The 219066-nt window shown below is 43.4% G+C and overlaps 5 protein-coding genes and 4 long non-coding RNA genes across 17 annotated transcripts; 6 read left to right on the top strand and 3 right to left on the bottom strand.

Annotated features, from left to right (window-relative positions):
* The first annotated feature begins 12110 nt into the window (after positions 1–12110).
* Positions 12111–12987, top strand: LOC123257357. The gene is made up of 2 exons (XR_006507420.1): positions 12111–12349; positions 12444–12987. It is a non-coding gene; the product is annotated as an uncharacterized LOC123257357 (long non-coding RNA).
* An 858-nt stretch (positions 12988–13845) lies between these two features.
* Positions 13846–15028, bottom strand: LOC6497625 (proteasome subunit beta type-5). The gene has a single exon (XM_001961644.4). It carries the CDS (start codon positions 14861–14863, stop codon positions 13937–13939), a length of 927 nt encoding a protein of 308 aa, XP_001961680.1. The 5' UTR covers positions 14864–15028; the 3' UTR covers positions 13846–13936.
* Positions 15029–22535: 7507 nt separating this feature from the next.
* On the top strand, positions 22536–41160 carry LOC6497899 (cytoplasmic dynein 2 heavy chain 1). The gene is made up of 25 exons (XM_001961646.4): positions 22536–22667; positions 22726–23048; positions 23288–23372; positions 23439–23568; positions 23624–24084; positions 24140–24668; positions 24727–25150; positions 25327–27236; positions 27296–27512; positions 27567–27824; positions 27880–28572; positions 28773–28955; positions 29128–30020; positions 32620–32745; positions 32801–32938; positions 32995–33931; positions 34008–34124; positions 34221–34334; positions 34392–34494; positions 35047–35502; positions 35561–36890; positions 36943–38243; positions 38309–39684; positions 39743–40039; positions 40810–41160. Exons 1-25 carry the CDS (start codon positions 22631–22633, stop codon positions 41080–41082), a joined length of 12711 nt encoding a protein of 4236 aa, XP_001961682.2. The 5' UTR covers positions 22536–22630; the 3' UTR covers positions 41083–41160.
* Positions 30041–40590, bottom strand: LOC6497623 (mediator of RNA polymerase II transcription subunit 15). 6 transcript variants are annotated; one of them, XM_032451515.2, is made up of 4 exons: positions 40353–40590; positions 34696–34953; positions 32283–32429; positions 30041–32029 (listed from the first exon to the last, which is right to left on the bottom strand). In XM_032451515.2, exons 1-4 carry the CDS (start codon positions 40473–40475, stop codon positions 30845–30847), a joined length of 1713 nt encoding a protein of 570 aa, XP_032307406.1. In that variant the 5' UTR covers positions 40476–40590; the 3' UTR covers positions 30041–30844. The 6 variants fall into 6 exon arrangements, with proteins under 6 accessions (XP_032307406.1, XP_032307407.1, XP_032307408.1 ...); XM_032451516.2 differs by having other exon boundaries at positions 32298–32429; XM_032451517.2 differs by having other exon boundaries at positions 34807–34953.
* Positions 41161–49472: 8312 nt separating the features above from the next.
* On the top strand, positions 49473–50101 carry LOC116654960. The gene is made up of 2 exons (XR_004310120.2): positions 49473–49839; positions 49899–50101. It is a non-coding gene; the product is annotated as an uncharacterized LOC116654960 (long non-coding RNA).
* A 44725-nt stretch (positions 50102–94826) lies between these two features.
* LOC6497901 (putative neural-cadherin 2) lies at positions 94827–209056 on the top strand. Of its 4 annotated transcripts, XM_044716399.1 has the most exons (16): positions 94827–96015; positions 110048–110082; positions 123164–123236; positions 133385–134123; positions 175840–175983; positions 188683–188798; positions 190093–190257; positions 192848–192985; positions 195309–195729; positions 196002–196910; positions 198556–200881; positions 201075–201245; positions 202844–203085; positions 206867–207088; positions 207151–207324; positions 207460–209056. In XM_044716399.1, the coding sequence occupies exons 4-16, from the start codon at positions 134069–134071 to the stop codon at positions 207777–207779; spliced, it is 5403 nt and encodes a 1800-aa protein (XP_044572334.1). In that variant the 5' UTR covers positions 94827–96015; positions 110048–110082; positions 123164–123236; positions 133385–134068; the 3' UTR covers positions 207780–209056. The 4 variants fall into 4 exon arrangements, with proteins under 4 accessions (XP_044572334.1, XP_001961685.2, XP_014761874.1 ...); XM_001961649.4 differs by lacking the exons at positions 94827–96015; positions 110048–110082; positions 123164–123236; positions 133385–134123 and adding exons at positions 153516–153684; positions 168946–169456; XM_014906388.3 differs by lacking the exons at positions 94827–96015; positions 110048–110082; positions 123164–123236; positions 133385–134123 and adding exons at positions 153516–153690; positions 168946–169456.
* LOC116654935 lies at positions 175992–176824 on the top strand. The gene is made up of 2 exons (XR_004310095.2): positions 175992–176496; positions 176560–176824. It is a non-coding gene; the product is annotated as an uncharacterized LOC116654935 (long non-coding RNA).
* LOC116654934 (akirin) lies at positions 187222–187823 on the top strand. The gene has a single exon (XM_032451709.2). It carries the CDS (start codon positions 187297–187299, stop codon positions 187765–187767), a length of 471 nt encoding a protein of 156 aa, XP_032307600.1. The 5' UTR covers positions 187222–187296; the 3' UTR covers positions 187768–187823.
* Positions 207625–215098, bottom strand: LOC26515543. The gene is made up of 4 exons (XR_001408576.3): positions 214861–215098; positions 214155–214802; positions 213632–214097; positions 207625–207753 (listed from the first exon to the last, which is right to left on the bottom strand). It is a non-coding gene; the product is annotated as an uncharacterized LOC26515543 (long non-coding RNA).
* Between the last annotated feature and the right edge of the window lie 3968 nt (positions 215099–219066).

The following is a 219066-nucleotide window of genomic DNA, read 5'->3' as shown; positions in this document are numbered from 1 at the left end:
TTTCCCGAACCACGGTTTCTTTTAGTGGCATTCAATGTCGCCTGCTGCAGCCGTCAAAGTCGTGTGCACTATTTGTGTAATTTATATTCAAAGCGCATCGTGATGCGGCGAGTGCGTCGTGTAGGTGGGGGCGCTGCATGGATGGTGCGGGGCGGTTTGGGGGGGTGGATATGAGGTGGAAGCATTGGGTTTCGAACCTCTGGTGCTGGTCACTCTGGACGAAAAGAACTCTCCTCTGGGCGGCGGCGGCACTTCCATGGCCATTTCCACTTCCACCAACTGCCTGTGCAGTCGCGCGAACTGCTTTTAAGTGGCGTTGGCCATGTTGGTCGGCAGTGGGCGGCAGTTGGTAAGAGGCTGGTGGTCAAAGTCGCTACAGAACACCAGCAACAGTCGCCTTTAAGCCCTGCTGCTTGGCTTAAGCTCTACAAATGTGTAACTATGTAAGCACTAGATTAACCAGGAATTTATTTAAAAAAACATATTCAACATCATATAAAATCCCCAAACTTTCTAGTCATTAATAACTCTATAACGGGCCTCTATTAACGCACTAACTTTGACTGGCCCAGAGAAGTCAAATAAAGACAAGAACATGACAGAAAAAAGGAGTCAAAGCGTACCCCCTTTCCTGGCAGTGTAAGCCACATAAATGGTAAGCCCACTCGCCTCGACTTTGTCTATGGAACTTCCGCTTATCGGGCGTACGTATGTACTTCTATTGGCCTGTCTTGTTTTCAATAATTTAAGTTCGAACCCCACTCGTGGAGCACGCGCCGGGGCCACTTGTCTCGTCGTAACTGTTTTGAGAAATGTAGTGGAGAACTGACAAAGTGACCGGAAGATGATACTGTAATAAAAAACAGAAACAGCAGAACCAGCTAGGCCACTGGCCAGCCAGAAGCGGCAGAACAGCGACACGAGCACCATCCAATGTTTGCCTAGGAAATAGAAAACCAAGTACTGGAAATGAACATGAACAATGTTTTATATGCCCTGCGAGTTGTTGGGCTTTCCACAATATCTGCTTTTTATTTTCCAGTCTTTTTATACTTTTTCGCTGGCCATTTATTTACAAATGAACAATATTTATGGCCTCTTTTTGAAAGAGTTGGTCGCCGGAGCTCGGTGTTCATTTCTGTTCCAATGTGGGGGCCAGACTTCCGTCGCAGCGATCTTTTCGTACATTTGTTTGTGGTTTTATTTTGGTTTTATGCGTTTGGAATACCAACAATCGATTATGATTTACAAACTCCGCACGGATGACAATCAAAAATGGGTTTGTTGAATAAATGATTCTAATTTTCCAGCAATCACTGGCTGCCAAAAGCGCTCATGTTGAATTTGCTGTCAGTGGTCGCGGAAAGTGTTAAGTTAGGGGTAATAATAATTTGCCAATTAGCTTCGATTTTGGCGCTGTTCAATCATGATTTGTTTATAAACGGTTATCAAATTACATTTAATAAAATGAAAAGGCAATTTAAATTAAAATTGATGACTTTACTAGTCGGCTATGCTCGTTTGGAATTAAAATTAATGTGTTTGAAGTATGTTCTGATAGATTAAGAGCTAAAACTCTTAGCCAAAGAGGTGGTTAAAAATTTATTTTATCGTATGATTTATGCACAGAAGTTTTGCCTAGCCACTTGATTATCTTGAGATAAGGCTGAATAACTGGCAGTCTTTAAGCCAATTGGCATTATCTACTCGTAAGAAGCAAAAATCAGAGCAAAGCCATTATTATTTCGAGCCAGTTGCAATTAGCCGTGTCATGGGAAGAATTTATGATGAGCAATTGAAGATGCTAAAACAGGAACACTAAACGGCGGCACTTAAGCGATCATAACTTTGCCCGTGATAAATCGAACTGGTAACGCCCGCGGAGCTTCTCCCAAGTCCACAGCAGCATGCAAAACTTATCCGGCCAAGAGAAGGATAAAGAAGTCCCCGAGAAGGCCAAAAGGGGTGGCGGAAAAAGAGGAATGACAGCCAAGAACCTCAAGCAGCAGCTGCCGCTGAAAGGCGAGACCGCTGAATGAATTGGGCCGTCGTTGTCTTGGCAATCAGCGCTACCGGGCATAGAAAGTTAACACACCCGAAACCGGCTTCGGTTTCAGTCGATGCAGTTAGCTGGCAGTTGCCAGTTGGTGCACTCAAAAAAAAACATTTAATCTATTTTGAGATGGAATTTTTCTCTTAAAGTGAAATTTACACAAGAAGCTTGTGAGAAACCACTTGAAGCCTAGTAATTTTTAATGGTAGAATAAATAGTTTCCTATTAAATATTTAGCAACGTTTCCCGTGCAATTGCCTGTTACTGGTTGCAAGTTGTCGCTGCCGCAAGAAACTTGCCAGGATGGACTGCGGCGGATGTGTCTTTCGAGGGTTTTCGAGGAGATGGTTTGAACAGGGGGATGGAGAAGGGCATCTAAGCGTTTAGCTTGGCTTTTGCTTCGCTTCGTTGGCCCCGCAGAGCGGAGTGAGCGCATCCAACTTCAAATTGCCGCAATTGCGTGTCGACCACAATCTTAACCAGCTGAAGACTTGGCAGAATGGGACGAAAAACTTAAAAACAACAGGGAGTGCACAGGAAGAAATTAATAATCTATATATAATATATTAAATTACTATACTTAAGCTGGTAGGCATTCGGAACAGTCAAATGAAAAGAATTTCTATTTTCCCAATTTACATCTTAAGGCTTAAGGAAAATCTTTCCAGTGTACTACAGAAATAAAACTGGCAATGGGCGCTGTGGCCCAGGTTCTGCCCTCGTCTCCACTCCTAACCACTCAACTCCTGCCTGTTCCTGTCTGTTTCCTTTTGTTTTTAATGAATAAGTTGGAACACCTGCTCGTCGTTCGTCTCCTGTTGGGATCTTTGTCTGTCCCGTCCCATTGTCTTGGAAGCCGTGGCTGAGATGCTCAAGTGTGACGGCGCTTATGTGTTCTATCTCTGCATCGGGTTTGGTCATTGTTGGTACCCTTTTGATGGAAGGTATGTGAGGATTGCAACTGAAAGCAGTACATCTGTGACTTCTCGAAACTTTCAGTTTTTCAATCAGAACTATAATTTGATAGATTCTTAACTGAACTCGTACCTGATCATCAGGCAGGAGCTCAAATTATAATATAGTCCTACCCATCTCCCATCAATCGACAATTGTAGAGTAGATCTTAATCCGCCATATCCGCATGTCCCACGATAAAGTGGCCTGTCTGCATTTGATGCGTTAATTATCGAGTTGTTTGCCGAGGAGAGCAAATAGAGTCAGCTAAAGCGGAGCAGAGCCACAGGCTTAAGTCAATAAATAACCTGTTTGAATATCATTACGCATGAATCAGAGCCAACGCACAGGGCCTGCAATCTTCATTCATTAAATCGAGCACACCTGGAAACGAGAACGAGAACGAGAACAAGAACGGGAACGGGAGACTTGACATTGGAGCTGGAAACCAGAAGAGCAGAGGAGTCATTGCCACGACAAGTGTCCGGCGACGTCGAGTTACGAAATTTAAACCAATTTCCCAGGGACTGCCGTATCACCCGTGTCACATACTCATCAAAAATAAGAAGAAACCGAAAGAGCCCTCCTCACATGAGGGCCACGATGATGCCTCTGATGGCGGGGAAAGAAAACAATGAGAATTGAGGCCCAAGGGCCCAACGAGATAATTGCAATAAAGAAATACGTAGCATAATTGATGGCGGGCTGGGGCGAGGAGCTGGCCCGTTAAAGTGCAGATACTTGAGCAGTGATGATGCATCGACACTCCACGCTGCAAGTTGCAACCACCACCCACCACCACCCATTCACTACCTACCTCCATTTTCAGCCGCCCTGAATGCAAATTGAATTTCTCAACGGAGAGCTAAAAGTAATTTCGATTGCAATTCTTTCTTTGACACTGGCTGCCGTTGTAAGTGAATTTCATATGAAGGTGGCTCGATTTATATGGCATTATATAAGATTCAATTTGCCCAAGCTGTTACATTTAAAAAAATATAACAATTTATATTGCAAATATTTAAACTCATGAACAAACAGTCTTCTGACACATATAATTACTCTGACGGTACTTGTTGCAAAAAATATGAATAAATTTTAATTGCATTTCTTTTTTCCCTGCACATGAGTTGCCAAGTGAGTTGCATTAAATACAAAATTCCCACTGATTTCAAATGCACTTTGGCATGACTCCGTAAGTGGAGGATGTGCGAGGAACAATTAAAGGGGCGTGCAGTTAATTTAATGTCGGAAATCAAAGCACTTTTACTTGAGCTCTCTCTTCAGACAATTACATGGCACGACATTGCACTTTGCAATCTCCCGGCTCTGCAAGCTTTGCGGCAAATAATTTTCTTCTGCCTGATGTTTTTTTTGTGCCCAAGCCAGCCATCTGATTTTTTATTTGAGTTCCTTTTTGCTGCTACTGCAGACATTTTTAATAAGTTGCCTGGCAGCCGTTGCACGTCTCGCTTCGGCAACAACAAACACTGCAGCTGCCAAGTTGAAAATGAAATTCGTGGCACGAATAGATTTCCAAAACATACATGGCAAGAGGCTAAAAGGAAGCGACCGAGAGGGAGACGCCAGAGGAGTGGTACAAAGCACGTTGGCTATGACAGAAATTCGAAAATGAAGCAATTTACTTGTATATTTGATACAATCCTCCGGGACAGTTGTCAACGAATCGGGACAGGGAACAGGGAACAGGGACGTGGATCGGCATTCAGGGGCTTCAAAAAGGGGGCCAGTGCCCGGATGGTGGGCTTATTAAGTGGCTGCCCGCGCCAGCAACCACCCTTCGTGGTCGGATAATTGGCAAAGCATAGCTGAGGAATTCCCGGCATTCCTGGCTTAAATCCCGCTTTAATGGCCGACAAAGAGAGTTCAATTATTAACTGGTTAGGGGGGATTTGCAGCTGAATTTAAGCGCCGACTTAATTTATAAATAATTTAGTCGATGGTACATAGCCCTCGCTTTAAGTCTCTATAAGAAATATTAAACTTTCATAATAATAGCGAGGAAACCCCAATTACTTCCACTTATGAACATCTTTTAGTTAATTAAAACAAAGCAAAAATACTTCCGCATATCCCAAAACCACCAGACCCCAGCATGTTTGTCTTTTATTATTTAGAGACTATTAAGGTTGATGACTTTCGGGCAACAATTTTGTCGCTGGCATGTCGCCTCCTTTCTCAACCGAACTTGTTGAAAGTTTCGGCTGCGTTGCGGCATAAGAAACCAATAAAGAAAATGGCAAAACTAGGGAAAAGTGCCATACGAGCTGCCATAGACCTACTGCAAAATATGTGTATGTACGAGTACCTGGGGCAATATTCCTGCCGGTTGCCTTAATGGCTCGATGCTCCAAGAATCCAAGAATCCGGACTTAAAGGATGACACAAATAATAAAGGCAGCTCGCTAATACTACGTGCAAAATGGTTTTGGGCAGCAGCGCAGTGGCTGCCCGTGCCGGTGACGGTGCGGGTGCACACTGCGTATACGTAACGGCGCGAAGCGACTGAATAGCGAAGCTTATGCAATGCAATTTTCATTTACATAAATTTTGATGTTGTCTCAGTAAATGGCTGGGTATGTGTGTATGGCCGTGTGCTAGTGTGCAAGATTGTGTCGCCCCCGAAAAATTAAACAACACAGTTTACCAGGCAAAGTTTTAGCCCGTGTAGTCTTTTATGTCAATTTGCTGGAAAATTACCTTTTTGTTAATAGTGGTAGACGCGCGCGGCTCCCCAGCGTGGGAGGCAAACATTAAAAGTAATTCAAATGTTGTATCCCAACAAATGCCGCAACCAGCTTAGCGTAGAACAACAATAAATGCTTATTTAACTAATTTTGCAACACATATGCAAATATTTACAATGCAACAGCTGCATAATGAGCGAGGGTTGCGGCAGGGACTTCTAAAAGATACTCAGTCCTTAAGCTGATTTTTTGTTTCCCAATAGTGCATAATGCTGCGATTAACAATTTCTTCATAAAAGAGTAATCTGTTTAAAGCAAGGGAAAGTTCTCAAACCACCCACGCTGCTCCTGAGGCACAACAGGAAATAGGGATGTCTAGCAAGCGACTGCCATTAAAGTTTTTTGTTTAGTTTTTAGCCACTTTACGTGTGAGTTTCCGCTGCTCCCCCAGGACTTACCTGGGGGAGCCGCAAAACCGCGTGTCGGCTACGGCTGCGGCAACTGAGAGGGTTAAAAAAAAGGAAGCGTGAAAACTGTGCGTCTGACACTTTGGGGCAACACTTAAACGCCTCCCTTTTATGGGCACTTTTCAACTGATTAATTACCAGCTTCGACTTAATGCCTAATTAGCGTTTTTTTGTGCAAAGATCACATTCGCACTTTATGATTGGCGGGAATGTTCACACTTCCGTAATTACCGGGCGAGAGAGCTACTTAATTAATCCTTGCCGTCCGCTAAAGAAGAAAACCATCAGAGCGCAGAAGCAGGCAAATAATATTTTATCATTGCACCAGTAAACATCGTTTTTCCCATTCGGCGGATGGGCGGATTAAGGCCGTGGCAGGACTTCTTTAAGCCTCCTTGATCGCATATACGCCATGTTGCTGCGGCTTATTAAATGACTTCGCTGGACACATTTAATTAACAGACACGAACAACTTATAATTGCCACTCACACGAGGTAATTGTTTCTGTCCGAGACTGAGTGAACGGCATCGCGTTCTGTGTTGTGTTTTCAGTGGCGTGCGAGTATAAATATTTTGCAGGCTCGCATATTAATTACCACAACATGCGAATTTCCCCATTGAAAGGACAGTGGCATTAAGAGTTTCTTTCTGCCGGCAGGTGCGCAAAATCCAGCGACTGCCTTTTGAGTGGAAAATGCACTTCCAAAGACATGTCGAGGAATAATTAAGTAGCCCGTGCAACAGTCTTGACCTTTGCAAATCGGCTGTCGTTTCATGTATTTTTAAAAGCAATTTAAGCAATGAAAGCCCTTCTGCCCCACTAATCAACAAAAGCTATTTATGTGTGCAGATTTTCCAGGTCAAGGACGAGCTAACTTGTTTCACGCAGGCTGCCAAAAACCAAAAAATTGCAACTATGCCTCGAGTGCTGGCAAAGTTTTGCCAGACAATGCCACCCATACTAGTTTTAGCAAAATTGCCGAATAAATGTCAGAAGTTTCAGCAAAAGAGTAAACAAAAATAACATATTTATTAAAAAATGTTTGACTTGCGCTTCAGTACCCAGCCATTATTATTTATGGCCCAATCCCTCATACGATGGCCTTTATGGACGACAATTTTTCGGAGCATACTTTTGAGAGTCTTTGGTCGTGGTACCCGTCGTATTTGCGGTTGAAATTTAATTATATGCGACCTTTCACCGCAGTGCACTCTTCGTATTTGTTTTAATATTTTAATTAAAAAGAGAACCCGTCTGCAAATAAGTGGCCAGAGCAAAAGGACCACAATCAAATGGCCAAGAGGCCGATTCGCGGCTCATTGCCATGCAAAGCAGCCTGTCCACTGGCTGATTGGAGGCATGCGGAATCAAAATCGAAACTAATTACGCCCACAACCTCAAACCCCACCAAATATACATACATGTATGAAGGTGTGCTAGGAATTTACCGGAAAGCTAATGAAGCGATCAGGTTGATTATAAAAAGAGAACCTTGTTTGCCATGCACCAATGTTTAGGTGAAAAGCAAGTATTTAATTAAAGGCTTTGGCTAATTTGCATGCGGTTAAATAACTAATTGAGTGACAAATGCATGCAATGTATTAAGCAACTGAAATTAATTTTACTTTAAAATTCAGTTCAAAAATCGTTCTGGGAGCCATATAGGACGTTCCCATGGCTCCCTCGGTTTCCAGGGGGGCTCCATAAAAAAATTTACAAAAAATTTTAAAAAAATTACGATGGAAAGTTTTAACGCAGTTTTATGAAGAATCGTTCTACAAATCGTTTGAGGTATTCCGCTCAAGGAGCGGATATAAATTGACCCATAGCCAGACTTCGCTTGGACTATATAAGACACTCTCATGTTTTCCCCCAATGTTTAAAGGACTTTTATAGTAAAATGTACTGAAATCAAAGTATCTTTATTTATTTAATTAATTCTAATAAGATCAAGAGTCTTTATTGATTTCCTTTTTCCATGTTTAATAATTTCATTTGTGTCTGCGTGGACAGTTCAATAAACATATTGTGAGCTAAAACTGACCTACGATTCCTCCATATTCGGGGGCCCATGTCAATGCCAATTTCCCTTTCATGCACAACTTGGCAGAGCTTATTGCTTTTCACTCTTCATTGCGCATAAATTCAGCATACACCATACCCAGGGGTCCCAGCGATAAGTCGCTCCCCTCCCAGATCCCGATCCCGATCCCTAGTCAGATTTCTGTATTTTTTTCCGAGTCTTCATGCAATTTTTTGCTCTCATTAGAGACCTCAAACTCCGGCACTAGAGCAGGTAATCTGCATACAAAGCGCCAGCTCAGCTGCATTGCATACTTTCTGGCGTAGAACACGTTTCGTCCTGGAAGATATGGCCATAATAGAGACAGAGAGGAAAAATAAGGCGGAAATGAATGGGGTTCGGGGAGGGGGAAGTGTTGGAGGAAACTGTAACAGCGTTTAAGGCAAACTAAATGAGCGCCACGTAGCAGCAGTGAGCATGAAATTATGCATATGTGCGGGGCTTTCGTCCTTTCCCTACTCCGCTTCCCCGGGAGCACTCCTTTCCCAATTTTCCGGCGCTTTTCAACTCTGCCTCTGTGGGAAGGTGGAACATTGCAAACGGAAATAATTCAAGTGCAATGCAAATCATGGCCCAGCCACGCTCAGGTAATTGTGTGTTTACCAAATGAGGAACAGGAAGAAGTCAGTGGCAATGCCAATGCCAGGAGAACAGCAATCCACTCGGGAAACGCCATCAGGACGTTGGACTCCTGCAGGAGAAAGTGTTTAACCGAAAAGAAAAAAACACATTTCCCGCCACTGGTAAGTGGTTGAAAAAGTGTTTCACTGCTCACTGGCAACTCATTTATTGAGTCGCAATTTTCATTAATTACATGACTTTAATATTCTTTATATGCAGGCCTATTGATTCTCAACGAAAGAGCACATCCTTCTGTGAAACATAAAACATTAAACTGCCTGTATACACTCCATTGGCTTCTTATAAAATATGGTGGAAAAAACTGAATGCGTCGCTCAAATATTGGGGCATTTATATGCAATCCCCTTTCGCCCACAGTCTGCCTCCACCGACCGCCCAGCCTTATCTCAGCACTGCAGTCGAGGGCAAGCAAACTTTGTTCAATTTAATTCAATTCAATCCTTGAAGAGTTCGACGAGAGCGACGGGTCGGGGACTGGAAAACGATGAAGGAGCCGTCCGTAGCCTGAGCATTTATTTGAAAATAAATAAATAGACACGGAGCGGAGATAGTGATGTATAAACAAACCGACAGTCGGACAAACTTTTCCAAGCGCATGAAAATGCTCCCAAGAAAATTCGAATTGCGTCACATTTGCCCAGCCGGAACATCTATCAAATTTGGCGTTTATTTTCACCCAAAATGGGATGTGAGGAGAGGGGATTCAATGAGATAAAACTATTGCGAGCATGAAAAATGTTTAGGGAATATTTAAAGTGTAGGAGAAATCTTATTACCATGTCCGGGTATCTTTCAGCTCAGGGAGAGCTCCTTTTGTTAAGTGGATTTCAATGGCCACGGGTGGCTGTCAAAGGGAACCTGGCCAACCCCAAGCTGACCTTTGCCTGATAGAATTTGATTTCCCAGAAAATGTCATAGGTGGACAGTACTAAAAGCTCAGCAGTCCGATATAAGTTGACTTTTCTGCATATCTTTTAAACAATTTCATTCGCCGGGTCCTTATTTCATTTCAAATAATTCCCTGCCCGGGCCCATCATTTACAATAATGTCTACGTAAAATTAACATAAATTTGCGATTTTCCACACAGCTTAGACGAGAAGTTCGCAACAAAAACAAGAGTCAAAGAAAAACAAATAAAACGAGGAAAAGCTGCCAGGAAAGCTAAACAGAAAAAAACCGAAAAAAGCGTGAATCGCGCCTTGAAATATGCTAAAGTTGACAGCTTAAGGCCTTTTGCGAAAAAATAAGCGGCTACAAACTCAAGCTGTCAGGATTTATGTGCTTAAGGTGAAGTGACCTTAGAGGACTAGATATTGAAATTGAAATCTTAAAACCATGACTGGAGGGTGCTAATGACAAAAGCAGTTTAAAGCCTTTCGGTAAAAATGGAAGCCAATTTCTCAGCCCTTAAATCCCGTCCCAAAGCGGATTTTCACCAAAACACACTTTGAATCGAATTTGAATTGAGTATTTGACACAATCGACGATTTAGCTTGGAAAATGAAAAATTTGTTTACGCCTAAGTTGCTCGAAATGGCTCGAAATTACAAGCCCCATGCTCATATCAAATTGTTTGCCGAAGCCTAACTTTAAGTGCTTTGCAGCAAGCTCAATAAATTTCGCAACTTACACCACAAAGAAGTTTCCCCAAGAACTCGAAACTTGTTTTTCCTGTGGCCGGAGCCAGCGCCAGAGCGAAGGGAAAATAATTTCAAGTGCGCCTGAGAACGGAATTACCAAATTTGCTTTTCCGACAAACAAACGAAAAACGTGAGGATCCGAGGCAATCTCTCTATAGATACGAATACCAGAACCCATGTATCCATATGTGTAACTACAATGTAACTACTTCTGCTACTGGAAATCCCCCTACGTACCATAATCTTCATGTCTGTTTGCAACTGTTTGCACTGACAGCTCGGGTTGGTTGTATTTTTTATGCTTTTTGTCTGGTTTCGGGACTGTGTCAGTGTTAGGTTTACTTCCCAACCCAGTCCCCAGTCCCCCACTTCACTTGCAGTGTGAAAATTACAGAAGATTGCATGTGCTGCCGCTCGGAAAATATTTATATATTTTATAATATTTTTTTGTAGCTGTCATTGGGTCGTGTTTTTGGTTTCATTTTTTGGGGTAACACAAATTACGGTTTGCGAATGGCTGTTGAGTGGCGGCATCGCCTGCGGTTGGCACTGGCTAATAAATCAAAATAATATAAAATTCCCTATGAAGCCTATCAAGAGGAAACTAGGCCAGTGGGTGGATAGTTCTAATTGGAACTTGCCAAATATCGCACAATCCTATTTTTAATATTGCCTTTAAGAGCTTATTTCTACCAAATACCTTTAACTTAAAGTCCTTTTCAAGCTTCTATTAACAGAGGATTCCATACCAATAACCGTTCAATCATCGCGGCTAATCAAGTGTTTCAAACGAGGAGCGAATGTGTCGGCCAATGGCAAATGGAAATTGTAGAGCTCCTGGCCCCGTAAGTCAGCCTTTGACCCAACTCCTGCCTTTATGCATAAGGTCCCATAAATCACTTGCAAATTACCAGCAGCAGCGGGAGCTTGGCGGGGGCCATTCCACGGACCTATAATAAGCAAGCCGAATGCGAATGTGGCTATGGCTATGACTGCGAATGCACAATTATGGCCGGTTCGTTGCTCGTAAAACAGGGAAGGACCCGTTGTCCTTTGCCGCCTGGTTTTCCCGCCACTTGCCACCACTGATGACTTTGTCATGGTTTCCTCGAGCTCCAAAGGCAAGGCAGCGGTAGCGACATCAATAAAATAAACACTGACAGCGGTTCGCGGAAAGTGGGGGAGTTGGTAATTCATGGGCGGCGAAAGGGGGTGCCGAGAGTCAGGAAAGAGGAGGCTGGGCCTGCACAATTGAACACGCGACATTTGGCCAATGTTTGCTGTTTGTTATCCTCGGAGTTGTCTTGGCTGTCTGTCGTCTCCACTTTGACTTTTATCTATTGACATAATATTTTTTTATGCCCTTCTAGCCAGAGGCGCTTCCTTTCAGTGGGCGTGTCTGTACTACACTGTAGAAAAATCTGGGTTTTCTTCTTTATAATTGTTAAGAAGAGCCGCAGGAGAGACTATTATAAAACAGTGTTTTTCTCATATTCATACAATTTTTACATTGACTATTTCAAATGTTTTTATCCAAAATTGTAACTCTACTCTAGAAAGTGAGTGACACTTTGAAACATTCTTTTTATCTATTTTTCCCTGTGTCTAGCTTTGGCTTTCACACTCCAGCCAAAGAGTCTCTCAACGACTCTTTCTATCCAATGGCTTAGTGTTGACGGCTTTCTCAGATTTAAGGGATCCATTTGCAGCTCTGCAGACGAGAAGATTCAATGTCATTAGGACTAGGAACAAAATAAATTGAAACGGGACAGAATAAGAGAATCGAAATTGAAAATCAGTTGAGTACAATTTTAGCATGAAGAACTTTGGAAAACGCTTCGAAAAACACACTGGCTCTGCTGTCATGTTTAACTAAATTCTTTTTGTTTCAGTTATCTCCAACGGCTATTCGTTTTTAGCGTCCCACAAATTTCTATTGTTCCAGCGTTTTTTAAGACTTGAGTGCCAGTGCCTGGACTCGTTTTGATTGCCTTCCATAGAAATAACGAGGTGTGCACGTGTTCCCATTCGCCCGTGCCCTCGCCATTCATTCATCTGCGAGGATGCAGCACTTTTTATGTCCTCACCACACAAACACACGGAGCGAAAGGATATATCCGGGCATGTCAGTTTATGCAAGTGTTAAATAAAGTATCCGCTGGCCATTGTAGTTTATGCCCGGTTCAGCCGAGTCGCTGACATTTATTGCCTGCTTCAAAACGGCTTAGAAAAGGAGGAAAACAACCAAATGGCCCAGCAATGGCTACATTTATTACGGCCAGGGCACACAAACAAGAGCGGCGCACTAATAGTTGTTGGCCATACAAATGGAAGGTGAAAGTATGTCCGATTGACAGCCCAGTCCTTTAACTGCCTTGAGTAATATTTCCCATAGAAACATAACTTTAATTCCAATTAAAAATGCCTAATCTAGAAGTTGCTATTCCCACCTATAAGTTATTTAAATTTTGTTTAATTTTTGTAGTCCTTTCATGCACAGAACTTTCGCAAATAAAGCAGTTTATTGTGCCCATGGGAATGGTAATCCACACAAGCGTTATAAGTTCTCCCACACCTTTTGCGATCCCAGGCCCAATCCCTGGGAAATCACTTAAAAAAGGAGCTTCCAAAGAGAGGGTGAGGTAGGGTGGGGAAGGAGGATCTGAAAGGAATAAAGAGTTTCAGGGACTTTTGGTCCAGTCCTCGCAGCATTTCAAATTAAAAGCATTCGCCGCGTTTTATTGCTGTGCCTGCATTTTTCCCTTATACTTTCCCGCAGCCGACTACTTCCTCTTGTAGGACATACAAATTTTTATGTCCATTTGGCTTTATTTCACACTTTCTTGTTTATTATTGCCGTTGTGCTCCTGGGCCAGGACGAGCCAGAAAAAACTCATGCGTTTGACCTTTTTCGCTCCTGCCCTTCTATGCCCAAAATAATGCTGTTGCCATTGATTTATGCAGAACGAGACTTTCGTGCTAACCCTTTTGCCACTCTGTCTTCTGCGTTGTCTGGCGTTGTCCTTTATTCGACTTAAATGCTAACTTAATTGTTGTGCCAGTGTCCAGAAAAGAGGCAATTTACTTATTTTATGTTTCCTCCTGAGCCAGCGAATCCCAACCCTCCCAGGCAGCATTAAAGAAGTGGGGAAATCAGGACCTTCCATTAAAACACTTAATTTAGCGCAAAATGATTAGCGACTAGCCATTTTCGGGAAACGCCGCGAAGCGTAAAGTGATTGAGTGAAAACGTAAGTAAACAGAGTCCGCACTAATTAAAAACATGTAAGCAAATTAGAAAATAAACAGAACCATTTACTCAGCATTATTTTGCGGCGCTTTCTAAGTTTTCACACAAAATTATAAAATATACAAACAAGTTACTTCAATCAGTACGCCTCCTCTTCTGCATAGGAGATCCTAGCTCATCATCAGCGGTTTCCGCGTGTAGTTCACCAAAATTATAAACAGGATTAGTGTTATGAGGAGTCATCCGACTGGCTAAATCTTCGCGGAGCTCCTCGCTATCTTTGGCGGCCACCAGCCTCCATCCCTTCTTGTCCAAATGGTAGCAGCTTACCACGCCGCCAGTATACACGTCCCGCGACGAGGCATGATATATCGAGCGAAACGCAAGATCGAAGGCTTTCTCATCGCTCATCTTATATCGATACTCAGTGTCCAGGAGCCCCAAAGCACACTCGCCTCCACTGCCAGCGGAGAAAAGCTTACCTGGGACGCTTAGCCCGTCGGCGTCCACGTAAACTAGGCTGGGGCCTTCATCCGACCAGCCAGCCAGAATAATGCTCATTGAAAGGCCCATTCCTCGATACTGGTAGGCGATGTTGGCCAAAAATCTAGCAGCCGATTTGACTGGCATCCGCTCCTTGTGGCGCAGCTCGTAGAGGCGGACTTCGCGGGTCAAGACCCGATCCCAGTAGGAGCAGTCCGCTGCTCCCCCGGCTATGGTGCTCAGCATGTAGTCACTTATCGGCACCACTTTCTTCATGCCATGCGATCCAATGTAGGCCCCAGCTGTGGCGCGGGAGTCCACGCACAAGACAATACCGCCTTGGTAAATAAATCCCAGAGTGGTGGTGCCATGATGGAAGTCCATCTTCACGTTTCCCTTGTCGGCCAGATACTTAAGTGTCTCCTTGGGCTTATCGAAAGGTGGAGCCATCAGCATGAGGGGGTTTGCCATGTTGCAAGAAGCTTTCTTGATCTCCTTGCGAGCTTTTTCCAAGACCAGAGCACCGCGGCTCTTCATAAACGACCATTTATTCATTCCACTTATTTCCTCCAAAGCCATCGTTTAAAATGTTGGGAATAAATTTTTGTTCAGATTTGTAAGATTGATTGTCTGAGGTGTGTTTTTATACTAAGTCTAGAGTTTGAAAATCAAATACTTTTCTAATCCTCTGAGATAAAAAACATGGCTACATGAATGCACGTATTTGTCCTTCCCTTATTCATATAACTTTCTGTGACTTATTTCTAATGAATAAACACAGAAATAGTTGTAGTAATATATATGCTGGCATTTTAAAAATGTGACAAAATTTGCATCCACAGATCCGCCTAAGCGAAACTCAATAAAATCTACGCAATTTTGTATTTACAAAATTCTCGTAATATATCCATGAAGCCAGCTCTCAGGCATTCGTGTTGTGCCATTTTTATTCAATTTTGGCAGCACTTACCCATGTGCAGATTAAAATATGTTTGCATTGGGTTTTATGAGTTTTTCCGTATTTTATGAGGTGCCCAGGACTTGGGCCAGGCCGGAACGAGAACCGAAAATTGAATATTAAATAACCTCAAGCAGTAAACAGAATTACAATGTCGCAGTGTGTGGGAGTGCTGGGTAGTTGATTGTGTAAATTGTTTATGATATTAGTATCCGTTTGTTTGTGCAATCATTTAAAAAGGATTACACGATTAGCATCGTACGACGACAATTGAGAAAAGCCTAAGGCGAGGCGGAAATTGTCATTTGTATTAATTTTCCTCACAACTGTCACTTCTTGTTTGTTTCTAAATTCGCTTCAATGAAAAGCTTTCGAATTGACGAGCTGTCGCATTTTGTGGAGAATCAAATATTCTAGCTGTTTAGTTTGAACTTGAAGCTCCTTCTTTCGCAAATTAATCCCAACATCTTTGTGCCATTAACTATCTATTTGCCAAATTGTTGGGGTAATCAGTTTTAATGTTCGAACCGGAGGTTGGCTCCGAAACTAGGAACATTCGGAATGCTTTCTGCCTGTCAAAGGTTAGAGCGTTGTTATATTGCCAAATTTGCTCTTGACCAACGACGAAGGCGACAAAAGTGGGCGGTTCCGAGCAGGACCACATTGTCAATCAGGAAATTCCTTGAACACAGCTATGGTTTGCCCTTTGCCCTGTTTCCCTTATCCAGGTTCCTGGGCTATTTGCCAAAGTCGAAAACGGCAAACACTTGGCCGGGCCGGGCCTACGATTTGGGTTTTGAATTTGTGTTTGGGTTTGCCACCTGACCCAAGCCTGCTGCTGCTGTTTCCAAATTTATGCATTGCAGTTGACTTATTAGGGTCCTGCCTACCACTTGTATCCTTTCGACCCCTGCCTCCTCCTTCTTGGCCGTTGTGCTGTTGATTCGCTTTGATTTGCCCGGGCTGCCCCCGAGCTTGCCAACTGTGTACATCCGACTGGCGCTTTGCAATCGGTTCTGGCCCTGAAGGGTAGGGCTCTGGTTAATAGTTGCTAATTGTGTTTAATTATTCAATCGAGTGGGTGGCATTAGTGACTTTGGTGGCTAAGCGGGAGGTAATTACCATTTACTATGAAACCCGAACGAAACTAATTTTATTTAACATTAACAATTTTTTCAACAATTTCTCCCAATATAAGATTCTGGACGAATCCATTTGATAGCGGATTTTAACAGTTTGAACAATCCTTGACCAGAGTAATGGATTTATAAATAATGCATTTATTCAAATCGGTCTCCTGAATCGTCGTCTTGGCATTCTTTGGCATCATAGTACAGTGTCTCATTTCCTGTCCTATTAAAAGTTGCATTAGCTAATGTCTCATTAACTGTCTCATTGACATCATTGAGTTCCGAATTTTCATAAAAATCCTTGTTATCCGAAGATACATTCTCTTCATTGGCATCAGCATGGACATTTCTATCAGCAAAACTCTCCATCAATTTATTATCAATGATATTACTATCCTGCAATATCGATCTATCTTCAAATGCATTCTCCACCCCTTGATCGTCATTTGGTACACTAGTGTCAGTCTCATTAGGTTTAGGGAACTGAACTAAGAGCTCCTTTATTTCCAGTCGAAGATCATTGATCTCGCTGTCGTTGCTATAGGTCTTCAGGCTGGAAAGTCTCTTAATCTGATACGTAATCGTATTCTTAATTTGTGCTATTTTTTTAGCTTCGCCATGTACATTCTCCATTATCTTCTTGATCTTCTGTTCAATGGATTCAGGCATTTGGCTTTCACTCAGACTTTGCATTACTTGAATTTCCCTCCCGTCGAGGCATTTCGCCATTATAGCCATATTTTCTATTGGTTTTTGAGTTATTCCTCGGTTTTGGCAGAGTTTCTTTACCCTTTCATCGATGCATTTCTCCAAGGCGTAGATCTTGGCTTTTTGCTCTTCAACGTACGCCCTATCTTGCTCCATCAATACAAGAGAATTCTTCAGAGAATCGATTTTCGATTGTATCCAGACCTTGGCTTTGGGAAGGGAGAGGGTCTCAAGTTCTTCTTTGTGATCCACTTTGATAAATACAGTGTCCTTCAGCTCTCGGGCCAACTTCATGTAGGTTCCGCAGCCGCCGTCAGTAACTTCTACCTTCAGATCATCGCCCACCAACATGTCGCTAACAAGGGCCAGTGCCCTTTCCCAGATCTCGATTTCAGGCCTCAGCTTATCGTTTATTCCCTTAAATATAGCCAACCAATGATCGTAATCGCTCCGAATATTATCTATTCCTTGGCGAAGTCGGCTGCAGTCGCTCAATTTAAAAACTTTTGTTTTTATGTGCAGTTTAAAAGCCTTCAAATCCCTTAGAATAGCCTCAGTTAGGGTGGTTTTTTTTTCGAGCTCCATTTTGGATTATTTTTGATATACTTCCTTGCTCTGCCAAACTGAGAATGTCTCTTAGTAGAATACAAGTAGAATACTAATGCTTTCACATAACACATGAGCTACTGGGATCTCTTATTTTCAAGGCACATTCGACTTCAACAAAAATATTTCCTTTTAAAGCCAGTTCTACAACAAATTTCCTTAGTCAGTAGAGCTCTTTAAATCTAAGGGAACCCTTTCGTGTAAGAAGGGTCTTTCCAGGCAGACTAAGCTTAAAATACGGCCCACCTTAAAGGACGAGAGCTGCTCCCAAGGAGCACCAAAGTATGCTGCAACAATTCATCGCTGGGACAAGGCTTTTAATCAAGCCAAGGACTCCTTCACCCACACACGTGCAAATATAATAACCCAGCAGTACTGAAATTCCTGGCCCCGACTTTTCCGGCCCGAATGTCAAATTTCGATCGAAAAACAAAAACAATTCAATAAGGTTTGCTCTTCGAACGTCAAAACAAAGTAGGCGAACTAATTCTGCCGGCCCTCTGCTGCTGCTAGAGTTCGAAATTATGCATATTCGATATTAGTTATTAATCACTAATATTTTCTAGTCATTCTAAATATTTTGCCCGAAAAACTCTCACCCCATGGTTCAATGATTAAGGTATCTGCCTGTTAATCGTAAGGTCGTGGGTTCGATTCCAAGCGGAAAAGTCTTTATTATGAGTTGATTTTTGTTTACTTTCATTTTATTTTAATATCGCAGTCTCAAAATAAACTGTTATATTCAATACTTTTTTTTAAACGGGGACTCTTAATAATTGAGATTGTTTTAAACATGCAAATTTGTAGAGGTATATTATAGTCAGTCACAAAGTACGCGCGATTCCTTGATAGCTTAGAGGCGTGCATGTCGGTCCAGTATACAAAAGCACTAAGGTTCGAATCCCAGGGTGAGTAATTATTAAATATAGTTTTCAATATTAATAATGTTATGTTATTTAACATATTAATTTAGTTTAAAACATAAATTAACAGCAATTTTTAAGGAATACATAAAAAATATTGATTATCAGATTAGAAGAATGTAAGAGGAAATTTTTTTCTTTAATTTTGGGTTATGAATGCGACCTGATTTAGCCACCTTTTTCACCGCGGAATCATGCTTTCTTTTCCGGCCTGATTCCGCTCTGAAATTCAGGTCTGAATCAGGGGCGATTTCGAGACAATTTTCACGCCGGAATCCGGATTCGAAATCCGGGCGGATTCAGGGCTGATTCATGCCTGAAATCGAATTCCGGGCCGAGAGGACATTTTCAAAAATTTCAGTACAAAATTCCGGGCCGCTTGTTCTAGCTTTCCGGTTGGATTCCGGGGTGATCCGGGCGGATCCAGGGTGAATCCAGGGTGATTCCGGGGCGATTGGTACTGCTGGGAAGTGTGCCTGTGCACTTGTATGTGTTTATATACGTGGGTGCATAATAATGTAAGTTATGCACATGTGTGAACGCCCAGGCATTCCCCGGTGGCACAGACAACATAATCACATGCGTTGCTGCAATTTCCGTTGCCTATTTACTGGCGCTCTCTCCTTGGACCGCCCGATGATATATCGCTGCGATTCGCAGGCTGTAAATTCAGACGTTCAATGCGAGTAGAAGCCGGGAATTTGACATTTACTAATTGCCAGATTATGCAACACACACAGAGTAGTTGTTGATTCGGAGACCAGATACAGTATCTGCTGCCATTCGATGAGCTGAGGCAAAAAATGCAATTCTTATGCATGTAGACTGAACATTTGAAATTGGAACGGGTTAACCTGCTCCTATTTTTCAAGGAGTTCGACTCTCAGGGGGACCTGCAGTTGTCATCTGCCTATCGACGGCATTAATTAATCAAAGTTGAGCTCTTCAATCGAGGAGAATTCCATTAGAAGGGCTTCCTCTCCAGAATATCACTTTGGCAAATTGAAGTTTCATTGCTGTCTGCAGGACTGTTGTCTGGTTGTTGCATATACGATATGCTCTTGGCAAGTCATGCATATTCATTGTTTACAATCATAGAAACACCCACCCACAGTCCCCAGGAACAACTTTACCCACTTTTTTGAGATTCGTTTCTCCCCCACCTATTCCCAAAATCAATGATGTTCTATGGTTAGTTTCCATAGCATTGTGTGTTTTCTTTTCCTAATTTCCCGCTGAGGCCGCCCAAAGAATATTGTTTTTGGCAAATTACTCGTTTAAGTTGTTACGCAATTAATTTGTATGTTCAGACATATACTCTGTATGCCATCAATGGCTTGAATTTTTAGGTACCTGTTTACTAAAATAACACGATCTGAACTTGGTAGAATGAAGAATAGAATGTACAACTGGTTTAAGCCTTCAGGCTATTCCTAGAACATTAAAGTCTCACCACCGAACATCTGTCTATTCATGGCCCTTGAGTATCTCAAGACATTTATTGGCAATTACCAGATACAAGGATATTTGCATATCCGGCTAAAACACAACCTGTGACTGCTGCTCTGTTTTCAATTTATATTTATCTATTGGCCTGGACATCAATAAATTCCATGTCGTAGAACCCATAACAATCATAATCTTCTATATAATTTCCACTTTATGGTCTCTCTGCTCGAGGGCGATAAAAATTTACACATTGATGTGTTTTTATGTATAAGGGAAAACAGAAAGGGAGAGTAAACAAATAAACAATGAGCAGGACATCAAAGAGCAATTTCAATGCAAAATGCCCAGACTCACATGCTAACCATTTTTAGCATTTTCTCGTTTGTAATGCAAACGCCTTGAATGTGTTGACAATTCATTGTCCCCCTTGGGCCGCAGAGACAAAAGATTGTCCCCAAAAACACTACAAGCTACAGAAAAGATACAAGAATAACATGTAATTTGACAAAATCCATAAACCATAAATTGTTGGCCTAGCCAGCACTAAAATGCCCAACCATTGTCTTGCTTCTGGATCTGTTTCCCCCGAGAAAACTGTCTCGTAATCGAAGGCAATAAAAAGAAAACCAGAAGCGCATAAAATATTATCGATGCCAGTGCGAGTAGTTGACAACTCCGGCAGCCGCATAAAAATCGCATGAGCCCATAAATTGCCAGCAGCCGCCGGCAATCAGGACTATTATGTTAAATCAACCCAAAAGGACACAAGCCAAATCAGTATTTAATATATTAGTAGCTACTCTTAGGCATTTGTCATGAAATATTCGGGGATCTGTCCTACTAAATGGCCAATTAGAGTGCGTAAGCTCCGATTCCCAGATGCAAACTAAAAGCTCAAATGAGCTACGAAGCATAAATTCCAGCGGAATATATCACAATTACTATTAACCAAAGGGGGATTTTACTCAACATACTAGAAACCCCTTAACCCATAAAGGACACCCTTTCTCTGTATGTGGAACTAGCTGTGGAGATGAAAAGAAAGCCAGCCGGAGACAGGAAGAAAGCACTGCTGCAGAATTTAATTACACAGTTAATTTGCTTAAATGGTTGACGGCTGGCACAGCAATTCGAGTGTTGACAGAACCCGGAGTTGAAGCTCCTACTCTGGCACTCTCCCCCAAAAAAGGGAGAAAAGGAAAACACCGCACTTTTTTAGGGAACTAAGGGAATCCCTAGTTTTTGCCATGAAACTTTGTTTGATTCCAAACACTGGGCAAGGGGAAAGGCAAACATTTCGGTTTTGGCTGCATCAAACACATGCAGACAGCTTAGGCGGTGGGCTCCGGCTTTGGCTTTTCCTCGGAGCCACCCACTGAAACCACTCAAGCACCCGGCCTGCACCGGTTATTAAATTCTGTGAGCAGCTCCCTCGTGTCCTTTATGGGGATATGCGGTAGCCTAGCTCATAGTTTACCAACCTACTTCGCCTAACTAAATTTCGGGGAAACTTAGGGCGCAACTTGAATCCCAGGGCTCAACGAAAATGCGATTAGAAGTCAGCGAAGTTCTGACAAAGTCAGAAAGGGATATGGAATATGAATGGTTAACAATTGAATAGGCAATGCAAATATCAAGGTAGGTAGATTAACTTTTTTTACCAAGAAAAGAAGGCTAAGTTTTAACTCAAACGCTTTAAAAACTATTTTGGCTTTAATTGTAAGATATGGAATCTCATCAGATCCATTTAAACTCCAAGTAGGGTCTTAAAAATGAATCTAATCCCAAGGAACACGCAGAGCAGCAGCTGCCCCTCCAATATTGAGTTGTTACAGCTTTGGCAAAGTCATAAACCTGAGTCCTGTCACAGCGTGTCGTGTCCTGTCTTCCGTGTCCGGAGTTTCGTGTCCTTCGTGTCATCCCTCGTGTTCGTCGCACCTGTCCGGCCAAAGACACTATTTGTGCACGCCCGCACAATTCAATTAATGGGCATTCAAATGATATAAACCTGCTGAGGCATTTTTAGTGCAGTCTCCCAGTCGAGTGCTCTGTTTCATTAGCACGAGCTGAGAGTGAACTGATGTAGTGCCAGGGGATGCATGAAAACTGGACCCCCTACAATCCCACCTACTCCATTGCCACCCCTTGTCGCCGAACAAGCCATGGCAACTGGAACACGTGTCAGTGGCCCAAAGGCAAACAACAGGTGCAAGAAAAAAAATAGCACCAAACACAACAACCGACTTAGTAACAGAAACTAACTCACACCTAGAGAATAAAAGGGGTTTCTTTATTTTTAGATTTTCGCTATAGAATTAAAGTACTTTATTTTTAGAATTATAAAACTAAGTTCCAAACTATATAAAAGTGCTTATACTCCTGAAACATATTCTTAACTAAACGATCAACCTTTTCCTGTGTGGAAATCAACCCCTGTGGGGCAACCTTGTACTTTCGTTGTCCCTGGCAACCTAAAAGGACAACAAATAGTTTGCTTCTCGAAAAAGTGAAAGAGTTTGCTTAAAACTGAAAGTTAACCAGAAGTGAAGTGGCTTGAAAAACCAGAAAAAAGATGACCCAGCGAACAAAATTCATCATAAATACATCGGGTAAGAATTTAGATTCCTACTAAATCCTTACATATCAATAACTTCATTATTCTATTAGTGGAATACTTCTCCGCCCGCTTGCCGGGCGCCGAACTGGACGAACAGACAGCCATGATTTTGGAGTTCCTGGAACAGGAGGAGCAAACTGTTATATCGGCAGTGCACAGCAAATCGGACGGCAAAATCCGATTCCACCACCGCATACCCACTGAGGAGCTCTGCCTGCTCTTCTACAAAGTGCCCCAGGTGGGGCATCACAATCGGGAGGACGGAACGGCCTCCGAGCCACTACTTGGCATTTTAACCCTGGAAGGTGGAATGGTCAAGTCGATTTACAATTCCGTTTCTCGGGTATTCTCGCCCTCCGCCAATTCTGCCCGTGTAAGTTAGGAGCTGCATGTGTGGAGTCCAGTACCTGCGTAATTCCCTTACACGGCTTAAAGTCCTTACGGGCTTCTCACCGTAACACTGAGTGCAGTTTTAATCGCATTTGCGCATAATTCAATCCAGTCTGCAATTTCATTTTGTCAATTACACTTTGCCTGGCAAATTGGATGGTTTTTCAATATATTCATGTTGCTACCTAAGCAACTATTTTTCTAACTCTCGTCCACTTCCAGAGAAACGAATATGGACCAGAATTGAGTATGATTCTGGATAACCTGCATCAAAACTTGGGTTCCAGCTTAGGCTTGCCTCAGAGCGGTGGGTTTCGAGTTCATATTTTCATCATAAAATATAACATTTCTCGAATCGTTTTCTGATTTTAAGGAATCACAAGTTTGCGGGATGAAATCAAGTACTGGAAACAGAAACTTGGCCAAAAATCGAGCTCCCGTTTGGACCGCGAGGCAGCACAGGTATTCATTGGAGTCCTGGAGAATATCGAAAATCAAATAAGGTAAGGCAACTAATAGTGTAGGGAATAAATACAATATACTTGCTACTTTCGGCAGCACCATTGACGGAGCTAGTCCGAGTGGCACCATTGAGGAGTTCCTCGACCACGCCCACAGCAACCTGGACGAGCTTTGGCGGCTGCCCTACAATTATCCACAGCAAAGGATGACCGACCTTCTAGATATCATTGGGAAGACGCTTCTCGAGGTGTGTCTCACGCAGTTGCTGGCCGAGGACATTTGGAGCCTGAACTCTAGTCACGTGAACAACCTGATGAGCCAGAGCATAGACACGGTGGATGCCTGGGTCCAGCTTTGCGACTCTCTGACCCGGCTGTTCTGGCCGAACTACCTCAAGCATCCCTGGCTGGGAGATCCGCACATCCCGAAGCGGGGCCAGCTGTTTAAGGAGCGTCTCAGTGAGATTCGGGGTATTAAGCAGTTGTATAAGCAGATAGCCACTCTGCTAGACGACGACGAGCTTCAAGAGATGTTCCAGGAGCAGGCTCCATTTACGGGTAAGTGGCTGTTGTTCCGTAAAGAAAACAACCTTATACCTTTACCTCCCCTTAGATTTCAACATATTTGACACATCTTCCCTGGGTCAGTCCAAATGGCACAAGGCTCTGCAGCACTTTGAGCAGGTCCTGCAGCCAATTGATGAAAGAATCGCCGCCGCTCTTAAGGGCCAGTTGCACCATCACCTGAGCAATCCCCGACAGGTGATCTACATCTTCTCCAAATACGAAACCCTCATCCAACGACCGGCTGTTCTGGAACTGCTCACTATCGAGCGGGAGCAGTTTCTTCAGTCGCTGCACATTCTGCTGCAGGACCTGCGCCAGGCCATGGTGGACTCTAATATGGAGCCGGATACAGGACATCTGTCGGTCATTTGCAACGAGTGCCGCTGGCTGAAGGTGGTGCAGCACCAGATCCAAGAGATAGAGAAGGTCAGTCACCTGATCAGTGGCCGGGAGGGCTTTGACAAGATCAACAAAGCGGTGCAGGAGATCAAGGAGGAGACGGAGTCCTTACTTCGGACTAATTTTGAGATCTGGTCGGGGCAGTGTCTGACGGCGGTGAAAAGCGGAGAGCTAAGGTAAGAAGGCGGCTCATAAATTAGTTATACTGATCCCCATAATATATTCAACTTACAGACTCCGCGACGACCAGGCGGTGGTGAAGTTCGAAAAAGAAGGCCGCCAGCTAATGCGCGTCACCTTCAACCCAAAGCTTGTGACCTTTTGCCAAGATGTTCGCGAGTTTGAGAATCTGGGTTACAACGTCCCTCTGGAACTGCGATCCGCGGCCACCCATGCGGCCAAGTACATGTGCTACGCACGACGACTGCAGCAAATCGCCACATTTCATAATACCATTGGGGACAGGATGATTCCCTGCCAGCGGCCGATCATGCTCAAGAACGCCCTGGAGCTGCAGCGCCTGGTGCAGAGCGAGACTGTGGCCTGGCAGGACGAGGCTTCCGTCCAGCGATACGTGGACATCCTGCAGGCGGCAGTCTCCAAACTTTCCACGGACAACACTCTTTTGGGCGGATATCACGAACAGGCCAAGAGAACGGTAAGAAATTTTAACGGTTTACAACACTACGCACTCAAACTCACCACGTCCGCCATTGGAACACAGGAAAATGGAGGATCGCCTTGAGTGTGGGGAGTACCATCTTTAAAATAAATCACAAGGAATCGATTTTCCTTTCCTTTAATGTCCTTTCGATGTCACTTCTTAACTTCCAGGTGGTCAAGCTTATGTCTACTGATCTGTTAACACAAAATCAGATCTGGAAGGACGAACTGCGTCATCTCCGCGAACTGGTGGCAACCCTGGAGCGGCAGGGATACACTCACCTGGATGCCTTTAAGCTGCACTGGGATCACCAACTCTACAAGGTCCTGGAGTATCAGTACATCTTGGGCCTCCTCGATATGAACAATAAGCTGCCGGACATACACGTAAAGCTAATACTGCGACAACGCGAACTCGTCTACAGTCCTCCCGTGGAGGAGATCCGGGATCTGTACTTTAGCCAGCTGAGGAAGTTCATAGAGAGGCCCTGCAACTTCCACGGACTTTCAGAGCACAGCCAGGACCTCTTCAAGTCGATGGTCACCCTGAATAGCCACCACTTTGGTCCGCTTTACAGAAGAGCCACGGAGTTGTTCGACAAACTGGAGGACTTCAAAAGCATTTGGCTGCCCTGGATCGCTCTGGGCTGCGTGGACGTGGAGCAGCTGTGTGGCATCCACCTAAACGAAGCCGGGGACTGGGATCGGAACTTCAAGGGCTGCAAGCACTTTAGCCAGCAGCTGGCCAAGATCCAGCAGGCCGAGGAGTCCATCGACTGCATCGTGATCAATGTCCTGCCGCTCCGTTCGGAGATAGAGCTGATCAGCCGTCGCTACTGGGAGGCGTTGGCCAGCAGTCTCCGGTCCTCGATCCTGGCGGACGTCAGTCTGATCCAGGAGTTCCTGCAGAGCGCACTGCAGTTCCTACAAAACGTTCCTATGGACGAGGGCAGCATCAGCCAGTCGGGAATGAAGTACGAAAAGATAATGACCGAGCTGCCGCAGATCGCCAAGACCCTGGACGCTGTGCGAGAGAAGGACGCTTGCCTGGCAGGATGGTGCAAGGAAAGGGTGACCGCCCTTTCGGCGATCCTGCAGCAGTGGGAGCAGCTTCAGCCCCTGCTCGAAAACCACGCCGTGATCCTCCAGCGGCAGGTGGACATGATCAAGAACCAGGCTGAGACCCAGCTTCAGAACCTTAAGAACGAGGCGGAAAAATTCCTACTCCGCTGGGAATCGACCATAGCCGAGCTGGAGGCCAATGAGAATGCCGGCCTCGAGGTATTCAAGGAGCGGCGTCTCCACTGGCAGCAGCTGCAGGAGAAGAAACAAAAGCTCCTGGAGGAGTGCTCCAAGTTCAACATGGAGTTTCCGTCGGAGATGCTGCTGCCATTCACAGAAATCGAAGATCAAATGGAGCGGCAATCGAAACAATGGCAGGTCTACGACAGTTTCCTCACCGAGCTGCAGCCCATCCTCCAGGAGGAGTGGGCCATCTACCGGAGGCGTCCCTACGTCCTGAACGAGTTCATAGCCAAGTGGGAGGGCTCCGTCCACGCCTCAATAGACCTACCATCCAAGAGGATCCGCCAGCAGGTGGAGCGGCTGCAATCCTCCCTTCCGCTCCTCCAGCAGCTCCAATCGGATGCCTTAAGTGAGCGCCATTGGGCCCGGATTTTCCAACTGTTGAATCACCAGCAGTCCAAGCCCCTGCACTCCATTCTCCTGCAGGATATTTTGAGGGACATGGAAGCCCTGCAGTCGTCCGCCTCGGAGATCGGGAACATCGTGCGGCAGGCTGCCAGCGAGCAGATTGTGAGGCAAGCTCTGATCGAACTGGATCAGTGGTCGGTGACTGCTCAGCTAAAGCTGATCACTCGGACGGATGCCTCCGGGCAGAGTGTGTCCCTCATCAAGGACTACCAGGAGGTGCTCAACAAGATCGGGGACAACCAGTCGCTGCTGCAATCCGCCAAGAACTCGGCTGCCTTCGACAGTTTCTCGGATCAGGCGGAACTCTGGGAAAGCCGTCTCAATACTCTGGATGCTCTTCTTAGCAGCTTGAACCACTCCCAAAGGCGGTAAGATTACAAAGACTCGCATTACTTATCTCATAGCTAACTTTTTGACTTCTTCCCAGTTGGGTTTACCTGGAGCCTGTGTTCGGTTCTGGAACGCTGCAGCAGGAGCAGGCCCTGTTCAAGCGAATCGACAAGGACTTTCGGTTCGTGATGCGCGAAATAGAGCAGGATCCGCGCGTCACCTCGCTGACCAAGATAAACAACATTGCCACCATCGTGAACTCCCTGGAGACGCAGCTGGCCAGGTGTCAGCAGAACCTAATGAGCTACATAACAGTGAGTGGCTTTTGAGATTCGAAATCCATCACTCCTAATAAACCATTTCCACAGGACAAGCGCAACTCCTTCCCGCGTTTCTACTTCCTGGGCGACGACGATCTGCTGGAGCTGCTGGGCCAGGCGAGCAAGGACGCCGATGTCATCCAGCGGCACATCCGCAAGCTATTCCCCGGCTGCCACAGTCTGGGCATCCGGCAGGCGGCGGATAATCACTCGGAAGGCCAGTCCTACAGCATCACGGCGGTTCACAGTGCCGAGGGCGATGAGCTGAAACTGGGACAGCCTGTGGAGATGAAAGGCGACATAGAGGTGAGTTGTTAACCCGACTAGTTGCTCGTCTCTAATAATGCCTCCTTGAAATTAGCACTGGCTCAATCAACTGGTGACCGTCGTGCAGGACACTCTCCGGGACCAGATCCATGAGTGTTATACCAACACTACCGGAGGAAGCGACAACCTCAGCGAGAAAATCCTTGAAAACTATGCCAGCCAGGTCCTGGCCACGGCCAGAGCTCTTCACTTCACCCGCCAGACAGAGCAGGCAATCGGGGGCATGTCCCTGGCCAAGCTGCGACAACAATTAAAGGACGAAATCAACCACCTGGCCGCCATGAAGCAGAGATCCCAGAGCGGCAGCCTAGTCAGCATCAAGTTGAGGGCCCTCCTGCTCGACTTGGTGCACTACTCCGGCGTAGTGGAGCAGCTGCAGCAACACAATGTGGTGCACACAACCGACTGGCACTGGCTGTGTCAACTCAGATATTACTTCGGCAAGGGGGCAGGGGACAGGACATCCGGGGCAGCGGTTAATGCCAATCGACAAGTTTGCGTTCGCATGGTGTACGCCGAATTTGAATACGCCTACGAGTTCCTGGGCCAGGCCAGCAAGCTGGTCCACACTAGGTTGACCCACAGGTGCTATCTCATCCTCACACAGGCCATGCACATGGGCCTTGGGGGTAATCCCTTCGGCCCAGCCGGCACCGGCAAGACGGAGTGCGTCAAAGCCCTGGGTGCCATGCTGGGTCGCCTGGTGTTGGTTTTCAATTGTGACGAGGTAAAAAGTACTCCGAAAAATAGGCTATACATTTTCTATTTATTATTTTTATTCTTTGTCTATTTATAATTATTTATCCTTTCTTAAAATGTAATTGGATTATTTTTAAGGACATTTTAGTCCTTTAAAGTCCCCCATTTATTCTCCGAGTGTATAGTAATCCCCCTGCAATTTGTCATTATGCAATGAATTGTTTGCAGAATGTAGACACCGAATCGATGAGCCTCATCCTCACCGGGCTGGCCCGCTGCGGGGCCTGGGGCTGCTTCGACGAGTTCAACCGGCTGCAGGAGGCCACCCTCTCATCCATCTCCATGCTAATCCAGCCCATTCAGAGCGCCCTCAAGGAGCGGTCCGGCAGTGTCCAGATTGGCGAGCGACAGGTGAGCAGGATGAGTTATGTTATGGGATGCAGGTGGAAATTGGGCGATCCCGGAATCAAAACATGCCTTCATTGGTTTATGGTTCCTATGATGAGGTCTGAAGTGGTGATGATAGACACTTCTACTTGTTAAGAGGAACTCTACACTTCACAAATTCTTTCCCCCTTTCCAGGTGCAACTCAACCATCACTGTGGCATATTCGTAACCCTGAATCCGGCGGGAGCCGAGTATGGTGGCCGCCAAAAGCTACCTGGAAATATTCAGGCCCTTTTCCGGCCCATCGTGATGCAGCAACCGGAGCCGGGGGAAATCGCCCGGGTTATGCTGTTCGTGGAGGGATTCGCCGAGGCGTCTGCCATCGCTTCCCGCATCGTGGAACTCTTCGATTTGTGCGGAAAGATGCTTTCCGCCCAGCGTCATTACGACTGGGGGCTGCGGGAGCTAAAGACAGTACTCTTAGTGTGCGGAGAGGGGCTGAGAGGACGGCTAGCGGGAGAGGAGGCATCCGATTCCGATGCCAGTGCGGAGATGTCGGTGGTGGTTCGATGTCTACGTGCCTCCACCATGTCCAAGCTGGCTCCCCAGGACGTCTTGCGATTCGAGATGCTGCTAAGGAATGTCTTCCCCGAGATTGGCAGTGCGTCCGCTCCAGAAACGGCTCTCCATCAATCTCTGTCCGCCGCCTTTGGGCAGCTGGGACTCTGTCGGAGCGAGAGTCAAATGGAAAAGGCGCTGCAACTGCACGAACAGCTCCAGAAGCGGATGGGCGTGGTTGTGGTGGGGCCGCCAGGGTGCGGCAAGTCCACCGTCATGGCCCTTCTCAGGCAGGCGCTCAGTGGCCACCAGCAGCTCAGGGTGCACACGATTAGTCCGAAGTCCATGAGCCGCGTGCAGCTGCTGGGTCGCCTGGACGCGGACACGCGGCAGTGGCAGGACGGAGTGCTCACCCACACGGCGGTGGTCGTCAACCAGGAGCCCCCGCACATGCACTCCTGGATCGTCTGCGACGGCAGCATCGACCCGGAGTGGATAGAGGCCCTCAACTCCGTGCTGGACGACAATAAGTGAGTAAAAATACCTCTCATTTCTCAAATTTTAGCAATTTCGCTTGCTACTTATATTTCGCTCTCGTTTTTCGCATAAATTCGTATTAATTATTTGCGGCTGCCTTACGTTATCATATCATATAGGTATACAGTTATCGTTATTTCGTAGTGTATATCGTGCCCTAAAACTGCCAATATTTTATCTCTATCACTTAGCGACTAAACAAAATACGTACAGACCTAAAAAACAGAGAAATGCTGAAAACAACGGCGACGCTTAAAAAAAATATAAACACATGACCGGGAAGCCCACTAAACTAACGTAATACGTGTGCACGGCATTTTACAAATGGCGCCTACTTAACAAATACATTTAAATACAGACACATACACCCCGTATGTGCCAATGGATGAGTGTGTTTGAGTGCGAAGGTGCGAGTGTGTGCGTATGAGAGGCTGGCCCACATCCTTGAGAGCTGTGACTACCACGGGCTACAAAGAACTAAACTATAATCTTTAAAATCCTGCCATTGCAACTGTTTCCTTTCTATCACAATAATATTCAATTTCAAAAATCGTCCAATTGCAAAGCTCCTTTCTCTACGAATTAATGGAAACTTCTTGGTAATCTCAGTGAGTTCTAAACTCAATCGCATCAAATATAAAAAATACTTGATGTCTAAAAGGTTAAAATTTAAAAGGATTCCCTGACGATTAAACACATAGACTTTACACATATGTAGCTTTGGCGATCACAACTCCCGGAATGTGTGCCCTCAAACAATAGATGCAATTAGCTGGCTACAGAGTTGAGCTTAGGACTAAAGGCGAGAGGTGCGTCCTCACTGCGGCGCATGTTGCAGCTGTGGCGGCGGCGCTGGCTGAGGCTGCTGCTGCTGGTGCGAGGCAGGTGGCGGGGGCGGCAGAGGTGGCAGCCCCACCGAGGGCGGCGGCGGCAGGACTGTGGATCGCATGTGCTGCATGTGCGCCTGCGGCGCCATGTGCTGGAACATGTTGCAGTGCTGCTGCTGCTGCAGGTGGTGCTGCTGCTGCTGTTGCTGCTGATGTTGGTGGGCACTGAAGTGATGCTGGGGCTGCTGCTGGGCGGGACTGACATCGGGCGCAGTTTGGAGGATGATTTCGGGCTCAAGGTTCAGAGCCAGATCCGCGTCCTCCTGCTGCGACGCTTGCTGCTGCTGCGGATTTCTCAGAGAGGCCAGGGCTGCCGCTTGCGCCGCCGCCATGGCCGAGGCGGACACTTCCTGGCCGTATTCCTGCTTGATCCCGTTGGGAGGAGGTCCTCCGTAGAGGGTGGCACTGAGGTTCTGGTGGAGGATCGGGTGGCACAGCTGCGGCATGAGCGTCACCCCGGTAATGGGAAGCGCGGGATGACCGAAGCTCCTGGGCGGATACAGCTGCTGCAGCTTGTTCAGCTGCTGCAGATGAGAAGCGTGGGCGGGGGGCGAGGTCAGCTGAGAGAGCGTGCTGGAGGTCATCACCCGGTTCCGCTGGTGGGCCAGTTGATGACTCAGCTGCTGCTCGTGCAGATGCGTAGGCGGTGGTCGTTGTTGCTGCTGCTGCGGCTGATGCTGCTGCTGCTGCTGTTGTTGCTGCTGCTGCTGTTGTTGCTGCAACAACTGTTGCTGCTGCTGTTGCAACTGTTGCACCTGCTGCTGCAACTGCTGCACCTGCTGCTGCTGCTGTTGCGTGGGCTGTGGCAGTGGTTGCGTGGGCGGCACTCCCACCTCGGGCTTCACCATAGGCACTGGCGGTATCATGGCCGCGAACTCCGGCGGCAGCTGTCCCGGATCCGTGACGAGGAGTCCCTTCTTGCGGTCCTTCCTGATCTTATCCCGCAGCTTCTCCAGCTGCCTGAAGGCTTCGTTGGCCCTCCGGGCTTTCTTCCTGTCTCTGTCTCGCTCCTGCTCCAGTCTCCGGTACTCGGGATTCAGGCGCTTCACCCGCTTCCTCTCACGGTCCCGCTCCCGCTGGAGCATCTTCAGTCTCAGCTCCTCCTCGGGGGTCAGCTGCAATCGAAGAGGGGAAAACATATTAAAGCACATCGTTCCCAGCCACATCAACTGTGGGAGTTTGTCTAGTTTGGAGGGTTCGGAAAGTGTCAACAGTCCGGGGATAAGCTCAGCCCCAGCCCCCTAGAATCTCAAGGACCAGACCGGAAGGTGGGTGTGCGGGGGTGTGGGCGTGTCGGTGTGTCGTGGGTTTCGTGTTCGGGTGTGTGCATGTTCATAGTAATAATATAAAATATTGGAAAAATGCTACGTTAGCACGTCGTGCCTTCTTGCGGAATCGATCGCGCTCTCGCTCCATGCGCCGGTACTCGGGATTGAGGCGCTTTATCCGCTTCCGCTCGCGATCTCGCTCCCGCATGATGAACTTGTGGCGCGCCTCCTCCTCGGGGGTCATCAGCTGAAATTACAGAGAGAGCGGTTGGTTGGCAAACGCAAATCGCAAACGGCAGTCGGCGGGATGGGTCGTGTCTGGATCGGGAAATGGGTGTCTGGATCTGGCATGGTCTTATGTAGCATAGTGTGTTTTTCCCTCGCATCTTGTCTTGAAACTGGGACATTTTTTCATCAATTTCCACCTTAACTTTCAGGCTCTTAACTCTGCCGTCTGGCTGGAGGATCCAATTCGGGAATAATGTAAACTTCATCTTTGAAACGGACGATGTGAGGCACGCCTCTCCTGCCACAATTTCCCGAATGGGAATCGTCAACATGAGGTTTGCAAATATTCATTCATTTCTTAAACAATATTTTACTTGACACTTTCTTAAGCTACGACTGTTATCCTGACAAGGAGATACTTAAACACGAGCTCTCGAAGGAGCCCTATTACGGGGACTTGCTTCAAAACTACGTAGACGGAAACTTTCAATATGCAGTTAATTGGTTGGAGAGTCAAGGACTATTGAGGTAATCCTCTCAGAAACACAAAATATTAAAATATTAACTATTCCACTGATTCACAGTCACCTTCCCGGGATCAACCGCATTCACTTCCTTCACTCCCTGCTCCTTCAAGTGCACGGCTCGAAATCCTTGGAGGAATACGGAGCAGCCACCCTGAGAGCCCTCTTCGGCTACATGCCCAACGATCGCCAGAGGGAGTTTGCCCAACTATTCCTGAAGCACGCCAATCTCTACATCCCGAATCCCAACCACGCGGAACTGACCCACTACGACAGTCGGAGAAACGCCCTGGAGCAGTATCCCCTGGACGTACTGGAGACTCCCGAGAAGGGCTCTCAATTGGTAGTGACAGCCTACGTGAAATCGTACTTGGAGATTTTGGAAACCCTGCTGAGTGCCCAGGGGAATCGCCTGCCACCCTTCATGCTCATCGGGCCGAGTGGCGCCGGGAAAACTTTGCTCCTGCAGAGAGCGGTTATGGAGAACTCTGGCTATCAGCTGGTCACCATCAATTGTTCCACCCAACTGACGCCCAACTATATTTTGCACACCCTGAGGACGCACTGCGTCATCGTAACCGGAATCAAGGGCCGGGAGTACCGGCCAAAGCAGGCCAGATTGGTCCTTTTCATGAAGAACTTGGACCTCTGTCAGCTGGACTCCTGGGGAGCGTGCGAGGTGGTGGAACTCCTACTCCAACTGGTCCAGAGGGCGGGATTTTATGCCGAGAATCTGGAGTGGATTGGCGTGAATGGACTGCAAATCTGTGCCTCCATTAGCGGGAATCCGATGAAAATAGCACCACGGTACTTTGCCATCAATCAGTTCGTGCGTGTGTCGCGGCCCACCAGCCAGGACATGCTAGAAATTGTCCAGCGCCGACTGGAACCGCTCCTGGGCGAGCACTTCAGGGCGGTGGGTAGCAGAGGATCTGCGGGAGGCGGCGGAGTCAATTTGCAGCATGCCAGCGAGAGCCTGATGGAGTGCTTCGAGAAGGTTCGTACCAATTATGGCCCATTTTGGGGAATTTTCAACGTCCGAGGAGCTGCTAATTGACTTGCCTCTATTACAGCTGCAGGCCACTTTCACGGCCACGGGAGAGAGGCAGGCCCACTACCAGTTCAGTCCAAAGTGCATCATGAAGCTGCTGCACGACCTCGTTTTCTATCCCCCCTCCGATTTCAACGAGGTATGTATTTTTTTTTAACAAGTTAACTTGTTGAAACCGAAAGGGCTTCCTGATATTATCTTGCACCTTTTTTTCTGAAAACTATTTTCCGGGCAGGCTCTTCACTGCGAATTGTTGGGGATGTTCAAGGATAGACTGATAAGCGAGGAGCACGTCCAGCAATTCGAGGCGATTCTCAAGCAGACAATGCGAAAATATTACGGAAAAGAGGTGATTTTCGATTAAAAACATAGAATTAAGAAAAAGTTAATAAGGTCAATTTTGTAGAAAGTATTTTTCGTGCCCAAGTCGCCCAAATCCCGGGGTCAACTGCGGTGTCTGAGCCACGATGAATGGCTGGAGGAAGTTCAACGACAGGTCACAATATGCAGTGAGTACTTACACCCAACTAATCAATGAAAAAAGGATAATTCTTACAGCAGAAAGGCTACAGAAATCTTGGTAAAACGATCTGGGCTAAAAAAACGAAACTACTTACGGGAAACTGACTTAGATCTTATTTTTCGTGACTGGAAAGCAATATTTGTAACAATTCTACTAAGAGACTTCCCGCTCCCTTTGAATGCCTCACCCCGAATGCTCCAGAGCTTAGGTTTAACTTGCCCTCCGCGATTTCCGTAGGTTCAAGACAAGAGGAAGGTTGGAGATGACAGTCGGGGGCAATCGGATTTTGGATAACTACACTGGGCCGGGGCGTCTGCTTGCGGAACCGATCCCGTTCCCGCTCCATCTGCCGGAACTCTGGATTCAGGCGTTTGATTCGTTTTCTTTCTCGGTCGCGCTCCCGCATGATGAACTTTTGTCGGGCCTCCTCCTCCGGGGTCATCCACTGAAAGTAGTTAGAAATGAAGAGAATACAGTTAGGAAATGGACAGATTATCCTTATGCTTATGTCTTATGCTCCTCTTTTGTCATTGAACAGACACCGAAAGCTACAGCATTACAGCGCCTATCACTGAAGAGCTGCTGAACCACATTGCCAAGATAACTCGAGTCCTTTCCCGCAATGATGCCCACATGCTCATCCTGGACGAGTCTGGAGGACGTCACTTGGAAGCCATCTACGCAGCGGCCACCATGCAAGAGGCCAAGGTGATAACCCTTCAGGGAGGACCTTCGTACGACCTGTCCGAGTTCTACAACGACCTGAAGATGGCCATGCAGACAGCTGCTCTGGAGCAGCAGATGAGCTACTTGCTCATCGAACACAGCTGGATAGGCTATGTTCCGGACATCCTGAAGCCGATCGAAGCCCTTCTGGAGGGAAGCGAGATTTTGGAACTTTTTGGCGACGATCTGGAGGCTGTTGCTAGTACTCTGAAGCAGGCAGCTCAGCTGGAGGGCTACCAGGAGTCCTTGGGCGCCTATTTCATGAAGCGTAAGTCGCAAACCCCATCTTAATCTTTATTTGCTCTTTACTGTTTACTGTTTATTAGGAGCCCGTGAGAACCTACATATCGTCTTGGTGCTGGACCCGAGTAGCCCCAAAGTCCAGGACTACTTCGAAACCTATCCTGCCCTGCACCGCCAGATGGATCTCTTGTACGTGAGAAGGGAGTCTCGGGAGACCCTCGCCATGCTGCCCAAGCAATTCATCGAGCTGCTCAATGAGACACTGTCCGGTAGTGGAAGTGGCCGCGGCAAGGTGCCCGTTTGCAGGCACTTTGCCGACATGTCGGAGGAACTGCCCCCGGAACAGCCCTCGCACAGGTACTACCAGCTGATTCAAACCTATTTCCACATGTACAGCAATGCGGCCAACGAGATCGACCAACGTCTGGGCAAACTCCAGATGGGCGTGGACAAGTTGGCCGCGGCTCATGATCTGGTGGACACCTTGAAGTCCAATGCCGCCGCCCAGGAACAGGCTCTGGGCGAGAAGAGGCAGCTGGCCAACGACGCCCTCGAAATGATCTCGGCCACCATGCGAAACGCCAACGAGCAGAAGTCCAGCATGCTGGAGCTAAAGCAGCAGACCCAGAGCAGCAGCGAACAGCTGAAGCAGCGCCAGAAGGAAATCCAGCAGGAACTGGCAGAGGTGGAACCGATTCTGGCGGAAGCCAGCAACGCTGTGGGCCAGATCAAATCGGAGGCCCTGTCCGAAATCCGATCCCTCAGAGCTCCACCCGAGGCGGTGCGGGACATCTTGGAGGGTGTCCTGCGCCTTATGGGCATTCGGGACACGTCCTGGAACAGCATGAAGACTTTCCTGGCCAAGAGGGGAGTCAAGGAGGACATACGGTCCCTGGACCCAGCCCGCATCAGTCCAGAAAACTGCGAGGCAGTGGAGAGGTTGCTTCTGGCCAAAGGAGACTCCTACGAGTCGAAGAACGCTAAGAGGGCTTCGGCAGCCGCTGCTCCCCTGGCGGCTTGGGTGCAGGCCAGTGTCCGGTTCTCCCGGGTGATCCAGAGCATAAAGCCCCTAGAGCGGGAGCAGAATGAGCTGCAAAGGAATCTCAATGCTGCCGAGGACGAGATGGAGCAGCTGGCCAGTGGCCTGGACGACGTGGACAAGCGAGTAAAGCAGCTGTCCGCCAAACTGCAGACCTACACTCAGGAGGCGGCAGTCCTGGAGCTGAAGCTCCAAGAGGCCAGCGGCAATCTGCAGGCAGCAGAGCTGTTGGTGGGAAAGCTGAGCGCGGAATACGCCACTTGGAGCGATCAGCTGGCGGAGCTGAAGAAGGCCCACAAAACCCTGGATGCAAAGACACTGCTGATCGCCCTCGCTGTCAATTACTTCGCCGGATTGGGGCTGGAACAAAGAAGGTAAGTTAAGGAAGCTTTCATGGGATTTCTTACAAACATTCTTTTCCGACAGCTCCTCCCTCAAGCGCCTGGCTGCGGACTTTCACCTTCCATCCGACTTCGACCTGCGGGGCTCCTTGCTCACGGAGCAGCAGCAGATCATCTGGGAAAGCCAGGGATTGGCTCGCGATGCCCAGATCATCGAGAGCGCGGCTCTCCTCAGGGAGATGCTCACTCTGCCGTACGGATCCTGCCCAATCCCCTTGCTCCTGGATCCCACACAGACAGCAGGCGAATGGCTGATGGCATACTTGAAAGGAATCGGCAGACCCTGCGAGCTTACGACCCACGGAAACGAGAGGCTGTCCTATCAACTGGAGCTGGCAGTACGTTTCGGCAAGACCCTTCTGGTCGCTGATTGTGAGCAGTTGCGTCCGCCGATCCTGCAACTCTTGCAGGGCCACATTTTCGTGAGGTTCAACAAGAAGCAGTTGGCGATCGGCTCCAAGCTGGTGGATCTACACGAGAGTTTCCAGCTGGTCTTGATAAGCAAGTCCCACCGCCTGGATTTGCCGGAAGAGCAACTGAGCCAGTTGAGTCTGCTAAGATTTACGGTGACCGCCGCCGGGCTGGCCGACCAGCTGATGTCCAAGGCAATAGTCTTGAAAAATGCAGAGCTGGAGCAGCAAAGAATTCAACTGCTCCAGAAGGAGGGGGATCTGCTGAAGCAGCGGACGGAGATGCAAGACAAGCTCCTGGAGCAACTGTCGAAGTCAGAGGGAGACATCCTGCGCAATGACCAACTCCTGGCCAGTCTGAATGAGGTCAAGCAAAGTAGCGCCCTGATAGAGGAGGCCCTCAAACAGAGCAGCAAAATAAAGGACACTCTGCTTTCCCAATTCGGCTCCTTGAAGGAGCTGTGCACCAAAGCATCCGCATTTTATGCTGGGCTCATCAAAGGATACGATTTGTCGGCTCTAGTTTTCATAGAACTATTCCTGGGAGCTCTTTCGAAAAGCCAGCGCGAGGAATCTAAGGTGTATGAACTCTTGGTGAGGAGTGTCTACCTTAACCTGGCCAGAGCCACGTCCAGGGAGAGCCAACTTTCCCTTTCCCTTTGGGTCTGCCACCAGGCGTATCCGGAGAAATTGAGCGCCAGGGAGTGGGACTTGTTCGTGAACAATTTCATGGGCAGCTCGGATGGTAGCATGCTTTTGAACCAAATGGGAAAGCTGCCTGACTGCATGACCAAAGACGCCCAATTGAAACTGGCCATGTTGCTGCAGTTCTTCCCGGATCTACGAGGCAAACTCCAGCTGGACAAGGATTACATCTGGCGAGGATTCATCGAGGCCCAAGCGGATGATGTGCTGCGTGAGTTGGACAGAAAATAGAATCATAAATAGGCCTCTTTATTAATTAGTCTTTCGAACTTACAGCTCCTTTGGGTCCAAGTTTCCAGCGAGTGCTGATTGCCCAGATTTTCAGGCCCGACTTGATGCTGCAGCAACTGCGGAAGGTGAGTAGCGATCTTCTCGGCGTTTCCCCCGAGGCCTCTACCCAACCATCGGTGGAGCAGTTGCTGCAGCAGAGCAGCTGCGACCGCCCCATCCTCATGATAAGTCAGGCCGAGACCGATCCCACCACGGAACTCAGGAAGTGGGCCAATCAGAAGTACAGGGAAATGGCCATCGGCAAGGGCTCAGAGAAAAGAGTGCTCTCCGAGATGCGACAGGCTGCCGTGGAAGGGCACTGGTTGTGCGTGAAGAACGTCCACCTGGTGCCAGAGTTCCTAACTCAGATGATGAGGGAGCTGTCCGAGATGAAAAAGTCAAAGGAGTTCCGGTTGTGGTTGCTGTGCGAGACCACGCAAGGGTTTTCCGAGTCGGCCGTCTTCAAATGCCTCAAGGTGCGCTACGAGCAACCGAAGGGCCTCAAGCAGATTGTCCTGCGGCTCTTGCAGAACTATGCCGCCGAACAGGATCCGAACATGAAGAACCAACCGAAGAACCTCAAGATGCGACTGGTGTTCTTCATCCTTACGGCGGTTCTCCAGCAAAGGCGGCAGTTTATACCACAGGGCTGGTCCAAGTACTACGAGTTCGGGGAGGCGGACCTCAAGGCTGCCCTGGGCATCCTCAAATGGATGGATCAGCAGCTCAACTCCAGCAAGTGCGACTGGCTGCTTATGCAGCGTCTGAGCGAAGCTCTGGCCTACGGAGGAAGGATCAACAACCACAGGGACTTGGAGATTCTCGGCAGCTACCTGAATCAGTTCTGCTCCGCTGACGTCCTGAGCAGCCGGTGGTCCCCGCTGGGATTACCCCTCTCCATACCCACCAGCCACCAAATACAGGACTACTACGCGGCCCTGGAGAAGCTTCCCGCTCTGGACGAGCCCAGCATGTACGGCCTGGCCAGCCAAGCGCAGCAGCAGCGGGAGATCGAGCAGGCCAAGCGGGTGATCAAGGAGCTGAGGAGCCTGCACTACGGCAGGGGTTCGGAACTGGGTCCTGGAGAGGCCAAAGAAGGTGTCATGGACAACCTCAAGGATCGTCAGAAACTGGAACACCAAATCAAGCCTTTGCTGAACCTTTGGCGGAAGCTGGCGGGATCGTGCACGATCTTGCAGACCCTCAAGGAGGCCACGTCTGATCCTGGCGAATCTCCCTGGGCCCTGTTTGTCCTGGCGGAACTGAAATTGGGGGGCGACTTGTACCGCACTGTCCACCAGACCCTGTCCCAGATGCACGCCTGGTTGAAGGACGCCCAGGAAGTGGACGCCACTACTCTCAGAGCCTTGGCGGAGCAGCAGGTAGGAATAGCTTGGCTATTCGGGGGCGAAACAAGAAACTAATCCCTAAACATTTCAGATTCCTGCCAGCTGGCTGAAGCTTTGGTGCGGTCCTGGCAGCTCCGGTGCCGTGGACTTTTTGAAAGCCCTCATAGTCCGTGCCCAGGCTGCCGAGCAGAGATTTCGGGAGCAACTGCATCTTGAATTCGGCGAGGAGGCTAACCTGTCCCAGGTCTTCAACTGCGAGAATCTGTTTGCCTGCCTGAAGCTGCTCCAGTCTCGAAAGCTAAAGGTTTCCTCCGAACGTCTGGAACTGAGAACTTTGCTGAACAGAGAGGACAATGGATCTGTGATCCTGAAACTGGCACCACTCAAGGTAAGCTGAGATTCTAAGAGGATATGGGAGGGTAAATACATATTTATTCCTTACAAAATAGTAGTCACAATTCCAGACAATCTGAGCTATTGGATCTCACAGGATTACAAAAATAGTCACTAATCCTTAAACTTAGCGCAGCTAAGAGAACGAGGAGTCTTTAATCAATTTCCAATTGGACATATGCAGTCTGATCCTGGGGGTTAACGATATCCTGCTGTTTTTGTGGGGTTCCCAGTGAGTCCTCCTGCCACCACCCCCTCCTCCACAACCTTCACGGTGGCTTCTGGGCGTCTGTCTTTGTGTCTCTTACCTTCCCCATTTTTGCCATAAAGTGCGTCTCCATGCCCGGCCTCCTCTCGCTAACGGCTATCGGCTGTCCTATGCTGTCGGCCTCCATTTTTAGGCTCCCGTTCACCGCATCGATATTCAACATTTATTCGGCAGGCCGTTCTTCTTGATTTTTTTCACGCTTGTCTTTTTTGTTTTCATTTGATTGACATTCCGGCACAGCAGGGTTGCCAGACAGGTGTTTGGAATGTATCGATATCGAATGATAACAGTCTGTTAATGTTACAGTGCTGTTAGGCGCACAGGTGTTTGGTATTTTTATACCGAACACTTAACAGCCACACTAAATTTCAAAACAATTCTAAACTCCGTTAGGTGGCGCTGCTCTGAACCCTCGATTGAAAATATCTGAAATTGTTTCAAAACCTTAATATATTGCTCATGCGCATCGTTTTTTGACATGAAACCTTTCATTCCAGATTGATGGCGCTAAGAGTGGACAGGAAAAATCGAACCCTTTCTACATTACATACAAAACAAAAGAGGAAAAAAGGCAGGCTGCTTCTACGGCCTCGAAGTTTGGAAAAAATAACTTGTATCCTTCAGAGAAAAACGAATCGAATCCGAAACTGCCATTGTATTCCCGAAGCAGCAGGGATAAGCTAATATGCTATCTCAATGTGGATAATGTTTCGGGGACATCGGAACAAATCCTGCTGGCAGGAACAGCTTTGATCGTCGAGGATTACTAATCTTAAATCTAATAACTATTATATTGCATAAATATTATAAATATTCTAAACAAATAAACATTTTTGGGATAGCTTTGGAAACTTGCCATTTTCCAGCCACAATTCAAAAGCCAAAGGATCATTAAACATTCAGGTCCAGGACTCGTAAGTGCTAATTGTTTCTGGTTTCTGTCCTGGGCCCTGAGCTTGTTTATTTGGGGATGCCCCTCAAATTAATTTCCCACAGCCGAAAGGATTTTGTGCTTCGTCCCGCAGCAGCGTCCCTCATAATCTGCTCATATTAAACTAATTGCCGTAAATTTCAACAACAAACTGCCATAAATGTTGGCCATACTTTTAGTTGCCAAGACGCCACGCCCCCTTCCCCCCACCCCTCCCCGGCACATCCTGCTGCTTTGCCTTCTGGGCCTAAACCATTTTACCGTCAAAAACTTGTCTTAACTTTAATTAAGTGGCATTATGTTCAATTAGGCAAAAGTTTCCAATATGCAAATTAACACAATTTGAGTGTAAAGTGCCCCCGAAGCAGGCGGCAGGGGCGTGGCACTCAGCTCCTGTGGCAGATAAATTACCACGAACACACAAATCAAGGAGTCTGGAAGAAGAGGGCGTGGCGCTCGGCTAGCACATTCTGTCCATATCCTGATTGGTTCTTTGCGTGTGTCTCTAAAATACTAATTCGATAATGTTCGTTCAAAGTTTAAAGATTTAAACTCAAAGTGAAGTTTATAGGTGAAGTTATGGAACAAATAATAGATCCCAATACTAAAACTAAAGCTATTATTAAAACCTCAAAGTGGGATTAGCTACTGGGAGCCAACATGGTTCATTACATTGAAGCTCAAAGCCTGTAACCACAGGATATTCGGGATGCGGATGCGGAGGCGGATAATCCCCAGCCGGTTGTAGCTTAATTATCGTCTCCCTTCCGATGGCCTGGAACCCGAATTGACGATTAAATTTCCAAATGTCTAATTTCTAGTTGATGGCCGGCCAATTCCGCAATTCACACTCACATCCACAAATGCACATCCTTGACTGCGTCGGAGTCAGTTTGGGTGGGGGGGCAAAAGATATGTTTGACAAATGTTAGGGGCCAAATGGCCATATCCTTGTAATCCTTGCCAGCCAACAAGCCCATGCCATCGTCATCGGGCATCTAATTGCAGTCGCCTTCAATGAGCTCGGATTAGAAATTAATTAAAGTATAAGGATAATGTGGCATTTGCAGGTCCTGCCGTTTCCCCAGGCTGTCATAATTGTAAGCCCTTCGAATGTGATTAATCAGATTTCTCTAATGCCGGACTTTTGAGTCCTTTGGCTTTGACTTCCGCTCAGATGTGGAAACTCAATGACCCGACATACCATTTGAATGAAAGCCAAAAGGTTGTGCCTCTCAACCGACTACATTTTAATTGCTTTTCCTTTTAGTTTAGAAGGAATTATGGACGAATAAAGAAAATATAAATTAAAACTGCCAGATGGGGTTAGTTGTGGTTCAAAAGGACACCATCTGTCTCCATATTAGACATTCCACGCCTCAATATTCTTCGATCTGTTATGCAAAGTTCGTCCTGGCGCATCTGAAGACGTTCCGGCTTTAGGCAACAATCTCGTTCATTCTTTGCGTAATCCCGACTTATCACTCCTGGCTCCCTCAGGTTCAAAGGGCAGCAAAAAACAGCGCAACATAGAGAATATTTCATGCATAATGCCGAGGAAGGAGAATCAACAAAATGCAGATAACACGACGGCAGCTGTGCCCCTTTTTGTGTTTTTTTTTAGTCCTTCATGGGGCTGTCAGCGGCGTTTCCGGTTTCCGTTTTGCCGCTCAGTGACTAGCGCCACCTGGCGGACGCCGATGTCGCCAGCCCTGCACTCCCAGGTACGTGATAAAGTCTTTTTTTTGCAGGCATTTTCTATTTTTATGTTGCGCTGGAGTGGCGAATAAATAGCATTTTTGTTTCGGCAGCCGCATTTCATATTTGTGTTACCAGCGCTCAGGCGCTCCTTCTGCCGCTTCTTTGGCCTTTTTGCTGCAAACTTTCCTGTTCCTGCTCAGATCCTTAACCCATGGAGCCGGGAATTGTTGCAGCGGCTGCTCTTTCCGAGTTTTGTATTTATTTGCGTGTAAACCCAGTCACGTTCCGCTGATCGGGAGGTGGTGGGTGAGGTGGGTGGGTGGTGCAATCAGCGTTTTATGCATTCCACGGAAGGGGAAACAGAGGGCGCTGTGGGAATGGCAAACTCCCATTCAAAGGCCGCTCATTTCGGTGGGTTTTTCTTTTCTCCGCACAAAGGTGCATAATTTTAGTTAAATTTTTGGCATTTCATGCACGAAAACGTTTCTGGGTTAATTTACGCGCGGAATTCAATATTCGCGCCACTGCCCCTGGGGTGTCACTGCCCCACCCCCTGCGATGCATTCAAATAAAATTGAATTAAGCGCTAAATGAAACGGAATTTATGCCCCGCGTGTGCAGAAATATTTTCGTTTCTGGCCAACATCATTTGAAGCGGCGTTGTCCTGGCAACAGGTGCACTCGCACTCACTCATTTGCCGAAATTGTCGCTCTTAAAATGTAACACCAAGCCCATAAACCAAGCTTTTAACCCAAAACATGATCGTATTATTAACAATTAATTAGGCAGAGTTGTATTTGATTGGGAAACCATATATCCATTTATGGGGATGCAAAATACAATAATTGAAGTGTGTTTTATACAGCTTCAAGCTTCACTTTTACGCTGCATCCTTTATGGGGATTTAAACTTTCCTGAAACGGTGTCAGCTTCCAATTACAACTTTACAAACCATCGGAATTAGTGCAGAAAGTATGGAATAAAATAGCATTTGAATCGAAAACGAATTAAATGGTTAAGTAACTTTAGCGGTGGAGAGGTCCTGGAGTTATCTCTGCTCTCGGTTTCGAATAAATGTCACAACAATTAGGCAACAGTTATCTGTCCATTACACCAAGAAGTCGCCGGATAGGGGCACTTGGGTGGCGGCCACCCATCCTGTTCCCCCCGGGCTGTCGTCATAAATTTTAGGACCCAAGGCTTTAAACAAACTAGCACAAAACTCATTTGGTAAACAGACAGGATATGCAGGATGTGCACAATGGCTGTGGTGTGAGTCGGTGTGTGCGAGCGGGATTATGTCAGTGTGCGTGTTGAAAGTAGAACTGCAGAAGTGTTGCAGTTGCGAATCTTGAAAGTTTTCAACTGGGTTTGGCCCAAAACTTTTCGTTACCGCCGCCTGCTGGTCATGTTACCATGGATTTTGTTGTGGAATTCGCCTTTCCAAGCCTTCTCAAAAGGACTTTGCATACACGAAAGCATAGAAGGCAAAGCAGGGAGGGGGCCTGGAGTGCTTAGCCTTGGCAGCGACTTTGGCCTGTAAAAGTTATGGCCGGAACACATCGAAAGCCATGTTGCCTCCAGGTAGCATGCTGTTTGCCACTTTCTGCGGTCTCTCTAAGAACAGAGCGGAGCTCACCGGGAGAACTGTGAAAATGTGTTAATTAACCGAAGGCGAGGGTGAAAGTCTGCTTGTTTTGGGAAAATTAGCACTTGCGATGTCAAGCGATGATAAGTAATTAGTGCCCATACAGTTAAGTGTGAATTTAATGTAATAATAGGGTCTAGTGTGACTTTAATTTGCACTCTTTATTTGAGTACAAGTTTCCAAAATCAAATTATCCTCCTATTTGTATCAGCTTGATTGTGAACCCACAAATTGAGTCCCCACAATTAATGATGGCTCCATTTCTATGCCACTGGCATATCCAGCATTCCACTCATTTGATTTCATTTGTTATCATCATCAACTTGATCTCTGCGGCGAGAATGGGCGGGGCAGGGAGGTCCTTGGTCTCAATTTACGTCTGCTTCTGATTTCTCGTCGCATTGCCGGCTAATTTATGCGCTCCGCTGGATAATAAATTTTATATTTACGTTAAACAAAAACAAACGCGAACCAAAGGACATATCGGACTAACCATATGTTGTCTCTCTCATGCCGGATCTCGCCTTCTCTCCCTCTTGTCTCGTAGGCCCCCGACAATATGTCATTTGTTCTTAAATTCGCCAGAGTCCTTAGCTTTTTTCCGCTCTTCTTGCTCGCCGTCTTTATAAATATATTATACATATCCCTTGCATTGTTGTTGTTTCGATTCCGAACCATTTGTTATCGAATTTGTTTGTGCTTATTTTGTATGCCAAACGGCACGAGAGTCCGTTTCTGAGTGGGCGTGGCTGGTGATGGAGGTGGAGGTGAAGGCGGCACCGCCAGGGGGCGACATGTGTCCTTGTGGGCTCGACACGAGCATCGCATCGCTTCGCCCAGATATATGCATGTTAATTTGCTCTGATTCAATAGGTTAGCATTGAGTTATGGTGACATTAGGCACGGGAAGTCCTCCAGGGGATGGGCGTTCGTTTGCAGGATGTTCCGGCCGCAGAGAGGACGCCGATTCGTGGTTGGATGAATGCAAGCGAATAATGTATAAAGCCCTGAAGAGAAATACTGAATAATTTTTAAATTTCCCAGAACTAATGAATGGCAAAACTTGGCCATTTTCGGCAATACGATGGAGGAGTTTCCCTCCAAATTCTCAAAACTTTGGCATTATTTAAATTTCAAAACCTTGTCCTGTCCAAGTGAAAATTCATTTACAATGAATTTGAAACAACTTCAATTGATTTCACTTGTTACAGTTCCCCTTCCGCATCCTTTTTATCCTGTTATCCTGTTGCGAGCATTTCCCTCGGCATGAAATTATGTTTAACATGTTTTCAAAGGAAATTCTTATAAATGTTTATGCATTTCCGCTGCGCATCTACAAACTGCTTCAATATACCGAAGCTTATTGAAAACTTTTGCAAACTGTTGCCCGATTCCTCTGGGGCATTTTATCTTTATGCCGAGCAGCCGAACAGCCAGCCGACCCCAGAGCCCCTGCCAACTCCAACCACTATGTCCGGGGTCAGGGGTCGGGTTCAGTGTGGGAGGTCGAACTCTAAGTGCTTTCTTGTATATATGTGTGGCTGGCTGGGAGAATTTGCCTTTCCTTTTCTTTTCCAGCCTTCCGAAGGCGGCAATTGATTGGCAAAATATTGTGGCAGCAGTGTCCTGATTCATTGACAAACTTATGCCACACCACGAACAAATCATGATTAGTTGGGACTATTTTTATACTCTTAAAAGGACGAAAATTAAATGGTAAACAGTCGAAGTTTATATAACTTGTCCATATGGGTACAAATACAAATAACTATCGAAACAATCATCAGCCCTAATTTTTGTACACTGTATTTTTAAACACAATCCACCATAATAACTATAAATATCTTAATAATATTTTAGTTAAAGATTCAATTATGGATCGATAGTCAATCCACGATTCTTTTAAGACATTTCTTTCAAGAATCGGTCAACAACTGACAAAGATATGGATTTCGGAAATCCTTCCATCGTAAAAATACCCAAAAAATCTTCACTTTTTTCGAGACTGAGATTTAAATTCAGATCGATAGGGAATCTATCCACGATTTTTTTAAGACATTCCCTTCAAGAATCGGTCAACAACTGACAAAGATATGGATTTGAGAAAATGCCATATTTTGGCACACATGGGTATCCCCACTTTCATAGGGGTTCCATCGTAAAAATATACAAAAAATCTTAAATTTTTTCGAGACTGAGATTTAAATGCAGATCGATAGGGAATCCAATCGAAATTGTTTTAAGATATTACTTTCAAAAATCGGTTAAAAACGGGCAATTATAGGGATTTCGGAAAGTGACACATTTTGGCACCCACTCCATTTTACCTACTTTCTACTGAGACTTAGTATAGAATTGCTAGAAGCCTCTCTCTAAAACATAACTAATTTTTTTCATATTTCATAAAACATATTACTCCCATTTGCATTTACATGCAACATATGCCACACTCAACATACTCGTACATCACATTTTTGCATATTAATTTTGCTTTGTAATTTGATGTTGTTTTGTCCATCGTTGTGTAAGTGTTCTTTTGTTTTTATTAATTTCCGCTCTCAGCTGTAGGATTCATCTCGGTCCCAGGATTCAGGTCCGCCTCGTCGTCCAGTGCTCTGCCAGGCAAACTTTGGCTTGGAACAAACAAGCCACGTCACTTGATGGACGATCAACAACTTCAGAGGAACAGCAGTCGAGTTGACGGTCGGCTTGATATGTAAATCATACAGCCAGATGTGTCCAGCATATATATATTATATTCATGTAGATAAATCAAAATATGTGCCTGGCCAGGAGGGTAATGTGCAATGTTCAACACAAAAATTTCAAATATATGTACCACTATATCACTAGTGCTGACAGGGCAGGGTAAGGATTATTTATAATTTGCAATTATTGTTTAAAGTCTTAAATGTCAAACGTCTTGTTGATAATTTCATTTAGCATTTAACACTGCTTTTCACTCAACAAAAGTGCCCCAAAGTTAGATGCCAACTTTTGCGACTTTCATGAGCTCTTCTCTGACCTCTGACCTCTTTGTGAGCTCAAGAATTACTTTTCCAACCCATTCTCTGTTTCTGCATGCACAAAAGTGGCGCATTTTATGCTTCATTTTTTATTCGTGGCTGACTGTTCTCGGTTTGCTTTAAAATGCACAAAACAGGTTGGTCCATCTGGCGGCGGGGTCCTTTCCGCTTCCTTTTTTTTACTCCTTACGCCGGGCACAGTCGAAAATCCGAAAACCCGAAGCCCGAAATCCGAGATCCGACGCTTTATGTTCGCGTTAACGTGTGCAAAATCTGATGGTTGGCACTAACTTGCGGATTTAGGTGTTGAAAATTATGTGTAAAATGTGTCACAGTTAAGCTCCGCCATGTTCCAGGCTAAGTTCTATGGGCGTAGGGTGGGTGCCGGGGCGGGCCGGGTTGGGTTGGGCTGGGGCGGGGCGGGCTACGTGGCTAGTGCTAAATGTCGCCCAAGGCCAGGCCATGCGCCACACCGCTTCTACCCCGCCACGTATCCTATTTCTGGCACAGAGGGCAGGTCACATTTTCGAGTCATAGTTTTCATCGCTTCCATCGCTGCATATGCAGATGAGATGGGACACACACACACAAAGGTGGGGAGAAAATCTGGGAAACCCATGGAGAGGGGGCGCCGGGGTGGCTGAGCGTGTGCATTATACAAATGAGTTTATGCAATTTTCGACTCAAGCTGAACTTTGAACAATTTTCGGCCAACTTCACGCAAAAACTTTAGTTTCAGATTTAATCGTTTGGCCACAAATTATCCGAGGAATTTGATTAATTTAGAAAAAAATCTCCCAAACAGTGTCAAAAAGTTGGATCCGCGCAGCGAATTGGATTTTCTTGAGAGGTTTCTTAGTGGATTAAAACATTAGTTCTCAGATGGCGGAGTACAAGTGTTATTTAAACAAAAGATGTTGCCTCAAAAATTAAGACACATCAAGCCCAATCAACTAAAATGTGTTAAAGCCTTTTAAAAGAAAACATGTTTTGCCCTCAGGCTGAAACTATACTTTCCCGCAAATGACCCAGTCGCTTTTAATTATCCGAACACCCTCCAGACATTCATTTTCATATAACATCTTTTATGCATCAAAGTGTCCTGGAAGGACCCTTGGGATGCGTGAGCTTGTGTGTCATTAGTCTGCACATATTGCCTCTCAATCTCCTTTGGCTCGACCTCAAGAACCTGATCCACAGCCAGGATCCCATGTCCTGTGACCTGCACAGGCCATTCTTCTTCTTAATTAAAATATTTATTAAGCACTTTTGGTGCAGGCAACAAATTAATACCAGAGAGCCCAATAATGTTGCAGCAGCAGCCGTTGCAATAACAATTTACGGAACAGAGTTAAGAGGACATGAGTGACACAGAGAAAAATTCAATTTAATTTATAAAACTGAAGATATTTAATGGCATTTACATTTTGAACAAGGCTTTTGCACAAGAATTTAAAATGCCAGCTCAACAGTAGTAAGCTAACCCGCAGCTTGTATTCTTTTTTGGGGGATCATGCTGCCCTCCCTATTTGGCGGCACCGCAATGCAGCTGCAACAGCAGCGCCAACATTCAACATTGCAGCTGCCGGGTGGCAAGTTTGGCCAACTAGGCAGAAGCAACACGGAGAGCCCTGCTAACAATCCTGCGCCAGTTGGACGGACAGTAGGCCCTCCAAAAATGCAGCTGCCGCCGTGGCACCCACCCTCTGGCTCCCTTGGACTCCCTCTGGTTATGTTGCTGCAACAAAGTCTGACGTGCAAAATCTAAAATATTTATGCGGCCAGGCTGGCGGCATCCATCGTCCTGCCGTCGCTTCCTGTGAGTTGTTCGTCAAAAAGTTTGCCTGGCCGGGTCTGGGGCAGAGGCCGAAACCAATGGCAGGGAAAGTCATAAAAATTCAATGAAAAATTGAAAAATTATTAAAATTGTAAATGTAACCAAATTCCAAGTTATATTTGCCTAGAAATTGCAAATTGAATAAACACAGAGCAGTGAACTATCCAAAAGGATACTTTTCTTAATTATTTTTGAAACAAAACCTTCCATCGCAGTTAACCTCGAAAAATTCTTCAAAATTGTAAATAGTAAAGATTTTAAAGATGTAATTCCGATTCTGTATTTAAAAATGCTGGTATTTCTTTGTATCTATTTATATATTGGAGCTGCGTGTGTAGTTTTTGCAGTCGAGGCCCACAACTGGGACAGGTAATTTTATCAAGGTAAAGTCTCTAAGTTCTCTTAAATTATTACATAAAATTGACAACTTCCCGCCGTACAGGCAACTGAAAAAATCAATTAGAATATTGAAATTGTGCGTGCGGCTTATTTTTTCCAGGTCCAGTTGCAAGTTAAGCGCATTAAAGATAATTGCAATTTGTATTATGTAAATGGCCAGAATGGAAAGTAAAAGTGACTATCGGACCACAGAAAACTGACGAAAAAAACAATAACAAATAAATTAAGTCCAGAACCTTGCATAAATATATATATTTTTTTAAGCTTTTTCTTTTAAATGTGATAATTGTTTTCCAATCGATCGAGCAGAAATGAAATGCATGCAATTCAATCAAAAAGTCGGGGCAATTTCCTTTTCGGATCTTTTCTTTGCTCACGGCATAAAAATTAATTTATGCATCCTTTTTTGTTACTCCCAGAAGTCGTCCTTGCTCTATTGTATGCAATAGAGAGAGAGTTCAGCTACAAACAATAACAAAATACTGAAGGCTATGGGGCTTAATAAATAAATTAGCTGTTAGTCGAATTGTTCCATTAAATTGGTGATTATCGGCTTTCGACATGGCAACGTAATTGGTTTCGGTGATTCCATGAAATTTGAAATTAAATTGAAAATTGAAAAGCAACAAATGTTAATTTTATTTTATGATATTTATTAAATGCGCATAAGTACTTTAAAATTGATAGCGAAATGAATTGGATTTTCTTGAGAGGTTTCTTAGTGGATTAAAACATTAGTTCTCAGATAGCGGAGTACAAGTGTTATTTTACCCACTTTTTTTATATACACAACACTTTTTATATATTTAAGTGTTATTTTATTTTAATAGTGTTATTTTGTATCACATAATTAAATAGTAAAGATTTTAAAGATGTAATTCCGATTCTGTATTTAAAAATGCTGGTATTTCTTTGTATCTATTTATATATTGGAGCTGCGTGTGTAGTTTTTGCAGTCGAGGCCCACAACTGGGACAGGTAATTTTATCAAGGTAAAGTCTCTAAGTTCTCTTAAATTATTACATAAAATTGACAACTTCCCGCCGTACAGACAACTGAAAAAATCAATTAGAATATTGAAATTGAGCGTGCGGCTTATTTTGTCCAGGTCCAGTCGCAAGTTAAGCGCATTAAAGATAATTGCAATTTGTATTATGTAAATGGCCAGAATGGAAAGTAAAAGTGGCTATCGAACCACAGAAAACTGACGAAAAAAACAATAACAAATAAATTAAGTCCAGAACCTTGCATAAATATATATATTTTTTTAAGCTTTTTCTTTTAAATGTGATAATTGTTTTCCAATCGATCGAGCAGAAATGAAATGCATGCAATTCAATCAAAAAGTCGGGGCAATTTCCTTTTCGGATCTTTTCTTTGCTCACGGCATAAAAATTAATTTATGCATCCTTTTTTGTTACTCCCAGAAGTCGTCCTTGCTCTATTGTATGCAATAGAGAGAGAGTTCAGCTACAAACAATAAAAAAATACTGAAGGCTATGGGGCTTAATAAATAAATTAGCTGTTAGTCGAATTGTTCCATTAAATTGGTGATTATCGGCTTTCGACATGGCAACGTAATTGGTTTCGGTGATTCCATGAAATTTGAAATTAAATTGAAAATTGAAAAGCAACAAATGTTAATTTTATTTTATGATATTTATTAAATGCGCATAAGTACTTTAAAATTGATAGCGAAATGTTTCGGTCAAGGATATCCGGCTGGGAAATAATATCCGGGATTTTAGATAATAAACAACCATGCAGGAATTTTATTTTATTTGTTAGTTATTTATCGTTTATTCAAGAAAGGAAAAATATAATCTGCACTATTTAAGGTTGAAAACGTTTCAAAATGTTCAGTCAGATCAGATCTGACTCTGGCTCTGAAGAAATTGCAAGTTGCAGCCATTTCGAGATCTGAAACCGATTGGCAGCTGCAAGGCGGGCTGGGCAATTGAAATGGCCTACCAACCTGGCCCACAAACACACACACCCACGAACAGACTGGCACTGGCTCACACAGATACGACAACCACAGGGTCCCTACACGGTAATTATCTAACAAGATTACGCAGACTGTCCCTCCCCAGCGATGGAGAACGGAAACATTGGCAGCCGTTGCAGTTGCACTGGGAAACAGCGAAACTGGGAAAATGGGCAGCAGAGAGGGCGGAAAATTTAGTGGGAGGGGCTGAAGGCGCAGAATGGGGAGGGGCTGGAAAAGTGAGGGCGATGCAACAACGGCTGATGACAGTGGGCACAATGCAAAATGTTGTTAAGTCGCTGGCAGAACGCTCCGGTGCGCAAGTGGACTGTTGGGTTGGTGGTTATGGTTGCAAGGATGCCTGAATTCCCTTGCCAGGATGCGAGGATGGAGTGGAATCGGTAGGAGCCAGGTAGGCGTTGGATTACGGCTCTTAATCCTGTGAATTTCTCGCTTTTACAACTGGCTTAAAGTGAAAGTGTGTCAGTCTCAGGTGTCCTTGCAACTGTGCATCCTTGCCGACGAACGCCGCTCCCAGCTGGATGAGCCAGAGATGCGGAAATCATTCGCTTTCCCTTGATGAGTTGAATTTTTGGCAAGTATTTCCCAGTAGTGGGGAAACGGGGCTCAAACTAAAGGATATTGAGATGGAGATTCGCTAGAAATTTAAACCCTCGGCTTGGCTCGCATTCTCTCTGAAAAATAAATCCTATAATTGAGGTGGAAATAATTTCCCGTGGAAAGTTGTTACAATTTTTTTCGTGTGCTAGTCTCACCATTAACACAGGAGGAGTGTGTCCCTTTTTCATCCTCGGTAAGTTGGTGAAGTTTTTAAAGCTTAAACACACATTTCTCGCCGCCAGCGATACATATTTTTCGGTTGAATGCAATTTTTATGCACTTTGGATGCACACAAAGTCACAATCTCCATCCTATATTTTATTTATTCTGTTGAGGGTTTTTATTCGGTTTTCCGCACTGCCAAGGTCTGCATTTTGCCAGTCTGTGTGTGGGCGAGGAGAACGCGCGCATCAAATGCAAATTTGTCCTGCTCCTTGTTTGTCCTTTATGTTCATTTTGAATCCCTGGTTTCTCTGATTGTTTGCCGTGTGTCTGCATCGGGGGATAATCCCCATTGCTGCTGGGAGAAGGAGCACCTGACTACACACACTCATATTCATAATGTGCATATTATCCCCCAGAAACAAGATCAAATACACATAGTTCCAAATACGGCAGCAAGGCAGCCGTAAGTATCTGGTTTATTTAAAATTGGAAATAAAATTAGTTTGCCTTTGGAGTGGATAAGTTCCGAAATGAATACACCAACGTGTTTCGACCACTCTGTAGGGCCACAAACATCCCAATATTGACACACTCTCCCATGCAATCTCGCATTTGTTTGTGCGGCTTTATTTTAATGTTTGGTGTTTCAAATGATTTTGTGTGTTATATTCCTGCGGCAACGATTTGCGGTGGACACTTACAATGTTTTATTATCTGGCGCCGCTCTTAATTGATTTTCCATGTGCGGTTGCTGGATTTGTAATGGCCATAATGAACTTCAATTAATTTTGGGCAATGGCGTTCAAAAAAGCGCGCTAATGAATTGAATATATGCCATGGATTGTGCCAGAACGAGTCCTTGATCGCAAAAGAAAACACTGCAAGGTAGGGAAACCTAATACCGAAGAAAGAAACGGTTAAGAAGCAAGTCAAGGCTAATCCCTCGAATTGGGTGGGGAATGTAAACCACATCAAAATCAAGTCAGAACCTAGACAAACACACTTGTTAGCTTATCATGTTACCCATGTTAAGCGTATTAATGGCAGCGAAGACGACGACAACGATGACAACGATGGGACAACAATAAAAGGGCGTCAGGCAGCCAAACAAGCCGGCAAACAAACAAACAAACAAAATCTAGGCCACAAAACGTGCACCACGGAGTAAAATATTAATAGCCAGCTACTAAAAAAGCAGACGCACAAAAACCAAACACAAAGAATCAGCATCGGCGCGCCAGATACAGAGAGCGAGGAGACATCTACTTTTGAGGTCCTGAGAAATGGGAGCGCAAAGGAGGGTGGCCTGACAAGGGGCCGATGCTTAAGCCACTTCGAAGGTCCTGGCTTAGACGCAACTTGGTATGCAGCCAACCGTGATGCCATCAGCCACATTCCCCCCTAAATCTGAGTGAGTGTGTGTGCCAGTTTGTGGGTGTGGGTCTCGGGCTTAACCTCAAAACTCTGTCTGTGCGGAAGATGGCTGTTAATGTGTCACCCGACAAAGTCCTGTCTTGGAGTATATTGTGCGGTTTTACATTCCTAGAAGTTTGTGTTCCTACTTCCTAACTGAGCGAAACTAAAAGGAGGGGCATCTAAGCCAGAGACATTAATTAATGTCCATATTATATGTGCATTTTATTTCCGATAATCCAATCAATGCTAATAAATAAAAAATTTTATTTATTTTTTCATACATTAATTGCAGCATTTCATTTGTAGTATTAATAGTTATTTATTAACAAAATTATGACCTGCCTCTGTTTTTAATTTAATTTCAATCTCCAATTGTAATTGCTTTGTTTATATAATTAAATTTAAATTAAACCAATTTTAAAAGGATTGTTTCATTGACGTCCTCAACCGACTGACTATTTCTAAACATTTTGCACAACTTTTCCCACAATTTTTCCATCGGTGGGCCTTTGTTTGGCCGATTTAAATATGTATGGGCATAAATTGGCTTTCATTGACAACAGAAGCGTTAAGCCAGGGGGCGTGGCCATTTGTCATGTTAAACGTTAAACACAAACCAAACAACAGCCAGACTCTATATTGACATATTGCCGGGCTTTAGTTTCCTGTTTTTGATACGACGGACTGGCCACCAAGCGACCGCGCCATAAAAATAATCAACATAAATTGTGAAGAGGCTGGATTGGGGTGGGTGGGGATCTGGCTGGGTGGTGCATAAATAAAGGGAAGGGGAAACAATAACAATACAAATAATAAAGCAAAACAATGCCAGAATATTTATGGCCACTACGAGTGGCCGCGCAAAAAAAGAAACAAAGAGCGTTATTTGCCCAAATGACTGTGAAAAAAAGCACCTACCTCCTGGCCCCCCAGGACCTTCTGCCCCTCCGCCACTGACTCGTTGTCTAAATATACTTTTGTCTGCGTCTGGCAGAGTAAGCAAATCAACAAACCAGCAGCCCAGGGCCAAATGCCGCACTGGGAATAGGGATCAAAATAGGGGAAGGACATAGACAGCTCCCCGCAGAAGCAGTCGATGCATCCTTTACGCTTCGAGCTTCTAATAAGTTTAATAAAATATTTAAGTAATTACATTAAATAAATTGGAACCACCAATCCGGTTGACAAAAGGTGGTAGAATGGTTTTCCAAAACATCCTCCGTCAAAACTATATGCCTCGTATTTATGTTTATTGTTTGATGAAAACTGAAACTCAGCCAAAGTTGCGAGTGTCCTTGTCTGCTAAACATGCAAATTCACTTTGTATGCTTACTTACATGTGCAAACAAATTAAGGCAAAAGCCAAATACACAAAATATGCAAATGTTGCTACTCTTAATGTAAGTTGCCACCTCGACACCGAAGAAGAGGAATTCCTCCTTGCGGTTTTTATTTTGATTTCAGTTTTTGTTTACTTTTTTCTTCATTTTCTTGCTCGCTGGCTGGCAACCTAAAAGTTTCTTTATGTAAATAAGAAATTTATTTTTATGTAAGCGCGAGCCTAAAGTTGTAAAATTGTTTGTTGCCACCGGTCTTCCAGGACGATGCTGTTTCTTTCCCCGAATCTTTGCTAGCTTCTTCATCTTTTGTGGGACGTTGCTTTATGGCCGGGTGCCTTAATTTAGTAGTTGGCTCTGAAGACGTAACTGTACATTTGGGAGTTGGCCCACTTCTCGGGAGCTGCAATATCTTATGATTGCTGGGCGGATAATGTTTATATTTCACTGCTCGTTGCCGCCGCTTTCGACTAACCTTTGGAGTTTAATTTGCATTTTTATGCTGCTGATTTGAGTGGCATAAGTGAGTTATGTTTGTAATGAAAGTGTTGGCTAAAAAGCTGACAAATTGCTGAGAAACCCAAGAGATTAGGACTCCAGCGAGTATTAAAGACACCTTTAAGAATGCCCTCATAGAAGCCATTTTCCTTGCATTTCGTGTCTATTCCACATATCCTAGGGCTCATAAAATTTTGTTGCCTACTTTCTGGGGATGGCACGCACGCAAATTTCGGCAGCGAAACAAACAGGAAACATCGAAATAAATAATAATTTACAGGAAATCAATATGGAAGCGGACGAAGAGTACTCGGGCGTGCAATCATGCCACAGACAGAGGCCCAAAAGGGGGCGTTGTGAGGCAGCAATTGGCACTTCATCACTTAAGCACCTGAAGAGCATTTTTCACTTTCAATTTTGGCGCGATGCCCCAAAAAATCAAGAAAATGCTGATAACACACACACACACTCTGTCAGTCGAGCAGCTGCTGTGCAATTTACACGCACGCCAACCAAATTGACAACCGACTGACAACAGCAACAAGGACTACAACAAATAAAATAACATCCTGATAACAACAACAAGAGGATTCGGAGACAACCATCGAGAATTGTCAAGCGCTGTACGTGTGCACTTTGGGCGCAATCATAAAAAACAATTGAAATGTAAAATATAACATTTGTTTTGTTTTTTTCTTATTCTCTATCAGCGAGGGTATATTCGCTGAGATATGTGGCTTAAATAATCGTTCCTTATGTATTACTTTATAGGACAAACTATAGCTCTTCCAGGGAAACCACTATAATAAACAAAAAACTTAAAAGTTAAACCAAAAACTTACCCTTTATAACCACTCCATATTTATTCCTTTCTTAGAGTAATCTTTATTCGAGGCATGATCCCCATATTGATCCCTATCTGGGTATCACCTGGTTTCAAAAGATTCCACGGGCACGACGGCACCTGGTTTTTGTTGTTGTCCCGATGCTTTTAGCAATTGCGCGCTGATTGCGTATACGACGAGTCAGCCAAATGCACACACAGCAATTTCTATTGTAAATTGTTCACATTTCTCACACAGGCAGGCCCAGTCGAGAGGACACAAAAAGGAGGAAAAATGCTAAAATAACAAAAACAGGAGCGATGGAACATATAAAAGTATAAAGGCAGGCCAAAACCGTCTTCGTCATATTTTGTGCCCGAGGCTGGCAAACAAATTTCCGTCATAGCCCTTTGTCTTTGGCTCCAATTCCCTGTCTTCGGTTTCGGTTCTTTCTACTCGCTTTCCGCCCGGGGGTTTTGAGTGGGGAGGAAGTTGCGGCGACATGTTGTCAATAAATTGACAGCAATTGAAGGTTTATAAAACACTTTTTTCCCAGCCCTCACCCATCTTCAGGGACTCTGGCGTCCCGGCAAGCGAGGGTGAGTGAGTGTGTGACAAATATTTGAGGAAAAAGTCCAGACCCGAAAGCAATAAATTTTATGGTAAAAATGATTTTGTGCAGCTTGTGACCAGGTCTCTTTTCGGGCGGTTCGGTGTGTGCGTTAATTTGAAATTTATTGAAGTTTTTCTTCTGCGTTTAAAGGGACTCGTTCTGCCCCCTCCTGAAATAGAAACTTGACTTCCAATTTTCGCTACACTTTAAAATTGAATGGATTCTGGTTGTGGTCCCCCTGCTGATTCTTTGTTGGCTTCATCTTGATGAATCCAATTTTCCGAGAATTAGCCTCTTGCCCAAAATTAAAGCTCGAAGCCTGGCGGAAATCAAAGAGACGCTGTTCTTCCTCACTCCCCATACCCACACCCATTCCATTTCCATTTGCTCCCCCTCTAATGCTCGGCACTCAACTTGTAATAAGTTTCCCCCAAATTAACATGTCACCGCCGAGAGACATTTGCGGTGAAAAAATGAATCTGTAACAGTGGCTGTGGATCGCAGGGATTCAGGGGTTGGATTCTATTTACCAGAAATTCGAGTAATGTTGAAGCCCCTTCTGCAGAGTAACAGAGCTTCCTCAGTTCGAAAATTTCCCCAGGAAACTCATGTTCGAAACTATGTTGGTGTTCCAAAGGCAACATGTGGCCCATCAGCAATTTGATTGACATTATGGTAGTTTCGCAGTCATCACTTGAACTTGTTTAACTTTTTAATATTTGATTTTAATTGAAAACTGTCTCTGCCCTACTCGGTTGACCCACATTAGGCGTTGAATTATACACAAAGTGCATAAATTATACTCTTTTTCGTCGCAACCCAACAATTTCCGGAAAACTTTTCCACCTATTCTTCCATCACGTGCTTAAAAACAAGAGTTAATTGCACTTTTCACTTCATTAAACGAATTGAACCTAGAATCTGATAATTGGCAATTAATCTTGCATGTCTAAAAACCATTTCCTGTACCTGTGCTCTGGCGGGGCTGGCTATTCTTTTTTCCCCACTCACTAATTGGCAGGCAAACAATTGAAAATTAAAATGGAAAATGATGACGAAAAAACATTGTATGGTGAATGACGCTATTGGGGACCAAACTCGATTATTAATTAAACTCATAAATGAGTCGGCAATTTGCCACTCATCTGGCATGCGAACACTTTTCATTCAAACTCGCAGGATTCAAGAGGACGAAGGGCTAATGTTGGGAAGAGTGACTTCTATAGACGTATATAGACATTTTGATGAAATTTTGATGCGCTGGCTTTTCAAAGCGTTCCATTTGCTGCTGAATAAACCATGAGTACTGCGTGCATCGTTCGAGGTTCTTTTGAGTCTTTTCGGCTAGGAAATTGGATTCGCAGCGTAAGTGGTTTCGTTGCTCGCTTCCAATCGATTCGAATCAGGGCAACTTGAAATTACACCTGTCCCAGACCCTCGGCTAATCCCACAGGACACCAACACACAAGCGCCGAATTATGGCCAAGTAGAACGGCAACAACAGCTTCCCCGATGTGGACACTAATCCAAGCAATTGTGTTGCGCTATTTGCATGCCACACACACACGCGTTGCATGTTTGTTATATTTGCTAAACGCACACTCCACATACAACATACTACCTACCACGCACAACACACAATATAAACCCACGGACACTCTCAGGTGTGCCTTTGTATACTTGTGTGGCAATTACAAGTAGCAAGGGCTAAAGGGGTCCAGACCCTCACCTCGGAAAGTCATTTACATGAATATCATTTGGGCGGCCCTGAAGCCGATAGGGTTATTCAAATTCGGAAAAACAACAATATTGATGCCCTGATACGCGTTCCTTGATTTGTTAGATAAAATATATTTCTATTTAGAGACACTCAGAGGCAAAATATCTGAAAATATTTACACCAATTTCTAAACATTTAAATTTAAAAAAGCACTTGCAATTTGCTTTATGCGGAATCGATTGCCAGAACCATGCCTCTATTATGGTAAAAGTTGGTCCCAGTAATGTGTTGGCCAGTTGGCCAGAAATTGCCAAAATTTCTACCCTTTTGTGTTTCACACTTTCTCTCTCTATTTTTTGTTTTTTGCGGACCAAAGGGAATATTGCACAGGACAGTGCGGTGTTTTTGGTCCTTCCGCTCGCCCAGTCTCCCAGTCGCCCAGTGGTTTTGTTTGGTTTGTTGTTTAGTTGTCTCTGGCTGCTCCTGTTTGTCATTTGTTTGCAGATTTCTGTGTAGATTCTGCGGCTTCTTTGCGCTGGCTTAGTTTATTTATTGTTGCCACCCCCGGTGGCTCATGGTGGCACGGAAATATGTCAAGGTGTGCCACAGGAGAGCTCGAACGAACTTGTTTCGTTTCCACCATTGCCCCACACGCTACCGGGCCACAGGACATTAAGCTTGAGTAATGTTTGCTGTGGCCTTGCGGCAGGCGTCGGCTCAATTTTTTGGCGACATTGTAAATAATGAAGACTTTAAGCCGCCCGAAATTAGCGCTGTATTGCCGTCCTGTGGTCTCTGTTTGCCTGTCATAATGAACTAAACGCAGTGGCTTAATGACAGCCCCCAAGGAGCTGCCGGTGGCTGCCCCGTAATGAGAATACGGCAGAGCACATGTGCCGGGCTTGTCGGAGCACCAAAACCCCTTTTGTTTATTGCATATTAATTAAGCCAGTTACTCGTCCTGATTCACGCCTGAATGGGGCAAAGAATTACCATCTTCCAGACGGTGGGCTAATTACAATTACAAGCTTTTCAGCCTATGAATATTTAGTAGGTAAGCTGAATCAACAGCAGGAGAAAGATAGATAAACACAGCTGCGATTTCAAATTGGTTCTCTCAATATATGTATGTACATAGTTGCGTTCGCTTCCGATTCATTGCGCAGTGGCCTTTATTATATTTCAGAAATGCTTAGGATACAGGTTTCCTGGTGGGTGAAGTCATTGATGCCTTTATTGCTGTCCGGAAAACGCATGTCTAAGTCCTTTCAAGCAGCTCCTTTCTCCATATGAAACTCTTTGATTCGTCCCTGATCCTCTATTCCCACTCGTATTGGGTTCAAATTGCAAATGCACTTTGTTTTCCCCTCGAACGAGCATTTTTGCGGCCAGCAATGGCTACATTTTACTTTCCTCTTACGCCTTTTGAAACACACTATCTTTCTCGATTTTATTTTATTCGGTTTGTGTTTATTTTGATTTTGTTTCTTGGCGCTGCGGTTTCCCCTTTGTTAGGGGGCTGAGGAGCATGGTCTCCTCTGTTATATATTTAATTTTGTTTATGCACAACTCGAGCACATATTTGAGATTTCTTTGGTTTGGTTTTGTTCGAGAGGGAGGAAGAAAGGGGTGGAGGGGCAGCTCCCCCATATCTCGCACTATTCAGATGGCAGCCATGGCTGTTGTCCTGTCATTGTCCTGGCTCCTAGGAGCTCTCGCTCTGCTCTTGCCTGCTGCTGTCGTTGTCGCTTTCCCATGTCGACGTTTATTTATGCAAATTTAATTTCCATACTAAACGTTGTGGGGCAACAGAGTGAGTGTGTGTGTGTCCTGGTGTGTATGGGTGTGTGCACGAAAAATTCACTTTGGCTTGCCCATTTTAGCCTGATTTTACTTACCCCCGATTGTGTTGCAGCTTCTGTGGGTGGCGCAAGTATTTTTCCGTTATTGCTTTTTATCAGCCTTGATAAGTGAGTGGGATGCCGCTACTTTACCACCAACTTGCCACACCACCGCCCACCACCCACGGCTCCTGCCCCTGCCCAGCCTGCCCCTTTATCTATCCGCTCGATGGAGGCAATTTTATTACGCTGCGGCGTTAAAATTGTTTGCTTGCTAATAGAAAATGATATTTTTTTCGTCCTGCCTCGCTCTTCATTTGCATGCCTCGGGCCAAGGGAGCAATGTCCTTAATTAAGTGGCAACATCACGACTGCCAGAGCGAGACGAAGAATGACAGAGAGTGGAAGGACGAGTAGGGGCAGGGGCACGAGTAAGCGCTTAAGCTGCTTGTCATATGTGCTTGTTCAGTCGAGTGCCCCAGCCATCATAAAGTTAATTTAAAATTTTCAACATTTCCCTGCCTGGCAAGTTTTTTATTTGCTTTAGTTTTCGGCTCAAGTTTTTTCCACCGCATCCTTTTTTACATTTTATTTTTGATGCGCCAGGACCTTGCCAGAAATCGGTTTTATGTAAATGACGCTCAGCGGCAGATAAAACATTTTAATTTTTTTGCGACCGGCTCCTGCTCTGGCATTCTGACTTATTGGCAAGGATACAGAAGAGGCTGGCATTCAAACTCATTCCAGGACAATGTTACCTCTCCCACACATGAGCATATATTGACCGGGGGACACAGTATCCTTTTCTCTGTGTTTTCCCTCCCAATCTCCTTTGAATTTTTTGCGGGTCACCGGAATGATTCTATTCGTTGTGGTTATGAATTCTTTATCCGGAGTTCAATTTATGGCTTAATTGGAAAGAGGCTCTCAATTAAATCTCTCCATTCAATACTGTCCAAAGTTTCCCTTTTTAAGGACACTTGAAGGCACTTTCACATGCAGAATTATGAAAGTTCCTCAAGATGTTTTTCAATATGTTTTTCTTTGTAAAAATGTCTCTTACTTAATGAGTTGCTTCTTGCGAGTGGCTCTCGTGTTCAATTTAAAAACATTGAACTTTGCTGTAGTCTTGACCTCCCAGGACACATGTGTGCACAGGCCAGACGACTGAGACAAGGTCTGTCTCTCACAGCGTGTGTCCTTTTTTAGTGCACACAGGGGATACTGGGGAGTTTTGGCAACTGCTGAATGGCTGGCTGAATAGCTTTGACTTTGGCGAAAAAACAAGGATACTGACTGCGTGTGGCATGCCGAGGATTGGGTAAATAAAAATCGTTAAGACGGCTAGTGTGTCTGTCTGTCTAGCTGGCTGGCTGGCTGCTTGGTTGGTTGGTGACTCTAAAGCTATCAACGCGCCACTTTTTCTGCTTGAATTAATTTTTGAAGAGGAGCTGCAGAACGGAAGTCCTGCCATAACGAAAAAGCAAACCGGAAGCTCCAGCAGAAGCTCCAGTTTGTCGTGGCTGTTGCCGCTGAAAGAAGCTTAGCTAAAAGGATTCCGCCGCAATTTGTTTGATGTTTGCTACGTGTTTTCAAATATTTTCCTCAGTTTCAGTCTTTTCGCCTGTGTTGTTTGTACCCAGCCATGCGACAGTTGGTGGCCGAGTGCAGCAACAAATGCTGGAAAATATTTCATAGAAAATTCCTCAAATTTTCCTCCTTCGAGGAACTTCTTTTTGTGAGCTTGTGGTGGCTGTGCAAAGAAATGAGCATCCTATGGCGACTTCACAAACATTTTTATTCCATAGATGGATGTATTTTGGGTCTGTGCGGATGTTTTTCCAATAATAAACTGTCCCAAAAAAACTTTGAAAATGAGTTTGAAATAAAATAAATGTATATTCCACTCGATTCCCTCTTGGTTCTCCACAGATGATGAATAAGCGGAAATTTAAATCAATAAGTGGAGTAGAAGAGTAATGTTTAATACAATATCTGATGGTTTTTAGTTTCTATTGCTTCGTAGGGTTATGAAAAAGATAGAGTCGTAGAGTATGAGAGAAAAGTATTTCACTTCGCACTTGCGGTAAATAAATGGTGAGAAATTTCCATAAAATAAAACTTAACGCAAAAAACACACAGGCAGGAAGCGGAAATGAAGTTTATGACTGGGCGCGTGCGAGGGTGTTGGTAGGAAGTAGTAAAATCCATAATAGAAATGGGGCGTGGCAAAGCAAACCGCACAAAACTAATTTCCCCAAGGCGCGCTGCTGGAAAACAAGCATCTCAAATGGAAGGATCCCTCAGCTCGTTGAAGCAGACAGGATTAGCGAGGATTTCTGGATAGGTTATACATGGGGGGATACGATGGGGCGTGTCGGTATTTAGGATAAGGTCTTGTATAAATGGTTGACCATTTCCTCTTATTCTGAAGCCAAAGGCCTTAATAGTTTATAAATGAAAGTTAAGTCATAATAAACTTGCAGTTGTGCTGTTTTTACTCCACTTGAATGCTTAAAAAAACCACAATGAAAGAAATACATCAAATTATAAAAGAAAAACTAAGTTTTCACAGTTTGAAATTGTTTCATTTTCCCCGACGAGTGTTTATTTTCGCTCCTTCCTTTTTTTTCACGCCTCAAAAATTGCCACAAAGTACAAAAAGTGCGACTGCCTGGCAAAGGACACAGTTCGAGTGCCAGACATACACACATACATATATGTAGAAAGCTGCGAAAAAACACAAATATACGTATATATAAATTAGCAACAATCCGTCACTGACTTCGTGGAGTCGGCACACTCTCTTTGCCGGTTTACATTTATTTTTTTTGACGTTCAAGTGTTATTAAAGCCGACGACTGTGGACCGTCGACTGTCAGCCTCTTAGGCATAATTGTTGCTTTACTTAGCCCACCCACTCAGCCAAGCCGCGCCTCTTGGCCGCCCCTCCCGGTGCACCCCCTCCAGTTGCACCTTTTACGCCGTGTTGCCTGTAGTTTATTTCATTTGTCTGGCACTCGGCAGCATTTTCACTTATGTATTTCCTCGACCCGCGATTCGCTTTTCCTTATTTTGTGCTTGCTTTATGCGTATAACGTATATATTTTCTGATTCTTTTTTGCTTTTATGACTTTTGCCTTTTAGTGGCCTCTTAAGATGCCAAAGTGCTTGCCGGCCTACGCGGCGTATGAGTAATGAGGAGGAATGCGGCAGGAAATTACTCATACGCCCATTATTCCCGTGTCGCTAATAATAAACACCTTTGGGGCCACATCAAATATATATGCATTAAATGAAGTGCGGATGTATGTATGGCTTGACAAATGACTCGGATTTAGTGTCGAAAAAAAATAAACACTACAGAAGGTAGTATGTTTCGAGAGCCTAATTAATGTGATGGGCAGTAAGAAAAATAAACAGGTTGCTGACCGACCACATACTTCAATTAAGCTTCTGCTTAATAATTGTTGAAATACATTTCAATTATGGCCTTCAGCAGTTCAAGTCTCACCTGCCACATCCTCCCGACATCCTGTTTGTCTCCGGCCATATCCCACATATATTGGGATAATGCCAGTCACGTCATCTTGATGTCGGGGGCTTATCAGGGTCCACAGCTGTCGGCCGGGGACTTAAGACTTCTGTGCCCGTATTTTGAATATTTGTTTGCTCACCCAGTCGCCCCTCCGCCCAGCCGCTCTATCCTGGCATTCTGAGGATAATGTTTCCACTTAAAATTAATTTCTCAAGAGCTCAACAGCACATGCGACGAGAAGACACACACAAACTCGTATGTTTATTCCCTTTTCTAAACACTAGCTGAGCAAACAATATTTTGCTTGTATGTATATTTACTTGTGTATATTTTGTAAATGTGCAGATGGAGATCCGGTGGAGCTGGGGGAGTCTTTGGAGTCCGGGCATTATGTCGTCGCTTGTTAAATCTGTTCAATCTGTGCGTGCGATGACATGTGTTTGCGTCTGGAAAGGTCCTTGTTGTTTCTGCTGTAGGTGCATCCCTGGCCTGACAGCTTAGTTATGGGCCAAAAATTGTGCATTATATTATAAACACAACTGATGTGCGTCTGCTGCTATTAGAATTGTTTACCTCAAGTTAAATGAATCTTGTTTAGCTAGTTACGACTGGCATATCTGTTTGCTCTGTCGGGGGTTTTTCAATTTGTAACCGATATGCCAAAATGCACACTGTAATCCCAATGATCGAAGGGCTGTGTTTTCACTTAACCTCGCCAACTGGCCATCAATAATTTGCGTATTCTCGTAGCGAATGAATTTTTCAATCTTTCTCACAAATTGCCGAAATGAAAACAAAAGCCCAGGGCATAATCGAGATGGGGAAAAATGAGAAATATGTCTTTCCCAAGCTCTATTCTCGATTCTGGATTCTGGAGCATCCAAAAATACGCATCGAAGCGTTTATTTATTTCATTTACCATTGAGCACTTACGTATTGCCAGCAATTTTTCTGCATCAAATGAAATTGAAGTTCCGCTGCCCTGGGTCCTGCCAATGCCAATGCCACGCCCCCCTCTAGTCCTCGCCATCGTCCCTGATCAGGGCTATCAATATCCTAGCGTAAAAGCGAAAAGAGAGAGTCAGCCAAGGCAATCAACAAGAAATACATTTACCCCGCCATTCGCTATGCGATTTTCCCCATCGTCCTGCTCCGTCTTGGCATTTCCTTGGCATTTCATTTTTTATACCGCTTTTCTTATGAAATCTCGCATGCTTCATTGCTGATGGCTTGCGGAGGGCGCAGGACGACGAGGTGAGTGGGTGTGGGTGTGGGTATGGACTGGGCTGGGTAGTCAAAACATTTGTTCATTTCCGTTTCACGACAATATTCATATTAGCGGCAAATTTCTGTGCCTTCAATTGGAGATTCTCGCTCAATAAACATGGGCCTGGGCATCGGTCCATGATGATTGCTCGCTCTTTTATTTCTAATATTTTTTTTAGCTTTTTGTTTATTTTAACTTTTACTTCGAGGGTGTCGAGTCCTCCCAGGACCTCCAATGTGCCTGGGAAAGGAATTTGAAAACCAAACATTTCTGTCGTACGCATTATTATTTATAAGGCATTTGTGCTGATGTTTTTATATTTATAGCATTGGCCTGAGATTTATTTTTATTGCCAAGTTATTACGCATATCGGTATGATAATAAATTTTCCGGGCCGGAGAAAAAGCAACAGAGAAAGCTCTATTGAAGCGTGCCGCTTCCATGGCACTCTGAGTTTTATTTTATTTTTTTCTATCCCCGGTTCGAACTAGATTAAATTTTATGCATATATATTTTGCTTACATTTTGGCAATTTTATCATTTCCTTTTTGCATTTTGCTTTTTTCGGGGTAAGCCCCTTGAATTAGTCTGGGTAATTTTGTTGCCAATTCGAGAGCTCTTTGAAAGCCAGTCCTCGTAGTTGTTGTTCGACTCCGGAGTGTGCTTCTTGTATGTTGAATGTGTAGTCATGCATTTTGGAGAATTATTGCATTTCTCTGTTGGCTTTCGGGATGTCAATGAACTTGAAGCTTGGAGCGGAGGACACAGGGCGGGCTTCCTTCTGCCAAGCAAAAGTTCCATAAATTTTAAGCACATAAAAGTCATTGTTGTCGTCTGCCTGTCTCACAGTCCACTGTCTTAGCTCTGAGAAAAGTAATTGAAATTTGCATTGTGGCATTAGCTGCAAGAAATATTTTCGCCACAGAAATTATGACAAGTTAAAGAGACGTGTCGGGCGAGGACTTTTAATAAATTAAATCATCAAAAGTTGTCAACACAGCTTCAGTTTGTTTATTAACACATGATTTCTCATTCGCAGGAGCTACTTTAAGAGCTACCCATTTAATATGATTTCTGGAAGCTAATGAAGACAGTCCGAAGTGGTACTACCCACAATAGCCCACTATATAATATAGTTTCCTTATCAATATCCAATTTCTATCCCTCTGCTGATTGCAACCCACACAAAATGCAATTAATCAATGACACAATTCCGGATTGAGACACACAATAAGCTCGATTGCGGCACAAGTGCATTTGCGGGTTCATTTAAATAGAATGAACATACCAACGGAGATGGTGGTATCCTCTGGCAGAGGACAACTAAATTTCAATTAGGTTTAAATGTAAGCACAGTAAATTGCGCAAGTGTCCACGTGGACTATCTATTCGCATTAGTCTGGGAATGAGAATGTACGATATTAATGCGTAATTATGCTAACAAGTCAAAGGTCCGACCAATGCTGACCCTCTTACCCCGGGCCGTACCGAACCGGACCGGAGCGGACCGGGCTAAATCAGTTTAATTATAAAAGATTAACCAGACGGTGTCTGACAGCCAGACGAAGCCCAGCTCCCTATGTGGATTTAATTGAAATGCCCGGCACAAAAGTCAATTCAAATCCAATAACAATACTGTGGCCGGGGCGGAAGTTTGTTTTCGGCACTAATCCCAAATGATTAACGAAAACGCGCGTGAAAGTGTTGGATCCTTTGGAATGTCCTGCTCCCGCATCTCCGCCCGTCCTTCCCCTCCTGCTCATCCTGCTCCAACTGTCTGACTTCATTCCCTGAGCCCGAGGCACATAATTCAATGCGGCTTGGTGGCTGGCTGTTTGTTGCCTGGCGTGTGTCAATATTGGTGAAAGGAAATGGAAAGCGTTGGCCTGGCTTGTATACATTTACCATAGCGATGGGTGCGTGAGCGGATGTCCTTGTCCCGATTGAAGATAATCAGGTTAATGGAATTATTTCGCGGCTTATCCTTGAAGAATATAATAAGCAGGGGTTGTCCCAAAGACTGTAAGAAGCAATATGAGATATTAAAGTGGCAAAAAACGACATCCCAGTAAAAGAAAGGATCAAGGATTGCAACTATAATGCTGCCCATCGCTATCCTGTAATGGTGACAGCCTGTGCCGTATCGTTTCTTTTTGGTCTTACGAAAGGAGAAGATATCTGTGCGGTAGAGTAGGCGTTCTATGCGTGCGGAATTCAATAAAAATTCTAATGGTTTTCTGATGATAATCTCATGGCTGTGAAAATCAAACAGCAAAGCGTTTCCCGGGCAATATTTGCACTTTGGTCTACGATTGGGTTTAGGTTTTCCGTGCTACCCCCAGCCCAGCCACTCTTTTCCTGAATATTTGCGACGCTCGGCGCTGTCAACTTTGGTAGCTTCGATTGAATTCCTTTATCTGGCGAGGCTTCTGCTCTGCTCCGTCCTGCTTTGCTTTGCTTTGTTGCTGTCCCTGCTCCGCTCCGACTCCGCTTCATGCTTCGTTAAGTGTAAATTCCTGGCAGATCTACAACATACGTTTGACTGTTTCGCCCCGTCTCTTTCCCCAGTCGTCCATCCGTCTCTCTCCGTTGGGTCGCACACCTTTTTTGCGCCTGCCTCCTGCCGCCTTCCGCCTGCTCCTGCTCCTGCTCCTGTACCGGAGCTTACATATTTGTTAATACCTATATCCCCTGACTGCGAGTGCCGTATAAGAGATTGGCTTTAATCCTATTTGCCGCATTTGCTGCTTGGTTAGCTTTTTTCATTTCGCTCGCAGTCGAGCAGTCCTCTTTTTGCCTCCTGGTTTAGAACCTGCACTTTGACATTCTGATTGGCATTGACAATACACTCGTTGTTTTAAACTTCGCCATTGTCTGACCCTTTTTTGTGTGTTGTGTGTGCTGGAAATTGAAAAACAATATAAACAGCTTAAGCTTAAAGTTGCCCACCGGGCGACCCCGTCCAACTCTGCGTATGCTCAACTTTTCATTTGTGTTATCCTTACACTCGTTTTTAATAAAGCAAACAGCCGCAGGTTGCAGACGTCTAGATGGATTCTGATTAAAAGCTAAATAATTCCTAAAATTAAATAAAATCCCAACGGTCTGCCTTTATTTTATCCCACTGCAGAAGATACTGGAAAATAATTGTAAATTCTAATTTGCAAACATGTACTGGCATTGTTTGCTGATGCCAGTTGACAGGTGAAAATGAAAAGGGAAATTACATTCGAAAAGTGTAGTTGCTTCCGGTTCGTTTAAACTTTAAAGTCAAAACAGAGTTTGAAGCCATTTCATGAAAACCTTTTCAATATACATTTCTAATAAAGTTGAGACTCTTGTTGAGATTTTCCCATTCTTGATTGCCCTAAACACTTGGCACATTTTCGCCTCTGCCAGGCCTATCTATGGCCCACTTCCTCTGCCAACTATCCGAGCCACTTTCACTGGCGTCCACAATCGCATGTCTCGACTGCGGTTGTTTGGCTGAAAACCCGATGGCCTCTGGCAGCGGCGATAAGTCCGACCAAGTCATTAAACTTGTATTCTGAACTTTTTCGGGGTGTGGCCGTGAAAGAGCAGGCTAAAGTCAACTTTTATGCACATGACCGCCGTCAATTCGATTCAATTTCTTGGCACTAAACGCGGACAGATTTTATTGCGGGTGTATGGAGGTCTGAGAGTTCATTTCCGCGGTGGGAATTTCTGCCACTGTGCCACATAGCGTGCAAATGGCGCAACAAATTAGCGACAAAACTTTACGGACGCCACAACACACAGCAATTAAAAATACAAGTACAGCGGCAGCAGCAACAGCAATAATTACGAAATGCTTTCGGCCAAGTGGAAGTTGAGCGAAAATACTGCCACATCAGCAGCCAAGTAATAACAGCTTCCCCGCTAGACGGCTAAATCAGGGGGGGCGGCAGAGGGCAGAGGGCAGGGAGCGACTTCGGCTCATATTCAATTTCGTGCAGCTTTTAATTTTAATTAGAGCCAATTAAAAGGAAACGCTCGCCATCCGCCCCTATCTCCTTTATCCTGCAAATGTGCACACGCACACACAAAACAAATTGTCCTGTCTTGCCGTAGCTCGTTGCCATCTTAAGCGGGATTCTTTTAGCGTATAATTGCTGTGCGAAACTACGAATTTTTCACAGAGTCCTCCTCATCTGGCCAAGCGGTTGAGGTGACACTGCAAGACGCCACGGACGGCAGCCGCAGTTCGGAAGCTGAAGGAAGAGCCAGAAAAGTGGCAAAGACGATACGGAAACGGGGAGAGATTGCAACAGGGAGTGCCAAAATATAATTGCAGCGAATTTGAAATGCTCTTATTAACTCTGTTACTATTTATAAATCACTCTCCGCTTTAATCTGAATAATTTTGCAATTAGCCAAGCCCAATGAATCAGATTATTGTGAAAAATGGACCAGATTGGGTGATTAATTCACGCTATCTAGGTTAGGTTCGAGTGCATCCAACTATGTTCAATTGTGGCATATACCCCTTTGTAGTGCCACGCCAACAAATTGCTGGCGGCCAAGGCACGAATTCGCATTTTGTCAAGCGAGCTGTGTCTGGCTCTGTTTGTTCAAGTGCCAATGTGCGAGTGTTTGTCTATGCTTTATGTGTGCGAGTGCACAAAGTTAAATGGTTTTTTCATATACTATCCAAATGCTTCCGACTCTCCCTCCGGCTTTATCTGGGTGTATGTGCCACAAAATGGCATTTGGTTTTTGGTGTTTGCCAGCAGACACAGGAAACCGAAGCGAGAGTTTGGTTGCAAATGCGAAAATAATTAAAGTATTTAATAAACCTATTTACATGCTCATTTTTTCCCTGATTACTGAACACACAGCACACGAGATAAATAATAAAGTGATGCAAAGGGTTTTTTTGATAAGTGGAATGTGTTTGGCTTTTAAATAAAAATTAAGTATACGCAATGATGGCTGTGTTTAAATGATTATTTCATAACATCATTAAAAGCATATTATTTTATTAAGTATAAGCCAAAAATAAGTATATATAAACACGTTTTTTGCGAAACTTTTAATTCGAAACTAACAATTCTCCCTCAGGCATTTTAAAGAGTGGAAGCTTCTAATAGAAAGTTCTCTGGCGATGCATTCTCTGGCCACAGAATCAACTGTTAAATGGTAAATGGTAGTTTTGATTATCAGCCATTTTGCATAGTCTTCAACCCCGGATCCACCTGCCCTGCCCAGGGTAACTTTAAATTTCCATTTGAAATTGGCAGCAGTTGCGTGGCGGGGAGAATACAGACAGCTGTTACAATATTATTGACTCATATCGCATGCACAGCACAAGCTCGCGCCAACTCCTCGAGGATACCGGGACACCAAGACACCGGCACTTCAGGACATCAGGACATCCCGTCGCAGAGCGAACAAGCTGTTCCTGGGTTTCCATTTTGATTTGCCATCGACCCGCCACCGAGGGTTGAGTTTTGAGTGCGGCGAACTTGGCATAAAATTAAGTGCTCCATTTTAATTGAATTGATGTCGGTTTGGGGCCTCGAGAAGCGAACGTGTTCCCAAACTCTGTCCTGGCGCCGTTCAGGTAGCTTTTGACAATCTTGTGTCAATAAATGGCCGGGTGCTTTCAGCCACATATGCTACCAATTCTGGGTTCTTGGCATACTTTTGACTTGGCTTTTTATGCTGTCAGGTCTTTGGTGTCTTGGACTCGGTCTGTTTTATTTCGTTTCAGGTTCAGGTAATCATCGGGGACTCGACAGGCACGTCTTCACTTTGGGGCTGGGTTCTTTATATTTTTGCGCTTCGAGTGGCACCATCTGTTTGATAATGTCTGCCAAATGTTTATCACTTTGTTCGTGTTATTTTGTTTTCTTTGGATTCTTTTTGTGTTTATGCCATCCATGAATGTATTTGCTGAGATTTTATTCACCTTTTCCGGGGCAAAAGGCGAACAGCTCTATAAAGTTCCCCAGAACTTGACTTGCTAAGTGAGTGCAGAGAAGTAGAAAAATATGATTTAAGCAACTTCTAACAATTTGTAGTTTGTGGCACAGAAAATAGGAAAGTTATCCAACTTTTAGTATAAATCCTTCACCCGTAATACTATTCAATTACATCCTTTAATTCGTGTTTCCATCAACACACATAACAGATGACTCAACTCGCAACGCAACAATGGAGGACAAACAAAAATAGTCAACAGGTTAAAAATAATAAATCATAGCCCGGTGACTCGGCACTGAAAAAGTGTCGTTTAAATTGCAATTTTCAGCATCGATGGCGGGCAAAAGGTCGCTCTCAATTTCCCCTTGGATCGAGTCGAGTCGAAATCGAATCGGGTGTTAATCGGTGGTGGCATGTGGTGCCCCAGATACGTTACGTTTAAGTGGCGTTTGTTAAGTACAACACGCTTGACATCATTATCGCTACTGTCAACAGAATCTGCTCAGCCCGACTCCTCTGTGTTGATTATGTTGTTGTAGTGCTCGCAGAAGCGCGGAGCAGCGGAGCCGTGGAGGAGGCTCTGAAGTTTGCCCTCTGATTGACAACTTTCGAGGGCCTGGGATTCGGGGATTCGGGGGCCTCGAAACTTTTCGCCCCCGTTGTCAATTGTCACTCGAATCCAATTTAACACACTCACTCCTGCCACTCCAGTCACTCCAGCCACCCACAGATAGTCGTAAACAGCGTTTTAAACAGCCACGCACCGTGTCGCCGAAAAAGGCATCACCATCATTGGCATCGTCATCGTTATCTGACAGTTTGCGTTTGACAAAAGTGTCGAGGCGTTAACGGTATTCGGTGGCAGCCCAGGCAACTGTCACAACTTTTTGCATCATGTCACGCACTCCAGGCTCCGAAGAAAAGTTCTGAGAATTCTTGGCTTTTCTTTGAAAGATTCTTAAAAACTTTCCCTACTTCGAGTTCGATCCTTTGCGCTTTTCGATCAATTGTTAAGAAGTCAGGGAGGAAATGTCACCTATAACTCCATAGCTTGTATTAGAACTATTTGAATTAATTGCAATTAACAAAAATCTCTTTCGTCATACCTGACTACAACCATACTTTTTTATACGAAAGTCATGAAATGCAAATATTTTGCAATTCCATTTACAGCCATGCATTCCAAACTAAATAACAAAATGTTTTTTGGCTTCAACTCCCAACAGCAAGCCGCAAAAGGTAAATGAAATGTGCAATCTGTGCGATTCGGAAAATCGAAAAACTTTTGGCACAAAAAATGTTGCCAACAACCAGAGCATGTTTTTTGGGAAAATCAGGTGGAGCGTCAAGTTTGGTTTTGGCCATTGGAAAAATAACTTCATTTACCCCTACATAAATATTCATTTATTCTATTAAAACATTTCTCGTCCTAGTGGCCTAGAAATGAAGCCAGTCTCAAATTTGGTTTAGCCTGTGAAGTAAATCGAAGGATTTCTGGACAAACCTTTTATATGCCTAATAATAACAATTTGACCTCTCATGAATACAAAAACTAAGCCCCTTGTTAGATTGACAGGCGGAGAATATAGAGAACCACCATTGGACCGAAGAGAAGGCAAAGAAATATTGGTTTTTGGGGAAAGCCATTGGGGAGTCATATCGAAATACGTGTCAGGTTTCATGTTGGCAATTTGCATTTGGCAACGAGTTGGTCAAACCAACACCTGCTCATGTGAAATTGTACAAAAAATAGTTTAGAACATATTTGTGTGCTTTTGTCCAGGTGACTTGTTAGAATTGTTAGCACATTTCCATAAAATATAATTAAAAGCAACACGCTGGAGACATGAGGCAGCATGAGATTTGTGTGTAGAATACAGGGCCTTACACCGGAGATTTTTGGCATGTTTTGTGGTGTTTTCTCAGCATATTTAGCATTGCCAGGAACACAATTATGGCTACAATTATATTGCACATTCTCAGTCGAGTATTTCCCAAAATAATTGCATATTTTATTGTAACTGCTATTTGCAGCTGAGAAATGCCTTTTGTGATGTTTGCATAATTGTAACTACGTCTAATTGCATGCATCAACACTTGTTTTGTGCAGGCGTCTTAATTAAGGACCCCCCACATATATATCTTTGAACATAAGTATATAGTGCTTGACAGTGGATCTGCTGTTGAAGTTTGAATGACTGCCAGCCGAGAGCTGTGGGGGATATCGAGTATACGCCCCTTGAAAAATTTATCTGACATTTTCGCTCGCTTTGTTTCGAGCTCCGCCAACAGGCAAGAGCCAAAAAAGAATTCACGCTCGATTTGAAGCTCATCCCGAGTGTCTATCAGCAGCAGTAGCAGGTACACTGGGAAAATGGGACAACCAACAATAGTTAAAGCGTCTATGTCCGCTAAGATATTCGCTTTATAGAGAGATTTGTTTTCAGTGCCCAGCTCACGCAAGCGACAGTTGAATGGGCTCCATTTCAATGACCCGACACCCAAAGCCCCCCACCAGCTCTCTCATTAGATCTGCCCCCTGACAGTGAAACGAGTTGTCCTTCCCTTGGCCTGACAACCCGTTTTTGGGCTCTGATATTTCGTCACTTCAGGGCCCCGGGGTCCTGCACCAGAAATTGTTTTTACATAAACAAAGAGAGCAAGACTCTTGCCTGTTTTCCGGCTTTTCCGGTGTTATGTCAGTCATAATCATTCCCCTCCCCCGTCCGTCACCCATTTGGCTATAGATGTTGAGATGTTTCCCCAGGCCCAGAAGGCACAGAACATGGCCCAAACAATGGTTAACCAATTTAGTGGAAGGAAAGTGTGGGGGCGGGAGTGTTTTGTGGTGAAATCCGGCTATTGTTCGCAATTGATTTTAAATTAGATCCATTTGCAGTGTGCTTGGGCGGCTTTAAGCGAATACAGTTTGCTTTAAAACTGGGGGAAATTAAACCGAATTGGAGACTAAAAAATAGAAATGGCTTAATTCCACCAACTTAATGCGCTTTAGAGCTAATGCGCCTTAGAGCCATTGCAAGACTTTAATTTAATATTAAATTCATCATCCTTCATAAGCAATCTTCAGTTTAACATTTTTATGTGTAAATAAAAAGGTGCCAGCATTTTGTTCTGTCTCTCCGATTTTCCTGCTTATCATTTGATAGGATTATGCGAATTATGCATTCAGAGTGCAAAAATAGTGTCAGCCAAGGAGCTGAAAGTGCAAAGCGAAACAAAAGACGTCGACGATACGCAAATTGCATACAAATACACCAGCAACAGACAGTTCACGTTCAGATTAGATAGCACATCTTGGAGCAGTGCTTTCTTTAATGCATTTCCCCGGAGAGCTCGACGCTTCCCGGACGGAGTGAGTTCCCTCGGAGTCACAGTCAGAGACGAAGTCGAGTTGGCTTACTTCCGGCACATTGCAACCATTTTATTTGGAAACATTTGCCTCCCCATTCCTATCCTTCTATTATATTTCATGCACTTTAAATAAATTATTTAGTTGTTTACGTGATGCATAAATGCTATCTGAATAGTTTCACTCCTTTTTTTAGATATCAGTTATGATAATTTAAGTTTCTTGAGAAAAGTCTTCATCTGTTCACTTTTAGATGCATTTCTCCCAGTGTAGTCATTTGGCTTCTGTTTATTTTCATTCGGTTTCTTGTCAAATGCCTTTCCCCAGCTATGAAGCTGCGAATGGAGTTGCACTGGCAGTGGAGACAACTGACAAATGTGCCGGATTGGGCAAACAATAGATTAGCAAGGCTATCTCTATAAAATGATTTCGCTTCGCCTCTGCTTTTTGGCAATTTAATTTCCAACTCTCCCTGGGAGCTCAGAGTCCCGAGAAGACGTGGGCAACAGAAATTATTGAGCCAAGTTTCGGGCATAAATTTTTGAAGTGTCGCGTGTAATTTGAGTTTTCTTCAATTTCGTTTAAGTGGCTGCCAAGTCGGGATTTCCCCATGGCACTTTCGAGTGCTATTAGTGCATTCATTCATGCAGCTCGGAATTGATGTCAGGTCCTTTGACTTACGATGCTCCGCACCGGGCTCTTTGGCGCATTGCCTTTATGAAAGTCATAATTCCTGTGCTCACCCACTTTTTTCTTTGGGCTTGGCCCTGTTTTTTGAGTTTTTTCTTGGGTCCACTTTAAGTGGTGGAAGTGATGCAAAGTGGAAAACGCCTTAGTTTAGGAGGCAGTTTCGGACTATTATACCTTAACAGAGCAATATTTGAAAGACCTGTAGAAAAGCCCAAAAAGGGCCGTACATTTATAAATATATTAACAATAATAGCTGTTTTCTCAGAGTGTTCTGGGATTCTCCGCCTATTGAACTCTTGCCAGATGGTAAATTAGAACATTACTAATTTTGGCACGCGGCCGCAGCCTTTGCATAATTTAATTATGCCAACTCTCATGCATATTTAATGCAAAAGCTTTTAAACGCGCTTCTTATTTGTGTATTTTGAGCCTCGAATTTATTCATTGTTATCGAAAACAAGCCTAGAAAACAAAAATATTCCGCCTTTGGCCGCTAATGAAGTAAGGACGGGATTCTGTTCTGCGCCTGTCATGCTAATTGGTGGAAATAAGTTTCGGTCCAGTTCAGTTTGCAATCTGCGGGATCTGTGGGAATCGCGGCGGTATCGCATCGATTTTCAATTTGGCAGTATTGAATTGTAGGCCGCAGAGACAACTTGACAGCGAATTTCTCGACTGCGGTCTGTCGTTTAGATAGGCCTACCAGTTTCCCGGGGAAATTGATAAACAGAAAGAATGCCAGCCATGTATCTGCCCTCGAACGAGCTCACAAACACACCACACACATGGCTATCTGCATCTGTTGGCGGCATTTAAAAAGTGTTCGTTGCCCAATATTGATAGCGCTTCCCATTGGGGGAGGGCAGTGGGAGTGGCAGCTCTATTGCTTCAATTACTGCAGAGGCCCAAAAAATGAAAGAGTACGAGAAAAATGTTGGCGTTGTTTGGAAACTCTGGCCAGTGGACCGTACGAACCAGGCATGAGCTTTTGGGTTTTTGAATTCCACTACCAGATTCCCACATTTCTCCAATAGATCCCACATGTACACATGTATCAATTGGCAGTGCCACTGTGGGCAATCTAACTCCTTCCACTTTTTTAGGCATCCAATTCATTACTCATCATGCAGTAGGCTTATAATTTAATTAAAAATCAGCGATATTTAACAAAAACATTTTCTGGCGTACTGATGGAATAACATAATTGCTCTTAATAGAAACTAAGAACAAAAATATTAAATTACTAAACAAAAATATAAGACCATCGGAAATTAACAAACCGGAATCCCAATCGAAAAGCGCAAATAATCGCCATAAAATACATATATCTTGTTATCAGAGGAGGGGCCCTAGGGTGGGTAATAAAATTAAACATAATTACAACAAAGTGCCCGCAGCCAATACACTGACTTGGAACAAAGCACATCAACAAATTGAAATATTCGCAAAAACCAGCTCAAAAACACCCACAAATGGGCAAACACCAATGATGTGGCAAAACCGATATAATTTGCTGGGCAGCAGAGAATATACTCTCGTTAAGTTTTGCATAGAACTCGACCGACTATTGTGAATCGTTGGCAAAAACTAAACAGAAACTATAAACCAAACACCCACCCACTGCCAACTCCTATATGAAATTTACTGGCCCTGTAACAGCGTTTCGAAAAATGAGAGGCGAACGTTGCTTTTTATTGGGAAACGCGTGTTGTACCAGGCGTACGTGCCTCGAATTAGTTTTTTGCGATTTGTACAAAATTGTTTTGAATAAATTTGAATGCCACATGCAGCATACACTCCCTCGCTCTGAAATACCCGCTTAAATTAAGTATGAAAAAGGAATCCTTGCGATTTCGAGGACTTTCGAGCACTTCATTACCGACATTCAATAGTTTTCGCAGGTAATCATGAATCAGGCAACAGTATAAATAGTTACTAAAATCAGAGATTTACATATAAATCAATTACAAATTTTTGAACATCCTAGGGTGCCACATGGGCTGTACTCAGGTTTGCTCCATTCGTCCCCAGGAGTTCCATTGGAAAAATGGACAAAAAATCAATTTGGTTTGAGGTTTAAATACAGATTGATGCAGAATCGAATTACAAATCTTTTAAGGTATCCTTAGGTATCATCCCTCTCATTGGCCAAGATATGGACATCCTAGGGAGCCATATGAGCCGTATCCATGTATTCCCAATCTTTCATAGGGGTTCCCCATTGGAAAATTGGACAAAAATTAATCAAAAAATTTGGTTTAAGGTTTAAATGCAGATTGATGCAGAATCAAATGACAAATCTTTTAAGGTATCTCTCTCAATGATCGGATGAATATTGGCCAAGATATGGACATCCTAGGGATTCATATGGGCGGTATCCATGTATTCCCAAACCTTCCCCAGGGGTTCCATCAGAAAAATTGACGAAAAATCGATCTAAAAATTTGGTTTGAGGTTTAAATGCAGATTGATGCAGAATCGAATTACAAATCTTTTAAGGTATCCCTCTCAATGATCGTATGAATATTGGCAAAGATATGGACATCCTAGGGAGCCACATAGGCGGTAACCATATATTCCCCAATCTTCCCCAGGCGTTCTATCGGAAATGGACAAAAAATCGATCCAAAAATTTGGTTTGAGATTTTAATGCAGATTGATGCAGAATCGAGTTACAAATCTTTTTAGGTATTCCTCTCAATTATGAATATTGGCAAAGATATGAACATCCTAGTAAGTACTATAAAAGTAGTTAAGAATGTTCATGTATTTGACAATCTTTTCAAGGAATTTACATCATCTGCAAGGGTATTTGAGCTTCACCATAGGTTAAACTCAAACCACTACTCATTATTTAAATTGTCTGATATACAAATACAGCGTATTTTTTTGTAATCACTAATTTAATTAACTGCAACATGCCATTAACGCATTTATTATTTTTCAATTACAGGTGCGGAAAAAATCAAAACAAATGCACAATAAATTTATGCCAATTAACTGAATCTCAATTAGTCGGCTCACTCCCCAATGTCTGCCTTAATCACCCAGGCGTGACCTAGTCAAGGATTAAGGCAACAGAGACTAAGGACATAAAGCCGGGAATCAAATAAAACCCACTCGTAAAATCAAAAGGGGCGGGGCCAAACACACACCAATGCAATCATAAATCTAGCTGTACATGTGTGTGTGTGCGGGGCAGTTAGGTGAGCGTTAACAAGCCAAGGACTTGTATAATATTTTCTAATTTCTCAATTTCCCGCACATTGACATCCGGAACTAATAAAAATAAATCGCACTTTGATATCCGCTGTGCACTGCGTTCGTTCATTTGGCTCCGTTTGCTCCCGTATCGTTTTTATTCTGCTCTTTTCTCTTTTCAATAATCGTTATGACCAAACTGGCCCAGAGGCACTGAAAGAAAAGCTGATCAAATTCAGTGCTTGGTCAAAATATGAAAATGTAATTGCCATCAAAACCACAGAGTATATGAGAACCTCAGATGAGTTAATGTTTCAAATCCCTATTTTCTAAAAAGCTATAAATTTATTTAAGTGTATTACTTTCCTTTCCACATAGAAAGGTCTATCGGCTGTCAGTATCGTGGCCCACTAACATTTTTATTTCATTTTTCGCATTGCTTTTTCATTGTTTTGCTTTGGCTGTGGCCCACACTTTTTTGGCCTGGCGAGTTAGCGCCAACAATAAATAAATACTCGCACATTCCCACACACACCGAGGTACACTCATTGACACACACACGCGCAGAGCACACAGATATGGTTACAGGAAATTTATAGATCTGACCGGATGTGCGTCTCTCTGGTGACAGAACAGCGCGATACGAGAAATGCGCTTAGAAATGGTTGGGGAGCGAGCTCTGTAGCTGGCATATACTGTATATATTAAACTTTATACCCCTGTGTGTGTGTGTGTCTATTACATGTACAAATAACAACAAAATGACCAACTAAATAAATAGTTTTGTTACCACACAGAGACAGGAAGAGGCGGAACAGCAAACCGGAGTGGAACCAACACCACTCCAGCCACGTTTTTATGGATTCCCAATGCCCAATTGTAAGCGGATGATATTGGCACTATATTTTGGAAGGAAAGGTCCTTGGGCTACAATTATGGGGTATATGCGTTACTGGGCAGCATTGTTTTGAAATAGAGCCCACAATATTTTCGACCATAATGGCATTGCACCTGTCTCAACTGTAATGCCAAAAAGAAAATCCCCTAAACTCGACCTCCAAGCAATTGTTCCAATCGAGCACTTTTCGACTCTCCTGCAACTCGAAAATAGAGACAGTCCTGCTGTCCTGCTGCCGCTTTTCTGCTGATTTCCTGCTCCTGCTACTGGCATCGTAAATCCTGCCAGAGAAATAGTATATATATCACCGGCTATACAATATATGCGACTCAGGGCAAGACGAGCCAAGGCAAGCGTATTATTGCTTTACTTTTCTTTGGAGTATCCTTTTTTTGGTGGGGTTCGTACACTGAGAGCACCACACTGTCTTAGTAATGGGAATATGATTTTTTATTTATAATACATCCTCCTGCTAGTCTCTAACTGATTAAATACCTGTTCAAGTTCCTGTTTTCTTTATTTATGATTGTTGTCCCCATTTTATCTCAGTGCACGACAATAAAATTGCTCTAGTTGATGATGAGGAGCAAAACGCTTTGTGTGTGTGAGCTGCAAAGTCTTGGATATATGTATCTCTTTGCAACAGGAAGAAGCAGGTCAGCAAATGCAACAAAGCTGCTTATCGCTTAACGCTCTGTGTAATGCGTTTAAACTTGATGATTGATTCTGGCCAAATGCCCTGCCCTACTGCCTCACTCCCCAAACAGCCCCATAGCTCCGCCCCACCTTTGACCGACCGCCCTCTACCCATTAGCTGCAACTAAGTGCAGATACAGATGGAAAACTGAACAAAAGTTTCTTGGTCAAAGTTTAAGGGGTCTACGTTCGGATCGGGGCGGGGCAGAATGGTTCGGCTGGGGTTATCCTAGCCGAGCCTAGGCTTATGCTGGGATATGGGGAACCCCCTGCCCGGCCCCCTACGATTTGGACAAGCCCCTTCGTCATCATTTTGCTCCTGCCGGCGCCATTGTTCCATTCATTTTATGTTGTTGCCTGCGTTTTATTGACTGAAGTGTGGCCTGCTATGGCAATGGCGGCCATTGTGCCCTAAACTAAAACAAAGTACTGTTAGAAGCACTTTCTCCCGCTGTCTATGTGTGTGTGTACTGGTTATAGCTCGTTATATGCGTGCGTGTTACTGCGCAAAGATGCCCCATAAATTTCGCGCGTTTTCGCCTTCAATTTTTTTCCCGCCGGGTTTTTAATTTTTTGTTGTTTTGTTTCGCTTTTTTTATGGCTGAGAATAGCGGGAATGGCACAATTATTTTTGTTGCTCCAACTTCTTTGCACTATGTGTGGCAATCTTTTTCTAAATTTAATGACTTTGGCAGCTCTCGGCCCCTAAATCAAATTGTTATTGCCACGTCCTTCTTCTTTTTGTCACCTAAATTAATTTTACGATGTCTGATGTGGCAAGTGTCTGACGACAATTCCCGTTTCTTATTGCTCCGCAAAAAAGGGCAAGAAACTTTCGCAAGTTTCCGTCGCAGCTGACACCAACTAATTATCAGAAAAGGTTTTTAAAATCGAAGAACGGGGACAAATTGAAAGGCAGCACCAGAGGAGTTTTCAGCGAAAAGAACACATCACGAAGCCATAAATTTTTTTCATTATTTCAGCGACAAGGATGCGGGCAACTGTGAATTTCACAGAATAAATGTTGCAGAAATGGGAATAATTCCAGAGACCTGTGCAGATTGAGAAGTGGTTACAGAACTTAACGTGGTTTTCACTTTATAATGAGAGACCATGTTCTTAAAAAATATTTAAAAAAACCAATAATAAATAACAATTTGTTGAAATATGAATGAAATATTTTTGTTAAGACAGTTTGCTAGAACTCCCAGTTTAAACCTTAACCTTTCTTTCAATATATTCCTCTTTATTACCCGGGCAGTGTGAGCAGCCAAGCAGTTTATTTACCTCGATATTTTAGCACTTCGACACACAGTATTTATGGCCGAGTGGCGTGGTCAAATATTTTTCCACGCACTCGACTCACGCACGGACAGAGGGACACCGAACTTGGGTATGGGGAATCGGGATGTGGCTCTGAATGTGGCAAGAGAGGCTTTTGTTTGCATATTTTTTGGCATAGCACTTAACGCCATGGGAGAAACGCAGAGCCGACCACAATTCCCAGGTTCAACAGACCTCGCCCTTGCTTCGCCCTCGCCGATTGGCAGTCCCCCGATCCTGGCTGGGGAAGGCTTATCCATGGCTTCCTGGTCAGTTCGGTTGGCACTTTATGTACTTGCATTTTCCCATTTCCACATTTAAAACGCGGCATTTCCCTCGCTGTTGTTGCTTTATTCCATTTTTTGCAGTGGTCTTGTGTATGTTTATGCTATTGTTTTTCCCATTTCCATCGTGACGATGACGGGGCTCAGGTAGCGTTAACACTTGTTTAAAAATTTGTTATTGGATTTCTTTTGTTCCCATTGTTTATTTATTGTGGCAGCCGGCGGAATGGAGAGTGACAAAGGGGCGAGCTGAGGGAAGGGCTTGACAAATTGGCCTCATGTAGGTCACGATTCCCGCTTCTGTCTCTCATCCATTTCCTGTGTCTGTCTCGTTTTTCGCACCCTGACCCGGCCGTTCGGTGGCTCTTTTGTCACTTTGCATTGGCTTTATCGGATTGTACGTTATATTTCGGGCAAATTGAATATAATTGCGTTTAAGCTGAAAAGCGCATTAACCAAATTGAATATCATTGCCTCATTGGGGTATCAATTGCAATATCCATGGGCATATGTGAGCGCCTGAATCTGGCCAACAAGAGAGACACTCTGATTGGAGGTGTTCGGCTCGAAAAGTCGAGGGGATTACCTTAAATTGGTCATCTATCAGATGTGCCCTAAAATGTATGCTATACTATTTGAAACTTGTTTATTATCGTTCTTGCTTGCTCATTTCCCTTTAGGAAATGTTTCTATCTTTTGTCGAATCATAATTTACCTTTCTGGTATTTGGGTAATTAACTCAACGACAAGTTTGTTCATTTCATAATTGAAACGACGAAACTTGTTACTTTGCCGTTCCTGGCCATCCACTCACATATGGACTCGCAACAAGAATCTCGTTAGCCTTGGCCAACAAGTAAATTAAGTTAATTAGAAGCAAATGAAATATGCGAAAAGTTTGCATTCAAATGCTGTAAGCGCTGTAAGTGGGCCAAGTTGAGCGTTTGCATGCTCGTGTCGGGTCCTGGCTCGTGTTGCTGGAACATTATATTTTCGGGGCATTAAATATTTTGAGGACGAAGGACGAGGGTGGAGTCACGTTTTACACTTCAACAACATTTCCGCCTGTTAAATTTTGTGGCGTAAAATCGTTTTGCTGTTGCTTAAATTAAAGGCTAGCCGGTGTCCCCGGCTTGTCTGGCCTCTCCTGGTCTGGTCTGGTACTGGCTGTGTTCTGGTTTTGGTCAGGTCCTGGCCTGTGCCCCAGACGACAACAATAACAGCAAAAAACAGGAACAACCAACAGCTGCGCGTAATTTTAATGAGAATATTCATTCGTGCCCACAATGGAGGGGCAGGGGCGGCGTTTGAAAGATTGGCGGAACACTTTCACCGGCAGCACTTAATGTAATGTAATTTGATGCTCTCGGTTAATTATTCAGGAAGTTTCCAGCGCCGCTCCAAATGCTTTATATCAGTTAAACACACGCTTTGATGTCGCGATTTGCCAAGAAGTTTAGTTGGCCAAACTTGTTTAGGCTAATTTTAGACACGCTTTGGTTGTTTTGTTCCAACTAATTAATGTTCGTGGGGACGAACATTAAATTGAATTATATTATGAAGTGCGTTAAATACTTTGCACGAGTCTGAGGATAAATTTCCCGCTTTTCTCTCCATTTTCGATGATTTTTCTTTGACGGCAAGAGCCTCTGAGACTGAGACATTCCGCATTAAAAATTAAGCTAATTTCTGTCACGCCCTCCTCGCAGCCATTAAGGAAATGTCACGACCAAATTCGGACTACTTTGATTTTGCTTGTGAATTTGATCTTCGAAAATAATTTGATTTTTTCCGTCGAGTGGGAGAATTTTTTATTTTTATTCGCTCTTTGAGAAGCATTTTTTTGATGCTGCAAATCAATAAATTCGTAATGAGATGGAGCTCCGCTTTGAAGGCCAAAGAAGTCTTATTTTGTCTTCATCTGTTTTGAGTCTACTGGAATTTTCGAACAATTTATTTGCAGATTCTCCAGAAATAGTTGAAGTCTTAAGAATAGCTGCATTATGATTACTTGTGGAGGCATGCTTATTATTCTAGCCAGCTTAAAATCCCGAAAATATAGGGATACTGCAGTACAAAGCCAAAAAAAAGGAAATATGCCAGTAGAGAGCATCCTTTGTTCTGGCATAATTCAAGACCTCTCTGGAAATAAATGGCAGGTGCGTAGCAGAACAGCCAAAAAAAATACGGAAGCTGCATTAACCAAAAAACCATTTAGAAATGGCTGCCACGCCCATGCCTGCTGCAAAATTAAAAGCGAATTTTCGACACTCGAGCCGGTCCTCCATCCATCTATCTCTTTCGCACCAGGCTAAGGCTATCCCGCTCTGCCTGTTTTATGAGCCGGCTTTAAAATCACGTTAATGATATTTACAGCGGCGGCTGTGCGAGGCGAGTGTTGAGCTCCAAAGTGGAACGGCAGACTTCACTTCGGCTCTTTGACCAGAGATGCTTCCATTCTTGCCACGCCCACTCAGCCCACGCAGCATCCCCTCCAGCCCATTCGCCCCTAGACCCTGGTGTTAACTGTGTGAATTTCCTGGCGTCGGGGCAGAGCAAGTCATTTGCATAACAAAGTCCAGTGGCCACTCCTAACAACCCCACAAAATACGCCCCCTCGCTGTACCCGCCCCGCCGAACGCACACACAACAGGAGTTGGTATTTACAACATTTAAATTAGACATTAAATTTGAAAGATGGGCTGCCAAGGAACTTTGGCCATTTCTCTCTCAGGTGTTTGCTCCTTCATTTAACTTTGCATTCCCCCGGTTTTTATATGTACTTTTCTGCCAAATTTATTTAAGCTGCAGATAATTTTTGGTCGACTCTCGGCGAACGTCGCTCCTGATTTACTTATTTACTTTTGCTTTTATGGCACTTAAATGACATTTTGTCGCTGTTCACTGTCCGTCCTTTGCTGCTCTGTGCTGTGTGTAATTTGGCGTGTTTTCGAGTGTTTTCCTCGGGTTTGAGATTAAAGCGATAAGCTTAATTCGCTTTCTTTACTTTCTCCGCAGATGTAGACCGAATCGAGTCCATAGATTAACTTATTGGCAATTACAAAGAAGATATCAACTGTGCTACTCAGCAACTTCGGCCATCGCCAATATATTTTCCTCGAGTTTTAGTTTAGTGCCGACATAATTCAAGGCAATTTATTGGCATTGATTTGAAATTGAGATCTTTCCGATCCGACGATCTCTTTAAAAAGTATGTCATTCATGAGACATACAGGACTATGGATTAAAGCTCCCAAGTGTGACTAAGCCCAATGTAATTTTATTTAGTCAGACCTGCTGCAGATCATATACAAAATATGCCCACTTATGGCCATTAAGACTAAAAGCACAACAAAATACAAGGGAAGAAAGCGCAAATTAATTCTCATACAAAAAGTTTATCGCTTCTGTCTGTTCCTGGGGAAGGACTCATCCTCCTTATTCTGGATGGGGCTGTGGGGGAACTGGAGGGACCGAAGAGCACTAAGGAAATCAGCACATTTGGTTTTAACGACTATGTTCCCCGGAATTTTTTTCCCTCCCAACAACAAAGAATATGCTTTTGGCTTGGCATATCTTTGCCTTTCGTGTTTTTTCTGTTGAATATTTTTTTATTTTGTGTCCAACCAGCTCGTTATTGTTGCTTTTTAATGTGCATTCCCTGTCGCCGGGCCTGGCTTTGGTGGTTGGATGGGTGGTTGGGTGGCTGGGTGGCTGGATGGTGCTATTTTGAACATTTCAACATTACAAAACGTCACACGACGAGACGCCATCACATTGTTGTCTTCTTTTTGCCTTTGTCGCTTACGAAAACTCTCAGATCGCGGGTATGTTGACATTTTTGAATATTTCGGCACCAGACGCGAATAAAAAATAAACAGATTTCTGGCTGGGATTTGGTGCGGGGACAATCAAGTCATGAAATATTCTGACGTAATAATTCTAGATTTCATTTCGTATGCGTATCCATTCGCATTCATAAGGCAATCAATCTTCGGCTTTCCTTCGCCTCAATGCCATTTTTCCTTTTTTCCTATGAGGCTCTCCGGCGGAGTCCTGTGAATTCGAGCAGCTGAACAGCTCTTGAAATATGCAGACAGACGAGGCAGCAACAGCCATCGCCGCAAAAGTGGCAAAACCGACAACAGCGGATGATGGCAAACTGTTATTATGCAAACAAATTACATGGCGGATAATTCACTGAGGGAAAATTCCGAGAAACACATTCGCATTTAAAGCGATTCGGTGGAAGTCCTAAAAAGTTCTAGTTCTAGGAAGCTCTTCATCCTCCGATTCAGAGTCTTGCATTCCCCCAGATTTTTCCCAGTGTCTTTCCAGTAGATCTTTAGGATGTTTTCTTTATTTTTCCTATGCGTACATGTGCAGTTATTATTTGGCAATTTCAGGGGGAGCTTCGACGCGTTTATTGCCCAATGTAATTAAAATATCCAATTAGTGCCCAGCGAGATATGCATATATGTGCAGGGCCGCCGGCCTTGCCAAGAGTCCTCGGTTGGCCACATAACTAATGACCGAAAGGACAAGCGGCCAGCAACATAAATTCCCTTTTGGGTAAAATTAATAAAAATGATTGCACTCGGCTACCCCGTCCGCCCGTGTGCCCTTCCGTCTTCCCGTCGGCTGCCTGTCCTCCGTACAATGAATGAATGGCGCATGCCAGCTGTTGGCCAAACATGCTTTTGATTGCCAACAACAAGAGCCGAACGGCAACACAGGGACAGCCCCCCAGAACTCCAAACCAACATTGTTGTAAGCCTGAGCTGGGCCCAAAACAAAACATCAGGCACATCAGGATAGGAAGCCAGTGGGAACGGGAAACAGGAGAAAAAACGCAATCCGTCTTTCATCAGCGCGTGCATAACAAGCAGCTCGGCTCAAACTAAAGCTGGACAGTCGTGGAATGGTCCCAAACCAAGGACCAGGAACGGCGATGTCCTGTCGCTCACTTGGCCCATATGCGGGGGGATGAGACACTGCATCCGTGGGCCTGGGAAACCATTTCCGATGTCCTTGGTGACGCTGCCCTTGTGTCATGCCACTGCAAAACGAACAGTTCGCGAAATTCATTTCAAGCTCAAAGATAAAGGGTAGGCGAAATCAAAGTCAGTTCGGGAACGGGAAAAACAACATGATATGCTACGAACGAAGACGGAAACATTAATAATACTGATGTGGACAATTTAAAATGTTTAATGGAAGCCTCTCATGTGCGTCATTCACGTCGCAAACTGGATCCCGCGCCAGTCATCCTGTCAGATGGTGAGTGGCTGCTGGAAGCTCCTTGTAATCCCCCAGAACTCTCAACAATTGCCGCGGAACACGCTGAAAAACACATTACTCCCAATCCCTGTTCCGCCACAAAAGCAGCCACATCGCTTATAAGCACTTCACATCTAATCAATTATGCCATCTGCACATAACATTGGGGCTCCCGGAAAAGCACATTGGCCAATGGCCACATAACATTTAAATATGCATGAAGGCTTTAAAGTACCGCCAAGACACCGGATTGAGCGTGGTTCCAAAAAAGAGAGAGATAACGTATAGCCGGGCCCCAAATGAAATTGTAAAGGATAGCGGAGACCAACGTGAAAAAAAAAAACAAATAAACAGGGCCAAAAAAACAAAAGCGAAAGCATTAGACCGGACCAGAAGTACAGCGCTGCCAGCTGGAGGAGCACAAACAGAGACAGAAGACTCCAGGTCCAGCTGGAGTGGAATCAGGATACGAATCTGAATCAGAGTCCTGGATACCGAAGAGTAACAGGAGCGAGGACCACCATTGCATGGCGGTTGGTGTGCTAATTCCGTTAGCAATTTCACTTGCCAGGCGGGAAAACAAAACATGGCAACAGGAATCAAAGAAAATGGCGGAAAATCTGCGGAGGAAAGCAGCTTCAAAATGCTCTTCTAAAAAAAAAATGTTACTTTGAATTGTTAAATATTTTTTATATATGATGTACAATGGGATAACCTCTTTATTACCTAAGTTTGACTACAAAATTGTTGCAAGTTCAAAATTGTTTAATTATCCTGCGATTTAGAGCCTGCTCCCTCAAAAACTAGTCAAAATAAACTTCTCAAAGTGTTCAAATTAAGTGTATTTAGGAAAAAATGTACGCACATGGGTACACATCCAGTTGTCTGAGGATAGGGAAACAAACAAATCTTGGGCTTCCATGAAAAACGAGGCGAAACTGCTTAACGGCTGCCGTTTTCCACTGCCATTCGTTGGCAGCGAAAAAAACGGAGGAAACAGCAAGAAAGCAGGAGAAAATGGCGAGTGAAATGGCCAAGCAAATGGCGTTAGTGTGAGTGTGCGAGTCCATGCCACATTGCAACAGATTAACGTGCTTTACTTGGCTTAAACATTAGCAAACAAGGGCCATGATACAGGAAGCGGCTACAGCGGGAAAGACTTCGCTTCAAAAGTGGACGCCGCACAAAAGCCATTTTAATTGCATTGAGGGCACACATGTGGAGTCCCCTTCTCTCCTTTGACATCAAGAACAAATTTTAAATAAAGAAACCACGCACTCGCCTCTCTGCTTATTTTCCTTTTTTCCGGGTGCCTGTTTCTTGTATTTATTTACATTAATTGGATTTCAGTGTGTAACCAGCAGATACACTCAATATAAATTGGTTACATGAGCCGGAGCAAAGGCGCCCTCAAAGGCTCAAAGGAACGCTCAAAGAACTTGAAGCCAAGAAGGAGATCAGCTTCGCAAATAGCAGTAGCCAAATTTACAGAAAGAATGGTAGGAGATGCATTTATACTCTCTCATGAGAGGGATTCATATATTGTAAGCCCAAATAGGGATCTTTAAATTTCATATTTAAAGAAAATAACCAAACTCACTTGCAACTACAGTTCTATATAAATATTTAAATATAAATATTTATTTATGTATATTTTTATTATTTCTAATAGTACCTAATGCTGAGGATGTAGAGAGCTGTATGTATTTTAAATGTATGTAAAACTTAAAGACGAACTCCCTTTTAAAGATCCTCCATACCAAGAACTTTTAAAGGGCTTTCTTCCAATGACTATTCAATTGAATAAAATCACCGAGAGGAAGAGCTTTCCTTAACCATAGCTATTACAATTTAACAGGACTATCACCTTAATCCCATTTTAAAATCAATATCATGTAGCCAAGCCACCCAATGACGAGATTATAGCTAATGGCCTCAAATAATTAAGCGGCCCCTGTCGGCCTGGCTAAATCACTGAGCAGTTGCGGCCTAAGCCGTACAGATGATGTGGCCCTGCCAACCAGGCCGTGTGTGTGTCCTGCTAAAAGGATGTGTAGGACTTGGCCTAAGTACGGGGAAGCCGCAACCAAGTGCAGCAGCGACACTAACAAATGAACCCTGTTCGAGGCCATGACAATGGAAAATGCAAAGGGAAATGGGAAAGCCGGGGCTGAGGCTCAGAGCGGGGAGCTGCAAGCTGGGGGATCAAGCATATTGAGCGTAAAACCCCAAGATTTAAAGGTACATGCACAGAGATGATACTACTTAGACACATGTCTTTCGCCCCCTTTCCCCGTACAATTTATGGTTGCAAAAAGGCGAAGCAAACGAAGTATCATCAAAACTGGCCATCGCAAGCCTCTGGTCTCCATCCATCATCTTGGCAGCTTTTGCATACACCGACCAAGCCGAGTCCTGCGGAAGGAGCCAAGAGGATGCAGGATAAAGGGTGAAGGGATCAGGGAGCTGAGAAAAGGCGCTAGGAAGGAGAAGCTATTTCATTGTGCCAAGTGGCTGTTTATGATGTTGTTGTTGGCCGGAAGTTATCAGTTGCCCCGGCTCAGGCTCTAGAGCCATAAGACTAAGTCTTATGGAGGAGCCAAGCCAAGACCAGGACCAAAAGTCAGTCCTGGGTGTTGCCCCAAAATGTTGTTAGTTTGTCATTTTGTTGCCACACTCTTTGCAATTTCATTGCAGGCTTGTTGGTTTTCCCTTCCCGGAATAAAGGTACATTAACTTGGCAGTAAAATATAAAAAATATGAAAATTATGTAATTAAAATTAAAATAAAACATATTTCACGGAATTAAAAGAATAATATGAAAGTTGCTTCAAGTTCAGACCCATTACGCTGTTAAGACCATTAAAAGTTCGCCGTTCTTTCTTGCATTTTTTATTCTGTTACTTTGGGCCACCCCCAGGGCTTAGCCAACAAATGGTTTTCTTAAATTGTTTGCCATTTTCTATTTTTACCCTTGGCCAGTTCAGTGGTTGTTGATGTTGTTGTGCGCCTTCAGTGGTTGTTGAAAGCTTCCTTAAATAAATTTTTTGTAGTTTACAGTTTCCGCATTTCGGAGAGTAGAGGAGGCGACAGTGGCTTCAGAATCAACCTCAACTTGCTAGTAAAAAAGAGGAGCATCCGGCTGTTGTCCTGCCCAAAGCCAATCAACAGAGGCTTCGGCTAGGATTCGCCTATTCGGGCACCAAATGCCAAACTCCCAAAAGACCCCAGAAGTCCACACGCCCGGGCCCAGCTGTGTTATTCCTCCCAGGATGCTCTCGTTCGCTTTAACAATGTTAATAATCTTATTTTGTGCCTCAATGGAGTTTTTCCTCCGCCTTTGGGCAGCCCTTTGTTCGCCGACGAGGGCAAAAAGAGCAAGAAGAGCAAAATGTATGCATGGCATTTTATTGCATACCTTAAATGCAATTTTTGCAGCACAATTTTTGGCGCTGCTTTTTGGGAAACTTGCTCCCTCGGCCCTGGCCCTGGCTCTGGCCACTGATTTTTGTGCCTGTTCTGGGTTGGCCAATTTTTTCCAGCCTGTGCCACTCTTGGCCCGAACGGCAGCCTTTGCCATTTTTATCATTCCACGCAAAGTTGCAGCAACATTTGTCCTTTGCGTGGCCGTATCTCCCCGGGTGCAGGGGCTTTGAGCCTTTTGCAATGTCATTTGGCCACTTTTTTCCGCTGGCAGCTGCCAGAAAGCAGTTAACTGCAATCGCTTTAAATGATTTCTTGTTTACATTTGGGGTTTTCCTTTTTTTCTGTAGTAGAAGTAGTAGTGGGTGATGGTAATAGTGGTTTTAAAGAATCAGTTTGTACACAGGAAGAAAAATCTTTGCCTAGTACTCAGGGTAGTCCTTTGTAGGAAATATTTTGAAAGAACCCATGCTAGCCTATGAAATAATACCATTTCCTTTCATTTCTGCCCATATAACTTACCTAATCAAATCAAGCGGAATTATACCAGTAGGCATAAACTCAAGCCTGGGAAGAGTCCCATCCCTGCATCCCCGAAAAAGGTGACCAAAGTCCTTTTACCAGATGATGAAAGCATAATAGATAAAAGTGGCCAAGGAAAACGGAAGACGAAAGCGGATAGTGGGTGGTGCCACATCACAGGAGGTGCGCCCGGAGGCGGGGCCGGAGAAGATGTATGCCGGAAAAAATTATACACGAGAAATAACAAAACACAAACAGATTACCAGCTTGGAGCGGAACTTAAGCGGGCCCACAGTAGTAAAAAGAGGGAGTCGGCGAATAAATAAATAAATAAAATCAGGAGCCGGCGCTGATTTCGTTACGGGGCACAGCTCGTCCTTTTCCGCTAGGACTCTCCCTCCACAGGGCGCCCTGCGCCCAGCTGCAAATGAAACCCAGCCAGGCGAAACTCAAACAATAAATGGCATAGATAATGCCCCAAAATATTCAATTAGTTTATGGCCACGTTCGCGTTCACGTTGGCCATTTACATTTGCCGGACACCCCGGCTGGTCAAACTGAAAACTTCAGTGGCGGAAAATTTGGGAAAAATTCGACATGGCTTGGCCCCCGTTTCTGTTTTACCTTTTTGATATATTGTGCGGGTTTTGTTCGCTGTTGTCCTTATACCCGCCCACGTACCTTCTAGCCCTTTTAATGGGCGCACCCCATAACGAGTAAAACGAGAACAGGACTCAAGTGGGCGCCTCCCGCACCCACAGCACCCGTTGCATTAAAATATTTTTATTGCCTACCAAAGTACAAAAGAGGAATATTCCGAATTAAAGAGCACGGCCAAAATTGAAAATAAAAAATTAGATAATGGGAAAAGAGGGAAACATGATAGAACTTTTACAGGTCATAAACCCGCAATTTTAGTACGTAATGCTGCTGATAATGATATGCAGAGAGTGTGGTAAAAGGCGGAGTAATACCTGAAGAGGAAAAATATGCTTCTCATAATGGAAGGGACTGTTTTTTTCCCTCTGCACTTGCCAGCTTAGTTCCCTTTTCAATACTTGTTTAATGTGAGCTTGGTAAATCCCACGACAATCCTTCCATTTCTCATCAAATCTGGCTGAAATTCCATGTGTATCCCACTTATCACCCTGCCAATCCCCCCGTAACTCTCTCATTATTCACGCCGCTGACAAATTCGGGTTTAGTATGCACATTTGCCAAAGGCCTGACAAATTAATGCACATTTGCGATAGCATCTTGAATTCAAATCACGCGACATGTCACAGACTTGGAGGCAGACACATGCCATTGAAAATCAAACGGCAACTCATTTGATGCAGCCCCAGATGTTTTCACCTTTTCATCAAGACAACGCAGTCCCAAGCACGGCCTCCTCCGTTGTTGTGCCTTGTTTTTGGCGTCGTCAATGTTTGCTCCCAGACAGCCCAGGACACTCATTTGCCTGGTTGCGAGTCTCCCGTCTCCCGCCCTGCGAGTCTGCAAGTCCGTATCCTCGACGATGTAGCATCGCAAATGCGCAACAATTCGCTCAAGTGTAAATAAAGCCAAGAGCCAGGTCTGGGGAGTGGGCTGGTGTGGGATGAGCCTAGCCGGGCATTATTTTTTTTCTTTAAAGCCCGCCCAAGTGGCATCTGTGGCGCTAAAATGACAAAACACCCACGCGGCGCTCGCAAGTGGGACAGGTGAATGCGCGGCTGCAACAACTATGTTTGTTTGGATGCCCAAGTGGAGGGGAGAATAATAAATCCTCCAAGAATGTCCTTACATATGAGAGGTTCCAGCGCTTTTAGCTTTAGCGTGGGTCCCATTATAAAAAGGTATTCTTAGACCCCTAAGATTGAAATCATATTGTGAAGGCATCCCTGGAAACTCTTTAACTTTTTCGCGTTTTTGGCAGTCTGCCACGCCTCTTCTGCTCAGACACAGTCTTAGGCAGACAGCCGCCCATCCGGTATAAATAAGCTGTGACACAGCAGCATCCACACTACTCCCGTGTATCTGCACTGCATTTGTTCCATCATCTGTATCCCTATTTTTATCTGAAAAACTGCAAGTCTGGGTGTCGCCTACTGTCTGTCATTGTGACTGTCTGCTCATAGCCAGGTGGATGTATTTGGCGCGCACGTGCTATACAGTCCTCCGGCCCGGCCCCCCTGACACGCCCCACTGACTGACTCGCCCCTCCGGAGTCTCGACGTGCACCGGATTGTTAATGCATTTGCGTCCCCGCCCAAGTGGCCGTTGCCAACAGTTTCAATGCCTCCCTAGCGGGTCCTGGCATTATGAGAGGTCCTCGGGTGGACTAGGCAACATGTTGCCAGCGGAGAGATAATAAGTCTGGCGTAAATTAGTTTGCCATTTTGAGTTATGAATGCGCATTTCAACGAATCGCTGCGAGCCCGTGGAACCGTGGAAGCTGGATTGGAACGGATTTGTGCTCGGAGTGGGCGTTGGTGAGCTCTTCAAGGTGGAGCCTAAAATGGGTCCATACTTTCACCACATAGAATCAATTATTCCACCCTAGTGTTCTATTAAAGTGCGAGTTGTGAGGGTTTGCAATTAATACCAAAAAGCCATCTTCGCCTCTGACTTCTGCAATATGTCAAGGCCCAATCGTCTGTGCTTAATATTTTATGTTGAGAGGAATTACGTTGTACGCATAATTAAGCATTTGATGGCCAAAGACACACACACACACACACACAGTCACACCCCCTCACACTCCAGGAGAAGAAAGGCTCCTGACTAATCTGCCCAATCATAAAACTAATCCTCTGGGCGCAAGAAAAACCTCATTAAAATAACGCATACGCAACGTTGTGTGTTGACAGGATGAAGGAGTACATAAAGCATGGTAAACAGAAGCCTCGGTTAATGTGTCTGCCACCCAGGCCGACACTGGTTTTTGCGGCCGAGAAGTCTAACCAAGCGAAATTAACATAAATGAATTTGCAGCTGTCCAAAGGAAACCCCAAGCCCTAACCCTTGCCCCCGAAATGCGAGCGCCCAGACAAATGGCCAAATCACACTGACCTGCAGTTTAATGTGGCGAGACGTGAGTATGTGCATTGGGGGTACGGGGGCAGAGAGGTAGGAGTGCTGGGGCGTGGGGCACGGACCTCAGACCTGAATTAAAGATGAATGAAAACTTGCGGCAACACGATATAAATCATTTATGCTATGCTAAGTCCAGAGTCGCCAAAGTCAGCACAGTCGGCGGTGGAGCGGCAGGAGCATGAAACGAGTCCGGCCAAAGGTGTCAGGCATATTAAGTAACACAAGCCCTTTGCCTTCGATTCGATGGCTTTAAGGCGCCTCGACTTCAGTTCAGTTGTGTTGAGGCACTAACCTACAACAATATGAATGCGAAAAGTGTGTCAGCCGAACGGAACGGCTAGAGAGAGGACATGCGCACTCCCAGTTACGATCCACAAACAATTCGAACTGCTGCTGCCGGAGTTAACATTGACCAAGAAATTATTTGGGATGGCCCGCGACGACAGCATCCCAGCAGACAGTCAGTCAAGCGGCGTTGCTGTTACCGAGCACAACACACACGATCTTCGACTTGGGACCTCGTCCTCCCTCAGGCGCTTTCCTTCGCACCGAATTGCGTGAATTCGTCGTGATTTACCGGCACTCCCGTACACGGTTCCCGTGTTCTGTTTGTTTTCCCAGCAATTGGTGTTAAGTCGAGTGTCCATAATTGACGGTCTGTCAGTCGCAATCGAAATCAAATTGCGGCCCAATCGACTGGCCAGGGCCAGGGTGTGTCGAGCCCCAGAATCAAGTCGAGCCCCAGAATCAAAAAATAAATATCCATATTTTGTGGAAAACATAGCACTTTTTTAAGTCTACAATTAATGCATAAATGGTGTCCAATAAATTACCACACAAACAGCCACAAAATATTCCCAACTGAGTGACAAAAAAAGTGAACGCCGAAACAATATCTTTCCAATGAATTCAAAAATAAATCACAACTTTGCATTGGAAAGTTCGCGGAAAAAGTCAAAGTGAGCAAACTAATTTTAATAGAATTGTGCATAATTCATGAATAGCTTTTATTAGCGAACAACTGATTCAAATTAAATTCAATTAGATAAAAAAAAGCATATGCTTATTAAATCAGCTTAAAAAATACTATATATTTAATAGAGAATCACAGCGGTCGCATGATTTGACCTAAATCCATGTTAATCGGGAAAAAATTGCGTTCGATCAGGACGCAAATGGCAAAAAGCGGAGGCGACTTTATTGACAACAAAATGGCGGAGTGCATATAAAATGCAATAAATAGCAAATGGCGAAATTTGAAACCGAACAGCAATAAATCGGCTATTTAAATGCATAAAAGTGTGCTCTATTGCGCGTTTCATGTGTAAACACAAAATCGTATCTCGCATAGCTGGCGCCGCTTAATTGGGCATGCATTAAAATAACAGCGAAGTATAAATTAATCTCGTCATAAAAAATAAATAAATGCTTGCATAATTCGAGCTTTTGAAACATTTAAAGGCAGTGCGTGGCAAAAAGTGTTTGCCGATTTATGTTTGCATAAATATCAGTGTGTCAGTGGAGGTGATATAAATGCTTTAATTAAACTCCCGGCAGAAACAATCGGCCCGCCAGCTCGGATTACCTTTGGGAATACTACACAAAGAAAAACAGTTTCATTGGTAAGCTTAGACGCCTACTAATTTCAATTATATTTGTTGATTAAAAAGTAAATGGATAGCGTTTGAAAACCAAATCAGTTTAAATAAATAAATGCAGTTTTTTATAAAAACTAATTGACCATAAAGCCATGAAAGTGGCATAACGGCCTGCGGGCGCAGATCCAATCAGTGTCTCTATTGAGTTTTAACCAGTCGCCCGTCTCTCATATAAACTTTTTCCCAGCCAGACAAAAACTTGTGCTGTAAATCTAAACTAATAAAAAGTCCCAGCTTTTTGCCTTCCACGGGCCTCGTAAATTATTCATTGATTCTGAAACCCATTGGAGCTGAAATGATTCGGTGAAGCAACAATAAAATGTCTCCGGCGGAAGCGGAGTCAGTCACATTTGATGTATTTTTATTGATTTCCCTTTGGGCATCAAACGAAATTAATTGATTTCTAATGTTGATGAAAGTAAAGTAAACAGAACACTTGACAACTTTTACTTAACATTTCGCTCCGCTCCGCCCCGCCCCAGTCCACTTATCACCTACATCGAGTGCTTTCTGCCTTATTTTTCCAAACGCTTTTTTCGCATTCACTTCCCCCCGGCAGTCTTGGTTGTCAAAGTTTGCTTTGGGGGCACGGCAACAGCAACCGGCTCCCACCAGTTGGGGACTTTGTTGCATGTATGTAATTAATTTTCCAGCTCGGAGCTGTCGCGGGCTGCCCCGGCAACCAGGACGAGCTCAGAAAAAAAGCCAAACTCCTCTATAATTAATTTAAATTTGGCTTAAAATGTTTTGATATATTACAGTGGATTTCAGCCGACACTCGCCCAGAAAAAATAACTCCTGGCTTTTTTATGACTTTCAAATAATGATGCTGCCACGGTTCCATATAAAAGTGATCTATGATTATTTGCAGAAACTTTTAACATTTCTGATATGTAAAGCCACAAACTTTATTTCAAATCAATAATCCTAACATGCTAAACCAATTTGCTGGGAATCCGGATTAAGTCCCTCTCCCTCCCAGATTATCTGTCTAATCTCGGCTTATGGCACTAACAGTCACAGCTGCAGCACTCTGCCTTTTTGCCACCCTCGGCCCACTACATTCGCTTGCCATTTCCCGCCCCATTTCACGACCATCCTCGCCCCTTTCTTGCCACAAACGGAGACGTGCTCAAGTGCATGACAAATATGGTGAGGTAAGCCAAGCAAAGGCAAATGCTGCCAGACGCAGCAGTCAGGCAACAGTTCGAAACCATGGCCATTAACAGTGCCACATACATATTTGTCCAATACAGAATACACAGGATCTGTGTGGCAAGTTGCATCTTGCCACTGCGGTTGCCTAGCGCTAAAAACCGAACGACGTAAACAATTTGTAAGTCATGTGTAAACATCATACGTTACTTTCGCGCATCCGTCGTGCGTTCCAATTATAAGCACTTAATGCATCACCCGGGAACGCCTATCGCCTATGGCCCATCACCCATACGCCACGTAGGCCCTCCGTTCATCCATATATTACGCATACGCCACGTCCGCCAGTAATAAAAACAAATGAAACACACACGTACCGGAAGCTGTCTGGGTGGCGCTTCCCGGAGTTAGTTAAACACGAAGCCGTGTAATTAGATTTTTCCACATGAAGCAAGCACAGAGCGAAAGAGAAGGGCGATGCGGAGCGAAAGAGAGGGCTGGCGGCGGCAAGTAGTGTGCAAATACGAGTAGTTTCAAGTGTAAACAAAGAGTCTGCTGCCACGCCCCCAGCACCCAGCTGCCATACAATTCAATTATAAAAAAAAGAAGGCAAATCCAGAGCCAAAGCAGAAAAGAACACTGGGGCATTCCAAGGAGAAAAGTTTCAGCGAAAACTTAATGCATTTAATGCGTGAGGGGCAAGCAAATGGATTAGCGAGCAAAGGAAACTTTTCTTATTCCCGTTAAGCCATACAACAGAGAATAATTCCGCCACCCACCGCGGCCCACCTGCCATAAAGTTTGCGTTGTCATATATACATAGCAGTATGCCATATGCCATATGCCATGTGCTGTCTGCCTTGTGCCGCATGCTGCATGCCACACACATAAACGACAAAATCTCTTGAGCAAAAGGAAAACAAAAATATCCCAACTCCTGTTTTTGAACACCGCAGTCCTTTGGGCCTCCTATTTGTTTATCAGTGTGTTTGCTCCTGAAAAAAGTTATGCCCGAATCTCACATTACACGTTCACTGTATGGGTGCTTTGCAACTTTCATTTTTTTCGCGCCCGAACGCAAAAGCACGTGACTGCAGAGACAGGTGGCAAGTAGGCAAAAAAAATCACAAAGTTACTGCTAAAATTTACCTGCAAAAAATTGACGTCGCAAAAAGGAATCACAAAAGTATTAATAAACTTTCCCGTCGCTGTTAAATTACCGAAAAGAATTTTAAGTTGCTCAAACAGTAATTACCAGAGTATGGCTTTAAGGAGTCTGACGTTGGAGTCTCAAAGGATTTTATACTACTCTATAGTGCACACTTTTTTGTACTCTCTATTTGTGTGTAAACGACATCAAATGACCTGCCTTCGGGTAAAACATGTTTCCATAACAGAACCCGTCCCTTCTGAAACAAATATGTATAAAATATAGAGATATACGATAAAGTGTAGTATAGCTTGCAACCTGCAGGGGCCGCAGGTACCCACTGTTTGGCTTTGGGAAAAATTTTAAAGTCCAATTTATGCATATTTTAAATAATAGGGACTTTTGGGCATACGCAAAGTTTATGCGACCATAGAGCAAGCTACCAAGTTTAGAGTCGGTCGGTGTCCTGTCTGTGTCCGTGTAGGTGATTCGCCGGCAGGCTTTGTGTTTTTGGCTCGGCTCTAGACTGCAGTACCCGAAGCTGTGCTCCTTTCGAAGCAGATATTCCTCGGCGGCGCTCTGTGTGTGCATAGCAGATAAAATAGTTGCATATAAATCATGTCATGGCCAAGATAAAGAGCGAGAATGGTCTTCCACTCACAAAAACTGGAAGTATAAGTAAGTGCGGGGCGGAAAGCTAGCCAGGATGGTCTTAAGGGGCCAGGATTTGGTTTGACGCAGACACGAATGCATTTATAATGGTCAAGTCCATTCTATCCCCAAATATAATTGAATTATCCTTGAAAGGTTTTCGGAGATATACGCATAGGCAAATTTTTGATCACTTCACAGGATTTCATGGATAAAACAGAATAAATATATATTCCTCTATTAAAACCATATTAAAGTCTTTTTGTTTTCGTGAGTGACTCTTCGCAATCATTATATTCGATTCGCTTTTTTATCCCCAATAATTCCTTGCCCTAAATGGACACATCCACTTTGGACTCTCGTCCGTGGATCCCTAACAAGTTTTCCCTAAGTATGACGCTAATCCCCAAGTAATTGTCTGCTTAGTGCTTACTGCCAATTTATTGAGATTTTTGTTTTTCCTCTTCGATTCTCACCTGTCGCACGTAGTTACCTTTGGCGATACGGCTTGGCTTTCCCCTCTACTATTTTCCGGAGTGCCCTACTATTTCCGGCGTTGAGGTGGGAATTCCCGGCACACATAGTTATCACGTCGCAAACTTTGCGCACTTCAATTTTTATTATGCGATTTTATTTATTTTGATTTTGCCCCGGAGAAAGTTTTCGGCCCTGCAGTCCCGGCGAACGTCTAATGATGTTAACTGCTAACGGCTTATCCGGTGAGCGAATCGGCTCAGGACTTAATAACTTTGACAGGAGGAGGAAGGAGCCGCATTGGATCGTTGCCATGAACAGGAAGCTCCACTACTTCTCGGCACCACCACTGCTCGGGGTGGATTAAGTTCCCGTTGGCCTCGTTTTCCTTTGCGGGCCAAAAACCCCAGCTCAGCTCCGCTCATCTCTGGGGTCTCTTCTTAATTAATATCAGCCATGTGCTGAAATCAACAATTTTCTCTGACCGAAAATTGCGAGGCGAGCCGGAAGAGGGGGGCAGGCAGGACACGCTACGCAATGAACTGTCCTGCACGGAGCTGCACTTAATGTACATATATTTTCCTTCACTGCACGGGCGCCTTACCCTCCTTCCTTTTCTTTTCCGTTCCTGGCATCCCCGGCCCATATGCAATTTCAATTTTCTCGCACTGCGAAAAACTCAAGGAAGGGGAATGCAATTATTTTTGCGCTACTTTGGCACCCACTTCACGCTGCCCGCCCTGCCAGAGGATATGGATGCAGCGTAGAGCTTCAGGCGACCATTGATGGTCATAAATTTTTAAACAACAGAAATTACAATTACTGACCGCGCCAAAGGGAGAAACAACGAAACGCAGCCACAGTGGCAGTGTCGGAGGGAGAAAATTGTGAAAAATGCATAATGAAAGCAATCCATATTAAAAATATAAATCACGCAATGCGCCAAGGATGCCGGCGAACATACAGGATGCAGGACATATGCCGCACTCTGGGAACAATAATAGCTCGGCCAGCTGTCAGTCAATACGCCTGCGGCAAAAGCCGGCCAAATAATTAATTGGCTGCATTATGGCACTCAGAGACAGACCCGGTAGTCCCGGCAGAGAACACAGACTCCTCCGTGGCGTGCAAAAATTTCCCGACAATTTAAAGTGATGAAATGAGATGAGCCTGGGCTGGAGAGGATCTGGAGCAGCGGGACCCACACTGCCAGACCACCAGTTACCAGCCACCTGTCAATGGCATTCATTCATCGCTGTCATCGGCCAGCCCCGAGCATAATTTTCAACTTGTTGTGGTCGCCGCCACCCAATTGGCGTTCATTAAGTCCGCGTAATTGTGGCTGAAGTGGTTTCGCCCTAGAGTGCCCACATTCGGTGGTTGCACTCCAACACGAGACGAGCGAGCTCGCTCTCCTGCCGCAAGTTGCAAGCTGGGTTTAATTGGCTCAATGTTAATGCTTTCAAATAAATAAATGTTATTGTTCTTGACATTCAAATTAATTGCCTTGATTAACTCGATCGTTATGAGCGACGTCTATCAAAGGAATGAAGTAGTTACATTTAAACTGCCATCATACTCCTGGCTCATATCCTTCACTATTGAACCACATTTGTTTGTGAAAGCATCCGCCCTAAGCTAGTCCTGCAGCTGCCTCAGAAACACTCAAGGCATCGAAAAATCAGAGCTCCAGGCCAGGAACATTAGCCTGCATTCCGAGCAGCTGTTATGCCATTGTCGCCAGGCGGTGCTCTTGTTTTTATAAGCTTTTCTGCATGTAATCAGTTAGGGATATTCATGGACATGACTATGATTTTAGTAAGCTCACACAAACACAACATCCCACTGCCAGAGTTGGGCAGTACACTCAGAAAAAATATGTGAGCAAGGGGCAGTTGTGTGCAACGCATATCGCTCCAACTTTCCCAGTGTACTCACAGATTCCTCCACAGTCCAGCGCCAACTCGCAACAAGGAGTCTCTCGGCATCAAAAAAAAATAAATAAAAAAGCAAAGACGCCAAAGGACTCTGCAATGCCATGCAAATCCTGCTGGGCAACACAACTCAACATGACGGCCATGGATGGAGCCGGAGCCACTCGTGTTCTGTCCCTATTTTCCGTTCTGCCATCAACAACTGGCTTGCTTGTCCAGCTGGACGAGCTGGGAGAGCTGGTCAAGCTGGCCCAGATGGCTAGATGGCGATATATGTGGCTGCATGGCTTTAAGCCCATAATCAGGCGATTTGCAGGCATTAGAGATGGAGAGGTACGGAGAGCCGAGTCGGGATATAGCCAGCTGTTGTACGTCAGCTTTTCTCTATGGTTTATCATTTGCTGGCCAGTGGATTTGCTCCTAATGCTCCTGGAAACGTCTCCGTTGGTTGATCTACTGGATGCGGAAACTTCAAAGGGTGAGAACTCGGAAAATCGTTATCTCTAATCAAATAAGGCAGAATAATTATTAGAGTCTTTTTACTACAAAAATAGAGTAAGCATAACTCTTCTCAATGCAGATAAAAGCTATTTGTTAAAACATTCAAAAAAGCCAAAATATATTCCCATTAGTCTGGATTCCATTCCGACGAGACCGTAAAAAGTTATCTTCAATTTGCTTAAGCAATCTCTCAATGCGCTTATACAAGCTTGTTACTTAACTGCAGCTTTGTCTTCTGGCTTTTTGTCGGCCCTCTTCGCCTGCATTTCGTCCATCAACTCCTCCTCGTCGCTCCTTATCGAACCAACTAATCTAAGGTAGACCGAAAAAAGAAGCAAGCCAATGCCATCCATCTTCCGGCCTTATGGAAATCCGTTTTCCGCCTCCCCAGCCGCATGCATTTCTTTGGTACTCCATTCCTCTTTGCCTCGGCTTTGTGTTTTTTTTACCAGCGCGCTCTTCCTTGGTCCATTACTAAAGTACAGGACTTTTTTATAGATCCTCACTGCATATGCTGACATCTCTTGGCTGCAGCTCTGCTTTCATTACGTCTGTCCCGTACTGCCATTGCCCTTATTTTCTTGTTACACTTGCTGCAAGAGTTATTGCCTTTGCATATTCCACTCAGTGGCGAAGTTCGCCATGTGTACGTTCGTTCCTATTGCATTTCTTTGCATTTTTTGCAGCCGGAATTCTTTCCACAAAAATGACAGCTGACACTTGCGTTTAACCGCACAGATTTGCTTTTAGTACGCTTTCGAATCTCCGTCCCGCCTCGAATTGCGATTGTGGTTCGTCTGTTTGTACGACGACTGAAGGCAAGTTGTAATTGTCGTTTGTATTACCACCGAACGGGGGCAGAGGCTCTGCTATGTGTATGGATGAGCCACCGGCTGGAGGGCGTGGTGATTGCGGTTTCCTCCTCCTCCTCCTCCTGCGGCACATCAAGTGCAGACTTAACAGGCTTTTCCTTTTCCGTTCCCCACTCTTTGCGGTTACCCGAAAATCGGAGCCAAAAAAATTTGAATTCAATTAAAGTGACAGGATTTGTGTGGGCTTTTCACATGAGCGGGTTTTCAGTTCGAAATATTGACAGTTTTTCTAAGTTAGATGGAACTGCACATGAAAAGTGGTTGTAGAGCTTTACTCCCAGCTTGATTCAGTTTCTAGGTTTGATAAAATTAAAGCATTACTTATTCTTCATATTAAAACCCCAAGCTTGATCTTTAAATACAAAACTATCAAATAATATAAATTTGAAATAATCCTCCCAAGATATTTTAAACCCCTTTTATAAACCCACAAACTAATTGGCAATTTTACGAATTCCATACATTTTAATCGTGTTAGACAATTGTGAGAATTTTTAGGCCACATTCAGTTTGGGGCGGGCATATTTGGACTGCTTTCACGTGTGCTTAGTTTAGCTGAAAGCCTAAAATCCCCAATCTCAATGGCATCCTATCCCATTCCACCAGGAAACCCATTCGGAACAACCCCCTCTCATCAATCTGGCGAAAAATATTTCCGATGTTTCACACGGCGTATGAATTTTTGTTTCCGCCACGCCCTAATTCACTTACATCGCCCGCCAGAGCGCCGGCGGTTGTTGAAAATTTTTGGCAATATATCTATAGATTTATTTGTTTCCCCAAGTATTTAGATGTATAGAAGCTTGTAAAGTTTGGCAGCGACTAAGGGCGGATGATTTTCCTATGCCATATTCATCAGGTCTGGGATTGATTTTTTGATATTTTTAGTTAAAATTTGTTTTCGTGCCACTCGTTACCCGCTGGGTGTGCTTATAAAAAAGTCAAGGGTTTCCTCGTCTGTCTGAAATTGGATTTTTAAATTTTTATATCCAGCCAGGGACTCGACGCTTTAAAGCGTGCAGAGAAGGGCCCTTTAAATATTCAACAAAAAGAGAATAAACTTGATAATCCACTCGATAATACGGCTAACCAAACGAACATAAAGTCCAAGGGTAAATGGCTCAGAAAATGTTGGCCAACAATTGCCATAAATAAAAGTCACTTTTCTGTCGGCTGGGGGGGCGGGCCACATAAATAGAGTATCGAACAACAAGCAGGACTCGGGACGATGACAAAGCCGACAATACGCAAATAAGATTTGGCTCAAAAATTTATTTAATTTCATTTTATTGGATGAAAGTCAAAGGCGACGAAAGTCCAGACAGTCGGCAAAAGGAAAAGGCAGAGGAAGTGGAAGATGTTTACTAGAGAGCAGCGGATCCGATGCGGATTCATTAATCTTTTTGCGCTGAATCAGCTCAAAGAGCTTTGCCCTCGCCTGGGAAGCTGGGAAGTAGGGATTGTGGGCGGTCGGCGCGACGGGATGGGCGGGAAGGATAAACAAAGTAACCAATTTGATGCCAAGTCATTCGGGCAAAGGCCAACAGCAGACTCTCGGCCATTTGCAAATGAGTCGCCAGCATAATGACCATGAAGCTATTTGCTCAACAACAAATTGCCAACAATTTTGCACACTCCATTGACTCTGGCCGCTTTCTTTCTGCTCCCCAACCACTCCACGGCCTTGCTCTCCAGCTTGTTCAATTTTCATTAATTTACTTATAATTATTTGCCGACATTTTCATATTGACTTTGACGCTGACCTACCGCCTCAGAAAATAGCGTAGGCACCAACCAAAAAGGACGAACAATTGAAATTAAAAATTTAAAGTCGACAGCACGGGGACATGGAAATTGCTTTCGAGCCGCCTTTCTTCCCTCGACAACAATAAAGAGAAAGGAAAGAAATGAGAAATATGCGCCTGTTAACTTGTTCATTACCCTAATGGAGCGTTTTTCCCATGCATTCTCCTTCTTAATATCCCTATTTTCCCAGACCTTCACATTCGGTATCCCTTTGGCCCTTTTTGCTCTTTGTGAGCCGGCTTCCTCGAGATGTTGTCCTTCGGTTCGTTACTCTTGTGTCCTTTTCGTCCCGTGCCTCCGATCTCCAGAGCCTGGAGTCGGGTGAAGTTGGAAAAAAATGAAGGAGGCTGTTCACATCGTCCCGCCTTAATAGACTGAAATTCCGCACTGTTATATATTTCATTTAAATGACATTTTAATTAATGTCAACAATTTTGCCATTGCGGCAAGTCGACGCTCTCATTATGATTCCTTGGAAATTCCGTTCCCGTTCGCCATCGCCATCACCATATTTTTTACTGTCTGCCGCTTTAATGTGATTACTTCTAATTAGATGTTTTAATTATACATAAGTCGCCGAGGCTTTTCGGCGCTCCCAGTTCGTTAAATATTTTTCCGCTAATACTTTCCTGTTGCCTGGTAGCATAGTCTTCTTGAGTCAAGAGGCTTAACCCGTTCAAATGACTTCTAATTCGGAAGCAGTTTCCCAAACATCTGAGCAACCGAACAAATAATGATGCACAAAACTCGTATTTAATGTCGTCTACTAATCACGGCTTAATGTAGCTTCTAATCCCGACTGAAGTCACCGATGACAGAGGAATGTTTTCCAAAAGAAAATCTTAAGCTCAGTGAAAAATAAACAAGGAGGAGCTCAATGAAATTGCACACCAGAGACCCACAAAGTCCGACGGCAGGAGAAAGCAATCCCTTTCTTTTATTTCTCTAACCTTTAGTTACAATAAATTATATGCAACAGTTTAAAAAAGGGCCGAGCACGAAGCCAAAGAGTTAACGATATTGTGAGCGGGTCCCCGAACGCTTTTTTTGCGAGATTCGCTCCTTTTTTGGCCAAATAAAGCACTTGAGGGAATTGCACATAAAACGCCTGACGGATGACAGGGGGAAGGGTTAGGTTAAGGCCATCATTGGCATGTGGCAAAAAAATCCTTCCATTTGGGAAATGCCAAATATTTGCAGGTAACGAATAGAAGACGGAAAAGGGACAAATCCCAATATGCCAGGCACTTTATTGCAATCCCTTTAAACAAGTTTTTCAGAGCTCCCCCAAAAATTCTGTTGGCATTATTTTGCCACTGATGCCGCCGCTGGTTGGGTGCCTCCACGTGAGAAATCGGCAAACAAATGTGGGACTTTTCCTCAAACACTTGAGACTGTGAGCGTGTGTGTCCTTTCCTGCGAATCCTTTCTATTTCGCTGTTGGCAAGGCAAATAAAATATGGAATTACTTAACGGCCATGTCAGAGCACACACATTGTGTGCGTCTGTCTATTTGTTGGCGGTTGCCTTTGTGCCTCGGCTCCTCCGCTGAATTTTATTTGTTCTGATGTGATTTTGTTTAGCGCAAAAAAAGCAACAAGGCAGCCAAGTTGGCCGGTTTTTAAGTACTATTTGAGTAAAAATATTAAATTCGAAATATGAAAAGGCAATAGGTAAAATTTTATGTATTTATTTATAGAATACGTATACATTTTCTAGCCTTTTCTTTCCCCTTTAGAGTCAGTCAGCACTGTCCTCACAAACCCCATATGTCACATTGTCTTTAAAGTCTCCTTGAGAGCTTCTTCCCTGACTTCCTAAGGGGGGATTACAAGAAGTAAGTGCTACATGTGTCCCAGTGTTTCGGAGCTTTAAAAGTAATTTTCCTTGTTTGTTTAAATTGTTTCTCCACTTAAAGCAAACAGCTGCAACCCGAGTCGAACCGAGTGATTGATATTAGATCCTGTCCACCAACTTCGCCATTAAGAAAAGCTCCTTATTGCAAGGAATTTATTTGAACACTTTAATCGAAAATACAAATGATGGGCCAAGGAATAAAAACTTTTCATTCAGCTTGAGCAAACTTTCGGACTATCTCATTAAAAGCGAGCCCAAACTTTCGCATTTCCACAAATAAATTTTTCTATTAAGAGCATTTTTTGTCCGACAAAATTTTGCACGCCTCATAAAGCTGCGACGTATAAATAAAATTTTCATAAGGAGCCGGAATTTCTTGTTTTTTTTGGAAGGGTTGCTCATGGGCGAAGGACTCATCAGAAATTCAGCATGCGTGGTCTTATGAAAACTTGATGCCTCCGTGATGACACTCATTGTCTTGAGTGAAAAGTGTGGCAAATGACATGACACGAGGGAGTGGGATGTGGTGGGTTCTGGGGTGAGTAGGCCTCTAAAATTTCTGGCATAACTGGCAAAGCTTTTATAAAATTGCCAAAGCACCCACACACATTTCAGTCGCGGTCTTTTGTTCACCCAGCTCCCCCGAAAACGCCTTTTATACATTCGTTACACATTTCTCTTGAGCGGCAAATGACTTTCAAGCCTACATTTCCTTTAGTGCCGGCTCCGGATTTGTCCCGCTCCTCCGTCAGGTGTTTTCTGGCAGTGCACAAAAAGTTTTCTAATGAAAAATTCAACTGCCGTCCCCAACTCGGACGGAGCAAGAGCCAAACTAATGCTCACTTAAAGTTTTGCTTATGGAAATGCAACTGCCAGCTGGCAGATGCCAGCGAAGGAGTGACCAGATAACTGGGAAACGGCAGCGGGAATGGTTTATTCGAAAACAACTCCCTAAAAACTGGATGCAGATGGCTTAAGCTTCACAAACTGGCTCGAATTGCGAGATGAAAAGTAATCAAATTCTTGTCGCCAGTTTGCAGACTCGTGAAAAGGTTGAGCCAAGTTTTCACTGAACTCAAAGGTGAATAAGTTGTGAAGGTGACATTTTGCTAAACAGCAACATATATAAAAGTGGCCCCGGGCGATAATATAGTAGAAAGTTGAATGGAATTGCACCAACTTATTTAATTAGGTCTGTAGTTCCATTTTCTAACGAGCACCGTTTATGGAAAGTTTTCATTTTCTTTCGAAAGGACTTTTTAATAATTGGGTCTCCAGGTTTCGGTTTTCCCAAGAAAGGTGTCCATAGTTAAGCCTTCATAGGAAATTTTTAAAGTTCAAGAGAGTTTGGGATTGAAAAGTTCATTACTTGGGGAAAATAACTTGATAAGGTAGTCGAAAATATTTACCCATCTTAGTTAAAAATTAATTTTATCCCAGTTGGAAGATGGAAATTTCATTAAAGCCCACGCCACTAGCAGCCACATAATTTATAAAGTGTCGAGCTGAAAACTGCCCACCGAGGCAGTAGCCTCAGCACTTTCCGACCACCCAGCCACCCATCCAACCAACCAACAAATCCGTCCATTTATCCATTGAAGGTCCGGCTGCGGCCATAACAAGGCGTGACTTACAGCGTACTTGGAGGGCCAGAATGAAGCAATTTTAATTTGCTGCTCTTGGCTGGATAGTAAAACATCAGCGGACCAGCAGAAACAGTAGCAACAAGATGAAGATGAGCCGGAAGGGAAGGACGATTCCCACCCGACGCCCATCCAAGTTTTGCAGTCAAAATGCAGTGGGTGGCCCCAAAAGTGTTGCGCTTCATAAATAAAGAGGGCCGAAACCAGAGGAGAGACTGTTGTTGGACGAGCGGCAAACTTATAGCTCTGTTGGCCAGTGTAAAAGCATATTTTCTGGTTTTAATTGCAATATATTCTTTTAGACAAAATGACTGATGATGGCCTGGCGAGTAAAGTTGCCGTTCTCGCCCACCCCCTTTAAGCCCCCTCATCCCTTTGGTGTCTCTTGGCTTTTCTTCGCACAAGCAGCAAAAATATATTGCCATGAAATTTGCAGATGGCACAGGAAGCGGAAACCCAGCGGAGACAGGCATGTCTCCACACTGGCAAACTCCGTTTGACTGCTAAATGAACAAGGAAACCTCATTCTATGCTTTTCGCACTTTTCCCACTTTCCCGACACTCTACTTTTCCCCCTCAAGCCCGGAGCTCTGCCTTCGAGGCTTTGCGGTTGTCGGTCACTGCGGTCGTTGTTGTTTTTCTTTCTCCAAACAGGAAGAAATTTATTTTCAAATATAGAAAATACTTTTGGAATATTTCTGGAGTAAGTAGATGAAATTTTAATTAAAAGAGAGTCTCTAGGTATGTTGTACAAGCGAGGTTTGCACGTTACATGAGTTTAACGAATCCAAAAGACATTTCACAGTGTAGTCGGTAAAAATCCTTTCGCCGCCTTAGCGATACAAATGACTCGGAGATATAAAGAGAAAAAGAAGGCAAAGGATCGTAGAGGGGAGAAGGATGGGCAAGGAAGCAACCAGGAACCAGAGGCCTTTGTCTTAGCCATCGCGACCGCCATTTTGATGATGAATAAATGAAGGCCTTTGTGTTTTTGGACGTGGCCAAGGAGAATTTAGCACTTTCATTTACCCGACATGCACTTCTCCGAGCGAATGGAATAATTAAACCGCTTTGCCCCTCACTTACTAAATCTTTAATCCTCGCTTAAAACTGCTAGACTATGAATCTGACAATCATTTGTATATATTCTGTATATTTCGAGCACTTCAGATCTGGCCCGGTCATTAGTCATGAAACTTCCCCCCTATAAATACCCGGCTCGGACAGCTGTGCCCTCAGACTAAAAATCATAGGGGGGCGGGCGAATGGATTCTCACTGAACTGCTAAAATGGCAAATCACTGGGAAAACTCATAATTTTTCCCTTTCACTTCCTAGCAGAGCAGCGTAAATTTTATTATTGGCAATGCCAACTGCACTGGAACAGGCGGAGGCAACTACAATAAAGTTTCAGTCTAAAGTTTCTGTTTTTTTTCGCCGCCCTATCAGCCCGAGTCCGCGCCCGGCTCCGATACCACCGATTCCCTTTTCAAACAGATGATTAATGAAGCTTTGAAAAGTTGAGTGCAAATTTAATCAAGCGCACAAGCAAATCGAAACAATCGGGCAAAAAATGGCCAACTTATAATAAGCTGCATATTGGCTAGATATGTTCCGCGCAAAGGGAAATATGCAAAGAATGAGGAAAATTAAAGACCATCGGGCTTAGACGATAAATGATGCAATAAGTACGACAAAGCTGCTCTGAGATTTATTATTCGATTTTTGACATGTACTCGTAATAATGGTGGTGTGGAGAACGAATAATGGATTGCGAGGAAAACTTTTTGTAATGCGTGGGAGGAAACCTAAACTGATTGACTGAAATATAAGCCTCGAATCGGAGATTTGATTTTAGTGAAATTTATTCAAAGCAAATATTTAATTATGTCCAAAAGAAATGAACATCAAAAGCCTCACAATAATGTATTGTAATGTGTTTCTTTTATTGCAGGTCACCTAATCGGATTGCCCTCAGGCGGAATAAGAGTGAGTACGATTTAATGAAGTTACTTTAAATTGCATTGACGCACTAAGAGGATTCTTATTCCATTTAAACTTGAAGTATAATTTTAAATTTAGAAATCCTTGTTTTCCTGCCCTTTTAAACCCTTTTCAAACATTTTATCTACCAACTCTCAGCTCGCAATCCAGTTGCGACGTTTTCTTAACCCTTTTCCTTGGCACGTGTTTAAAATTTTAGTAAAATTTGTTGGCCTGAAAAGCTGACTCGAGAATGCCTCAATCCTTAAAGACAACTTCATTCATCATGCTGTCTGTTTTATATATAAATTTCATTAAACTTTCCAAGGGCCCCCAATAATCAAGTGGCCTTTTTATGCGTATTTGTTCTCTGACGTATTCATGAGCGCCAACTAACGCCATCAATTTGCGAAAATACAGGCCGGCCCGAAGATATCCCAGAGCCTTGACAGGCGGGCCTAACTTTTGGCACTTCTCGGGCCCGCACTCTGACCTGGCCACTTGACAGGACCTAGTGTCGGGATGTCCTGGTTCGTGGCCCAATTATTATCATAATGCCAAATGAAGATGACAACATTGACAGCCTGCAGCCGGCCGCCGATGGGGAAACTTTTAATGATACGGCTAAGGTCGCTGGCTGGGAACTCGAGGGCCAATTAATCACTGCTTCTCCGAGTGTCTCCACGCTGAGTGTCACTTAATTTTTTTATGATACTCCGGCCTGACTTAGCGTCAAACGTTCCACGTTCAATTGTTTTATGCCGTCTGCGCTTTGAGGTTACGAGTGGTCTCTATAAAGTGTTTCCCTTCCCCCGAGCTCGGATGGCCTCCACCACCGTCAAACCACCACCCCACCACCCCCTTCAGGCGAATTGTTGTCGAGACTTTCGAGCCATTTTGAGTGCCTGGGCAGAAAGTTTTCTCTGTTGCCCGAGAATGAAACCGTCAATTTGCCGCAAATATACGTACACATAGGATGGAGAGCAAAGAGCAGGGGCGAGGTGGTGCTGGGGCTGGTCCTGGAAAATACACCAACTACGAGAAGTTTTTAATGGCCATTGAGGCCAGTTTATGCAGCTGCCACTCCCATTTACCATTTTCCATCCGCCGTCCGCCCCTTATGGTTTGTTGCTATTATTAAATTAGTTGCGGGCGATTTGTGGTAATTAGGGTGAAATTTAATGGTCATTTAAACTCTTTGGGTGAAATTCAACTGAAACATATGCATTTGGAACAGGGGTGATATATATATATTGAAAGAGATATATATAAAAGATTTATCCTCATCGATTTTGGGAGTATACAAGTTTTTGCCATGTTTTCAGGCCTTGAAAGTGGTCAGCGAGATAATTAACTTAATGCCCGCGATTACCTGAGGAGTGAGGCTGAGGAGTGCACACCTGGGGTCTAATTAGGTTGCATCAGTGCATCGATTAGCTCCCCCGGGACTTGCAATGGCCCCTCTCCATCTCCCTCTCATTGCATTGCAGAGGTATCAGTATCAGTGTACGAAAGCGTATCCGGAGAACACAAATCCCAGCCAGGTGCATAATCCTCTTGCCAGAAACACCTTCAACCGCCAACGCCTGTTTCAATCTGCTCGTGCATGTTGCTGAATCTTATTTGAGGCATCAGCAGCCGTATCATCATCATTTATTTATGCGTGCCACAGCGTTGCATGGATGCATTATGGGCATGACGACATCTGCTGGATTCACGCGGTGTTAATAACACGTCAACTATGCGGTATGAGGAGCGAGGGACGTGGCAGAGGGATCCAGGCAGCCATGCTACACATCAAGTATACGCCGCAGTGGCATCTTACACAATGTTACCTGCAGCGAAGGAGGAGAACGTGGCGCGACAGCGGCTCCTGCTAAACGCATTTAATGGCCAACGTTGTCTGCTGCGTCGTGCAAATTGCAATTAATTAATTGAAGTGCCGGTGGAGCTGCTGCACCTCCCATTAATGTCTGCACAATGCAAGGCTTCCCGTCGTTTAAAAGGCTGTCACGTCAGCCACCAAGCCCAAAAGCAAAGGAGCATCCAGCCCGGGCCAGCTCTCGTGACTTATTATGTGTGTCTTGAGAGCAGGTCGACCCACATAAGTTGGTCTTTCTTAACAGGTTAAGGAGCCGAGCCTGTGCCTTCATCAACTGAAAGCCAATTGAAAAGTCAAGCAAATTTCTCCTCCCGACCGACCGCCAGCTCACAGCTTAATCTCATTTCCTCACCTTAATGAAGGCAATTCAGCAGAGACCATTTTTCTTCAATTAATCAAGACAATATGGTAAATCAATGGATTCGCCAGAGGACGCCAATAATCAGCCTTCAGCTGAAAACGTGATAATTAACTCGATTAATATTCATCCATGTGTTGCCAGAAAATATGCTGGATGATAAATAATTAGCAGAAGATATGCCAATTGTCGAGAAAACAAGGGAAACTCCACCCACTGACTTTTAAATTAATCAATTAAAGAGCGTATGGCCCAGGTACACTTAAAATCCTGACGTCTTCAAGCTGAATTTTTGGAATTCCATCTACGTGCTGTCACTTAATTAGGAACAAACTGCTCACCTCACTGGATTTTCATTCACACCCTCTGGCTCTCAAAAACAATATTTATTGTAATTTGTTTGTAATGGTACAAAGAATGAAATTGCACACGCGAACGGCATAAAAATAAAAGGACTGGCGAATCAAATTAATATTGCGCACACATTTAATATTCATTGAAAACATTTTGTAACAACAATAATAATGCCGCTCGTATCTGGCAAACCTGCTCCCCGAATTGAATGGATATTGGGGGCGAATACATATACAATATATATACATACATATATTCGTGGGAACACGCTGAGGGTACATATAAAATACAAATACGGGATATACGCGACTGATATGAAACAACAAACCAAACTGTCGTGGGCAGAATTGCAAATACATCCTGAAACCCCAAAAGGCTGGAAAGAATTTATTGACGGATATTTGCTCCGGCACCATTAAGGTTAAACTGCTGGATTGAACAAATATTAATATGAAAATACATCCTGTAATTGCTGGAAAATGATTTGGAAAATTGCGGCTTAGAGACTTGGGCTTACAAAGAAAAGGGATATTGATCAGGCAATTTGATTACAATCCTTTAACTAATTTAATTCTCTCCTTCCCATGAAACAATATAAATTATAGGTTAACTTATTAGGTTTAATGAAAATAACAGAAAACATTGTTCATTGTTTAGGCCAATTTAAAGGGCAACTTGAATTGAAATCCATCATCATTGTTTAAAATCACATTCAATAATTATGTGCAACTTTGAAATCCAAGTTTAATCTGATTATATTTGCTCAAGTAAGTTTTCCACTCATTTGAATGCCACAAACAGAGGCAGCTCATGATTCAGTTCATTTGGCAGCTCCAACTTTTCCCAATTTTGTGTATGAACTCTGGGGCATTTGATTAAATGCCCGTTTCTAGCACATGCTTAGAAACATATACATTTATACACATGCATCTATCAGCTATAATGAATTCAATTAATTTACTCCTGCCAAAAATTCCGGATCACACACACGCATGACACACAGCCGAGTCCCGACCCATTCCGGGCTCCTTGCTCGATGTCTGAGCATCATTATGATGAGTGATTGTTGCTGCCGGGAGTGTCTGCGTGTGTCGAAGATTTTTCTCGGCCCCTTCCGATTCCTTGCTATATCCTGGCTATGTCCCCTCCTCCCTTAATTTTTTTGGCTATTGTTCGTCGCACGTTTCTTGCGGTTTTATTAATGTGTGCTAAATGTGCCGTCTACTCATAATATACGATCTACTCATTCATATATACTTATGCACTCCAGACGCGAATGGCTTATTTTTATGGGGCCTCATGAACTTGAGGGCTCTTTCTCTTTCTCCTTCTTCTTCTTCTTCTCCTTCGCCTCGTCCTCGTCCAGATCCTGAATGATTTGTTTGCCCAGGATGATGCCAAGGCCATCTCATGTTTATATATCTCAAGTGCTAGCAATTTTCATGTGATTTTTCTCTCTTTTGTTCGGTCGAGGACAATAACCCGATGGCTATTTATTATTGGCTGACTAAATTGAGGTCACCAGGGAGGCAGGGCAGGAATAGAGCAACATTTTCGCCTAATTGAAGCTATTGCTAATTCAAGCTGAAAAATGATTCCGCCTAAATCAAATCCTTTCAATCGATTTTCATTCCGGTTTTCAATGGAATGCATTTTAAAAGCCCATCTTTATATCCACCATTTGGCCTGCCAGTTGCAGACTCGATTTATATTCAGCAATCGGCAGCGAGCGACATTTGAAAAGCCAATTTAGCCTGCATTGCGTGGCAATTTTTAGCCGGGAGCCAAACTAATACATAATTAGTTCAATTTCCTCTGTTGTCGATGACAGTGTCGGCGTTTCAAAATGCAGCTTCCTCTCCCTCGGATCGTGCTTCCTACAGAGCTCGGCTGTCGTGGCATTTTCAGCATGAAAATTTATGTAAATTGGGCGAATTTATTCAATTAAAAGTTTGTGGTCAATGCCCCATTGAGGTTTATTGGCTCACATTAGGCTACCGAGTGCTTGCAAAACAGTGCAACTGCAAAAATGCATTTCATTTTAAATTTTTTCACAGTAACTCGACAGTTTTTGCAACCGGAAGTCGCCAAAAACAAATAAACATAATGCGTCTATTTGCCACTTAATGAATTTTTTCCAGGCCAGGACATGGACAAACAAACAAATGAAACCCCAAATAAAAAGGACTGCTAAAAAGAGGAAGCAAATGGCAAATGGGAAACCTGTGTCCCATGTCCTGCCGGAATTGTTCGTCGTCTTCATTCTTGGCTTCTGCCAACTGGCAACTTTCAGCCAACCAAGTGGCAAATAAAATATCGCCAGCTCTTCTTAGGGCCCTTTCAGGGGCACGGAGCTTAAGGACGGCTCTGGCGCAGAGCTGAAAAAATTCCGCTTCTGTCTGCCAAGTAAAATGTAATTGTAATTTTTAATTTTAAGTGCTCTGCCAAAGAACAGACGAAAAAATAATAGAATGCGGGAAAATGCTGTGTGCGCCAGCATTACAAATGTTAATTGCGCAACACATAACTCATGCAACATAAAGGCGCGGAACGGGGGAGAGTCCTATACCTATCTGGCTGGCTGGCAGGAATTTGTTTAATATTTTCAGCAGCTCTCTGCAAATGTTTTATAATAATTTTGGTGAGCCCCTAAAGGTAAACATTATTGTGGAAAAATGTCAGTGACTTGGATAAATACCATATTTAAATTTAAATTCCTAAGCTGATTTCTAACTTCAATCCGATTGTAATTCAGTTTAAAAACAGGTATTTTCTTAAGGTGTACCTGATATTGGTGGCAAACGACGGCACTCAAAAGAGCGTGGCGCAAAATGCTTGCAACTGTCATCGCTGCAATATAAACTGTCCGTTTCCGGTGTGTCCACAATCCCTGCCACCCTGCCTCCTTAGTTTCTTTGCTTTTGTTCGATACTTATGGGAGGCAGTGCAACTGATAAAAGGGCCTGTGACCACTCGCAGCTTCTGCTTCAGGACAAAGCATAAATTCGGCGTGTAACGGCGCCCACATGGGAACGATGCCGGTTGTTCCTTTCGCCCCACAGTCCTTCCCCACAACACTTTTTAGCGCCCGCACTGCCCACTGCACACTGACCATTGTCCTGCACTCGCCGCGCTTTCTCTCGGCAGTTGCAATTGTTTTCAATGGGGCCCGCCTCGGTGATATGGTCATGACTTGGTTTTCAGTTATCTTAGCCATTTGGCCCTCGCGTGCCACCCTCAATGTGCCCCCCTTTGCCGTACATCAGCACGAGCCCCGTTAGCACAGTCGGTTTTAATTTTCTCCCTCAGTCGAGTCGCAGTCGAAATGGTTGCGATTTTAATCAGACCCAAATCGCTGATTGCCGGTCAGATGCAGGGCCTGTTGTTTCTGCCGGTCGCTTGCACTTGATTATCGCTTTTGCACTTGGCAGAGTTCTCGAATGGGGACAGCTTTATGGCCGGCTTATTATTAATCGACGAGGCACTCGATTATAGAGGCTTAGAGCCTTTGAGTTGCCATATTAAAGACCGTTTCTTTCTCGAATTTAATTAGGCAAAAGCATGTGGCCTGAATTCAAACCCACTAAGCTAAATACAATCTAAGCGGACTGTTTGTTGGGGTAATTCTTAATTAACAATACATGATAGATACACGGGCCAGATAAACAACAATCGCTGGAGCAAGGATAATATTATCCTGGAAGTCCGTCGCATGTTTCTGTTTGACTAAAAACACAAAGCCAGTTTTGGAATTTCGACAAGCTGTAAGCGCATTTCAAATCACGGCAGTGACAATATTCCACTAAAACCAGAAAACAAAATAACAAAAAAAGTGCAAAATGCAAAACACCAACAGGAAACTAGAACAAACAGATAACGAATTAAAATCTGGCGGGTTTGTGTTGGCATTGTGTGGCCGGAACCCTACATAGCAGTACTAACAGTTTGGGGCTACATATGGTCCGTAATATTTTGTTGGTTACATAATTATTTTGGTTTGGACTCTGGCGGATGTGGTCGCTTAACTGCGTTCGGTCACGTTGACTTTGCCGGCACAAAATTGTGCAAAATGCAGTTGATGAAAATTTATTCCTCCCCGCAATGGGTTTCCTTTCTCTACGACAACTTTCGGGAGCAGCGAAAAATTCAATAAAAGCCGAAAGCCTCCCCCCAACTCCCCTTTGTTGGCCTGGTCAATTTTTCTAGCTAATGATTTGGTTTCCGGTCCGGCGAACTTGTGACTGTACGCGTGCCCCAATGCGGTTGCCCCTGCGTGTGTGCCAGTGTGTGTGTGTCAAATTTATGGCCCGCCAAGTGGTTAATTGTGAATGCGAGTTCGCGGCTTGGGCGTTGAAATGTGGATACGCTGGTGGCTTTCAAGTGAAATGGGTTGTGATTGAAAAGAGGAAATTTCGAAGGCCCCCTAATCCTGGGAAAAGCTTTAAACCATATTCCCAATAGTCCCAAATTAACTAAATGGCTTTATGATTGAACAGTGGCAGTAGTTAGTTTGCAATCAGTTTCATATTTGCATAAGCATTTCCCATATTTCTTGAAATTCTTAGTCTATTAAAAGCTTAGTACTAAAACCATACCTTTGATACATACATATGTATATGCAAGTGGTTTTGGATGTAAACTTACATGAAGACTTCAAGAGTAACAAGAACATGATAAGATGTACTGTTGGACGACTCCAGAACTCAATAATATAATCCAAGGTTCCTGTAACAAGGAAATATATGTAAGAACTGAATGACAGGAGTAGAAATGTGCCTGGCAACAACTGGAAACGATACGTTAAGTAAACTATTTCTAGTTTAAACCACATTATTAAGTTTGAAGTTGAAGGGGCTCAATTACTTCCCATTATTTCTGAATATTTGCGACGCAGAATCTGTGATCCGATATCCAAAAAAATATGTAAGAACCTGCAAAAAATAAATACATATATGTTAAATCTGATAGAAAATAGATTTGTGCCTAGCAAAAACTGGAAACGATACGTTAATGAAAATATTTATAGTTTCAAGCACATTATATCCCATAATAAATACAGCAGGAAACTTTAAAAGGTAGCTTCTAGGCTGCTTTCAATTGCCAACAATCCAATCTGGATAAGAAAATCATTCCAAGACCCAAAGCACCCAAATTATCCAGGCGTCATTTTGATTGCGTTCCATAAATTCCATGCAGATTAACGTTTTAAGCTCCTGGGAAACTTCATCAGTCATCAGAAATATCCAAAAGTCAATGATGGCTACCAAATCCTTATAAATTGTATTTTGGCGCAAAGGTTAATTTGTAAGCTTTTTTAATGAAAGAGTATGGCCGTTCCAGCGTCGTGACAAAATGGATACATAATTTTAAGTTCCGATAACTAGTTCAACAATAAAGATCGATACTCGATTGATACTCAATTTATCAGAAAATTTTAAATTGGCAAAGATATGGATATCCTAGTGCGCCATATTGGCGGTACCCATGTATTCCCCAATCTTCCCCAGGAGTTCCATTGGAAAAATTGACAAAAAATTCATCAAAATTTTGGTTTAAGGTTTTAATGCAGATTGATGCAGAATCGAATAAAAAATCTTTTAAGGTATCCCTCTCAATGATCGGATGAATATTGGCAAAGATATGAACATCCTAGTGAGCCATATAGGTGGTATACATGTATTCCCCAATCCTCCCCAGGAGTTCTATCGGAAATGGAAAAAATTGACAAAAAATCGATCAAAAAATTTGGTTTTAGGTTTTAATACAGATTGATGCAGAATGAAATAAAAAATCTTTTAAGGCATCCCTGTCAATGATCGGATAATTATTGGCAAAGATATGAACATCCTAGAGAGCCACATAGGCCCTACTTATGTATCCACAATCTAAAATGAACAAAGAATCAACCCAAAATATTTTGTAATGTTGTAACGTATATAACGAATACGAAATTTATTACTGAATTCCGCGTAAGGATCACTCGAATATTGTCAAAGATTTAAACAAATGGTTGCTTCAGTTTTAATTTCAGATTAACCTTACAATAGATTAAAAGTATTTAAATGTAAATAACGTATTTGCTGTAACTTATTATACAATTATGTTACATCGATTGTTCAAATTATCGATTTCTGGAAACAATGATGGTTCGTTCTTTATATTTCCTATCTCTATGAACAGTGTTGGGTAGCAATTTTGTTTAAGCTTTTTCCGTTCTTGTTAATTTATGATTTCTAATTGGTTATAGACATTTTAAGATAAATTATATTTATTATGTTTGGTGGATGAACTTTTTGACAGGGCATTTCAGGGGCATTTCTCAAAATGACGGCGTTTTGTGACAAGGTCTAAAGTCATTGAGTAATCATTTGATTACTGCATTACCAGAATTATATCCTGAGCAGAATTAAATCAGAACGTGTAGTAATTCAAGCTTTTCTCCAAAGTTCTGACCATTTGGAGAAGTTCCCAAACTAATGAGCTACCCAATACATGCTGCTTTGCATACATTTCGGAACTTAACTGGTGCTCCTCTGATATTTGTGTGGCTTCCAACTATTTGAGACCCGATTAGAATTAGCATGGGAATGGGTGCTGGTGACTTGTTTGTGGCGTGCGTGTGGTATCGAACAAATATTTCGATTCAATCGTGAACAGCCACCTAATGAGAAATCCTATTAAAGTACAAATTTAATCCTCTAACTAATTTCACCAGCACGCCGGGAGCCACACGCACACGCACCCTCTGGAGGTCACTTCCTCCTCCCCATTGCCAAAAACCCATCTGGGGAGCGACAACTGACTGGCAGCCTTGGCTGGCACTTGAAAAACAAGAAGAAAGTCTCAAATAGGGCTTACTTATTTAAGAAAAACAACAGAAAAAAGAAAAGTCCTCGTTTTTTAAAGATATTAGAGACAACAGTATTACAAAATTGAATTTCCCGCTTTTAAGGCACTTTCTCTTAAATGAAAATCACATTTTGGCAATTGTACCCCCCAAAGAACTAAACTGAACTGAAAATATGCACAGGCGATTGAATCAATTAAAAGTTTGCCACAGAAGTATGCAACACCAGCACAAAGTGCAGAGGGGATGCGGCAGTAAGTTGGGGAAATTTTTGGCAAATTTGCCCAAAAATTAACAACAAATCTGAAGAGGGTCGGAACGGGACTGAAGTAACTTCAAGTTGTGTGATAGGTAAAGTGCACAAGTTGTGGCAAATATTTTGAGCGCACTTTATTGACCAATATGTGTTGCACATGCCAGTGGGGGAGGGAGCTGCCGGCATCCGGGCTAGCTGGTGGGGCTGCCAGGCAGGCAATTGATGTGGCTCTTGGTGATATCGCAAACTTTGCCACTGGCAGCCCAGTGGCAGTCCAGTGGGACAAGTTTTCGCAGAGCAGAGGAATCAAGCGGAAGTGACTGAGCTGTGACAAACTTTAAACGCTGCAAGTGCATGCAGTTGGCATTTTTTAATTGCTTTGTGCGGTTTCAAAGTTATTAAGTCGTCTGACTGGATAAGTCGACTGATTAACTAGCAGCTTTAACTTTTCAGATATGCCATGTTCGGTGTCAGGTTCCCCATTTGCATCTGCACGGGGAAAAAAGGATCCATGCTGCGATTGCTGCTAACAAATTCACAGCTTTGAAAAGTGAAACATAATATGACCAATGACAGACAGTTCGATTCAAATAAAAAATCGGAATGTATTAATGACCCTTTAAAGTCTTTGTGTGAAAAAATGTTTACACATTGGATGAGTTGGCAAACAAAAAGAGATCCAGCAGCTTTCTGTTTTTTCTCTCAATGCACAAACCATATAAATTGGTTGGCTGTCCTGGTCCTCGTTCTGGTCCTGATCCTGGCTAGTATGTAAATGAAATCCCAGACACTGCATAGTGTCAGCTTAAATGTAATTGTTTGCAATTTTAATGAAATTGAAAGACTTCTTGCTGATGCAGCTACAACATAAAATGAGAAGTAATTGGCATGCGATAAAAAATGGCTAAGAAAACCCGGGCAAGAAGGAGCTGTCCGCCCAAGAGTGCAGTGTAAGGAGTGGAAAATGGAAGACTTCACATGAGCTGGCAGCCCTCGAATCTATTTGCTCTAAGTGTTCGTTAGAAAATGTTTGCATAGCAGCACTCAACGTCATTCAAAACACATGTAGAATCGTCGGGGACCCACGAAGAGGGCTTCTCCGGCCGATGGAGTGAGGCAGGAATGGGGTGTGCCGGCCGTGAGGCTGGCTGATCAGAGTGAGGGAAATCAAAGAAATCGAAGAAAATCAATAAAAGGCAAATTGTCGTAGGAAAACAGAAATGTGCATCATTTTCACTTTATGCAAATTGCAAAATGTGTGATGAAGTCGACGGCCCTTCGTCCGCATCCGTATACGTCGCCGCATCTCCATCTACCCTTTGATGCTCCTCAACTTTCAGTCCTCCAATCTTCATGAATGAATTCAAATACAGCTCCCCGCGCTGCACCCCTCCGTGTTTGTCGTGTGTAAATGCAATGGCTGACAAAAGGCATTTGCATATTTAATGTTATTACGTTATTTTGCATGGCACACAAAAATTTATGTTTGCATGCGACAAAACTCTCAGACATTTTCATGCCCCAGTCTCATCGCATTCTGAATGCGCATATTCGTTATATTTCCCACAAATTTCACAATAATTCCGTTACAACTTTTCGGGAGGCTGGAACCGGGGGATCTGTTCGAGGAGTCTAGGAGTGCTCCCCCAAATGCACACACTACTCCCTGTATATGGCTGCCATTCTTGTTCGCCATCGTCATCACCATAAATAATAAAATTATTACGTGCTGCCAGTTTGAATTTGCGCCCATTTCGAGACTCGGCTAGTGGGTCCTGTGGAGGTCCTGTGAATAAATATTGGAAACGAAGAACAAATAGTGCCGGAACTAGGGGGACTTAAAATGACATTAAAAACACATTTCAGATTTGCTTTGAGAGTAATATTCATCATCCATATTATCCATAACTTGTTCTTTCTCCAATAAAGATATTTTTTATTTAGGAATTAAGAGTTGAAAAGCTACATTAAATATCCTATCATAATCAATGTTCAGAATTTAATGTTGTAGAGCATCCGTACAAATCAAAACTCACACATGCTCACTAACCCGCCTCAAAGGACTCAAAGGACGGCAAAAGGCAGCCCAAAGTGTGACTTAAGTCACTTGACTTTGTCAGGCAGGAAACCAAAGGGCATCTATGCCGTGCGATGCCTTGGGATGCGATGGAATCCTGGCCTACAGCAGCCAGAATGTGCGAAACAAGGATACGTTTGCATAGTGGGGGGAGAGAGCGGAGGAAAGAACGGAGCACAGGCGGCAGGACTAACAGCTTCTGGCCGACAATCATGGCAACCGCAAATCATCATAGATATTTCGAAAATTTCATTACATTGTTCGGTTGTGCAGGGCAACTGGCAAAGGTGGCAAGGAGATGGCAGGAGTCTTCCTTTTTCCTTCTCCCCAGTCAGCACGATTCGGTGACCTCCAACAACTCCAGCTATTATTGAGTGAACTGTGAGAAAAAATCGGAAATAGAAAGAGTTTTAAGGTTTCTAGTTGGAATGGAATAAAAGTAATAGGACATTTTTCCATTAAGACTCTAATGACAGTTGGTTTATTCAACTTTGCAACATCCTAGTTCCCAGTGTATGGATGTGTGCACTTGGCTGAATGTTATCTACCATGCCAAATGATGTCAATGAATGGTTAGATGAGGTGTGCCTGTATGCGTCCGTGTGTTACATAAGTCCACACATACACGGACGAACATACAGGCACAACAGTTAATGACGGCTCTGGAAATTCCCAGGCAGGCAAAAGCCCAAGTCCCCGACAGAGCCGCCTTTCATTTCCACATTTATGCCCCAAACCCATTTTTTGTGCTGCCATTTTCGTTGTTGTTTGTTTTTTTCCGGACCTCCACCCCTGCCACCCAGGCCACCCAGCTACCCTGCCACCCAAAACCCCCCTTTTCCGCTTGTACCAACAATTCTCGTCTATTGTCTCATTGTCTGTGCGCTCATGTATGATTTTTTATTATAAATAAGCTTGTAGGCATGTGTCAGCCTGGGAGGGAAAAGCTCTGTGTGCCAACTAAACTCTGGCCGTAATCTGAAATGGTAGAGCTCCGACATCAGCGGCAACAACAACAATGTCTGGCAATCATGTTGTAACTGCCACCAGCAACAGCAACTACAACAGGGGCAGAAGTGGCAGTAGCAGTAGCAAAAACGAGAAAATGTGTTTTGACATTAAAATTTAAGATTTGGAGGAAGCATTGGCCGGAATTTCATTAGCTGAATGCTGCAAACTTGGCTTTTAAAGGGAAGCAGTCAACAAGAAGGCAGAATTAATAGACACACACTTATTATTTATGTTGCAGCCTGAACTTGCAATGTAGTTACTCGAGAATGAATAATAAGCTTTAAATTTTCCATTCTTTGCAGATCGATACGCCTCAGATAAGACTCTGCACACGAATCATAAAAGACAAGACCACTTCTCCAGGATATGTAAATGGTAAGTACTGTTTTTAATTTATTTATGAAACCGTGCCGTTGTCCTCTTTCGTCGTGTTCCATTAAGTGGCTCTTATTCCGGGCCATTCAAATGGAGCACCCATAAATACCTTGAGCAATTGCCATTGGCCTGGCTGATTGTTATCTCAGTGCAAATCTGGGCAATTTAATAAAAAATAAAGACGCAATCCAAAACAAAGCACACACTCACATGCCGTCTGTATGCTTGTCTATGGAAAGCAATTTTGTTTTACTTACAAATTTCCGAGAAGAAAGGACGCACCCAAAGTCTCGACCCCCGACCTTCGGCAGGCACACAATTTGTATTTCTAAATCGCAAGCAAATCGAAAGCCGCAGACTGTGTGAGTGAATGAATATCTCAATTGCAGATGGAGCCAAAGAAAAGCCAAGCTGGCAAATCGGAAAAGGAAGAGGAGGTTGTTGAAAAAGAATACACATTGCCTAGGGCTTATTTGTCGATTGTGCGGCAATGCAACACTTTTTGCTCAATACCCAGGTCTAAATGAATAATGGCAAGCACTCGTTACCCACTTCCAACCGCCAGCCTTCGTGTCCGCCACCCACAACCCAGCCAATTTCAATTCCCATTCCAGGCCAGGAGAAAACCCACTCGAATCCTTCCTGGAAACTGTGGCTGCGTCATTTCCATCAGTTGATTGCCATTATGTTGTTAAGGTGAAAAGCGCAGTGACATTGTTGTTGCCACTGTTGCTGCCACAGTTGCTGCCACACTGGCAGCAATATTGCGACACTTGCAACTGAAACAGCAACAGGAGTGGCAACGGCAATGCCAAACAAACAAAGTGCAATGAATTGTGCCGCCTTTGCTGTGTTATTGTTCTGCTGTTGAGTAGAAAATGAGTTTACACTTAAGTAAATCACTTTTTCGCTTTCATATTGACAAATGAAATTATCCCAGGGCGGAGTCGATCCCGGAGACCTGGAGAGACAAGAGGATGAACAAGAAAATGACTTTATTCCCCTCCGCACGCACACGTAACACATTGCGTATACGCAACGTCTGCAGTCGGTGATACCTGACCTCCCATGCATTGTTAGCTTGTTTATTAGTAAAGACCTGTCTCGCACAGCCACCGACCCAGGAACTTAGCAACCTACCGGCCAGTGATAAGGAAAATTTGATTTCAAATTGGCAGCACAAACCTCAGGATTCGGATCAGAGGATGGCAAATACGCCCACCCGGTATAGAAAGAAAGAGAAAAGGTCAGAGGCTGCAGAGCATACTCAATTTACGGGCTAATTTAATATGCAGGCTGGAGAAAAACCTACCGAAAAGTAAAATAAAGGCATACCAAACACATTCAGCTCTCGTAATTGGATTTTGCAAAGTTATTGTCTACAAGTCCTGCCCATCCCAGCAACGTTTTTATTTTTTGCAGCCCCCCCTTGTAGTCGCTGCATTTGAAATATCGAAAAAGTTTTTGTATGGGAAAAGGGTTTGGAGTCAGAGTCCGAGTCTGAGTATGAGATATGCATGCTAAGTCATGGCTGACCAAGCATACGAAAGTTTTAAATGACTTTTGCTTACTCTTCGCCCTGCCAAGAAGGCTCCGCACTCTCCGCACACACAAATGTGTGCGAAACAATAACTTGTGCATGTAAGTTTAGTTTAATTAAAACTGCTAAAAAAATAAAAACCAAAGTATAAGGAGGAAAAATTGTCAACTGTGGCAAGTCTTGCATCGCATTTCGAGACTTGTCGACGCAACTATTTCAATTTATGTAACGTTGCACGTCGGACTTGGAAAGTTTTCGAATTCTTCAGCACTGCCTTCATGGTAATTCTATTTTTTACACGTGTGTACCGGATTCTGGGGAAGACGAGAAACTTTGTGAGAGGCAAAAAGCCTGGCTTTTTCCAAAAGTTGGCCATGTCTCCGGCCGTGTCTGTCCGGCCAATTATTTAGTTAATTTAACTGATTTATGTACATTGTGCAATTCAACATAATTGGATACAGGGAAACTTTTAAATGTTTGTGGGTCGAGCGGAAAATGAGGAATTCTTTATTTGCAGAAAAGCATATCCTGTTTCAAAGACAAACTCATCTCGTTCTTGGCATAACTTGTCATCTGCAGAAAATTACTTTCACGTCAACACAAAGACGATTTCCCCACCAAAGTTATTTTCTTTTTGTTTTCCAAACTTCTGTTCGACAAACGCACTCACATATGTGTGAAAAATTCCTTAAGCTCTTCCGTCAGGCGCTATCACTATGCAGCGGAAAAGTTCTTGGGACAGGAGACTGGGTAGTGCCTATGGTAGTACTATATATGTTTGTCGCTTACAAACTCATTAAAAACTAGCGAAACCAGCTAAGAATATCCATTATTAAAATACTTAATCCACCAAAGCTAGTTAGTCAAAGGTAGTACTTTGGAAAATCTAATTCATGCTGCGAAAAAAGTATTGAAGTTAACAAACTATTAACTCCTGTAAACAATGTTGAACTGACCCCATTTTGAGCAACTTTGGAAGGGTATTCGCAGCTTCGCCCTCTCGTCCTGCGCACGCTGAAATTTTTGTTTTAGCCACACACATGCATTATATTTATAATGAAAATGTGCAAAATGCAGGCATAAGTTGCAAGTTTTTGCCAGGCTCTCAAGCCAAGCAGTTACCATCCTTTTTCCGTACTCGTTTCCCCCATAGTCCTCGCCCTGCCCAGTTCCCCTTCCTTAGCTTTTTCCCCTTTTTAGCCTTTTTAATGCCTTGCAATCTTTCTCCCAGAGCTTTGAACCTCTGCACCTTCCGCTGTAACTCAAAACTGTTTGTTGGCAGTTTGATACCGGCATGTGTGTGGTGTGTGTGTTATTTTCTGCTATCAGCTGCTTCCTGTTGTTAAGTTTTGCCAGCCAACTTGCGGCCAAAGTAGGTTAACAACTAACAGTGAAGCAAATGAACAATTTAATGCCACACAGCCGGGGAAATAGTTGAAAAAATCAATTCAATTTCGCAGAGCACACATTATGCTGACGCCCATTGTAATCTCCTCTAAGTTCCCAGGGGCCACGGCACCAGGCACCACCGCACAACAATGCCAAGTGATAGTAAAAATCAAATTTTATAGACACAGAGCCAGCGGAGGCGCGGGCTTGGGGCGAAGGCGAAGGCCACGAGGATAACATTTGCCCTGGCAGGGCCGAAACAATCTGGCTAACACTAAAGTCAATATGCGCCTGGCTGCTGCATTTCTCAAGCAGCCGGCTTTGCATGAGGGAGAAATACCACAAAACAAGTAGGAAAGCAAAGGCACTGAAATAAATACTGAGTATATTTTAAATTATATCTCTTAACAAAAAATATGCACTCAAAAATAATGTGTTTATAAAACACATTCCTTGATCTGTGCAGCTTGATTCTAATTAATTTTCCTCAAATGTATTGGAGTACCCTTTTTTTTCTCGATACAGAGAAAAGAAAGCCGCCTGTAGCATTTTGCAACTCCTTAGGATTCGGGGGAGCTGCCCTCCTTTCACTGTTAATCGGCTGCAAAAACAAAATGTACTCGAGTGGCAAAAGTTCTCTGCCAACGCCATCCAACTGTGAATGCAAAAATGAGCAGCAGGAGTCGAACTGGTGGAAGGACCAAGCAGGACCCACAGCAGGAGCAGGATGAAGGCAGAAGGAAACAGGAACAGTTGCTGACTGGAAGATGCCCTAATGCGGTTGCCACACATCACTTGCCCCACATGCCTCTGTTGTTAGCCAGAGTGCCTAATAGCAATTCAATTTGTTCTTAAACGTAAGCTCCGATGCAGCAACAGCTTGGAGGTGGCCCGGATGGAAACTTTAAGTCGGTTTAGAGCCTCTGTGGAAGAACTGGAATAAGCACAATTATAGTCTCAATAGTTTATTATTTTTAAATGGTATTGAATGGCACTTTAACTGGCAGCTCAATAAATCAGGCATCACATCCCATTCAGGGTATTTCGAAATAATTAATAATGGTAACCAATATCTGAATCACCGTTCTGAAGAGCGAATCCATTATGGGAAAATTGAAATGGCAATCGGATCTCAGAAATGTTTCAACTGAATCCAAAATGCGCCTTTCCGGGCTGGTGTTGAGCTGTTGTGGAATAAACCGAAGGCGGAATGGATAAATGAGCGAAAAGCTATTAGGACCTGCCGTAAATTCAACAGTTTATTGGCTCCTTTGGCAAAGTGCAGCCAAATATTTTCCTCTCCCTAATTGAAAATGCACTTGAGCACTTGAAGCTGCCCCATCCGCCCCATGCTCGGCTGCCTCATCCGCCTCATCTGCCCCGTCTGCCTCGCCTGCCTCTGTCTGGGGCATTTCTAATGAGCACTTAACAATTACATACCTCCTGAGTACGTTTCTCGTGGGGCAGGGGAATTCTTTTTCATTTCGCTTCGCCTCTAATTCCCGTCGAGGAGGGAAAAAAGTTTAGCACATACTTTGCTCTACTTTATTTCCCAATGTCCTTTTAATCAAAAGGCAACTTGACCAGGCCCGGGCCAACAACAAAGACATCCCATCGACAAGCGCTGCCACAAGGAGCATTCAGGATCGAACTGCCATCGATTTGGCCCGAGGATGGGTGGAGGAGCCGGTAAGTGGAAAGCGAAGACCGGGTCCTGCAGGAGCTTCTGAACTTACCTTGTCGAGGGCTCTTCGAGATGCACTCATTTAATTGAGTGACCCAAAAATGAACGAGCTGCATGTTTAATTCCTCGCTCTTGTGCCTCTTAAGCACTGATTGAGATCCCGGAACAGAGGGCCCTGGCGCTTTAAATATTTAAGGGATTTCCTGGGCGTGAAAGGACATAAGTGGTGTCTGCCAAGAGTCACCTTCCAGGAAACTCGAGTGGCAATAGATGGGAAAACAAACTAGTATATGTTGCTTTTCAGGATTAAGTAGATGACTTTGAAAAAGTTATGAAAAAATATTTAAATTTCCTTGCAATGTCGCATACTCTTGAAGAATTTAAGTTCTGGTATCTGAAAGCTCACTAACCCAGCATTAAAGGACGTCATCCGGTTAGAACTGTGGAGGAATTTGGACGCCGGGCGTTTGGCAGTTGTGGCCAAATATCAACATGAGGTTTTCCGCAAACAAGTCCGTTGCATGTTGCCAGCGAATTAATAAACCAGAAGTACACGGCCATCCAGGAGCACTCATCCGATGGTCTCCCAAGGGCATAGGGCATCGGGCATCCACTGGCTGGCACATTAATGCGTGTACATAAAACCAAACTGTGATTTGGCCGCTTCCTTCATGGTTTCCGCTCCTTTTCCTTCTGATACATCATGAATTTATGCGACTCCCAGGTTAATGACATGGAGGGGGACAAGTGGCGGGTGGCAGAAAGTGCTACGGCTAATTATGCGCATGCCAAAGGAGGAGGTCCTGCCACACGATCCTGCCACATTAGTTGTATTATTCTAATTAGGCAACGGACAAATTAATCGTGTAGCCAAAAGCCCAATGAAGTGTGGCAAGCCATCGAGGTGGTGCCCGACTCGGTTCCGGGAAAAGCACTTCGGAAAATGTTCCAACATTAACACCACCCGCTGATTTTCTTTTTCAGTTCTTTCTACCCCGCAGGTAATCGCTGCAATTCTGCTTATTGCGGTTTTTATTTGACCCTTAATGCCCCGATGGTGGTTGCTAATGGAATCGGAAGTGTTTCAATAACAATCAACCAGCTGCAGTTCAACTCCTTCGCCGGCCACGCCAGGCACTTAATTTTTAATAACCAGCCGTTTAATTGTCGGACACGAGGCATTGCATTTCCACTCCATTCGGATGTCATTACTTGAGTCAACATGCAATCAGTGTGATATATTACCAGACCATATTTAAGAGGAAAAAACAATAAACGTATGGACTATGGAGTCCATACATCACTACATATATTCCTCTACTGATTCCAATTAAACTTCTGCCTTTAAGAGCCCTTGCCAAAATATCCGACACCCACATGGCCGGTAAGATACAAGTACCAGTACATAAATCAAATCAAAAGGAAGGTCATCACGTTGATCACGTAATTGATTATGTAAGCTGTGCGGGTGGGCCGATGAGCCGGGTAGAGGAAGCGCCCATTTCTGTTCCACCAACTGATTTCGCAATTAACAAGGAAAAAGTTAGCTGTCATTGGAGGGGAACATGCAGCGGGAGACACGCAATCCCCCAGTTTCAGTTCCAGTTCCAGCACGTGGGCATAAAAACTCCAGGGTTCGGAGAACACAGTCCGGTCGCAATCGGACTCGGATTCGGACTCTGCCTGCCGGAGTTTGGTATTGTTGATGCTGGCTCTGTTCTGGGACGTGACAATAAAGCGCCGAACCGTTAAACTATTGTGCGCCATAAGGATTAATGTCATTTACATAATTTGGCCATGTGTGAGTGCGGCCATTGGAGGGCCTAGTGGCCAGGGGACAGGGGACAGGGAAGGGGTTGCTAGCGAAAACCCAAAACATGGGAACACGCGTTTCGACATTTCAGCATTTTGGCCACTCGCACGAACAGCTGCTGCAACATGATTGAGCTTTCAATTTGTTGGCCAGCTCTCGGTGGGACGGGTTGGTACAGTTGCCTCGTGCTGATTATACACTGGGGGAAAAGTTTGAGAGAGGGGACAAGTCACGACAGTCAAGTGGTATAAGAAGGCGTAGCTCTTGAGGTTCAACCACTAACATAATAGGAGTCTTCTTTATTATATTTACACTACATTTTTTCCAAGTGCTCCTAACAAGCAGGAATAATAGTCACCAAAGCACTCGCAAAATAGTCTCGTGTTACACGAGTTCCGGATTTTATTAATACTGTGTTTACTGCGTCCGAGAGGAGTTACCCATCTAAGCCACCGCCCACTCCAATCAAATACCTGGCCGCGAATGCTTTCATTTGTTTTCAGCACACTCCCTTCCCGGTCATAATTATCCCTGTGACTTTTGCTCATTCATGTGCGTTGCCAGCACATCGGTTTGACATTTTCGACAATTACGGGGACAACCGCAGGGCGCAGAGTCTCTGGATTGTCTATCACTCGGATGGAGATCCATCGAGTCCCACCCGTTGCCATTTTAAAATAGTTGGGGTGTGTTCTGGGGGATGCATATCCCCGGCTGGAGCGTAAAAAGTTTGCCCTGACACTGGGAAACCGCACACATGGGAGACGGGCGGATTACATGGGTTTTTGGGGCAAGTTGCATGTTGCATGGCCCCCTTTGGTCTGGCATATCTCAGTGGCGACAATGGCGTTGGAAATTGGATTAAGCACATGCTACAAAGAAATCACCAGCAGCAGCTGTCTGAGAACAGCATTTTTGACGACATTTGCAAAAAGTGATGTAAGAAAATTAAAAAGGAAAACATGGTTTTTAAAACTCTTCTCTGCTTAAAAACGGCTTTAAATTGGGTTATGAAGCAGCTTAAAATGGGTCAGCTAGTATCCTTGCCAGCAAAAAAGAATCCATTCCATGAGTGGTGGGGACGCCAGAGTACCACCCCAGAATTTGGCAACCCAGCAGTGCCACAATCATAAAGAATCATGGAGAGAAATTGTTGAACATAGTCGTCATATCAAGCCATAACTCATGCTTTGTCCTCTTGTTCCCCGAAATCTGTCTAGTGGCCCGCCACGCCCCCTTATCTGCGGCTCCTCCATCCTCCAACCTCCGCTCTGCCCCTCCCATTTATGCCATAATCTGAACTCGCATTTGAGTTTTGGTTTGGCGCTGGTTTCGTTGACGTGACGTGACGCTGGAGTTCTGGCCCGGTCCTGGCCAATGACAATGACAACGCCATGTCTTTGCCAGAAGCATGAGATGGCACTCCTTTCTAGCCGGTCTAGTCGCCATTTTTTGCGACTGCTGTCGATCCCCATGTACTCTTTATATGTACGTACCGTACCGTATGCATGGAGCTGGAATGCGGAATGTGGGAAGCGCGTGCCATGGCTGACACGTGTCAGTGGTCATGTCAATTGTCCGAATGAAGTGCAAGCTTGCTCCATGTGAAAATTTGAGACACTCGACATGCGGCGAAGTTGGCAGTGGCATTGATTTTCCCAATTGTTGATGAGCTCAGTGAGTGAGCTCTGGGCAAGCTCATATATGTCTCGTGATATCCAGAGCTGGAGCCATTCCACCCAGTGCCCTTTCAACAAGTTGGCTTGCATGCAAAGTTTCTCAACTACACTTAGTGTCTGCCAGTTGAGTAGGCAGGGCCTTCCGCTAATTGGAGAGACTAAATAGTACCCGTAATGATGACACGCCAATAAGGTTGCCTCAGACGATGATGAGGCAGCCGCGGCAGCTGCGAAATTGAGCGCCACGTCGAACACGTTGCGCATTAATAACTTGTGATTTATCGCGGCAGATTAACTTTTTCCCACCACAACCCCTCCTCTAGGACTAGACTAAAGTGGTGTTAAATTGCTCTCCGTTCGATGAAAGTTTCAGCACTGGCTGGAAGGAAGTTGCCGCGTCTAACGTCTAATTTGCAAGGATGGGAAAAGTATTTGATAAATGGTCTGTGTGATTGGACGATAAATTTGCCAGGACTGGTGCATACGAGCCATATTTAAAGAAACTCATTAGAAGGGTTGCGTTGCATGTTGATTAGAGGGAACCGGTCCTGGAAGATACATTACTCCGGTCCCCGGCCCTTCAGTGATTCCTAAACTGTCTTTTGTTGTGCGAAAACAGAAAAAACTGGAAAAATGCGAGGGAGCCTGCTTGGGTCCGAGATAAGTCCCTGTCCTATCCACTCCCCTTCGCACTCTGCACATTGTGGAGACGCCACAATGCACAATTTTTACGCGCTCTACTTCATAAATTAAATAGCAGGCGCTCTTTGGGCCACAGTGTGTACTGGCATATATGCAAACAGAGCGGAGCACGCACACCCCGCCCACAACAGGCTCTGTGTGCATTGTCTTGTGCGGTTGTTAGAAAACAAAACGGCAAGAAAAGTAATTCATGGCACAAAGGAGACGGCCCGCGAAAGGAGCCTAGACGAGCCCCCAGAGCCGGATCTCTCAGACTATTGTAATGTGACAAGGATTTCCAGTAATGCTTCGCAGTCTCCACTCCCCAGTGTGCCAAGCCATAATCCAAAATCCATACATTAAAGAGTGATGTCTGCGAGACAATAGTGAGTCTTCACTTTGTAACTATAAAATAGAGACATCTAATATTCATACCTGATACTCATTGAGGGAATAGAAAACATTTTTTGAGGAGTATCGGGAATCATACATCTAAAAACAAGACTGGATCGAAAGCAAGAAATTTGAAATGTGTTAAACATTGTTTATTTTCTTCATTAATCATCTCAAAATAGCCCAAATAAAAATGAATTTCTATGTTATCGTTAAAATAACCTATTTACTCAGCCATAATTGCAGCTCATCTGGCCTCTTAAAATTTTGGAAACACCAGAAATGTCGCTTCAAATCGGAGCGGAAATTTATGCCGCCTTCGGAGGTCGCCCCCACAATGTTTGTGGCCATAAAGTAAAGCCGTTATGACAATGATAAATAAAAAACATGCTCTCGGCCTTTATTGGTCTGACTTCGGTATTCCGAGCGCAAATTTGCCAGCTTTATTTAATATATTAATTATGCCGGGCTTCTGTTTAACTCATTTGCTCTTTTGCCCGTTTGCTCGGCAAATATGCACACAATATATATTAAATATGGGAAAAAATTGTGTCGCACAATTATTCAATTTGGCTTTTTGTGCGCCTGCATTTATTACATTTTTAATCGCACTTAATTTTTCAGTTTGTCGCGCCCTGTGTCTGGCTCGGCATTTTATTATTTTCTTCTGTTCAATATTTATTATGACAACAATTTGTGCGACGCCCACCTTTGACTGATTTTGTAATTAATCAATGGAATTGCTGGGGAATGCAAATACCATCAAGTTAATGTAGCGTTTCATGAAAATACTTTCCAGGACAGAGGCCCAGAAAGTGTGGGAGCTCAATAAGCTACGTATTTTTAATAAAAGCAGAATGCATTATTTAAAGTTAAGCCGTAATTTAAGGCAGATTTTTTTTTTGATTTTAGACTCTCTTCTCTAGGAAACCAAATCTAATCATCATGAATTCTCCGTTTCTCTTTCAGAGCTCAACTCAATGGAATACGCAAAATCAAAATAATTGCTAAACGCAGTTAAATATTTTCGCTTTCAAGGAAAAGGAACAAAAACCGGAGAGTCCTAGGGGAGGCCCAGTCCAGCCGAAAAGGATACAAAACAGAGGCAATAGCCACGAGGAGCTAGAAGAGAATCTGAAATTGGCCCAGAAAGTTGCATAAAGCTGCAGGCAACCGAGGCAGGACAGGAAGTGGAAAAGTGACATAAAGAGATACGATAATCAAGCGACGGGACTAAAGGACGAAGCCAGGACGAGTCGGAACGGGGTCAGCCATTTACTGTACGATTGCCAGCCGAAACTTTAATTGCCTCTCTGTTGTTGCCACTCCAAGGGGACTCCCTTCCCAGAAAGCACAAGGAGAGGAGAAACACAAGTCGGACCGAATGCAACAATTAAAATCAAAAAGTTTTGGACAAGATGCTGCTGCCTACGCCGCGGCAACAACAAATCCCCACTACTAAGCGCATCCATCGACAACTTTTCCGAGCCTAAGACCCCGAGAAGGCCAAAGGAAAGGCGCCAAGCGAAAGCCGGAAGAATCCTTCGACTGCGACAGCAACAGAGACAACAGAGGAGCCTGCGATAGAAAGGAGAAAGGGAAAAGCACGCTGGCGAGTGGCGGGGCTTTTTATAACGTCTGCTTCTAATTTGAATGGACTCAGCAGCATTCGACATTCAAATGCATATTTGGAAACTTTTGTTAATTGGTAAGTGCCAGTCCGTGTTATTTTATGCTTGATGAAAGCGAAAACTTAGCCAGCCTTTCAGCGCTCCCTTCACATCGGGCTGAAGTTATGGTCAGAAAAGTGGGTTACCTCGCAACTACCAGATTCCAGACTCATTTATTCCGAAAATTATTGCGTCTGAATTAAAAAAAATCATTAAGAGGAAGAGCTTCCTAAGAAAGGGGTAAAGTTTCTGTTCTTGTTTTTCGTTTTGTCTGTGTTTTTTTACATTTAACTTTCCCTGAAGTGAAATTTATATTTTTTGCCTCCCCCATTCAACATTTCAGCATAGCTGGTTCAAATAGTACTTTCACCTACTTTCTTCCGAGTTAAAGTTCTTATGGGTTTATCCCACTCACTCTTATGGGGAATAGACTCAACTCCATGGCAAACTGAGAGCTTTTTAATTATGAAGCCGCGCCCTGGTGCGACTCTGTGGGCGTTTAGTTCATTTGTATTTTTTCCCTCGTGAGATTAATGGGAAACACAAGTTAGTGGAGAAGGATCCGTCATCTTTGGGGATCCTTATTCAATCAAATTTAAATTCAGCCATTTGGTCCATATTCGTAGCTACAGTTCAGTGTTTTTTAAATTACCCATTTTGGAAAGAAGGAGTCTTCTCAAAAAGCTTAGGACGAAAGGCAACCAAATTAATTTTATGCACTTGAAAGGCTCTCAGGTTGGGTGGAAACTTTTAGAGGTAATTTGCCGATGGATTGCGTCGCCATATTAACAGGCAATCAACTTTGATTAATATCGGCACAAAGCGCCTCGAAATCGTTTTGAGTTCTATTTCAATTTGCGGCCCACATCCTTCTGGTGCAAGTGCAAGTCCCCCTTGTCTCGGGGGAGTTTTCCGTAGCAACTTTGAGACTTTGACATGGAATCTTGCTGCACTTAATAAAGTTATTTATCTAGACCAGACTCCGAGTCGAGTGCAGCCGGAGGTGAAGCAGCAGCTCATGTGCGTTAAAGTGATTGATGACATCGATAAGTTTTTATAAATTGCAACCGCTTTCAGCAGACATCCAAGACATTCTCTTTATCTCACTCCCAGGCTTCTAGAATAAGCCAGTCCTGGCCTCTGAAATCCTCTCAGTTGCACCGAATTGCGCATTCCAAAGAAGTGCATGTCCCTGCCCTTAAAAATGGTAATCTCGCCGCACATTCCATCGCATAATTAGGCTCTCCCATCCGATTCTAGCCCCAATTAAAAGTCAACTGCACTTGAGACTTACTTTGGCTGACCACATCCAGGCTAAAAAATATAAAATAAAAAATAAAAGGGCCGGCGGAGCAGTGAGCGGAATAAAAATAAAGCTGCTAAAACTTTTGCGCCAAATACTTAATGAGTGGCTCGTAAAAATCCTCATATATATGCAAGCAAAGTTGCTGCGGGGGTGGAGGAGCGCGATCCTGGAGGTGGGTGTGTGAGTGTGACAGGGCCGACAACACAAATGTCAGGCACAAACAGAAACCTCAACAATTAAACTTTGAGCTCCGCAAACTGGCAGACCAAACTGCTTTATAATGTATGACGGTTTTCCGGCAATTGCCAAAACAAAATCCCTGCAAATGGCACAAAAAACTTGGACTTGGACTTGGTCTTGGCTTGGACGCTCCTAGGTGTGTTCCCGACTCACTGAAGTGAGCATTCTGACCAAGATCTGTGGTGGGCCAGGCGCTTTGTGGCCCAGACGTGTGGTTAACTTTGTAATAATTTGAGAAAAACTTTCGGCGAGTTTCCAAAACCATCATTTTGGACAACAATGAAAGTTACAAACTCTAAGTGGAATAAAGTTTCTGTGGGCTGGTTAATAAACTCAGTTGTTTGGCAAATTAATTTCAAAGTCAGGACTCTCCAAAAAGAGCTTTATGGCAAAATTCAACGAAGGACATTCTTATAACCGGTTTATAGGAAGCTTGTCCATAAAGAAGACTTTTCGAAGAGCTTTTCGTTGTATACTAACAAAGGATATTTTTCAAAGCTTAAAGTGGAACTGCTAACTTATACTCTTATAAAAAGGACGAAAATAGAAAAACATACTATAAAAAATACTTTATACTTTTACTTCTAATAATTTAGAAGTAATTCTATTTTCGATTTACTTTCCCAATGCCATAAAAGATATATTTATTCTCGAAAGTATAAGAGCCTTTGGCTTTGAAACTTTTCTTCGATATTAAAGGATAATTGTATTTATAGACTTCCCTGTATTCTAAAAATAAATGTTTTAGCAAAAAGCGAGTTTATCGGAAATATAAACAAAAAACTGTTATACAAAACCTTTAAGAGAAATAGAAAACCAAATGGAGAATAGGGAAGCATGTGTGGAGTTATTATTGAATTAATTTTCCTTGTAATGTGACACTTTCTTGACAAAACAACTCCAGCACTAAGTCGAGAGAACCCAATTGTAAATGGATCCCATCCTGGCCCACTCCTCTTAAACAGCATTATTCAATTTAGCCATCAGAAACGTCATCCGTAATAGAGACAAACTCAAAAGCCGAGAACTGCGGCAATAATGCAAACAAATTAGAAATTACGATGCGACACAGTTGACAGCCGTGGAAGAGGTTGCGAAACAGGGTGGTGGCAGGAGGCAGACGACTAAGCCAGGCCAACTAGCCCGCAAAAACCATCGAGAATGTTAGCACCGAAGATAAGAGCAGCTACAACTACACACAACTGGGAAAGCAAACTACAATCCAGAGGGGAAAACCAGCTTAAAACTATAATTTGTAGGTTGTTGCAGTCTGGCTAAGCAACAAACGCACACATGTTTACAAGCTGCACTGCAAGAAAATAGAGTAGAGAACGAGGAATATAGTTTTTGAGGGCTTTGAGCTGGAAACTGTAATTATATTGTTGGTGGGAATACTTTCCTGTGTACACATTTAAGAGTCTGGGGCTTTTATTATTGTGGCTTCATTTGCAATGCACAAAGTGAGTGGGTGGGGGGAAGAGAGGGCAAGAGTGGGAGGCAGAGAGGGCGTGAGTGGGATGGAGTGGGGGGGGAAACGAATGCGTGGCAAGTTAGCGACCGCATCTAAAATGAAAAATCTCAAGCACACGCACACTGGCGCACAGAGCTATGTTACACAGGGCAACAAAATATTAGGAAAAGCAGGCAACTTGCGATTCCAAGAAAGGACAACACTTGTGGCTTTTTCTCACACACACACACACTCAAAGGCGGGTGCTAAAATGGCCACAGCCACAATTTGTGTTGTCACGAAGTAAATGTTGACACTTGACATAGACAAATACACAACTCTGACACACACACAGTAACACTCACGTACATACGTCCAAGAGAAAGAGAGAAAGTGAAAAAAGAGTTGCCAGCTAGCCCGTTAGGAGTTTGTTTTATGCTTCCGCACACTTGACATTACACTGCCATCACCCATCCGCCCCGTGCGCCCATTGCGCCCCACTCTTTCCTTCCGTTCGCCTCTAGATTTTCCACAAGGGTAGCAGTAGCAGGCAAGGTTATATGGAAAACGGGTTGCGAACAGAGGCTGCAAACATAATCACATTAATTGAGACATTTTTAATTGCTTTATTTTTAATTGCTCTTCTTTCATTGAATGCTGAATATTATTTTTTATGGCACTTCTTACGGCATTGATGGCTATGATTCTAGAGCGAATGAGCGAATGGGGGTAAGAAGTCATGGAAAATACACAAAGTGAACATGTTTTAATAATTTATTTTAAGCCTTGAAACTATCTGGGTTATGGTCACTGATTCCCAATACCTACTAGGATCCCAAAATCCTTTGCCAGGGTATTTCCCCACTGACTTCCCCCAGGCCTTAGATGGTTTATTTGGGATAGGAGAACCCGTCCGTCCAAGGCTTTAGTGTCGTTCGTGCCTTTATTCAATTTTACTTTGACTGCTAAGCCCCACGCCCACAAGGCGTTTAGTTGCCACTACTTGAGCCCCTCCCTCCCTCGGACAAGCGCCCATAAAAGCCACGCCCACACCCCACTGACCCCCACTGGTCGTGACACTCTCTGATAGCAAATTATTACAGTCTGATGAGTTCGTCCTGCTGATGAATGAATGCCGGGCCAATAAATTGTGCTTTGGGCCAAAGATACTGGACCATTTTTTTTAGTCCTGTTGGGGGCGAGGTTGGGGGCTGGGCGGGACGTCTTTTTATTCCAAAGAATGGGTCACATCAATTTGTTTGCTTTATTTAAGTTTCTGTTTTGATAAAAATTGTTTGCATACTTTGTTGCCAGCAAGTCAGCTCAGTATCTCATATTCGATTGTTTGTCCATGCATTATGGACTCCCTGCTTTTGAGATTGAGAGGACAATATTTTCGTCTGCCCCGGGGAGGATCTGTCAGTGCCCCCATTCCACAGTTGCCAGCCCGCAACTTAATTAAACTGCTTCTAAATTTTCCGAATTAACCACGTAAATAACTCAGGTCGCAAGGCGAAAGCGAAGCCCAAAACCCAAAAATTCCGCAAATAAGCTGGATTTGGGTTCTGCCAAAATATTCTCAAAGAAATTAATTACGCCAGGGAGGGGCGACCAGGGGCACCTGGCCAGGTTTCAGGGCCAGGGCACATACCTGTGTCTGTGTATCCTTATTGGCCATATAATGTGGTAAGTGGCAAGTGGGCAAGTGCATTCCATTCTGGCTGGCTTGGAACAAAAGCTGCGAGCGCCCGACCGCAATCCTGGCGAAATAAACTACCTTGTGGTTCAAAGTTGATGCCTGGAAACTTTTCCGAATGCCTCGCGTCCGCAAGTTAATTAAAGTGCTTTATATTCTGCACTTGGCAGCTTAACTTTAGGGGTTTTTGACTTTACGGGTGGGGGAATAAGTGTCAGGGTTATTTCTAATTTTGAATTACTGTACGGCGTTGATAGTCCGGGCTCCGGAATGAGTTCAAACGATGAGCTGTCATTGGACAGATTAATTCGATTACGCAGCGTTGCGTGCAACGTGGCACGAAATTCAAATTCTGGCGACAAAGGCATAATTTGCGGTGGCATTAAATTGAAATGAATCGACTTGCCGAGAGAAGTGCCAAAGTGCAGCGGATAAAAACTTTAATGCCACAATTTGCAGCTGCCACAAAGACGCCGAGAACAAGAGCTTCTCCGGCCGGGGAGTGCGAACAGAGAGGACACAGAGACACAGATCGAGGAGTGGAGACAAAAGCAAACTGCCAGAGAAAAGTTGCAGCTGGGGAAGCGAAGCGGAAGCAAAAGTTGCCGGCAACTTGCTGACTCCCCTGAATGAAAATGAAGTTGCAAAAACCGAGTAGAGACTCCGAGATTTGTTGGAATAACCCGTAATGATTGCAAGACTTTTTGATTGTGACAAGGCACACACTCACCCCGGCAACTCCCCATTTATATATCGGAGTCCGAAGACCCTTAAACGATGATAAATGCCCAGGCAGGCGACAAGAATTTGTCAGGACCCCGAAAGTAGTTTCTGATTAAGATCTTCTTCTTCTCTATTTTTGGGCAGCTGCGTGCAAAGGCATAGAAACTGTGAATTAACTTGGCTCTTGGTGTTTGGTGTCTGGGCGGCAACATTTGTCTTTGATATCAAAATAGTCGGGGGCGGAGTGAGTTCAAATTAAATAAATATTTATGCATGGGCCCAAATCAAATCGGAAAATGACAAGTAGCAGCTGTCAAAGAAACAGCGAGGGACTTTATTGCCAGTGCCTATAGGACCTGACTGACTTGCCGGACCCACAGGATGTGGCGGAGCTCTCATACCTGGTTGCCATTTGTGACGGAAGTGGGAGATGACTTCCTCTGGCCGGACCTCGTTCTGGGTCCTCCGGCTCCCCGGCGTCTTTCGCATTGTTTGCTAAAGCCTTTTATACAAGTTGAGTGTCCTTCTTGACGCAATTGGGGGTGCACAGCGAAAAATTAGAAGCCACTTGAGCTCTGTAAAAATATTCCATATTAAAGGCGCTATTCCATCGACTTTTACCTTCCTATCCTTGGCTCCTTTCCAGCACCACTTGCCCCAGGGTCGCTTAAGCTGGCACTTATTTAATTTTCATGTAAAGTTGATGCCTTCTGGAAAGTTTGCCCGCTTTGTTTAGCAAAAGTTAAAGTTAAACTGTCTGCAGCTGCAAAGCCAAACAGTTTCCTGCGTATTAGGAATTCCAGCGAGCCAAGTTGTGTTTGTTGGGAGGGTTGGCTTCCTTTGACACGAGTCGGTGGCTTTTGTGCTCCCATCCCCCGAGGTCGAGGACAGCAGCCTGGCGGGGGAGGAGCATCCTTGCGGCCTGCCAAGTTTTCATCCTGCTTGCATAATTGAATTCTGTTTCGGGGGTCAACAAGTTTTTTAGTCAGGAATAAATGCGAAAATTATTGGCCCTGATTATGAGATTGCAGCTCATTCAAAATTCAACTCAATTACGTGTTCTTGGTATTTATAATTCTGGCATTTGCTCCGCTCTGTTTCGCTTTGATCTAATTAATTAGAGATCCTTTTTGTTTTATGCGAATAATGCCAACATGTGGCGACCATCAGGCCGATAATTTCATTGTCGAAAAATCGTCATGTTGCGGGTTAATTTTTGGTGCAATATTTATGCAGGACCCATGCTTCTCCGGCAGGATATAAGCATAAATATTTTGTAAATTTCATCATGTTGCAGCAGAAATTTGCATTTTCATAATGCATTCTTTATCCTACAGGGGCCAGATTTCCGATTAGGCGTCCCATTTGATTTTTCATTTTATAGACAGTGCAATCCATACAGCCTTGGCTTGCGACAATTTATACACCTCATTTATGCACCTACCATCATTATTATAGTTGGAGTCAAGGGAGTGTGAATGGAGACCGTTTTTCCTGCAATTTGTCACGTTTCCTGGGCGGAAAGCCCCGGCTCCATCTGCGACCTCGTCAAGGCCGCCGGACTGAGCCGCTAACGAGTGTCAGCTGCGGTGGCAGAATCTTTGAGATTCATGTTCGACATGCAAACGACGTCACAAAGCGCCGGCTGCCAAGATATTTGCCTTGACGAGCGTGTGTCAACTGGCTGATTCGAGCTTTGGCAACTGCGATGGCAAATCGAATTTCATCTCCGGAGGATTAGGCTTTAAGCTTCCCAAATTGCCACATTGCGGCTCTCCTTTGTGAGGTTCGAGAGTTCAGTGCACCCGGAGATGAGCAGCTAATGTCCATGTGGGCAGAGTCCTTTATTTCAATTCGTTGTTGCATGAAGCCATTTGTCGGGATGTGCGTGTTCAGGACGCGAATAAACAACAATTCATTTGTAAAGAAAAAGAATAAATAAGGAAAAACTACACCGGAAAAATATGTCTTCACATCAGTCGTATTTAAAGACTCAAGAGTAACTTTTTGGTTTCAAAAAACTTCTTCCAGTGCTGTGGAGGACCGAGTGCATTTATTCAACGCACTCACTCATGCAGTTAGTGTGTCACTCTGCGAGCCCTGGCTATCCTGGTCGAGTGCACTTTGCATGGAACTGTACCCGGCCATCACTCATATGTTAGACGATGTCATTGGCATTTATCTTCGTTGCCAACTGGCTATTGTTTCGACTTATTTTTGTGGGCCACCATCAAGCCGACTTCTGAGGCTGGCTTTGTATGCTTCATGCAGAACCTATGAATCTGCCCAGAACAGATTACCTTGGATAACTCTATCAATGGCCTTCTGACCACATCCCTGGCCAATCGATACGAGCTGTGCATATCCAATAGCCCGATGCTCTTTTTAGTTAACAAACCGCATTGGAATTGCTAATATGCATTGCATGTCTGTGTCTCCTTAATGACGGCCCCAAGGCTTGTCTGTGCAATCTCTAAACATTTTTCCCATCATATTTCGACCATCCCCCCTCTGTCAGAGTTAATTGAAATTTAGAGCTCTCGAAATTAACTTTTCAATTATGTCAGTGCCTCGACCGAATCGAACAGAGTGCAGTGCAGCGTGAGGCCGCAGCCCATGGCTGATTTTAATGTTTGCCGGCCAGAGTTTGCAACGAGTTTATAGCATGTTAAATGTGCTTTATGTTGCCAGTAATCGTTGACAGGGCTGTCGCTCGCTCTGTTAGTGGCTCACTGGGAGAAATAGGAGGGAAGTTCTCTGAAGAAACTCCCAATGAAGTGGACGACTTCCAACTACAGGGCGTATGAGTAATGACTTAAGCTTTAAGTCCTGAAAATTGTCAGGCATAGCCGGCTTTTCGCTTAGTGTACCACTAAGTGATCGCAGCCCGACCCATTACCATACCAACTGCATTCTGTGTAGCTGGCTCTGTTCTGCTTGGCTCTGTTTTATTCTTGTGTCCTGTTTTCCGTTTGGTAGTGTCCTCTTGTTGGTGGACAACATGTTGACAACAATAACAACGAAGTGCATACATGCCTCGTTGCAGAAATTATAGACATAAAAGCTATGTGCCTGCCAACCCCCTCCCAGCTCGGCACACACATGCAGCTAAAATATCGTTCTACTCGGCCAGACCTGACATGACAGTAACTCCAGCAGCAATGCCAACAAAAACTGCATCTGCAGCAGCAGCAGTAGCAACAACATAAACTGTTGCACTGTCTTTGCTGCTGCTGTTTCGGAATGACATTCATAGGTGGTTTGAGGAGTGGGGCTGTGCGGATTTTTGGGGCATGCTGAGGGATAAAAATTGCATTTATGCATGTGACGTGTTGCTCGCCTCGACACGCCAGCAATTTGGCAGAGTGAAAAGGGAAAATCGGGAGGAGCCCAGGATCGGGAGGACAACGGAAGCAAAGTTTTTGGGCTGCATCGGAGATTTTCCTGTCATTGGCGACCACACAAAAAATCAAGCTGCAAAATGCAACTGACACTTTGGATTCGAGGAAAAGCGGTTGTCAAAATGGTTACAAGAACTTTACGGGACCTCTTTTGTTATAATTCTTAATGAACTGATTTACTTTAAAGGCTCAGGCTGCCCCCCCAAAAACTCTTTAATTTCGTTCGTTCCACTTTGCGAAAGCCCAAAAATTTAGAAACCTTTCCACTTGTAGTAACCAGTAAACCACCCGAAAGAGGACTGCATCAATGCAGGACATGTAGATCGAGCAAACACATATAAATTTTAGAATATTTTGGGGTCAGCGGGATAATGTCGATGGGCGTGGCAGCTGCCTCCAACGCACATGTGCCAGTAATTTACATGCCTGTCTATTTGCCGGCGCTTGGAGGTCGCAGCCTGTCAGGACACTGGTGAGAAAGATGGATGGATGGATGTGCGGGGAGAGGGCGGAGTGCGGGGATAGGGCGAAAAAATTGGACATGTAAAGTTCACCAGAAAGAAGACGCCCATTGCCAATGCACAGGAAACCTTCAAAACAGTTGCATGCATTTTTCAATTTTAGAATGACGAGGCGATGGTTTATACGCCCACATTTTTCCCATTTTCCCGCTCTTCCCAGCTCCCGGCTTGGTCGTTGGTGCTTTTTCTGGTGGTGCTGGCTTAAAATTTCACCGCATGACATTCATCATAGAGCCGGGCCATTCCGACCCCCAGCTGTGTGGGATGGGTTAAGGCTGCCTGCCTGCCACCGCTTTTTCTCTCCTCTCCCCGCATGTGTGCGCTTTAGATATTTGGTTTGTTTTTCCACACACACTCACCCATACACACACTCCAAGCCCAAAGAACTAAGAGAGAGAGGGGGGATGTGTGTGTGTGTAGCCAAAACAAACATTGCAAAATTTATGTCGTCTCATAAATTTGTAGCATAATTCTGGAACTGCTGCTGCAGCCGCCACTCGAAAATGTTTGGCTGCAATTTTGTGCTTTTGGCCAAGAGAACCCAACTCGACCCGTTTCGACCCGGATTTGCCTTTGGACCAACTTGGTTTGGCCTTTGAGCCGTTTGCCTCGCTTCTTTTCTCTGTTTGTTGGTCTAACGAACCGCGTAAATGCAATTTCTGGGCTTCTCTTTTTGTTATTCCTTCCATTTTGTTGTAACAAAAATATGTATTGCTTCCCGCTTAAAGATTTTAAAGTTCCAAGCTCCACATGAAGCTAAGAAAAGTAATAATATCCATTTTCCATTGACGTTTGACCAGATCTCTGGCACTTTGATGAAACACATTCCCAGCCAATTGACATGAATAATTGGCATTCATTTGGTCGTGTCGCAACTGCTCAATAAATTTTGTAATATATTAAAACCTGCTGCGGCTGCTGGCGTTGCGGTTATGGAACTTCGTCCCAGTGTCGACGCCAGGGTCCTAACCAAAATATCCTTCAGAGGGCTGTCATCAAATGCCAGCAAAACTTTCCGCATCCTAATTGAAGGCACTCAAGCCGACGGAGTTGGTGGAATTATCGGGCTTGAAACTTGGAGGCCACTGCCATTAATTATTCCCGGCTCCAGGGGGGATCCCCGAATTAAGTCACTCAGTTTGTGCATCGTCGCATTAATAAGATATTAAATTATTTGCAATGCTGGTGGGTTAATGGCAGGAGTCACAGCTTGTGCGGCTAATGCGCTTACGTGGAATTACCTGACAACCCAAAGACTTGCTTAGAAGACTGCGCATACGCACCGTATTGCTGCTGGCACCAGTAGCAGCAGCATCGCCAGAGTAATGAGACTTTGGCCATGTCACTCTGGCAGACCCTCTGACTTATGCATATGCATGTAAGGGTGTTTCGTTACAGCAGGATAGAGAGCTAACTTAGAGGTAAGCCTCGAATTCCGAAGCAGGCAAATCCCGTGCGAGTGACAGCAAAGAATTGCAAGGGAAAGCCCTCCCGGGGCTGTGCAGCCAGCAAAGTGCATGAATTAATAATGTAAGAAAACTGATTTCTTTGCTCACTAGCCACTATTCCTTTATCTTCTGGCATAAAGCGAAAACCAACATTGCGGATGAGTTGCGGACCAGTTAATCATTCAAGCGCCATTATATTATTTTATTTCCGTTGATTGGGCTAATTTCAATAATATTACTTTGTGCGCACTGCGTGTATTAGCTATAAAAAAATGTTAATTAGTTTTTCATTAAACATTAAACATATTTAATTGAAAATAAAATGCAACCAACATGGCGGATGAGTAACATCAAAATATTATATTACTCATACGCAGTGTTGTTTTATTCCATTTTGTAATTTTATTTGTTCTATATTTTTTACCAAAATAAATGAAGCACATAAATTGTTTGCCATGTCAGTAACAGAAGAGGCTATAAAACCAAACATATTCACAATTGGTGTCCCCAAAACTTTTTATTGGTAATATTCTTTTTGTATTGATTCCATAACATTATAATTTACTTTTTGAGTAATTAACTTTTTCGCAAACTCATTTTGCCTTGAAAACTTTCACCTTATTGCGGTTGGCTTAAGTAAACTTGAGTTCTCATTCTGGTAATTTGCGATTATGGTAGATGCTGGCTTATTATGTTATTATCATACCAAGCTACGGAAAGTGTACTACCCAAAACTGTTGCCAAAATCCAACCACAAAAATTTGCAACTTTGGCTTGAAACAATAAACTCAACTCGTCGTAGTTAGACGAAAAATGGTTGCCTGGCAATTATTTTTGTGGCTCGTTTGCAAACAAAGACTGAAAAGGAGTGGGCTGCCCCTTCTTCGGTAGAAACTGGTTAACGATACGGGCTGGTGAAAGTGAAAGCCACCTTCCATCTAGCAGCTTCCTTCCTTCCTGGGTACCTTCCCGAGTGACTCTGTGATTCTGAGACTTTCTTTTGCCGCATAGTTGACTTGCAAAATGGCTGAAATTTCAGAGGGCAGCCAGGCGGGTCCAATTTGACCTACATGCATGCCGACTTTTCGGCCAAAAAGTCTGAAAGGGCCAGAGGTGGACGGACAAAGCGATTTTAATAATTCATTGAAATCAACGAAACTAAGTCATTTTAATGTCCACTTTTAAGCTGACGTTGCTTATTGAATTTGCATTTTATCCGTTTGAGGCTGGCCCGGCATTAATTCCCAGATTTGCAAATTACTGGAACCGAAAAATGAATGAAAAGGGAATACTTTCTGAAAAATGGTGAGCAATTTGCGGTTTGTTTGGGGCAGGACTTAAGCTTTGTCATTAATTTGGCTTTGAGGTCGGTGGCCTGGTCAGCAGATTTTTAGTAGACCACAAAAAATGGCTTTAAATCCATTTTATGGCCATGGCCATTAACCGAAATTTGTCCGTCATATCTCTCTATATATATTTGTATGTAGGGTCTATATGTATGTGTAAGCACGAAAGAAATGTTTACGATGATTCGCATACGCCACATGTAACATTTTTGGGGTCGAGCGCTTTTAATTTTATGGCAGACTCATTTGCCCGAAGGTGAAAGTGTAACTATCGGCCATTGAAAGTTTTTTAAGGGGAAGGAAATCACGCATACGCCGGGTAAACAACCATTTTTTGGGCACAAAAGTTTGCTCATTTAAATGCTTATTAAATATGCCTGGTTAGGTTTTTGGGTAAGGATATTATGGAACACAGTTCTGAGCTCGAATAGGGATACCTTATATGGGGGAAAATATTATTCATAATATTATTATTGCTCCTGCCTTGGCTGGACTTTGGAATGGCATTTAAAGGCATTAATGGTTTAAGCAAAGCTCTTGATTGTGTTTCGGATTCCGTTAAAACCAAAACCAAAAGAAAAAGAAACCAATATACCATTTAATGGCTAACGGCCGGCGGAGAGCGAGCCCGAAACTACTCGGGCACAGTGGTAGGAATATAATCAAAATAGAAATTGTTGATTTTTCGTTTCGTTGCGCATACTAACGAGTTTTAAAACTTTAACCCACCAGCTACCAGCCGGGCGACGCATTGCCACGCACACACTGGCGGCCCCACCCCCAACCACGTTAATGTTAACCCATGCCACCCCTTGACACATTTACCCTTTTGCGCATTCGATTTCATTTTGCATTTGTGGCCCTTGTCGCTGTTTTTTTCGGGTGCTTGGTGTGTTTCGTGTATTTTTTGTTATTTGGGAACCGTCGCCAACTGGCGGCTCTTGTAATTTCCGCTGTGTGTTTTATTTTTTTCGCCATTGCCGTATGCCGTACTCATTCCCGTTGTTGCGCCAACGTTTTTAACCCTTTTTTACTTTCGCTTTTATTCTACACGGGACGCAACCTTCTCGCAGACATTAAGTCCTTTGAATGCGCCGATCCTTGTTTTACCCGCTGCCTGCTAAACTGCTAAATGTCGCATAATTATCGTATTTCACCGGGGGGTTTCTTGGGGGATTTTCCGGCCTCCCCTATGGATGTCTCTCATTATGCCGAATTGTCTGCTCCTCTTTTCGCGAAATCCTCTTTGAGTATTTCAAATATTTTTTCCCGTGGGCCTTGGATCCTTTGTATGCTTTTTGAAAACATATTTGGCCCATAAAAAGCAATGGCTTTTTATTAATTTCGTGAACAGAGATGCGTTTGTTCATATGCTGAAAATGGATTCTTTGAAGCTAATTAGAAAAGGTCCCTTTTTAAAGATTACTGGGAAATCAGGTAAAAGCCATCCCCCGAATTCATATCAGTTTCTATGGAAGCTTTATGTTTTTCCAGGACTTTGATAAGTTGGACAAATGCAGTATTATCTTGGGGCCATTAAAACTTTGGGCCGACTCCAATTAATGTTGACAATAACAATTAAAATCATTTAAACCATTCGAGCCCACTTAGCCCGAGTATTTGCTAACCGCCCGCACATGCTCGTGTATTTCCAACTGCAATAACCATAAACTATTTGCACAAAAGTTTCCTCTTCGCGGCGTCGTTAAAAGGAGGGACACTGAAGCCTCAAGTGTCCTTTTCTCCGGCAAAGCCGCAGAAACTTTCAAAAGTCCTGCACTAATCGTTTGACACACACACACACATACACAGCCGAGTAGAGGTCCTGGGAAAGTAGACAACTTTTTAGGTGTAGTTGGTCACAAAATACAATACAAGTTGTGCCCCTTTCTCGCTTTTTTCCGTCTGAAAATTATTTTTGGCCCCCGATGCAGTAAGTGAAAATTTTTCTTTTGTTTTTCTTCTGGCGCTACTCCACTCTAGAAACTCCCCACTGTTCGTTGGCCTTGTTTATGTCTTGGCTTTTTTACGAGGCCCGGCCAAGACAACATTTTATTATTTTGTAACGTTTTATTTCCGCTTACACTCGGAGTGTTCCCTTTTTTGTTTCGTGTTTTATGTGGCCCCGCACAGCAAGCCTAAAAGTTTTTTAAGCAATCCCCCCCAGCTGAATTTGAAAATGATTGTTTCTTGGCCTTCCTCTTCGTAGCCAAGCCAAGGATTTTGCGGGCCTCGTTAGCCTAAACGCTTTATTGTTTCATAAATACTTAATATGCGTTGTAATTACTTCTGAGCATCTTATCATTGTCTGTTATCCTCGGTTTATAGTTGTTCTGTGTCGGTTTTTATGTGAAAACTAAAACTGTGGCCGACCGTGTACGGTTCATTTAAAGGATTCCTTCCCCTTTAACGGTTCCCGTTTTGCGGTGGCCCACAAAATGGCTGACCCAGACGGTCAGAGAACAAGTGTGTGGAATGCTTTTTGGGGTTGGTTAACTGTGAATTTAATTAGAATTTAACTGATGCCGGATCTGGCCGGGCAGGGTCATGCCGACAGCTTCTGAAGTGGGTTAATGTCATTGAAGGGATTCGCAGTATTCCTGGAAATCAGACAAGGGCTGCCCGGAGTCAAGAAGCTTACGGCGAGGTGACCATTATGTCTCCATTTCATGGCCAATAAACAAACGAGACTGCATGTGCTGCCAAGTGCGAAAATATGGCAGACACTTTCGTTCGAATAAATAAATATACACTAACAAAAAAAAAGATTGCCAGTCGATTGAGACGCTCGAAAAGTTAATTTAACCCTATACAATAGCCATAAAAGTAGTTTATCTCCACCTAACTATTTGATAAACATCGAAAGCAAAGGTTTTTCGAGTCCTTTTACTATTATTTTGCCACAACTATATGAAAATGGACACTGTCGGACTACAAAAGAGCGCCTGCAGGACATAACGTCACTGAGTGTCTGCAATAAGCCAACAAACATACAAAAGGCGACAAATGCCAACAACGAAAGTAAAAAGTGGCCAAATAAAATCCATAAATCGCCAGACAATGCAACAGACGTTGCACGGAGGAGTGGTGGGGTATCTGCGGGTGGAAAGTAATAAAAATACGAGTCACAAAGCAAACGGCCATGGCATCCAATGTGCCAAACATGTTGGACTCCATTTCTGTGCAATTTCTGGCACGAGAATTGCAAAGGGACATCGGATGGGAGCAGGAGAAGGACTGCATCTTGTTGTGGCAATTTTCGGACTCCATTCCATCGCCCGTCGTCCATCTCGTTTTTAATAAAATGTGCCAAGCTCAACTCAAGTCAGGTCGACTTGGTCCTGCCGGCTTAGACTCAGAACTGAGCTGAGCTCACTCAACTGTAGTTATTGCTGTTCTGCTTCTGTGCAGATTCCCACACCGAGGCAATATCTGAGCTGTCGAATCCTGGCCACAGCCAGCTAAAAGGGCAGGACATCACACACACACACATCGTAGCACTTGACCACATTTGAAAAGAGTTATGAATATTACAGCAAGGTCTGCCGAGAACACTGTATGCCGGCCCCCCATTTTTATGACTCCGGAGTGCGAGTGTCTGTGTGGCTGAAATTGTTATTTTCCTTATTTATTTCAATTTATGAGATTTTTATATGCGCACTTTTGTGGCTTCAGTTTTCATGCAGGTCCTGGCCAGTATATTGCCTTCTAAATAAACTTTTTTCTATCTAATTTATTTGTAACTAACAAGTCAAGCCGAGTCGGTAAATTCTCGAAAATGAAGAGGGCCTGATATTAATCTAAATAAATGCTACGAAAAGTAGGATCTTTGGCTTGGGGTTTTCATTTAAATCTCCAAATAACTCTATGTTTTAAGAATACTTGATTGTCATCCAAAGTTTGATTTCCAAGCCACTCAGAAAGCACCGAGAAGAACATCTTAACTTTCCCACATTAACTGCCACTGAGAGTTAGCTGATCTGAAAACGAATTGGGAGCCAAGAACTGCGAGAGATCTCAGAAAAGGCACCCTTAACAAATTATCACATCCATTACTTGGCAACTCCCTGAAACCATTCGAAGATTAGGAAACCTAACTGCCAATGCCACTAATTCAATTTCAAGGAACTCGCGGGAAAGTAGAAAAAATCGAGCAAATCCGGGTGGGAAAAATAGATGTATACGAGGAAAATAGTTTAAAGAGACTGCAACTCGGTCACGAACTGCCATAAAAAGCGCAGTGAAAATGGCAAAAACTGGAATCAAAGGCGAGTGCGGTCCGGACGGGGTTGTGGAGAGTGGGTGTGGGTGGCCAGGAGTGTGTATTGGAGTTGATATTTGCGCATCAGTGCGCACATTGAACTGTCAATGACAGGGGAAGCAGCACCAGCACCAGAACCAGGCAGCTCCCAAAGAACTTATTCTTGCTGGGAAAATAAGAGGAAAATGGGTGCAACCTTCTCCAGTGCCAATTTATCAATTGCAGTTGGCAGTTGGCAATTGACAACGACGAACCATGAACCACGAGTCCCGAACCACGAGGACTAATGCAGCCATTGGCATTTGACCCGAAGTCCCTGCCATAATAATGTGCGTGTTGAAAAAGTAATTACATCGCTGACTGCCAACTATAAATAACGAGAGCGGTGTTGCTAAAAGGGCGACACAGTTTTTATTGCAACTTTAAAGTGTCATTTTGGGGGCATAAATCTCGCCCCAAAAAGACATCGGATGAATATCCTTTCTCCGAATCAGACTCCGACTCTGCTCGGCATTCTCCTTTTCTCAGTCGGCATAAATCAACGTAAATGAATGCTATTTAGTTGATGGCTCAGGCCAGGAAATGCGCCGCTTAGCCAAACACACTGACACAGATGCACACGCACGCTGCTAGTGCACTGAAAGAAACTGACTTCCCTTAATGCGCTTAAAGCTTACCAGTGAAGCTCAAAGTCCTTCCAAGCAAAAGCATTTCCTTTGAGTGTAGTAAACCCATCCGAAGGTGGCAGTCTCTAACTGGTAACAGTAACAAATGCAGTCAGTGGCTGGCATTTTCCACATGCATTTCTCAAATGTGTACGGAAACCGAAGCCAAGTGCAGGGCAAGCGATGCTGCCAACCTAGAAAGGATGCCCGGAGCGAAGTCCCGGAGCTGGAGGCGGGATCTTTGTATGCGCTTGTGTTTGGCACTTCCGTTTGATATTAGCCAGCTCTCTTCTGCGAATTTAGTCAAGATGCACAAGCACACAGTTTCCCAGAATTTTCAAGGCGTAATGCATTTGTGCGGTTTAGGGAGCGGTGTGGAGGGGACTTTGCTGCGTCTTGAGTAACTCAAGATGTTTAGCCTGGCAGCAGTATATGCAGACAGGCATATTTTGCATACTTCCAGGATAAACCTGCTGTGGCCACAAATCCCGGGCCGGGCGGAAATGTATTTCAAATGGTTTCGCCTGCCAACTCGGGCAGCTCGCTGGTCGGGATATCCAAAATGATTGTCTCTGTTGGGATCTAATGGCTTCGCTGGGAGCGTTCAGATTTCGGGGCTATCCAGAGCAGGCATTAGTTCTGCATTAAGTTGAGTAGTTGCCCCAGGAAAACCTGTTTAATTCCAAAGGCAAATCGACTCCAGAGGCATTTGGATGGCAATGAAATAAAATATAAATCATAACTTCTATTAATGGTTTATTGATGTGAAGGCAAAAGGACAATTTGATTATTTTTCATGAAAATAATAGTCTATACAGATATGAAAAGTTTTTAAATGAATGAAAAATGCAAAAAGTCAAATGAAATTCTGTTTAAGTGCAGTGAGGTGTAAATATTAAACATATTAGTTTATTTTTCTTCATAAATATGGTAATTAACTAAAAATGTATTTGTTTCTCTTTTTTACAGGTAAGTGCGAAAAATCAGTCTGTCATATTTATTCAACCGTGAGTAACACAATTCATTATTAGGAAAATAAACAAGAAAAGCATTTAATTTATATAAATAAGCTTTAGCCCTCTTTAGTACGTAGCTTACCATTTGGGAAATCTTTTGACTTCCCCGAAAATGGCAAAGTGAGGTTCAATTTTCAACTGGGCGATGGGTAGGCCAGGGGATAATTCCTGTGACAGGCAGCGAACAGAACACTCTGGTCCTGGCGTCAACAACATTGTTATATTAAATACAAAGTAATGGCCACAGCCACCCATTTAAGGACACGCACTCACACACGGCCACCCGTCAGCCCTCCGGCATCCACACAGATTCGTACATATAAGCCCAGTGACTCCGGAACGGCTTAAATCATTTTCCAACTTTCCACTTTTTTTTGTTTGTTGTTTTTCAGTTCGTGGTGTTTTATTTTTTCTGGGCGGCACTTAAATTATGCAACAATCGTTACACACACGTTCACATTGCCACATACATAGTCCAGGAACCCCCGTACTCATACCGACGAGATGAGTTATGGGGACATTTTCCAAGTCGAGCGAACCTTTAAGGCTTTAACTGCCGGCTTTGCCCCGATTTCCGGTGAATAATGCCAGCTGCAGCCTTAATTGAAAATTCTTCACAGTTTGCGATCATTTTTCAATATGCTTAGGTCAGACATAAATAATTAAATTAACTTTTCCTGGCTTTGGATTTATGTTAAGCTTAGCCGAAATCTTAACAGCCGAAGAGAGTTTAAGGCTCAACGAACTGTATAGAGGCAGAAGAGAATAGGGCTCTAAGAATGTTAGCTGTGTAAAGGACTTTTAAGAGATATGTTTTGTAAGAGAAGTAAGAATGTTAACTTTGATTAAGCTGGTCAGTAAGCTATGTAAATAGTCATTCTTGTAGAGTTTACCTTCTATCTTTTATATTTATACAATGATTATAATTAATTTTAATTTATAACCTCTAAGTATTAATTTTAAATATTTAATTCATTGCTGAAATAACATTTATGTAACTAGTTTGTTTAGCTTTTAAATAAAAATATTATTTCCTTTCATAAAATTCTTTGAAACACGCTTTTCAAAAACGATTGCCTACTTATCGGGGCACTCAGCCATTACTCTGACTTGTTGAGTTAACAGGAAAATGCCTGGCTCACAAGCGCAGAGCATGCCTGTTAACTGTTAACAGTTACCGGCAAGCTACTCCGAAGAGAGAATTTCCCTCGTGAAAGCCGGCTAACAGGCAACCTACTAACCTACTGAATCCTGGCCAGTTATCATATTAGGGTTAGCAGTAAGTGCCACTGTAAGTGCTACCGCCGAGCGCTGGCTGCTGTACAGAGGAGACTCCACTGTACAGTCCAGCATCCCGATGGAATCGCAGCCATCGGCGGGCCCAGTCAGTACATTTTCAGTTGTCGACGGCGGAGTGCGCGTTTTTCGGCATCCGAGTGTGCCAAGTGCTAGAGTGCCACATTGGGCATATGTGTGTGTGTCTTCCGAGCGGCAGAGTGCATGAAAAATTACACCCGAGTGTAAATGTAAATGTAAATTCTGGTCTGGTGATGGTGATGGTGAGGATGTGGGCGAACATCGAGTGGCTCTTGTGCCGCTCAACAGCTACAACAGCTGCAACAACAAACGAAGGAGATAAATTATTTTAATGTGATATGATAGCCGAGAATTTATTCGCGCCGCTGATAACGCACAAATTTCAATGGCCATCATTTTAGTCGAAATAAATAATGCAAGGAATTAAATTGAAATATCCAGGATGTTTGAGAATGTGGCGCCGTTTAAATACCAGTTTAATTAATATTCAACCAATCCGCACTCGCGATCCCTCGCAATGATTAATGGAATATAATGGAATATGTAATCAATTAACTGCCAAATGGCCATCGCATGGTGACAAACTATCCATAGAATGTTCACGCAACAGAAAAACGCATGTCAGTGAATTAATTAAGCCCGGTCTGCTGCAAAAAGGTGTGAAAAGTTTCGACAAGGAATTCGCCAAGTAATACCCTTGGCAATGCAAAACTAATGTGGCGCACTCGTGTGGAATAGCATTTGTGCTTTAAAAAGAATTTAATTAAAAGTTGTAGTTTCAGCAAAACTAATTACAAAAAAATACTTTAAACTCCATGTTATGGTTGGAACTTGGAAATTAAAACTGAAATTATAAATTAAATTAATAGAATTCTTTTGCTAAATTTAACGTAGGGTGTTGAATTATATTTAATCCGTGAATTAATTTTCCTTCTTTAATATATAAATGAGGCTTACCTATTTTGAAAATAAATAAAATTAAACTGCAGCCATAAAAGACTCGTTGAAAATGTTTTCCGCCTAACTCGTTTAATTGATACTCGTTTGAAAATGTATTTCATTATTGTGTCAAAGTGACTTTGGTGGCCGATGAATTGAATTTCTGCGCCGCAGAATGGACTCTACCTGCCAGTATAATGAACTGGGAAAGACAAACATATCGGCCTGGGGCCGAAACCCAACTCGTTCAAATGACTGCAGAAGAGTAAACAGAAAATAAATTGTGCGCAAAATGCAAACAATTACCGACAATGCAGCAACAATGTCGGACCAGGAGCGACAACATCGCGCTTGGCCCACAAAACCGAAAACGCTAAGCGGCTTAAGTGCCATCCTCGAACAAAAAACAACAATAACGTCTATCAAAAAACATGATTAATCTCAATTTATGACATCAGCAGGGGCGGGCCAAGTCAAAGTGGAAAAAATGCTGAGCCTAACGATCAAACTAGCCATCAATCAATCAATTTATCAATCAACACTTGTGCCAAAGTGCGGCTCAACTGGGTCGGAGCTCTAAAACTGAGCCATAATTGACATTTATGGCTGATGGCCTTAAACCCAGCTAACCCTAAACTATGGGCATACATAAATATATGGAGCAGGACGGGTCGGGATGGGCTGCTTACAGAGATAATATGATTTATGCAATGGCATAATTAGTGGGCCACAGCCACTGCCAGTCGACGAGTGACTGGATTGTGAGCCTAAGCCCTTGTCGTCATTATTATTATCCGGTTGCCCTAATCACACATATCGCATAATATGTGACTTAATAAAATAATAATACTCACTTGTTTGGGGGCCGAAAATTATGATTTTGCTAATTAGTTGCATAAATCAGGCCGTCAACCGGATGGCCCCTGCCTCTGGCTCTGCGCCCATTTCCTGGCCCGGCTAATTGATTTGAGCTGTTCCGAGCGGGTAGACACGATTTTTGCATTTGCTCTGCATAATTAAACGGTCGTACATAGGCCACGTTTAATTCGCAATAAAATCCTCAAAGGGACTCTGGAGTGACACCGAATCCCGGTAGTTTCACACCTAAGTTTTCACTCGAACTTTCATTTCCGCTCCACTGGCCCTGTGCAGCCAAATGCTTGCCGCTCTTAATTTATCATCTGGGGTTCATTTGCCGTAAGTGAGTCTTCACTCCACACCAGACACACCAAACACAACACACACCGTTGGCGGGGGTGTGTGTCCTTTGTGGTATCATTACTTTTTGTGGCCCCCGGGCTGAGGTTGAGGTTGAGCCTTACATGCCATCACATAAAAAGAGATGCCTGGCATTATGATTAGGGTACGTGTGTCAGCATTGTCTGGATAATGGGCAATGGGTAATGGAATCGAAGTCGGGCGCAGAATGTTAAGCCAGGTTAAGAAAGCAATTTGAGCACAAAATTCGTCTTCAGCAGAATCATGCTGTAATCCAAAGTGAAGAGCAATAAATCCCCCCTGATTGAGACAATCTCTGGCCCGAATTGTATTCGTATTGAAATAATATTTGAAGTTGCTCCACAAACGTAAGGATGGCAAAAGTAGTTTCTTGGAACAAACTTTAAGTGATACTTTTGCTTAACAAGTCATTCCGCCAACTCAATTTATGTCTCCGGCTTTTCCCAGAAGTGTGCAGCCATAAAATAAAATTATTATATTCGCCGGCGCTGTCTGGGCGACAGATAAAATAGTTGCAACTCTCACTGCTGTGCCAACAATTGGCCATATATCCTGGGGATGTGGCAGCCACCATGCCATTACACAGCCAAAAGCCGCGGGCCTGCAATTCCGCCAAATGTCTGTCTGTTACGAACAACAATGTGTGGGTGTTTCCCCCCTGTTTGTTCTAAAGGCAGCCATGTGAGCAATTTGTGCCAGCGCCTCCAAGAAGGCCTAGGACCACGCCAGGACCAGGTCCCGGACCGGGATCGGGAGCAGGACCCCAAATCAGAGTCAAAGGAATCGAATCAGGGACCCGCAGCTCGCAGCCAGATAAGCGGCGTGATTTATTGCATCTAATTGCTCACGAGTCGATCCGCGAACGTGCCCCAATAACATTTGGGGGCTTCACACCTCAGCAGATTCCAAAATGCCAAAATGAGATGCCAAAATGTCCAGCCTGAAATGGCAATCGAATGCCATATATTTTGCGGTCGATGGTTTCGATCGGGTGGCGCCAATCAATTCAAAATTAAGTGGTCGGTGGTCACGGTTCATTAGAACCAATTTCAATGGGCATTTGGCACAAACCAAATCGCGTTTGTCTTTATCAAATTTCAACACATTGACATCCACAAAGTCCATAAATTCCTCAAAAACACACATATAGTCCGCATCGCGCTATTTATTTCGTTGGTGTCTCTGAAATTTGCATATTAATGAATAATAATTGCAACTCTCCGACTGCAGTTGAAATAAATCGGCTTAAATTTAAGCCAAGAATGAGGAAAATGGAAAACGTCCGTGAAAATTAAAGCAATAAAGAGAATGAAAGTAGCTTGTCTGAGAACATCAAGGGACTTGAAAGGCGCCACAATAACCTCTACTCAGAACCATCTATGAAAATACTTTTTGAATCATAAAACTTGTATGTCCTTGGAAAGGCTTCCTAGATGGGTGCTGGGGAGTTTCCTAAATTATCCCAAAAACAATAAAAGCGCGGTCTTTGGCATTTTTCATTATCCTTCCATTAGACATGTGTGGGTTCTGGGAAGTTTACTTTTCACTCGGAAACAGCTAATTTATTCAGAAATGCTTAGGTCGAGCAAATAAACGAGATCCAGCGAAGCCGTGTCAACAGTTTAATGAAACTCACTGTGGCAGCGACAAGAACAGTCTAATTAAATAACCACGCCCACTTCGAGTACACTTCAGGCGTAAAACATCCGCCACGTCACGCCCAAATTTTCAACGCCCCGGCCCGCCTCGTGGCTGTTTCCGCCCACTGAACCGCCAGAAAATGTGTAAACTTTATAACTTCGGCCAAGTTATTTTTTGCCACACGAACGCTTTGCTTTGGCTTCAAGCACCTGCCGGCCAAGGCCCTGGTCCTGGTCCCCCCCAAATTTGCAACTTGTCTGTGAATATCGGAGACTGCCTGGCCGGGGTATGCATTTTCGGCAACCCCACCCCGTCAGAAGATACCGAATTCCAGCCAAACCACCGTCCCCCCACTGCCTGTCCGCCAATCAGTTACCACCTGTCTGTTACCAACAGCAACGTTTAAAATGAATTTGTAATTAACTAACCAAGCCACTGGGAAAGGGCGAAGGGGGTGTTAAGAAGCTGGCAACCAGATCTGTTCAATTTTCATAGCCCGATTTAAGCTATTCAAATTGTAATACCCGGGCGCAAAAAAAAGGATTGCTTAAAGATTTTAAAAGTTGCTTAACTTTTCGTTGTTGTTGAAACTTTGCCACTGAACTTTGCTCAAACAGCTATGGCAAATATTCGCAAAAAAAGTCAAGCAGGAAAGGCAAATGAAACTTTTTCGGTGTAACCTACAACGTGTATAATGCCATGGCAGAAATTGCTTACTTTGTTTTCCGGCGAACCCTAAAAATAAAGTTGCCAAAATAAAATTTAATTTCAACATTTCGCTCGTTGTCGTCGTGGAACACAAATAGGAGAAACTAAAGAGGAAACGGGGCAACTGGGTCAATAAAATGCAAGTAATGCATAAATTTGTAACAGAAACAGCCAAAGTGGAACTCGTTGCTGAAAAGCGGTGCCGTGATGTGCCTTTCAGGATAACAGGAAACAGGAGTACGGGCCAACGGGCGGCATTAAAATAAATAAAAATTAATTGGTATGTTACCAGGCCGGGGGGCGGGCAAACACGAAGTGAATAGCGAATACGAGAGGTGAGCCAAGCATTCAAACGTAAGGGACTCGGCTGGACTGGAGTCGAGGTCCTGGACTGGACACACACAGCTGCCCCGCTGGGTCAACTGCCCCGAAAGGACGCTGTGCATGTGCATTGAGGGCGTGGTAAACAGGATCCGAAGAGCCGAGAGCATCCCATCCACCTTCCACCACTTTAGTTCAAGTTTATTAACACGGCAAATAAAGAAAATATTATTTGGAAATAAAACGAGACATCCAGCAGGACTGTGTATCCTTACTGGGACCGCAGAGCAGGACAAATAAAACGTGACGGGCTTTGTTATGCTTCATAAGCAAAATAAAACGTGACGAGATTTCGCCAAATGTTAATTGACCTGATGGCCAGTAGTATATATTTTTGTTGGTAACTTCTTAAAGGTTATTAAGTATCTTAGGGGCAAAGAAAAAATCTCTTAAATGATGATCTCTAATGAATGAATGATAAGTATTTAGCGAGTTAATCGCACAAACTGAAGCTTAATAATTTCAAATCCCCTAAGCTGCTAACGATTTTCAATTGTTTCTGATGTCTTCAAGCTTTTTCGCTCTTTAACTCCGGCCACCCCAGTGGCCTCTTCAACTTTGACCAACTTCTTACCAATAATCTTGTGTACTTACGGACCCATTCTTAGCAAGTTTTCTGTTTCCCGAACTGAAAAGCTAAAAGCTGGCTTTAAACCGGCTGGAAATAAAATTTCCAAGCTTACGGGTACGAGTATAACTTGTAGGAAGTTTTTCAAAACACACTCCGCTACCCTAAAAGTACACCGCCTTGAGGCAATCTCAAATGGTGCCCCGGACTCGTTCATCAAATCATTTTACGGCAACTACAGAGCAGGTTCTGTTATCCTGGCGGAGCCCAGCCAGGGCCAGGGCACCCAAACTAAAAATGCATCCTCGGGAAATATCAAAAGTAGTAGCAGAGAAAATGCGACAGCAACAACGGCTCATTTTTTGTGGACTTGGAAAAGCCGGGGGGGAAAGCGGATCAGGGCGGGGGCTAGGTGGGAAAGCTGGGAAATGGGTCATGCGGCTGAGTGCATTTTTGGCGCGTCAAAGATGTCGAAGTGCGGCAGGAGCAGCTGCAAGGAGGTTTCCACCGACTTGACAGGAAAAAAGGCAAAACGAGCAAAAGGAAAAGCCAGTTGGGAAAATAGTGCCGTTAGCCCTGTTTAGGCGTGAGCCCGCCTCCCCACTAGCCTGCCTGCCTGCCAGCCTATGAAATATGCTAATGATCAACTTGAGACATGTTCAAATTATTGTCACAGCTCTGGGTCCAACTTGTTGGACTCCCAGCTCTTTAAAACTGCAAGCTCTGCAACTTTTTCGAGGGCGGAAGATGCGAAAATGTACTAGGGGGACGGCCGGAAGAGGACCCCGAACGCGACTCTCGGCTAATTAAGTCAGTTTCTGCCATACTTTATTACTGGCATCACAGTCGTTCTCTCCCTTTGTTTTTCTATTTTTATTATTTCATCTTTTTTTCGTCGGTTGCTGCCGCTGGCAACGGTTTGGCACTTTTATCTTGCTACGCAAATTGCTGGCAAATTAATTCTTATAAATTTAATTAGCACTGCACGCTCAGCCCTCAGGCGATTTCATAAACTGGCTGACAAATGCCGGCCACATTTTTTATTTTACTCCAAGACGATGCTCGCGAAAAAAATTAAAAAATTCCAATAAATGCTCGAAGCCTCGCAGGACATGACTGAGCGCCTGGAGATTATTTATTTTCGCTAATCTCGTAAGGCAACTCGCTACAAATAAGTGGATGTCAACTGCGTTTACCGCTCCAAACTTTTTCCACTTTTAATTGGGATTTTTTTGTACCATGGATGCGTTGTTTTTCGGCGGGGAACCAAGGCGTAAGACCGGAATGGACTTTTCCCTCAAAAACCAAACACACCCATGTTCTCCGGAGAAAAAACCATGAAAATGGACTGTGGACGGGGCTAGGAGGCGAATAAAAACGCATTCAGCCAAACAAGGAATAAAGCACTGAAGAAAAATTTAGGATATAAGTAACACGTTTTAGAAAATAGTTCACTTAGTTCTTCTCTACAAAAAATATTGTTTAGAAACGACAAAGTAATCTTATTTTAAAAATAATGATTCCATTTTTGGAGTATTATTTCCAGTGTAGTAGCTGCGTTTTTAGTCCGCTTTTTCCGGGGAATGTGTGACTGTAGCCAGTGCAAGGACGAGTGCACAGGATCCTGCATTAGTTGCCCGCACGGTTCAGTGCTTCAAACTTAATCCTTGCTCTGTTGGCGCCCTTTTTCCCGACCCGACCGCCCCACCCTACCGATTTCCCAACTGTATGTGAGAATCGTTAGTGTATAATTTTAAAGTTGGATTAAGCAAAGGCGAAGGGGCGCCGCTCCAGATGTAGAAGCAGAAGCAGGAGCAGGAGCAACAAGGATGCGCTGCGAAAGGAATGTGCTGGCAAAATCAGGTCAACTTTATGTGTCACTTTTACAGCTTATTATGGCAAACTGAATGGCCACGCCCCGCCGGGCAATCCGCCTCCTGATGCCCGTATGCGCCCCTCCTGCCGAACTATCTGTTTGTCGCCCTGCAGCCTTTTATGGAGCTACATTATCGCATAATGTAATCATTGGCCCAAATGATGGCATGTCCTCAAGACAAATTCTTTGTTATATTAGCCTTGGCAAGCCGCTGAAGAGAGCTGAAGGCTGGCAACTGAAAGCACGTTCTTGTAGTTGCTCCATAAAACGAGGAAAAGCGGAAAACGGAAAGCGAGCTGCTCCAATAAAATAATAAAAGTGAGTTTAGTTAAAGGCGAGGACAATAACAACACCTCAGTGCCAACAGCTTGTATCTCTGGGCTATAAAACGGCTATTAATTGGCTTTCCATGGACACAGACTGCACAGAATTCCGAGTAAATTGCTTCTGGTATGAGGAGATGGCTACAAGGACTGCCTTTAATGTAGTCCAGCTGCCAACTGATTAATTTTCCATCGATTTGAGAGTCTTCAACTCGCCAACTGGGCGGAAAAGTTCTGTGCCCTCGCAGACCAGCTACAAAGGGAATCCGTCTTGGCCCAGATGGTTGTGCATTAAGTTGAATCATTTTCTGGTGGTTCTGGTTAGGAAATTCAGCGGGAATAAGAAGGAAAGTTGCAAGTGAAACTAATGAGTTTCCGCTCAAGTTTAAGTGATTTGCGGTCTGGTTTAGTTGCCGGGTTTTTCGCCTCACCTCGCCTGGGAGGACCTCGTCGTGATTCACTCACAGACCCCACTCAATCCCACTTGGCCTCTTTCTCTTCATCTCTCTCAAGTGTCCAATAATGCAGTTTTATGAGTTTACAGTTTTTTATTTATCCCCATACTTTTGACAGTCGCCACTCCTTTTGGTATTTGCGAGAATTATTTGTGTATTTCTTTCCGGGGGAGCTAAATTTGCATATTTATGGGACAGTTTTGTAGAGCGAGAATCGAGGCAAATAAATCTGCGGGCCATAATGCAAAATAAGGTCCGGTCGTAAAAAGGCTTTCGGCTGTTGAGAGCGAGTGGGCCGACCAAGTAGTCGAGTATCTGGCTTATTGATCTCTTCCTATCGGAGAATATATTAAAAAATTTGTTTACATTGCGACAACAATTTGATGTTCCAGCGCAGATTACGCTGAGAGTGTACCGAAGAGCCAAGTGGAATTTATTGTGTTTTCCTTGCCGAGCACGATATCACAACAATCCTTTGTGGCTCGGCAACTTTTTACTTTTTAATGATCCAAATGCTCGATTGCTCGGGTAACAAACAGCAATTTGTCAGGGCAATATAATGCGAAACTTTTGTTCCACCATAATTGATTTACTTTTCATGACTCCCCCACTCACACCACACTCCCCGCACAGCTTTCGCTTTGCAGGAATTTCGTGTATAGATATATTTTTGTGACGGGGTTCATGTCGTCAATCAATTGACGTTGCCTGCCTGCCAGCCAGCACTCATACGCCACGTGGTCCCGCCACGTAGAGCTGCAGCTCCAGTCCAAGTTCAAGCGCTGAAATAACGAGCAAACAACAGCAAACGCGCTCTGGCAACGGCATTACATGCTCGGTTGCTGATAACGGGAAATCGTGTCAGTGTGTGTGTCAGAGTGTGTGTGTGAGTGCTTGAGTGTGTTTGTGAACGCATTAGGGGCGTGGCTGGGCGCATTGATTGATGTCACTTTAGCTGTCGGGGCATCTTGCGCTGCCAGGGAAGTCCCGAGCATGTCAAGGACCTTCAAGGAGTGCGATCTTGGAATTGAGTGATGGGCGGCTGAAAATTGGTTTCACAAGAGCACTGAACCCGGCCCAGATATTGGCTAAAAATTAAATATTAGTCTTAATTTCTTCTGCACCTTATCTTTGTTAATTAAAATGAATATCCTCAGACATTTTTAGAGTATTAAAGACCCCTTGCATAACCGATTTTGTGTCTTCCCACTTTCATCTCCAAGTGGAAAATAATAATTCCGCACGAGACCCGCACAATTGCCGCCATTTAGATGAGTTCCAGAGCCAAAGCCGGTGCGTGTGCGAGGTTACACTACTCATACAAAACTTTTTCCGGCACGTGACAAAGGGCTGAGCGCACAGTGGGGCGTGTGGGCTTGGGGGCTTGGGGGCGTGGCTGATAGCTGAAGCCGCAAAAACGGCAGCCAGCAGGAATAATGAGGCTTATATTTATGAAATTTATGCGTGACACCCACTTGAATGCGAATGCGAATGCCAATGCGAGAATGAGTTTGGGGGCCAAGTCTTTTGGGGGAAGTCGCGTCGAGCCGAGTCGAGTGCCTTTGACGCTTATCAGCAGGCCGCCAAAGTGCGTGAACTCGCCCTAATATTGCGCCTTTGTCATTTTTAATCTTAATAAAAGAAAGTTTTTGGACAAAAGTGCCAGCCGAGGCGTTTTTATTGCCGAGGCCCAACGCCGCATCGCCACATCGCCTCATCGCCGAGAAAATTGCGGCAACTAACGAAAGTCGTGAGAACAAAATGTTTATGTCACATGACAAAATGTCCTGGCATGTCCTTATAGGGGGCGCGTCATTATTATCAATGCAGGCTGTTGAGAGGATGGGCGAGGAGTGGGGCCTGAAACTTTTCCCCAAAACTTTCATATGAAATAAAATCAAAATATCATAAACACTCGGGAGAAGGGCGCGCGTCTGGTCTGGCCAGATATATTTATTTATTTTTATGCCCCACGACAAATGCCATTAGATAAATAATACCAAATAGAATTGCCGCTCTCGGGTCCTGGGCAAATAGAACTGAAACTTTTCTTCGGCGTTTGCCTTGTGTCACTTTTCCAGTCGAGTCGACTCAAGTTTCTGCTTCGTTTTTTTTTTTTTTTTTGAGGGGACCTCAGCAAAGCAAAGTAAGCCAAATAAATAGAGCCAATAAATGCGTTGAAAATTGATGGGATATTTTATTGAAACTTTCCTGACATGCCGGCCTTGAAAGTTTGCCAAATGGGAAGTTTAACAAAAAATAGACATTTGCTGCGAGAAAATAAAGTTTCGATGAAAATATATACCTCTATCTGAATATTTCATCGCGTTTACTTTCGATCTTGGGGCAACGAAAATATTTTTTTCTAATATTCCATACCATGGCATAAATGCATTCAGTGGAGAGTTTTTCGTATGCGTTTAATCCTGTTTTGAATTTTCCATGTGCATGCATAAATTTCATTGCTGCCGTGCCGTCGCTCTAATCCTCCATACCCAAAAACTCCATACTTTTTCAGCAATTTTGCCTGCATTGGGCCCAAATCAAAATGCCGGAGTGCCAAAATGGGGAAACAGTGCGGGGTGCACTGCAATTTTTATTAACTGCCGCCGAAAAACGAAAATATAAAAGTGGGAAATCAAATAAACATTCCGCATAAAATAAATTCCGGGGCACATCAAACAACGCCACCGAAATCGAGTCCGAACAAATACAATACAATTTTCATGTGCGAGGAGGCGACCCGAGGTCGACACTGCAGTACGACAGTACGGCAGGACAGCAGTACGGCAGTACGACAGGAGAAAAGGTCCAAATCGGCTGAGGAAAAAAGCAAATGCTGAAAATCAAATAAATCAAATGCTCGTAAATAAATCATTTGAATTTATTTTCATTTGGCCAAAAACGAAATGTTGACATAATAAAAGCACGATAAATACTCGACGCCGAAAAGCACGTCGCATTCCAGAAAGGGAATATATATTTATATAAAAATGTGTGAGTCGCAGACAGGAGCAACAAGAGTCCTGCTGACTGACATCGGACAGGCAGATGAAAGTGGCCCAGCACTGGCGGAGAATCCTGTGAGCCTGTCACGAGCCAACAAAAGCTAAAATGTTATTTTCTCACTTCCAGCTTTGCAGCTGGGGTCCTCAGGCCCCTCGAGTGTCCTGTTTCTGTTCCTTTTCTATTTGTCTGTGGCTTCCACTTGCGGTTAGTTGTTTGGTCGTTCAAGTGCCACGCCCTGTCCTGCCCCCCACCCAGGCCAAAGTACATAGAGAGCCGTATTGGAACCTTTTCAGTATTTTATTTTATTAGTAAATGTGCCGCAATCCCGCCTGTCGATTGTTGTGTCTCCATGACAACTTGACACGTCTGCCGCAATAGTGTATCCCCGTATCTATATAATAAGACGATTATGGGTCACTATAGCAATTGCAACACAATACCCAGTCGCCGCCGTATGTTTCCTTGGAAATCGATGGATTGCGCATTAGGGCCGTTTTAAATTAACCTTAAAGGGGACTGATATGCTTTTTGTTGTACCAAACTACCAATTTATAAAAGTGTCGTAGCTAAAAGGTCAAATTTCAAAACTCATTTACTATCGAGTTGCCACAAGAGTTTAGGAGAAATTAGCACAGTAAGCTCTCGACTCTGTTGCAATTTGGAGCTTTCAGCAAGGATCCTCTGACGAAGGTATGAGAGCCAAATCTTTTAAGCCCGAGAATTGTTTATGCCAACTGCTTCTAGGCTGCCATCCTTGCAGCCTTCCTGCCTTCAGCAGGATAACAATTTCAACAAGAGTTTCTGGTGCCTGTTCCCTGCGGTCGGATGTCTTCAGCTGCAGCTCAAAATCTCAAATGAATGCTAGACAGTGTTGGCCGGGATATTATACCAGATTTAACTATAACTTATAGCTATATTTAAGGGATATTGAAATAATTATATTTAGCAAGAAGTCAAAACATTTTTATTTGCTTTTTGAAAACTTTTACTGCAAATTGGTCAATTATGTTAGCCCCACTGTTCAATCTCCCCGAGTAACTTATAGCTTAAAACTTTAGCCAAAGAAAAAACAAACTCTTCCGTAATTAATTGCACTTTATTTCAGTTCAAGTTGAAGTTTCCTGAGGCACGATTGATTATTTCGGGAGCGCATATTTGGTGCTTCATTTGTTTGGCAACCGCGGGAACTCGAGCTCAAGTTCCATTTTTGTGCTGTAATCCAAAGTCGGGAAACTGGAGACTTTTCACGTTGCCAGGCACGTAGCTTTCCCACTCCGTCCTGGCTTCTGGGCTCCCTGGGCTCCCTGGGCTCCCTGGGCTTCTCCTGCTCATCCGTCCTACAATGTCTCGCTAATTGAATTGTTAAGCGCTTTTGATGCGTTTGCTAAGTTGCTCTTAGGATGCAATTTTGTTGAAGATTTAACTGGAAGCCTGCAAACATTTCGCGCTGCAGTGTTGAGTGGAAGGCAGCTCCTGCTTTTCTGAAACAGGCAACAGGCAATCTGCTTGGTTTCCCGGAAATGCTGGCTATAATTGTTTCCCCCCCGCCTTTTCCCAGCCCCCAGTGTGCCTGCGCCTTTATCCACTTTGTTGTTCTGCAACTGTGAACAAGCAACAACAATAAGGACATGCATATGTTGCCTGCTTGTTCCTGGCTTCTCTGTTTTTACAACTTGAAGTTTTTCATGTTTCCCATATAGATTTTTTCTCCCTTTATTTTTTATATAGCCTTTTATGTTTTTTATTATTTTGTGTTTGGTTCGCCAGATGTTGGCTTTGGCCGGCTATGTGGGTCACTCACTTTTTGCGTTGTTAACTCATTTGAATTGCACGTCAACAATTGTGAAAACAAAGCGAAAACTTTTGCCATTTGTTCAGGCAACAGCCAACACGGCGTCCGACAAAAACAGGAACAACTACCAGTTGTTAAAAAACACAAGAAGCATAAAAAAAAACAGCAGCTACAATAAGAGGATTCCCAGAACGCAGGGCGCTTAGAGACTTGAGTTTTATCTGCTAATTCCTCAGATAGTCCCAAAGCGCCGCACAGATATACTTAATTGTATGCGAAAGTTTTCAATTTCCGAACAAGGAAAGGCACTTTGGAGTTCCTCTGGCTATCCACTGCCACTGCAGCTCACGGAAACGAAGCTGGAATTTAAGCCACTGGGCTAACTCAAAACGCTTAAGTTCTCCTGTCAGCCTCTCCATGGCTCACCACAGGTGGTCCTGCAAGTGGAGCGCTTCTTCCATAAATAAACGAGTTGATTTCCTGTGGCTCTCATAAACTTGTCATTCCAGTTCCATTTGTAGATATCACATTTCTTTCTTTCCTCTCCCTGCCACTTTCTTGCAAGTAAGCCCGGCTAATTTACTTGGCTTGTTTCGCCTTCGCTCCGCCCGCTACTGGTACCTTGCCTTTGAGCCAGCTTGTGGGTAGGATCGGCCAAGTTTATATTCATTAAACTTCCGCCACATTTTGCGCTTTATATTTTGGCGCTTTCAAATGTCGGCCCGGGACACTCTACTCCGCGCCACACCCCCTCATCCGCTGCGGTTAGTTTTGGCCGGAAAGTTTATGCTTTTGTATTTCCGCCGGGGCTGGGCAACAGTTTTCCTCCAACCCACTTCCTCCGACTCGTTTTTTTCTGCCTTCTGCCGCGTCCGACTTCATCTCGAGCCGGAAAAGTGCAATTTCAAAATTTGTGCTGCATTGAGGCTTTTCTTGGGGCTGCTATTTTTCCTTTCTGCTTCTTTTTTTTGTGGCAAGCTCAAAGTAAAGTTAAGAAATGAGCATGTTTAACTTTTTGGCAGGCAAAGGAGCGAGAGACAGACAGCCCGACAACAGCAAAAAATCCTTGTTTGCCGACTTAAATTTTCCATCCATTGCCCCGAGTTAGTCGATGCAAGGCAGCAGCTGCCGTTTGAACAGGGACTTGCATAAATTTGCATAAATTGCGTAAACGAGGATTATAGAGCTGGCAAAATGACTTAAAGCCGGGCCAGCCTGACGCTAATTTCCCTGACCTCGATCCGCATTCTTTTAGCCAAAATCACTGGAAGAAATACTTAAGTACAGTCACTTGAGTAATAATCTACGTTTCATAATCCTAAATAAATCATCAATGCTTTCATCTCTTCGCACTTTCAAAGACCTCTACATTTTGGAACAAAGTGATTGCTTTCAGTGTGTGCTTACTTTTTATTCATATTTAAGGAGCCCAGTTGGCTGGCAATTGATTTGGCCATCTTGTGCCGGCTTACGGGCTTATGACAAAACCACCAATAACCCATCAAAGTCCAAAGCAGGCCATTTGTATGCGGCACTCAGCGCCAGAGCCAAGCAATTGAGTCACTAATTACTTTTCCTTGGCTTTAATCGCCCTGGTAACGCAAAGTGCCCTCCCTCCCCGTCGGCCCCTTGAGCCAGCTGTCCATTAAAAGTCTCTTCCCAAGAGGGCCAAATTGTTAAAGTATATTTTGAGGGGCGGAGCTGCCATTACCCCTTACCCCTTCGAGGATAAACAATTAAATATTTAGGGCCTGTCCACGCCCGCGGATAAAGGTCAAGGCTGTGGCCAGGACGGAGGATATCCCTGGGCTGGGTTTTCCTTAGGCTTTAGCTGCGTTAATTGGCCCGGCTGCGACGGGCCTTTGTTTGGCAGGCTCCGATGCAAACGGTCCTAGCTGTTTGTCCAACGGTTGAGAATTTCCAAGGCGATTTCGGCATCTAATTGCCAAGATTTGGGCCTACCTTGCCGGGGGCTCACTCAAAACTAGAGCAGAGCCTTGGCTGTATCTGCATAACAAATGGGTTGAGGCACTGTAAGAAAATGTTGGGAAGAGACGTTCTGCTTCTGATAGTTCTGGTGACAACCAAATATATTTTGTGGGAGAGCATAACTCTATTTATAGTTGATCCAATCACGTCAATCATTATAAAGTTGCTCGGGCACATTAAGTGGAAACTAAACTTTGTTTAACAAAACCTAATTAAGTGGCCAAAATGAGAAAAGCATGCTTAGAGTTTTCGACAATGCCATAAGTTTTTAATGGCCACAGATTACTCTGGCAACAGGGATAATGTGCCGGAAACTATGTGTGTGTGCTCGACATTGTTGCTGACATAAATAAACCGAAAATTGTGATTACCCTGCCGCAAGACAAGGACGAAAAAAGTTAAATTACCAAGCAAAAAGCTTCGGGAAACCCGCTTAAAAATAATGAAAAACTCAAACACAAACTGAAAGTGAAAATTTATTCGCGTTGTATGTTCAAGGTTGTTCAGTGCGCCAAGTGAAAGTTAAATTCAAATAACGTATATTTTTTAGTGCAAAATGATAGCTTGAGTTGTGCGCGAAATATTAATGCCATCTACTATGAGAAACTCGCTGTGCTGTGATTTATGCAAACGCCACAAAAGTGCACAGCAGCAGCGCAAATTGCAAAAATACCTCAAGGGCGAAGGCAGCCGGAGCCGCTGCACCAGCAACTCATTTAAAATAGTGCAAATCAACAAAGGCAACAGGAAACCCAGCAGCTGGCAGTGGAATCGGTCCGACTTATCATTTTAATCACTCAGCGGCAAAAACCCAGGAGTCGGAAGTAGCAGCGAGGTGTCGCGGACCACGAATCTCTGGACTACGAACGCAAATTAATTGCTTCGCGACTCTCCGCCAAAGTTTGTTCTTTTGCTGCCGCAGGAATTGCCTTTCCGCCGCACAGACAGAAGCTCAAACTCGAACTAAAATCCAAACTCACCGCCTCGCTTTGCCTCCTCCTGCGTAGTTATGGTCGATCCATTAAAAATCTTTTGGGTTTTGACAAATAGCACCTATTTGGGTAAGTGTGTACGGCCATTTGTGCACCCTGTAATGTGTGCGTGGTGTAATGAACTAGCTGCCTGGCTGTGCATATGATTATTTACCTTCCCTCCACAGCGTCTTTATGTTTATGTAATGGTCTTGTGAAAATTTCATGAAGTGTAATTCGTGGACTGGGGACTGGCTGAAAGGAAAAGGTAAAGGTCCTGGAGAATCAGAGACTGCACGTGTGTACGTGAGGGATCTTTACTAACGACGCCTCGGGGGCTTGTGTTTCTCCGCGCGTGGTTTTCCGGCTTCCCATGCTGCATTTTAAATATGCAATCATATTTCCCGGGGCTTTCTAGTGAAATAATGAAAAAAATACAGGATAAATAAATCAGTTGCTGCCTAGAAAAATATACACTTTTATTTAGCTTTGAGTTATAATGCAGATTTCCTTTAATTACTTGAGTTTTTACCCGCGGCAACTTTAAATTAATTTCTGATTAGCATGACTCTCCGTTTCTGCTTCCCTGTCACTGCACACATGGCGTATACGCATCATGGCTGAACTGATAAAAGCGCAATTTCCACGTGAACAATCTTTTTAATTGCGGCTTTCGGTATGGGGGTGGCCACCACCAGACCACCACCTCCACCCTTTGACCGACCATCCCCGTGGCGGATGTAGGTCGTAATTAACACGCCAGCGGACCGTCGGCTCTCGGCTGCCTGTTGTTAATGAGAACGAGGCTCATAAACAAGGTCTCCGCTTCACCTTGTCTTGCCCGAACTCATTATGACTGACAAAATATTTGTCAACTCATCAACGACACTGCCGTCGAGAGAATAGCGCCATATTTTCGTGTTTTTTATACCGGGCCACCATACTGTCTCGCCTCCTTTTTTATTCCGGATTATTTTGTTTTGTTGTTGGCCGCCCCGTCACTGTCCGCGGACACTTTTTAATTAGCCGGGCTGAAAGGAAACTCGCAGAAATTTTAATGCCTCTCGCAATGCGCTCAATAAACAAGAAGAAAAAAATCACAAAAACGAAATCCCCTTCTAAACATTTCATAAGTTTAATTAACAATTTTTTTTTGTTTGTTGGTTAACTCGTTCAAAAGCCGTGTGGTGAGCGGTAATCAGGGAGCGGGGGATAAAGTTGAAGTGCAGGTCACTTCCGGCATCGGATGTTGGTAACGATGATCATCATCATTGGCTGACTGGCTAATGAATACAAATAATCCGCGCCCTCGGACCGGGCCGGGTTTTAATTGAAATTTCAGAACAGAGGCTCCACCAAAGGCCCCAAAAAATTCGAGCTGCCATCATCAAAGTTAATGAGCTGCACGGTACGTAAAAAAATGAGAAATGAATACGTGGAGTGAACCCAAAGGGTATTATTTGGATTTCGAAGGGTTCAACGAGTTCATTAAACGGATTTAATTGTACTCCTTCGAGAGATTGGGTCGAGCCTTACGGTAGTCTCCCTTTTGCAATTCAGCAAAGGCAGAGTGTTGGGGAAACGAGGTCATAAATCACTTCCGTGTAATCGGTTTGTTATCCTACTAAAATAAATTTAAATGAATGCGTGTTCTAAATTGTAGGTGGTAAATGGTATCATGACCGACATAAGCTTGTTGGCTATCTAGGCCATAAATCACTCGATGGCCAAAGTCAAGTGCCGACTGAATTATTCCTGTTGGCTTTAATTACCTGGCTGGCCTCCATATCGTTTATAGAATGTGGTCGTATCGGATGTCAAGTGTCATCAGCAGTAGTTGGCAAGATCAAAGCGCGTCAACCGCAGTAATAAATTAATGGAAAAACTAATTATAAAACACACGGACACATGGCTCACCTCAATCATTTATGCCAAAAGTCAAATGAGCTGCCATCATGCCAGTATCCCGACTGACAAATCCTGCGAAACACAACGGGACCCCTGGCATCAGTTATTTTTCAAAAAAGGGTTGGGGTGGAAAAACTGTCAGGCAGTTTAAACTTTTGCCACATGACATATTATGCATACGCACTGTGGTCCGCCGACCCATCCCCTCGCTGACACGTGGCGCATTAAACTAATAATGGCTTGCTCCCAGCCCCCTCCAATCGATCTCCGTCAATATTTGTTTTAGTTGGCAGGGAAAACTTTTTTGCATGTTGAACATAAAACTAAAGGCGAAAACTTAATCCGAAATACATGAGTAAACACAACACGAGATTATCATAAACTTGTGAGAATTTATAGCTCAAAGGGTGTGTGTGTGTCTCCGCCTGTGTAAACTAAGCTGCGTTTAACGCCGGGGGCTTAAATCACTTCCACAGTCCAGAAAAACATTTACTTTGGTTCTGCATACATATCTATGCCCTTGTTTATTTATCTGTTTATTTGTCTTGTTGTCAAGCGCCGGTCGGAAAACTAATTAGTAAATTAAAACTTGTAATTTATTTATTTGCGGCCAACTTTGAAGGCGTTTATATAACTAGACTTCCCACAATGGAATTAGGGCCGAAGGGCGAGTTAATGCCTGAGGTTTCCATCGGGATAATTCTGGTTTTCTTTCTTGTGCCTTTGAAAATAAACCATTAAAATCGTAATTGTAGCAAAGGTTTTAATAAGAACGTGAGCGTGAAGTTTTTACAAGCGAATCAATTAAATAAATTTCAATTAGCCACTTTTGAAGTCCAATTGCCCCTTTAAGAGGCAAATATTTTCTAGCCCGCAGAGCAAACTTTTAATTTGTAAACTAAACACTATATCTTATCTATCGAAAGGCGCACATTAAATATTATGACTTAGGAGTAGGGTCTAAGGACTAAGGGCCAGAAGCGTCCGAAGAGCCACCCAAAACGGGTATAAGCCAAAAACCCAGTGACAGTATAGACAAACCCTTGGAAACCCATACAGCTAGTGGATGTCAAAGCCAGTCCTCCCCCCAGTGTCACCCCTTCCATCCTGTCACTTTTAATGTGATGCGCTTTGTTGCCTTTTTGAAAATGTTGCTTCCGCCCCTGCTCTGGCCCTGCTCTTCCCGTTCTTTTGCTTTTCTTTCGACAGGGACAGCGCCATTCGGTAGTGCCGCCGAGTCCCACAAAACTACTTTGACTATCTGAGGCTGGGGCACTGCCGATGTGTGAGTCTGTATCTGTGTTTGCCATGGCTGATTTGAACAGCTCTGACATTTGACGCCACTTTGCACACATTTTTCCCTTTTTGCCATTCCTCCTATTTCCTCCTTTTATATTTTTTATATTTATTCTGCTTTACTGATGGATAAAAAACAGGCACTGAGAGGCAACAACAAAAACGAATTCTAAAGCAGCATATAAAATAGAGAAATGTTTACGGGGGGGCCGTCGCCCCCAGAAAAAAAGGGGGAAAAAAAACAGAAAAACTAGTGCCAGCTGCCAGTCATTCATGGACTGACATATGGCTCACCAGCAGGGGGCGGCAGCGGGGGCGTGGCCGGTCTTGTTAGTGTGCCAGTTATGCGGCCATAAATAGCTGACGGCTCCTCACCTGTTCACCTGGCTGCCTCAGCCACGGCCCCTCCCGTCTTTCACCGGCACACGTTAATAGTTTAAAGTGAGCCCTTTTGACTGCCGAGCCAAGACAGTGGCGGCGGAGTGGGGGTACTATAGGTACTATAGCTATGTGGAGCCCCTGGTCGGTTCTGAAAAGCGAGAGCACGCTGACTAGCTGACTCACTTTGCTGCTCAATTTAACACCAACAATAACGCCAGCAGGGGGCCGGGCATAACTGGATTTTTTTTACAGGGTATGCTAAGGATTTTAATGGAGATTTTTCAACTAAAAAGTTTTTAATTTAATATTTAAACCAAAAATAGATGTAGAATACAGAAACAAAGATATGAAATGGCAAGGACATAAAGAGCTGTGGCCTGCAAGAGGGCCATGCCTTAAAGTTTTCTGTACTTCAAAGTTTATCCACAGCCTTAGTCAGTATTCCTTAGTCCAATCCTTTCCAAGGACTCAAGCTTACCTGCCATAATGTCAGAGTGCCAAAAAATTAAGTCAAGATACCTGAGAGCCAAAAGAAAAAACGAAACAAAATGCAATTTCGACTGCCAGTGATGTTTGCTCCCCGTGAGTGTGTGTATGGATGCTTATATATAGAGGTGTATTTGTATTTATTCAGTATATTGTAGCCACACACACACTACACTTTAGGTTGAGTTTTCTGGGGAATGACTTCCGAAACGCTTTCTACTCGACTCGCTTTCCCTTCTTTGGGGTCTTATTTATACGAGATTTGCGCTTGAGCTGGTGCCTCCGAAAACGAGTGGCCTATGTGTTTTTGCGAGCTTGTGTGTTTGGGTATTTATTTTGCTCATTTCTCATTTTCTTTCATTTTGTGGGCCAAGACGAGGGACCAAGGACCATATTACGTGCTAGACTTACCTCCAAACTAAATAAAGCAAAGAGCTAAATTCTAAATTAGATTCTATTTGTCTTGGCCCATGCTTACAGCACACTTTTGAATGAGCTGGGAGCCTGCTGGGAGTCCATTCATTGCTTTATTTATTTTTTATTCCATTTAATTTCATCATGAAAAGGCCGCTCAAGTTGGAGACTTGAGAGATTTCGTGTTGCCCTCAAATAAATGAATGATGTGTGAGCTGGAGTTGTACTTGACGTGGAGAAATTTAAGAGGCTTTGCACTGGAAAGGCGTATTTTTGCATATTTAATTAGTTTTGAACCTTGTTCTCAGGAGTGGCTTGACCAGCTAGTTTTCACAGAATTCAATTAGGCCGCACAAAGGCAAACAAGACTAAACTTTTTGGCAGTTTCATCGGTGCATTTGGCAAGTCAAACATGGAAAGTTTGAGTAACACCTCGCTTGGCTTCCGATCTCTGCAGCCTTGTAATTATAAAGTATAAAGCCAAACAAAGGCAGCTCCTTGACATTTCTGCTTACATAAACGATAAATAAATTGAAGTTTAACGAAATTCAACATTCGTTAAATTGGGAAACTTTTAAACCGTTCGAGAACCGATTAAAGCACAAAGTTCATTTAACAAAATTCTTTTGCTGCCAAAGGATTGCCCCAGAAACTGTCGTCCCTTTTAGCATTACGTATACGCAGCGTACGCTAGGCATTTCCGCCCTTCGGCCATATTAATTCTTCGTTGTTCACTCTCTGCATGATTCTTTTATGATGTGCTCCTACCAGGCTGCCAAAGAGCATTTATTTTTGTAGAAAATATACTTTTCAGAATACATACATTTATGCCCGAGTTGTGGAAGCTTGTTGTGTTTCTTGACCGAAATTGTGGAAACAGATTATTGCTTCCTCGTGTGGGAAACAATTCAGACAAAAGGCGAAGGACCTTTTAAGCTATCCTCAGGCTCTTGGGAAAATTGAACGTTTCAAAGAAACTCTGTTAGTTTGGCTGACAAAGGACAGCAGATGCGTTTAAAAACATTCGGGCATGCAAATGGAATAAAACTTAATTATTTAGGGACACTTAAGAGCTTGAAAGGTTTGCTCCGCTTATGCTGGGACTTTCGAAGGATTTCATATTTTATGTTTTTGCTAAAAAACAAGTGGGAAGTTTACGAAACTTGTGCTCATAAACTTCTTCGAGGGGATTTCTAGGGAAAAATCCACGCTTATTTGTGGAGCGTGCAGTTGCCGTGTTTTCGCCCTGAGCGGCCCTGCCGCTCGAATAAAACTCATTAACGCACGTTCCCTCCGAAAACTAAACTACACCATTCAGAACTATTCAGAAAGTTTTGTTTGGCAAGACATTAGCAGGAAATAAGCAAATAAAGCGAGGCAAGCAAACGTTGCATGCAACTGCAGGGGGCGAGGCGGAAAACCTTCAATTCGTTGTGCACTTTGTGAAAACTTATTTCGCTTTTCACTCGACTAGGGGGACAAACTTTTCACTTTGAGAGATTGTTTTGTGATTTTTGTTCGTCTCCAGTTTGGCAGCAAAACCAGGACACAGAACCCGAAAACAGTTGGGTTGATTTGGGTGAAGGCCCTCTTCTCTATCTGCATTAACAACGGCCTAACTTGTTAACAATTTACTTAGCCAAGTTCGTTTGAAGTGGCATCTACACTTAGAGAGCTTTTTGATTATTATTTGTTTGTAATGCATTGGAGCCCAAATTAATATTTATTTTGTATTTCCTCAATTTTTGAAGTGTATGAGTCGAGGGAACTCTTCCTTTTTATGCCTGCCACGTTTCGGGCATAAACCGACAAGTTTACGACTTCCTCGACTGCAAAGAAGGCACGCACACAATTTGTCAATCAATAAATTTGCGATAATTAATGCTGCTTATTGGCATTTCATACACTAACCACATCCAACACAGAGCAATCTATATACAATATGTGTGTCTATATCATGGCTTGCCTTCCTTTTTTCTTATTTGCAGTTACAAAATTTGTACGCATTGGTATTGCCGACAAAAACGATTCGCCGCCATATTTCGATAGATTTCTGTACGAGACTGAAATCGATGAAAATGCCGACTTGCAGAGCACAGTCCTCACTGTCAACGCCAAGGATCACAATGAGTGTGAGTAGACCCCCGGAAAGGGACAAGACATAAACAATAAAAGCCTTACTATTTCTAATTTAATGTGATTTTGCCTTTGTCTTAAATTGGATATGAACTCTGTGGGGGTCGCTCGCTGGTTCAAAGCCAAAACAAAACAAAAAAAAAGTAATTTAAAAATTTTTTAGAAAAAAAAAAAAAGAAAACAAAAATAGTAAACAAAAAACATATGGTCTTATTTACCTCTTGAACCCAATGCAGCTAATTAAAAATATCGATAGGCTCAGCTGACCCCAATTGACATTCACCCCCCCACCACAGCTGCTCCCCTTTTTGGGAATTCACCCACCCACGTAAGCACCTGTCAAAAAGTGACAATCCCAAAAGATGCATTTCCTGTCTGCCACCTGATTTCACTTTTATTCTGAATCTCGCTGCGGGCAGACCTGTGCATCTGTGGATAAAAATTATTAAACCAGTGACTTAACCTCGTGGAGGAGAAAATTAGTGTGTGATTTTTTTATAAGAATAGAGGTGAGAAAATATTGAGCTCCTTGCCATTCCCTGCATTGGCTTAGTGTTTATTTTCCCGTTTAGCGGATTTTTGTTGCTGGATGACCCTCGATGCCCGTGGATTTGGAGGCACCACCTGGCCCAACCTCGGCATCCATCATAAGCACCAGCATCACCACCAAGCTGCAGGGATTATTTTTACGACCCGTCGCCGAAATTCCGCCGGCCACATCAACCCCTCTGCCTGTGGAGTCTTGGATCTTTTTTTATGTATTTTTTTTATATAAAAAAAAATTACAAATATCACGTAACTACAACTATTAAATATCCCCGCGAGAGAGGACAAAAATCCAGCAATTTCGAATACCCTTTAAACTTCAAAATTCAAATTAAAAATTTCAATTTTCAAATCCTATAATTTACCAAATGAAAAAGAAGAAAAAAAAGGAAAACCTAAAAATCCATAATTATCAATTTTTATATCATTTTCTGAAAAGTCTTGAATTATTATTTCTAAGCAATCCAATTTAAAAAAAAAAAAATTTTACTTGTTAAGCCCCAAACCTGAATTATTATCTTTAATTATCTTTAATTAACTTTAAGTATCTTTAATTATTATTATCTTTACTATTGAATTGTTCTAAATACCGCCACATTAATATCAATTGTCATCGAAAATATCTTTTATGGTTAATGAAAACCCACCTAATGTTAATTTATTTTATAAGAGATTTTCCTGAATTATAACGTTAACTAAAATGAATTTATATTAGACCTTTTGTTTGGGCACCGGAAGTAATCTCGCCACCCATGCAGTTAAACAACAGTTAGCCACCTCAAACATCTTAGCCAAGGAATTTTCTTTTTTTTTTTCTACACCCCCAACACAATGCTATTTAGGAATCCTTCTCCCAGGACCCTTCCTATTCGATCTACGACGATTCGCGTGACGACCATGTCCAAACTGAAGGTACAAGAACCACTCCCACTTTCCCTGAGCACGGCTGGAGCCTGTTAGTAGATCGAAGTACCTTCAGGACATGTGCCAAACCGTTACAGAATTATGGCGCCCAACGTGGGGCAACGACGTGGCTTTAATTATCCTTTAAGGATATTCGAAAATATAAAGTTGCAATGCCCGATTTCCTTTAACCTTTTCTTACCCCGAATAGTATTTTTTTTTGTTTTTTTTCCTCTTCATTCAAAGTCAATTCTTTAACTTCTTTTTTTTGTTTGATTAGGTTTTTTTTAATTGAGATTGTTCATGCTCCTAAGCTGGGAGTGTGTCCCTCTTCAAGGAAGTTAATCAAACAAATTTCTATAGTATTTTTTTTTGTGGAGATTTTGTTTTTTTTGATTGAGATTGCTCAGGCTTCGCAAGTATGGAGTCTGTTCCTCTTCAAAAACAAGCGAAACTCCAGTAGTAATTGTTCATTCCGGTTTTATTTTTATATTTCGACTTGAATTGAGATTTTTTTTGTTTTCGCAAGCTGGAAGCGGATTACTCTTCAAGGAAGAAATTCATTTAAATTTTAATTAGAATCTTTTGGTCATTTTTGGATTGAGATGGTACAAGCTTTGGACGAACGGAGCTTTTCCCTCTCCAAATAAGACATTTGAAATTAAATAAATAATTTTAGTTCCTTGGCTAGGAAGAATAAAATAAAATAAATAGGCTTTTAACTAATGGCGAGAGTTCTGAAGGATAAGTCCCAATTCAAATATATACATATATACATATATAATATCTTTACGTAACAAAACATCCATTACCCCACTAAAATTATTAGGCAAATTTAAAGTAACAATTATAATAATCATTCAATATCATGGCGGTTAGACGAAGTCTTGAAAATATCCCTGCATTGTCACAGGCCAGGGAATCTCATATTTGCACCATTTGCAATGAAGCTAATGAGGAAGCAGAATGGACTATAACCGCATGTAGGCATCAATTCCATTTGAGGTGTCTCACAACTTGGCTTGAAACCAACGCCACTTGTCCACTCTGCAGAAGGGCATGTAGTAGAAGCGAGTTAGGAAATCCTGAAGCAGGTGAAGCCCGACAGTTGATCGAGGTAGTGCCATCGACTGGCAATAGTCCGCGTACAGGCACCATTCCGCGTACACGGCCTCAGACCAGGCAGGGCTCTCGTAATAATCGAGTTGCCACCACCATTCCCAGGGTAACTCGGAATACCATGCAGAATCCCGAAAGGGCGAACCATACGCGAAGTTCTTCGGCTGGCAACGGCGTCTCAGAAGAGCGGGTACACCAAATAATAGCAGGGGCCTTAGAAAATCAGATGTCGAGCTTGGCAGCGACAATCTCTAATCAAATTAGTGCCACCATGGCAAATTTAAATTTGGGTCCAAGTCGTAGAGGATCACGGGGCGAAATTCCACTCGAATGGGATAATGAGGTACCCAGTTTTGTGTCTAGGGGTAACCCACCTCGCGATAATTTCCGAGAAAACATTCCCTCAAGAAATCGTTTAAGCAATCACTCAGTAGACAGACCAGATAGAGTATCTAGCGTAATTTCAAACTGGAACCTCAAATTTAGCGGATCCAATGGGGAAATCCCTATCGAGGATTTTATATATCGAGTGAATATTTTAACCACTCAGTGTCTAGATGGAAATTATGATTTGCTGTTTCAATTTGCAAACTTATTATTTACGGGTCCGGCATTGAAGTTTTATTGGCGAGTACATCGGTCTCCCGATCTCACAAATTGGTTTTGTTTGTGTGACCGACTAAAGGAAAGATATCAGGATCAACGATCAGATCGCGATATCAAAGAATCTTTACGACGTCGGAAGCAGGGAAACACCGAAACCTTTGATGACTTCCTAGATTCGATGTTAGGGATCGCGGACGCGTTAAGAGATCCGTTGTCTGACTCCGAAATAACGGAAGAGGTCCGACATAATCTTAGGGCGGAATTGAAACACGAGTTGTTGCATGTTCCAACCCCAACCTTGGCGGCGTTGCGCACTGAATGCCACAGGCATGAAGAGTTCTTCAAAGGATTTCGTAATAGAGCCGTACCGCGAACAAATACTCGACCTTCGCTTAACGAAATTCAATTCATTAACCAGACGGAGGAAGATTTTGATGGCGACCAGGAATCAAATGAAGTTTGTGCCATTCGTTCGACGGACAAAATCAAATGTTGGAACTGTGACGAAATAGGACATCGTTATCAAGATTGTTTAAAAACTCGTCGCATATTTTGTTATGGGTGTGGGTCGATTAACACCTATAAGCCCAATTGTTCGAAATGTCATCCCGGGTCGGAAAACCGATCTCAGGATATTCGCCAAAACCATTAGGCGAATATCCTTTTCAAATCTCGGAACCAATCAAATCAGAACTCGATGAAGACGAACTTAACGTAAACCCTATCAAATTTACTCCCTATCATAGACGTTTAGACAAACCACTATCGGACGGTGAAAATAAGGACAGTTTAACAGCCTCAAGAGTTAAAAGTCGTAGCGCTGAGCGCATTCAAAATTATTTTAGAAACGTTCGGGAGCTAAAGAAAGTCGTAATTTCATCACTCTTACACAAGAATAACGACATTCGTCCATTTTCACAAATACAAATATTAGGTCAACCATATTTAGCTCTGCTGGATAGCGGAGCCAACAAAAGTGTAATAGGTGGTGCTTTAGCGAAACGCATTTTGGCGGAGAAAAATAATTTTGAGTCCCGAAAGGGGATGGTAAAAACCGCCGATGGGCAAATGCAGAATATCGCTGGAGTGATCACCGTATCATTGACTTTTAACACCAAGCATGACAGCATAGAGTTTCTAATAGTACCGTCAATAAATCAGGATGTTATTTGCGGCATGGATTTCTGGAAGAAATTCGGAATTTCCTTATCTTTAGTGGGAAATACATATAAGTGAGATAAACCAAACGGAAGGCGAAACGGAAAAAGACCAAATTCATCTTTCTCCTTCGGAGAAGCGTCGTTTAAAATCGGTAATAAATTCTTTTCCGTCCTTTGAGGTAGACGGGTTAGGGAAAACTTCTCTAGTAGAACATTCTATCGACACAGGGGAGGCCAAACCTATCAAACAGAGATTTTATCCTTTATCCCCTGCCAGGGAAAAACTTTTATGTGAAGAAATTGATAGAATGATCGCACAAGATGTAATTGAAGAAGCACCTTCATCAGCGTGGTCATCACCAGTAACGCTGTTAGTAAAACCAAACAAGGTTCGATTCTGTCTAGACGCAAGGAAACTAAATTCAGTCACCATAAAAGATGCTTATCCGATGCCTATTTTAGAAGGGTTGTTGAGTCGATTGCCACCCGTGCACTGTATTTCGAAAATTGATCTCAAAGATGCCTTTTGGCAAATCGAGTTAGATTCTCAATCAAGGGCGAAAACAGCGTTCACAGTCCCCAATCGACCGTTGTATCAATTCAAACGTATGCCATTTGGATTGTCCAATGCGCCGCAGACTCTCTGTCGACTAATGGATATGGTGATTCCATATAATATGAAATCTCATGTTCTAGTTTACCTTGACGATTTATTAGTTCTATCTTCAACATTTGAGGATCATCTGAAACACTTAGCCGAAGTAGCTGTCCAACTTCGAAAGGCGGGGTTGACCATAAATGTCGCGAAAAGTCAATTTGGCTTGAAACAAGTACAGTACTTGGGTTTCATAGTAGGAGAAGGAACGTTGCAAACCAACTCTGAGAAGGTTAGAGCAGTAGCCGAATTTCCCGTTCCCAATACTCAGAAACAGCTAAGGCGGTTTTTGGGAATGACTGGTTGGTACCAGCGATTCTTATCCCAATACTCCACCGTAATATTTCCACTAACGGAGCTCTTAGGAAAGAAGGCGTTCAAATGGAATGAGCAAGCTCAATCCGCATTTGAAGAAATAAAAAAGAGACTATGTTCAGCACCTCTATTAATGCACCCCAACTATGAAAAGCCTTTCATTGTCCAATGTGACGCATCTTTTCATGGAGTGGGAGCGGTACTCGCTCAGTTAGATGACAACAACGTAGAAAGACCAATTGCCTACATGTCAAAGAAATTAAACAAGGCTCAGCGTAATTATACCGTAACCGAAATAGAGTGTTTGGCTGTTGTTTTGGCAGTTTTGAAGTTTCGAATGTACATCGAAGGGCATCCTTTCAAAATTGTTACGGATCATGCCAGTTTACGGTGGTTAATGAAACAGACCGATCTTAGTGGTAGATTGGCCCGATGGGCACTCAAATTACAACGATACACCTTTCAAATTGAACATCGAAAGGGATCGCAGAATATAGTTCCCGATGCGCTTTCTCGTTCTTTTGAAGAACCGGATGCGGTAAATGCTATTGAGGTAGAGCTTTCACCAACAATTGACTTAACGTCCAGTGCCTTTCAATCCGAAGAATACACGGCACTAAAAGACAAGTTTATCGAAGCCGGATTACCCGATTTCCAGGTTATCGACAATTTCCTTTACCATCGAAATTGCTTTTCCACAAATGGAAATAGAGATGAGGTTTGGAAATTGTACGTTCCAACCGCCCTGCGAGAGGATGTTATCCGCTCTAGTCATGATCAGCCTTCTTCGGCACATGGGGGCGTAGCCAAATGTTTGGAACGTATCCGACGAAATTTCTTTTGGCCAGGATTGGCTTCAGACGTTCGGCAATATATTGCAAAATGTGAATTGTGTAGGACGTCCAAGTATCCAAATTATAGCCAAAGACCACCTATGGGAAGCCAGATCATCAGTGAACGACCTTTTCAAAGATTGTATATTGATTTTATAGGGCCTTTTCCACGATCGAAAAAGGGCAATATAGGTATTTTCATCATTCTTGATCACTTTTCCAAGTTTACTTTTCTAAAGCCTGTTCGGAAGTTTTCGTCCCAGATCATTATCGACTTCTTAAGGGATGAGATCTTTGCGTGTTTCGGAGTTCCCGAATCCATTGTAAGTGACAATGGATCGCAATTCAAAAGTCATGAGTTTGCAGCATTTCTTACTAAGTATGGTATTAAGCATATCTGCACGGCATCGTACGCCCCTCAAGCTAATGCCGCCGAACGAGTTAATCGCTCCATTAACGCAGCGCTCCGTACCTATGTACGTCATAATCAGAGAGAGTGGGATATCATCCTGCCCAGTATAAACTGCGCGTTGAGAAACTCCATACATCAATCAGTCGGAGCGGATCCTTACCGTATTGTGTTTGGTCAGTACATGATAACGCATGGAAAGGATTACACGTTGCTTAGGAAGTTAGATCTGTTAAATAGTGGAGCAGGACATATAGAAAGAGAAGACGAATTTACAAACATTCGTGATGATATTGGGAAATACTTAAAAAGGGCATTCTCGAAAAATAGAAGGACGTACGATCTGAGAGCAAGACCAAAATCGTTTGAAGTAGGGGAAGAGGTTATTAAACGAAATTTTCAGCTTAGTAATATGGCATCGAATTTTAATGCTAAATTGGGGCCAATCGGCATCAAAGCCAGGATAAAACAGAAAGTTGGCTCTGCCATTTATAGATTGGAAGACCTTAAGGGGAAGGAGCTAGGCAATTTTCACGCTAAGGATATCTGGAAGGCCTAATTCCAACTCGCCGACCTTTTTCAGCTTTTATTTAGGCATGAATACCAAAATAAAACCTGTGATGTGGGGGTCGCTCGCTGGTTCAAAGCCAAAACAAAACAAAAAAAAAGTAATTTAAAAATTTTTTAGAAAAAAAAAAAAGAAAACAAAAATAGTAAACAAAAAACATATGGTCTTATTTACCTCTTGAACCCAATGCAGCTAATTAAAAATATCGATAGGCTCAGCTGACCCCAATTGACATTCACCCCCCCACCACAGCTGCTCCCCTTTTTGGGAATTCACCCACCCACGTAAGCACCTGTCAAAAAGTGACAATCCCAAAAGATGCATTTCCTGTCTGCCACCTGATTTCACTTTTATTCTGAATCTCGCTGCGGGCAGACCTGTGCATCTGTGGATAAAAATTATTAAACCAGTGACTTAACCTCGTGGAGGAGAAAATTAGTGTGTGATTTTTTTATAAGAATAGAGGTGAGAAAATATTGAGCTCCTTGCCATTCCCTGCATTGGCTTAGTGTTTATTTTCCCGTTTAGCGGATTTTTGTTGCTGGATGACCCTCGATGCCCGTGGATTTGGAGGCACCACCTGGCCCAACCTCGGCATCCATCATAAGCACCAGCATCACCACCAAGCTGCAGGGATTATTTTTACGACCCGTCGCCGAAATTCCGCCGGCCACATCAACCCCTCTGCCTGTGGAGTCTTGGATCTTTTTTTATGTATTTTTTTTATATAAAAAAAAATTACAAATATCACGTAACTACAACTATTAAATATCCCCGCGAGAGAGGACAAAAATCCAGCAATTTCGAATACCCTTTAAACTTCAAAATTCAAATTAAAAATTTCAATTTTCAAATCCTATAATTTACCAAATGAAAAAGAAGAAAAAAAAGGAAAACCTAAAAATCCATAATTATCAATTTTTATATCATTTTCTGAAAAGTCTTGAATTATTATTTCTAAGCAATCCAATTTAAAAAAAAAAAAATTTTACTTGTTAAGCCCCAAACCTGAATTATTATCTTTAATTATCTTTAATTAACTTTAAGTATCTTTAATTATTATTATCTTTACTATTGAATTGTTCTAAATACCGCCACATTAATATCAATTGTCATCGAAAATATCTTTTATGGTTAATGAAAACCCACCTAATGTTAATTTATTTTATAAGAGATTTTCCTGAATTATAACGTTAACTAAAATGAATTTATATTAGACCTTTTGTTTGGGCACCGGAAGTAATCTCGCCACCCATGCAGTTAAACAACAGTTAGCCACCTCAAACATCTTAGCCAAGGAATTTTCTTTTTTTTTTTCTACACCCCCAACACAATGCTATTTAGGAATCCTTCTCCCAGGACCCTTCCTATTCGATCTACGACGATTCGCGTGACGACCATGTCCAAACTGAAGGTACAAGAACCACTCCCACTTTCCCTGAGCACGGCTGGAGCCTGTTAGTAGATCGAAGTACCTTCAGGACATGTGCCAAACCGTCACAACTCAAGCATATAAGTCTAGCATTCGAACTGAATTGCTTGAGCGAAAGAATGTATTGCATAAATTCTCAATTGATTTAATTAAGTGTGTCTTTAATTGTAATTGTCTCGGGGTGGTGATGGGCTTTGTATCCTTCTGAAGGATACGGAGTGGCAGGCAGCTGCTCCACTGATTCCCAGATTATGTCAGTGAACTCATACAAACTAATGCATGCAATTTCCAAGCAATTAAGTTAACTCAATGCAATAATTTATTCAAAAAACCTTTGGATGTGGCTCGGAAATATTAGTTTAAGTTTGATTGAAAATAACATAAAATATTGCACAAAAACAGAGAGATCATTAATACAAAATGTCCGAAATCGGAAAGTGATTTACTACCTTCCTCCCTGGGATGGAATTGTCGTTTGCTCGACTTGCGTAAGAGGACCATAACAAAGTCATCCGAGAACAATTGCTTACATGATTTCTGGCAAATCATGCGACAGCGACATTTTCAGTCAGTTTGAGCCATGAATTCAACGACTTCCTTCCATAAAGCACAAAAAATTATACGAGAATTTATTTATTGGAGTATAGGGGGGCTATAAACATTTAGAAAAAACCAATTTGGCAATTTCCCTCATGGGGCCACAAATTTATGCATAAATATTAAAGCGGCGCTTTAGAAGTATTTCTTGCCATTCCTTGAGCTCATAATAGACATTTGCAACATTTATTTATTTTAATATTCCGCCATGAGGGTGCGTGGGTGTGCAGCCACTGTCAAATATTATTAGGCAATGGCCATGTACCGCAAATATTTACGAAATATTAACAAATAAAGGCTCATTGTTGGCCAAGAAACAGACGCAGAGACACAGCTACAGATACAGAGCAGAAGATACAGCTCAGAGCCATGCATAAATCCATAAAATAGAAAGACAAACACAAATGGATGGCAAGCGAGCATCTTATATGCGAATTTGTATATTTGTGTATTGATTCCCATGCGGAAATTATTATTGTTAATACACACACCCTCGGGTGGGGGAAAGTTCTGCGACTCCGCCCGCGTCTCCGTCTCTGTGGCAGATACAATTTGCAGCACGAAAAACATTCAAAATCTCATTGAAAGCGTTTAACAACTTTCCCCCAGATCCGAGGAGCAGCGCGAACTTGTGGGTAGAACTTTGTCTTTTCTTTGGCTCGGTTTCCACAACAGCAACAGCTCTCAAAGGACAAAGGACATGCCAGGCAGAGGAAGCAGTCTGAGTCTCAATCCGTATCCTTGTTGTCGCCGACGCGACGACTGCGAAAAAAGCTTTAACCCGAATTGGAAAAAAGGAGAATAGTCCTCGGAAGGACAATACACAAGTCAACAAACGATTGTTTCAATTTTCGTTTTTATAAATAAATATACTTCCAAACAGTAACCTTATTGAGAATTTTTATCAGACGCACCTAGAAGATGACTAAGATCTTCTAGATTTTATTACCTCAGCCTGAATACCCTGCTAGCTAGTGTAATCTCCTAGAGAAATGGAAACAACGATGAGAGCTCCGTAGGACGAAAAAATAAATGTGCACACGAAAATTTTGAACTAGTCGTAGACGGAAAAGCTTTCAATTCTCCATGCGAATCGCATAGAATATGAATTGAAGGCTGCGAGTTGAGAAACAGGGTCAGGACGAATCTTTTATGTGATTTCTTGCGTTACCATGTTTTTGTCTAGTCGGGGATCCAAGCATGCCGAGTGGAGAAGGAGCAGCAGCAGCAGAAGTTTGTGCCGTTTCGTGTCCCATTCCAAATTTATGAGCGAAAAGATTATTTATTTGGCTGGCTGTTCCGAAGTGGTTGCCATGTGTTGGCCAAATGTTGTCACATTCGAGCCAGTTGCCAGTTACCAGTTTGCAAGTTCGAAGAACTTCCAAACTCAATGCAAACGATGCTCATTTATTTCCATGTTCACAAATCTCTTAAAGCCCCGAGCTTTAAGCAGTTACTTTTGAACAAGAAGCCGCACCTTTTTTCCGTGTGTGCCATAAAAACACTTAGCTGCCGCCCTCAACTCTCGACCCTGCCACAAAAAAAGGAAAAACATAAAGATGAAAACCTAGAGAGATCAAAACAAGAGCCAAAAGCCCACAATGCTTTTCCTCCACTTTTTAAAATGACTTTTCATGCTAAATAAGTACACAGACAACATGGAGGATTGGTGGCTGGAAGGGGCCGGTGGGTAAGCCTCTAACAGCCATGGCTGCTCCCATGTGTCTCTAGAGTCCCTGGTGTCTGTATATTAATTTATTATCATTATCAGTGATTTAAAATGGCGTCTTGGCGTCGTAAATTGTAAACGTCATTGTCTAGGACTGGGGACTGGGGACTACTTAACAGGACTTGCCTGAGATACTTTTAATGTTCCTGTTGTTGTTATTCCGAGGCGATATAAAAAAGTGACAAAAACAAGAGCCCCTACATGTTTAAACTAGAGAGCATTTTATAGGTCGCCTTCAAACGATGAGCCGTAAATTTAAGTGGCAAAAAAAAAATATAAAGTAAATTGCTTGTGCGAGGGCTGTTCATGAATTAATGGGAAGGGCATCCAGTATGCCTGGAAATCACTATAAGCTCGTCAGTGACGAGTTGTCACTCACTTTTATATCCGAACTCAAACTGCTAAGATCACAGAATATATACTTGAAATATCATATAATGTCGTGCCTGACGCTGAAGCGCCCCCTTACATTTGAGGAGGATTTCGCGGACAACGTTCCCCTTAAACGAAGACGCTTGCAGATCCAGATAAATAACACTGCACCGGAACCGAAGCCGAAAGCCACCCGATCGGATAAGGTCCCTGATGATATTCAAGAGTCCTTGAAGTACTTGCCCCCTCTGCCAGACATGGACTCAAGTGACTCGGAGATGGAAATCCAGACCGCCTCCGCCAACAGCTCGCCAGTCAGGGTGAAGGCCTCCGAGGATGTTCCGAGGAACTTGTTCACCACCAAGCAACTCTACTCGATGTGCCGGAGCATGATCGAACAGAGCGAGGGTCGTTTACGGGAGGAATACGAGCAGGTGCTCACCCAGAAGATGGCTGAGCAGTATGATACCTTCATCAAATTCACCCACGATCAGATGTACCGGGACAACGGACAGTGTTCTAGTTATTTGAAGTAAAAAATTTTTTCGATCGTTGTATTTGTTGCCTAAAATAAATATTTATTTTTCTGAATTAAAAATTACCAAACTTTCCTGGCTGCACTCCGGCTGCTCCGTCTAATTCCCCAATTGTGACCCATGCTGTTAGTGTCAACAGAGACGAAGTCAAAGGCGAATGTGGCCAAGCTGAAATGGCTCCCAACTCCGGCTCCATGGCACTCTGCTCATCTTCAGCTGGCTGAGCAGGTTAAGCGATTTACGCGTCGCTAATTTACGCTAATGTTTGCTTTTCACATTTCCGCATAAATGCACAGACAATGTGGCAACATAGGGCCCCAGTTCGTCCTACCGTTTTCGCGCCTCGGCTCTTCCCCAGCTTTCCATCACGTTTCCTGCCTGGCTGGTTGTCACATGTGAGAGCATTTCCATATTTCGCCGGAGAAGACAGTACTTCGCGGGCTGTTTAAACACAAAATAAGTAAATTATATGGCATCTTGTTGTTGCAGGCCTGCTGTTAAAACATTAGGGCCCTGCCAACATGTCCTTCGCCGCTCCCTCTCGCTCCCGTGGGTGCAAAATGTTTTTTAATGAACCTTATTATTTCAGCTTCCTACCTCCTTTTTCCCACTTGACTTTTGTCCTTTCTTTTTGATCTTCAGAGGAGTTTCTTCGGGCGGAAAAACGAGAACATATCTGATATGTGTGGGTGTCTTTTTCAAATTTAATAGCCCAAAGTATCTCGAAACTTTTTGCATTTTCATTAAATAATGAATCGTTGTATCCTCAGACTTAAAGCCTGTTTGGATTATTTTGACTTTAATGTAATTTTCATTGCGTATACGCAGAGTGTAACGCACAATTTAATTATCCCAGCTGTTTGACGCATTTAAATAAATCTTTTTAATGACCTGGAGTTTTCCTTTTTTTTTCAGCGACGAATATTCGATACCAGATCACAGGCGGTAACATAGGCAATGCCTTTGCCGTACAGAACACCACCGGCGTCATTTATGTGGCGAGTCCCCTCGACTACGAAACGAGGCCAAGGGTAAGTACTGTCATACCTATAAGCTCTAGAATAAAGAGGGTCTACTCGCTTAACCCAATCCCAGAAATGGGTATTCAATAGAGAACATCTTAGGAAAAAAAAGTTAGTCGGATGAATTTTTTACCTTTAGCTTAAGTTATTCTTTCAGTGTTAAGTCCTAGACTCAAAATTGATGCACACTATTCTTTGTCGTATTTTTTCGTCTGGGTCCTAACTTTCCGTTGCATGCATAATTTATATATTTTTGTGCTTTCGTTAACAACAAATATAAAAAATATGCAAAACTATGCAAACTTTCGGAGGGAGAAGCCAAACTTTTGACATGGCAAGGCGAGGCGTATGAAAAAAAATTAATCCCAAAAAAAGGGAAAACTCGCTTACACACTGAAAGCATTTTCAGAGTAGGAAAGTAGAGAGATTGGAGGACAGACAGCTACAGCTGTCGTTACATTTCCCAATGCGCATTTTTAACGTGATTGCCAACGCACCAATCCAGCGCAGACATACGAGCTCGGTTGCGTCCTGTCGCTTCCTGTTGTACCCTGCGTAGTTCGCCGTCATCATCACCTATACGCAACTTGTTTTGGCACCCCCACAGGACTGGAAATCCGTGTAGCTGTCAATGCCCAGCCATGCAACAAGCCATGCCGTGCCACAACCAGCGGCAGCAAAACAACAAGCCTCAGCCCCTGGAACATGTGTTGCCAATTTCGAATTTGTTTTTTGCTTTTTCTCTTCTATTGTTTTTATACTCTTGCAGCAGAGTGTTACAAACAATCCATTAAAACAAAAAAGTAGTTCGAAGACCTTAGTCCAGAAGGTAGGCCGTATAGTATCTTCCCATTCATTCCCCACCTTTCACGGGGAGTCCCCCTGGAATAAATTAACATGAAATCTAAAAATATTTTTGTTTCAGGGGTTTGATGCAGATCGATGGAGAATTGGTCTACAAATCGTTTAAGGTATTCCGCTCAAGAAACGGATAAAAATTGGCAAAGATACAGCCATCTCTGGGGCCATATTGTCCCCACATGCAGTTTTCTTCATTTCTGAAGGGGACACCCCAGAAATTTTAACAAAAAAACTACAAAATATTTATGCTTCTAGGCTATGACGTAGATCGATGTAGAAACGATCTACCAATCGTTTACGGCATTTTTCTCAAGGATCAGATCAAACTTGGCAAAGATATACACATCGCTGTGGCCCGTACGGCCCGGGAAGGCTTAGGATGACTTGAGATTTTGCTAATTATGCTGAACTTTTCATTAATTTATTTCTCTTCTCCTTGCAGTATGAACTTCGCTTGGAGGCGACACGAAATCGCAAGAACAACTACACCACCGTTGTGATCAACGTACGCGATGTCAACGATAATCCACCGGTTTTCGATCGTCAAACATATCGCACGCAAATCACTGAGGAAGACGATCGAAACTTGCCCAAGCGCATCCTGCAGGTATGTTCTTCAGATAGGAAAGCATTGCCTACTTTTTCGGGCACCACTTTATCGCCTTATTGGCTCTCCACAATTTAAATATTGACATCAACAGCGACATGAACAACAGCCAGTCAAATAAAAAATAAGAAACATGGGCAAAGAACAATACACACAATGGCCTACCCGTAATTTGCATAAAAAGCCAAAAACTGAACAATAAAAAACGGGCGGCAGGCCGAAAGCAAACAGCCGGCTGGGTAACTCAAGTGGCAAGTGGATAGCATCCAGAAGGGGATTGGGAAATGGGAAGTGGGGAAAAATATGGGGAAGAGAATGGTGATGAGGCCGAGAAAGTTATCCGCTCGCGTGGAGCGATTCAGCCGTAAACACAAATAAATACTCATTCATTAATAATAACGTGATAGTTGCGCAATGGCAGTAAGAGCACACACACACTTAAATACATTCATCAGCTTTATGAGTCCGCATACAGAAATGCGCATACATGTGCAAAAAGAAATAACACGCATACGCCCCGTTGAATATGTATGTACGTTCGTATCTCGGAACAAGCGACTTTTATTTAAGTCATAATTTACCAACGCAACTTTACGGGCACATAAAAATTTGAATACTCTTTAGTGGATGCATTAAGGAAAACGGCATTTATTCAGATGAAGCGATAAACTAGTCTTAAATAAAATGGTTCCATAATCAGTATAAAAATTCTATTTTCTGGAAGTTATTTTCAGTTTTAATCAGGCTTTTAGATAGATCCATTGCGGAGATTGAAGAATATTTTAATTCGGTGTATATAATCCATAGAGTATGTATTTGTAACATTTTTCTCTGAACATTAAATAAAAATTAAAATGGCGACCTGGCAGCCCCGACCAATAACCGAAAAAACACAAAATGGTTAAAGCAAATTTTTAATTACACATTTATGGCGGGGCAGAGTGCCCCTGGAGAAGCCCTTTTAATGGCGGGCCGCCATAATTAACGATATATTTTGTATCGCATTCTCGGAGATACAAGCCGAGCGGAATGCGTCTGCTGTCGCCGACACCTTTTGGTCGCAAATTGATTTCAGAGCTTGCAAAATTAAATGTAAATATTGCAACGAAACGTTGCACTTCCAAAGAATACCAGGGCGTGTACGGGCGGGGGAGGCATTTAAATTATTCCCCAGGAGCCGATGACACAATGGGTGGGAGGGAGCTGGCTTCCGCCTCGGTGTGGGCGGGCAATAATAATGGGGACAGCGCCGGCACGTAGACAACTCTTTTGTCATATCAACATTTAACGTAAATTGTCGCATTGTGAATGTAAAGACGTGGAGGGAAAGACGGAAGGAGTGGCGTGAAAGGGGGCTGTGGGGAATGGCAGGCACTTAACACGTGACGATGATTTAATGGACAAAGGACCCAAAGGATATTGCTACAAGTTTGCCTGCAATTGTCGGCTGCATCCCCCATTTTTTCAATAACACACAATGGCTTAGACACGCATGCAGAACTTATGCGTGTATTGTTTTGCTCATACTACTATGTAACAAGCAAAAAGGATACAAAGAAGGATACTTCACTCTGAAGGGCGGAGAGAAAACGATATGAAACCAGACACTTATTGCTTTTAATTGGCAGGACAACTGCTTTAAAGGCTGTTTTGTATTTTAGCCAAGCTTGCATATTCCAAATCTGAAATTGTTAATTTTGTTTTAAATAAAAAGTGCTAATCACCTACATGTCCACATCCGAGTTATTTAGGGCCAATTGCAGGGCAAGAAATTCATCAACATGAATTAAAAATATGCAAATATTCTTATAAGATTTTCCCAAAACTTACTTCTCTGCTCAATTTGCTTTTAAGTCGCCTCGGATTAAACCAAATCTGGCCAATTTTCTGCAATTTATTTGATTTTATTCAATTGCCCAGACTCTCATTTGGCCCAATCGAACCCGATAACAATTTTCTGTGATCAAATATTCCAAGGAAAGCTCCTAAATGCTGATTTTATTTACTGTCCACTGGCCTCACAACAAAGAAAATAAAAATAAAACCGTAAAACAAAAGAAAAACCCTAATCCGATTGAATAATTACATAAATCTCTGTAATATTAGCATTCCTCTGGAATCCATTTTTTTGCGGCGAACTGCCTAACAATATTTTGTGGCATTCGAGGCGAAACAAAATAAAATGTGCAAAAAATAGTCGAGCAAAAAATCGAAGCATAAATTTACAAGCAATCTGGCTGGCAGAGACCAGCCACACCCACTGTCCAGATTTTTCAGGCCCTCCTCCCTCTATCGGGTCTTGCATCCCCATTTCAGCATCCACGTTGCCCTTTATTGGACATTTAAAGCATTTGGCTCATTTGCATATTTGATTTATCGTCTCCAATATTGTAAGCAGCGTCCAACGCGGGCCACAAAAAACGCTTAACCTCCTCCCGTTTATTTTTCCTGTATTTTTCCCACAACCCACAACGCTCCCACCCCTCTCTCCCCACCTGAGTCTGAATCAGGATCTGATTGCGAGTCCTTAGCAGTATAATGCACTTTTTGTAAGCAACCGCATTTGACGCTCCTCTCCATTTCTTTGCAGGTCACAGCCACCGATGGCGATGTAGATAGACCAATAAATATTGTATATTTCCTGACTGGCCAGGGCATCGACCCGGATAATCCAGCGAATAGTAAATTCGATATAAATCGCACCACGGGCGACATTTTCGTGCTGAAGGTAAGTGCTCGCGTCCACCTTTCAACCTTTAGAACGCTTAAACAGATTCCAATTCCGTTGCGAGTCCAAGTCCCCTCGTAAAAATAGTCCCCTTCTCGTAATGAAAGCCAGTTAAAAATGTTCGGGCCACGGTGACAGAATGCCGCCCCTCTGGAATTTTCCGACAGCAAAGCGTGCAAATGGCGTGCAATGGCTAAAAAAAAAGGAAAAGCGAAAACAGGAAAATAACTTTTCGTTTGTGTTTCAACTGGGGGTACTCTCCATGAGCCCCAGGGGTCCGTTTGAGGGGGATTCGGCTTTGGCCGTTGCAATTGAGCCACCGTTTATGTACGCACAATGGCGCAGTTTATATTGTGTGACGAGTGAAAAGTCAAAAAAAGCCAAAAGCGGGACCCCCATGGGGGTCCACCGTGGATTTATGCGAGGTATCTCGGGTTCTCGGAATATATTTCATGCTCCAAAGACAGGGCCATAAATCCTAATAAAAAATTATTGATGGAAAAAAGGCCTATTATGGTTAATTAAGCGCCAGTCTACCTTAACAAGTTTCACCCTTTTTTAAACGGGAGTACTTGGAAACATGTTCAATATTTAACACTTTTTGTCGGCTCGCATCGTCGGCCATCCGCCATCCGCAATTGCGCGACTTTTGCAAATTGTAGAGCTTTCCACGCGGTTCGGTGGCGTATGATTAATTTAAAACTGTGTCAAACCGCACAATCACACAGACCATATACAAATACCAATGCACACTCGCTTATGGACACACACCGAAAAAAACAATGACATTTAGATGCAAAAAAGTGCCACCATTGGATGTCAGACACATAGACTACAATTAATTTCAGACAAAGTCCATAAAAACAAATGACTCAAAGTGGCGGAACGGAGTGGATGAGCGTTAGAGTTGGCAAAAATATAGGATATAAAATATTGTAAAAATATACTGAGCAAAAACCCTGCACCATTAGTTAATGAAAAGTCAAATTTAATTTTTACAAAGAGAGCTTTTCAAGCTAATACATATTTTAATAAAGGCTTCCGAAAGGGTTTGGATAAAAAACTATACAAAATCGAAAAGAGAACAAGATGAATATTTTGAAAACACATTTGCCAGCTCTAATGAAGAGTTGGTCCCCCAACTAACAAACTACCAACCTCAAAAGTCCCCCAATCCGATCTGGATTCTGCATGAAATGTTCAAATGTTGCTCCTGGCGGTTTGCTTTATTTGTTTTATTGTTGCTGGATAGGGCATTTTTGTTGATGTCGCTGATGCGATGGGGATAAAAGTGGCTGGGCCTGGGTCTGGGGCTGGGGCTGGAATGTTGGTACCCAAGGGGGCGTGACTGTGACAGCATGTGGCATTTGTGGTTTTGACGCTCTACAACCGACCGCATGTAAATGACGTTCGTCGTTCGTTATTGGTGCGCGGTTGCTCGCATAAAATTGAGTGTAAAATCGGGAAAGTCTGGAAAGGAAAAACTACGGGGTAATGTGTGTGTGGGAAATGAAAAAAAATCAAATAGTTGGGAGCTAAGAGAGCTTTTTTTTAGGTCGGAGTCGGCACGAGGATGCCGGCTGCCGAACGGCATTTAATTTGTAATTGCATCGCGTGTCACGTGGCCGGCAAACCAAATTTTTCCCCACTTAAATTGAGCGAACCGGAGCTTAAAAGTTTTTTTGCCGACAACTGAGTGATTTGCAAACGAATTGGTAATCCGGTTAGGAACCATCCACTTGGACAGAATGGGATTACCTTGTGGAGGTAAACTATAAAAGTTCTTACACCCACTGACATGGTTCTTCAAGCCAGAAATATCTTAAAGGCTGGCCTCTTTTACAAACACTCAATTATTCTGTTAGATAAAATAATTCTTAGACCAATACTTCGGCCACTTAGTTCGGCCTCTTTGGGGGTAAGGCATTCGCTCACTTCAATAAGACTACGGAATTAATTCATCGTAAAAGCAAAGTACTCCAGGCCGGAATCAACCACAAACACACAGAATATATTTCGTTTAGGTGTAGTCTCCTCATATTAGCTGAGCAAGCTGTGTTTAAGCCAATTTGAATACAAAGAGCACAGGTCTTAGGCCTAGTTAGACAAACAAATGTAACTGGCAGGACATTTCAATTCAAATGTTTTGATTTGGAAATGCAATTTCGTGTGAATAACTCATTTAATGATAAATCTAATAAGACAGACGTCTGTAAGCCATTGACCAAAGGGCTACCAATGTCCCAATCTCATAGGTATAACGCAATTTACAAAACCAACAAATATAACCAAGAGCAGAGATTATTAACCCTCTCGTTTGCAGCCCCTGGATCGAGATCAACCCAACGGGCGGCCACAATGGCGCTTCACTGTCTTCGCCCAGGATGAGGGTGGCGAGGGCCTGGTGGGCTACGCCGACATCCAGGTGAACCTGAAGGACATCAACGACAATGCGCCACAGTTCCCGCAGGGCATCTACTTCGGCAACGTCACCGAGAACGGCACCGCCGGCAGCTCGGTGATGACCATGTCCGCCGTGGACTACGACGATCCCAACGAGAGCACCAACGCCAAGCTAATCTACTCGATTGAGAAGAATGTCATCGAGGAGGAGACGGGGGCGCCCATCTTCGAAATCGAGCCGGAGACGGGTCTCATCAAAACGGCCGTCTGTTGTCTGGACAGGGAGCGCACCCCCGACTACTCCATCCAGGTGGTGGCCATGGACGGTGGTGGCCTCAAGGGTGAGTGAAACCGAATCGCCCCAGTCTGGGCTCCGATTCAATCAGGCAGATTGTTTGTCAAGCTTTGATCCCGGGAGGGAGCCTTTCCAAGAAATATGAGACGCCATGGCAATCAGTTTTCATTGGGGTTATCAGGTCGTCCACCCTGTTGTGGTTCGTTATTCATTTTATTCCAAGCAAATTATGGATTCGAGTTGTTGGAAAACATTCATTATGACCCCCATTTCTCCCAGTGTATATGTCTGTAATTGACGCCGTTCTGTTTGTCACAGGAACCGGCACCGCTTCGATTCGCGTCAAGGACCTCAACGACATGCCGCCGCAGTTTACCAAGGACGAATGGTTCACCGAAGTGGACGAAACGAACGGGACTTACATCCCAGAGACCCCCATCCTCACCGTCACCGTGCAGGATGAGGACGAGACCAACACATTCCAATACAAGGTGGTGCCGAACAGTGGCTTCGGCGCAGATAAGTTTGCGATGGTGCGGAACGCGGACGGCACAGGATCCCTGAAAATCATCCAGCCACTGGACTACGAAGACCCTCTGCAGAGCAGTGGCTTCCGGTTTCGCATCCAGGTGAACGACAAGGGCGACGACGTGGCCACTGGCAGCGACAAGTACCACGTGGCCTACTCCTGGGTGGTAGTGAAGCTGCGGGACATCAACGACAACGTGCCCAAGTTCGATCGCGAGCACATCGAGGTCTCCATCTACGAGGACACCAAGGTGGGCACCGTCCTGGAGCAGTTTCGCGCCACGGATGCCGATCAGGGGGGCCACTCCCGGGTCGCCTACAAAATAGTCCGTGCCACCAACCGCCGCCGCCAGTTCGCGATTAGCGACAAGGGGGCGGTCAGCATCCAAAGGCCCTTGGACAGGGAGACAGCCGACAGGCACCACATCCAAATCCTGGCCGTCGACGACGGAACTCCCGCCCGCACCGCCACTGCCACGCTGACGGTGATTGTGAAGGACGTGAACGACAATGCCCCGGAGTTTGCCCAGGATTACAGGCCCGTGCTGCCGGAAAACGTGTCTGGCAGGAAAATCGTGGAGATAACCGCCAAGGATGCCGATGATCGCCAGAGGGGCAACGGGGGTCCTTTCACCTTCCGCCTGGATCCTTTGGCCAGCGACGAAATCAGAGCTGGCTTTAAAGTGGAATACGATCGCAGTAAGTGTTTAACTTTAAAGACTAAACAGTTTTCTGAAATAAAGTAAAGCCTTTTATATATTAATGCATGCCGTTTAACAGCAAAAAAATGCTTATTAAAATATTAAAAGCTGCGTACAAGGTTAGGACAAATCGGTTTGCATAATTAATTATGGAAAAATGCTAAACGCTTAGTTAGCCAGAACATCTGTCAGGGAGGCTGGGCATAAAAAATGGCTAATGAGGAGTAATCGCCAACTCTTTGGCGCAATGAAACATTTTTAATGCGTTAGTTTGATTAAAAATTTATTCGATGAGATACGGGAGACCAATTTATACTAATTACGCATCTCATTTAAGTAATTATGCAAATTAATAGTGTGCGAATATCCGACTTAATTCTTTATTTATTTAGGCATACAGACTGAACGATTGTTTACAGCCGAATAATTAATTCGGCGTTTCAAAATCAATTATTTATTTTGGTAGCCAAATGCCGATGGTACAATGCCATCCAGAATCCAGACACTTGACACTTAAACACGTGCCAGGTCAGCAAAGCGATTGCAAAGAAAGAACCGACCACCAGCCGGGGGAGGCTGTGATAAAAACACATCAATGAGGTCGGTCGGACCCTAAACAGGGACAGAGGGCTTGTGCTCAAACACAAAACGAGAATCGAGAAAAATTGCCCTGAAATTCAAACTGGCAAAGCAGAAAAACAGAGGAGCCGGTCGAGAAAATTGAAAAACTCGCTGTCAATGTCAGCAACAGCATTCAAGTGTCACCTCAAATTTTCTTTCATTTGATCGATTTTATTGGGTTGCTCTTCAAACTTTTTTATCTTTTTGTTCGAGGTTTTTGTTTCAAATAACTCCCAACAAGGGCTTCACAAAAAATTTCCATTTTACAATCAGGGAACGGAGCGAGATGCACTGAAAGATATTCAATGGGGGCAGAGTAGCTAACGTGTCATTTGATGAAAAATGGAGAGCCTGGGTTTTTTTCGAGTGCTCTTTCGAGTCCTTTGGGCAAAACCATTAAAGGAAAACACCAAATCGCAAGGAAAACAAAAGACGTCCAGGCATGGTCAACTGCATCAACTGCGATGATGCCTCCAGGCATCAGATTCCCTCCATTTCAGGGCCTCCACTGTCTCTCTATGTCTGACTATCTCTGCCAGTGCCCCCCCAGTTGGTTTTACACTACACTTTTTTGTGTCGGTTGCCAACTTTGTGGCACTGTGGCACAAACAATGCTGATGATGCTGATTGTCTGAAACATAATTCAATCACCATTACTATGCAAACAGAGTTTGGTTTAGCGTTTGATTTCGACTTTGATTGTGTGGCGATTGCCTTGAACGAACGAACTAAATTGGGCGGAGTGGAGCAGATCCGGGCGAAACTTCGGTTTCGGTTTTCGAATTGTTTGATTTCAGCGATTTCTGTTTAGATGTGCAAATGCAGTTGAGGGACTATTCGGCAAATGGAAGGCTATTCGCACAATGTCCATATGGCCTGCATTTCGAGCATTTTAAAATGGAAAAGTTAATCCATTTTGGAGCCTGCCAATCACTTTCGTTAGATTTTTAACAGCATAGTGTATTCCTAGGGATAATCCTTTAATATTTTCTTACTACACCCTGAAACGATTTCCATTCCAGGAGGCGACAATGGCAATGGAGTGGCTATAGTTTCATCGCTCCGCCCCTTCGATCGCGAAATGAAAAAGTCCTATGCCATTCCCATCGAGATCAAGGACAACGGAGCTCCGGCCATGACCGGCACCAGCACCCTCACCGTGACCATTGGCGACGTAAACGACAACAAAATGCAGCCGGGCAGCAAGTCCGTATTGGTGTACAACTACCAGGGACAGTCACAGGATACGCCGATAGGTAGGGTCTACGTCAACGACCCGGACGACTGGGACGTGCCGGACAAGAAGTACTACTGGGAGGTGCAGGAGCACCAGAGGTTCAAGCTGGACACGGACACGGGCATGCTGACGATGAAGGCCGGCACCAGGAGGGGCCGCTACTCGCTGAAGTTCAAGGTCTACGATCGAGAGCACGGCCAGGAGGATATACCCTCGAACCTAAGCGTGACAGTGCGGGACATAACGGCAGAGGCTGTCCAGCAAGCCGGCTCCATGCGGCTGGCCCACATCACCGACGAGGACTTTGTCAGGACCTGGAATCCGGTTAAGAACCAGGTGGAACCCTCTAAGCTAGAGCGATTCCGGAACAAGCTGGCTGAGCTGTTGTACACCGACCGGGACAACGTGGACGTCTTCAGTGTCCAGCTGCGGGCGGAAACCCCCTATCCCCTCACAGACGTTCACTTTGCTGCTCGCTCCGCCACCCAGCAGCCCTACTTCAAGGCCGTCCGGCTGAACGGCGTGGTGCAGATGCACCGCGAGGAGATCGAGCAGGAGGTGGGCCTCAACATCACCATGGTCAACATCAACGAGTGTCTGCACGAGGGCCGCGGCAAGTGCGGATCCGGATCGTGCACTTCGCGAGTGGAGCTGGGCAAGAAGCCGTACACAGTCAGTGTGAACCGGACCGCCCTGGTGGGCGTTCGGCTGGAGATCAGCGCCCAGTGCGTGTGCCGGGCTAGGAACTTTACCGGCCAGGACCACAGCTGCAAGACCCACCTCTGCTACAACGGCGGCCGGTGCGTGGAGACCCGAAATGGCCCCAAGTGCGTGGCCTGTCCGGTGGGCTACAACGGACCCCGGTGCCAGCAGTCCACCCGCAGCTTCCGCGGCAACGGCTGGGCCTGGTATCCTCCCCTGCAGCTCTGCCAGGAGTCCCATCTCAGCCTGGAGTTCATCACGCGGGAGGCAGACGGCCTGATCCTCTACAACGGGCCGATTGTTCCACCAAAGCCCGGCGAAACGGTGATTAGTGACTTCATAGCCCTTGAAATGGAACAGGGCTACCCGAGGCTCCTGATAGATTTCGGATCCGGAACGCTGGAGCTGCGGGTGAAGACCAAAAAGACACTGGACGATGGCGTTTGGCACAGACTGGACATATTCTGGGACTCGGAGAATGTGCGTATGGTGGTGGACTTTTGTCGCACTGCCGTGGTTTCAGAACTGGAAGACGGCACCCCTCCGGAGTTCGACGACAACGCCTGCCAGGCACGCGGGCAGATCCCGCCTTTCGCCGAGTCCCTCAATCTGAACCAACCGCTCCAGCTGGGAGGCCTCTACCGGCAGCACTTCGACCAAACCCTCTACAACTGGCAATACGCCTTCAGCTCAAAAGGCTTCGACGGCTGCATTCGCAATGTGATCCACAACTCCGAGCACTACGACCTGGCCTTTCCGGCCCTGGCCCGGAACAGTTTCCCAGCCTGCCCGCAAACGGACGAGGTGTGCCTGAAAACGGAGCACACAGCCCGCTGCTGGGAGCACGGAAACTGCGTGGCTAGCCTGGTGCAGGCCAAGTGCCACTGCCAGCCGGGATGGATGGGCCCCGGGTGCAACGTGCCCACCATTCCCACCACCTTCAAGGCCCAGAGCTACGTGAAGTTCGCCCTCAGCTTCGAGCCAGACCGGTTCTCGACCCAACTGCAGCTGAGATTCCGCACCCGGGAGCAGGGCGGAGAGCTGTTCCGGGTCAGCGATCAGCATCATCGGGAATACGCCATCCTGGAGCTGCGGCGGGGCCACCTCCAGTTCCGCTACAACCTAAACTCGCTGCGGAATGATGAGCAGGTTCTGGGCCTGACCGCCGTCGCCGTAAACGACGGCCAGTGGCATGTGATTCGCATCAGCCGCTACGGCTCGGCCGCCCTCATGGAGCTCGACGGCGGGGAATCGAGGCGGTACAACGAGTCCTTCCATTACACCGGCCACCAGTGGCTGAGCATCGACAAGCAGGAGGGCGTCTATGCGGGCGGCAAGGCCGAATATACGGGCGTCAAGACCTTTGAGGTGCAGTCCGACTTCCAACGAAGCTGCTTGGACGACATCAGGTGAGGGCTAATCCTTTTTGGTTCTCCAGCCATGCCGTGTGTCTGGAAAAGTGCCATTTTATTCAGTAGCAAAGAGCATTCAAAACTCTTCCTCCCACGCCCAGCTATTCCCTCATAAGGACACCTCTTTGCGAGCACTCCGATTGTTGACAGTCATGCATAATTCCTGATTTTCCCTTTTTCCGGCTTGCAGGCTCGATGGCAAGCACCTCCCGCTGCCCCCCTCGATGAACGGGACTCAGTGGGGCCAGGCCACCATGGCCCGCAACCTGGAGCGCAACTGTCCCTCAAACAGGCCCTGCTCGAACGTCATCTGCCCAGATCCCTTTGACTGCGTCGACTTGTGGAACGAATACGAGTGCACGTAAGTAATCCAAAAAGTTCCTATGAGAACTTCAAGCATTTCAAACTAATTACCACTTTTTGGTGCCAGGTAAGAAATATTAAATTTTTATCTTAGAATTGTCAGACATTTTTCCATATCGGAATCCGGTATCCTTTCAGCGCCAGGGCCATTAGAGCAGAAGCCAAACGAGCGGGGTTTGACACACATTTTACTGCGAAGTTCTCCCCTGCCACTTTCCAGATGCAGGCGCACAGACAAAGCCAAACAGCAAATTGACTCCGAATGCAAAACAAATAATATCAATTGTCATGGCCTGTCTCCCTTCGCTCATGCAAAACCAGACACTGCACTCGGAGAAATCCTAGAACTAGTATTCTTTCCAATAGAGCATTCTTTTCAGAGAAGGATGACCCTTTTTGTCAGTGTCCCCATGTAGAAACGTATACATTTGCATAGCCCAGAATCTGGGGCACGACTCCTGATCCTAGAGCTTCTGCAACACCTCATCGATGATGGGTTGCCGTTCCATCGCCCGAGAGCAGAGCACATTTTCCACATCATTAGTTTTGCGGAGTGACTCCATTCGAAGAAGCGACGACAGCCACCCAGCAGCCAACAGCCAACAGCCAACATCCAGCAAGGACACCCAATCCGGCACTGCATCATGTCTGCTTTTTCTCGCATTTCCCCCATCTCGTGCTCCAGCGGATGTCCTAGGCACTCGCAGGAAAACTAAGCACCCCCAGCTGTGAGCTTCTCGCTCCATTTGCTTTCGGGAACAGAAACATCTGGGCCTGCTGCTTTCTAACACGTGTTCGCCTGGCTGGCTGGCCTTCTTGCGGTCTCTTTGCTGACGGCCTGGACCGGCTTTCTTCTGCTCTTTAAATAAATTTAAATAGTGGCACACGTTTCGCCTTCAGGTGGCGACGTGTCATAAATTATGCTTACTTTAGCCTCAATTTCGCTGCCAGTTGTGGGCAGCAGTTAACGCAGTGCCGCCCGCGTGTGGAATTTGTGTCACTCAGCCAGGACACTAAGATCCTGCACGCGGAGGAGGAGCTGTTCTCAATTGGAATACGAAATGACTTCAATTTAAATGTGTAACTTGTGGCAAAGACGAGATCCGCTCCGCAGTGCTTAAAGCTTTAATTTTCACACCATTCGAGTGTCCAGGGATATAGATCCATCTCACCGCAACTTTACGCCCTCGCAGCTCGGGCAGAGTCATGGGGGAATTATCCTATCCCTCGTTTGTAGAACTTTCTCGAAATATAAAAAAAGTTTGTGGCTTTGCTAGGAAAAACACGCTACTCCTAACTACCCTTCACATAGAATGTATTTTTTAATGAAATTCCTTTTTTACAAAAAGTTTTTCACATTTGTTTTGAATATTAGGATGGAAGAAGGTTTATTTGGACCTTTGTTATTATTTTAAGAGCATATTATTCATGGTCGACAGGCTACTTATTCATGAGTGCAAAATATACAAAAATAAATATATGTTTTTCATTTTCTAATCTTTGTTTTTCCTTCGAGTGTAACCAAACAATATTTTTGGCGGAATACACATTTTTGGTCCTGCCATAATCGCCTCTGAATTTCTAATTCCATTGCAGTTGCAGCGAGGGTCGCATCATGTCCTCGGACACCAAGGGCTGTGTGGACCGGAACGAGTGCCTGGAGCTGCCCTGCCTGAACGGGGCCACCTGCATCAATCTGGAGCCGAGGCTCCGGTATCGGTGCATCTGCCCGGAGGGCTATTGGGGCGAGAACTGCGAGCTGGTCCAGGAGGGACAGCGCCTCAAGCTGAGCATGGGCGCCCTGGGGGCCATATTCGTCTGCCTCATTATCATACTGAGTAAGTACCGAATGCCACGCCTCCGCTACCGCCCCTCTAAGCTGCCCCAAAGAATGCCCCATTCATGTGTGACAATTAAGCGGCTTAAGCGGCAACAAGCTTCCCCCATCCGCTTACATTTACTCTCCGCCCGGAGTTTTTCTCCGGTCTCTGTTTTTCCACATTAATGCAATTTTCTGGCAGCTCCTCGCAAACGCCGCCACTGACATCTGTTTGGACAGCGGCGAGAGTGTGGGGCCCTGCGAAAAAATAAAACAAGTCGGAGTGAAGGGTCATCGTGGGAGACCGGTGTATTTTCAGTAAAATAAAGCGGCAACAAATTCGTCGCTTTTTACAACACTTTTTTGCGCCCGGTCAGGGGCAATTTGTTGGATTATCTGAACAAAAAAGTGCCAGAACAACATTTACATGGAGGCTAATTAAACTGGGAGGTTGGGGGAAAGATGAATAAATTTCCTTAACGTTGTTGCCTCGAATCCTAGTTTATTTAGGAAACCCATTGAAGCTTTGTTACATTTTTAAATGAAATCTGACCTTTAAAGCGCTGAAAGTTTTGGTAAATAAATGTAGGACCTTGGTTGAGTAAATTAAAAAGGTTTTTCAATTAACAAACTCTTCTCTGAAAAATCCACATATTTTTAAAAATTTTTAAACGAAAGACATTTTAATTCGATGCCTAAGCCAATTTGGGGCACTTTTATGGCTTTGGAAAAAAGCGTAGAAAATGGAATAAAATTTGGGCAAAATTCTGGGCACTTAATGGATTTTCGTTACGAGTGTTAAGTGGCTTTGGCCATTTGGTTATTTAGCCTCTTCCCTTCCCGCCAGCCCGCCAACCGATGCAAATGCGTTTTCACTCTCACGCACTGTGCGCGACAATCTATTTTCGATTCGCCGGGCTCGTCTGGGATTTGAAAGGATTTTCAATTAGCGTAACATTTTCGCTGCTGTTCAGATTTATTTTACATACATTCCAGGGCTTTGCCAGATTGCCACCGACTGCCCCACTCGCCCCTTTCTATGGCCAATTTAATTTAGGCCATATTTAAAAGTGACGCTGATTTATCCAGCCTTTGAAATTCGGTTTTGGGAGGCAGCTTTAACGAGGTCTTGAGTCTGGGGCGAACAGAGGCCTGTTGTTCTAAGGGATCCTTGAGCTAATTAGTCGCTGCTGAGGCAGATAATTACGCAGTTGGCCGCGGGGCGAAAAGACTGAAGAACAGCGACTGGAAGTGGCCATAAAACCGCTAAACCGCAAAATAGGCGCAATAAATAAACGGCGAGCCGCCGCGCACAAAAATACTTTCATCATTGTCGTCCTTTTTTATGATGTGAAAATATCTGCAGGAACCGAAACATAAAATCTGACAACGCCAGTACAGATTCCCGACGGCTGGTTTTCGCTTCGTGTTGATCTGCCTTAAAGTGGCAACGCCAACTACAACGGCAACAGGAACAAAAACAAACTAAATAATTATCTAACATTATTTACAGTCGACGCTTTTTCATGTCCTGTCTCGGTCCTGGTGCTCGTCCTGTGTAATCTGTGAATCGCTGAACTGTACTTTAGCATAAAGTTTCAAGTGGAGCAACTAAAGAGGACCTCCACCCCACTGCCTCCTTTTGGTACACTCCCTTGATGAGCTGACCTGGTCAGCAAGTCCTGGCCGGCAACAAGATATTGCTCGGGTCCTTGCCAGTATAGTAAAGTGCAAACAAAGGCCGTTAAAGAGCTTTCGGTTCAGCTTTTGTCCATCTTACAGGATATTTTTGCCTTTGTTTTAGCAAGTTTTTATGTAGGTTACTAGATTTTCTTCCAGCCTCACCCCTGTTTGCTGTTTTTGGACTTGGACTGGTTCTTGCTTTTGGTTTATTTTCCTAGGAGGTAATGTTGATTAAAGGTTGATGAATGAACAGATGGCCATGACCGGCTTGGCAAAATATTGTTCAGTTTATCCCTGACGTAAGTAAGCCTTTAACATCTATCTGGCCGGCAGAGCCAGAGAGCATTTTAAATGCAAATGAAACAATTTTCCTGATTTTTTAAGCCAATAACTAGCTTTTGTTTTTGCTGGACTTTGGGCACGTAAAGCCAAAAATTGTTTCAAATAACTTTTCCCAGGCTGGCAATTTTTATTTTCGTTGTTAAGGCACGTCTCTCGACTAACTACATTTCTGGCTTCGACTTTAAGTTGAAAATTGAATTATTTGGTAATTTTTGAGATCCAATGTAATTAAAGCTCAATTATTTATCCTTATAGTTTAGAAAACTGTGCGATTAAAACTATATCATAATTTTTATGTACTTTATTGCTGATAAAAGTTGAGAAACAGATTTGGCTTTTTAGGCGAATTATCGGAGATTGCTGTTGGGTGGCTCTGGGCGGGGATTGTCCATTAATAGGAAAACTTGTGCGGCAAGATAATTTAGAAACTTTGGTAGCTCTTTTCTGCGGAGAGAGACAAATTTAATGCAGTTCTTGCCATCGCCAGGAGCTGGCAATGAACTATTTTTGGTTCGGTTGCGGGTTTCGGGTTTTGTGTCTTGCCTCTGTTGCAACTTTATGCTGTAATTGTTGCATTAAACTTTGTAGCTCCCGAGACGAAGGCAGCGTCACTAGGAAAAAGCATCAGTCCTGTCAAGAAAACAAAAGTTTTGAGAATAAAATTCTTACTATACTGGCGTAGATTTTTTTCGAGTGCTGGCAGGACACTGCGCTTCCAACATTGACAGTCATAGTCATTTGGCAACTAAGCGGATTACGAGCAGGCCAAAATCATTCGCATCCCAAATGCACATTTCAACTGTCTCCAAGTCGTCCTGCCACGAGGACTTGTTAAGCTCCGTGTCCTTCTGCGTTTCTGCGTTTGCCATTTTACTTTAGTTTGCTTAAGTAGCATAAAGTTATTAATAAGTTTCTCTCCACTCAGCCACTTGCAACATATTCCGGGCAAATTCTTCGGTTCTGTTTGTCGTGTAAACATGACCCCTCCGTCCAGAAGAAACAAAAACTGCAAACTACTCGGGAGGACTACTCGAGTAAGACTCTGGCGCAGGCTTGCATTTTATCATCTGCGCTCCAGTTGACAGGAATATTAACTTGGCCCGGCACTGTGGGGTTAAGCAAACAGCTAAGTAAAAATAATTAAAACTCTGTCTTGGCTTTTCCAAAATGACATGCCAGCCAAGAATGTTTCTCCGAGACTTTCAGCCAGCCGCTTCTTTGGTTGGTTTTTAATGCAGCAGCACTTCTTCTGGGCTAAGCGGATTCATTAGTTGCAATAACTGCCAACTGGCTCTCCCAAGGACGGAGAAAAAAGGTCATTTATAAAGAATCTACGAGATTCACAATCCAGTTTTTTAGCTTGTGACTGTATTTATCTACTGGGACAGGGTATTCGAATGATTTCTCCTTCCTGGATTTTCCATAATTTAACTTTAATTTTCAAAAGATCCACTTCCACTGTGGAAGGGCTGGCGCTTTTCTTTTTTCCCTTTTAACAATATGCGTGGAAACGTGAAAGCGGCAAGAGAAAAACATTTTTCCTACATTTAATTACCTTCATTAAACGTAAATGGAGTTGTTGTTATGGCTTTGACAGTTAACAGACAAGCCAGACACTCCATTGCCGCTTTACTGCAAATTTGTTTCGGAATTTTTGCCCTCTTTTTAGTAGAAAAAAGTACACCAGGATAATGAGTCCAGGCTGGAGAGAATTTAAACAAACATAACCCCATTAATAAGACAACTAATTTAATGTCCGATTCTGCTCATTTCAGTACTAGCCCTGATTTTTGTGCTATACAGCCGGAAACGCAAGACAACTAAAAAGAAGAAGCGCTCCGGACCCGAAAAGGATGTCCGCGAGACAGTCATAAGCTACGAGGACGAGGGCGGCGGTGAGGATGACATGACGGCCTTTGACATTACGCCACTGCAAATACCAATCAGCGCCCAGGGAGGACCTCCGGACATCGCCGCCTGCAAGATGCCCATAATCTGTGAGTAAACAACCGGCGAGTGCCAGAGCTTGGCCAAGTAATTGGCGTCTGTTTGCCCCCAGATCCCGTGATGACGCTGCTGCCACCTGGCCAGGAGCTGAACGTGGCCTACCTGATGGAGGAGCGCAAGCAGCGCATCGACAAGGATCCCAACGCCCCGCCCTTCGACGACCTGCGCAACTTTACCTTCGAGGGCAGTGGCAGCATCGCCGAGTCGCTTAGTTCGCTGGCATCCGGTGGGTGTTTCAATTAAATTATAAAACATGTTCACTGTTCTGATGCATTGAATTTATTATTTTGCTGACATAGATTAGCAATACTAATTCTACTCTGGTAATCATCTAATCGCACTCTTTCCTCTCCCATTCCAGGCACTGATGATGAGAATCAAGACTTTAACTATCTACAGAACTGGGGTCCACGTTTCAATGCCCTGGCCGCCATGTACGTGCACGATAAGGCGAAAGCCAAGCAGCTCCCATTGGACGGCGGCGGAGGAGCTGGAACATCATCATCGTCGCCGCCTCTCGGAGGAGTCGGAGGCGCCGGAGGAGTGAATCCGGTGGACAGCAGTGGCAGTGTCCTGGCAGTTGTGGCCACCGGCAGTGGGGCAGGTCCTGGCGGTGGCGGAGGCGGAGGCGGTGTCAGTGGGATAATGTCGCCGCCTGATGTCGGAAAAGTTGTATTATAAAAATAAATAGTTAAGATGTGTAGTTAAAAATGATGTTTCAGCTGTAAGCTCGATGGCACATGCCGAATTTTCAGACACCCCCACGCCCGGAGCGGGGTTTCGGGTATTTGTGTGTCTGGTTAGGGTTAATTATGTGTACATGTGGCTATCTGTGGAATTTAAGACTAAGGTTTAAGGTTTTAGGTGTTCTCTCATACATAAGATAATTGAGTGTTTCAAATACGAATGGGTTCTCGAAGTAATAATCCATAGCCTCCCGCCAAGGGACACTGTTTCTGTGCCATTTCAGTTTCTTTTCATAAGCCATTAATCAAATAAATAAAAAGTGTTAAAAAGTATAGTTTCTATAACTTCTATGCAGACTTCTGGCATTCGAAATCTAACTTGGACGTTTCTTTAAGTCTTTCCCTGTCTTTGGAAATTATTGAATTCACATTAAACTGAACCAACTGAGAAATCAATGAATAACTCTTAAAACAAAGAATAGATATACTTATAAATTACATTAAGCGTTCCAGAATGGAAAAAGAGTTTATAAAACTTGCTACATACTAGTTAAAGACCCTGTATAAATACGGCATTAACTCTCTAGCACGTAAGTTCTACGCAACTAAACCGAAATTTTCCCCAGACCCCAGTCACCGCTCCTCGAAAACGCGGGGACCGAAAATGTTGAACGTTGCAACTTTTGTGCGGCGGCACCGACAGGGGAACGTGTCCGATTGCCACCGACCAGGTGGCACCTGGAAACCGAGCCTGAGAGCTGCCACCGAACCCACGCTGCCACAAAAGTTTGCAGAGCAAAGTAGAAATTTAATAAGAGGAAAAAAATCATAACTAACTTTGGTGAAATTTAAAACTAAACGGGCGAAGCGGAATGGCGGATTTGGTGCAAACTCAACTGTAACATAATTTTGTAAATAATAAATTCTGTAATTAAATGATTGATCTTCACTATTAAGGTAAATCAAAACCAAAAAACAGAAAAATAATAAAAATCTTTGAAAACAACTAATAGACTAATTGCGTAAAATAAAACATATACCGAAACCGATAATGAAAACGAAATCTAAACCAAATTCGAGTGTTGATCAAACCAAATTCATATTTCTGCATTTACTAGCAACTACACAACCAGTACAGAAAATGAAATATTAATATTAATACTGTATTATGAGTCATACACGAAGGGTTATTACATTTACGTTAGTTAAAGGACAATTTGTTAGTAGTTAGCCTCTAAGCATACTTTTTTAAAAATCAATAAAGCCCATACAAAAAAAAGAACAAAAACTGAATCGGATTTGGGAGAAACGCATTTCCATGCAAATGCCCGCATAGCATATTTTTTACGATTTCTGGGTGGCTGCCAATCCGGCAATCCGCTTGTTGACACTGCCTAATGATCCTTGCTCCCGCTCCCATCGACTCCCTCCCGACCATCCCCACCTTCCGGCCAGACACTCCGGCGTTTGGAGCCGTAAACGCGCCGTTAAGACCCGACAAAGGTGTCCGAGTGGCAGCCGCAGCAGGGAGGCCACTTTGAGCGCCTCCTGCTAAGTGAAACGGAGCGTCCTGGCAGCCAGGCAGCATGGCATCCTAACAGACTGGCAGTCAGGCAGCCAGGAATTCAACGGAGCGTTTGACAGGCCAACATGCATTGCCTCTTACGCAAGGCAAAAACTGTCGGCGGGTTGGATGGTGGGGCAATTGGTGGACAATTTTTTCTAGGCCGTAAAAAATGCTGAGCAGTGACCTTTGAAATTTTTCGGTTTAGGTTGTTTAGCCCCCACTTCTGTGGACTTTTCCCGCGCATAATAAACGAGACAGCTTTGAGCTATCGATATGAAATATAGTCACCAGCCATCAATTTATCCTCCCAGCTCCCAGACACTCTGGATTTATGGTTTTTATTTCAGAGAAGGAGGGAGTGAACTCTTTGGTAAGTTGAAAGTCGTGTGAAATTTTAAACTACAGCTTCCAAGCTCCTCAGATACCCTGTTTAAGGCAAAACTTAATTCAAATCTCGCACTTCGTTGGAGTCAATAGTTGCCCATCTTCCCCCGAAACCCCAATCCGTATTGAATAGTTTCCAAGACGAGGCAACTCTGGCGAGTAGTTAATTAGTGGGATTAACACGGAGATTCTCAAAGTTGCCCAGAGCATCCGACGGGAGGCACCAACTCCCCAACCCATCCACTTTCCAGACATAAATACAAGTTGGCTTAGATGTAAACAGAAATTATAGGCAACGAGGCGTATGCGTAATATTATGGCTCCAGGGCAAAGCCGAGTCAAGTACAAAAGCTGGCCAGAAAGTAAATTAATAAGCCCACGTTAGTTTAATAACCGGGCTGCGATAAATAAATTTCCATAAAGCGGCCGAAATTACAGTATCGGTTTTTTAAATTTCATGGTTTTCATAAAATTATTCAATGTTTTTCATAAATATGCAAATATTGGCACTGCGTAACGAGACGGAAATGCAGATGCAATATTTGGAGACCGCTCGCATTCAGCAGACCATCCAGATTTTATGCTAATTACATTGATTCTCACCCGATTTGGAAGCCGAGCCCGCCGAGCCCTCCTTTCTCCGAATAACCTGCTTTGTCCTGCGAGATAAATTATTAAAAGTCATGCAATTTGTTTAATTATTTTGCCCGCAATTCGTTTCGCTGTATTTTTAGCCTAATGTTTATGGATTAGCTTTTCGTTCCACGCACCGTCGGATTTTGCATCCAGCCCCCGGATCCGATTTACGTGGCTCTGAAATTTTAATTTCCATTCGGAGACCATTACTTAACGCAAATAGGCAACATTAGCCAGGATGTGCTGTTGTTTTTTAGTCGATTTGAGAGTTTGAGAAAATGCACTAAAGGTAAATGGCCAGCGAAAATGACAGGCAAAAACGAGGAAAACATTATAATTAACTTCCCAGACTAAATTGGCCGAAATTTTGAATAAATTATCGCATTACCATCAAGCTTAATTACGTGTTTGGATATTTCCATTACAAAGGTTAAAGGTGGCAGATACTATGGAATATAATCCGAAATTCTGCTTCATGATAATTAGTATTTAGAATTAAACAAATTAAGAGTTTTAATTAATTTAACATTTAATTTTAACTTAATTTTACACAATTTGTTAAGCAACAACGGTAGATGGCGTAAAATGCTTGTGGCGCCATCTATTAGTTGTGTTATAATCAAAAAGCGCCATCTATGTAACAAGTAAAGTACTTGTGTGCTAAAAAGTGTGTACACACCATTGAATAAATTTGAATTCAAAATGAATCGTTATTTTATAATAATTTAATTATAAGAATAAATGCTATTAAATAAATTTTAAATTTTATTAAATAGTTTTTGCATTATCTCGCACAGATTAGAAAAGATGACTTGTATGTCCAATTCTAACCCTGGATCAACAAATTACCTTAACATTGACACCCCAGCCGCCAAATGCTAATCAAGCCACTCCATTCAACAAAACAATTGTTAAAGAAGCGAGAAAAAAGCAATTCTCACGCCCATACGGGCCGCCAAATAAAAGCTCCGGATTCGGATCGAGTAGTTAGCTCCCCGTGGAGCTGCCCTCCTAGCCACTAAGCTGCTAATTCGAAACAACCGAAGAGCGGCTGGGGAGCAGGAGGGCCGAAGATGGACCACACGGTGGGCACAGCAATCAATCATACAATTAATAATTCAACGGGCCAGGTAGGAGACGGAAGAATGCCTGGCGGAGCTGTCCAAACTACCAGAAAACCCGAAAACATCGAAATAAATACGTTTAATCAATGGGAAATTAAATTTAATTAGCTTGGCCCAGAGAGTTTTGGCCAACTGCTGGGTGAGAAGAAGACGAACCAGATTGACAGCGAAATGTTAGCTGGTTATTGCTGTATTTCCAGTTAAATAAATTAATTTAAATTAGTTAATGTCACTAGCGTTGACAGCAGAAATTTTAAAAACTATAAAGCATAAGAGTTCAGGGATAACCGAATAAATTCTACTCTAGCTGGGCATTTATTAAATAAAACTTACTTATTAAAATTTGTATAGCTTTTTTATAATTTATTAAACCCTTTCCAGCTCAAAACTGTCGAGTTTTTAACTCGATTTTAATGACAAACGGCGTTAATATCAGACCAAATAGAATGGGGAACGAGAACTTACTGCCAGCGGGCATATGCTGCGTTCCATATTTAATTAATGATGTTTTTCATCAACGCACAATTTGTTAGTTATTAAAATAGACAGGACTAACAAGCAGTCGGCAAAAAATGATGTTTGTAGTTAATTTTAATAAATTTCAACACATTTTTTCAGCGTTATGCACGCCCAGGCCCAAAAATCAATAATGAACTGCCGCAAAGTGGAGGCTGTGGAGGCCACGGTTTTGGCCGGGCTTCGTTCTGGATGAAGTGTTTTAGCCAGTTCTGCTTGTCGTTGACCTTTGGCAAATGACCGCCGCGGCGGTTGTTGCTGTTTTCGCTTGACGTTAGTGCTTTGAGCCAAGCCGATATTAAATGTTTTCATTGGATTGAGTTTTGGAGCCTTGAATTATAATCCTTTAAAGAGTTTTTTAAGAAAAGTCTGTGAGTAACACTTCTATCTTCCCAGCTCATGCGACAACTTAAGTGGATACTGTCCAATATTTTCACCTAGTTGTTATAACTTTTTCCCAATCAAACCTCCCCGGCGGACCTCCTTCTACTTTTGGCCATTTGTCTCGGAAAAATGAAGGATACCCGCACCCTGCATCCTTCTGCCTCCCCTGGCCACGCCTAAATACCCTTTTAATTCTTGCTGTTGTTGGCCAGATGCTCCTGCGTTGGCCAAAAACTTTTGCAACTGACACTTTTATCGTGCTCGTGGCCAAAATGCAGGCAAAACCATTTTAAATTTGATACACTTGCAGGGGGCATTCTTATTTTTTCCTAAAATGTGCAACTCTAGACTTATTTTAATTTCCATTCTATGAAATTGGACAGTTCTAAATCACTTCTGAATCAGAGAATTAGTAAGAACGTTTGCGAAAAATTAAATCCAAGATCTAGATTTTGGAAAATCAAAAACAATGTTCCAATTTTTTCTCTTTTTGCAATGGTAAAATGTGTATAACTCGGCTAATAATTGAAAGATTTAGAAATGTTATACCTTCCCGATCTAACATTTTTGAGTAGTTTCGTTCTCATTCAAAAACTGCCATAAAAAATTTCGACCCATTTTTCGCAATTTTTCAAAGGGGTAACATCATGATTTTTGCTAAAAATCGATAAAATTTTTGTTACCCATATTTTTATGCAGATTGAAAGAGATTAAAATCCGTATTCAAAAATGGTACATTATTCCTAAATCGGTTAGAAAATGACTGAGTTATGGCCTCCCAAAAGTGGACCAAATGCCATCTTTCCATTTTCATCTTGACCAGAATCGTTTTTAATAAAAAGCTAGGGGCCTTCCATTTTCACATAATGAAGTGATCTTCTCTAGAATATATTTCAAAATGTCCATTACACGATACTACTATAACTACCATTATAATGATCCCAAAATTTACCTGTTAAGGTATATAAGCTTCGACTTTGCCCTAAGTTGGCTTTTCTCTCTGTTTTCTCTTTATACATTTTTTGTTGGATGTTTTGTGACAAAAGTTTTCTGTTTGGAAGAGGACGCGTCCGTTTTAATGAATGACGAACCGAAAAGGCACTGAAAAATGTCCTCTCGTTTGAAATATGTGTTCAAATTCAAAACTAAACTATAATATCATTATGGACATACACTCTTGAGCAATACATATTGGACTAAGCATTAATAAAAACAATATTTAGGGCTCACACATACCATTTTCTCTCTGTGCTTGGCCCCAAAACGGTCTAAGTGACTGACTGACAAGATTCCCGGGACCGAACCACATTGGATCCCTCTGGTTTACGGTCTGAAGCGGAACTGTCCGTAACACACCTTACGCACGTCTTGCCAACTAATTTCTCTGCGCTTCTCAACTTTCTCGCCATGGTTTTAGACCAAGTTTCGGGCCCTGCCAGAAGTTTATTAACTGTCCCTCGAGCTCCACTCCCCGTCGCCATTGGATGCTCCTCATAACCGCGATTCTAAACGGCTCTCATTCACATTAAGTATGGGATTCCAAAGGCATGGGCCGGCGTGGAAGTGGCAGCGGCAGAGGCAACTTGGGAGCACTTTGAGAAGCGTGGCATTGTTTCTGCGGTCTCCTATGTTGCTGCCAAGTTGGTTGGTGTTTGCGGTTTTAAATGTTTGTACTGCTGTCTACGATGTTGTGCTGCTGAATCTGGAGGAAATACTTTATTACTTTTATCTGAAATATTAATCACTTAGCAGTGCTTACCCTCTCATGTAGTTGTTTTATCCTCGGAATTGGCCTTGTTTTCGGCTGTTGTAGATGGTACACCTTGCATTTCTATTTGGGGCAACTATACTTTAAGAAAAGGCTCCCCAACTTTTGCTCCATCACTTCTTTTCTCTCCTCGTGGACCTTATCATCATTGCCCCAAATGGGTGTTACCTGTTAAGTGCGTTTACCACGTGCTGCATTTCGTGGTTTTATGAGTTTTTTCGGCTTGCTCGTTGGCATGCTTTGGAAACCGGTCTTTAAACACGCCCATGAGCTCATCCTTATTTTAAAGCCAATGTATTTTCATTGTTTTAATAAAAAAACGTGCGGCCTTTAAAAAATTAATTAAATACGAGGCAGTTTAGTAAGAAATTTCGCTGAAGGAACAAAAGAATTTAGAGGATAATAAAACTTTAAAAGGGAACATTGTGTTTTTGCTGTAGTCTTTCAATTATATTGCTTATGTATATTATAAAGGCTTAATGGAGCTTAAAAGCTATGGCTTCTTCCGGACGCTCGTAAGGATGATCCCGACAAGATGTGTGAATGAGTTATGTAGTTAGGTTGACGCCGATCATACTGATAACTGAGTTGGGAAATCCTGTCCAGCATCGGGTTGACCTTTTTTACAAGCAGAGTAAGCTGTGGACTCAAATTTCTTTGTAATTTTTTACCAAATACACTCAATGTGAAAAAATACCTGGACAAAAAACAATTGAAAGTATCCAGAAAGAATAGATGCTGCTGGCGCTCCAAGGTTCCATGGTTAGCCTTAAATCTCATAGATTGTTTTCCGACTTCGGACCAATTAAATTGAAAATGGGGTAAGTACCTAACTATTTAATTAAAAGTAAAAAACGGCCATTGAAATAAAAGCTTTACGCCAAAAATGCCGGTGTTGATAAAACACACAAACAGTGTTGGTAAACTGCAAAAGTTTCTGCTCACATGGTGCACTCAGTTTTAACTTTAAAGTTTTAATTCCTATAGAATTCGATAAACTGAAGTTTATTAATTCTGCTCATTTGTGCTCTAAATGTGTAAACTAGTTGTTAACTATGTTCTACTTTCTTTATTCTAATTTGAAGATCACTAAGTTTTCAGTCTTCTAAAGTTTTGGTAAAAGGTGATATATGTAAATTCTCCAGTTTCACATGTGTATAATGGCATCGGGTTCCAGCTTTTAAGTTTAAATAAAACATTTAAAGCTTATTATTATGTTAACGACAGTTTAAAATCAAACTAGCTTCATTATTATGGTCTGTATTTATCTGTACATATCAGTTATATCCTCAAAAGTTGTATTATCGTCGAAAATTTTGGGCTACTCCAAGTTGGCACGTTGCCCTATCCAATGGCTTGGGAGTCATGTAAAATGACAAAAAAAAACCTAAAATTGATGTTATTTTATTAAAACAGAGTGTCGGAACTTAAAAAACTTTACGAATAAGCAGATTTAACAATTTAAATATCGTTTCAGCATTAATACTTCGTTCTTCATCCAATTATCCCCCAGAGGAAGTGGGGCTTTCCTAGAAGAGTCGAATGCTTGGAAGAGGAGTGTTATATGTATGTTATACATATTATGTACATATCTCTGTATTTATTTTGCTTTCATTTGATCTAGTAAGTATGTATCTCTATTCTGTGAATTAGATATTATAGAAATTATTCTTAGAGAAAGATGTCAAAGTTTAAAAAGTGAGGTTATTGAAAGCACTAAGTAGGCCTTGAAAAATGGTATACCACTCGATTTCTGTTAACAAGTCTCAGTTGCAGTGTGCCCTCTCAAGGGATCGGGTCTCATATTTTCCTTATTTAATTTTAATTTATTCATTTCGATTTTATTTTCATTTAATATTTATTTTTTGTATTAGGTGGAATGTAACTATGAAACAAAACAGAATATTGGTTGGTGACGCTTTAATCTTATATTTTTATTTCTAAAACTCGTGCAGTCGATCTATAGCTGTCACAAAGTCTGCAACATCTGGTCTTTCTTATTTCCTATTTTTGGTATTTGAAAATTAATTACATTTTTTATTTATATTTCAAATTTACTTAATTATTTAGTATTAGTTATTGGTGACCAATCTGAAAGACGTGAACATTTGTGCATTCTTCTATTTAATTTAATTATTGTAGCACTTTTACTTTTTTAATTTTTACCTTATTAATTATGTTCACTTAATTATTTATTGTTGGCTCTTGGTGAACAATCGGCAAGACCTGAAGCCTTGTGCCTTCTACTTTAAGTTTCCTTTAAGATAAAGGCTCTATTTAATTTTTTTGGCACAAGGTTTTGCAACAACGGGAGCTTCTTATTTAATTATTGTGTGTCTATAATAATTATATTGTAATTATTTACCTTATTAATATTCCTTATTTTTACTATTTATCAAATTTTTATTTTGTATTCAGTTAATTATTTATTATTGGCTCTTGGTGAACAATCGGAAAGACCTGAAGCCTTGTGCCTTCTACTTTAAGTTTCCTTTAAGAGAAAGGCTCTATTTAATTTTTTTGGCACAAGGTTTTGCAACAACGGGAGCTTCTTATTTAATTATTGTAGTACTCTTTACCTTATTAATTTCTTTTATTTTTACTATTTATCAAATTTTTATTTTGTATTCAGTTAATTATTTATTATTGGCTCTTGGTGAACAATCGGAAAGACCTGAAGCCTTGTGCCTTCTACTTTAAGTTTCCTTTAAGAGAAAGGCTCTATTTAATTTTTTTGGCACAAGGTTTTGCAACAACGGGAGCTTCTTATTTAATTATTGTAGTACTCTTTACCTTATTAATTTCTCTTATTTTTACTATTTATCAAATTTTTATTTTGTATTCAGTTAATTATTTATTATTGGCTCTTGGTGAACAATCGGAAAGACCTGAAGCCTTGTGCCTTCTACTTTAAGTTTCCTTTAAGAGAAAGGCTCTATTTAATTTTTTTGGCACAAGGTTTTGCAACAACGGGAGCTTCTTATTTAATTATTGTAGTACTCTTTACCTTATTAATTTCTCTTATTTTTACTATTTATCAAATTTTTGTTTTGTATTCAGTTAATTATTTATTATTGGCTCTTGGTGAACAATCGGAAAGACCTGAAGCCTTGTGCCTTCTACTTTAAGTTTCCTTTAAGATAAAGGCTCTATTTAATTTTTTTGGCATAAGGTTTTGCAACAACGGGAGCTTCTTATTTAATTATTGTAGTACTCTTTACCTTATTAATTTCTCTTATTTTTACTATTTATCAAATTTTTATTTTGTATTCAGTTAATTATTTATTATTGGCTCTTGGTGAACAATCGGAAAGACCTGAAGCCTTGTGCCTTCTACTTTAAGTTTTCTTTATGATAAAGGCTCTATTTACATTTTTTTTTTGTCACAAGTTTTTGGAACAACGGGACCTTCTAATTTAATTATTGCGGTACTCTATACCTTATGAATTTCTCTTATTTTTACTATTTATTAAATTTTTATTTTGTATTCAGTTAATTATTTATTATTGGCTCTTGGTGAACAATCGGAAAGACCTGAAGCCTTCTGCCTTCTACTTTAAGTTTTCTTTATGATAAAGGCTCTATTTACATTTTTTTTTTGTCACAAGTTTTTGGAACAACGGGAGCTTCTTATTTAATTATTGCGGTACTCTATACCTTATGAATTTCTTATTTTTTCACTATTTATCAAATTTTTATTTTGTATTCCGTTAATTATTTAATATTGGCTCTTGGTGAACAATCGGCAAGACCTGAAGCCTTGTGCCTTCTACTTCAAGTTTCCTTTATGATAAAGGCTCTATTTAATTTTTTTTTGTCACAAGTTTCTGGAACAACGGGAGCTTCTTATTTAATTATTGTGGTACTCTTTACCTTATGAATTTTTCACTTTTTCTCTGTTTATCAAATTTTTATTTTGTATTAACTTAATTATTTATTATTGGTTCTTGGAAAAATCGGAAAGACTTGAAAGACTTGTGCCTTCTTCCTTAAGTTGCCTTCATGATAAAGGCTCTATTTAAAGTTTTTTTAAAAAAATTTTTTTTTTAACCTGATGAAACCCTAAACATCAAACAAGATAAAATGATTAATGATATGGCCTATCCAAATTCAAAATGGTTAACCATTTTTCATAGCTCGGCCAAGAAACACCTTTTTGCTTGGAGATTTTGGCAAACATTTGCACATAATCCGTCATAAAGTGGAAAATCAAGTAACCAAGTGATTAAGCCATGAAAAAATAGAAGGCGATGGAGGGTGAGGAGTTCGTATACCCTCTCCAAACAGCGCTTGTAACGAAAATCGAATCGAAGATTATTCAATAGGCTTTTGGCTCGAACGTCTCGAGTGGCCATTGGAATCGGATTGGCTTGGCTCGGTGGCTTGGAGATTCGAATTGGATTGGCTTCTATGGGTTTTCATTTCGTTTTTTATTTGGGCGGACTTCGTTTGCCTCACAAATGCATTTTAGCTGTTTGCCCACTGGGACTGGGACAAGATTTACATAAATAAGTGCGCACCAAAAACGGGATAAGAAATCGTCGATTTTCCACAAGCCACACACTTTATTTGTGCCCCACCGAGGTTTCTTTCTGCTTTCGGTCTTTTGATTGCCCCTCCTGTTCGGGTGCCCATTTAGACAAACCGCAACGAATTTTCTCACTTTTATCGCGTTATAATTAAAAGCTGCCGTAGACTCGATACCAACCAAATCGAAACTGACTTAAAAGCAATATGTTCGAACGGATCCAAAGAATCCGAGAAAACAGGCATCATATCTGAGATATTTATGAACACATAAATATGTCTAATTATTTGGATGGAGGCGCCGATACCGAATATGTTTAATATTAATCGAAAATTATTTAAAATGAAACCAGAACTTGGAATTTGGGTTGGAAGC

Source organism: Drosophila ananassae, chromosome 3R (assembly GCF_017639315.1).
Source record: "Drosophila ananassae strain 14024-0371.13 chromosome 3R, ASM1763931v2, whole genome shotgun sequence".
In the NCBI taxonomy this organism is placed as follows: Eukaryota; Metazoa; Arthropoda; class Insecta; order Diptera; family Drosophilidae; genus Drosophila; species Drosophila ananassae.
This window is presented reverse-complemented; position numbering and strand designations above follow the sequence as displayed.

Excerpts from the sequence above, each read along its gene's own strand:
- LOC6497623 (XM_032451515.2), bottom strand. The coding sequence starts at position 40,475 with ATGTTGAATATCGATGCGGTGAACGGGAGCCTAAAAATGGAGGCCGAC. Across the intron at positions 34,954-40,352 it reads TTATGGCAAAAATGGGGAAG|TGGATGACCCCGGAGGAGGA; the intron begins GTAAGAGACACA and ends AACTACTTTCAG. Across the intron at positions 32,430-34,695 it reads TAAGCTCTGGAGCATTCGGG|CTGATGACCCCCGAGGAGGA; the intron begins GTGAGGCATTCA and ends CTGTAATTTCAG.
- LOC6497901 (XM_044716399.1), top strand. The coding sequence starts at position 134,069 with ATGGACTCAGCAGCATTCGACATTCAAATGCATATTTGGAAACTTTTG. Across the intron at positions 195,730-196,001 it reads GGACGGTGGTGGCCTCAAGG|GAACCGGCACCGCTTCGATT; the intron begins GTGAGTGAAACC and ends TGTTTGTCACAG. Across the intron at positions 201,246-202,843 it reads TGGAACGAATACGAGTGCAC|TTGCAGCGAGGGTCGCATCA; the intron begins GTAAGTAATCCA and ends ATTCCATTGCAG.
- LOC6497625 (XM_001961644.4), bottom strand. The coding sequence starts at position 14,863 with ATGGCTTTGGAGGAAATAAGTGGAATGAATAAATGGTCGTTTATGAAG.
- LOC6497899 (XM_001961646.4), top strand. The coding sequence starts at position 22,631 with ATGACCCAGCGAACAAAATTCATCATAAATACATCGG. Across the intron at positions 23,569-23,623 it reads AATATCGAAAATCAAATAAG|CACCATTGACGGAGCTAGTC; the intron begins GTAAGGCAACTA and ends TACTTTCGGCAG. Across the intron at positions 33,932-34,007 it reads TGATGGAGTGCTTCGAGAAG|CTGCAGGCCACTTTCACGGC; the intron begins GTTCGTACCAAT and ends CCTCTATTACAG.
- LOC116654934 (XM_032451709.2), top strand. The coding sequence starts at position 187,297 with ATGTCGTGCCTGACGCTGAAGCGCCCCCTTACATTTGAGGAGGATTTC.